A 247,537-nucleotide genomic window follows, 5' to 3' on the forward strand; every position below is an offset into this window, starting at 1 on the left:
GAAGGAAACCAGGAGGCAGAGAGGAAAGGGGAGAGCATTCCGGGTGTGGGAGACAACTAGGGCAAAAGCCTAGCGTCGGGAGATAAGCGTCTGGTCGGAGGAACGGCCAAGAAGCCCATGCCATAGGATGACTGAGTATCTGGAGTATAAACAGGTGTAAGAAGATTGGATAGGGGGAAGCAGTGGTAGGTGATGAAGGGCTTTGAATGTAAAAGAGCATTTTGCGTTTGCTCCCGGAGGCAAAATAGGGAGCCCCTAGTGTTTGCTGAGTAGAAGAGCTACCTGCTCAGATCTGTGCTTTGGGAGAGTCTCTTTGGTGGCTGAGAGGAGCACAGACCAAGTTGGGGGAGACCGGAGGCAGGCAAAGTACTGAACAACAATTGCTACAGTCCAGAAGAGGCTGGACAACTGTAGCAACTTATGAAGACGTTGTTAGAGGAGAGACGGGGCAGATACCAGGGATGTTGCGAGGGTGAAACATATCTCCGAGGTGAAATCGACAGGAGACACTGTAATCAGAGCCAAAAGGCAGAAGTTCAGGGAGACATGGATGCCATCTGTATCTGCCCAGGAGGCTGCTGGAGAGTTTGATTTGCTTGGCTCTACTTAAGATTCTGACCTTTTTCCTTTTCTTTCTTTTTTTGGGGGGGGTAGGGGCAGGAGAGGGGGAAGGTCTAGACCCGCCCCCCGCCCCTTTCTTCCCTCCCCCTCAAAGGTTGAAGAAAAGAATCCGATGTCTGGGAGGGAAAGGGCCCTAAGGATTTGAGTAGTCAGGGACCAATGGGCGTGACCAACGTTAAGGGGCGTGGTCTGAGCGCCTCTCCAATCTTCCCTCCCCTTTAGTTTTCGCCTCTCCGAGTCTACCAAAAGGGACGGGGTCATCTAGCAGTAGGTGTGGCCTGGGACGGGATCTTGCTACAGGGTCGTGGCCTGAAGACCGCTCCCTCCTTTCTTTGACTTCTCTGTGCAGAGCCCCTTTAGGGGAGGGGCACTCCAGCTCCTCGCTATCTAAGAGGCGTGGCCATGGCGTAGGAGGGCGTGGCCTAGCGACTGCCTCATTCTTTCTTCCTGAGTACAGCAGGGGGCGCCCGGACTCCTCAGAGACGCGTGGAGCGCACGCGGCGTCGTGACGTCATCCCAGCCCGCCGCCCTCAGCTCGCGCGTCATAACCCAGCGCCTCTGTCGCTAAGGAAGAAGTTGAGAGGAGGGCGACGGCAAGGGAGGCCCTGGTCGAGCAACGGAGCCCGGAGCCGGTGAGGCAGGGGCGAGGGGACCTCGGGGTGCGACAGAGCGGGCAGATGGGGAAGTGGGGGCCGGAGCAGCGTCCTCCCCTGGAGGCTTCCAGACAGACTCGGAGCCGGGGTCTGGAGGAGAGAAGGGTGGGGATAGGGGGCGCGGCTGAAAGTGGGGGACAGGGTCAGCCTCAAACTCCTTAGTCTGGGGGAGCCTCTTCCTCTTACTTTGTGACAGCTAGGGGGTATCGGGCCACCTCTCGGGATCCTCGGACTCGGAGCAGCTAAGGATCCTTTCAGCCCCAAGTTGCTCCGGCCACCACCTCCTTTCTTCCCCCCCTTTAAAGGGCGGGTGTAGCCATCACTGAAACGAACCCCACGTCCAGCCTATCCCCAGCCTCCGAGAAAAGGCTTCCACTAAGGGCTGCCCCTGATTAAGACCTTATTCTTTCCACAGAACAATCTGCCCTATGTTCATTCATCCCAGCTGTAAGAAATGAGCGTCCAGGTAAGGGACAGGCGAAATTGGGCCACAGTTGAGTGAGGTTCAGGCTGTCAGCAGATAAAAACGAAGCATTCTCTGCCTTTGAGAGCCTGGCGTTCTACCTGAGAAGGGATCATATTTGTGATTTTGGGAATGGGAGCAGGAGGGAATCAGAAGCTTAACGTTGGAGGTGGTGCGTGGACAGAGCTTGGGAAGTGTCTTTTTAGGCATCCGGAGTGGGCTTTGAGTAAGCATGCAGATAATGCCATCAGGTACTTGCAGCTGAGTGTTACTCTTTGAAAGACCGAATAAAGGTGATATAAAAATATAATTTTATAAAATATAAGAGGGGGCATCACAGTGGTGTGGTATTTTGAGAGCCAAGTCGGGAGATGAGAAGTCTTGGGTTCAAATATGGCCCCAGATACTTCCTTGCTGTGTGATCCTGGGCATGTCACTTAACCCCAATTGCCTAGCCTTTACTGCTCCTCTGCCCTGTAACCTACACTTAGTATAGATCCTAAGAGGGCACTTAGTATTCTTTGTAAGACAATACTTAGTATCCATTCTGAGAAGGAAAGCAAGGGTTAAAAAAGTATAGCTATAGACTTTTAGACAGTTAAAGTGAGGAGATAAGATAGAAATACACCAAAAGAAGAGTTCTTCCTCTGGCACCACCTTCTTTGCTCTAGGTAAAATTGTACCTAATCTGTAAATGAAGGTGTTGGGCTAGATGGCCTCCAATGGCCTTTCCAGTTGGATATTTTTGTTCCTATAACCCAAGACAGTTTCAGATAGTGTTAATGGAGTTTAGAGGCTGGAAGTCAGGGAAGATTCCTGTGGAAATGTTGTGGGAGGGAGAAGTGGATAAAGAAGGAAGGTTTGTTTTTGAGTTTTGACCAGTTGTGTAATCTGATTACTCTTCTTTATTTCAGTATAGCATTCTCTTCAAACAAGAACAAGGTATGAAGACACTATCCTCTAGCTTTTCATGTCTCTCCAGAAAGCACCAGCTTTAAAAGTTCCTTGTTCTGTAGAGTAACAGTTCCTGAGGCCATTCTTACTTTGCTTTGTTTGTTTTAAAATAACACATTAGATCACTTGCTATGACTGAACATTCAGTATCCTTCAGCCAGTCTAGTGTGGAACCTTTCTGAACTTAGTGAGGCTCATCTTCAGATGTAAACTTCTTTTTGAGCATATGCTTATTCATGGTTACCCAACAAATTAGTGTTAGAGAAGAGACTAGAACACAGGTCTTCTGCTATTAAATACCTTTTGTCAAAGATTAAAGATTTGTGTGGTTCTGAAGATGACCAAAAATACATTGCTCCAGATAGCAAAAGCCCTCTACTAAGTACTCAAGATGCTCCACTCCACAAATTGGAATAGTTTTCTCTTTTTCCAAGTGATGTGATTGAACTGGAGGCAGCATGATATAGTGGATAGTCAGTGGGCTTCTGAGAAAACCTGAGTTCAGATCTTGCTGGTGTCATATTCTGACTCTGTGATCCTGAACAAGTCACTTAGATTGTCTCTGCTTTCAGCAACTCTAAATTAAGTTGCAGAAAAAGTTCAGGTGTGTAGTGGTAGCAATGAAATCACTGGACTAGTCTGAAAAAGATAGCACTAGACAGATGAGATCAAGGATCTATAAGCATCCTGACTTTCTCTGTACCACTGGACTGGATTTCATGATTCCTAGGGAACTTTGCAGCCACTACATCCTTTTTCTTTCATATTCTGTTGTCTAGTTTAATGTTATTTTAATGTTTTTGCTTTTGTTTGAGTAGAAAGATAATAGCCACTCTATTAACTCCATTAATGGAGATATGGACTATAATGTATAATTTACTAAATACATGATTGCAGTGTACTTCAGTATTTCAAGGATCTGTCATTTCATATTGTTGATATTCATTCTACCAATAGACCCCTTCTCTACCTTAATAGATACCTTTTTGAGTTCAAGTGATTGAAACATTTTATCACCTAGTGACCATCCTTCTTGTGTTAAACAACCATTTTTCCCATCCTAGCTCATGATGATGCCATCTGGTCAGTTGCCTGGGGAACGAATCAAAGAGACAACTCAGAGATGATTGTTTCAGGATCCCTGGATGATCTAGTCAAAGTATGGCGATGGTGAGTCAATTTTTCTGAGAGCATTTGGCTTTAAAAAAAACTCAGTTCTCATCAGGTTACAGGATATTTTTTCTTTTGACACCAACAATGGTGAATTTAAATTGCAAAAAGAAATAGACATTTTTGGAAATGACTAATGTGAGAAATTATTTATACCAAACTATGTAGTTATGTATTGAGGGATTTGTGGGATTTTTTTTTTGCCTTTTTGTTTGTTTTTAAAATTTGCTTCCTGTGTATATGTGTGGAGAAGGATGGAAGAGATAGAGGAAGGGATAGATTAATCAAAGAAATGCTTCTTGCTTAGGAAAAAAAAGACAATTACAACTTCTGTAAAGAAAAACAGTGGTTGTAAATGAGGAAAATACTGAAGTGTTATAGGAAAGGAGAGACAACTAATGTTCCTCCAACCTTACACCTTCCTTTCCTGTATGTAAGGTTAGAAGAGGTGCTAGTAGTCTTGATACACATATCATTAAGACATTTTCACCTACTCTCTGACATCTAACTATGTTTTGGGGATACAACCAAAACAAACCTTAGGGGAAAATATAAATCGCTAAGTACTTTCATTGCAGAAAGGAAAAAAATAGAAAAATTATCAAATTAAAAACCTACAAACATGAAGATTCTAGAAATCAAAAAAGAAACAAAATTGAAAAAAACTAAGAGCAGTTTTTTACCTGAATTGATTAATAATATAGGAAAGCCATGAACTACTTTGATTAAAAAATAAAAAAGAGGAAGCATACATCTGTCACACAAGTACAAACCTGATGCTCAAAGAAGGAAGAGATAATTTTAGAACAATGTCTCTAAATCTAATAACTATTGATGCAAAAATATTGAATAAAATGTTACCAGAGAGATGAAGAAAAGGCCTTTGACAAGATCCTTTTATATTAAAAACAGTAAAAAGAATAAAAAGAATTGGACCTTTCCTTAATAGTATAGCTTTTATCTGTTTAAAACCAAGACCTAGCATCATTTGTAAGTGGAAGCCTTTCTAGTAAGATGAAGAGGAAAGGAAGGATTGATGACCATTGTCACTTTTGCCATTTGATTTAGCTTTAGAAATGGTAGCAATAAAACAAGGAAAACAAATTGAGAGGATAAGCATAAGCAAAATTATTTCTTTGACACAGCAGACACCAAATGTGGAGTTCAAATGTGGTCTCAGAAACTTGCTGCAAGACCCTGAACAGGTCACCTGATCTCTGTTTCCTGGTCAGAAAAATGGAGCTAATAATAGCACCTATCTCTCAGGATTGTTTTCAGGACAAAAGATAATAGTTGTAAAACATTTTGCAAAGATCCAAGATTTATAAGAATGCTAACTTATTTGCCAGTGAGAGTGTGGAGCACTTAGAGAATCCTAGACATTCAAAGAAAAAAAAATGGAAGCATTTGTAACATTAGTCAAGTAAGATCCAGAAGCAGTTAAGTCTGGTAGCTTAGTGGTCAGTCAGTTCTAGAGTAGTATAAACTGTTGAAAAGGAACTGGAAAAGCAATTTGGCAAAATTGAGGCTTATACAAATGTCTTATACATTTACCTTGATAAGCTTTGAACATATATATATATATATATATATATATATGTATATATATATACATATATATATACATATGACCTAGGGTCACATTATTTTTAAAAATTAGAGGATAATGGAGGAAGGCACCTTGCAAAGCTGTGAGAAAGAGGATTCTTAACTTAAACAAGGGATAGAGATGATCAAATGAATTAACACAGATCTAAAAATGCCATATAAATGCTAGCTAGCTTTTACTAAAGAAGATAAAATGTGAGGATCAAATGAGATAGTAGTTGAAAAGTGCTTAGCATAGTGTCTAACACCTAAAAGATGCTAGCTATAGAAATGCTTATTCCCTCTCCTTCCTCCATTTCCCTACTCCTCCAGTAGATTATCATAGCTCTAGAGTTAGAAGGGATTTCAGAGACCACATAAGCAATCCTCTTATTTTTAAAATAATTTTAACTGAGGCTTATAGTGTCAGGTATGTGTCAGAAACAGGATTTGAACCCAGGTTATTTTACTCAGGAGCCAGTGCCCTTTCCACTGTACCATAATGGACCACAGGTGCAGACTAAAGCACATCTTGTCAGACATGGCCAATGTGATCATTTGTTTGGCTTGACAGTACTCTCTTGTTAGAAGGAAGGAGATGGCCATTGGAAGGTAGCACTGATACAAAAATATGCATCTATGAAACATTTATGAAAGAATTCTTTCCTTCCCTCTTTCTCCCTTCCTTCTTCCTTTCATAACTTCCTCCCTTCTTCCCTTCTGCCATGTGCTGAATGAATAGGCTGTGGGGGGCAGCTGAGTGGCTCAGTGAATTGAGAGTCAGACTCAGAGATAGGAGATCCTGGTTTCAAATCTGGCCTTGGAGACTTCCCCACTGTGTGACCCTGGGCAAGACACTTAACCCCCACTGCCTAGCCCTTACCACTCTTTTGCCCCAGAACCAATACCCAGTATTGATTCTATGATGGAAGGTAAGGGTTTAAAAAAAAATGAATGAATGGGCTTTGGGCATATGAAAATTATGTCTAAATAGCTCTTAAAATTTCTTTTGTGTGCCAATCTGGAATTTTCAAGTTTGAGAAACACTAAATCACATGAAAAATTATAGTATTGATTTCATTAATTGTTTTAAGGCTACTGGTGTTAATCAAGTTTATTCACAAAATCAATTAGCTTTAGAGATAAGCACTTTAAAAACCATTAAACAGAGAAAGTATTAAGCCTTTTTGTAAGTAAGTAAGCATGGTACAGAATCCCAGTTGGGAAGGGGTCTCAGAGGTCATCAGATTTAGCCTCCATGAAATTTCCAAGAAAATTCCCATTTTGTTTGGTCCTTTGTCTTTGTTGATGGTTATTAAGTGCATACTGACTGTTCTGAAATGGCCTTATTAAGTAACTTTCCTTTAAAAGCTGCTATTTGTACTAAAGGTGCTATTAGTTTTTGGTTTTATTTTATTTTTTAACAAAATTCTGACTCCAAATGGACACATGACTGCAGTGTTTAAAAAGAAAGTGCATAGAGCTCCGTCACTGAACATCTTTGGGGCCATGAAAAAGACAACTTGGTCTTGCCAAGCCTCAGTTTCTTCACCTGCTATTAAAATAACTGTACAATATGAAGCACATAAAGCTCTGACAATATAATCATTGCATTTTGTAATTCAGAATACCTTCTGGAAGTGTCCATTGGTACTTTTGTGGTTGCTGTTTTCTGTTATGGCAGTCCATGTGGCAATCCCTTAATGCTGGTCCTTGAGTGGCTGACACTGTGGCTCTTTGCTTAACTTCATGTTCAGGCCTGTGCAGCTTAGCTCCTTCCTTGGATGGATTGTTTCATAGAAATGATTAGTAATCTAAAAAATGCATCTAGTATGTTTGTGTTCATCTCACTCAGTGATCCTCACAAGAAATTATAAATAACCATTTCACCTTCTCTGCTCTCCTCTTTACTCCTTTAAGGAAAAATGATAAACTTGAGTTACAGTGGAGTTTGGAGGGCCACCAGTTGGGGGTGGTTTCTGTGGACATTAGCCACACAGGGACCATCGCGGCATCCAGTTCCCTTGATGCTCACATTCGTCTGTGGGATTTAGAAAATGGCAAACAGATGAAGGCTATTGATGCTGGCCCTGGTAAGAAGGATCTTCTCTTTCTGTTTTGCACAAGGCAAAGCAAGACTGTTGCCTAATTATTTGCTTTCAGACAAAGTTTCATAGCAATTCTGCTAGGGCAGATCTGTGGCCTTATCTGGCAAATGTTTTGTGCAATTTTAACACTTTCCAATCTTTTCTTTAGTATAAGTATTTCTATATAATTCATGGCTGATCAGAAAATACCCTTTCCCAATACCAAAGTATTTCATTTTGTGTCTAGACTGATGGCATGGCCTAACCTCCCATCTTCACCTGCATTAGGATTCGTAGCTATACTCAGACTTAACTTGGATCATGGAGTTTCTACCCTGGGCATAGGGATTCTGCTGCCATCAGCATATCACACAAAGAGCATCAATGCTGCTTCAGGGCTTTGAATGCATGTATTAGGTTCTTCATTGAGTCAAATAGGCTCTTTGGAAGTCTACAGAGCTCTGTTCTTACCACTGCCCTGGGGAGTGGACAGTGCAAGCCCGATCTTCTTTCAATTATGAGGAAGTAGTGTGGAATTTCATTGCTATTTAATTACCTTTCAGTTATCGTTATTACAAAGCAAGTGGATAGTTTTACCTAGTGCAGATGGCACTACTGCTGGGAAACATACAGATTTAACTATCGAGTTTTTTTTAATCATGAAAGAAATTCGTTGGCATCTTGGGACACAGCTGCCCTAGGGCTATTACTGCATCATTGTCTTTTCCAAGAAATACTTGAGGTATCCTGGTTATTCAGCTTTTTGAAGGCAAAGACTTCATTGTAATTATCTTAGTATATTTCAGGACCTAGCATAGGGTCTTGCATCAGGTAGGCATATGATAAATTAGGCTTATCTGCAGATTCATAGATTCTCTGTGGAATAATGTTATGAGGTTTAAGTATTTGCTGTAAACCCAAAGCAATTATTACTTTCCAGGTTTCAATCTCAAAGTCAGAAAACTGCTGTTAGGTTTAGATTGTTGAATTGTACCTACAAGTAAGCATGTAAAAACTTTTTTTATGGACTAATGAAAACAGATGATGGGACTTAAAAAAGCTGAACTACATAATTTATAAAATGCATGCAATAGCAAAAATGTGTAAACCAGGACCCCAAATGCCACTAATTCATAGATCATTTCTTTCAACTTGTGTAAAGCAGCAAATGGTGGATAGTTGGTTAAATTTTGTAATGTGAAAATGTATAATTCAATTTAAAAAATGAAATACCAAAGTAACAGCAGGATGGAACACCATGATTAGATTCCAAGAAATGTTTTCTTTTTTCTTTACAGTGGATGCTTGGTCCTTGGCTTTTTCACCCGATTCCCAGTTTTTGGCTACAGGAAGCCACATAGGAAAAGTAAACATTTTTGGTGTTGAGACTGGGAAAAAGGAGTACTCTTTGGATACAAGAGGGAAATTCATCCTCAGCATCGCCTATGTAAGTGATCCTTTCAGTCCTGGTCTCTTACCTCCTCATTGTTTTCACTCCGGGTTTCTAATCTCCCTTTTTCTGTATAAGTAAAATGGATAGGATTTGTTCCTTGGCCCTATTTAGATTCAGCTTGACCACACTAGGCCTAAGCAGACAGTCAGCAAGAGATTTTAAGGGGAACTGTATTAGGGGCTTTGTGAGGTGGCCTGGTAGAGAGAGCACAGAAGAGCCTCTAAGTCCAGATTCTCCAGTTTGATACCCAGGCACTGAATGGCTATGTTTTCTGGTGCCCTGTACATAACCCACATTCATCCTGCTTTTTCACTACTTCCACTAATGTTTTTCATTCTTGTGGGATAAGTTCTTACCATTTACTCTTTTATGGGTTTTTTTCCCTTTAATATAGAAGCAGGTGGCTGTGGATTTAAAATGGGCCCCCTCAATTATATCTCCACCCCCCCCTCCCCCCAATTTGTATTCTTCTAGCTTCCATGTTTGGGGGTGGGTGAGTTGTAGTGGTTGTTATTAAACGCTCGTAGGCTTATTGGCTGATGGGGGAGAGGTAGGAATAAAGCTTTAGTGGTTGGTTGTTGCTGATTATTTGTTGCCTTTTGGAATTTTTATTTGAGTATCTACAGATTGCCTCCCTTCTCCAACATCCTCCAAACAACCCTCCCTCCTTGCTCTCCCTTCCAGCACTGGGATAGTAGCAATAGCTTCCACTCTTCCTTCCCTTTTGTCCCGGGGAGAGGTATGGTGGGCATCCCTCCTGGCCACCAGAGCTGTTCAAAACCTGCTCCTTCCTCCCTCCCCAGACTAGACAGTGCTGATCAAGTGCTGCTGCTTTGGGATTTCTCCCCTTCCTCTTTCCTCCCCTTCCCTCAGTTTTGCCTTATTTTCTGCTCCTGTATTTTTGTCTCTGCTTTCCGCTTCCCTTACTGCTACTTTGCCATTTTATTTTTAAAGATACTTGAGAATTGCCTATTGACCAATTGTAGCTATAGAGTATTCACATTTTTTGTTTTAAATTTAGTAAAAGATCATTCCACAGAAATACAAATGAAGTTTTATGTGTCTGTGTCTATGTAGTGCCATGTTTCTATACAAGATTCTCTTACAATCAGCTGTTCCTATGTCACTATACTCTTGCAGAGTCCTGATGGGAAATATCTGGCCAGTGGAGCCATAGATGGAATCATTAATATTTTTGATATTGCTTCTGGAAAACTTCTCCATACGCTCGAAGGTATGTGTCTTTGCACATTTACATAGCCATGTTGTGTCAGGTGATCCAGTCATCACTTTAGATAACAATATCATTAGATGGTAAACAAGTTTTATATTTGGAAACTTAGGAGATAATGATTTCAGTGATAGCCAATGAAGCCTGGTGGAATGACATGTTTGAACCCTGAGTGTCTTGGCTGAATCGTGGTGGTGCTCAAATAGGAGAGAGAACTATCGAGGCAGAACAAGTTGGGGTGACAAGGGATTTTAAACCCAGAGCTCCGTGTATCCCACGGACTTTGGAGGCCTGGAGGGAGACCCAGGTCTCCCAGGAATAAATCCCAATGGGGCTTCCCTGGCCAGAGAGCAACTGAGAAGGACCCTCTCAAGAAGCAAAGCCTATATTAGTGAAACTTTCCCCCCCAGATTAATAGTATCTATTCTAAATTTCAGGCCATGCAATGCCCATCCGCTCTTTGACCTTCTCCCCAGATTCTCAGCTACTTGTCACGGCTTCAGATGATGGCTACATTAAGATTTATGATGTGTAAGTTGCCATTTCAAACGAAAGCATTATGGTGAACACGTGCAATGCTTGGGTCAGACAGCAAGTGTTTAGATTGTATCAGTTCTGTGGGATGAGCACTCTGGAGTGTTGGAATGAGCTGGTGCATATTGAGCATTGTCTAAACAGGAGGAACTTCTCAATTCTTAACCTCACAGATATCTTCTCAGCCCTTGCTTTCTCTGCCCCCAAGCTTTGGAGTTAGGAATGTCAGCAGGGTTAATTAAGAAATAGTATCATTCTCCTTCTTATTACTTTTGTAACATGGATTTGTAATCTCATTGATTTGGATTCCCATCTGATAAAATAGTTCACAACCCACTGAATCCTTCAGTACTTTCAGATGGGTTGTCCAGCCTGTTGGCCTTTCTTTCTCAACATTATAGAGATACTATCACAATGCTTCAGTTTTCTCTCACTTTCACTGTATGACTAGCTCATCATTTTCACTTAATTCTTTTTTAAAAATCGTCTTGTCTCCTTCCTGATTCCTTCTCACATTCATTCTCCACTGCATTCCTGAAGTTTATGAGGCAGTACTAATAATGGCTCCAATTTACAGGGCTCTTTACAAATTATTTTTCATTTTAAAATCTAATTTTATCCTCACAACCACCCTAGGAGATAGGTGCTATTATCGCTATTTTACAGATAAGGAAACTGAGGCAGATAGAGAATAAATGACTTATCTAGGGTCACACAGCTGGTAGATATTTATGACTGGATTTGAACCCAGGTCTTCTTCACTCTAGGCCCAGTGCTTTACCTATTGTGCCATTTATATGCCTTCAAATAGATTTATTTTCATAAATCTTTATTATCATTTTGCTTTTTCTTTGTTGATATTAGACAGTGGAATCTATGACTGTCATGTTGGTGACAGCAAGCTTAATCAGACTTAGAAATGAAGAGAATGTAGGGCTAGAATGAGAAACACTTGACCCAAAGGATCCCTAACTCAGCAGTAAGAGATAGTAGAATCATTTGGTCCTCTTACCTTGGAGCCATTTCCAGAAACTATTCTTTTCTCCTCCTTGGAGGAATGGTCTAGAGCAGTGATGGTGAATCTATTAAAGGGGTGGGTGATGTGAGTAATGTCCTTAGACACATGAGGAGAATGGGAGGGGAACAGCCCACTCTGCTTCCCTTTGGCTTTTTAATAAAGAATTCTGGCAAACTCTGTGCTGAGGTGATGGTGTGTGCCCACAGAGAAGGCTCTGAGTGCCCCTTCTGGTGCATATGCCATAGGTTCACCACCTTGGGCCTAGAGAGTTGAGGAATTTTGTCCTGGTAAATTTAAGTCCAGTTTATCATGACATCATAGAGTGGAATGCTAGAAAGGACTTCAGAGAGATCTGGATATGGACCTTTTTATTTAGCAGTCAGAGGAAGACATGTGATTTGCCTAGGAGCCAGGACTGGAACTCAGATCTCCCTGATCTCAGTCCTGCATTCTTTCTATCACACTGCCTCTTGCTGGACAATGAGAAGTTTGGAATAAACGATTTCCCATAACTCTTGCAGCTCTAAATCCTGTGAGCTTCTGATCTTTCATAGTAATTCAGGTGGCATCTTGAAGGCAAGAAGTCTAACACTGAACTTGTCCTTCTCTCCCTGACCTCCAAATTCCTCTGTTTTTCTTGGAAGGTCCACCATCTTTCTAGACACCAAGACTGGCTGTTTCAGAGTCATGTTTCCTTTTCTCATGTTTTGTGCCATGGGATCCTTCTTCCCCAGCTAGCCAGTTACCAAGTCCTTACCAGGCAACTTCTTCTGTCAAAGCTACCACACAAGGAATCGGAACTCCTCCCTGACACTGGCTCATAACCATGGCAAGAGAGGCAGAGGAGCTCTGGCTAAATAAACTTCTTTGGTTCTTTGTTTGGTTGTCAGTGAGTGTCCTCAGCTGAAGCCCTCCACTTCACCTACTTAAGGCCTAGCCTATGTGCAGTACTTGTCCTGGTGCCCCCTGCCCTTTCTGCTCTGGCCAAGGGGAGCTCTTTCTTTCCTCCTATTTCTCCTTGTCCATTGGACTTGGCCTTTGCCCATTTTACCTTCATTCGTGTTGTACCACTTCACAGCTCATCTGTCTGTCAGGGTGCCTAGCTTCCAATGGCCTCTCTCACATAGTTTCCAGCTTCTGTTCATCTTTACCAATTTGCATGGAGCAAGCTGAAATCTTAGCATTATTTTAATTTGGATTTTGCTTAAATATAAAATGACTTTTGGAATAGGTGTTCATGTGAGCATTTATTAATTTGAAAAACTTTTAAGAAAAGTTTGACCACTTGGGAAATGCCTCCATTTTATTTTTTGTTAATTCTTTGTATATTTTGTATATTAGGCCTAATGTTGCTATTTGATGCAAATATGTTCCCGTTTATAATTCTGTTTTAGTCTTTTACGATTTCCTCCTTATTTGGTTAGGAAGTCTCTCCAAGTTGAAAAAAGTACCTACTCTCATTTTCTTTATGCCAAGAATCAGCTAGAATCATTGAACATGGTTTGTGATTTAGTGACTGCTCATAGCTTGCACAGCGCTCCTATTCAGGTGTCTCTCTGCTCAGTGTCTGCTCTGTTTGTTGGGTTATCCTCTAATCCCACCTCCAAATCTAAACAATAGACATTTTGCATCCATTTTGTTTCTCATATGTGGATTATTAGTCTTGTCTCCTTTGAATCTCACTGGATCTCCCTGAGAACATGCAGTAATATTGTAGGACTTGATGTTATGTATAAATAGAAGCAGAGGGGGATTCCCACCCTGGAGAGGGAGGCTCTTCACCTCTCATTTGCCACATTCTCCCTTGGCAGACAAGTGAAGCCTGCTCAGAATAACTTTTAAAAACTCATAATTGAAAAAATAATATAAAAAGGTTAAATTTCAGTTAGAGGTTAATAAAAACAAATGTGTAATTGGTTTTTTCCCCTTCTAAGTTCTCTGACACTTCTGAATCTTCTAGCATTGAGATTAAGTACTCCAAATCTCTGGAAATCCTTCTTCCGAATCCTCCATGACAGTGAAGAATACCCAGCCCTCACTTGAGATTTGTCATCAAGATCGTTGAATAGAATTAGCTTTTTGGTGCTTTCTACCCAGGAGTCTCTTGGGAATTTAATGAATTCATGGGAGATATCTTTTTGATGGAGAAGTTTGCAGGCATATTTTTTGTTCTGCCAAATCAAATGCTTTCTATGTATTCTCTATACCTTTTAGTCATTTGTGTGACTGTAAAGATGTCTGCTATGAAAAATCATTTGTGAAAGACTGCTCCTCATTTTCATCATGGATACCTTTGATACATATGTAGGCCATATATATCTATACTGTAATATACTGTATGCTGATACATATGTGCATATATATTACTTATATCTGCAAAAGTTTTTCATAAGTGAAAATAAACATGGATTGGTAGTAAATCATATTGTTGTAGGTACATGTTTTAGAATAATAATGTCATTTCATCGATCTAAAGCCATCAGCATGCCTTATCTGTAATGGAGATAAAATAAAACCTTTCCCACTCAGATCAGGGGTGAAGCAAGGATGCCCATTATCATCACTACTATTTAATATTATACTAGAAGTGCTAGCTCTAGCAGTAAAAGCAGAAAAAGAAATAGGAGGAATTAGAATAGGTAATGAAGAAACAAAGGTAGCACTTTTTACAGATGATATGATGGTGTACCTAGAGAATCCTGGAGAATCAACCAAAAAATTAATAGAATGGTGAACAACTTTTAGCAAAGTTGCAGGATATAAAATAATAAAGCTATTCATGGGTTTTCCCCTACTTTTCTCGGGTCTCTTTTCCATTTGCCTATGTTGAAAATCAATCCTTTGGTGTTCTCACAATTTTGTTTCCTTGGACACTGATTTTTTTCTGGATATATTCAGTCTTGTTTGTCACTTCTTCTTATCTTCATCTCCTTCAGTGTGATTCCTCTTCCTCTTCTCAAGTATATTAGGAAGTGAGATTTTGAGGCTCAGTTTAGAGGTTCTAGCATCATCAGTAACAAAAGGTTTGTTATAGCAATGCCAGAAGATCTTCAGTGCCATTTTTCATTTCTGTTTTTTTATCCTTCCAATTTTATCTATAAGTGGCCTTTTGATGATCTGACTTTGGGCCTTCTCTTTTCACTACCCTTTGCTGTTTGAGGGCAGTTACTATTTGTAATCTCCCCACATCATTATCCTCTGTCATGTATTGTGAATGAGTTAGAGTTTTAAGCTAGTGACCACCTTTCCACTTAGCAAGAAAATCAAGGTTTCTAGACTCTTGGCTTCTTCCTTGTGAGAATTGCTTTATATAAGTTAAATGTCTATAGAAAATGGTGATAGTCCTTATCAGTAGCTCTCATCCATTTTCCATTTTGTTTTAATAGTTAAGATTGGAACTGTTGTAATTGCAAAGAGTCATCTTCCCAGCTATATTTTTTCTTCTCATTAGGTGGTCATTTTGACCTTTGCTCTTGAGTTAATGGTCTGATTATGCACAAACTGATCTTGAAATTATTCTCACCTCAGTAAAGAGTCATGTTTGATTAAGATGTGGTGCATAACTTGTTTTTTTCTTTTCTTTTTTGGTGGATGTGTGTGTTCATTGTTCTTCATATCTAGTGCCTTCTGACTCTGCTTGGAGAAAATTTAGTTTGTACTCTTGAGACTTCTGAATAGTCTATAAATATTCATTTTCTCTTAATTTCTTAACCTTAATCTTGAACCATCTTTTCCAGAACATTTTTTGTAGTTTCCCTTTTTCTGAAATTGCTCAGAATCAGTGTAGATATTACCCTGCCTTAGAAGACCATGCCAGTTTCTGTGTAGAATATCTGATCTGCAATAAGAGTTGTTGACACTGTAAATAGTGTTTCTCTTCATGTGATCTTTTGGGTTCTGTTTATTCTGAGTGTTGTAAGACAAGACGATCAAGTATTCCTATAAACTGTGTTTATTATCTTTGAATCCAACAGGACACTGACTTTACTGTATCTTTATAAAGGAGAATGTGGGGACAGCAACTTCCTTATGTTTTCTGGCTTTATTCATAAGACCATCATTATTAATACGGTTAATTTTCTCTAGTATTATATCAAACATTTCAGACCCAAAGATTTCACATTGAGATTACCATCAATTAATATTTGTAGATGATCAGAAAGTGGTGATCCCCAGCTTTGGTTTGTTTTCCTCTGTGCTGCCACCATTATTCAAGAGGCAGAAGGGACCTGCAAGATATCAATGGCCTCATAAATTATGGTGGCACCAAAGAATTCTCCATAGTCCCCAATGTACCAGTGAGGCATCTCACCATCCTTACCTAGGCTGATATTTGGACAACAGATACAGTTTGTTACTAGGACTGTATTTGAAGCCCTTTCACTATGTAGACCCTGCTAGGCATCATGTTTTGGGGCATAGCCCTCTAGAACCAATGGTTACTATGACATAGCAGAGTAGGGTTTCTGCTATGTACTACATTTTACATTATTTTATCTGATCCTTAAAGCAGCCCTGTGAAGTAAATAGAAGTAGTATTATTTGATAAATGAGAAAGCTGATTTCCAGAAAGAGGCAAATATAATTCCTGAATTGCTGTCAGAGATCTCTAATGAATATAGGAAAAGAAGAGAAATGTCAGAAAACTGGAGATGGACAAAGATCACTTCATTCTCCTAATAAAAAGAAAGCAGAGTCCCCAGTGCTCCAACAGTGAGTTTGGTATCTGTTAGATCTTGGTAAATCCTGTGTTGTAGAATTTCAAGAATTTCACTTAAATTTTCACTTATAGTGTCACATTTTTATGTAGAAGTTCAATCTGGGTAGTTTCCAAAGCGTTTGTAAGGCTGCAGGCTGATCAGTTGATCTTTATTTGAAATGTATTTCCATTCTCTTTAAATCTGTTTTTCTTCTAACAGACAGCATGCAAATTTGGCAGGCACACTGAGTGGCCATGCGTCATGGGTGTTAAATGTCGCATTCTGTCCAGATGATATTCACTTTGTATCCAGGTACTCAGAATTCTTAATTCTTCCTTAAAATGATTAAATATCTCCACTTATATTTCAGTAAATAATTCTTAAAATTCTTCCTACTTATTACTGCATTTTATTATAGAATGTTGTGTTTAGATTCTTGTAAAACATTTGTGACTTACACACATTTCTAATGATGCTTATGAAGATGATAATCCTGGGTTCTTTTATATAAGGGGTTATTGCTCCCTAATTTATCAAAATCTTTACTTCCTATGTTTATCTAATGCAACTTGTACCCCTCCTGGGACATCTTAGTTTCAGAATTAAATGTCTTTGTTGCTAAACGTTGGCCCTCTTGGCCTAGCATTTTCAATCATGCTTTCTTATTGACATGGAAATGTAGCTTACTGGTTCCCTCTTCGTGTTTTCTAGCTCATCAGACAAAAGTGTCAAAGTTTGGGATGCCGGAACAAGAACTTGTGTCCACACGTTTTTTGACCACCAGGACCAGGTATTGTACATACACTTGGGTTTTGAGGTTTCTTGTGCCTCTGAGCCTTTAGATCTGTAAGAGCCCCAGAGTACCTGGGACTTACCAGCTGGCCATTTGAATTGACCTGACTGAGACTTGTCTGTTCTTTTTGGTCATAGGGCAGATAAAACAGTCACTTCTCAATAACCCTTACATATATGTCTTTCATCTCTCTCCTTTTCTCCATTTCTACTACCACCACCCTAGTCTGGGCTTTCATCCTGAAATATGGAGATTATTATTGATGTTGTTGAGGAGGATGCTGTGGTAAAATACTTTGTTCATGTTCCCAAAAGGATCTTTTACTCCTCTTCTGAGGGAAAGCTTTACATTTCAGACCCAAAGATTTCACATTGAGATTACCACCAATTGGATGAATGTTTGTAGATTTACCCAAATACACAAAAGTATCTTTTACTCCTCTTCTGAGGGAAAGCCAAGAGTGACTTCCCTTCACCAGGCCAGTATGTAACTTACTTGGAGACTATATATTTATTAAAAATCTACTTATTTATATTTAACAGATATGAGTTTATACAGTATTAGTAACAAGGAAGCCTTAACACTAAAAGGGAACTATATCCACCCTCTTTCCTACATTCACCTCACAGCAAACTCTTCAATGTCTTCAGGTTTCTGCTTAGCACTTACTAAAAGAATCCCAAAATGCTATCTAACTAAACCCCAACTATAATCCTTATTAAAAATAACATAATATTGTTTAAAATGTCTCCAAGTAAACACAGAGTCAGTCAGCCCCCTATGGCAGAGGCTAGCTGACCTGAGGGTAACTAAGATGGCCCCGAGTCTAGGCAAAAACTGTTCTCCAACAAAGCAGATAGGACAGATTCTTCCCCACAATAATTTCTCACGGTAAGGAAGGTAGGAAAACCTCTTCAGATGGTTTCGAGTTCTCTCTCCCTTATATACAGCAAAGAGCAAGGTCTGAGTTGTCTGTCTTCGCCAGAAGTCCGAGAGAGTCTCCCAGAAGCCCTGACCAGCTGTCAAAACTTTTCCTGTTTCCCTCCATCCAAGTTCTGATCTTATGCACAGCAAGCACTCTGTTTTGCCTGCAGCCTCAGAGACCCCTTTCCTAAAGTTCTTATCTTATCAATACTTAATCAGTATATTTCCTACTCCATTTCTACAATCCCTAATGACCATCCCAGACCAATTCTAAAAAATTCAATGCCAGGCAAGAGAGCCAGGGATTTACCTTAGTAGACAATAAGGAAGCCTTGAACGTCTTTAAAGCAGGAATGACACTTTGGAAATTCAAAGGGATGTCAGAGGCTTAGCTTCCCAGTCAGATATAGGCAAGGAAAACTGCATCCCTTAGGGTGTGTCTGATGGTCCCTCTCTGGGTACTCCAGGAATTAGAGATATTGCATTTGGCCGAGGTCAGGCTCTGCAGTCCTGTTTATGATTTCTACAGTCCTGAAGGCATGTACACAGTGGTCAAATAGCCCGGGAGTTTTTGATGTCTGTTGCCAAAACAAAACCCATCTGGTTCAAGTCATCATTTGCCATAGTTTGGACATGAAGTGATGTAATTTCATTTAGTGGGTCCCAGTTTTTGTTCATCTGACCCAGTTAAAATAGGGAGCTAGAAATTCTTGCACTTACTACTGGTCTCTGCTTGCCTTTTAAAAATGGTGGCGGAGAGAGACCCTTATGAATCCATTCATTGATTGCCTGGTAAAGTGCTCTCAATTTTAAGTACTTTATAAATATGAAATGTCAAGGATTCTTGCTAAACATTAAATATATAAAAGATGACTTTTGAGGATAGATGTTTACTCTAAATAAAAAAGCATGTTTTCACATAGAAATGATCTTGTGGATTTTTCTCATTTTGGAAGGGGTTGAAAAGAAATCTTTCCCTTCTCTCTTTCCTTTAATGATGACTGTAATTAAATGTCTTTTGGTTTAAATTTTAATCTTCAAATAAATTGTTCCTAGCAGTGTGGCCCAGTGCTTAGTTTTGACAACAGTGTGAAAGCTCCTGGCCATGCATATTTTATAATCATGTAGATGGCTGCTCCTGTCACATTACCTGTCAGAGGTCACCAGTCAGCACTGTGTTGTGTTTCAGTCCAAAGAGCTTGGCTTGGAGAAGGCCCTTCCATGTGGGCAGCTGTTTGAGGCTGCCAGGTTACATCATGGAGGCCATAACCCAGCATGCTTAAACTCATTCACAAAGCATTAACGCTGAGTTTGGAACCTGTAAGGTTACTTTCGCTCTTCATTCCTTGGTGATTGTTTCCACCTTGGACTAAATTCTCACTATTGTTAAAGAGCTCTGTTCCCTGATGAGATTAGCTCTATACCATTCAGATGTTGAAATTATTCCCAGGGAAGCCTACAAATTCCTCATTTTTGTCTGGGAAAAGTCTGGTAGCTGATAACACTGTGTGAGAAATTTCACTTAAAAAAAGAATTTGGCCTTTTCTCTGAATGGACTTCTACCACAGCGACCAAACAGTGGTTTGGCTGAACAGCTGGGGATCTTTAGCATTTTTGGTCCTGGGTTCAAATTACTACCAGCAGAGGGAGATACAACTAAGAAATTTGTGTTCGTTTTAAAATTACCAAATGAGAAATGACCCTAAAGTCATTTGTGTACTCCATTTCTTCCTAGAAACAAATTTGGGATGTGTTTGAGAGACTTATAGATTTATCTCCCAAGAGCCACTGCTGAATTTTGCATTCACCAGAGGAGGGATTTGAGCTGGACAAAGGAGATAATGCCACCCAGCTCCTTCATTTTACAGCTCCAAGGGGGAGGGAACTTGTTTGAGGTTACCCTAGTAGTAAAAGGGACTGAGTGGGCAGCTGGGTGGCTCAGTGGATTGAAAGCCAGACCTAGAGACAGTCCTGGGTTCAAATCTGGCCTCAAACACTTCCTAACTGTGTGACCCTGAGCAAGTCACTTAAGCCCCATTGCCTAGCCCTTACTGCTCTTCTGCCTTGGAGCCAATAAACAGTATTGATTAATATGTAAGTTAAGGGTTTAAAAAAATAAAAATAAAAAATAAAAGGGACTGAGCTGGGATTTGGACTCAAATTTCTTTTTCTCCAAATCCAGTCCTTTTCATTTCTCCCAGACTTGGTGTGGGCAGTCCTTCCGAAGTCCTCCCCCTCCTCCTCCTCCTCCCCAATCCTCCCAATACAGCCACTCTGGGGCTTTGTGCATCTTCACTCTTCAGAGATTTAGAGCTGGAAGGCACCTTGAAGACCATCATCACCCTCAAGGATACTGAGGTTGAGGGGAAGTGATTTGTCCAAGAGCACACAAGCAGTAAGAATCAGAGCCAGGATCTACTCCAAGGTTCCCTGACCTTAAATCCAGGGCTGCCCCACTACATTTCAGTCCTGTGTTCTCCTTATTGAGCTTATTTTATCCTGGTAGAACCTTCTATCGTGAACCTCAGCAAGCCTGCCCTCAGCACTTTGAAGTCCATTCTGTGCAGAGGGACTAAAGCAGAGACATGTTCTCAAGTGCTGAGAAATGGTCATGGGAAGGAACATTCTATTAGGCTGTGTGCCTGGACTTGGAATTAGGAAGCCCCAAGTTCAAATCCAGCTTCAGACCCTTGCCAGTTGGGTGATGTTGGGCAAGTCAGTTAACCATTGTCTGTCTCAGTTTCTCTTCTGTAAAATGGAGTTAATAATAGTACTTACCTTCTAGGGTCATTGTGAGGAGCAACAAAATAGAATATTTGTCAAGCGTAAAGCGCTCTGGAAATGTTCCACCTGCTACCATTATCTAGCTCATTACTGTTCTGGGATGAGAAATGGAGCAGCCTTTTTTCCATGTTGCTTACTGAACATTTTCTTTCATTTTCACAGTTCTGCTGGCTTCCCTGACCAGTGTATTGAAAAGTTTAGGTGTGTGTGTGTGTTGCTGTATCTGGGTAAAGGCATCAGTGGGCGTGACCATCTTCCTTTCACTTTATTTGCAGGTCTGGGGGGTAAAATACAATGGAACTGGCTCCAAAGTTGTGTCCGTTGGAGATGACCAAGAAATTCATATCTATGACTGTCCACCTTAATCTCACTCCAAACCGGGTAGGCTAATGCTGGAGGGGGGGAAAGGAATACGGAGAGGGATGGACCACACCATTCCCCACCTTTGTACATGCTAACAGATGGAAATATGGAACCGTGCACTGTGCTGCGGAAGCTTTTTGATATTTTTGGATACTCCTCCTGAGAAGTGCACACCACCCATTTATATGTACTTGTCATTTTCTTTGCCCGAGAACAACTTTTCATTCTTTCAATAAAGAAGGCCGTATTCTCTGCACAAATATTTCAATAGAGTATGAAATGATTTTTTTAAAACTCCCCGATTCTCTTTTCACCTAGCCTGTTTTTTCAACTAGATAACCCAAATGGGTCAGAACAAATTCTCTTGGGGAAAGAACCAGGAGTCACTTTAATGTCTCTTGAATACACTATCAAGAAGAGATCAGTTTTGCTTCCAGAGAGCTATCTAGTTACATAACCTTCTCCCTCTTTTATTTCAGTGCTTAAAATAAAGCTTATATACCACCTGAGTAGAAGCATTTGTTTCTTTGGTTCCCAGTGATGTGGTTAGTGAACAGAATTCCCTACCCATCAGGCATGTTTTAAGTTCTGTGGGAAAAGTAATTTTTGTTCTCTAAAATTGGATTTCCTACTTGGAAGTTTCAGTCATTGAAACAATGCTTTAAAAACAAAACAAAAATGTTCAATGTATCTAGAAAAGAAGAGAAATTGTAATCAGACCTGTAAGAAAAATTTTTGAAAAAACTATTGACCAATTGTTAAATTTTCCACTTCAAGAACGTCAGATGATCTGTTATTGGTTCTGGAGAATTGATTGCTCTCAAGGGAGACACTTCAAAGGGAATAATTTCTTAGTCATTTAAACTATGAGCCTCAATTGCCCAGTTGGTAAAATAGGAATAAATAAAATGCTCACCTCCAGAAAATTGTTGTAGGGAAAGCACTCTGTAAATTTTAAAGTACTATAGAAATGAAAGCTTTTATATCAGAAGATCTGATATGAGAGAAACTGACTTGTTAGTAGAATAACATTCCACAGGAAGCAGAGGAAATCTCTGCCTTTTGGATAATTAAGAGGAAGTCAGAAAGAAATAATAAGTCCTAGGGAACAGAAGTCTGGCAAAAGACTGCACATCATTGTCCTTATTATATGGTCTTTGCTATGATTCCTTTCTTAATCCTCAGATGAAGTCGCATTTTCATTCTCTTTTTCCTTTTCCATAGCAATTAGAGAATGGCTGTTATTACTAATTTAGAATTTGTGAGAACTCCAGTGTTGGCAATAGTCTGTATCCCTGACATTCCCCCCCCCCCCCCCCCCCCCGTCTCTAGTAAAAGATGTATGACTTGACATTGAGAAGACTTGGATTCCAATCCAAGCCGTGAGACTTAACCTGGGGAGCCTCTCTGAACCTATAAGTGGTCAAGGAATATCTCTCTCTATATATATATGAATGTGATCCTGTTATCTATAAGTTGGGTTTGAAAAGGGTGCTTAAGTTTTCTGTTAACACAAATTTTCTTAAAGATCAGCTGATAGCCTAAATGTAAGCCATCATAGCACTGGATTATGAGTGATAGTTTTTTAGCAGGGAAGATGCAATCTAATAGCATTTATGTCTTTAATTAGTCTGAAATGGCTATACTACCTGAAGTAATAAGTGTTTTGTTTTGTTTTGTTCTCCTTCCCAATTTATCAGTTACACAGTTTGGAAAAATGATGCAACCAAGTCTGGTGTCTCTAACATCTTTTGCAATGACTCCATGGGGTCTGTTCAGTGGGCAGGCAAAGTCTCAAGCTATGAAACTGGTAATGAGGTTCCCAACGTGGAATATCCATGCTTTCAAAAGGAATAAAAGTCATTTATCTTTCTAATACCAGCTCAATTTTATTTTCAGAATGGCTTGAAAATACAGGTGAAAAAATTATTTAAAGTAACCCCCCTTTATGGCCCCCTCTAGACAATCTATTCAATCAACAAAATGTAGAAAAATAAATTAAATTATGATAGAACTAACAGTGCTATGTACTAATCATTCTTGTTAGAACAATACAAAATAGAAAGAGGAGGGGAGCAGAAGCCTTGATTCAGTCTGAAGGTGAAACCCCCATTTGTGCAAAAGGCAAAGAAGTTCATCACATTGCTCTCTGTGCACATTATTATTGGTCAGGCTTTTTTATTACTCCTAAGCACAGTCCCACATAACATTTTATTTTGAGCAGGTTTGGTCCTCCCTGTATGCTATCAGCTAAATCTGGCTAGCCTGAGTCACTAGGAAAGGGCATCAACACTGTACAAATGGGTCTCATTGCTATTCATTCTCTAGTCACTTGGGCCTGACTGCATGTCTATGACATATCTCATAGATAGGTCCGAATTCAAGAAATGGACTTTCTCCGCCATAGCTAAATCAGACCCGTTTCAGTTTGATTATCTCGTGTTTGGCATTTTCCATTTTGCTACAGCATTGGACAGACTTAACTGATGGCACAGCCCACGTTACTGTCAACAATTACACCTCAATGGGGTGCTTGGCCAACTGAAACAGATGGTTGCCGCCAATGCCATTTTTCAGGCAGACCTACTTTTATAATGGAATTCAGTGGCATTTGAGGTGCAGGTCAAGGTTAGAGAGATGACTGGCTGGAAGTAAAGCTGACAGATCCACTAACAGCCAATGACAGTTCTGTCAGAGAATTACAGGGTAAGAGGAGGAAGCCTTCCCAACATATGGCCGGACCACCAACTTGCTAACTGCCGTCTAAAAGAAGGAAGAATAGAATGGAGAGAAACGCCCTCATGCGAGTATAAAAACAAACTTAGTCGTGACTTTTTTTTTAAAAAAGTTAAATTTTATAGGATAGGTGAGTGAGAGAAAGAAGTGGCAAACATCAACTTATTATTGAACATAGTACTATCAATTTACAGAACTTTACAGATTGTTTCTGAAGCCACTCAGACGTGGGACTATCTCAGCTCCCAGCATCAGAGGATTGTTTGTTGCTGGACAAAGCCACAGAAGGGCTGTGGGGGTACACGTATAAGTTTTCTTTACCTTTACAAAGCCCTTTGGGACATTGGGCCATTACAGGGGTGCCAGTGTTCATAAAGCCATGGACAATGGGTACCAGGCCAGTTAGAGGGACCATAGTCAAAACTGCTGCTTCGTTTTGTTTTGCTCAGAACGCCAAATGTTTTGGAAGGGTTAGTAGAAGAATCCATTCCAAAACTGAAAAGCATGCCTTGCTGGACCCACATGGTCAGGCAGACAGAGGGAAGGTGTAGGAATATCTCCCACCTAAGGGAGCTTTTCCTTCCTCAAAGTGGCATGTTCGCAACAGTGGCTGAGAACCGCCCCAGAGGTGGCAGCATCTCTCCCTTGCTGTCACAGCTGAGGGATGGTGGGATGGTCACAGTTGGCCAGAACTGCCCGACTTCCCTAGAGCTCGAGCTCTGCTTTGGGGAGGGGCCTGATAACTGAGAGCCATAACCTTCAATCAGTGGCTTTTCAGAGGTACAACCTGGAAGTGTAAATGAAAAGATTCCATATGCAGACTAGATGCGATTTACACTTAAAAACATTTAAATATAAATTAAGCTATTAACTTAAGATACAACCAAAAAAGGGGACACTCAGCAATTCCTTCTGCTGAACACATACATACTTACATACGTACATACATACATACATACACAGGACACCCCACACATGAGGCCATTAAAGCGATGCCATTTTCATTGTGCCAACTTTACATTCATCAGTTTGCTAGTCCGCGCCACGCCACACCACGTCATGCCGTCTGGCACTGCACTCCCGCCCTGGGGCCCTCATCGTCCTCTTCATACGCTTCTGCGCTGTGGCGCCAGTTCTGCTCGTTGGGGTTAAATTCCTTGAGTTCTACTTGATCCATGTCGTCTGTGATTCTTATTTTTTGTCGCGGCGGAAGTAAAGCTTCTAACTGAGGCAATTTTTCTTGGGGGAGCCAGTGTTTTTCGGGAAAGATAACCTATTTTTGGGGAAAAGCCCACATAAATTAAAGAGAAAGAGTCAGGCCTGGAGATAGACGTTCCTAGGTTGATATGTGGCCTCAGATATTTTTCCCTGCTCTGTGACCCAGAACTAGTCGCTTATTCCCCCATTGCTCAGCCTATACCTCTCTCCTGTCTCGGAACCGATACTTACTATTGATTCTGAGATGGAAGGGAAGGGTTTAAAAAAAAGTAAACGGAAGGGGAAAAGAGGTTATCTGAAGAAGTTCATTAGCTGTGATAAGAGGAAATGGACTTACCAAGAACTGTATGATGAGAGAGCCTTTCTCTAGTGGTGCTTTGTAGATAGGCATGCCTTCATTCCGTACACATTTTAAGTCACCATGCTTTATCACCTCACCTACCCAGAAGAGACGTCAGTTTTAGGAACAATTCATCTCCAGTTCTAGAAAGATTACGTCTGAAGGCCACCTACATCGTCCGCTGTCTAAGTGTGGTGTGAAATGCCGAGAGGGATGACCAAAGCCTTGGCGAGGCATTATTGAGAATATGTCATCTCCCTGAAAATCTGGAAATGGCTCACTGAGAAATTTAGAATCATTTTCATGCCGGTATCTGCCGCCCACTTCCCTGCTGGCCTATATTCAAAGACAAAGCTTGCTGAACTTCTGGCTAACCTGTCTCAAACTGAAGGCCGGTCAGAGTGGGGGTGAGGTTGAGAACAGTGGCTGCCACCTGATGAGGGGCGAGCATGGAGACGGCTGGTTGGGTAGATAGCACTGGAGGGTTTGATTTACACGTACAATTAAAGAGCACCATCAAGAGATGCCCCTTGCAACATCCAAACCTCAAGGACCTGCCTCTGTGAGCAGTTTTCCCTTTGCATCTTGCCTTCAAACACTGAATGATTACATATTCCACCCATGTACACTGGGGAGGATCTTTGGAAGATGCCCTCTCAGGCCCCTGAAGCCTTACGAACAATGACCTCAAACAGAGAAGAGGAAAAAAACCCCAGAAGCCCACTAGTAATGAATACACAGACACATATATATACATGTAGAGTTTACAGGAATGATGTCTTTCTTAGGCAACTTGTTAGATGAGCAAAATTTGTATCATACCCCATCAGTGGATGCACAAAAGTCAATCTAAAAACACTTTGGAGGGGGCAGCTGGGTGGCTCAGTGGATTGAGAGACAGGCCTAGAGGCAGGAGGTCCTGGGTTCAAATTTGGCCTCAGACACTTCCTAGCTGTATGACCCCGGGGGCAAGTCACATTGCCTAACCCTTACCACTCTTCTGCCTTGGAACCAATATGTAGTATGACTCCAAGGTGGAAGGTAAGGGTTTAAAAAACAAATAAAAACACTAGAAAATAATGACTCTGGGATGTGATGCAGCAAAGTCTCCCCTCCTAGCAGTTTCATAGATGTCAGCTGATTGCCCTTTTGGGGACCAGGATTCTTGTCTACCTCTCATCCAGGTGGGGGTGCTTTTGACAACATCCCCATTAAGAGGCTTTTGTCTGGTGTTCATGTGAGGGAGTCCGCTCTGTGCTCCCAGGGCAGCTTCTCGTGGTGGGACAGCTAGCTCCCAAGTAATAGAAAGTTCTGCCTTCTAGAGCTGAAATCTAGCTTCCCTGTCTGTAACGACAGACTACAGCTGCAGTGTTGCCATTAAGCTCCAGGGCAGTAAAAGTTGAGGCAAGACGGGATTTTAAGAAATTACGTGGGCACATACAGGACTTGACAATCTTACGCTGGTCCTGCCTTCCAGGGCAGGGGTCAGCAAACTGGCCTGAGGACCAAATGTGGCCTTTGCCTTTTTGTTCCGTGACATTTTTAAAGCAGCCCAGGGCCTGGTTGGCTCAAGCTGAAGCCGACTTAAAGCTCTAGCCAGTCTTCCACATAAATATTGTCAATTCAGGTCCCTCTCCACTCGCATCCTTCCAACTATCCATGTGCAAATGATTTTCGGACACTGCTCTGAATTTATTTGCAAAACAATTCTGTCAAAAATCGCAGTGAAAAAACTACTCCATCAAAAGACTCCGAAGCACCCGAGGACTAACACTAAGAATTATCAGGGTTTCCTATAAAGTCGAGCCAGGCGTCTTCGAGGCTGGGGAATACCTCATGGAAATCCTGCGTGAATCGTCACGATTAGAATACCTGTGTCGGTGCCAGCAAATTATTCCTTATTTAGAGAATTGGGCTGCAATGACGGACTAATTTCTCTCCTAGTGTAGTTTTGTTTCCTACCCTGAAGTATCTCTCATGTCATTTTTCTGTGACAAGCTTGTGTCCTTTGGAAGAGGTCAGAAAAGAAAGGTGAGCCTCAGTCTGCATGGTTAGTGGAGGACGATCTGTGTGGGAGAGCAGGAGGACTGCACAGAGGAAGGCCTCTTACTTGCAGGGAAGACAGTATTTGTACCCAGGTTGATTTTCTAACTGCAACAATAGCTCACTCAAATATCTCAACATTTCTGATGGAAATCTTTTTTAAGTGGTCATCCCCCCTGACTATATTTCTCTACTTCCTTCCACTGAACACAACCACCTTTGATCTCACTGGAGAAAAACAAATTTCTACTATGATTCAGTCCTACTCTCTGGTTTCACTGGGTTTCATTCAACTATTTGTACAAGATAGCTGTGGCGTTTGAATTCTGGGATCTGGTTACTTTTTTCCATCTCTAGTCCTTGTCAGCAGTTAACTTCTTGCTGGTGATACTGTGCCCCCCCCCCCATCTATTCTGAACTTGACAAGTGGACAACTGGCCTGGTTAGGATTATAAAATTAAATTATGCAGATGGAAATAGGGAGACCAGAAGGCTTAGTAACAATGGATGAATTAAAATCAGCTCTCATGGCTGCTGAGGGCTTCTAAAACATCTTGATTCTTCCGTCTGGAAGCTGTTCTTTCTAGAAGGGCACAACTCAATAAATGAAGAATTACTCTAGAAGGAAGGAGAGAGAGGTGGAGCAATACAGGGGAGGGATGGGAGAGGAGAAATGCTGAGGAAAGAATTCTGACAACCACTTTTCTCTGCCTGAGTGGGCTGAAGACTAGAAAGCTTCCTCCCATCTGCTGAGCAGCAGCAGCAGGAATGTTGCTAAGCACTCCGCACTGCTACTGGAGTGCAAGGGTACAAGGCCTCTTGGATCCATCCCTGGGACCCTGCCCCTTCTCATGCTGAGGTCCTCAGAGCAGCAGTGACCACAGTGCATGCGGGCTCCTCTCCTATGCCACCCTGCCCCACCAGGGGGAAGCCCAAGCTCACACTCGGAGCTTATTTTTAAGAAGAGAAACCATCTACTGTGCTCTGTGTGCCACAAAAGGCCTGAGCTAGGATTCTGAAAAAGCTGACCAGCCAACATAGGAGACGCCTGGGGAAAATGCCATTTGGGAAACTTGACAGCTCTGGAAATTACTTAATTGTTCTAAACCACCAGAGAAAGAAACCTGGAAGCCAGAAAAAGACACGAGTTCAGGGTTGCAGGGGACAGAGCGCTGGCCTTGGAGCCCGAGGGACGGACCCAAGTACAAATCCTGCCTCAGACACTTCTTAGCTTTGGGACCTGGTACAAGTGACTTTGCTCCTCTTATGCCACTTGAAGGTTTCTCATCTGTAAAATAAAGAGACTGGATTTGAGGGGTTTCCAGTCTATAGCCATGATCCTATTTTAATTTCAACCTCCAGGTTCATGGGTGAGAACTGCATTATCTGTGTTCTCTAAGTTCTCCAGGGGAATCCTCTAAAAGAGGGAACATGAAGGATAGAGTCAAAGGGTCAGGCATACCACCCCCACACCCCCCACTTAGAATTGAGAGGGTTAAGGGGGGGAGGCTTGAGACCTGTTAGAAAAGGGAAACAACTTTTTGAACAAGGAATAAACTATGAAAAATGTTTAGAATTCTGTTTCATAGAATCAGTCAAACAAGACTGGTAGAAAGGAAGAAAGGGGGACAATGGGTTTGGGGAGAACAGCTGAGTGAATACCAAAGAAGAGAGGAGAAACAAGGGCTGTCAGTTCTGAAGTGCTTATTCAGAGCTCAATTCCACCCTCCCTCCCTTTCTTCTCACTCTCGGCTTTAGCTAGCTTATTAGCTAGTTCACTCTTATTATTTCTTCATCCCTCGATCCTTAAACCTGTGAGATTCTGTACTCTGAATGGTATAGACTCATCAGTTAACTGAGGGAGAAATTAGCCCCAGAAGCGGACTCACAGCCGTTAAAACCTGCTCTCCAGAACCTCTGCTTTAATCGAGATTCTGTTCCATCCTAAGCCCTCGAACCCATTTGCATCTGAGGGTTGACTTCATCAGCTCAACAGTGAACAGAAACTAGAAGTGCCTCTGTTCTCTCAGAGCCACTGAAGGATATACTAAGCAGGTTCCATTGAGCCCAGTGTCTTGTCAGACAAATTCCAGGGCCCAGAGGAGAGAGTGTGGATGGACTGGTCTTAACCACTGCTACTGGAAAAATGAAAACACGCCCCAACGTCAACAGTGCTGGCTTCTTCTAAATAAAAGACTGGGGTGGGTGGGGGCAGACAGTATTAGAATCGGAGGCACCTGAGTTTGGGTCTGAGGCTCAGTTTCATGATAGCTCTGCCTCTCAATGATTTTCTAGGAGAAAAAAGGAACCAGTCATTGAATAGGAACTATCATTTCCCTCGAAGGTGACCAAGATGCAGTTATTCCAGAGTTTGACTTGAACACCAACCCGCAGTGTCAGAAACAAAAGAAATTCTACAAAACGTTCACAGGCAAACCCTTGGAGTGCTGAATATACAGAAACGCAATTTACCTGCCCCAGAGCTCACCTGGCTTAGAAGTTATAACAAGAGTTCGATTATCCAGTGTTTTTATCGTCTTTTTGAAGCCACACAAAGCTTCAGTGAGCTGAATTTTCATTTTCATGATCAAATCATGACCTCTTCTCTGAAAGACGCCGTGATCCTTCTGATCAAGCACAATTATAACATCCCCTGGCTCCAGCTCAGGCTCCTGATCTCCTTCTCCGTGAAACATAATCTTTTGTCCGTCTTTCATACCTAGGAAACATCATTCCTTACTGATTAACACCATTTTCTTTAATACTGTCTTTCTGTAAGTCTTTTTTCAAAGGGGATGGGGAGGGAATAACCACTTGTATGGCTCCAACTATGTGCCAGGCACTGTGCCATAAGCACTTTACAGATCATTGTCTCATTTCATCCACACAGCAACCCTTGGAAGACAAGTTCTATTTTTATCTCCATTTTACAGTTGAGGAAACGGAGGCAGGCCAAAAATAAATGACTTGCCCAGGGTGGGTCACAGTTACTGTTAGGAGCCTGGATTTGAACTCAGGTCTTCCTGAGTGAAGACTCAGAGCTGTATTTAATGAGCCTCCGAGTCCTTTTCAGGCATCTCTTAAATCATTCTGCTCTCCACAGTAGGGCTCATCACTCCCTCTTTACAGGAAGATGGAAAAGGAGAGGTCAGGTGTGGTGTTGGGAATTGTGGTCATGCAGCAACGTGGACAGGTCTGTCCACTTCACTCATAATTCTCACTTTATAACATGTGTATAGACCCTAACCAACTAAATGCCACTGATAGGCAGCCACAGAAATAATGTATTTTTAAATGTAAAATAACACACTTTGCTGCTGGGCTTTGTACTTTCCCACTTCAGCCCTGGGGGGCAATTGTATGCTGTTTAGACAGTATATATCGTCTCTAATTTCATCTATCTAGGCTAGAATTTCTATGCCGTCTTGATGGGGCAGTTTCTTGTAGAAGAGTCAAGCCTGAACAAGGACTATTATGTTGCTTGGTGGACGTGGAACCGATTCCTTTTTTGGGACAAATGGATGAAGCACGAAAGGAATATTATTATGAGGAGACAACAAAAATTTATGAGAAAAAAATTAGAGATTCTCCCTCCCCCCTCACAAAGAAGGGGAAAGAAAAAGGGGAGGAAGATTCTCCAAAAGAAATCTTAACAAAAGTCAGAAGTCAGCAAACCAGAAGAGGACCACTGCAGTTCTCCACCTAGTTTAAAAGATGATGATGGTCATAATATCAGACTTGGGGAACAAGGCAAAAAAAAAAAAAACAACAGAAAAGCCTGCCATTAGCCATAAAGAAGCCTTTGTGTCCATAAGAGTTAGAGGCAAAAAGCCTCGAGGAAATTTGGTAAAATCCTGCTTCAGATTTTGCTTTTTTTTTTTTTATCTTGAGCTTGAGTTTTCAGAGCTTAGTTGGATGACTGAACATTCACTAGAAAAGGAAGGTCAGAAGGAAAAGGGGAGCTCATGTTAGCCCTGGGGTCGGTCCTCACCTTTTTCTATGTGAACTTCTATAATTTTTTTCTCTCTTACAACTTTACATCCATTACAGTTCTCACATCGATCCTTTGGGTTAATTCGTTCACCTTGGCCTTTACATTCAAGACACACTGTTTGAATCTGCTGTACCATTCCTGGCCCGATCTGCTGGATGTGAATTTGCATTCCTCTCCCTTTGCAGATGGGGCATTTTTCAACGGATCCCTTTTTCCCACCAACTCCTAGGGAGGCAAAACAAAAACGAACTTTATGATCTTCTCAGAGTTAATCATGTTCTAATCAAAGCAAAAAATCTGAAAACTAGTGACGACATGTTTATATTTTGACTGTTCCTTCAAAAACTTTACATACTGAGTGAGATGGGTGACTCAGGTTAATGAACCATCTCTGCCTAATAGCCAGAAAGCTGAATCAACTATTTTGTTTTCATCTGACTCATCCTGACGACCACCTTAAAATGAGGAGTTTTTTGTTTTATAACCTTTGTCGCCCCTTCCATCTTAGAACTAATAGTAGTAGTTCCAAGGGCTGGGCAACTGAAGTTAAGTGAAGGGTCACACAGCTAGTAAATGTCTGGGGCTAGATTTGAACTCAGAAAAATGAGTCTGACTCTAGGCCTAGTGCTCTATCTACCAGTTAACAAAAGGGTTTTGTTGAGTTTTTTTAGTCTTACTTTTTTTTAGTGAGGGGCATATGCACAGATTTTTAATGGCATAAAATTTCAGTTTTCTATGGCAGGTAGTAAATTTAGACTTTGTAAGAAAAAGCAGTGTGTATGGAATAATGAAGAACACAAGGGCTTAGGTGTATGTAGGGGTTGGGGGTGTTTGAATTTATTACTTTACAACATATGTACATTTAACGCTAACATCTGGAAAAGCCCCCCCCCCCTTTCTCCCCCAATTCATTACCTTCACATTTTTCACAAATTACATTTTTCTGGAGTGCTAGTTTCCTTGTGACTCCATTATATATGTCTTCAAGTGATACAGATAGCTGATGCACAACATTCTTACCTTCCAAGAAAAAGCATACAAACGTAAGGATAAAGGCATTAGAAAACATTATCACTCGGGCAGAATACACACTAAGGAGACCAGTGCTTCTATCCCATCTAGTGTTCTTCTTTGGCCAGCAGGGGAGTAAGTTCAAAGAGTTTTTCCACCTCTCTTTCTCCGAATTAGACTGATCTAATCATTTACAAGTTACCCCTTTTAGTCTGATAGTCTTCCATCTTAGCTTTTAGCTAAAAACTAACCTACTTCCTAAGTTAACTTTCTTGGAACCAATCTGAGTGAGGCAGAAAAGTCTGTACACAACAGAAAATAAAGTGACATAAACAGAGGAGCCCACTAATTCCTGATGGTCACTTGGTTGCAGCCTATTTCAAGAAGGTAAAAACTTCTTAAATCACTAAATGATTTCTTTTTATTTTATGAAATATATGCACCAAGTCTTAATGGATGTTTCTTCTTATCCTTAAGCTCTCATTCACATAAAAAAAAAGTTCAGAGCTTGATAGTTTTTGGAGGAAGGAAAGAAATACCACGGTCTAAAGAAATGTGCCTTAACCACCCCATGGGGCTAAGTGCATTAAGATAGTTCTCATTTAAAAAGTGAGTATTCTTTGTCTTTTTGGAACTGATAACTTAGTTCCTTCTAACTCGAGATAGTAACTGAGTGAAAAGTACATTTATAAATGCTTGAATTTTTGAAGTTTTACTATTTAGACCACAACCAATGAAAGTAAGTTAAAAAAGGTTTCTGAGCAGTAAAAATAATAAGGGAAACTCCCTCCTTCCTCTCCTTCCAAGGAGCCCTATTTTCATTTACAATCCTAAAAAATTGGTCATTTGGTTTTCCTAGCTAAATAGCAGATTATAAATAGATTAAGTGGAAGGTAGAAGAGAAGTGGGGGGGGCGGTTTACAACATGTATATTTTTAACTCTTAATAACTGAGAAGTAACAAACCATTCAAAAACAAATTCAAAAAAAGCCTAAGCCCTGGGGCCATTTAGTGTACCCCTAATAACATACCTTCATAGCTGTCGAAGGCATGTTGCTGAATTATCCCACCATATAATAATCCAAATTCATAAAATGACTTACTTTCATCAGACAACAGGTAAAGGTCAGGGATGGGGAGATGCTTCAGCTAGCTGGAATATTCACCTTGTGGAACAGGCCATTCCCCAATAAAGGATAAATGAGGCTTTATTTTCTACTTTGGACACAAGGCAGGCAGAGGTCAGCAACCAGGAAAGCTGACTCAGTCAACTAGCATTTATTTAAGCAACAAGTTAAGTGCCAGGTACTGTGCTAAGCAACTGATTTTGTTGGTAAATGGTCATGGTATTATTAAAACAACTTGCGGATGAGAGGGGAACTATTTGGTTTCGGGGCAATTCTTTGTAACAGAGATTTGTAGCCTTTTTGAGGGGTGTCACGGCCCTCTGACACTCTGGCAGGCTGGTGTGAAAACCTATGGAACTCTCTTCTCAGAATAATGCTTGTTGCCTACATTCACAATGGAAGGAAATGTTCAGTCTCACTTAGAGGCTAGTGAAAATAAAAATATCCTTTTCTTTTCCAAGGTCACAGACCCCCTAAAATCTACTCGCGTACCCCAGAACTATTTTACCTGCATATTAGTAGACTCGAGACAGGGAACTTATAAAACACATATATTCACACAACCCTGAAAATAACTAGGTTAGAATACCATATCAATCTTTTTCATTTTCTTTATTATGAACAATTTAAAGGAGTGACATATGAGAGGACCCCTGCATGGATAAGCCTTTTAACCTTTAAAAAGAACCCCAGAAGACCATTTACCTCTTCTCTCTCTAGTCATCCGTCCTCCACCGCCAAAGAACATGTCAAAAATGTCCATGGGTGATGAGAAGTTACCGCTTGTTGTGCCTCCTTCTTTAATAGCCTGCTCGCCACCCTGGTCATAAATTTCCCTTTTCTTTACATCTGAAAGTACTTCATAAGCTTGGGAGATGAGTTTAAACTTGAAGGGGAAAAAAACAAAACAACAAAACCAGAGACTGATTTGAACAGCTTTGGCAGGCAGAACTACCATATGAGTAAACATGCGGTTAGTTATCCCTCTTTGATGCTACTCCAAAAACAGTAGCTTGTTCACGACTCGGAGAGTTGCAGAGTGCTTCCTAGTAAGTGATCAGAGGACTACTTTTGACCCACTTTTACAGGAGGGGGGAAAGCGGGCTTTGTTGGAGGGGGATCCGTCGATGGTCCGTGCCTGTGTTGCCAGCAAATGCCAGGATCTTCCTTTGACCTTGGGGCTCGAGTTCCGGGCACCATGTGGGGCATACCGCTTGCCTTTTCCTCCAGCAGCTCTCCTTGTGACTATTATAGCCGTGACAGCTCACCTCCATAATTGTCTTGTTTTTCCTACATACGTAACATGGACTGTTTACCAGAACTGTGACTTCATGTGCTCTCTGGGAGGCTCAGGTAGCTCTAGTTAAATCTTAAAGCCTACGTTTAGCACGGATATTGGGATCAGAGCTGAACTGTTTCTATGCATTTGTTTGGGCATTATTTCTTTAAGGAAGTAGGACTGTTATCAAGCCCCTTTTTGCAGAAAGGGAAACATGGAGCACTTTAAGTAACACAATGGGAATCGGGACTCTGGAACTGAAACCTGGGTCAAGCTGCCCTCAGAAACTGGCGAGTCTCACACCACTTCACTCACGCTCACAATGGAGAAGCCCTTCATGAAAACAACAAAGAGGACTGCTGATGAGGTCGAGTCTTAGGGCTAGGAGAGTTTTAATGGGCTTAATCAAGTTTTAGACTTGAATAGCTTAACTAGGCCTTTTCCCCACTGTGTAATAAATAGGTAAGAGTTTTGGTAAGTTTGCCCTTCAAGGAACAAGTAGGTGCTCAATGGATCCAGTTGCCAGGTCTGGAGACAGGAGGTCCTGGATTCAAATGTGGATTCAGACACTTCCTAGCTGGGCAAGTCACATAACTCCCAACTGCCTAACCCTTCCTGCTTGAAACAGATGGTGTTAACCATTTTAAGCTACTTCAAACTTCAAACCACTGCTGATTTGTCAAAGGCAAAAAGCATAAAAAAGTTCATACTTTGAAATTTTGTTTACTACAGACTTTAAGTATGAACGTGCTACTATAATATACAAACAACAGAAAAGAGAACTGTACACGAAATGGAACTTTTAGCAAATGTTTTTAAAGTATCTGAACGTCGACACTAAAAAATAATGCATTATAAATAATGCATTACAAAAAATAATGCAACTCTACTGCTTGTCTGTCAGTCGGAACGCTACGGCCAAAGAGACCGAAAGAAAATGAAATTGGCTCAAGCATCAGTTTGCTTAACTTCGAGCCCCACCTAGTAACAGTGATTCTTAGCTTATGAAAGTTAAATGTGACCACAGCTGACCAGCTGCCTCCCTGCTACTGTATATTCTGGGGCCCTGATTATGCTGCTGGCCCTAATTGGGTGGGAAGGAGCTCCACGTAGTCTGCACACAAAGCACAGCTTCAAAGTACTGCTTAGCAACAACCCACAACAAGCCTGAAAGAGAAGCCCCAAGTCTTCTCCAGACTGGGGAGGGGAGAGAGGCAAGGAAAGAGGACCTGCTCTCCTGACAGGAGTGTCATCTAGAGCAAAAATCAAAGGAGTAGCCCCTGGAGGAAGAAACAGCATTTGGTAGCCACATAAGGACTTTAAAATTATGCCTCATCATTTCCTCCCACAAGAATCCTGTGATTGGAGCTAGATCGAAACTATCTTCTCTCCAGATGCCACCTTATTTATGGGGCATTGTTATTCTTCCTTGTGGAAATCCACATCTCCCACTTTTGTGCCTTGTAAAAATTCACCAAATGTGCTAATCTCCAATTCGGTTTTCCCTTCTTTTTTGTAAAAGGACTAGAGTTAACTTCTCTAACATGTTGTAATGTTCTTAGCTCTAAAAGACAGTCATTTCAGTCATATCCGACTCTGTGGCCCCATTTGGGTTTTTTTTGGCAGAGATACTAGAGCAGTTTGCATTTCCTTCTCAAGCTCATTTTACAGAGGAGGAAACTGAGGCAAACTGGGTTAACTGACTTGCACAGGGTCACACAAGAGCAACATTTTGTACTTTCTACTTGAGGATTTTTCCCCATAGGACTCAGGAAAAGCACAATGGCTTTGGAGTCAAAGGACTTGAGTTCCAATTCCAATGCTTATTTGCTACCTGAGTCATGATCTTCGTTTAGGCAAGTTCACTTAATCTCTCTACCTCCATTTCATTATCTGTATAAAATAATACGGGGTTTGGCTGGCATATTCAACTTCCATCTCAATCTATGATTCTCTTCCCTAGTCTTAGATAACATACTGAAAAGGATAAGTTTCATTTTAGTTCCTATTGATTCTTTGCACCCTTTTAAGTCAGAACCAGCCCAAGAAGAAGACAAACTTGGGTAAACTGGGCCATGGGGCAGTCTGGGTGGGGTGGGGTATCCACAACATCTTACAGGTAATTAAATGGATTTCTAAGCCTCTAGCCTATACTGGCATACTTATTTCAAGAAATTCCATTATGAAATTATTCCAGTATGGCCAAAGAACTGGAAACATTGAAAATGTTAACATAAAACAACCCGCACAAACATTTCCTCAGCCAACCCAAGTACTCACAATCCCATAAAGCAATGGTCATCAGTGCCCTCAAGGAGCTTGCTTTTCACTAGAGCAGGGATGATAAGTAGCATCCCTCACAGTAGAGAATGAATGTTGTGAATGAGCAAGGGTAAAGGGAGAGAACACATCCTCTGGGGACATAGGGATAAAGAAGCAGGAAGGTAGATACTTGGGAAAGCTTCTTCAAGAGAGAGGGCCTTGAGGCTGAAAACTGCTAAGAGTGTGAGGAGATGGGGGAGGCGGAGTGGGAATAGGCCCAGAGAATGAATGGTCCAACTGAGCCCAGATGGAAAAGGAGGCTTGAATGCCAGCCAGGTTAAGGATTCTAGATTTCATCTTGTAGGCAATAAGGCTTTTTATCTTGGCATTGATAAGGATACATTGTGAAAAAAATCAATCTAATTTAGGACCACCATTTTTGAAAATTATGCAACTCAATTTGTTTATAAAAATTTTGCCTTTAAGAATTTTGAATCACATTTTCCTAGAACAAGGATGCACCCTTAGAGCCGACTAGTAGCAGAAGAGACCTTAAAATGACCTATGTAATAAGACAAGAGAAAATTAGTTGTCCCCTAAATATAGATGAGAATGACCATAAGTGAGAGCAAGGGACAAATGGCCTAACAGCAAGTATTTTAAACTTGTGACGATGGCCACAGTTCACATAAAGCACATGCAGCTAAATATAAATATTCCATCACTGCCCAGACAAATGGCCTGAAGCAGCTCCCACTCTGAAATGAGTATGGCAGACAGGTATTTTGATAGGGTTTGTTTCCATCGGCACTAAATAGAAGACCGCGGTGAACCATGGTTGCTTAGCCTATTTCCAAGTGTCCTTAAGGGCCAGCTCTCTAGGACCGGGCTCCGGACCAAAGGAGAAGGCAGCCTACAGAGCTTAGGAAAATGACAAAGCATAACCGACAAGTCTTATCTGCTGGAGAGTAACCGTGGAGCTCCCCGTTTTGTTTGCCTTCAAGAGACAGCAACCATTAAATAAAAGCAGGTCATCCGGCTCGGGAAAGAGAGCTTCTCAGCCACTGGTACCAGCGGCGGAAGCTTTTGCCCTGGGCCAGTCTGCCGCTCCTTAGATGGCCTGACACTTAATTCTGACTTCGGACCCACCAAGGACTTGTAACTCTAACTTGGTGAGCCCCAGAGGTCCACCAGCTTCAACGTCCCCCGCCCTGCCCCCAAGCAGAGAAGGATCATCCCAGGTGTGCACCAAGCACGCCGCCCAGCCCAAGCTTCTAGTTCTCCATTTTTCTCAGCTTCCCGCTGGAGAGTTGGGGGCTGACCGTTAGGTACCTCGTTTGTGCCCAGAGAGAACTGCCTGAGCTTTCTTAGGCATCTGCCCTTTTAAACACGACTGTATCAAGAAGATGTTACTAGGAAACCTGGCTATCACGGTTAAGCCTTTCTTGACTACTCTGTATCCGTTTTAGCCCGGGATATAAACTTTTCTCAACAGTTGCAGGATGACTTTCTGGCAGGTCCTCCCCAGCTTTCCAAGGTGACAGCTCTGACCCCGAGAGCCACCGCATTCACTCAGTTCTCCCATGGAGAGGGGGGAAAAAAGATCGTTGGTCCTCCTAGCAGTTCTGCACCTGAGAAATGCTTGCTAGGGGCTGACAGTTACCGGCTGTCCAGAGCTGGCCACGCTGAAGGTGCCCACAGACCACGATTCAACGCAGCCTGGTTTCGATAAAAGTTCCTTCCCCTCCGAAGGGGGTGGAGACCCTTCCAGGTCCTCTCTGGCCACCGGCGCCCCGTGGCCCACAGCTCTAGCTGGGCTCCCGTTTCCTGGGGTCTGAATAGGATTCGTATCTTTCTTCGTCAACTCTCAACGCCCAGGACCGAGGCTCGGGACACCGGCGGCCGGCCCGTCCTCTCCATCCCTCCCCTCTCATCCTCCCGGGGGGCCACCGCGCATCCCACATTTCCCACCCCCTTACCTTCTCGCCTTCGTCCGGGTTCTTGTCTGGGTGATACTTAAGCGCCAGCTTTCGATACGCCTTCTTGATCTCCTCCTGGGCGGCGCTGGGCTTCACCCCCAGGATGTCATAATACTCGGTCTCCTTGACCATCTTCGTTCTGCGGGAGGGGGCGGGGAGGAGTGGGGGTCAGGCAGGCGAAAGAGCCCCGGGGGCCGACGACCGGACGGACTAGCTGAGGAGGAGGAGGCGGCGGCGGCGGCGGCGGCTGCGGCCCGAGCGGCGAGTACGGGCAGCAGCCGCCTTAGGGCCCCCAGCCGGGCTGGGTTCCCTGGGGGGGTCAGTCCGTCCGCCCGCCTGCCTGCCCGCCCGAAGCTCCGGCTAGCTCTGGCCCCGGCCCGCCGCCGCAGATCCCCGGGCTTCCCGCAGCGGTCGCGGTTCCCTACCCGGGGACGCCCCCCCTCCCAGTTGACTCGGTCGCCTCCCCACCCGCCTCCTCCGCCACCCGCCCCTGTCCCGTGCCGGGTGTACACTCGGCCCCGGGGCACCTCCGCGGCGGCTTTTATGGGGAGCCGGCGGAAGGTTCCTCCGCGCGCCGTGACGCCACAGGGGCCCTAGAACGTTCGCGGAGGTTCCCGCGGGCTCCGCGAACGGAGGAGCTTTGGTCCAGGCTGGGGGTGGGGGAGGAGGAATCTCCCCTCCCCCAGGAACCTCCCCCACTCCCTCAGGGACTCTTCCTCCCCCCCTGGGATCTCTCTCTTCTGGAAGCTCCAGTACCAGAGGGCTCTCCCTTCCCCCCAAATCCCTCTCTTTTGGGGCCACTATTTCCCCTCCCCTAGGCATCCTTTCCTCACTTGGCAATCCTCCTCCCCCTGGAAACACCTTCTCCATTACTCTTGGAATCAGTCCTCCTTCCCTTCCCCCGGGGGGTGCTCCCCCCACCCCATCACCACTCACTCTGGCTCGGGGTTTTCGGTCCGTCCTTCCGCCTCCCCTGAGGTCCAGTTCTGGCCGCCGCCCCGGGCCATGTCGGCGGCCTCGGGCGGCTCGGCTGCGGTGTCGGCGATAGCGGAGAGCGGGTTGGGGCCCGGGGCCACGGAACGGCGGGACCGTGGACCACGGGGCGGGGGTGGGGGCGGCTGCGCAGGCGGCGGCGCGGGGCCGCGAGCCGGGCGGGCCGGGCGGGCTCGGGCGGCAGGGCGGCGAGAGGCAGGGCGACGGGGCGGCGGGCGCGGAGCCGGCCCCGGCGGGCGGCCGGGCGCGCTCACTCTGGCGGCGGGGCGGGTGCGCGGAGCTCCCTCCGGGCAGGTCTTAGGCGGAGTGAGGAGAGAGCAGGTGGGGCGAGGTGGGCGGCCCGGGGGCGACTGACCCCCGGTCGGCCTCTTGCGCCGATCCAGCCTGGCCGCCCACCTGGGTGTGGTCCTGCGCGCACCTCTGTGCGGTAAATGGGGAAGGGTGGGGCAGCGATGATGTAGAGGAGCGGGCAGTGACCTAGGGGTGGTTCCGAGCCCGGCAGGCCCCTAATTTTACAGAACGGGGAAAGCACAGTCCAGATAGGGGAGAGCCATCCAGGATACATCTCCCCTTTACAAAGCGGGAAACTGAGATCCAGGGAAGGCAGGAGAAAGGCCCTGACTAAAGGTCCCAAAATGAATGATCCTTGGCCTCCTGGCTCCCCAAATGAGTGCTTTATCCACTGTACTACTTTCTCGGCCTCTGAAGATTTGGGGAGGGAGTGTGAGAGAGATTGGGCCACAAGGAAGTGATAGGAGAAAGAAATAATGCTGAAAGGAGGCCTGAGGGCACGAAGAAGCCAGATGGGAGATGAGGGATGAGGGGAGAAGTACAGTCTGGAAGGAGAAAGAGTGGCAGGAAAGGAGAGGCTTTGAAGAGAAGTAAAAGCAAGGAGAGAAGAGATGATAATGGGAAAAGCAGAGCTTCTAAGAACGATGGATGGCCTGATGGAGAAGATGACTGATGAGAAGTGATTTGGGTTAGGGAAGGCTGCTGATAGATGAGGAGAGGAGATTGTAACAGGGAAGGTGGATGGTGGAAATGAGAGACAATAAAGTAATTTGAATTAATAGAGAGCAAAAGGAATTTTCATTGGAAGAAGTGATTGCTGCTATGTGAGGGAAGAGGAAGAAGTAAGAGTGAAGGGGCCTCAGTAGATTGAGAGCTAGGTCTAGATATGGGAGGTCAGGGGTTCAGAATTTGATCTCAAACACTTCCTATCTGTGTGACCCTGGGCAAGTCACTTAAACCCTGTTGCCTAGTCCTTATGACTGATCTGCCTTGGAATCTTTTTTTTTTTTTAAGTGAGCTAGGGAAGGGGTTAGTGGGAAAATTCACTTGATACTGGTAGGCAGGAGGGGAATATCCCTAATTGGTGAGGGGAAGAGGCAGTAAGAGTAGAAAAGCAGGGAAGGAATCAATAACAAAACCTTAAAGAAGATGAGATAATGGGGAAGATGATGGGGGACTGGCAATCAAGGTAGGAGGCAGAGATAGTATCAGGGGGTCCTTATGGTGGATTTAATGACCAGTTGTGTAGACTACTAAAATTTGGTGGTTAGATTCTGTGGAGAGGCTGAAGCAGATCTTGTCTGTTGCTTCTGTTTACCAGAAAGAACATCAACACAACTGAGAGCCTAGATGGGGTAAAGGAAAGATCAAATCATTCTGACTCCTGGGTTCCAGCTCTTCCCCCTATCATTTAGCAGCTTGCCATCCTTGGGCAATTCTTCCAGATTAGAGAAGAAGAAAGCAGCTGATAATGTTTGTCTAAAGCAAAACATGTGGATTTTTGTTTGATTATTCTTATTTCATGCAGACAGATGTCTTGGGCTAAATTTATCTTGAAGATTATGAAGAGAACTTTGGGGGTTGTAGCTTGTAGCTCAGGGACATTTGGTGCAAAGGAATTTTTGCCTTTGATCCCAAGAACTCTAAATTGTCCTGTGTTCAGAAAGAGAGATGCAAAAAGACTGCCTCAGGGATTGGGAGGCCAGCCTTGCTAGTGTCAAAGGAAGTAGTCAGTTAAAAGGGTGGATAGAAAGTGGCCCTAAACTAAGTGTTATCAATTAGAAACAGTTTAACTTACTTCTCAGTCCCAGGGCTGAGCTGAAATGTTAAAAAGTTGGGATTTTTTTTCTCCCTACTTAGCAAAAAACAATGAAACAGTAATTGCTTCCTGAGAATGGATGTGTTCCCCCCCCCCCCCCATTTCTGGTTTAGAACAAGTCTCTTGTTTTTCTTTAGAACTTCTCTTTTGAACTCCTCTGTGTGTGTGTGTGTGTTCCATATTAGATAACTGATGAGGACACTGCTGTGCACACACCCCTTGACTCCTGTCATTTGTAATTGAATTTGGAGGGTAGTGAAAGTAGAGAAGTTGACTTGGCAGGTTGCTTTTTTTGAAAGGCCTTGTTAACCTCAGTTTCCTTATCTGTAAAATGAGCTGAACAAGAAAATGGCAAATCACTCTAGCATCTTTGCCAAGAATACCCTAAATGGGATCACAAAAGTGGGATTGAAACACGACTGAAAACAAGATTCCAGGAGCTACCAAGTAGTTAATAACAGCTCATGTTTCTATAGTATTTGAGGTAGCAAGATCAGGAATTACTTTGATACTTAGTAGACCCAAGATACATAGTAGGGGCTGTTGAATAAATTAATGCTTGATGATTGAAGAGAAGACAGAAATGTCATTTAGCCATTTTTTCTACCAATGCAAATCCTATCCAATGTGCTTTTTGTCCACGTTTCCCTAAATCCTCCAGAAATGATCTCCCTGGGGTGCAGGAGGTTTTCTTCTAGGTTATTTTGTTTTTCAACATAACAGTGCAACATTCAGTCTGCCTATTTCTTGCTTTCTTGTCCCTTATAGTTTTTAAAATAACAGTTTCTCAGGTGCAAATTACTGTTGACAATATTGATTCACTGTGTTTATTATACTTGTCATTCTTTTGCCTTTTAAGTCAACTGGTTTTGATTCTTTTGAGATAAATAGGTCAGGTTGGAGCTGTTAGAATTGTGTGCAGTGTTATCTCGTTTTTATCATTTCTTCTAATTTGGTGATGGCTTTGACTGCTTTCAATAGTAGATAATCTGACTGTACAGACAGTTAATTCTGAAATGATTCCCACATCAGTAAACAGTTGTTTTTCTGTCCTTTAAGACAGTTTTATTTTCTGAGGTGACCTTCAGTCCTTGCCACACAGTCCCCTTCCAGTTCTTTCAAGAGATGTAGTCATAGCGCATCCCTGAAAGAATAATTGTGTTATGTTAACAAGATATACTTGGATGGCAGACAATAGCTTGAAAGCATCATACCGTACAAACTGTTCAATATTCCTTCTCTCTGCTGAATTTTAGACTCAGTTCATCATCTACCTGCAGTGTGCACTGATGAGTTTACCTCAGTAGGTTGCCTTTCCACTTGTATGTCATAATCTGGGCAGCAGGCATTTTTCATCTACTTGTTTTCTCCTGTGTGGATTGCCAGGCTGAGTTGTTGTTGTTCTGGGGTTTTTTAAAATCCATTTTTCTCTTGGAGGAAGCCCTAGTACTTGTTGAAAACAGTACAATGTCATTATAAGAGGGGCGTCTGTAGAATTCTCATTTTCTACAGGTAAGCCCTTTGTCCATGTGAAGTTGGTAGATGATGTCTTCCATAACAATGACAAACAACTTTATGCCTCCTTCAATATTGATAGCAAGAAACTCCTTGGACAAAAGTCATTACGGTTACAATTTGTTCTGATGACCCAAATGCTCATTTAAAATCAAACAATGAATACAGTAGGGTCTTGGGTTTTCTGTATTTCTTCTTTAAATTCTGTGACTGAAGAAATGTGCTCAGCTATAGAAAAGCTTCTGAAAACCTTTCCCCTTCCTTTTTTCATTTTTTTCAAGGATATCCTAAATATAAAACCTATCTTTGTCCAGTCAATAGAGATGAAGGAGGGGGCTGAGGGTGGGGGAACTGCAGATGGGGAATTTGGTTCATGTCAGATGCTATGACTATGCAAGTTATCTTTGCTTAAATGTTTTTCTTTGTTTTGAGAAAAGATTTGATAGCAAAGTCTGGATGGGGAATGTTAAAGGGAAAGAGTGACATGGAAACAAGACAATAAAGTTCTCTTTCTTGAAAGCATGTCTGTAATACATGGATTGGCTTATTGGCTATTCTCATCAAGATTTCCTTGAGATGAGAAAATTGGCACATTGATGGGTCCTTCTAGATATCTTCTTAATTAATAACTGGCTTAAAAAAACAAGTATTAAGTGTCAGAGGTATGTCAAAGAGGCCTTTGGAGCTGGAAAGGACTTTGGAGGATGTCTGGGGTGACTCATTTTATAGTTTGGAGGTTGAGGCTTAGGGAGGAAATGGGGAATATGACATGCCTATGCTTGCACAGATAATGGTAGAAGTTAGTTGAAGCTAGGTGACCCGAGTTCAGATTTCAATTCTGCCACCTGTGTAACTTATATGACCTTGGACAAATCCCTTCCCCACTGTGGGGTTCCATTTCCACTTCCAAAAGGAGGGAGTTGGATCAGGTAATCTTCAAAGGCCCTTCCAGCCCTCCTACTATTCTGACTGAGCAGAAGAAGGATGTGATCAAAGATGGGCTTTAAAAAGATAAATCTGAGATCTGGTTCTGGGAAATTAGAGCAGAGGTCGTTATCATGGGTTCCATGGACTCTCAAAGCATCAATGGCTGAATTTCAAAGGGTCCATGAACTTTTGAATGGGAAAAAGTTAAATCTTTATTATCACTAACCTCTAAGTGGCATTTAGCATTTCCTCCAATTAACAATATTTTAAAACCACATCATTTTCTTAAGGTGTCCATATTCTTCATTAGATTTCCAAAGGGGTGGGTCAATGACACAAAAAAGGGTAAGAACCTCTGAATTTAAGGGATTGGGAGCCTGGGTTTTGTTATTAAGTCACACATAACTCGAAGTGACCCCATTGGGGATTTTTTTGACAAAGGTATTGTAGTGGTCTTTCATTTCCTTCTTCAGCTTATTTTATAGATGAGGAAACTGAAGAAAACAGGGTTAAGTGATTTGCTTAGGCTCATATATAGCTAGTAATTCCACTGGGTTTTACATGTGTCCTTGATCAAAATCTATTTCCATGTTGTTGATGTTTGCACTAGGATGCTCATTTAGAGTCTACATCCCCAGCCATATCCCTTTGACCCATGTGATCAAGCAGTTGTTTTTCTTCTGTGTTTCTACTCCCACAGTTCTTTCTCTGAATGTGGATAGTGTTCTTTCTCGTAGATCCCTCAGTTGTTCAGGATTACTGCATTGCCACTAATGGAGAAGTCCATTACATTTGATTGTACCACAGTGTATCAGTCTCTGTGTACAATGTTCTTCTGGTTCTGCTCCTTTCACTCTGCATCAGTTCCTGGAGGTCCTTCCAGTTCCCATGGAATTCCTCCACTTTATTATTTCTTTGAGTACAATAGTATTCCATCACTAACATATACCATAATTTGTTCAGCCATTCCCCAACTGAAGGCCCCCCTTTCTAATACCCCTACAAATGGGGTGTCTTCGTTTCTTCCAGCTGCCTAGTTCACTACACTCTCTGTCTAGAAATTCCCAGCTATCTAACTACCTGACCTAATAATCCTCCCAGCTGACATTTGGTTAGATATTTATAGTTCGTCAGAGTAGTTAAGTTGAACCCTTTATGAGAGGGTTCAAATCCTCATTGAGTTGGGCCCAAGATGGCTTCAGGCCTTTTCCCACAGTTAGTTTACTGGTTTGCTGGCAGAAATCTTTACAGCAGTTGGGAACTCTCTCTCTCTTAGGACACTGGAACATGAGTAGATGATAAAGTAGATGGCAATGTAGATAGGATTTCTACACCAGGACACCAAGATAGGTAGCTTTGGCTCCACAGGGAAAAGGAAAACAAAACCCCACTAGGCTCACACAGATGCAAGCAGCAGGAAGTATTAGCTTCAGGCTCTCCCAGAGACAGGAAACCAAAGTCCAGAGTTCTCTCTGTGTCCACTTTTCTTTGCAAACTTTCCTCTCTGCTATCTGTTTGCAAACCACTTCATTTCTTTCCTCATTACAGTAGGCAATGGGATTAAGTGACTTGCCTGTGTTCACACAGTTAGGAAGTATCTAAATTTGAACCCAGATCCTCTTGATTCCAGGCCTGATCCTCTACCCACTGAACCTTCTGTATCTGACCTTTTAATGACTTTTTTTCAGTGTTCATCCTTTTTGCCCTCTCTGCAGCCTTTCACATTATTGATCACTTTCTTCCATATGCTCTTCTCTCTAGATTTTCATGACACTCATCTCTCCTGGTTCTCTTATTAGTCTGACTTCTCTTTCTCAGTGTCCTTTGCTGAATTTTCACCCAAATCCCACCTAGTCTCCAAGAGTATTTGTCAGGGATCTGCTCTGATCCCTCTTCTCTTCTACCTCTATAGTGTTTCACTTGGTGAACTTGTCAGCCCTCATGGATTTAATTATCATTTCTAAGCTGATGATTCTCCAGTTTGCTGCCTAACCTCTCTGCTAACCTCCAGGATTTCTTCTTCAGCTGTCTCTTGAACATCTCAAATGGAATTTCCTGTAGATATATTAAAATAAAAATATTCAAAACTGAACTTGTTATCAGTGCCTCCCAAATTTCCCTTCATGGTTTCTCAACTTTCAGCCTTCTGTCAACTCCACTGGCTCTCTATAACCTTGAGGATCAGACATAAGTCTGGAATTCAAAACCTTTCATAACATGATTCTACACACACACACACACACACTCATATCTCTCTAGTCTTCTTACACCTTAATTATGCCTATATCCTCTGCACTCCAGTGATTCTCATCTTGCTGTTCTTCACAAAGATACTGTTATTTCTGATTTGGGGCATTTTCTCTGGCCATCCCCTATATCTGGAATGCTTTTTTCTTCATTGCTATATCCTTGCTTCCCTGGATTCCTTCAAGTCCTAACTACAATCACACCATCTCCAAGAGGCCTTTTCTGGTTCCCCTTAATGCTAGTGCCTTCTCTCTCCAATTTTTCCTTTCTATAGCTTGTTTGTACATAGTTAGCATGTTGTCTCTCCCACTAATCTGTGAGATCCTTTGAGAATGGGAATTGTCTTTTGTCTTTTTTCCAGCTCATTCCATTACTTTCACTTTGACTTCAAGTCTTCCATCCATATACACCTCTTCAAAATACCCAGGCAATGATGCCATTCTCAGGGTCATAAATGATTACTCATGTAAGAATCAAACTCTTTGACCTTTTAGGTTGCTTATGATTAGTCTTTCATTACCTTTGTATGTTTCTTCTAGATCAAAATTTCTGCTGAGTTCTGGGTTTTTCCCTGGGAATAGTTGAAACTCCTTTAGTTTATTAAATATCCTTTTTAAAAACTTTTTATAATTATGCTCATCTTTGCTGGATGTTGTTTAGTTGTGTAAGTCCAGGTCTTTTGCTTTACCAAATGTGTTCCATGTTCTATGTTCTTTTAATGTTCAGTTGCTAAGTCTTGTCATTCTGACTATAGCTCCACAGTATTTGTTTTTTCTTTCTTTCTTGTTGCTTATAGTATTTTCTCTTTAACATGAGAGCTATAGAACTTAGCAATGATGTTCCTTTGCATTTTTATCTTTGGTTCCCTTTAAGGTGGTGATTGATGAATTCCTTCAATTTCTATTTTAGCTTCTAATTCTAAAATTTCTGGGCAGTTTTGCTTGATGATTTCTTAGAGTATGATGTCTAAACTTTTTTTATTGCATTTTTCCAGAATTCTAATTATTATATTAGTTCTCCTTGATCTATTTTCCAGATAGTTGTTTTTGTGATAAGATGTTTCATATTATCTTCTATTATTTCATTCTTTTGATTTTGCTTTATCTTTTCTTGTCTTAGGAAATCATTAGTTTCCCCATGTCCAATTCTAGTCCTAAATGCATTATTCTGTGAGTTTCTGGTTCTCTTTCCATTTGGGGAAACATTTCCATGTGATCTTTCATAATTTTCTTGATTTTTTTCCTCTTATTTTTTTTCCTAATTTTTCTTCAATTTCTCTCATTTGGTTTTTGAGGTCTTTTAAAAGTTCTTTTTGAACTTGTGGCTATTTATTGTATTTCTATGCTGTTTTTGAAGTAGATGTTTTTACTTCACAATCTTCTGAGTCTGAACTGAGGTCTTCTCTGTCCCCATAATACTATCAATAGTTGGGTTCTTTCTCCTTTGTTTGCTCATTTTAATTTATTTATTAAAAATAAAAATTTATAATATAATAATTTATATTATATATAATAATATATTATAAAAATAATAAAATTTGTCTGTGCCCAGGCTAATAGATTATTTTGCTTTTTGCTTGGAGTCCTAGGGTTCCTAGTGTGTTGGGATATGTTACCTTAGGTTTCAGGATTTTTTTATGTATGTTTTTTTTCCTGGATCCTATTTAGTTATTTCACTTTTTATAATCCAGTCAGCTATATTCCCAGTCTCCTGTTCAAACCCCAGTCTGTGAATGACCCCAGATGCTTTAACCAGAGCCTACAGGAACTTCTGCCACTACAACTGCAAATAGCCAGTCTACTTCCCTCTGTGGCTGCAGCCAGGGACTCCGCTAAGAACAACTAAGTCTTCGATGTTTATCATATAATATTGCTCTTATTGTGTACAATGTTCTCCTGGTTCTGATCCCTTCACTTTGCATCAGTTCATGTAGGTCTTTCCAGGTTTTTCTGAAATCATCCTCATCTTTTCTTATAGCACAATAGTATTCCTTTCAGTCCTACATCACAACTTGTTCAATCATTCTCTAATCAATGGATATTCCCTCAAATTCCAATCTTTTGTCACCACAAAAAGAGTTGCTGTAAATATTTTTGTACTAACAAGGTCTTTCCCCTTTTTAAAAATCTCTTTGGGATATAGACCTAAAAGTTGTATTGCTGGATCAAAGGGTATTTGTGGTTTTAAAGCCCTTGGGGCATAATTCCAAATTGCTTTCCAGATTAGTTGGATCAGTTCATAACTCCACCAGCAATGATGTCCCAATTTCCTCACATCCTCATCAACATCTATTATCTTTTTCTGCTATATTAACCAATCTGACAGATGTGAGGTAAATACCTCAGAATTGTTTTAATATGCATTTCTCTAATCCGGTGATTTAGAATGTTTTTTCCAGGTAACTATAATCTTGATTTCTTCATCTGAAAACTGCCTATTCATATCCTTTCACTATTATCATTGCAGAATGACTTGATATTATAAATTTGACTCAGTTCTCTATATATCTGAGAAATAAGGCCTTTTTGAGAGATACTTGCTGAAAAAAAAATTTTCCCCAGCTTTCTCCTTTTCTTCTCATCTTGGTTGCATTGATTTTGTTGTTACAAAAAATTTTCAGTTTAATATAATAAGAATTATGTCTAAATCTTACATCCATTTTGACCTTGTCTTGGTATAGGGTGTGACATGTTGACAATACCTAATCTCTGCCATTCCCTTTTCTCCACTTTTCCTAGCAGTTTTTGTGATGTTTTGTCCCCAAATCTTGGATCTTTGGGTTTATCAAACAAAATAATTTTGGTCATTTGTCACTATATATTGTGTAACTAATCTATAGTCGACTGCTCTATTTCTTAGCCAGTACCAGATCACTGTGATGATTAAAGCTTCATAATACCTTTTGAGATCTGGTACTCCTAAGTCATCTTTCACATTTTTTTTCACCGATTCCCTTGATATTCCTGATCTTTTTTTATTCCACATGAATTTTGTTATCTTTTTAGCTCTAAAAATAATTTTGGATCAATTCAGTTGACATGGCACTGAATAAGTAGATTAATTTAGGTGGGAGTGTCATTTTTATCATATTGGCTTGGCCAATCCATAAGCAATTACTATTTTTCCAGTTATTTTAGATCCGACTTTATTAGTGTGAAAAATGGCTTGTAATTGTATTCATATAGGTCCTGTGTTTCTCTTAGCAGGTAGACACCCACGTATTTTATATTATCTACAGTTAATTTAAATGGAATTTCTGTTTTTAAATCTCTTATTGCTAGACTTTTTTGCTAATATAAAGAAATGCCGATTATTTATACAGATTTATTTTATATCCTGCAACTTTGCTTTCAACTAGTTTTTTAATTGAATCTTTAGGCTTTTTTAAGCATATCTGCAAAGAATTACAGTTTTGTTATTCAATGTTTATCGACTGACTGGTTGACCTGTTCTGTAAAGGGTGCTCTGCTAGATCCTGGGGAACACAAAGATAAACATAAAACAGTCCCTGCCCTAAGACCTCAGAGTTTATTTTGTCTCTTGTGAGGAATGTACTTTTATGAAAGCTTGCAAGGGAAGCTGTGATTTAGAGCTGGAGGGGACCTTCGAGCTCATCTGTCTGAGGGCATCACACATGGGTCCGGCTCATAACGCTCCTGAGTGTGGCCTGAGCCCCATTAAAATATAACTAGGGACTAATTAAACACGTACAAATATAATAAACTGCAGATAACATCGCATTTTAGAACGAAGTCGCTGTGTACCCACAGAGATCCTTATGTGTGGTTTAGTGGCTCCCATTTCTATTTGAGTTGGACATCATCGCTCTAGTCCAACTGTCTCCTTTTACAGAAGAAGAAACTGAGTTGGACTTCAAAGAAAGAGAAAGGAGTTCAATTGATGGAGGCGGGGAGCAAGGGTGGTACATCTAGCATTCTTGTAATAATAATAGCAGCAGTAGTGAGCTGGCATTCACATAGTGCTTAAAAATGTCTAAAGTGCTTGTTTGGAGATTAACATAGCATTGATCCTCATAACACTGTGGAGGGGGCTCTTAGTATGGCTAGAAGAGGAAACTGACAGGGCAGGAGAGGGGAGACAGACAGAGATAGAGGGAGAGAGACAGAGAGAGACATACACACGCAGAGACACAAAGAAAAAGCTGAAATGAACGTGTCTTCCCCAGAGTCAAAGGATCTGAGCCAAGGCTTAGATTAAGCTCTTCCTGACTCCACGTGCAGGGAACTGGCCCTTGCTTTGCCAGCTGCTCCCTGGTCACCAGGAGTCTTGATTTGCCACAGAGTAGAATAAATGTGGCTCTACTTTGATAACATTAAGACCCCATTAAGAATCCCAAATTGCTTTGGAATAACCAAGCGAGATTAAACAAATATTCTCTACTGCCTTAATTTCAAGCACCTTTTTTAGATGAGAATTTTTAGAGAGGGTAGGTAGGTGGTTCAGTGGATAGAGTATTGGGCCTGGAGAAAGGAGTTCAAATGCAGCCTCAGGTCCTTACTGAGTTATAAGACCTTGGGCAAGTCACTTGACACTATTTGCCTCAGTCTCTTCATCTATAAAATGACCTAGAGAAGGAAATGGCAAATCACTTCAGTGACTTTGCCAAGAAAACCTCAAATGGGGTCAGGAAGAATCAGGAACAAAATTATTTGGAAATTGGTAATCTATGGATGGTATACAAGAAAGTGGCCAGAAACCCTATTTAATGAGTTCCATCAGCCAATACTTATTGAGTGCTTACCATAAACCAAATATTGTGTTGGTGATGTAAAGACAAAAATGAGATAGTTCCAACCTTTGGAGAATTAACAATCTGTTGGGGAAGACCCCACACACTCACTTTTACTTGCTCTCTGTCTCTCTTTGTGTCTCTGTCTTTCTCTGTGTGTCTCTGTGTGTCTCTCTGTCTCTGTATATCTGTGTATCTGTCTCTCTCCCCTCCCCTTCCCCCCACTCCAAAATCACAAATTAGGGGGCAGCTGGGTGGTTCAGTGGATTGAGAGTCAGACCTAGAGATGGAAAGTCCTGGGTTCAAATCTAGCCTCAGACACTTCCTAGCTGGGTGACCCTGGGCAAGTCACTTCACCCCCATCGCCTAGCCCATACTGCTCTTCTGCCTTGGAAACATCACTCAATGTTGATTCTAAGATGAAAGGTAAGGGTTTAAAAACAAAGAAACCACAAATTAATTGTAGATTTTTGAGAGCATAGGACTTTGTGATAGGCACAGGCTTAAGAGAAGCTTTTTGAATGACTAAATGCAGTAACCAGGATATCTGATGAACTAGAACTCTGAAGAAAACCCTTGGATTCGGAGGCAGAGGATCTGGGTGGGAATCCTAAATCTGCTCAGAACTGACCTCAAGCAAGATACTGGTCCCCTTTTGGCCCTCGTTTTTTTCCTTTGTAAAATGAGGGGATCCCATTGGATGAACTCTGAGATCCAGAAGCACCGCGTTTCTAGCCATGAGGGATAAAACTTTGTCCTGGTAACTAACGGCACACCTGAGAGCTCCAGGACCCCTAGGCAGCTGGGTAAGGGAGAACAGAGTAATCAGGGAGAATCTCCGTGACTCCCTCTCCTGGCTCCTTTTGCCCTCCATAAAGCGATTAAAAAAGCCCAAGTGATTCTTGTCTCTTCCCTTCTCTCCTGGGCAGTTCCCTTCCTAAATGATAGGAAGCTACGATCAGCTCGTTGATAACTGATATGAATGATGAAAGGACTTCCTTTGGCCCTGTAAAGTGAATGGTTGGGGCAGCATCGCTCCTCCAGCCTGGGAATGGTGGAGCGCCATCACTGGGGAGGAGCAGGGGCTTCCTAGTTGCTGTTTCCCAAGGCTCCTTTGGTTGCCAGAGTCACAGTCAACACTGGCAGCTTCTTCCAGCCAGTCTGGGGAAGCCAGGGCGCCCATCCTTTAGAAGGGCAGTGAGCCTCCTGCCCAGGCTTGCCTTTGGGCTGCCACTCAATGGCCCTCCCTCCCATGAGGGTCCCAGGAGGGGGGCAGTGCGCTGGGCTCTCTCCTGGGGGGTGGGGGGGGGACGGGGGACCTTTATCTGACATGGTTGACTACTGGAGCCATCAAGTACAAAGCCTTCCCCACCAGCTGGATCAGATGTTCAGCTCCAGCCAGATGGCTCCATGACAACAGAAGCAAATGAAGGTAAACACTAGCGGTTCCAACAAAGCCCGACCAGTCTGTCTGAAGTGCAGGAAGGCTCTCCTTACATAAACAGTGGGCAGTGTTCTTCTCTGCAGGAGGAAGTGGGCCAGCTCGACTACCCAAAGGTCTTTGGCTCTCTTTCTCTTCTATGACTAGAGACCCCTCGAACCTGGAGCCTGGGAGAAATCTTCGACATCGCCTACCTCCAGTCCAATTTCCTGACTCTCTGGAGGAGGGAACGAGCCTTGTTCAGGGTCATCGAGGCAGGAGATGGTGCAGAAGGGGCTGGAGATGTGGTGTTCACAGTTTAATAACAATAAAATGGCTTCGTTTAGCCCTGAAAAACGTGGGTTTACAAAACACGTTCGTTATGTCAGCTCTGCTTGTAGGTGGTGCAAGGATTATTAACCCCATTTTACAGATGGGGAAATAAGCAGTGAGTGATCCCCTCATGAACACCAAGCTAGTAAGAGCAAGAGATGGGCACCAAACCCAAGTCTTTGGAACCTCAGGCCCTGGGCTTCTGGTTAAAAACAGTGTTCTTGTAAGGTCCAAGTTACCGAGTCAGGGTTCAAGCTGGAAGGGACCTTCGAGGTCATCTTGTTCAAACTCTTCATCTGAGAAGGAAGCTGAGGTCCAGAGGAATTAGGTGACTTATCCAAAGCCACACATTTGACTCCATTTACTCTTCTCTGGCCATCCCCCATGCTTGGAATACTCTCCTTTGGCACCTTCTGGGTTCCTTGATTTTCTTTGGATCTCGAATAGAATCCCTCTTTTACAGGAAGCCTTTCCATGACCCCTAATGCTAGTTAGTACCTTCTCTCTGTTGATCAGCTCCAATTTACCCTGCTTGTGACTTGTTTGTACAGAGTTGTTTGCATATTGTCCCTCCTCCTCTTTGTCTGTGAGCTCTTTGAAGCTTGGTTCTGTCTTTTGCCTTCATATCCTGGATGTTTAGCATAGTTCCTGGCACATAGTAGGTGCTTAATAAATGTTTCTTGGCTACTGAATCTTTTTGAAAACCTTCAGAGACTCCCTATTGCCCAGAGGATAAACTATGAGTTTCCTACCCTGGCCCTCAAGGCTTTAGACCAGCTACTTTCAGACTTCTTTTTCTGATACATTTTATTTGTGAATTTCCCATGCTGGTCAAGCTGTTGGTTTTGAACTGGACATTCCATCTCCAGCCTCTGTGCATTTGTCCATCCAGGAACTTGTCTTAATCATGCTCCTGGTGACACTGGCCTCTTTGGTGTTCCTCGCAGGAAAACATTTTCTCCATTATTGAAATGCCTCTAAATTGTCATCCTTCTCCTTCCTGATTTTCCAATGTTGTGTCCTCTTTCCCCCAGTGGCCTTGGATTTACTGGTATCCATGATGTTTCTCCACCTGCCCCATTCCAGTAAGACATATGCTTGTTGTGGGGAGGGACGATTTTGATTTAATATTTGTATTTCCAGCACCCAGCACAATGCTTGGCACACCAGAAACAGAATGGCAATTTTACGGCTTCATGATGCTATACAAAGCAGACTATTTCTATAGCATTTGTCTCCTCAGTGCTTTCCGTGTAGTAAGTTTAAAAAGAAGTTTGTTCATTTATTTGTTCAATATGATAAATCCTACCCAAGAGGAAGATCAAAGGTCTTAAATTCAGCAGAGGGTGAAAAGAAAGGGAGGAGGGGAAAGAAAGGGAGAGAGAAAAAGAGAGGGAAGAGGAGAGAAGAGAAAGAGACTACAGGGTGAGAGAGATTGAGAGGAGAGAGGGGAAGAGAAGGAGGGAGGGAAGGAGAGAGAGAAGGAAGGGAGGGAGGGGAGAGGAGGAGAGAGGAGAGGAGGAGAGAAAGGGGTAGAGGGAGGGGAAGAGAAGAAGGGAGGAAGGGGGAGAGAGGGAGGAAGGGAGAAAGAGGGAGAGGGAGAGATTGAGAGGAAAGAGAGGGAGGAAAGGAGAGAGAGGGAGAGGAGAGAGAGAGGGAGAGGGAGGGGGAAAAGAGATTGAGAGGAGGAGAGAAAGGGGTAGAGGGAGGGGAAGAGAGAAGAAGGGAGGAAGGGGGAGAGAGGGAAGAAGGGAGAAAGAGGGAGAGGGAGGGGGGAAAGAGATTGAGAGGAGAGAGAGAAAGCTGTTGGGAACAGAGAGCCTATGAGAATACTTTGTCTTGGCTGGATTGATGTAGGCTGGCACCTGAGGGGTGTGTAGCATTGCCATTGGCAGAACTGAGAAGGCAGGAAGCAGGGGATGATTTAATCCAAGGAACAAGAAAATCACCAGATATGGCAACAGCTGAGGCTATCCATCAAACCCTGAAATTCAGTAGGTTGAGGGTAGATCTGGTAAGGAGCTTTATTCAGCAGACAAAGAGGAACTCCTGGAGTTTCCGAATAGGAGATGATATTCCCAGACTTCCACATCAGGAAGTCACCTATAGAAGAGCCTGGCAGCGAGGATGTCAGGTAGGAGGAGGCGCTTACAACTAGGCAAGATGGACTACTCTGAGCCTAAGGGGGTGACAGTAGAAATAGATGAGGGGACAGAAATTTGAGATTTTAGGATTCCTGGGGTCTGACACAGTGTCTGATGCATGGTATATTGCACTTAACAGGGGTTCAATTTATTTATTAATTAGTTGACTATAGGATTGATAAGATTTGATGATTATTGGTTATAGAAGGATAAGAAAAGGCCAATAATCATGGTTTCTACTCTGAGTATTTGTCAGAATAGTATTGCCATTAAAAGACATGCAGGAGGCAGCTGGGTTGCTCAGTGGATTTAGAGCCCAGCCTGGAGACAGGAGGTCCTGGGTTCAAATGTGAACTCAGACACTTCCTAACTGTGTGACTGGGCAAGTCACTTAACCCCCACTGCCTAGCCCTTACTGCTCTTGTGTTTTGGAACCAATACACAGTATTGATTCTAAATCAGAAGGTAAGGGCTTAAAAAAAGCCAACAGATTTTTTAAAAAATCAAATAGAGATGTCTGGAGAAAGTAGGGAGTTGAAGGGGAGAGGTGATATGTTTGTGAAGTACCAGTGGAGATATCTGATAGATTAAAAAAAACAGTTATTCAGTTGTGTCCGACTATTTATGACCCCATTTTGGCATTTTTCTTGATAAAGATACCAGAGTAGTTTGCCATTTCCTCCTCCAGCTTATTTTACAGATGAGGAAACTGAGGCAGACAGGGTTAGATGATTTGTTCAGGGTCACACAGCTAGCAAGAATGTGAGACTGGATTTGAACTCAGAAAGATGAGTCTTCCAGACAAGGCTCCCATACTCTGTCCATTGTGCCACCTAGCTGCTAAAGAGCAAATCCAAGTGGGAGAGAAATATTTTTGAGTCTACCATGTAGTGGTAATAGTAAAGTTGTTCTGAGACTATTATAGAATTAGAAGAAGAAAGATCGGAGGCCAGAGTCTTACATTTATTTTATCCTAGAAGTAAAAGTCTCCAGAGATTAAAAAACAAAACAACTTTGACCTTTTGCCTTAGAATTGCTGTTAAGTATTTATGTGTGTGTGTGTATAAAGCTAAGGGTTTATGTTTTTAAAGAGTGCTGGATTTGAGAGTCAGAGGACCCAGGTTTGGAATTCAAGTTCTGTCATTTACCAACTTTGTGACCTGCCTCATAAAATAAAAAAGGACCTGCCCTATAAAATAAAGGAGTAGGACTCTATGACCTCATCTCCTTTTCTCAGCTTTTTAGAATCTTCAAAGAAAACCTCATGTGCCCCCTTCTTATGGGAGGACTTGCCTGACACATCCCCCAAATCACTTATTGCTTTCCTCTCAAAGCTTATCCTGGGTTTATTTTTGTCAATAAAATAAGTAAATAATAAAATAAAATAAGTCTATGAATATATTGTCAGCATGACCACACATAAGCTCTTCGAGGACAAGAACTGTTCAATTTTTGTCTTTTATCCCCAGTGTCTAGCACACAGTAGGTATTTGATAATAAATACTTATTGGTTGATGGGTTAATCTACCTCTCAGATCTTTCAAGAATTTTTGATGATTCAGATTTTTTACTAAACCCTGACCTTCCGCCTTAGAATCAATACTGTGTATCGGTTCCAAGGCAGAAGAGTGATAAGGGCTAGGCAATGGGGGTCAAGTGACTTGCCCAGGGTCACACAGCTGGGAAGTGTCTGAGGTCAGATTTGAACCCAGAACCTCCCATCTTTAGGCCTGGCTCTTAATCAGTTGAGCTACCCAGCTGCCCCTGGTGATTCAGATTTGTCCCTTGGCATCCCCACCTCTTATGAGATGTGGCTGCATATATGGTCACAAGTTCTCTCCCAACAAACCCCAGGGGGAAAAGCAGCCAGTTTATTGAAAACCTTTCGGTAAATTTTCAATAACCAAACAGTCCATCTGGGGCTTTTACTTCATGTGTTTTTGTCTCCTGGGATTCTTAAAGATAACGAATCCTGTGAAAGATGGCTCTGAGATCTTGCGATTACCATTTGGAAGCTGTTTCTTCTCCAGCTTTGAATTAGTGATTAATTTATCATAAATACTTAATAATGTTTATTCAGGCCCAGGTAGATCTGGGCTATTAAATGATGCCTAGGGCGGCATCTGGTGTGGCTCTCCACAGGGATGCTGGAGGAAGGAGGCATTGCCTGGAAGGCTGGGGGGAAGGAAGAAAGTAGCTGCCCCCCCATCCTTGAACTGAAGAGAATCCTGGGATCTCCCTTGCTCAGAGGAAGGAGATGCTTGCCTTGAACTTGAGTGCGTGCTTATTTGGGGTGCTAATAACGGTCTCTTGTCAACTCTTGTCCTTCCTGCCCTTGCACATCTCCCCTTCTCTGCTCACTCAGCTGCCAGCCTGGTCCAAGCCCTCCTCCTTTTCTGTCTGGAGTACTATAATAAGCTTCTGGGAGATCTCCCTGCGCTCAACCTCTTCTCATCTTCCTCTCAGATGCCAGTTATCTTAAAGCCTGTCTGACCATGTCATTCTATCAGTAAAGCCCAGAGGCTTCCTATCACCTTTCAGATCAAATAGAAAATGCTCCCTTTGGCTGCTCAAGGCCCTCCCAGTTTGGCCCTTTCCTATCTTTCCAGTCTTCTTACCCCTTATCTCCCACTGTAGTATAGGCCAATAAGGGAGGTTACCCCCACCTACACTGGTGAATAGGGGAGAGGGAGAGAAGGGGTTGAGAGAATGAGAGAAGAGAAGAGGTTGATCCTCCCCTCTCTTCCCCGTAGTGAAGACAAGCTGAGTTTGTTTCTCTGAGGGGCAGAGCGTGTCTCCTCAGAGATTGGGTTTGGGAGGTGGAGGTTGAGAGGGTTTAAGAGAAATGGCCCACTGCCTTCCTTCTGGATCTTAACTGTTGTTGGGAGGCAGGATAGATTTTCCTGCCTCTGGATCCTCCCAATATCCCAACTACCACTTTCCCCTTGAGAACTGAGTTCACTCCTCAGCCCTAGCCCTGAGCTAACTCTCCTTCTTTGGGGAGAGGTATGGTTCTCCCCAAATCTTCAGTCCCCTTCTTTGGTGTCAGAAAGTAGGCAGACCTGGTCTAGATAGTAACACTTTAATAGAAAATCACTCAGAGAAGGGAAAATTGGAGGTTTGGGTAGGAGTCCCTAATGACTGGTAGACTGATCCCCCCAACTCTTGGGGGTCCAGGCTCTCAACCTTGACCCCTTTTCTGGTCAGCTGCTGATCTGTCCCTACTTCTGAGCTATTTTGGTTAATTGTTGGAGTTCAGGACATCCTGGGGAGAGAGAGAGGTGGAGAAAATCCTTGGAAAGGATTTCCTCAGGAGATGGCTTCTTCCAAAGTCCAGTGTATTGTGTTGAGGTGAACAAAAGACTTCCAGGGATCACTAGGAAGCAGTTGGTGTCCAAGGAAGAATCTCCAGCCTCTCAGATGCTCTTGTCAGGCTCTCAGTTGGAGGAGTGGGAGTTGAAGTGGCAGTTTTGAGTTCTACCCAGCCTCTGTTCTCACCCTGGAATCCTGGGTCTCTTCCTTTCTGCCCCTCCCCCACATGGGCTGCTTCTCACTTCACTGGATCAGATTTCCTTCTTTTTCATCTTCCTCTCTTTTGCATATTCTTCTCTTACACCACCAAGTCTTCTGCAGTCCAGCTGCCTGGCCTCCATGTCCCAATTCTGGGCCTTTTCAGAGACTGAGCCATGCATGTCGCCCTCCACCTCCTCCCTGACTCCCTAGCATCCTTCAGGTCCCAGATAAAATCCAGCCTTCTTCAGGAAGCCTCCCTGGTCCCCCCAGATTCTGTCCTGTTTGACTGTCCCTTTTTAGAATGTGAGCTCCTTCATTCTATCCACTCTACCACCAAGCAGCCCAACACCACTGCTTAAGTGTAAGGGCCAGACTCTTTCTACTCTCCAGTGAGGTTCTGCTTAGTGTGAATAATGAATCCCTGTCAAGGGTCCCGTTTTTAAATTCCTACTTGATATTTTCACTGGGCTAGAACCCTTATTTTGCATGTAATTATGTCTGAACAGTGTGACTCAAATAATGCAATCAATGGGAGGGGGTGGAAGGAGGGAAGGGAAAGAGCATGAATCTTGGAACCATGGAAAAATACTCTCAAATAATTAATAATTAATTAGTTAATTATTCTAAATTAATTAAATAAATTAGTTAAATAAAAATTCAAATTCAACAACAACAACAAATAATGCAGCCATGTTGGAAGACACATTATTAGCACCAGTTCATTTGGCACTAATTGGAACCTGCCCAGGCTTTCCATTCAACCTGAGGCGCATTTCTTAAGGACCTGCCATAGGCTAGGCCATGTGTCAGCCTCTGGACAGAGCCAGGAAAACAAAAGGAAGCAGCCCTTTCTATTCTGTTACCATCAGAGACAAGAGGATCCTAGGGTTAGAACTGGGAGCACCTTAGAGGCCATTCAGTCCAAACCTTTCACTTTACAGATGAGGAAACCCAGGCCCAGGAAGGTGAATGGACTTGCCCCAGACCCCATCATTCTCAAGAGGATTTGAACCCAGGACTTTCTGCTTCTCCCGAGGGAATGGATAGTCTTTCCAAGGAGTTGTTCACAAAACCAGTTTCCAAGGAGCCTTGCTGGTGTATGATATCCAGAGCTGAGCATCCAGTAGATTGAATCTGTTTGTTGATTGAACAAGTGGATTCCAATTCAATAGGCATTTGCGTCATGTAAGGTGTTTGTTTATATAACAGATGGAGCAGAGCAAGACAGGAAGGGAAAGAATCCCAGTTGTGAATGCAGAATCCACCCAGATCAGTAAATGCAAGGGAGACACAAGAGCAGGAATGACAAGATCAGCCATAAACCGAAGGGATCCCTAAGGTCCTCCAGGAAGAGCTGGCCCTGAGCTGGCCTCTGAAGGAAGCTAGGGGATTCCATGAGGCAGAGATGAGGAAGGAGAACCTTCCAGACTTAGAAGGCACAGAGAGGAATAGAACTGTCAGTAAAGCGGGCACAGGGGAAGCTAGACGAAACAAGGCGAGGGACATGAGTGGGGGCTTTAGTGCCAGGCTCCTGTGAAGCCCACACCAGTTTGTTTCCCCTGCCCTTGTCCTCTCCCTGACCAAAGGGCAGGCTGTGACTCAGCTCCTACACAGTGCAAAGCTCCAGGGAAGAAAAGGTTTGCTTTGCCCCATGGTGGCCACCTGATAAAAGTTTAGAGCAAACATTTGCCATAAGTGAAGGGTGGCAGGGCTACAGGCAAGCTCAGGGGGGAAGAGGAGTCCCTGGGAATGGAGAGTCAGAATTGTGGACTCGAGATCCTGGGTCCAACTTACCTGGCAATGGCCACAAAGCTTTGGCTCAGGCAGAGTAGAAGGGATAAAAGCAAAGGGTTGTTGTTTAACTAAGTGTAGAGCTTCAAAGGAGCCAGAGGTGGGAGAGGGCAGGAGGGTGGGGATTTTCCCCACCAGGTCCTGCGTCTTCCACTTGGGAGCCTCAGGAGCCACTGGGGTCCAACAAAGGCACTGCCTGGTTATTTCTGACCTAACAGACTCGATGCTCAATCAACATTCCAATTCCCTGAAGACTTCAGCAAAATCGCCCATTAGTACTTGGGAGATTTACCAGTTGTTATGTGCCTTGCCTTTAATTATCTGGTACCAGCTTTGCCTATTGTTTTTGACCGGAGAACTGTCCCCTTTCAATGTGGTCTTTATTTACACGGGCATAGTCACGTGTCCATATTGCCTAGGCTGCCCTCTTGGTTTCCTCTCTGCATTTTGCTTGTATCTTTCCACGTTTCTCTTTATTTTTCATGTTTGTTATTGTTCTCTTGTCCCCATTTCTTGTCACCCGAGTCCTTGGCATTGCCAAATGACTCAGCATGGGAAACAGAGATGGTTTTAGCATGGAAATGCCACAAAAGAAGCTGCAATACCATCTCCCCAGCTGCTGCCCTGAGAGGAGTGGACCATGGGACCTTGCCATTCACCCTGCTTCTGGACTGTCCTGTACTCCACGGGAGCTGGTGTGGGGCTTTTCTCATTTTATTGCCCACGCCTAGCACATAGCTTTGTCCAGAGCTAATGCTTCGTCGTTATTCTTAGGCTAGAATTTGGCCATTCCGTGGTCAATGGGTATACATCTTGTTTTCAGATTTTTGTTATCTCAAATAATGTTGCTATGCATATTTTCTATAGGGTTCACAAAGCACATGCATCTTTTATTGCTGTTACTCACCACCTTAAGTATATAAAACCCAAGAATGGGACACTGGGATCATAGAGAATGTGCGATACATAATTCCATAATTAGAAATGAGTTTAGAAGATGGTTGAATCAGTTCACAGCTCCAAAATAGCCCTCTAATAGCAGACTTTACCACCCCAACAAAGTTCCAAACCAATCCAGCCCAATCAAAACCAACCCAATCAGTGTTTAATCCAACCCCAATTAGGTCTGTCATCAGACGACCAGCCACTTCCCAACCCTGAAAAGGCCAAAAAGCCCTCTCAGTAAGCTCAGGCCCACCTTTATATTCCAGCAACTAAATGGCAAACAACCAACCCAACATACTTCCAGCAGCTAACTTTCCTGCCAACTGCCAGTCCTGTCAGCAACTGACTCCTTTTATAACTTTACCATTTTTTTTTACTGTGTATTGCCTCCAAGACAGAAGAGTGGTAAGGGCTAGGCAATGGGGGTCAAGTGACTTGCCCAGGGTCACACAGCTGGGAAGTGTCTGAGGCCAGATTTGAACCCAGGACCTCCCATCTCTAGACCTGGCTCTCAATCCACTGAGCCACCCAGCTGCCCCCAAGACTTTACTATTTTTAAGCATCTTTGCCCATTGGATCAGGAAGAGGAGATTAGGCTGGGCCTTGCGGCATGGATACTGTCCATTGTGAGGACAACACCAGGAGTCATTCCCCTGCTGGACCCATCTTCGGGCACAAATCTCAGGGTCATCCCCAGGCCATGATGAGGCATTCATCAGAGAAAGCCTGTTGAGATCATTGTCCAAACACCTGTAAAGATGATTTGCCTTATAAGAAAGGAAAACTAGTTTAGAACATTTTAGTCAAAAAACAGTTCTTGTATCTTGGAGAATGTTCTTAGAATGCTCCCTTCTGCCCTTGGCCTCCTAGAAGCTCTCCCTTCCAGTGGACTCAGATCCACCTATCTCTGTTGGGTTGTCTCTAAAGCTCCTCAAGGCCCGAGACATAAAAAACCGACTCTCTGTATCTGAATACAGCCTAGGAATAATTTTTAAAAAAGATATTTATTATCGACTGGTCAATCCATCCAGTTATTAGTATCCCCCCACCCCCTCAATTACTTGGGAATATTTTGTATCAACTTCCCAGTTTCCTCTCAATAGACTATTGTTCGTATCCCAACACCTAGCTTGATGCCTGACACACGGTAGATCCTTAATGAATGGTTACTGAAAATGGGCCACTAAGTGGGGGGGAGTGCCAGTTTGGAGTCAGGAGGACCTGAGTTCAAATGTGACCTCAGACACTTCCTAGTTGTTGAACCCTGGGTGAGCCACTTAACCTCATTTGCCTAGCCCTTTTCCCTTCTGTTTTATAGTTTACTAAAGGGTTTTAGGAAAAGAAAGAAAGAAAGAAAGAAAGAAAGAAAGAAAGAAAGAAAGAAAGAAAGAAAGAAAGAAAGAAAGAAAGAAAGAAAGAAAGAAAGAAAGAAAGAAAGAAAGAAAGAAAGAAAGAAAGAAAGAAAGAAAGAAAAGAAAGAAAAGAAAGGAAGGAAGGAAGAAAGAAAGAGAGAAAGAGAGAAAGAAAGAAAGAGAAAGAAAGAAAGAGAGAAAGAAAGAAAAAAATGGAATAATCATTTAGCACCACTTCTTCATCTTGGACATGAAGTAGCTGAGATCCAGGAAAGGGAAATGCTTTCTTCAAGGCTCCATAATAACCTGGGGCAGCTTCACCTTGTGGAGCCACAAACCATGACAAGATTTCATAGCGGGAGAGGGCACTAGATTGGCATTTGAAGGCTAGGTTCTGAGACTGACTGCCTGATTGGGTGGGGGTGATCATGGACACCATCACTCCACCTTTAGAGCCAGTTTCTTCTTCTGTAAAATTGAGGATGCTGTCTCTATACTAGGTGCACCATAGATTGTCTGGGAACAATGTACTCTGTAAAACACAGGTCATGGAGTTTTGAGCCAGAAGGATGCCAGGAAACTCCATTTTTTAGGAAATCAGAGCCTATAAATGTTGGGGCTTGCTCCAAGTTGGAAGGGGCAGCGCTGAGTGGGATTTGAACCCAAACCCTTCCTTAATGTATTATGTAGATAGGAACTATTAGTATTGTTACTAAAATTATAATGAGAAGAAAACAATGGAAAGGTCTTTGATCTCTAGGCATGCTATTCAGAAAAGGGGTTAATGGAGTAGATGAACTCTCCAGATTCTTCCATTCTAATTCTACTGGCTAAACCACTTTTTAGGCCCTCACAAGCCTCCTCAGGACCTGGCTGTGTCATCATGCATTCTGACTTGCCCTTCCTCAGAAGTCCTGCAACCAGGGGCAACTAAGTCACTCAGAGGATTGGGAGCCAGGTCTAGAGACAGGAGGTCTTGGGTTCAAATCTACCCTCAGATACTTCCTAGCTGTGTGACCCTGGGCAAGTCACATAACCCTCATTGCCTAGCCCTTTCTGCTCTCCTGCCTTGGAACCAATATATAGTATTAATTCTAAGCTGGAAGGTAAGGGTTCAAAAAAGAAAAAAAGAAGTCCCTGGGACCTTACCTAAAAAACTAGTTTAATGTTAATAAAATGGAAAAGCTCAAAAGAAACTTTAAAAAGCTGACTGCAGAAGACACCTTGACTTATTGCTTTTCTGGTTTCTTGACCAACTGAAACTTTCCCAATGGTGCCTTGTTCCTGAGGCAAAAACCTATTAATATTACATTTATTATTAAATTATGTCCCCTAAGAGAATTCCAGAGAGGAAAGGGACTTCAGAATGTTTCTAGATCTCCACATTTTTGAACAAGGATCCCCTTTACAATATCTCTGGCAGGTGGCTCTCCAGCCCACTCGAAGACCTCCAGCAGTGGGGAGTCCATTCTCTGCTGAAGTAGCCCCATCCTCTTATGGACATCTTTGTTCAGAAGCTGGACTTCTCATTTTGTTATTGTTTGTTTTTGGGGAAAAAAACTGGCTTCTCTGCAACCCCTTGTTCTTTGCTCTGTCCTCTGAACTGTGCTGAACAAATCAAATTTCCTGCCCTCCTACTCTTCCTTCTTTATGGTAATATCCTTAGTTCCTTCAATTCATTGCCCTTGGGCATCATCTTTAGCCCCCTTTTCCTCCTGGTTTATTCTCTCTGAACCATACTGAAGGGTGTTAAGCATTCATCCAGAAGCCAGTCCAAGGGCAGTGAAAGAAAAGTGCCACCAAGTGGGGAAGTGTGTGATCTACATTTGGGTCTGCTAGTCTCTAAGTTCCCTGAGGGCAGAGAACCTGCCTTGTCAAAACTTTGTGCCTCCTCCAGTGCCTTGTAGAATTCTCACCATACTGGGTGGGCTCAACTAAACTGACCTCCAATCTTTCACTAGGATCTTTTATTTCATAATTGCTGTTGGCCTTTGTCCATTCTTTTACAGATTAAATTAATTTCCGAATGTGATTGAATGATGGATGAGGAAAAAGGGGAAAGAGCTCAAAGTGAATGACAGTGTCTTTACTCAGGATCATCCCTGCCAGGGATCCTATGTTGTGGAGGTGGCCCAAGTCACTCTGTGTTCAGCATTCTCCTGGCCACCCACCAGAATAAAAGATTATAGAGACCCTTATCCTAGATTCCCCCACTGGATCCAGCCAAAGAGGGCAGCTTGAGGGACTGTAGCCCTTGCCCTGCAGGAGAAAGGTGAACTGGATTTGGAACCCCAGTCTCTTAAGCTGCCCCTGGGAACAGCTGATGGGAAGAGTATTACTGTTTATTTTAGAGGTGACTAAGGTAAAGCTCAGTAACTTAACTAAGGGTCTGCCTCTGGAAAATATCAAGGCTAGGTCTTGAATGCATAGTTCCTCTGCCCCACCGAGTCAGTTCCTGGCAAAATGTCCTCAGAAAACTCCAGACTGAGAGTCTAACTGTCAGAAGGTAGTGCTTCAGACACCTCTGGAGTCTCTTATCATCCGTTCTAAACCTGTTGCCCTCTGGGCAGGGACCATTATAAGTAGGTTGACTACGTCCAAGCATATATGTGTTTGGTATCTATTGGAATGCTAAATTCTCCCTTCCAACATTTCAGTGTCTGAAATAAAATCCTCAGAGCCCTGTATAAGTTGAAACTTCCTAATTTATAGCTTTGTCCCAAAATGAAATGGGAACTACTTTGGTAGATAGTGAGTTCCCTGTCACTGGAAGTATTCAAGTACCAATTGAATGTTATGAAAGGGATTCAAACTCAGGTCTTAGTTAGCCAACATCATCTCTGGAATTATTCCCCTTTGTCCAAGGTTCTAGGCTTCTGTGGAAAATATGTCACCAAATGGTAATCTGTTGGCAGTTAGGTAGTACAGTGGGTAAAGCCCCAGGCCTGGAGTCAGGAAGACATGAATTCAAATCCATCCTCAGATACTCCTTAGCTGTGTGACATTTGACAAGTCACTTAATCTCTTTTTGACTTTGTTTTGTCAACCATAAAATGGGATAATAATAGTGCCTACCTTCTAAGGTTGTCATGAGGATCAGATGAGATATTTGTAAAGTGCTTAACACATCACAGGTGCTATATAAATGCTAGGCAGCCCCCAGCCCCTTCACTTTGGTGATGGAGGCAGGAATTAGAGCTGAGTATATGGTGATGAACCTCAGGCTTTTTTTTTTTTAATAGTGCCATATGAAGGAATATTTGTTGCCTCTCAAATGCTTCTTAGAGCAGAGCTCTCCAGTGATTGGGGAGTGGGCCAGCAATCAGCTCCATTTGCCTGCTAGGAGACAAGCACTGTTCTGTATTTCAGGATGCTAATGATGATAGCTGATGGTACAACAGGACTCTTAATGCATGTGTATGCATGTACATATGTGGGTGAGAGAGAGAGACAGAGAAAGAAAGAGACAGACAGAGACAGAGATAGAGAGACAGAGAGAGAGACAGATAGAGACAGACAGAGATAGAGACAGAGACAGATAGAGACAGAGAGACAGAGAAACAGAGACAGAAAGACAGAGACAGAGAGACAGACAGAGACAGAGAGAGACAGAGAGACAGAGAGAGAGACAGAGACAGAGAGACAGAGAAAGACAGAGAGACAGAGAGACAGAGAGACAGAGAGAGAGAGAGAGAGACAGAGAGAGAGAGAGCTTTGTTTTTTCATCTGTACAATGGGGCTAGTGCTTAGACCACCTACCTCATAGGGTTGTAACAAAAGTAATTTGCCAAGTTAGATAAATGTGAAACAGTCATAGGCTAAGACCTGAAAGTAACCTCCTGATCATTTAGTTCAATCTCCTCATTTTACAGATGAGGAGAATGAGGTTCAGGAAGGGGAGGGGTGACTTATGCCTGATCATAAAGCTAAAAAGTTTCTGAAAGAGGATTCCAACCCAGAATTCCAGATGCTAAATCAAGTGAATTTCTCAAAACGAAATTAGACTGTGACTAGGGAGGATGGGAGTGTCTGGTGTGGAGGGAAATCGGATTTACATTTTTAATCTACAAATGGATCTGTAAGGATCCAGTGTTTGCTTTCCTGGAGAGGCAGTTGGGTGTAGCTAAGAGCAAAGGTATGAGTTCAAATCCTCTGGTTCTTTTTCTGCCAATCTGACCACTTCTTTCAGTTTCCTTTGCTGACTCTTCATCCAGGTCCTGCCCAGTAACATACTAGTGGCTCTATTCTGGAGCACAGGATAAAGCATGTAAAAACAAAAGATTTCAATAAAGTTGTTTAAAAAATCTCGAGTACTCTCGCGGGGCGGCTCTTTCATTTTGCCTGCCCGCTGTTCCTGAGTGACTCTGAGAATCCTTCCCCCTCCCCCCCCCCCCCCCCCCCGTGGTCCAGAGCGGGGTAATGGGGGGTTTCCGTCCTCTCCTCCCGCTGTCGCTGGGGTAAGAGGATGGATGGAGCTTAAACTAGTCTAAATGGAGGCTTGACCATCCACCATGCTTTGCGGGGCTCCGGGGGAGGGCTGGGCAGGAGGGCAAGAGAGAAGGAAAGAAAGAATGGGTTTGGGACGCGGCGGAAGGACAGAGTGGGGAAGCCATTGTGGCCACCAGGGGCCAGCAGAGGCCAGCGTTCGAGCCCTCCTCCCCGCTCCCCAATCCCAGGGGGCAGTTTCAGGGATGGACGGCCGTGCGCTCGCTGGCGTTCTTGGGCAAAGTCTGGGGCCTGAGTGAGCCCCGCAGGACCAGAAGGTTCCGACGGATCTGCCCGAGAGGTCTGAGTATGGAGGATATTGGACCGAAGGAAATAAAAGGGCTTAAAAAAGGGTTTCTTTATTTTATTCCCATAAAAACCTACACACAGGTTTTCCACGGTTCCATGATTCGTGTCGTCTCTCTGCCCCCTCCCGGTGCTGACGAGCCAGCCCGCTGGGCTATACATGGATTATCACTCAGAACCCACTTCCAGATTATTCGTTTCTGCAATAGAGCATCTCTTCAACCCCAAACCCCTCATCCTGTGTCCATAGGAACAAGTGAGAAATCACACATTTTCTTCTGCAGTGCTACTCCCACAGTGCTTTGTCTAGAGGTGGAAAGCATAATAACATGGGCTTTTTGAAAGAACCAGGCTCTGGAGCATCCTGCCCCAATAATTCTGTCAGTGGATGCAGGGGAAGAGGGGGCAGCTGGTCTCAGTGGGTGGAGAGCCAGGCCCAGAAATCAGTGGTCCTGGGTTCAAATGTGGCCTCAAACACTTCCTAGCTATGTGACCCTGGGCAAGTCACTTGACCCCCATTGCCTAGCCCTTGCCGCTCTTCTGCCTTAGAATCAATACTGGTTCTAAGAAGGTAAGGGTTTTTTTTTTTTTAAACCCTTACCTTCCCTCTTGGAGTCAATACTGTGTTTTGGCTCCAAGGCAGAAGAGAGGTAAGGGCTAGGCAATGGGGGTCAAGTGACTTGCCTAGGGTCACACAGCTGGGAAGTGTCTGAGGTCATATTTGAACCTAGGACCTCCTGTCTCTAGGCCTGGTTCTTAATCCACTGAGCTACCCAGCTGTCCCCAAGGGTTCAAAAAAAAAAAAATTCACTGAGCTGGGTAGCTCAGTGGACTGAGCGCCAGGCCTAGAGATGGGAAGTCCTAGGTTCAAATATGACCTCAGACACTTCCCAGCTGTGTGACCCTGGGCAAGTCACTTGACCCCCATTGCCTAGCCCTTACCACTCTTCTGCCATGGAGCCAATACACAGTATTGACTCCAAGACGGAAGGTAAGGGTTTAAAAAAATTAAAAATAAAAATAAAAACAACTCTAAGAACTAATTGAATACCATATTCCCAAATGGGTTCCCCTCCCTACAAAGTTACCCAATGGATTCTGACCAGGACAGAGAGCATTTGGGATTATATCTTCTATCATTATCAGAACTGTGGTCTTATTAATAGGATCTAAACCTGCATTAGCTGGGTTTTTTTTGGGGGGGAGAACAAATGGGGGGCATCAGCTGCCATGTTACCCTGCTGCTGAGGCCTCTGCTAAGGGTCCCAGCATTTTTCCCCAGGAATTGTTGCCTGGCCAGCTCTCTGTTCTCCTGCATTTATTCTGGTGAAATTGTTGAAGCCAAGGGTAAGCTGTTCTAGATGCCACTATTCAATTGTGTCTTATTTCAGCCTCTGAGATCCCTTTGGATCTTTAGCCCAGTGTTAGACACATAGTAGGCACTTAATACATATTTATTGACTGGCTAGCTGGTGATCCTGCCCATTGTCTAGTCATCTGCCAGCTTGGTGCCCTTGCCCTCTGTGCCATCATGTAAAAAAATGTGGAAAAGTACAGTGTGATTGATTTCACTCGAGTACAATTTGTCCCCATTTGTTTCCCCTATCTGTACAGATCTCTCCCCATCCCATGCACTTTCTCCTCATTTCTCTTCTGAATCCTTATCTTTCTTCAAGGCTAAATTCAGATACCACCTCTTCAATGAAGCAATAGGCTGCTGGCCAGATGCTTGCCCCACATCTTTCCCTCTTCTATTCTGTCCTCCACTCAGCCACCAATGTGATTTTCTTTAAATGCAGATTCAACCATGTCAGACCCTCCCTACTCAAGAAACTCCAGTGGCTCCCCATCGCCTCCAGGATCAAATATAAAATGCTCTATTGGGCATCTGAAGCCCTTCATAGCCTCACCCCCACCTACCTCTCCAGTCTTGTCAAGCCTTACTCTTTGCCTTGTTCTTTGCAATCTGGTGGCACTGGCCTCCTTGACGGACCGCTTACATGACACCGACTCAGTCCTGTGCCTTTTCACTGGCTTTGCCTCATTCTTGGTCTGCTCACTCCATTTCTACCTGCTGACCTCCCTGGCTTCTTCTAAGGTCCTAATTAAAATCCCATCTTTTACAGGAAGCCTTTCTCAACCCCCCTTTTAATGATTTCCTTTCTGTTCTGTCCATATTTGTTTACATGACTTCTCCCTCAGCTCATAAAGGACTGTCTTTTGCTTCTTTGTATCGCTAGCTCTTAGCACAGTGCCTGACACGTAATAAATGTTTATTGATTGACTGATTGAAACTTTCCCTGATTGTTCCGAGTCCTTATTTTTCTTATTCTAAAGTTATCTCTGTGTGTGCTTGTGCCAACTATGTATCCTATAAGCTGCTTGAAGACAGTGATCTTGTTGCTTTTTCTTTTATACTGCCTGAGATAATGAAAGCTCCTTGAGGACAGGACTATTTCATGCTGGTCTCTAGGCTCAGCATCTTGTATAGTATCTATCACTTAATGAACACTTACAAAATACTTGATGGATGGGCACTAACACATGCCTTGAACATAATCAGCATTTACCAACTGACTGCCAATTTGAATTAAACAATGTCACACCCCATATCCCTTCTCCATGGCTGGCCCTGCTTTTCTCCCTTTTATTCGACCCTAACCTATGTAAGCACAGGCTTGGAAGGCTTGATTCTTCCCTGCTGACCTTGGTTACCAGTGTTGTAAGAGCAGGGGAAATGGTGTCAATCAGACACCATAATGGCCATCCAACATTTCTTACGGAAGCATCTGGGGACAGTGGGTCATGGTCTGCAGCAAGGCTAGCCTTAAAGGAACACCACTATTTCTGTTGAGCTTCCCAGGGCTTGGAGAAGAGCCAGTCAGATTCTTCGACTCCCCTCCAAATCATATCCACCTTCCAGGTGAGGATTCTCAAGTTTTAGATTCCTGGGGAAACAAAGTCACACCCCCTTTTCACTCTTTTGAACTGTCCTCAGTCACTGACACCTGATCCTAGTGCCCTAATGTGAAAGGAGAGGACATGAAGCATCTCTAGTGGGCACTAAGAGCAGGGGAATGTTAAGGGAATAGCCCACAGATGATGGACTGAAGGAAGAAGGGAATAAGAGAAGAGAATAGAGAAATAGAGAGTCAGGAAAATGAAACTGGGATAGCTTCCCAATTTTTTCCCAGTGTTCATACTGATCCACTAATGTTCTGACCTTGGCAAATGTGGCAAGGGTTACGTCCATAATGGCTGGCAGGAAGAACATGCCAGTGGTCAGTAGGAGGTATTTGAAATGGGGTGGGGAAAGATGGAGGGAAGTAGAGAGGTAATAGTGAAGGGAGGAACTGGGGTCAGAGATAGGGAATCAGAGATTTAGAGGGCTTTGGGTTCTCCCTAATATAGTCATCATTCCCTATTTGATTTGTCATAGAATCATAGAATTCCAGAATTAGAAGGGAATTTTGCAACTATCAAGGCCAACCCATACAGAGAGCCCACCCAAGTGGGGGCAAACCAATCTTTGCTTGAAGATCTCCAAAGAGAGAGCACTCATTACATCCTAAGGCAGCCCATTCCCACCCACTTTCCCCAACTCCAATTGTTGGGATATTTTTCACTCCTTTATTTTATAGATGAGGACACTGAGGGCTAGAAAAGTCAGGTGACTTGCCCAAAGTGACCTTGACATGATCCAGGATGTAAAATTTAAAGGAACTTGTTGAGGATGGAAGAGGGACAGGGGATAAGGAAGATTTTGTAACAGGGAATGGAGGAATTGAAGGGATAGAGGAAATATGGATGCTGGTGAGGTAAAAGGAAATAGATACCCCCTGCTGAGAGGCTATCTTTGAAAAATAGGGGTCCAGAGACCTGGGCCAACTATGATAGCCTGAGGGGATGTCTTCTCTATTGAGTGATGTTGAAGATACCCCAGAGCAGGTAAGTAAGGACCCCCCTGAGGGACAAGCCTCCCCACAGACCAAGGTCACTTGGCAGGGGTCTGATAAGTACTGTTTATGGTTGAATGGCTATCTTTAGCTTCAGCTTCCTCTATGTCCCCTGAAATGACAGTCCTCTTATCTGACTTCAGGTTATTTAACTCAAGATGAATTTAATAACAAGTTTGGATAGGGGAGGTATCAAGGAAGAGGGAATTGAGATTTCCCTAGATTGGGTTTGAGTCTCTCTCAGCTTTTGAGCTGAGGCTAGCTCTCACAGGCTGGTGGAGGGTTTCTTTTATTCCTGTCTATGCTATTCTATGCTAGCTTTCTTAAGTTCAAAGTCTTAGCAGTAGACAGCAAGAGAAAGAAAAGTTTCTGACCTTCAGAGCTAGCTGGGCCTGTCTCTTTGGGCTGATGCCCCTAAAGACTGGCCTTACAGTTCAAACTGCTCCCCTTAAATCCCTTTGTTCAATGACATGGTCACAGGAATCCAAGTAGTACACACAGTTGGGAAAATCCAGGAATAGGGGTACTTCTATCCTGAGACAGGGAGAGAGCAATCCTTCCAGTCCAAGGACCAGGAAAGAGAGAACCCTTCAAGAGCAACTGTCACTCTCCCAGTCCCCTCCTCCTTACCAACTGTCATCGCTGTTCATCAATTTCACTCTAACCTTCCAACTGCTATTTGCCCCACTTCAGTGGCAGAAAGTCCAGAGCTTGATTCAGTTTTCCTTTCTACAAGGATTTGAACTAAGCTTCTATAACTACTAAGCCTAGCACTTGGTCCATCGTGCTGGCCTAAAAGGAGAACTATGGTCATATTTGGATCTTATATTACTACTGTGTCATCTTGGGCAAGTACATTTAGAGCTGAAAAGGACTTTAGAGGTCATCTGGTCAACTTTCATTTTATAGATGGGGAAACTGAGGCCCAGAAAGATTAGGCAACTTGCCCAAGGTCACACAGGTAGTAAATAGCAGATATGAGATTTGAACCTAAGACTTTTTATTTCCCACCTGATATTCTTCCTACCAGAGCATGCCAAACTCTCATTTAACCTCTTTGAACCCCAGTTTCCCCATCTATAAAATGAGATTATGCTATTTGCTTTATACACCTTACAGGATTTTTGTGAGGAAAGCCCTACAAGAACTGAAATTGTTACCAAGGGAATTCTCCTGATAACCCTAGGGTCAGGTGTCCAGGTCAGGGAAGATCACAATAAATCCAGGAGGTTAAGTCTTGGGGTAACCCTGGTTTTATTCTTCAGGATTTATTCACCATGGGATTTGCCAATAAAATGAAATGTTTGGAGTTCTCAGTAATGGCCCTTGAGGATGTGTTAATCCATTTCTGTGAGTCTTTAGGATAGAGACTAACACTAGAATGTGACATGTATGTAAGACTTGCATATGTGATCTAATTTGATATATACAGCTGCCCCTGTGATCTATGAAAGATGGCGCAGTTATCATCCTCTCCTTCACCCTGAGCTCCAGTTAAACTTGCCTACCTGCCATCCTCTTGAACAACTTTACATCTTCTCTCTTTACAGGCTGTCCCCCATTCCTGGAATATTTACCTTCCTCACCCCCATCTCTTGAAACCCCTCATTCCATTTGAGCATTAGCTTTAGGCCAACAACTTCCATGAGGCTTCTCTTGATTTCTGTGATCCTTAGCATTTCCTCTGGACCTTAAATTATTTTTGGATTTGAGACTTTGCCTTGGAGGCAAAAAGACTTGAGTTCAAATCCTGCCTTTGATTCATACTGGCTATATAATTCTGGACAAGTCATTTCATTTTTCATAGCTCTAGGCACCTCTCTAGGACTATCAATGGCAGAGAAGGTGTGATCTACATTGGCAGAGAGAATGTCCTCACCTGAGAGTTCTAGTATCCCTCTTCCTATTCCTTGCTTTCTTCTTTCTTTCTTTCCTTCTTCTCCCTCTCCCTCTTTCTTTCCTTTCATTTTTCTACAATCTTTCTCAATTTTTTGGTGGTTCCTTTTGTTTTTGTATCACAATCCCTTCTTTTTTAAAATTTTATTTGGTCAATTTCAAACATTATTCTTTGGCTACAAAAATCATATTCTATCGCAATCCCTTCCAAACATAACCCTCCGCTATTGTTTTATTGTCCTCCCTTGTTATGACAGCAACAAAAAATGTCAAGCAGAAGCCACGCTCCAATGGTACCATGACTGATAGCATCTGTGACATTCCGTGTCCAAAGCTGGCCCTGTTTCTGCCAAGAGGAAGGAAGGACTGTTGGCGAGGATCTAGATTTGTCATTGCAATCAGCCTCAGTTCAGTTGCACTTTAGTTATTAGCCACAACTTACAGATTTGAAAGCTGAAGTTCACCTGCAGGTCCAGGGTCACCCAAGTACCAGGTGGACAATTCTTGTTATTCTAACTGCTAGGGAACCTCCAAGAAAAAGTCAGGAGGGGGCAACTTGGTGGCTCGGTGGTTTGAGAGCCAGACCTAGAGATGGGGATGTCCTGGGTTCAAATCTTCCTAGCTGGGTGACCCTGGGCAAATCACTCAATCCCCAGTGCCGAGCCCTTACAGCTCTTCTGCCTTGGAACCAACACACAGTATTGGTAAAGGGAAGGTTTAAAAACAAAATAAGTCAGGAGATGGCAACTGCTTCTGAGAAGGGGCCCTTTCCTCATTAAAGACTGGCTTTAATTCAGTTGATTATTCAACAGACAATTATTAAACGTCTACTGTGTGTGGCCCTGGAGGTACAGAGATAAAAATAAGTGCTATTATCCTATTGGGAAGAAATAAGTGGAACATAAATAAGTACTGTAAGATTTAAATTAACATCCAATACTCCAAGTATTATATTTTATAAAGTTTATTAATAATCTCTAGAAGTAAAAGAATAAAAAGCTAATTATTTAACAAAATATGAGGCCACGTGAGTAGATTCTCCTGCCACTCACCTCACACCACCTCCACCAACAGGATCACAGGAAGAGAGTGCAAGGCAGGGCTACAGCAAACTTATATCCTCCCTATATCAGCACTTAACTGAGAAGGTACGCGGGATGCTGGGAATTGGAGTTCTAGGGCACAGAAATTAATTACACAATACAAAGTAGAGAGGAAGACAATAACTTCAAAGTTAGCAATCGAGGGAATCAGAATATCCTTGGAGGAAGTGAGTCTTGAACTGAGCCTCTAAAGAAGCTAAGAATTCTACAAGGTGGAGGGAAAGAGAGAATGTATTCTTGGAAAGGGGGTTAGTTTTGGTAAAGAAATGGGAGACAGAATATTTCATACTGGAAACAACAAATACATGAGTTTGGTTGGAACATAAAATGCATGGAGAATAGTATGGAATTTTTTTAGTATTTTAGTATGGAAGGGGAGGCTGGAGTCAGCCTAGAAAGGTCCTTCAGTGCCAAATCCAGGTCTTCTGAAGGCAATTGGAAGTTCTGGAGCTTCTTGAGCAGAGGAGTGACATGGGGAAATGGCTGTCCATTTGGCAAGTTTACAGATAGTAGAGTCAGAATTAGAGTTAGGGAAGGGGACTTGATGCTTGAATAGAAGAGACTACTGCAGCGGTCCAGGTAAGAGTGGATACAAGTCTGAGCCAGGGTGGTGGACATCTGAAAGGAAGAAGATGGGCATATGCAGAGATACTGTGGAGGTGACAATGGCAAACCTTGGCAACTGATTGGCCACAACAAGGGAAGGGATTCATGTTTATAGACAGAGAAACCTTAGCAGATTATTAATTTCTTTCAGTACATCAAAGAATCTCATTATGATGATGTAACAAGCAGCCCATTCATACTTTCCCAACCTTTGCAACTTTTCTCTTTGTCTTACCTCACATATTCCATTTGGGTTTACTCAACATGGTGAGGGTCTTCCCTTTACATTGCCATTGGACTGATATAGCATGAAGGCTCTCTGGCTGCCATTCTTTACTTTTATTCTATGACTTATCTGGCTCTTCCTTCCTTCCTTCCTTCCTTCCTTCCTTCCTTCCTTCCTTCCTTCCTTCCTTCCTTCCTTCCTTCCTTCCTTCCTTCCTTCCTTCTTCCTCTTTCTTCTTCTTCTTCCTTTCTTCTTCTTCTTCCTTTCTTTCTTCCTTTCTTTCTTTCTTCCTTTCTTCTTCTTTTTCTTTCTTTCTTTCTTTCTTTCTTTCTTTCTTTTCTTTCTTTCTTTTCTTTCTTTCTTTCTTTCTTTCTTCTTTCTTTCTTTCTTTCTTTCTTTCTTTCTTTCTTCTTTCTTTCTTCTTCGTTCTTTCTTTCTTTCTTTTTCTTCTTCCTCTTTCTTTTCTTTCTTTCTTTCTTTCTTCTTCTTTCTTTCTTTCTTTCTTCATCTTTCTTCCTTTCTTCTTTCTCCTTCCTTCCTTCTTCTTTCTTTCTTTCTTTCTTTCTTCTTTCTTTTCTTTCTTTCTTTCTTTCTTTCTTTCTTTCTTTCTTTTCTTTCTTTCTTTCTTTCTCTTTCTTTCTTTCTTTCTTTCTTTCTTTCTTTCTTTCTTTCTTTCTTTCTTTCTTTCTTTCTTTCTTTCTTTCTTTCTTTCTTTCTCTTACTAAGTATTGAATCCAAGGCAGAAGAGTGGTAAGAGCTTAGCAAAGGGGGTTAAGTGACTTGTTCAAGGAAGATCACACACCTAGGATGTATCTGAGGCCAGATTTCAACCCAGGATCACCCATCTCCAGGCCTGGCTCCATCCACAGAGTCACCTAACTGCCCCCTCCACCTCTTTTTCTAATTATGTATCTTTTTGGTAACACTTTACATTTCTTCTTGCACTCAAATGGACATTTGTAATATACTAGTCTCTTTACTCCCATTATGCCACTGTCATTTTGGTGACCATTATTTTGATTCTTCATAGATTATTCCAAGAGTCACAGTCAATAAATAAATAAACATTTAAGGTCTTGATCAATGACACATGTAAAACCCAGTGGAATTGTACACTGGCTACGGGAGGAGGGTGGGGGAAGGGAGAAAGAACATGAATCATGTAACCATGGAAAAGTATTCTAAATTAATTAATTAAACAAAAAGGTCCAAACTTAAAAAAATAGATAGATAAATAAACATTTCTTTATTTAGCATCTATTCTGTGCTGGGCACTGAGAAACCGTTACCAAAACAATATAGTTCTTGCCCTCAATGAGCTTACCTTTTTCGTAAATGGATATGACATAACATATAACAAGGAGCAGTGACCAGGGAAAGGAGCTTTAATTGGATTGTGAGTAGGGCTATACAACAATAGATTGCCATGCCTTTCTATCAGCAATGATAATATTGATTTGATTAGGATTTTCTGAGCAAGAAGGGGGAAACAGAATAGGAGTGTGGGAAAGGGAAATTGCCTTTCACTCTTCAAACTAGGAAGCCCTTCCCCAGGGCAGAATCCCTAAACTGAGGAGACAAACTCCCTAAGATATGTAAAAATTAAAATTGATATACAATAACTTCAAATATTTTATTTTATAAGATTTATTAATAATCACTAGAAGTAACAAAATAAAAAGGTAACAAAATAAAACCATGTGCTCATGTCTAATCTACTTGTTCAAACAGCCTGCTCCATCATATCCTGACCCAGGAAGGAAAAGAGAGCTAGCCATGGAAGACCACCATATTTATCCCTTGTCTATGTCAGTGCATAACAACAGAAAGTCAGTGGGCTCCTGGGAAATGTAGTTCAAAGGCACAAGATTTCCAATTACACAGATAGTAGAGGGTTGTTGGGGTGGTGGAGGCTTGGGTCCAAAGGGGTACTATGCCCATGTGCCTCACTAGCATCTCTACAATGTTAAGAAATCAAAGGGAAAGCCTCTAGCACACTGGCTGGGTCCCCTCTGGTGGATTTACAATAAGACATGCAGGAGAATCACACAGGTTGGGTAGGTGTAGAAGGGGCATAGTATATATCACTTCTATATTACAGATTCATCCTTGGATGGAAACATAAACCCATCCAAGTCTCTTGCTCCTATTTAACTCTGAATCCAGCTGGTCCAAAATATAAAGAATGTAGATATCTCAGGAAGAGGCACTATTTCGTTGTCTGCCTTTGTATCCTCAGTGCCTCGCTCAGTGGGGCACAGAGCAGCTACTTAATAAATATTGATTGGGGGCAGCTAGATGGCTCAGGGGATAGATAGAGAACCAGGCCTGGACATGTAAGGTTCTGGGTTCAAATTTGAACTCAAACCCTGGGCAAATTACTTAAGCCCAATTTCAGAGCCCTTACTATTCTTCTGCCTTGAAACCCATACACAGCATTGATTCTAAGATGGAAGGTAAGGAAGGCTTTTTCCGAAATTGATTTCTGTATGTTCTGATGGACCAGCTCCAAGGGGGTTTCCATCTGATTGTAAACCATAGACAGGACAATTAACATTCATCATCCATTTGGTTTTTCCTGTGTGAGTTGTTATGCTAAACTCTCAAGTCTTTAATTTTGTTTCATCCAGTCTGCACTGTGTTGGCTCTTGATGCAATCAGCATAACGTCATCTCCAAATAGGAGCATCTGGAGGACTTGCTCATCTACAGAGGATTCCTCTTTTATATTCTCTCTGTAAAGGACATATTCCTTGATGCTTGGGGACCACATGTTTTCCTGTTTAATGGCTCAGTCAATAATAATAATCTGAGGATCACTGAAAAAAGTTATCTTTATTTTGGTTCCTTTTCAAGGACTTCAATGATCTTAACATCCGCGAGAGACATTATGATGGAGGCACGGCCTCTTTAACTTGTCCAGGTTAGACCCATCAGTGTACATTATTTTTTTTCCTGACTGGGTGAGGGATAGAAGAGAAGAAGAAGGCAGAGTCCCAAGCCTCCCTCTCTAGTTAGTAAGATGTTGGGTAGTGGAAGAGCACTGACTTGCTGTCAGAGATGTGGGCTCCCATCCCAGCATTCCCTCTTTTCTACCGAGGGAGACTGGACAGCTCAGTAACCTTCTCTAGATCCCATTTTTCTTCTACTTCACACCTGTGTGACCCTCAAGTCACCTTCCTGGACTTCACTTTTCTGGCCATGTCTCTCATACACAATGAGTTCTAGTGGCTCCCTGTTCCTTCTAAGATCAAACACAACCTCTTCTCTTCGGTATTTAACTCTTCAAAAACGGGTTCCAGCTACTCTTTCTGGGCTTATCATACCGAAGTTCCTCTTTCACAGTCTGGTCCGTCCAAATTAGCTCTTGCTGCTCCTTCCTCCATGGCATTCCATCTACTATCTTGAGGATCTTTCTTCAGTCTACCTCCATGCCAAGAATGTCCTCTTCCTAATCTTTGTCTCTAAAAACCCCAGCTTTCCTTCAAAGATCAGCTACTCCTAACCAAAACTACCTTCAGTTCATTTATTTTAAACTCTTACCTTCTGTTTTAGAATCAATTCTGTGCAACATTCTGCCTCTTGGCTTCCCACCTCTCTCCCCACGGGAGGATGTTCTCCCCAGGCAGTAATGGTTTTCAGTTACTCAGAGTTTGGCTTTGGTGCTCAGTTATCTTCTCCTTTCTCGTCCTTGGAGCCATCATGGATCTTGCTCAGCTTCTGTTTATTTACCATTGAAGCACCAAACCCCTCTCTTTACAGAGGAAAATGTGTGAGGAGAGGAGAGATCAAGGAGCCACTATCAGAGAGGCTGGACTGGGGATTTCTGCTCTTGATAGGAGCTTAGGCTAAATCCTAGGATGATAGTAGGATCATAGGCTCTAGAGTTGGCAGTGGCCTTGGAGGTCATCCAGTTCCCAAAACTATATCTTGTAGATAAAAATAAAGAAATTTAATCCCAATGAGGTCATTACATCACAGGCTTAAAGATTGGAAGGAACATTATAGATCATTCAGTCCAGGGGTTCTTTCTTTCTTTCTTCCTTTCTTCCTTTCTTCCCTCCTTCCCTCCTTCCCTCCCTCCCTCCCTCCCTCCTTCATTCCTTCTCTCCCTCCCTCCCTCCCTCCTCCCTCCCTCCCTCCTTCCTTCCTTCCTTCCCTCCTTCCTTCCTTCCTTCCTTCCTTCCTTCCTTCCTTCCTTCCTTCCTCCCTTCCTTCCTTCCTCCCTTCTTCCCTTCCTTCCTTCCTTCTTCCCTTCCTTCCTTCCTCCCTCCCTCCCTCCCTCCCTTCCTTCCTTCCTTCCTTCCTTCCTTCCTTCCTTCCTTCCTTCCTTCCTTCCTTCCTTCCTTCCTTCCTTCCTTCCTTCCTTCTTTCCTTTCTTCCTTCCTCCCTTCCTCCCTCCCTCCCTCCCTTCTTCCTTCCTTCCTTCCTCCCTTCCTCCCTTCCTCCCTTCCTTCCTTCCTTCCTTCCTTCCTTCCTTCCTTCCTTCCTTCCTTCCTTCCTTCCTTCCTTCCTTCCTTCCTTCCTTCCTTCCTTCCTCCCTCCTTCCTTCTTTCCTTCCTTCTTTCCTTCCTTCCTTCCTCCCTAAACTTTTTTTGAGAACCGTTTTCAATATTGTTCATTTCTTTTGTAATTCTATCCATTTTATTTTATTCATTTAAAAATATTGTTCAGAGAAGAGTTTTATAGGCTTCCCCAGACTGCCAAAGGGGTCCAGAACACAAAACAGGTGGAGAAACCATGATCTAATCTAATATTCTTATTTTTTTAGATGAGGAAATTATGGCCAGAGAAGAGAAAGCCAGTAAGTGGGAGAATTAGGATTTGAATCAGGTTCAAACAAATAGCCTTTAGCTCCCTGGATTGTTGTGAGGATCAAATGAGAGAATGTTTGTAAAGCTCCTAGCACCGAGCCTGGGACACAGTAAGCGCTTGATAAATGTTCATTTTCTTCCTTTTCCCTTCTAAGCCACTAGAGGCTTTGATTGCATTCTGCTCCCTCCGGAGGGAGAAGAGAAGGAAGGAGCCAGAGCAGGGAGGGAGAGAAGGGGAAAGGGAAGGGAGCCAGGAGCAGCCCCAGATTTGACTGAACCGTTACTTCCGGAGGAAATGGGGAGCATCCATCTCTCTTGTGAAGTCCATGCCACCAGTCACTTCAACCTCAGTGTCATGAGTCCTCAGTTGCTCTTGGCCCACCCAGACCTCTGGGGAAAGCTAAGAGGGAGCAGAAAGCCCCTGGCCCCCAAGTTCCAGAATCCCAGGCGCTGATTGGCTGGGGATCCTGGGATCAATTTGCATCAAAAAGCCCCCAGCTCTCATTGAAATTCTCCTCATGGTTCATTGAACCAAACGGAGCAGGAAAGGAGAGCCCGAGCATTGGACAACCTGCAATTCCCAGACTCTGGGAGCCTGCCTCGGAGCAGGGAGGGGGGAGAGGACTTGGCTGTGCTGGCACTTTTGTCTCCTCCTCCGGCCCTACGTCCTCCAGTTACTGTGGCTGCCTGGGAGTGTGCGGTCAGTCTCGGGATCCGCTAGTCAGGGTAGTCCAGTCAGCTCCGCAGGACCCTTCAGCATGCCTGACAGTGAAGAGAGCCTCAAGAAGAAAGCCCTGGATGGAAGTTTAGGGAAGACTCCGGAAGCCTTCGAAACCAGGTACAATGTCCCACGAGCTCTCTCGGATGGGTGGGCCAAGGGGGGTTTGGTTGTCAGGGCATGCTATGGGGGGCCACTCCTCCCTCTCTGGCTCCCCGTTTGGATGGCTTCGGGACTGGGGGGCCTCCAGGCTGAGGTCCCAGGGGCTTGAGTGTGGGAAGTTTCTTGGGTGAATAATAGAGGCTCCTTCTGGGAAAGAATGTGGCCATTTCTCTTGCAGAGTGTTGGGAAAACAAGGTGGATTGAATTCAGTCCAGCAGCTTAGGAGCTGTGTGAACTTGGTCGAGTCACTTGCTTTCTCTTTGCTTCAGTTTCCTCATCTATTAAATGAAGGGTCAGAGATTCAGAGCCAGAAGGGCCTGTAGAGGCCATCTAGTCCATCCCCTTCATTGTGCATCTATATATAATGAATATATTTTTGTCTGTAACCCTCACCTTCCATCTTAGAATCAACCCTGTGCATTGGTTCCAAGACAGAAGAGTGGTCAGAGCTAGGCAATGGGGGCGAAGTGACTTGGCCAGGGTCACACAGCTAGCAAGTATCTGAAATCAGATTTGAATCTGGGACCTCCCATCTCTGGGTATATTTATTTCTTAACACTATTTATAGTGTGTATCTTTTAAATGCTAGTTGTTTCAACCTTTAGAATGTAAGTACAATTGTTTCATTCATTATACTTGTCTTCCCAACGCCCAGCACAATGCCTAGTATATAGTAGGTGTTTAATAAATACCCATTGGTCGAATTACACACGAGGAAATTAAATCCCAGAGAGATGACTTTCTTAAGGGGAACTGCCCTGCTACCTCCTGTGGTATTGTCAGTTGGGCTGGGGGTGGGGAGGGGAGGGGTTGGTGTGGACTCTATTGATCAGGGATGCCCAGATCCTCCCCTCCCCACTATAGCTCTTGAGATCTGGTGGGCCAATAATGTCTCTGACTGGTGCACTTAACTGCCAGGGCTTCACTTCTGAACACTTGGGTGGTGCTGCAACAATGAGGATGTATGTGTTAGTAGAAATAAGTCTTTGCGAAGCCTGGGTTTCCTCAGACCTGATCATTCTGAAAAACAGGAAGACATTGAGGAAAAGGAAGAGAAAATCCATTGATGGAACCTGAGGGTAGTGACCAGGGTGTTGCTCATTCCTGAATATTGGGGCCCATCCTGAAACTTGGCTGGATGGAACAGGAATGGAGGGGGAGCATCTCTGTGTGGGCGCAGTCCTGGTGTTGGCCATCTGGGAGATTTCTGGGGAAGGACCGGAGAACCTCAAGGACAAAGGAGGGTTGTTATGGTCCTTCTCCCCGGTGGCTTAGGACTCAAGCTCAGGGGACTGTCTTCCCAGTGCCCAGCTCACTTGGGCACCCAGTCCCCTAGTCCAGCACACTCCTGAGTTCAAAACTAGGGCTCAGATGCCCACAATTCAGATGCGTTGTACCGGAAACACTCTGATCCTATGTGTTCATCACTGCTCATTCCATACTGGCATACCCTATTTTGGAGGGAAGTTGTTGTTACTAGGACCTGGTTTGAGGGTTTCTTGGCAGACATACTGGAGTGGTTTGCTACTTCTTTCTCCAGCTCATTTTGCAAATGAGGAACTGAGGCAAATGGGGCTAAGTGACTTGCCCAGCATCACCTCTCTAGTAAGTGATTGAGGCCAGATTTGAACTTGTGGAGTTGAGCCTTCCTGTTTCTATCCATTGTACCATTTAGTTGCAGGTGCATCCATAGGGCAGGGAGGGAAGAGGGGCATCCTAGTGGGCAATCAATCAATTAATAAGTATTTATAAAGCATCGACTATGCACCAGGCACTGTGTTAAGCATTTGGGTTACAAAAAAGGCAAACGAAGTCCTGCCCTCAGAGAGTTTACAATCTAATGATGTTCCCTAACCCAACCCCTAGTCTTTGTTCTCTCTCTCCATGGTCTCAGGGCGGCTCAAGCTCTCCCTGTATTTAAACTTGAATTCATCCCTCTCCATGACTTTAGTGCTGGACTTGAAAGCAAGAAGACCTTCGAGTCCCACCTCCTAGTTGTGGGACCTCAAGCAAGTCAGATATCTCTGAGCCTCTGTTTCCTCATCTCCCAGTGGGGACAACAATGGCACCTTCCTACCTCCTGGACGGAGACTCAGATGAGTGCAAAGTGCCCATGGGGTTAAGATTAGCCTGGGAAGGTCACTGGTATAGGGAGCTTCCAGGTGAGGAGATGCTGCCAGTTCAAGGCAGCAGCTTCTATAGACTCAGAGTTCCCTGTAGAGCACTCTAGGCAGAGGCCAGAGAGTCCTGGGGCCACCTAGCCTAGCCAGTATATGTCAGAAGTGAGAACTGAACTCAGGTTCTGCCACTGAGGCTCTCTCGTGACCCCTTGTTGCCTCTCTATTGCTCAGAATGTCATATCAACTGGAAATGGTTATTGTTAGTAATCGGTGGGACAAAGTGCCCAGGCAGCAGATGTGGGAGCCTAGAAGATTTGAGTTCAAGTCTTCCCTGACAATGGCTGGGTGACCTCAGGCAAGGGATGAAATCCTCTAAGAGTTAAACTGCTGAGCAGTTATAGAGCTGCATTGTAGATGGAGTGACTTACTGGGATTCTTCTGGAGCTGTGGAAGTCTCCGGTCTAGTTAAAAAAAAAAAAGTTGTTCTGGGAAGTCCCAAAGTCCCTGCCTTGACTCTCAAGTTCTACATTATTCCCTGGTTCTCCTGCCCCGTGGCTCTCTTCCCCGAGTTCTACATTGCCCCCTGTCCAACATGCCTCCTGGCTCTTTTCCCCAAGCTCCATATTGCCCCCTGCCCCTCCTGCCCCCTGGCTCTCTTCCCCAAGTTCTACATTGCCCCCTGCCTCTCCTGCCCCCTGGCTCTCTTCCCCAAGTTCTACATTGCCCCCTGCCCCTCCTGCCCCCTGGCTCTCTTCCCCAAGCTCCATATTGCCCCCTGCCCCTCCTGCCCCCTGGCTCTCTTCCCCAAGCTCCATATTGCCCCCTGCCCCTCCTTCCCCCTGGCTCTCTTCCCCAAGTTCTACATTGCCCCCTGCCCCTCCTGCCCCCTGGCTCTCTTCCCCAAGTTCCATATTGCCCCCTGTCCAACGTGCCTCCTGGCTCTCTTCTCCAAGCTCCATATTGCCCCCTGCCCCTCCTGCCCCCTGGCTCTCTTCCCCAAGCTCCATATTGCCCCCTGCCCCTCCTTCCCCCTGGCTCTCTTCCCCAAGTTCTACATTGCCCCCTGCCCCTCCTTCCCCCTGGCTCTCTTCCCCAAGTTCTACATTGCCCCCTGCCTCTCCTGCCCCCTGGCTCTCTTCCCCAAGTTCTACATTGCCCCCTGCCCCTCCTTCCCCCTGGCTCTCTTCCCCAAGCTCCATATTGCCCCCTGCCCCTCCTGCCCCCTGGCTCTCTTCCCCAAGCTCCATATTGCCCCCTGCCCCTCCTGCCCCCTGGCTCTCTTCCCCAAGTTCTACATTGCCCCCTGCCTCTCCTGCCCCCTGGCTCTCTTCCCCAAGTTCTACATTGCCCCCTGCCCCTCCTGCCCCCTGGCTCTCTTCCCCAAGCTCCATATTGCCCCCTGCCCCTCCTGCCCCCTGGCTCTCTTCCCCAAGCTCCATATTGCCCCCTGCCCCTCCTTCCCCCTGGCTCTCTTCCCCAAGCTCCATATTGCCCCTGCCCCTCCTGCCCCCTGACTCTCTTCCCCAAGTTCCATATTGCCCCCTGTCCAACGTGCCTCCTGGCTCTCTTCTCCAAGCTCCATATTGCCCCCTGCCCCTCCTGCCCCCTGGCTCTCTTCCCCAAGCTCCATATTGCCCCCTGTCCAACGTGCCTCCTGGCTCTCTTCCCCAAACTCCATATTGCCCCCTGCCCCTCCTGCCCCCTGACTCTCTTCCCCAAGTTCCATATTGCCCCCTGTCCAACGTGCCTCCTGGCTCTCTTCTCCAAGCTCCATATTGCCCCCTGCCCCTCCTGCCCCCTGGCTCTCTTCCGTAACGTGCCTCCTGGCTCTCTTTCCCAAACTCCATATTGCCCCTTGCCCCTCCTGCCCCCTGGCTCTCTTCCCCAAGCTCCATATTTCCCTCTGCCCCTCCTGCCCCCTGACTCTCTTCCCCAAACTCCATATTGCCCCCTGTCCAACGTGCCTCCTGGCTCTCTTCTCCAAGCTCCATATTGCCCCCCTGCCCCTCCTGACCCCTGGCTCTCTTCCCCAAGCTCCATATTGCCCCCTGCCCCTCCTGCCCCCTGGCTCTCTTCCCCAAGTTCTACATTGCCCCCTGCCCCTCCTGCCCCCTGGCTCTCCTGCCCCCTGGCTCTCTTCCCCAAGCTCCATATTGCCCCCTGTCCAACGTGCCTCCTGGCTCTCTTCCCCAAGCTCCATATTGCCCCCTGCCCCTCCTGCTCCCTGGCTCTCTTCCCCAAGCTCCATATTTCCCTCTGCCCCTCCTGCCCCCTGGCTCTCTTCCCCAAGTTCTACATTGCCCCCTGCCCCTCCTTCCCCCTGGCTCTCTTCCCCAAGCTCCATATTGCCCCCTGTCCAACATGCCTCCTGGCTCTTTCCCCCAAGCTCCATATTGCCCCCTGCCCCTCCTGCCCCCTGGCTCTCTTCCCCAAGTTCTACATTGCCCCCTGCCCCTCCTGCCCCCTGGCTCTCTTCCCCAAGTTCTACATTGCCCCCTGCCCCTCCTGCCCCCTGGCTCTCTTCCCCAAGCTCCATATTGCCCCCTGCCCCTCCTGCCCCCTGGCTCTCTTCCCCAAGCTCCATATTGCCCCCTGCCCCTCCTTCCCCCTGGCTCTCTTCCCCAAGCTCCATATTGCCCCTGCCCCTCCTGCCCCCTGACTCTCTTCCCCAAGTTCCATATTGCCCCCTGTCCAACGTGCCTCCTGGCTCTCTTCCCCAAACTCCATATTGCCCCCTGCCCCTCCTGCCCCCTGACTCTCTTCCCCAAGTTCCATATTGCCCCCTGTCCAACGTGCCTCCTGGCTCTCTTCTCCAAGCTCCATATTGCCCCCCTGCCCCTCCTGACCCCTGGCTCTCTTCCCCAAGCTCCATATTTCCCTCTGCCCCTCTTGCCCCCTGACTCTCTTCCCCAAACTCCATATTGCCCCCTGTCCAACGTGCCTCCTGGCTCTCTTCTCCAAGCTCCATATTGCCCCCCTGCCCCTCCTGACCCCTGGCTCTCTTCCCCAAGCTCCATATTTCCCCCTGCCCCTCCTGCCCCCTGGCTCTCTTCCCCAAGTTCTACATTGCCCCCTGCCCCTCCTGCCTCCCTGGTCCTCTTATCTCATGTGAATTTCTTCCCAGAATACACTCTGCTCCAAGTTCTCAGTTTAGTTTCCCAAACCACTAGCTTGAGAGTGAGGCCTGGGTTATTCTTGTCTCTTTGCCCCCATTGCCCAGAGCGACCCTTTGCCCAGTGCTGGCTCTCAATTGGGTGCCTTATGCATGGAAATGAATTGCCATTGCTCTTCGATACCCCTCACTGGACTGGCAGTGCTAGCTTCCTCTTATATCCTCCTGCAACGGCCAGAGTGGGGAAGAAATCTGTGCCTGGCTCCCCCTGGGCTTCTTGCCCTCTCGGTCCCACAGTGACTCCAACTCCTGGCAGTGTCCTGCTCTGAACCCCATCTTCCTCCTCTTTTTCCTGGGGTGGGGGGAGACTGAAGTGTCCCCATCTCTCCAAATGCCTGGGAGAAGAAGTCACTTCATTCTTTCTGGCATAGTGGATAAGACAAGGTTCAACTAGTTTCTCAGACCAGCAAAACCTTCTGAGCTTTCCGTTAACCGTCCTGTTATAGATACCATCTTTCAAGGGCTGAATAAGGTCTACCCTGACTGATTTTGCTTTCTCCTTTTTGCCACCTGATTTCTAAGCCTTCACTGAAAAGCCCTGTCCAAGTTCGGGGGTGGGTGGCCTTGAGAGTCTCCTTTTCCTAAATATGAAATCTCTAACTTTCCCTCCTTGGGACTGAGGCTCTCTCTTCCATCCCTTGTCCCTCCTCCTGGCCCTTTGCAGCCTCTCCTCTTTGGTGACTTTGGAGTTCAATCAGAATGCTCGCTCACGCTTCTATTTAACTACTTTTGTGCACTTAAACAAGACTCTCCCAGCCTCAGTTTCCTCATCTGTAAAATGAGTGGCTTGGACGAGATGGTTTCTGAGGTCCCTGCCAACTCCAAATCCTTTCCTAAGACTAGGTTCTGTTGAGATCATGGAGGGAGAGATATTACCCAGCTTCCTTTCAAGGTGGGTTTCATCTTGGCTATATCAAAGTGCCCATGACCTGGGCCCCCAGATTAGAAGCTGGAGTCCCAGGCAAATCCAGATCAACTGCACCCTCAGGGAGCATAAAATTGCTTGTTTTCTATAAACCATATCTCTTCTGCCCTTTCCTAACCTGAATCCAGTACCAGGTTCACTGGTGGTCCAGATACCCCACGACTCCATGTTGAAAGCACAAGTCATGGTGGATCCTTTCTTGTTGGCTCTGGGAGGGAGGCCTTCTTTCATCGAGGGGTTCCATGCTACCTGGGTTCATAAATGTGTCTTCTTCAATATCACACTCACCTCCTCTCCCCTGCCAGGTTATCCTACCTCCACTCACTCTTTCCTCTAATCCATCCAGCACAGGCTACTCATTCATTTCCCCCAGACATAGATTTGGTCATGATATGGAGCAGCTGGTTTAGGGGCAGGAGAGTCGGTGGTCATGATGAGAGCATGGTCCAATGGGTCTTGATGGAGAAGAATTTTAATGGAGGTAATATGGCCATGGAGTAGGGGTAGGATGGTGTGGTAGTTGGGTAGAGACTCTTTTCTAATCATGAAGAATGGCCCAGGTAAAGATTTATGAGCCAGAAAGAAAGGGGTAGGACTGGATGGAATAGGCCATTGGGCTGAAATGTAGCATGAGTGAAGGGACTGGCACAAAACATTTCAGAGCCATGTCCATGGCAGAAACCAAGGGAGGAGCGATTATCTGTAGGGAGTGGTCAACAATGAGCAAAGGGTCAAGGATGATGAGGCCTGAGAAGAGCCCACAAAGTGTGCCCATTAGGCATCCCTGGTGGCCAGAGCAAGAGCAATTTCAGCAGAATGGTGGGACCAGAAGCCAGATTTTGAAGGACTGAGATGTGTGTGGTGGTGAGGAAGTAGCCTAAGCAAGCATCGACTATTTCTACAAGATTGATATTGAAAGAAAGGAGAATGATAGGAAAACAACTTTAGGATCAAGGGAGGGTTTTAGGATGGGGGAGACTAGAGAACCTTCTGTTTCCTTGGCAGTGGGGAATGAAGCAGTCTAAAGGAGAGGGAATGAATAATGGAGCAAGGCCATAAAGGATATGGAAGGAGATGAGATCAAGGGTACCGGTGAAAGGGAAGGAGATGGGTGCTGCCTCCTCTGAGACCAGAGAAAAGAAGATGGAGGAGGGAGTGGGTTGGGAGAGATGCACAGCCACTTCCAGCTCTGGGGGCAGGTCAAGTGATAGAGCTCATAAGGCATGCTGCAGACCCCCCAGAGCCATCTGTAGATTCACTGGGAGTCCTCATAATGACGGGATCGGGAGAGACAACCCATGGTCAGCTCTCTCTATCACCCTCCGAAGATCCCAGTTTTCTGACTAGACGTCGAATGGATCTCTGTGCTTCCACGGCTGTTGAAGTGGCCTGAGGAGCCCTTGCTGTCTTCCAGAATCTGCTTCCCTAGCTCTTTATCTGTCATTTAGGAGTTTGGATCCAAGGACCAGATGGAACTTGCCTTCAAAGCCACCTGATCTACCAACTTGGACCATTTTCCTCCTGTTTCCTCTAGCCTGGGAAAAGTTCAGCTGCCCCCGCCCTGGCCATAGCACCATCTCAAAGACCCAAACAGAGAAGTTGGTGTTCACTATGTGGGTCTGAAAGCTACTTCCCTGAAGTTTGGGGCTGTGGCACCTCCATCTTCCTTTATTTAAGGTCTACAAACTCCAATATTCAAGTGAACATAGTAGATTCCACTCAGGGGGACACAGTGGTCATCTTGGGCCATTCTCTGGTGACTGGAGTACAATGAGATCTGCTCTTCATCTTCTAGTTACTCAATGGCTAGAGCTTCAATTCAACATAGTTGTGCCTTTCACTCAAAAAAGCAGATGGCAGACATGATTGGCAACAGAAGCTTGGGGGGAGAAAAAAGAGAAAAAGATGGATTATCTCCTTTTGTAGCGAATGTGATTCAGAAGAATAAATCCTGGTTTGTGAAGCAGTACACCTAGCTTTGAGGGGCAGCCGGCTGGGAGTTCGAATCTGCCCTCAGACTCTTACTGGTTTTGTGACCATAGGCAAATCACTTAATCCTGTCTGGCTTAGTTTCTTGATCTGTAAAATGAGCTGGAGAAGGAAAGGGCCAACCACTCCAGTATCTGTGCCAAGAAAACTCCAAATGGAGTCATGAAGAGTCAGACATGACTGAAAAATGACTGAATGGCAACAACAACCAGGGCAGCCATGATTCTCTGGACTTAGTCTCTATTTCTCCCCACCCCTCTACTTTTCAGCTCCCTTTATGAGTTCTCTTTTTCCATTAGAATGGATTGGATTTCTTTTGCCTTGTTTGCCTCTCCAGTGGCCAGTCCAGTGCCTGGCACATAGGGCATAATAAATGCTTGTTATTATTGTTCTTGTTGAAAATGATAGAGCACAATTCCACTATAATAGTATCATCTATTTTATGGTTTTATTTTTATTTATTTGAATTGAAAATTTTATTTAATTAATTAATTTAGAATATTTTTCCATGGTCACATGATTCATATTCTTTCCCTCCACTCCTCCCCCCCCTGTATATCATCTATATTATAATGATATGTGATTCAATTAATAGAAATTCATGTGATTCAATATAATGATTATGTGATTCAATTAATAGAGAAAGCCAGGAAGACTTGATTCATGTCTTGTCTCTGGTACATATCGTCTCTGTGACTTTGGGCAAGTCACTGTAGCTCGAAGTGATATAGGCAGCCCTATAAGACTGTTAGCTGTGGAGCAGGTACCAATCCATGGAAACACCCTCATCCAAGAGTCCCTCAAGCCAATGAAATCACACCCCAGTCTTTGTCCCTGTTTCTAGAGTTCTTTTAAGGCTGGTGAAGTACTTGGTAACATTATCTCATTTTATGCCTCTCAACAGCTCTAAGGCAGGTAGGGCAGGGGTCTGGAAGGACAATGGTCTGCTACCATGGAGGGAGAGTTGGGTTGAGAATCAAAACCTTTGATCTGAATCTGAACTCTTCCATTGTCACTTCTTTTTGGGTCTCTATTCCTCAGCTATCAAATGAGAAGTTTGGTTCCTGTGGTCCCTTCCAGCTCAAAATCTCTGATCTTACAAGAGATACACATTTTTAGTGATGAGAAAACTGAGGAGGAAAGAGAGAAGGTGGCTTGCCTATTGACTAATGAGTGACGCCGGCAGGATTTGAACCCCCCAGTCTTTCTTGACCAAGTCTATTCTCCTTATGCCTTTGCCTTATCCAACAAGACCTTTAGGAATTTCTTGACAATTCTTCCCACCACGAGATTGGGACTGCCTATAAGAAGGGAGGATAGGTTTAGTGGATTGGGGAGAAAAGTGAGCAAATGGTTAACATTTCATTAGTTGATAGGAATCTGTGTATGTGTTCACTATGTCTCCTTGTGTGTTCCCTGAGGGGTCAAATTGGACCTTATCTCCCCCTTCTCCCCCCCCAACGTTCCTTTCTCCAAGGACACAGGAGATCGAGTTCTTCCATCTGCCTGCCCCACATTCCTTCTTGGGGATTAACAGCCCAAATAAATGCCCTTTGTGTGACATAGATGACTGTACAGGAAGGGGGGAGGGTGTTTTTCTAGAAGGGAAAGGAACAGAATTGAGAGGATTTGACCCTGATTATAGGCTTAGGGCAAGGCCAACGTGGGTGCTTCAATTAGCTGTCTGAAGTTTTAATAGATCACATGTTTATTTTATTTTAAAGATTAAAATAAGTTTTAAAAACCCTTACTTTCTGCCCTAGTATTAATTCTAAGACAGAAGAATGGCCAGAGCAATCAAGGCTAAGTGACTTGCCCAAGGTCACCCAGCTAAGAAGTGTCTGAGGTCCAATTTGAACTCCTGACTCCAGCTCTGGTGCTCTATCCACTGGGCTATCTAGTTGCCCCAAAACAGTCATCTCATAGATACCAGGGAGACCTGGTGAGAAACTCCCTCTGTTCATGAAGATTGGCATTTTCTCTTCTTAAAAAGTGCCTCAGGGACTTCTTCAAGATTGCCCAGCCTATCTGTGTTAAATGTGGGATTTGAACCCATGCCTTCCTGACTCTAATGAACCATGTCTCAACACCTTCATTTAAATCAATCATAAATACTTGTGGAATGAACACTAGGGATATTGATGAAAACTGTTGTCATAAGAGGGGACAAACGAGACGATCACCGAAAATCTGGGAAGACTTAGAGGAAGTGATGCAAAGTGAAGTCAACAGAACCAGGACACTGTTGTGCACAATAACAGCAACAGTGTCGGAGGATCAGCTGTGAATGACTTAACACCTCTCAACAAGGAGAGGATCCAGGGCAGCTCCAAGGGGCTCAGGATGGAAAAGGATATCCAGCCCCACAGAAGGAATTGACAAGTACAAATGCGAATTGAAATGTACCATTCTTCATTGTATTTCCTCCATGAATTTTTCCATAGTATATAAGCAATGTGTGTCTTGTTTCACAACTTGATGTACCAAGAGAAATAAGTATTAAATGAGAACATATGGACCAGCTATCTCATATTATCTGCTGGGGGAAGGGAGAGGGGAAAAAAAGAATGAGCCAGATTTTTGAAATAGCTAATGTGAGAATTTTCTTCTCTTAGATAAGCATATTTTCTCTATAATTTATTACACATTCACAACAAATCTTGTATTATATGATTATGTTACATATTATATATGAAATAAATAAAATACTTATGGTGTACCAGTTTTAGGAGATCTGAGTTCTAGTTCTAGTTCCTTCATGAGTTCCCTGTGTGGCATTAAACAAGTCACAGGTATACAAGATTTTGAAGTTGGTAAAGTCCCTTAGAGAGGGACTTCCCCAGGAAACTGGACGCCAGGTTCCTTATTAGTAAAATGAACAGGTGAGAAGCATCCTGCCTTGCTGGATTTGGAGTCAGAGGAATCCCTCTGATGCTTGCCAGATGTGATTTTGCTTTTTTGGCTCTAGATTTCTCTTCTGGAAAAGGAGGGATTGCTTTAGGAGGCTTCTAAGGTTCTTCCAGCTCTAGCCCTGTGATCATCTGACTTCCCTGATCTCAGCTAAAATAAATGAATCAGATTAAACTGCCTCTAAGATCCCTTCCAGCCCCGTTCCAGAATCCTACAAGCATTCTGAGTCTCATCTATAAAAATGATAAGTTTGGGCTCTGTGATCAAACACCGTTCATTACAGTTAATTTGAGCCCTGAATTTATTGTCTTCTAATCTTCTGGCTAGATTATGGAATCTCAGAATGGGAAGGCAAATTAGAGGTCTGCTATCCCTTTCATAATACCTCTGGGAAGTGGTCATGCAGCCTCCCCTTGAAGACCTCGCAGTAATAAGAGGCTCTCTCTCCCTCAGGCAATCCACTTCTCTTTAGGGCAGCTCTGAATGTTGGGAAATTTTCCCTTATAGAAAGCCAAACTCTTCCTCTAAGAAACATCTCCTCATTGTTCCTAGTTAGATGATTACTATATTCTCTTTCAGCTTTGCCATTCCATGGTGTGGAGGTAGTATAAAGAAAAGGATGGCACAGTGCCTACTCTCTGGGAGCTCTCCTCACAAGGAAAGCCATTAATTCATTCATGGACTGATCAATAAAAGCCAAATGAACAATTTGGGCAGACAGGGACCCCAGGAGATAGCACAAGGAGTCACAGAAGCCTTCCCAGAGGAGCCTGGACTTGTAAAGAGAGAAACTGAGCTATTTCTTCAAAGATTTGTTTGGGATGGATGGCTTGTCTAAGATCTTATAGATCTTCTTTTTTTCTTCTTGAGCTGAAAAGGCAGAATTAAAACCAATAAAGGTCCAGACCTGTGACTTAAGTGATATTTGTACAACCCAGGTTTTTGCCCAAACTCTTGGGATACTTTGCATGAGACTTTTCCTCACTGGTAGAGAAAATGCTGATGAAATATTTTAGGGCAAGAATTGGTGTGAGAGCTTTGGAGATGAAAGACATTTTTCAAGTTTTTGTTTGTTTGTTTGTTTTTTGAGAGAGGACATTCATAGTTCCAGATTCTCTCTGAGACTAATTCCAGGCATGAGAGAGAGAGAGAGAGAGAGAGAGAGAGAGAGAGAGAGAGAGAGAGAGAGAGAGAGAGAGAGAGAGAGAGATTAGTAGCTTTAGATGTGTAGAGGAAGCTAGGTTTCTACCACGTCCCTGATTTCTGGCTTAGGGAATTCCTCCTCATCTGAGATATTTCTTGGTTTGATTTGAGATATCTTGCTCCCAGTGGGAGAATTCAGTTACTCTGTGTATTTTCTATGATATTTTAATCTGCATGAAATTTCTGATTTCTGTTTAGATTTGTTCAGATAATAGGTTTGCTCACTCTTCACTATTTGTCATGGTCTTTTGTGTAAACAATATTTGGTGAAGAGTCCAAAGGATTATCTTTTTCCTTTTGAGGGACAGCAACAATAAATCAAGAAATATATACTTTGGGAATTTTATTTTTATAAGCACTTAGAATTATGCCTCCCACTTGGGCAACTAAAAACCAAAACAAAACAACTCTTTTTAAATATACATTCATAGATCAGCAAAACAAGTTTCCATATTATCCATGTCTGAAAAAAAGTTATCTCTCTATTTTGTGTTCGTGACCTCTGTAGCCAGAGGCCAGTCACCTGTGTCACCTTCAGTCTTTTGGACCCCTGGTATGTTGTTACATGGTACTGGCCAGTGTTCTAAAGACTTTGAAAAATGTTTTTCTCTGAAATGTCATTGTAGAAATTGCCCTTAGTCCTCTGTACTTCACTGGGTATTATTTCATTTTCAGCAATTTAGCCTTTGAACCAAAAAACTCTACACATAAAATAGCAGCATTTAAGGGGGTAAATAGTCCTGGACCCAGAGCATGGAGTAATAAGCTCATGGATCTTCTAGTCCTCAAGGCAGGACTCACAGTGTTCTTTAAAGATTCTTGGACCAAGTTTCAGAAATATCAATTCCCCTTGGTTAGATATTTTATGTGGGTAGGAACATCTTACTTGGCCATACGCAATTTACCCATGGAATTCCTAGGGTGGAAGCTCTTGCGACTGATGCAAGTCAGCAACTCTTTTTTAAGTTATAGTCATATAGAATTGCCCTGGCTACTAAGTGGTTAAATGATTTGCCAAGAGTTACATGGAGTGTGTGTGTGTATGTGTGTGAGAGAGAGAGAGACAGAGAGACAGAGACAGAGAGAGAGACAGAGGCAGAGACAGAGGCAGAGGCAGAGACAGAGACAGAGAGACAGAGGGGGGGGAGGGAGGGAGAGAGAGTGATGGAGGGAGAGAGAGAGAAAGAGAGAGAGAGAGACAGAGAGGGAGGGAGAAAAGAGACAGAGTTAGAGATAGGAAGAGATTATGTGTGTGTGAGAGACAGACAGACAGATGGTGGGGGATGGAGAAGAGGATGGGAGGGACAGAAAGGGACAGAGTCAGAGAGATTGTATATGTGAGACAGAGACAGAGAGAGAGGGAGGAAGAGAGGGGGGAAAGGAAGGAGGGAGACAGAGAAAGGGAGAGATTATGTGTGTGAGAGACAGACAGACAGATTATGAGAGATTATGAGAGAGAAAAAGAGAGAAGGGGAGGAAGAGAGACAGAGAGAGAGAAGGAGGGAGAGAGAAAGAGAGAGGAAGATAGAGGGAGATAGAAGGAGATAGAGGGAGATATTATGTATGTGTGTGAGAGAGACATACAGACAGAGACAGAGACAGAGAGACAAAAACAGATCAAGAGATTATGAGAGACAGAGAGAGAGAGAGGAAAAGAGAGAGGGAGGAAGGGAGGGAGGGAAAGAGACAGGCAGAGAGAGGGAGAGGTTATGTGTGTCTGAAAGAGAGAGGAAGAGAGAAACAGACATATGTGAGGAGAAGAAAAGGGGGGACAGAGAAGAGATGGATGTGTGTGTGTGTGTGTGCATGTGAGAGAGAGAGAGAGAGAGAGCGAGAGAGAGAGAGAGAGAGAGAGAGAGAGAGAGAGAGAGAGAGAGAGAGAGAGAGAGAGAGAGAGAGAGAGGGAGATGAAGAGAGGAAGAGAGAGGAAAAGAGAAAGACAGGAGGGACAGTGATGAGACACAGAAAGTGCTAAGTGACACCTCTGAAATGGCTAATGTTTCTGCAGAGGCTGCTGTTCTTGGTGGCATTCCCTGTGTATCTATCTACCTTTGTGTTCTCCTCTGTTTTACATGTGGATAGGGAAGTCTTGTGTTCTGATAGTGATGACCCCTGGAGACCCTGTCTTCAGGAATTAGTCAGGAAGAGACAATACCATCTCTGGCTCTGATAGGAATAAGACAAGGGATAATGTGGGGACTGAGATGCAGTGGAGGAACACCCAGGCTTGTTCCCCTGGTAAGATGGTGACTTCATATGGAGCCAAGATCAGGTTCTAGTGAGGTCCTTCCATTCTTTGCTCTACCAGAGATGGAGGAAAAGAACCAAGAGACATGGGCTCTGCCCATAAAACTCCTGAAAGTAAGTCTGTCTTTACAGTTTTAGGTGCTGAAAAAATATCTTAGAAAAATCCAAGGAGCAGGGACCAGGGCCAGACCAAGGAAGAGGTTTGTAGCAAGGTCTTTCCTACACTCTTGCCACTCTGAGTTCTGGAACCATATCAAGCAAATTCTTTCACTGTTCCTGGTAAGAGTGTGCCAGTCTTACAACCTATGATTCCATTTATCATCCCTATAAGTTTCTGGACTAAATTATGCCTCCTGAGCCACAGTTCCATTATGTATGTTGTCTCTCCTTGTTGAAATGTAAGCAGCTTGAGGGCAAGGACTGACTGTCTTCTCTTTGTATGCTTAGCTCTCAGCACAGTGCTAGGCACCTAGTAATCCCTTCATAGATTCTTTTTTTTTTTTGTTGTTCATTAAAGAGCAGAAGCATTGGCTGGGAGAGAAAATGTGCTGGTCATTTTATGGCCAAACTAAGGAGATTTTTAGAAAAGATTCCCATCTCCTCTAACCCAGTGATTCTTTCTCTAAACTCCTGTTTCTGGGTTATCTACCTTTGTGAATAAAGTAAGAGACTAAACCAGCGATGATGAACCTTTTAGAGATGGAGTGCCCAAACTGCATCCCTCACACTGCATGTGAGCCACCCCCCTTACACATCACCACTAGCACCTTACCCCAGATAGGGGAGGAAGAAAGCACTCCCATTGGGTTACTGGGCAAAGGGGTAGGTGATGAAAGAAATGTCCTCAGATGCCTTTGGAGAGTGGTAGGGGATCAGCCCCCTCTGGCACACATACCATAAGTTCACCAACATTGCACTAAACTATAACGATACAGGTTAAGGAGTTCAGGTATGACTTGTTGCAGCAGTAAAGAAAGGCTAAATCCTGAGATAGGGAAGTGCCAAATAGTATACATTAAAAGTACTGCTAAATACAAAGATAGCTAGGAGTCTTTGTGTATTTAATTTGGGCAAAATCTTTTCAACTTTATGTGTAATATGACTATAGATAAATTGCTTGCCACCTCTGAGAGAGAGGAGGAAAGGGAGGGAGGGAGACAATTGGATCTTATAATTTCAGAAAGTGTATGTTAAAAATTATTATTACGTGTATATTTTGTATGACAATACATGTATAACCCAGATTGAATCATCTGACAGCACTGGGAGGGGAAAGGGAAGGGAGAGAAGGAGATAAGTTTGATCATATAAGTTGGGAAAATTTGTGTGGAAATGTTATTACATGTAATTAGTAAAAAATTGAAATATAAATACATAAAAATAAAAATAAAATTTAGATCTGTCCAAAAGTAAATGAATAAATAAAAATAAAAATAAAAAATTACTGCAATTGGGAAAATAAATTTTTTAAAAATATGACTGTGTATAGTATGAGGCATGTCTAGACATGGACTCTCAAAATATCACACGAGATAAATCTAAAATCCATCTCATTGGGTATGTCAGAACCTACCCCTGAAATCCATTCACTTTTTCTTGGCTTTTAACTTCTTCACTTCAAGCTGCTCATATATTTGCAGTTCTGAGTTCCCAGAGATAGAGCATTACTACATAGTTATAGTCAAACTCTTTCAAAGTTATTGGGATAACTCGGTTGAGATGCAATTTAATCCCTTGTATTTACTACTCTAGCTCTTAAGTCCCCACTCAGGATATTTTCTTTCTACACAGTCAGTCACTCAAAATAGTGACCCTTTTAGATCTTAAGCATAACTATTTGCTTAATGGCTAAGCAAAAAAAACATTATAGACATTAATATATTAAAGCAAATGTATGATAATAAAGTCTATCACAATCCACATATTAAAATTAGATCCTGCTCTATTGCCAGTATACTTAATATCTTTAGTGAGGAAAAGGAAAACACAGGAACTTGGCAGGGATACATATAAGAGAAAATGTGTTTAGGATAGCTCACAACTCTGGACTTAAGGTTTCAATATTCCTGGTCCTGAGGAAGTTGGGGGAATTTCTCTTCTTTGGTTAAGCATTGAATTTATACTTTCAATTAACTATCATCTTAAAAGAGTTTTTAGGAAATGTTAGGTCTTCATATGAATAGCAGTTCTCTTTAAACCAGAGGGTTACAAAACTCACCAAATCGGCTCTCTCTGACCTCCACAGTGTGCCCAACCAATAGTTCTCTCACCCAGGTGCAGTACTGTTCAATCAGAATGGAGACTATAGCCACACAGATCTGGTTGACTCTTTAAGCCAACTGATCAGGATATCAAAGACTCTGCAAAGTCTCTTGTGTTTTTTCTTCTCGAGTCAGAGGTGGCAACAGAGAACAACAAACTCTTATGAGAAGCTTTTCCTTCCACATCTAGATGGCATAAAAAGGCAACAGCTATCAATGTAGCTCCTGGACCAATCAGGAATCTATTAGCTGAAACCTATCAGTTTACTGCTTCTAACTCTCCCCATCAAGTCTTCAGATTCCTATGTCAGTTTCTTCTGCATTTCCTATATTGGTTCCTATATCCATTTCCTATCCCCAGTTCTTTCTTTTCAGTGACATAAATGTGAACCTTCAGATTCTCAGTGATTCACTTTTCACCTTAAAGAGTTATAATTTCCCAAGTTTCCCCTATTAGATCAATCTTTTAAAGAATCATACCTTTAGGGGGACAGTTAGTTGATACAATGGATTTAGAGACATGCCTAGAGGTGAAAAGTTCTGGGTTCAAATCTTTTCTTTTTTAAATTAAAAAATATTTTAAAATATTTCCCCTGTTTCCATGATACATTTTCTTTCCCTCCCCTTTTCCCTCCCCCTCCCAGAGCCAACAAGCAATTCCACTGGGTTATACAAATGTTTTAACTTTATACCTATTTCCATATAATTCATTATTGTAATAGAACAATCTTTTGAAGCCAAAACACCAAATCATGTACCCATATAAACAAATGACAAGTCAATGTTTTTCTTTTGCATTTCTACTCTGGGTTCAAATCTAACTTCAGACATTTCCTAGGTGTTTAACCCTGGGGGAGTCACTTAGCCCCCATTGCCTAGCCTTTACCTCTCTTCTACCTTGGAACCAATATGCAGTATTGATACTAAGACAGAGGGTAAGGGTTAAAAAAAGAATCATACCTTCAAAAGTTTACGTGACTTGTCATTTGTTTGAGTTTTATCCTCTTTAGTCATAAAACACATATATACAAATAGCTAATCTAGTGTAGATTCATTTGTAAAGATATTTTGCCAATTACATGTAATAACAAATTTCCACATAACTTTTCTGAAGTTATACGATCAAATTGTCTCCCTCTTCCCTTCTCTTCACCTTCTTGGAGCTGGCAAGCAATTTGATGTGGGTAATACATGTATTATCATGCAAAACATATTTCCATATTGTTCATTTTTAGAATGCTTTGAAGCTCTTAAGTCTTCGATATGGTCTCCTGTCTCTTTGATATCCTTGAAAGTGGGTTTTCCATACTCATATTTCTCTAGCTTTCAATAAGTAAGGATCTTTCTCTACTTCTTTATAATACTAAACCATTCCCACATGAGTGAGGTATATTTAATTCACAAAGAGATTTGATTCTTAATATTTCACTCAACATATCTTTTTCTCCTTCAAACTGTATAAATCCTTTCTGAAAGTTGCATTTCTTTTTTATACACATATTAACTGTTTTATTAAAACAAAATTCTTTTTGTATTCCTAGCAGGAATATTAAACTATAATAGTGGCAAAATCTTAAATCCTATGAAAATAATATATCTATATTCATTCAAAAATACTTTTTTGCCTTTAAAGAAAACCTTTACCTTCCCTCTAAGAATCAATACTATATATTGGTTCTAAGGCAGAAGACCAATAAATGCTAGGCAATGGAAGCTAAATGACTTGCCCAGGGTCACACAGCTAGGAAGTGTCTGAGGTCACATTTGAACCCAGGACCTCCCATCTCTAGGACTGGCTCTCAATCTACTGAGCCACCCAGATGCCCCCTCTAATTTGTTTTGATGCCATCTTTTACATCTAGGTCATGCATCCATTTAAAGATTATTTTTGGGATTTGGTCCGAGATGTCTGTCTATACCTAATTTCCACCTGACTGCTTTTCAGCTTTCTAGGAGATTTTTATTGAATAGTGATTCCTTGCCCCAACAGTTGAGAGTCCCTAGGTTTATTGAACAATAGGCTACAGTGTTCATTTGTGTCTATGTGTTGTGTGACAAATCGATCAATTTTTCCACTTCTTAATCAGGGTCAAAGAGTTCTGATTACCTTTTTATTACAGTGAATGCTCAATCTCTTTGCCAAGTGGAGAAATGTGGTAGCCAAGGGCATAACTGGTTTAGAATAGAAATCATTGTCAAAAACACTCAGGGAAGACGGTAGGAGGCTGGGAGCTGGGTTTTCTCCTGAAAGAGTGAATGGTGGTAAAGGTGAAAACAAATCACTGGGAAGTTGGTGTGAGGTTCTGTTCTGCAGTAGGAAGCAACTAGTCAATAGAAAACAGGACAACAGCAAATACTCCACTGAGCTCTGCCCAGGTAACTGGAGTAATCCATCCCTCTCTCTCTCTTTTGAGATCACAGCTATCAGAATCTGGGAGCTGAAAAGGACTTTAGTGGGCATCTAGTCCAACCTATACCTGAAAAGAAATCCATTATAAAACTCCTAACAACTGGCTGTCCAGCATCTGTTTGATGACCTCCAAAGAGCAAAAATCCACCACTTCTCAAGGTGGTCTATTCTAGTTTTAGATGGTTTTGATTGTTCGAAAGTTTTCCCCAACATGAAATCTCAAGTTTCCTCATTGTAACTTTTATTTAGGGCTCCTAGTTCTGCCTTCTGGGGTCAAACATATCAAGTCTAATCTCTCTTCCATATAGAAGCTTTTCAGACACATGAAGGCTACTATTATGTTCTCCATGAGTCTTCTCCTTCAATCAGTCTTCATATGCCATGAACTCAAGACCCATCACCATCATAGCTATCTTCTCTTGAACATTTTTTCTTGCTCAATGTCCTTTAAAAAATAATCCTGGGGGTGTAACCAAGTGGCTCAGTGGATTTGATCTCAGACACTTCCTAGCTGTGTGACCCTGAGCAAGTCACTTGATTCCCATTGCCTAGCCCTTACCACTCTTCTGTCTTGGTACCAATACACAGTATGGATTCCAAGACAGAAGGTGAGGGTTTAAAAAAACAAACTGTTGTACTCAGAACTAAGCATGAATGCTCTAAAGGAAAGCTGGAGAAAACAAAGGACAAAGAAATCACCACCTCAATTTTTTGGAAGCTATATCTTTATCTTAAAAAAATACATCTTTAGAATTTCATTCTGTTCCTTTCACTCATACCCTCCCTGCCAATTGAGAAATCAAGAAAAACAAAACCTTGAACATGTATAGTCAAGCAAAAGAAATGTCTACGTTGGTTCTTTCCAAAAACGTATCTTACTCTGTACTGTGACTTCATTACCGTTCTTTCAGGGGGTGAATAATAAGTGACAGTTTTAATCTTCTGGAATTATGGTTTGTTATTGTATTGATCACAGTTTATAAATTTTTCAAAGTTGTTTTAAAAATATTGCTATTATTGTACAAGCTGTTTTTATTGGTTCTTTTCACTTCACTCTGTGTTAGAAGTCCATCCACATATAAATCTTTTTAGCTTTCTTTACATAATTTCTTACTGCCCAAAAGCATTCCACTACATTGCTATTGTTCGATTGTTTTCAATTGCCTCTGACTTTTCATTACCTTGGACAGGGTTTTGTTTTGACAGATATTGGAGTGATTTGCCATTTCCTTCTCCAGTGGATTAAGAACTATAGAGATTTGGTGATTTGCCCAGGGTCATACAGCCAGTAGGTGTCTGAGTTTGGATTTGAACTCAGGTATTCCTGACTCCAAGCCCAAAAGGTCTTTCCACTGTGCTGCCTAAGCTTCCTCCTATTCCACTGCCTACATAAACTATAACTTGTTCAACATTCCCCAAATGATGATCACCTCCTCTCAGTTTCTTAGTTTTGTCAGAACAAAAACAAGCCGTTATAACCATTTTTGTGCATGAGTCCTTTTCCTTTTTATTTACTCACTTTGGAGTATAGATGTAATAAGGATATCTTTGGGTTAAAGCCACATTTGAGTAACTTTTTAGTTCTAAATCACTTTCCAGAATGCCTTGACCAGTTCATGGTTCCACCAACAGAGCATTAATGTATTTGCTTTCCCTTAGCCCCTCTAACATTTATTGTTTTCTTTTTCATCTGCTTTCATAATTCAATGAATGTGAGGTAGTAATTCATTGTAATTCAAATTTAATTTCTCTAATATTAAGTGATTTAGAGCATTTTCCATATTACTATTGATAGCTTGAATTTCTCTCTCCAAAAATTATCTATTCAAAATTTTAAACTATTTATCAGTTGGAGAATGGTTCTTCTTCTTATACATTGAAAATATGCTTATTATTTATTAATTTAAGCTTTCTTTTCTTTTTATAACTTAAATTCTAAATTTTTCCCTCCCTCCCACTCCTTCCCCACCCACTGAAAAGGCAGTTTTCAATTTTCATGCAAAATGTTACCCATATTAACCATATTGCAAAAGGAAAGAAAGAAAGAAAGAAGGAAAAAAAGAAAGAAGTACAGAAAGAAAGAAAGGTGGTGGAAAGAAAGAAAGAAAGGTGGAAAGAAAGAAAGGTGGAAAGAAAGAAAGGTGGAAAGAAAGAAAGAAAGGTGGAAAGAAAGGTGGAAAGAAGGTGGAAAGAAAGGTGGAAAGAAAGGTGGAAAGAAAGGTGGAAAGAAAGAAAGAAAGAAAGAAAGAAAGAAAGAAAGAAAGAAAGAAAGAAAGAAAGAAAGAAGAAAGAAAGAAAGAAAGAAAGAAAGAAAGAGAAGAAGGTGGAAAGAAAGAAAGGTGGAAAGAAAGAAAGAAAGGAGGAAAGAAAGAAAGAAAGAAAGGAGGAAGAAGAGAAAGAAGAAGAAGGAAAGAAAGAAAGAAAGAAAGAAAGAAAGAAAGAAAGAAGAAGAAAGAAAGAAAGAAAGAAAGAAAGAAAGAAAGAAAGAAAGAAAGAAAGAAAGAAAGAAAGAAAGAAAGAAAGAAAGAAAGAAAGAAAGAAAGAAAGAAAGAAAGAAAGAAGTAAAAATTAAACTTCCATTTGCCCTCAGAGTTCATCAATCCTCTCTCTCCAGGTAGAGAACATTTTGTTATCATGAGCCCTTTAGAACTGGCTTGGATCATTATATTGATAAGAGTAGACAAGTCTTTCACAATTAATCATCATTGCAACATTGTCATTACTGCGCACAATGATGTCCTAATTCTTCTCACTCCATTTTGCATCAGTTCATATTGGTCTTTCCAGGTTTTCTGAAATCATTACCGTTATCATTTCTTATAGCATAATAGTATTCCATCACAATTATATTCCACAGCCTGTTTAGCCATTAGGTTGAACAATTGATGAGTATCCCCTTGATTTACAGTTCTTTGCCATCAGAAAACAAACCATACAAACAAACAAATATTTTTGCATGTAATAGTCCTTTTCCTTTTATCTCTTTGAGTTATAGACCTAGTAATGGTATTGATGGATCAAAGGATATTCAGAGTTTTATAGACCTTTGGGGCATAGTTCCAGATTGTTTTCCAGAATGTTTGGATCAGTTCATTACTCCATCAACACCTATTTTCCCTCATGTTTTCCAGCATCATTCATTTCTAAGAGGTGTGAAGAGGTATATCAGAGTTGTTTTAATTTTTCTTTTTATAATCAATAGTGATTTAGAGCACTTTTTAAAGTATGACTATAGGTAGCTTCTTCTGAAAATGGCCTGTTCATATCCTTTGACCATTTGTCAATTGAGGAATCAGTCTTACTTTTATAAATTTAGTTCCCTATGTATTTGAAAAAAAAATTTAAATTCTTTTTATTTATTTTTTGTTACATTAAAGTTGTGAAGTGTCTCCCTCCTTCCTTCCCTGCCCTACACTACAGAAGGCATCATCTGACAATATATTAATTATAAATATGTATATATACATGAATATGTAAAACCATGTCACGAATACCTTTATTTTTCAGTTCTTTCTCTGGAGGTAGATATTCGCAGTTATTTTTCAAACAGTATTGCTGAAGCTGCATATAATGCTCTCTTGTTTCTGTCTGTTTTACTCTTCATAATTTTATGCGGATCTTTCCATGTTTAAAAAATTAATCTGCTCGTCATTTTTTACCTCAAAGTAGTATTCTGTCACAATTATATGCCAGAACTTGTGTAGCCATTTCCCAATTGATGGGCATCCCCTCAATTTCTAGTTCTTTACTACCACAAAGAGAGCTGCTATAAATATTTTGGAACATAGTTTCTTTTCCTTTCTTCCTGATCATCTTGGGAAGTAGAACTAATAGTAGTATTGCTGGGTCATAGATAAACACAATTTTCCAAGTCTTGAGGAGCTCTATTCTAGATTCTAGAGTGCTCTCCAAAATGGTTGGACTAATAATGTCCCCATTTTTCTATATGCCCTCCAACATTTGCCATTTCCCCCATAACATTTTAGCTAATTTGACAGGTGTGAGTTGATATCTCAGAATTGTTTTAATTTGCATTTCTCTAATCAATAATTTAGAACATTTTTTCATATAACTATATTTACCTTTGATTTCTTCAACCCCAAACTGCCTGACTCACATTCTTCCAAGTTCTTTATATATTTGAAATATGAGACCTTTTTATCCATGAAATTGTTTATAAAATAGTTTCCCCAATTTTCTGTTTTCCTTCTAATCTTGGCTATACTGTTTTTATTTGTATAAAACCTTTTAAATTTAATGTAATTGAGATTATCCACTTCATATCTTACAATGCTCTCTCTATCTCTTTTTTATTCATAAATTCTTCTACTGTCTATATATCTGATAGGTAATATGTTCTATATTCTGCTAACTTGCATATGATATCTCACTTTATGACTGGGGCATTTATCCATTTTGATCTTATGTTGGCAAATGGTGCAAGATACTAGTTTATACCTAGTTTCTGCCAGATCACTTTCTAGTTTCCCAACAATTTTTTAAGGTTCTATTATCATAAAAATCCTTTTATTTCTTGTTCCCCTCTGTGCAACATGTATGCTCTATCATTCTGAAAATGGTGAAATCTCTTCTCTTTTTCCCATTGATGTCATTTCCCCTCTTTCCTTTAAAAATGAAATAGTCTCTCTTACAACATGGAATGTGAAGAAGTGACTTCCTGCAGGAGGGAGAAGATTCTATACTTGGAACACAGATAGCATTTACAGAGGTACCAATAAGGTGTACTTGATATAAGACAATTTCCATAAGAGTTGAAATTTTTAGCCTTGTTTCAACAGTCCCCCCCCCCCCCACACACACAATTATTGGTGGTTATTTACACCTCAACACTAAACACTTACCTTGTTAAAACTTTCATAATCAATCATCTTTTAATAATTTGAGTATCATTTAACTTCTCTTTCCTTATTAAAAAGAACTCCATAGTCACACCCACTTCTCTTTCAGACTAGCACTGTCTTTCTATTTTATTCATTTGTCCCACCTGCCAAGCCACTTAATCAATCACTTACTTTTTCTTACATGGTCTTGGCAATTGTCTTTTCTTTCTCTTTTTTGAGTCTACCTCCTTGGGTTTTGCTCCCTAATCCTCCTTGATCCTTCATTCTTCCATACCTTCCTAACTATACTAGGTGGGGTACATGAGTTATGCATGGAGTACTAGAACCTATGATATGAAGGCTTGCTGAGTCCTTTTCAGGGCTGCTCAAATGCCTTTGGTGTCTACCCATCACCCAACTCTTACTTGTGGCTCCAAGAAGCTATAACATGCCCAATGGCCACACCGTGGTCAAAACTGTCTCTGTAGATTGGGCTAAAACAGATTGAGGGTAATTTACAGTCACTTAGGGAGGTGTCTGCCCCAAGCATGGGAAGACTTCCCAGGGTGGAATAGGTGGATGAGAATAATTTGTTTCAACAGCTATAAAAATGGCTGAAGCAGGCATTGTGGAGCACAGAGCTTGGTCAGACATTGAAGATTGCAAGATCATCTACTGCATCCTGAGCTATCACCAGTCATCCTGACTTTTGTCTTCCCAATAGACTCCAAAGACTATGGAAGAGAGGGTGAGACTGATGACTTCTAGCCACTCTGCCTCACTTAAACCAATTTATGCCTTGTGATGCCATTAGTTCTCTTTGAAACAAAGGATGAATAACAATTATACTAAGTTCTGCTCTTCTTTCTCTCTTTCTTTTCTTTTAAAAAATAAGTAGGCAAACATTTACAATAAACTTATCATGGGTCAGACACCATAGTAGGCATTGGGGATTCAAAGACAAAATTGAAGAGTCCCTTCCCTAAATAAAGTTAAATTCTATTGGGAGAGAAAGCATGGCGAACACAAATATATACTATGTCCCCACCATTCGTAAGGATGGATGATTAGCAGGTGTTTTCCTGTTCCAAATAACTAGATAATTTCTATAGTTTTGAAAACCATTTAGGAGAAAAAGTATGAAAAGACCCAAATGGGGAGGTCCAACTAATCATATAATGTATAGAAAGTATATAAGTAATTTTCAAATGATATAATGTATATAAATCATATCAAATGACATACTGTCTGTAAAGTGCATAAATGGCTTTCAAAACTTTAAAAAATTATTATTAGAAGACAACATTTGTCTCAAGACCTAAGAGTCCTATAATTTCAACTTCAATCTATTCCTGACCATCACTGTTGTAGGACTTGAATTGAATTGAATTGAATACCTTAGTTATATTCCTAGCCAAAACTTAAAGCTTGTGGCCATTCTGAAGCCCTCAGGATAGAAAAAATTTGGAAGTCCAATAAGAGTAGACTTAAGGCATGCCCAGCTGTGAAGGAACAAGGCCATGAAAAGGAGGAGAAAGGGAAATTTAGGGAATGTTCATCTATTTGGGGAATAGCTCAACAAGTTGTGGTATATGATTGTGATAGAATAGTATTGTGCTATAAGAAATGATGATCAGGATGGCTTCAGAAAAACCTGGGAAGACCGCTGTGAACTGATACAGAGTGAAATGAACAAAACCAGATTCATATACACAGTATTAGCACTATTGCAGTGATGGTCAACTGTGAAAAAATTGGCAACTCTGATCAATACAATGATCCAAGACAATTCCAAAGGATCCATGATGAAAAATGTTAACTACTTTCAGAGAGAGAACTGATGAATTCTGTTTTCAAATTGAAGTATATTTTTTACTTCATTTTTCTTGTTGTTTATAACATGGATAATATGGAAATATGTTTTATATGATATCACATGCATAATTGACATCATATTGCTTGCCTTCTTCATGGGTGGTGGGGGAGGAGGTGGGAAGGAGGGAGATAATTTTGAATACAAAATTAAAAAAAACAAAGAGCAAGATTGAGAGCCAGATCCAGAGGAAGGAGATCCTGGGTTCAAATCTGGACTTAGATACTTCATAGCTGTGTGACCCTGGGCAAGTCACTTAACCCCAATTGCCTAGCCCTTAACACTCTTCTGCCTTGGAATCAATACATAATATTTACTCTAAGGCAGAGGGTAAAAAATGTTAAAAAAAACCCCAAATAATAATTTTTTAAAAACCAAGCTTTTTTTGGAGAAGAGAATGCTCAAATAATGGGAAAAATCATGGTTGATGTTACTATCTTCAACTGGAAATCAAGAAGACATTGTTAACTATTATCCATATGTCTACTTTCTTATATTTATAAAATATTTCTGCAGCTGAACTACATATGTATCAATGGTAGTATCCTTGATATATGTAGGAGAAAGATCAAACCATCTTCTGTAGGCAATTTTCTACCACAAGACCACAATTTTTTAATATCACATCACTGTGTTGTCTACAATAGGCGCCATCTCTGATAGGTTTTACCTCCATGACCTTTCCTCTCATCCACTGTCTACTTCATTCTTTGCAGTCTGGTTTCTGACTTCATCATTCAGCCCAAACTGTTCTCTGCAAGGTTAGTGATGTTCTCTTAGCTAACCAACTGAATAGCTCTTTCTTAATCCTCATCTTTTTTTAACCTCTCTGCAACCTTTGACACTGTCAATCAACCTCTTCTCTCTGAGTTCTTATGACACTTCTCATTCCTGGTTCTCTTTACTGGATTTCCATGTCATACCTGCCAACCATGCACGTCCTCCAACATTCTTTCTTGGGCACTCTTCTTTCCTCTCTCTATACTATTTCACTTGATGGTTTTAATGGCTCCTATGGTTTTGATTATCATCTCTATGTGGATAACTTTCAGAGTTACTTATCCAACCCTACCCTCTCTCTTGATCTCAAGTCTTGCATCTTCAATGCCTATTAGACATCTCAAACTGGATGTTCCATAGTCATTCTAAACTCAGAATATCCAAAATTGAACTCATTATCTTTTCTCACAAACTCTCCCCTCTTCCTGACTCCCCTATTACTATTGAGAGTACTACTGTACTATCCATTCCACCCTATCCTCCAATCAACTATCAGATTGATTTTCCTAAAATGAAAATCTGACCATTTCTCCCAGTTGTAGGCATTCTTCTTCCTCTCTTTTCCTATTCTTTTTCTTAAGATCCTCACATAATGGAATCATTCCCAAGCCTTGTCGATTAGCTGTCAGGTTCAAAGTGGACACATGTAATATCTCCCCAAATTAGAATGTAAGCATTTTATCTTTAGTCCTTTATTATTTTTCATTCATGATTATTTTTCTATGTTCCTCTTAATTCTTGTGTTTGAACTTCAGAGTTTCTTCAGAGCTCTTATATTTTCATCAGAAATACTTAGAAGTCCTCTATTCCATTAAAGATCCATTATTTCTCCCCTGAAGTATTATACTCATTTTTGCTGAGAAAGTTATTCTTGACTGTAAGCCCATATTTGTTGCTTTCTGAAATATTGGATTCTAAGCTCTCTATTCTTTTATGGTGGTGACTGATAAATTGTGTGTGATCCTGATTATGGCTCCTCATTACTTGAATTCTCTTTTATTTGTTGCTTGAAATATTTTTTCTTTGACTTAGAAACTCTGGATTTGGGGCTATAATATTTTTATTTGGGAACTTCTTTCAGGAGGTAATAAGTAAATTTTTTTCTGTTTCTACTTTGCTCCCTGATTCTGAAAGATATAGTTTTCTTTTAATATTTCTTGCAACATGATTACTTGAGAGATTAGGTAACACACACACACACACACACACACACACACACACACACAATGTTGGTGAACCCAAGCAGCACAATTTTGTGATTTTCTTTAGCTCTATTTAGCAACAAATGAAAGGACATTCGGAAGGCAATAATAACCCCAGATTAGGGCTCGACAAGATATTATCAGTGACAGAGAAAGACGGCAATGCATATGAGAATAGAGAATAGTATAGAGATGAGTTGATTTACCAGAGGGTCAAGATAGTGAAAGGAGGAGACTAGCTAATTCAAGGGAGATGACCAAGAAAGAACTCACATAAAGGAGGTGATGGTGATTATGAAGAATAGGATTACAGGTCATAAAGCACAGGCAAAGATGGAACGAGAAAATATCATGATAAAATAAAGGCATTCTGGACCTCATGAATATGGAAATGGAACATTTGGCAAGATCAAGAGTATGACCATTTCTGCACGTAGCTGAGGGGGAATTCAGAACATAGGTCATGGAGATTAAGGAGATTCAAGAATTAGGAATTTATCTGATGGAACATCATGGTATAAATTGAATTCCTCTAGTATGAGGACAGGAAATGGCAAGGTAAGAATGACCTGGCTCTGAACTCGTTGAAGATGAGAGACACTGGACACCAGGATCTAGATAGATGATAAATTTGGATCTCATAAAAGTCAAGGGGGAAGTAATTGCTGAATAATGGTAGAGAGAGAGTGTGAAAGTATTGTTGGAAAACACACCAAAGTTTGCAGCAGGATCTTGACCAAAGAATAGGAGGCTCAAAATTCCATTCTATCCAGAAGTATGAAAGTATTTATTGAAAGAAAAAGATGGTTCAGGCGGTGAGATAGCCCAGACTGATGGAGTAGCCCTAAAGGCTGATGGAATGGCCCAAGCTGTGGATCAGGGTTTGCACATTTATTGAGGGTCTGGGAGCTTATCACCTCCCATTCCAGGAAAATCACCTTTATTCCAGAATAATCCATTCCTGCTTGGGCATTCCAGGGCATTCCTGGAAGAAAACCGGGAAATGGGTGTAAAGGAGGCAGGTACAAGTCCAGATAGAGGTGTGTTTTGGGGGTCTGACATATCACAAATGAACTCAAGGACACCCAGAAAAAGGGAATAAGGGGCATGTGCAGGTTTGGGGGGTTCTCCTGGACTACCAGAGTCCTTAGCACACATGTGTTACATCCCCTCCATTGTCCCACTTGCCCCTATTTGTTGGCATAAGAGAGGTCTTATTACCCTTCTGGAATGCCCTCATCTAGGTGGAGTACATAGGGAGGGTACAGAACAGCAGAAGACCACTAAAGGTGATTGTTGGTTGTCTCTCAAACTGAGGATGACGTGTGCGTTTTTGTGCACAAAGACACCTGTGCATGAAGATTTAAGTGGAAAAGTCGATGCACAGAGACAGTCCCACTCTCTCGGCATTGGAAGCCTGGATCCATTGGCACGAAAAGTCATTACACCTGGAGACTTCCTCAGCTGCATTGGATGGCCGTGTTGTCTTTTGTGCTCCATCACACCCTAGGCACTCCACAGTGCTTTGCTGCATCGCCGTCTCAGCCGTTGAACCTTCTTGTTGGTTTCTTCTGCCTGTTCCGCCGAAGCAGTCTTCACATGCTAGGTGAGCAAAGCCCTAAAGGTGATTAATGATATACAATAGTACAGAACTAATGTAAATGCAGAATAATACAAGACCAGCACAGGTAATTAATAATGCATAACAGTACAAAACTAAGGTGAATAAAGGACAATTCAAGACCAGTATAAGTGATGAATAATATACAACCATTAAGTGCCTAGTAATACAGACTTTGCAATTTATACTGAACTAGTGCTAACTGGTGAAGAATCCAAGATACTAGAACATGAGGGTCCTGCTTCTTTCACTGCCCATCTCCTTCAGAAGTAGTAATGGAGAATAAGGAGGATTCCAGTTCTCTCATCTCAACCGATGAGTTGGGGTAGCAGGAGATGATCAAAAGTGCAAATAGCACTAGAAAGAGTAGTCAGGGAAGCTGTATCATCAGGGACAGCTGCGAGCCAGTAAGTGCCAAAAGATGGAAGGAGTGAGAAAGAGGTTTAAGATAAAAGAGTGTTTCTCGTGGAGGCATGTCAGAGGCAAGGTGGAAGGGAGAGGGGCATCTGGAGTGGCATACTGGGGTGTGCTGGGATGGAGGGAGGCATTCACGTAGGCAGCTACCCTAAGCCTCATCCAACAGCCTTGCTGAGATTCTCTTCATCAGATATCTCTCCAAGATGGGATCCCAGCCTGGAAGGAATGCAATCATTTTCAAGGTTATAGAGCAGATTGTTATCATCTCTGCACCTAAGCCTCCAGCTCCTTTTGTCATAGCCTTTGAAACCCATTGGATTAATGTCATTTTTCTTACAGCTTGGACCAGTGCCTCACTGTGTGGGCTTCTCTTTGCTTTTTTGTTTTGTTTTGTTTTAATAAGATTGCTCTTATCTTGCCATCCACGAAAAGCCTTTGGGTAACACACAATTTAACTCTTAATCCCCATGACTGATTGCTGTGGCTCACTATTGTTTCTTGTATTTAAGTCTCTTATCTTGTTTCCCTGCACAGTATAATTGAAGGCAGAGCTTGGATCTGTTCCTTTTCTGCCTTCCTACATGGTGGCTGAACATGTATGTGTTGGGGGTGAGGGACAATGGCTCAGAAAATATGAGGTGACCAAGATAAACTCAGAATGGGTGAATGACTTGAATATAAAGAAAGCAACTATAAGTAAATTAGGTGAACATCGAATACTTTACATGTCAGATCTTTGGGAAAGGAAAGATTTTTTTAAATTTTATAATATTTTATTTGATCATTTCCAAGCATTATTCATTAAAGACAAAGATCATTTTCTTTTCCTCCCCCCCATAGCCGACACGTGATTCCATTGGGTATCACATGTGTTCTTGATTCGAACCCATTGCCATGTTGCTAGTATTTGCATTAGAGTGTTCGTTTAAAGTCTCTCCTCTGTCATGTCCCCTCAACCGCCGTAGTAAGGCAGTTGCTTTTCCTCGGTGTTTCTACTCCCACAGTTTGTCCTCTGCTTATGGATAGTGTTTTTCTCCTAGATCCCTGCAGATTGTTCAGGGACATTACACTGCTACTAATGGAGAAGTCCATTATGTTCGATTATACCACAGTGTATTAGTCTCTGTGTACAATGTTCTCCTGGTTCTGCTCCTCTCTCTCTGCATCACTTCCTGGAGGTCGTTCCAGTCTCCGTGGAATTCCTTCACTTTATTATTCCTTTTTGCACAATAGTATTCCATCACCAACATATACCACAATTTGTTGAAAGGAAAGATTTTAAGACCAAGCAAGAGTTGGAAATAAATAATTTTGATTACACTAAATTAAAAAGCTTTTGTACAAACAAAACCAATGCAACCAAAATTAGAAGGGAAGCAACAAGTTGGGGACAAATCTTTATAACAAAAACCTCTGACAAAGGTCTAATTACTCAAATTTATAAGGCACTAAATCAATTGTACAAAAAAATCAAGCCATTCCCCAATTGGTGAATGGGCAAAGGACATGAATAGGCAATTTTCAGATAAAGAAATAAAACCTATTAATAAGCACATGAAAAAGTGTTCTAAGTCTCTTATAATCAGAGAAATGCAAATCAAAGCAACTCTGAGGTATCACCTCACACCTAGAAGATTGGCTAACATGACAGCAATGGAAAGTAATGAATGCTGGAAGGGATGTGGCAAAGTTGGGACACTAATGCATTGTTGTTGGAGTTGTGAATTGATCCAACCATTCTGGAGGGCAATTTGGATGCCCAAATGGCTCTAAAAGAATGTCTGCCCTTTGATTGAGCCATAGCACTGCTGGGTTTGTACCCCAAAGAGATAATAAGAAAAAATACATGCACAAAAATATTCATAGCTGCACTCTTTGTGGTGGCAAAAAATTAGAAAATGAGGGGACACCCTTCAATTGGGGAATGGCTGAACAAATGGTGGTATCTAATGGTGATTGAATATTATTGCACTTAAAGGAGGAATTCCATGGGAACTGGAATGACCTCCAGGAATTGATGCAGTGAAAGGAGCAGAACCAGGAGAACATTATACACAGCGATGGATACACTGTGGTACAATTGAATGTCATGGACTTCTCTACTAGCAGCAATGCAATGATCCAGAACAACTAAGAGGGATTTATGAGAAAGAACACTATCCACATCCAGAGAAAGTACTGTGGGAGTAGAAACACAGAAGAAAAACAGCTGCTTGATCACATGGGTCGAGGGGATATGAGTGGGGATGTAGACTCTAAATGATCACCCTGGAGCAAACAACAACACAGAAATAGGTTCTGATCAAGGACTCGTGTAAAACCCAGTGGAATTGAGCATCAGCTATGGGAAGGGGTGGGGGAGGGGAGGGAAAGAATATGATTCTTGTAACCAAGGAAAAATGTTCTAAATTGACTAATTAAATGAAATTTAAAAAAAAAGAAAATATGAGGTAATTGGTTATTCTCGTCACCATATAGCCTCTGTGTTCTTGGTCATGTTGACAAGCCAAATGTCTCCTGAGGGGGGAAATTCTGTGGCTGTTTTACTACACCTAAACAGACTATGTCCCTGCTGCTCTAACACTGACTGAGACTTGAATTCAGAGCTACAAGGGACCTTAGAGATGATCTAGTTCACTTCTATCATTTTGTTGGAAATCTTATTGGAAACCGAGACCTAGAGGACTTCAGCTCTCTTTATAAGACCATCTAGGCAGTCAGTGACTGAGCTAAGATTTGGACATCAAATCAAGCATTTCGAATCTAAGAAGTCACTGTAGTTTCTTTCAAAATAGATTTAGGATTGTACCTCCCCCACAGAAGGCACTCCACACTCTTACTGAGATTGTCCTCCACTCCATCTCCCTTCCTACTTCTGGACCCGATGTCTGTGGCTATCAGCATTCTGTTCTGGCTCCAACCAATGACAATACTCAGAGGCAACCTCTATTTGTTTCCAAGAAACTCTTGTGAAACTAGCTCTCTCTCTGGGATTGGAGAGATGGAGGCTCTTCGGGAAAGGATCCAGGGAAAGGGAAAAGCTATACATTCTTCTCTGCCTACATGGGCAGACCATATGGGAAGATAAGATTATGGGGTAAAGGTCATGTCAGCCCTTGAGGTCCCATTGAGTGGGAGACAAACAAGCCTGGCTAGTCAGGCTTGGACAAAAACTGGGGTTTCCTCCTGAGCAGGCTGGAGCCTGGCATCTGGTCTAGTTAGAGCAATTAAACTCCACAAACATTCATTAAGCCCTTATTATGTGCCTGGGCCTGGGCCAGGCAGGTGCTAAAGAAGTTATAAACACAAACACAACCCTGATTTTGCCTTTTAAAAGCTTATAGTTTTGGGGAAGGAGGTCGATACACAAAATGGAGCCCATTCTGTCTGTTAGGCAATACTTTCCCCCCATTCATTTCCCAGAAGAAAAGTCCTAGGTTCAGAGAGTGGAAGGAATTTACCCAAGTTTACCAATCTAACTGCATGAAAACCTGGGCTGGAACTTTTAGGATATTCTTTTCCTGCTGACTTAGACAAGGTGGTGAGACTTTGCACCAATAATTCTCAAGTAGGCATTGATCCTACTACCCAGGATGGAGGGGTGTGGGGTCAGAGTCATCTATACTCCTGGGTTTACCTCCTTTCTGATCTCTTACAAGTGTTACTCCCTTTACACTTCAAGCTTCTAGGAAGAGCTGATTTTTTTCTTTCCGTGATATCTTGTTATATTCCCCCCCACCCATTATAGGTAGAAACAATTTTTAACATTTGTTTTCTGACATTTTGCCATCCAAATTCTCTCCCTTCCTTTCTCTTTTCCCCCCTCCCGGAGAAGACAAGTAATCTATCATTTAATACAGATTTCATCATGTTGTCAAAGAAAACACTTATTGCACATACAAGAAAAAAGGTAAAAAAAGGTGTGCTTCAACATGCATTCAGACGCCATCAGCTCCTTCTCTAGTTGTGGGCTGCATTTTTCATCATGAGTCCCTTGGACATGTCTTGATCCTTGCAATCCTGAGAACAGATACATCGTTCAGAGTTGATCATGAGACGATATTGCGGTAACGGTGTACCATGCTCTCCTAGCGCTGCTCACTTACTTTTCATCAGTTCAAATAAGTCTTTTCAGGTTTTTCTGAAACCATTCTGCTAGCCGTTTCTTATAGCATAGCAGTGTTCCATTACAACCATATACCACAACTTGCTTAGCCATTCCCCAGTTGATGGAACTCCCCTCTCTTTCCAATTTCTTGCCACCACAAAAAGAGCTACTATCATTATTTTGTAGCATTTGGTCCCTTTACGAAGACCTACTTTTAACCTTTCTCTATCACTAGAGATGTTTATCCTATCATTATAAGACTGTGAAGAACAGCTAACCAGCTGTTTTAGTAGCTCTGGACTCTGGCAATAGAGAAGCCTGACAATCTGAGGTCCAGAGGTGCCGGGGACCCCAGAGATCATCTAGTCTAAGCCTTCTATCTGAGAGTGGAAGAAATGCAGCCAAGTGTTCAACTGATGGTCCTTGAGGTTCATTCCATCCTGAGAACTATGCTCTTTTATAGGGACTTACCCCAAGTACTGCCAGTGTAGGGTTCCCAGTCTATGTCTCTCTCTTTCTTGGTGACGGTGAGGCTTTTAGATGAACTTATATCTTGTGAATCAGAACATCTATGCCCATTTGAAATATAAGGTGTTCCAAAAGACAGTGTAGTTTTAAACTTATGTTGCTGTTCAGTCATTTCAGGCTCTTTATGACCCCCGTTTGGGGTTTTCTTGGTAAAGATACTAGAGTGGTTTGCTGTTTCCTTCTCCAGCTCATTTGAAAGATGAGGAAACTGAGGTAAACAGAGTAAAGTGACTTGCCCAAGGTCACACAGCTAACATCTACTGTGCCATCTAACTGCCTTTTTAAACCTTTTAATACTTTTTAATAAAAGAAAAAGGCATTGGTCAATGAGAACAGATAATTTATTCATTATTATGGGAGTGTCCAAAATGGCAACTTCTAAAACAAAAACAAAAATTTGCCTTTTTAAATACTCCTTAGAAGTCATGAGGAGTTGTTCCAAGTTGATCTCCAAGACTCTTCTTCCTAGTCATGCATCTCAACAAATGGTAGTTAGCAACTGAAGCCAGTGACCTGGTCTCCTTTCCATTTCTTTCAAGTGTTACTTCCAAAGACTGGTGCAAATGATTTAAAACTCATGGTCTTACTGCTCAGAGAAAGGCTACTTTAAGCTCTAGTCATTGAAAACCACATTGGTGGTGGGGCCAAGTGGATCAGTGGATGGGTAGATGTCTAGAAGGAAGTTGGAAATGTATGGCTATGATTTAGCAGAGAGACTTGGGCTGAGACACACACAGACAGAGGTATCATCATGATAATTGAATCCATGGAAGTTGGCATGATCACTAAAGTAATAAAATAGAGAAAAGAGAAGGGAGTTCAGGGCCAAGCTTCAGGGAAGTCCTCCTGGTAGAGTTGGCGAAATGAATGGAGAACCAGCAAAGGAGACTGAGAAAGAGAGATCAAACAAAAAGAAGGAAAACCAAGAGAGAGACTTGGATCCTGAAAACTGAAAGGAGAAAGAAGGTTTGATGGACAGGGTCAGATCAGAGTTGAGAAAAGGCCACCAGATTTGTCAATTTAGAGATCATTGGAGATCACTTTGGAGAGGGCAATTTCTTCAGTTGAATGATGTCACAAGTCAGATTCTAGAGGATTTAGAAGAGGATGTGAAGGGGGCAGCTGGGTGGCTCAGAGGATTGAGAGCCAGGCCTAGAGAGCAAGGAGGTCCTAAGTTCAAATCTGGCCTTAGACACTTCCCAGCTGTGTGACCCTGGGCAAGTCACTTGACCCCCATTGCCTAGCCCTTACCTCTCTTCTGCCTTGGAGCCAATACACAGTATTAACTCCAAGAGGGAAGATAAGGGTTTAAAAAAAAAGAAGAGGATGTGAGGAAATGAAGTCAAGGTACCTGGTAAGGGGAGTGTAAAGAGAAATCCCCTCTTGGCTCTGGAAAGCCAATTGTTAAATTTTCAGAGTGAGAGTTTATACCTTTGTAACACAAATCAAGGCTTGATTCATTTAGTTGCTGTTGTTGATTGTCTAGACTTAAGAAAGTGATGGAAAGAATGCTAATAATACTAATTAAATTTTTATGTCAATTAAGTTTTGAAGTGTGTCTTGAATACATTCTCCCCCTAGAGAAATAGGTGTTAAATATTTACCAGCATACTCCTGCATCTCACACAGATAGTTTTTTTTTTGAGGAGTCTAGCAAGGAAGAGGAGGAGAGATATGCGAAGATAGAGAGGAGGACTGGGGTCTGGTGAAGGTTTTTAAGGATAGAGGAAGTATGGGAGTGTTGTAAGCACCAATAAACCTGAACCATTGAAGATGAAAGAGAATGGAGGTGAATGGATAGTGTGCTGGGAAAGCCTAGAAGAGATGAGATCAAGGGCAAATACAGTGCATGTAGAAATGTTTGCCTCAGGAAGAAGGGTCACCTGTTAGTTTGAGAATTGAACGAAGGAGGATATAGTGGAAGAAAATATCTGAGAGAGGTGAGGAGAAGAGAAGGGCCAAAGAGGAAGCTCTCAGTGAATAGCCTTTGTTTGGTGAAAGTCTTCAGATGGAGGGTAGAGGGCATGGATGTGGTTGGAGAACTGAGGAAAGATGAGATACAGAGCTGCCACTTTGAAGAATGGGATAGCAAATTAGGGAGGAGCCTGAAGCCAGTGCCCAGAAGACAGTGCACCTTGGAACCTCCATTTGCACTTTCAGCCTTCTCACAGTGGAACATTCTGGTCTCCTCTCATTGGTGAGTTCCTCTGGAGACTTCCACTTTGGGAAAAGCCCTGGACCCACCAACCTTCATTCCTCTTCCAGCTGTGCATTTGCCTTTCCAGATGTTAACAACATGGCTGCCCTCAGTGAACATCTTCACATTCACCTTGGCCTCTTTCAACTCTCTTTGGAGTGTTGCCTTCCCTGATTAGAACAGAAACCCCTCTAGGGCAGGGACTGTTTTTATTTGATTGTTTGTCTATTTAGCACAGTCCTTGGTGTTTCATAAATATCTGTTGACTTGATTGACTTGCATTTAGATAACAGAAATCCCTAGTGGATCTAGTAGGGACAATTTCATGAGTTTCTCTAGCTCCATTCCATGAGAGTAGGCATGAAAGAGGGAGATGGTGGGAGTTATCAAGGACTGGAGGATGGCAAGACATAATTGGTTATAGGTCAAGGGAATTGATGGTGGACGTTAGGGGAGAGCTGAGCTGGTCCACCAAAGAGTTACAGCAGGGAAGAGAGGGAAGCAGAGTTATTGGGAGAAAGACAGCCTCAAAAAACCCCCAACAAAAACAACTGAGGAGTAGAGGAATGGGGAACAAAGAACAGAATTGGGTGCATAGAAGAAATGGAATTATAAAAGATTTATCACTAGGTAAAGGAATTTCAGAGTTCAAGAATATGGAAGTGGAATACTTGAAGTGATGGGCAAGATCCATATCTATCTATGTGTATCTAAAGTGGAGTGGAAGAATGTTTTTATTGTTCAGTTGGGTCTGAGTCTTTGTAATCTCACTTGGGTTTTCTTGGTAAAGATACTGTAGTGGTTTTCCATTTCCTTCTCCATTCATTTTACAGCTGAAGAAACTGAGGCAAAAAAAATAACTTATTCAGGGTCACATACTAAGTGTCTGATATCGGATTTGAAAACTCAGTTTTTCCTCACTCCAGACCAGGCATTCTATCTCCTGAACTAACCAGCTGCTGATTGGGAAACTAGGATATTGTGATATTTGAGGAATTATTAGTAGGGACTTTGAAGTCCCCTACCATGAAGGAAGAAGATGGGAAGAAAAGAGTATGAGGCAAGTATTGAGTTAATTTGGGAAGGAAGGAAGGAAGGAAAGAAGGAAGGAGGGAAGGAAGGAAGGAAGGAAGGAAGGAAGGAAGGAAGGAAGGAAGGAAGGAAGGAAGGAAGGAAGGAAGGAAGGAAGGAAGGAAGGAAGGAAGGAAAGAGGGAAGGAAGGAAGGAAGGAAGGAAGGAAGGAAGGAAGGAAGGAAGGAAGGAAGGAAGGAAGGAAGGAAGGAAGGAAGGAAGGAAGGATGGAAGGAAGGAAGAAAGGAAGGAAGGAAGGAAGGAAGGAAGGAAAGAAGGAAAGATGGAAGGAAGGAAGGAAGGAGGGAGGGAGGGAAGGAAGGAAGGAGGGAGGGAGGGAAGGAAGGAAGGAGGGAGGGAGGGAAGGAGGAAAGAAGGAAGGAAGGAAGGAAGGAAGGAAGGAAGGAAGGAAGGAAGGAAGGAAGGAAGGAAGGAAAGATGGAAGGAAGGAAGGAAGGAGGAAGGGAGGGAAGGAAGGAAGGAAGGAAGGAAGGAAGGAAGGAAGGAAGGAAGGAAGGAAGGAAGGAAGGAAGGAAGGAAGGAAGGAAGGAAGGAAGGAAGGAAGGAAGGAAGGAAAGATGGAAGGAAGGAAGGAAGGAGGAAGGAAGGAAGGAAGGAAGGAAGGAAGGAAGGAAGGAAGGAAGGAAGGAAGGAAGGAAGGAAGGAAGGAAGGAAGGAAGGAAGGAAGGAAGGAAGGAAGGAAGGAAGGAAGGAAGGAAGGAAGGAGGGAGGGAAGAAAGAAGGGAGGAAAAGAGCAAAGAAGGAAGGGAGAAAGGGAGGACAAGAGGGAGTGAGGAAGGAAGAAACCATCAGGAACTATAGAGAAGAGTTACCAGGATCCAGATTGGGTGTTATAGTGGGATAGTATGAACCATTCCAGAGAGCACAGTAGAAGGGCTACAAAGATTTGGAGTGGGACATTGGAAGGGCAGGGAGGATGGAGGGAGATAAGCCAGAAAAAAATTGATATGAGAAAAGGGAGCCAAGGTGGTACATGAGCTGGCAGGGGTTCATGATCATTAGTGTGGGGGTAAGAATAAGGGGATGGGACTGTGCCAAGCACTGACACTGAGTACAGGAAGAGGAAGAGTAGATGGAGAGAAGTCTATTGAGAGGCAAGAGTAGACCATTGAGGTGTTCTTTGAGGTTCAGCCTCCTGGACTCCTCTAAACTCTTTCTCCCAATCTCTAAAATGATGGGGTTGGCTCCCACAAACTCTGAGGTCCCTCCAGCTTAAAATCTGTGATCTATGTGCAGCCCCCTCGGCCTTACCTACTGTGTCCCAGACAAGGTTGAACTCTACTCTGTTTGGAGTGGGAGGTGGTGGTGTTCCCCACACTGACTGATCCTTCCCATATGTATGTAGTCAAATGGTCATCCTACTCTATCTGCCACCTTCTATCTACCTTTAAACTTAGAAGCATGTGGATTTTCCACTCACACAGATGTTAGAGGATAATTATAATCCTAGCAAAAGAGGACTCTAAACAAAGCTACTAGGAGAAATTCCATGTGAGAGAGACCCCTTTCTCCAGTTAACCTTTAAAGACTTTGGGGAGCAGCTAGGTGGCTTGGTGGATTAAGAGTCAGGCCTAGAGACCAGAAGTTCTGGGTTCAAATTTGGCCTCAGATATTTCCTAGCTATGTGACCCTGTGCAAGTCACTTCATTTCCATTGCCTAGCCCTTACAGCTCTTCTATCTTAGAACCAATACATGAGATTCTAAGACAGAGGATGAGGGTTTAAAAAAATGACTTTGATTCTAATCACAGAGTCTCAGAACTGGAAATGCTTTAAGGGACCATGATTCACCCTGTAACCTCTTTGATCAAGGGTCATTCTGCTTCTGCTTAGAAAATTCTAGCAAAAGGGAACCCACTGCTTTCCAAGACAACCTATTCCACTTTTGCATCTCAATAATTGTTTAGAAAGTGTTTCCTTATTTAGGGTCATAGATTTAAAGTCACAAATCCCATAGATGCCACTGAGCCCATATGAATGAGAAAACTGAGGCATGGGGAGTGAGTCAGATAGCTAACAAGTGTCTGAGACAAGATTTGAACTCAGATCTTCCTGACTCCAGATCCAGTAGACTAACTAGTTCAGTATGGACATAACAATAATAACTCACATTTATGGAATACTTTAAGGTTTCCAAAGCACTTTATGTATATTATCTCTTTTGAGTTTCTCAACAATCTTTAGGAGTTAGATGCTATTATTAGATACCTTTTTTACAGATAAGGAAATTGAGGCTGAGAGAGTTTAAATGACTTACCTAGGGTCACATAGCCAATAAGTGCCTGAGGTTAGATTTGCACTCAAGTCCTTCTTTTTTAAAAAATAATCCTTACTTTCTGTCTATCGAGTCTAAGGTAGGAGAATGGTAAGGACTAGGCAAAGGGGGTTAAGTGACTTGCCCAGGGTCACACAGATGGGAAGTGTCTGAAGCCACATTTGAACCCAAGATCTCCCATCTCTAAGCCTGGCTCTCTATCCACTGAGACATCTAACTGCCCTCTCAGATCTGGAGTCAGCTCCAGGTCCAGCACCTTATTTATGACACCATGAGCTGATATAGTGGGAAAGCATGTTGCCCATGAATCAATGAACCTGAGTTCAAATTCCATCCCTGACCCGGATCGTTTATGAAATAACTTTCCTGGGTCTCATTTCCTTATTTGTATAATAAGATGTATGACCCTCTGCTGTAAGTCCAAACAGTTCTTTTTAATCAGATCTTCCTCTTACACCAAGACTTCCAAGGTTCACCAGAGATCGGTCCAGTGCCTTTAGGAACAGCCAGTTTTATCCAGCCCCATCTCTGGCAAGTGGGACGTCTTCCTGGCACGTCTGCCTTTCCCCTCTTCGGGGCTTTGAGCCCTGGTCTCTTCTTCTCAGTCATCATGCTTGCTGTTCCCTGGTGGCTCCCAGCTCCTTTCCTCTCTCTTTCCCAGTGCCAGCACAGTTCATTCTGTTCTTGGGACGTGAGCCCTAGACATCATCTGTGACATTAATCATAACATACTTGGGCACGATTTGCAGTTTTCTTCACGACCCTTTAAGGAAGGCAGTTAAATTATTGACTCCCTCATTTTAGGAAAAAATGGGGGGGGGGAGAAAGGTACAACGTGTACACAGATAAGCCAAGGCAAGATGAATTAAGGAGAGAGGGAGCGTTAGCAATCAGACGGATCAAAAAAGCCTTCCTGGAGGAGGTGGTTGCTTATAGAATTTACTGAAAGTAAGCAAAGGATTCCAAGAGGAAGAGGTGAAATGGGAACGCTTCCCAAGTGGAAAGGAAGGGCTGCCCCATGAGATGCTCAGCTCCCCTTCAAGGGAGGTCTTCATTCTGGTCTGATATCTTGTTGAGTGTATCCATTCTTAAGAAGGGCTTGGCTTCCTAACTAGCACATTCCAGAACTCATTTCCAAGCTCCAAAGTTCCCTGACCAAGCTCAAGTTCTGAATCTGACTTCTTTTAGCGTTTTGGCTCTGTGCTGTGGTCCTCTGTCATCTGTTCTGGTGAGACAGTCACTGGAGGGCTGTGTTCTCTTCTGCATTTGATGGTTGAAGCCATTGGGTCTTGGAGCCTGGAGAAGAGAGAACTCAGGGAGGGTATCTGAGAGTTGTGGACTCAGAGGGCTGCCAAGAGGCCGAAGGGTTAGACTTGATCCTGTTGACCTCAAGAGGTAGAACCAGGACAATGGAGGGTCACTCAGGCAGATTTAGCCTTGATATCAATAGCAGCTTCACAATTAGAGTCATCCCAAAGTGGAATGACTTGCTTCTAAAGGTGTCGGGTTCTTTCCTACTGAGGGTCTTCAAGCAAAGACTAGATGAGCACCTTTTTGAGTAAGTGATAATATAATATAACATAATATAATATAATATAACATAACATAATATAATATAACATAATATAACATAATATAATATAACATAACATAACATGACATGACATGACATGACATGACATGACACGACATGACACGACACGACACGACACGACACGATACGATACGATACGATATGATGTGACACTATAATATAATTTGATGTGATGCGGTACGATACGATACAATACAATACAATACAATACAATACAATACAATACAATACAATACAATACAATATAATTAATATAATATAAAAGTTGGACTCATGGGCTACCAATGTCCTTCCAACTCTTCAATCCCAGGACTGAGATTTGTTGCCATACTTGAGAAGAGACTTTGACAAGTCAGTGCAAGATGGGAAGGGGAATGGAAGAACAAGAACTGGAGAAGATCATGGGTAGAGAACTGGAAGACCTACTGGTCTAAGCCCATCACTTTCTAGAGAAGGAAACAGAGGTCTTGGGAGCTTTGTCCAAGGTCTCACAGGTAGGGACCCCCTCTCCCCCATAGGGAATTCTGTGCTTTATGAGGGAGGATTGATGGAAAGAAATGGACTGGATTAAATTAGAGAAGAGTTAGGGAATATTACAGCTGCTCTTGGCTCTTCTTTTTTTTAACCCTTAACTTCCATCTTAGAATCAACACTAAGTATTGATTCCAAGGCTAGATAAGGACTAGGCAATTGGGGTTAAGTGACTTGTCCAGGATCACAAAACTAGGGAGCATCTGAGATCAAATTTGAATCCAGGACCTCCTGCCTCTAGACCTGACTCTTTATCCATTGAGCCCTTGACTCTTTGAAAGGTTGGTGTGTGGAAGAGAGCCTAGATTTACTTTATCTGCCCTCAGAGGCCTAAACTGGGGGGGGGGGTGTTAGGTTTGGAGATTTTGGGCTTTGTTTATTCAGGTCAGAGATGATTTTCAAAAGCATGTCAGTCAAGGACCATTTCCTAACTTCAGCAATGGCAGTTTAACTCTAACAACAGAAACCAGAGAATTACTGGATGGCAGAAATGACTGTATTAGCTCGTGGGATAAAAGGACAGTTAGAGAGAGAACAGAAATGTGACTTTTGAAATACTGATTACAAGGAACAAATAGAGTACGTTTTGGAGAAAACAGACCATTTGGGATTAAGTGGCTTTTTAAACACTAATAAAAGAATATATTTTATGTTATAATTGTTCCAGACCCACCAGATGAGTTTTGCAATGGAATATTCTTGCTCAAATAAACAAATACAAAAGGCACATAAGTCAAGTTAAAGACAACTTTCAAAATTATTTTGATTAAAAGATATAAGTACATTATTATGCTTTCTCAGTGGTCTTATTCTTTAAAGTGAATTCTTCACAGACTCTCATTAAATCTAAAACATTCTAATGACTAAATATACAATAAAACTTCTAGACTCTCAAAAAACTCCATAATATCCACTGATGCCATTTTTTGTGTGTGTCTGCAAACAATGTGCTTTTGCTAGGGTCTACAAAAGTATTTTGGTCCTTTTGTATATTACAAATTTTTATGGTAGTTACAGGAAAACATTTTAATCCAATTTAATGGAAAGCTTTGAAACAGTTATTTATTTTTTACATTTTTAAAAATTTTGAGTTCCATATTCTTGAGTCTCTCCTTCCAGCCATTTTCCTATCTTAGAAGACAAACAATATGATATCAACAATATATGTGAACGTATATAAAACATTTCAATATTAACCTTCTTGCAGAAAATACATATAAAGAGAAACAGTCTGCCTCAACCTGCCCTCAGAGTTCATCCATCAGTTCTCTCTCTGGAGATGGAGAGAGTTTTTCATCATGGATCCTTTGGAATTATCTTGGATCATTGTATAGATCAGAGCAGCTAAGTCTTTTATAGTTGACCATCCTTATTATGCTATTGCTGTTTCTGTATACAATGGTCTCCTGGTTCTACTTACTTCATTTTGCATCACACTTGAATTCGTCCCTCTCCATGACTTTAGTGCTGGACTTGGAAGCAAGAAGACCTTCGAGTCCCACCTCCTAGCTGTGGGACTTCAAGCACGTCACGATATCTCTGAGCCTCTGTTTCCTCATCTCCCAGTGGGGACAACAATGGCACCTCCCTACCTCCTGAAGTAACCAGAAGGTTGAAAAAGGATGCTTCTATCTCCATTCAGACTCCACAGTTCTTTCTCATGAGGTGGATAACATTTTTCATTTTAAGTCCTTCAGAATCATCTTTATCCTTGTATTCAGCAACTGTTTTCCAGGTGCCCTCTGTCTCCAGAGAACTCTGTTAGGTGCTGGGGAAGGCACCCTTGCACGAGCTAAGAAGCAGAGTAATCTAAACAGGAGTTCTTAACCTGCAAGTCCATGAAGTCAGATAAGAGGAAAAACCACAAACCTGACACATCCTTGTTTTCATCCATCACTACCGACATTTGGAATTTCCTTTAATTATTTCAAAATATGATTCTAAGAAGACTCCTGTAGATTATACCAGACTGACTTCTCAAGGGGACCATGGCTCACAAAAGGGCAAGAATCCTGGGTCTAGAGCCTTGGTGTTGTAGTTATTGGTCAGTGGGTCGTGACCCTGTAGACCCCAGCACACCAGGCCCTACTGTCTTTCCCTTTCTCCCCAAGACTGTTCAAGCTTATTGTCCATAGAGGTATTTGGGGGGTGGGGGTGGGCAGAGGTCCTGGAACAATTTGTCACTTCCTTCTCCATCCTTTTGCTAAAACTTTCTCCTCTGACTCATTGGTCTTGAGGGACCTTGCAGGGTATAGCTTATAGTTCCATTGATTTATGCAAGCCCCTTTGCCACGATGAGGCAGGGACCCAGAGTCTATAAATAGATGATCCCATCGTCCCCTGCGTGGTCAGTCTATGCTGGGAAGGTGTGTATTGAGTTTGGGGGGCTATATTTTAGGAAAAGACCTGACAAGCTGGAGAGTATCCAAGGGATGACAACCAAGATGGCGGAAGAGCCTGAAGAATGTGTTGTATGCACAGATTTGAAGGGGCTGGGGTCATTTGGGCTGAAGGAGTCTCAGAGGGAGAGAAGAGCAGTCCTGCTTAGCCCTAGAGGTAAGACTTCAGAGCAGCAGACTGAAGCTTCAAAGAGAGAAAAAGTTTCTAGACAATGGAGTGATTCAGAAGGCTGCCTTGGGATGATTCCTTCTCATTAGAGGTCTTCAAGTTTGGGACAAAAGGACTGTTGGATACACTGTAAATGGGGTTTCTGTTCAGATCCAGTTTGGACTAAATAGGATTAGGACCAGTTAAATGGCTCAGTGACTAGAGCAAGGAGAGTCAAGAAGACCCGACTGCAATCTCAGACACTTCTTTACCTACTAGCCAGCTTCCTTACTAAACCTGGGAGAGCCACATAACCTCTGTCTGCCTTACTTTCCTCATCTGCAAAATGGAGATAATGGTAATACCTACCTCCCAGGGTTGTGATAAGGATGAAATGGGGTATTTGTAAGCTTTTCCCAAATCTTAAAGTGCTCTATAAATACTAGCTATTATTATCACTATTATTTTTAAACCCTCACCTGCCATCTTGGAATTAATACTAAGTATTGGTTCCAAGGGCTAGGAAACTGTGGTTAAGTGACTTTCTCAGGATCACAGAGCTAGGAGGTGTTTGAGGTCAAATTTGAACCCAGGATCTTCTATCTCTAGACCTGGCTCTCTAGCCACAGAACCACCCAACTGCCCCTAGCTATTATTATTATTGTAAATTTTAAAAATTAATATTCAATACTCCAAGTATTATATTTAATAATATTTATTAATATTTAACTTGAAGCAAAGGGAAAGTAAAAGGCTAGAGAAACCAAGAGAGCTCACCAAGCTCCCATGTGAAAAAGAAAGCGAGGGAGGTGTTACCCACAGCTTAAAAACCATAATGTGGGGGCAGCTGGGTAGCTCAGTGGATTAAGAGTCAGCCCTAGAGACGGGAGGTCCTAGGTTCAAATCTGGCCTCAGCCACTTCCTAGCTGTGTGACCCTGGGCAAGTCACTTGACCCCCATTGCCTAGCCCTTACCACTCTTCTGCCTTGGAGCCAATACACAGTATTGACTCCAAGACAGAAGGTAAGGGTTTAAAAAAAAAAACCATAATGTAAAGGTTGCACGTAAAGGGAAAGGGAAAAAGGAACCTTGGGATGAGGGGAGAATTCTGGGAGATGAAGTCCAAAGGATGCAAAATTTCCACTTATAACATCATTATCTTTATCATTATCAAAGCCCCTTCCAATTTTGATGTTCCATGATTCTGCAAAATCTCTTACTCTCTCAGGGCATCAGTTTTCCTCATTTGGAAAAATGGGTATAATAATCTACTCCATCACTACATAAAGTGCTTTGAGAATGGGAATTTTATTATTCTTCATTTTAACAGATAATAAAAAATAGGGGCTGTAGCCTATCCAGACTGTATTTTCCCCGGTGCTTAAACAGTGTTTTGTCCTCAGTAGGCCCCCATGAAATTTTTGTTGAACTTGTTGAGAGATCTGGACTGAGCTGACTCAGAGTGATTCATGGTCCTGATCCAATAAGGCTGGAGAGGAGGGTCAGGGGCAGATTTTTCTCTGTTCCCACTGGGCTTCCTTGCCCTAAATTCTGCAGCATCAGATTTTTCCAGTCTTCTCCTTCTTCCTTACTCAGGAAACTCTATCTCCCACCTCTATATCTTTGTACTAGCCATCCCACATGCCTGAAATGCCCTCCTTTCTCCCTTCTGCCCCACAGAATCCCTTACTTCCTCTTAGCTATAGTTCAGGTAGCTTCTTCCACATGGAGGGGTGGCAGCTCTGTGGGTCATGAGAAGGGCACTTCTTCAGAAGCTGCTGCAAGGTAGAAGTGGCAAATGTTGGCAATGCATTGGACACGTGGCGTGAGTAAAGATGGAGAGGAGTCCAGGATAGTACCTGAGGCCACCAGCCTGGGTCCTGGGAGGATGAGAGTGAAAGGCAAGTTCAGGATAGAGGATAGTTTACAGAGAAATATAATAAGGGATGCAGCTGGGTGGCTCAGTGGATTGAGAGCCAGGTCTAGTGACAGGAGGTCCTGAGTTCAAATCTGACCTCAGACACTTCCCAGCTGTGTGACCCTGGGCAAGTCACTTGATCCCATTGGCTAGCCCTTACCACTCTTCTGCCTTGGAACCAATACCCAGTATTGCTAAGACAGAATGTGAAGGTTTTTAAATAAATTTTAAAAAATAGATAATGAGTTCTGGTTCAAACATGTTGAATCCTGATCTCCCCGAATGGCTACTTTTCTTCTTCCCAAACTTCCTTGTATCCAACTATTTTGTATATATTTTTGCAATTTATTGTTATTATTTTTCAGTCATTTCAGTCATGTCTGGTTCTTTGTGGCCCATATAGGGTTTTCTTTACAAAGAGATGGGAGTACTTTTGCTATTTATTCTCCAGCTAATTTTTTAGATGAGGAAATGGAGGCAAACAGTATTAAAGTGATTTTCCCCAGACTACAAAGTAAGTGTCTGAGACTAGATGTGAACTCAGGTCACAAAGTAAATGTCTGGGGCTAGATTTGAACTCAGGTCTTCCTGACTGTAGGCCTGGTGCTCTATCCACTGCACCACCTGGCTGCCCATATGCCATAGTCACTTATATATTTTCTTCTGGTCTCCATCATCAGAATGTGAGCTCATTTCAAAGACTGTCTCATTTTTTAATATTTATATCTTCTTTTATATTTAAAAAATGTTTTTAATTAAAAAATTTACAAAAAATTTTAAATAAAAAATTTTTAATTTAAAAAATTAAAAAATTTACTATTTAATTATTTTATATTGATAAATAGCAATGATATCAATATATTCTATAACAATGTATAATATAATAAATATTAATTATTAAATTATGATTAGTTAATCATTAAATACTATTTGTTATTTAATATATACTTATATGTACATACTTTTATATGTGTAGCATAGTACTTGACACCTAGTAGGTAATTAATAATGCCTGTGGATTGATTGAATAAGTCCCCCTGAGAATATGGCAGACTCCAAAGCTACACCATACAGGACAGAGGAAGAAGGCCAGATGACTTCCTGTGCCTCTTCCTGGCTGCTCAGGAATTGATTGGAGGGTTGGATCTGCCTCCTCTGCTGGAGGAGCTTGTAATTATGGACTCATGATTAGTGTGTAGGAGACATGACCTCACCTACCCTTCCCAAAGTCATCCTGGGGAGGACCCATCCTTCCTCCTTGCCCCTACAATTACTGATGATGGGGGGGGGGTCAAGCCTCTCAAAGAGGGTGCCCAGAACACTTGGTAGCTTCCAGAGGCTTCTACTCCCTCTAAGCCATTTTTCCAAGATGGTAACCCCAAAGGATAGAGAAGGCCTTTTGTTTCCCAGAGTTCTTTGTGCTCTCAGAAACAACCACCACAGAAAGAATGGAAATTGTAGAAGGAAGTCTTTTTTTTTTAACCCTTACCTTCCTTCTTAGAGTCAATACTGTGTATTGGCTCCAAGGCAGAAGAGTGGTAAGGGCTAGGCAATGGGGGTTAAGTGTCTTGCCCAGGGTCACACAGCTAGGAAGTGTCTGAGGGCAGATTTGAACCTAGAATCTTCTGACCCCAGATGAGGCTCTCTGTGCTATCTATCTGTCTTATAAATAAGCATTTACTAAGTGCCTGTACTCTGTTCCAGGCATGATGCTAGACACAAGATACAAAAAGACATAAAAAGATAGTCCCTGTCCTCAAAGTCTGATGGAAGAAAGAACAAGCAAAAATCTATGTATAGACAATGGACCAGGCAAATAGGAAATAATTAACTGAGAGAAAGCACTAGAATTAAGAAGAGTTAGCCCTATACCAAGATAAATTCAAAATGAGTAAATGACTTTAATATAAAGAGGGAAATTATGAACAAATTAGGTGAACATAGAAGAGTATACCTGTCAGATCTATGGGAAAGAAAGGAATTTACGATCAAGCAGGAGATAGAGAACACTGCAAAATGTAAAATGAATAATTTTGATTATATTAAATTTAAAAGTTCCTGTACAAACAAAACCAATGCAAACAAAATTAGAAGGGAAGCAACAAATTGGGAAAAAATCTTTATAATGAAAACCTCTGACAAGGGCCTCATTTCTCAAATTTATAAGGAGCTAAGTCAATTGTACAAAAAAATCAAGCCAATCCCCAGTTGACAAATGGTCAAGGGACATGAATAGACAGTTTTCAGATAAAGAAATCAAAACTTTCAATAAGCACATGAAAAAGTGTTCTAAATCTCTCATAATTATAAAATGCAAATCAAAACAACACTGAGGTACCACCTCACACCTAGCATATTGATCAATATGACAGTAAAGGAAAATAAATGTTGGAGGGGTTGTGGCAAAATCAAGACATTGCTGGTGGAGTTGTGAATTAATCTAGCCATTCTGGAAGGCAATTTGGAATTATGTGCAAAGAGCTTTAAAGGAATGCCTGCCCTTTGATCCAGCAATACCACTACTAGGCTTGTATCCTAAAGAGATAATAATGAACAATGTCTGTGTCAAAGTAATCAGAGCTGCACTCTTTGTGGTGGCAAAAAATTGGAAAATGAAGGGGTGTCCATTGATTGGGGAATGGCTGAACAAATTGTGGTATCTAATGGGGATATAATACTATTGTAAGACTTGGAAATAATATTTCTACCCAGATATATATTTCATAAAGTTTATTGGAAAGGGTAGACAACTATTCCTCTAAGTAACCTGACCACATGGTGCCTAGCCTGCCAGTCTCTTCCTCATTCCTTCCCTCACCTTCCTGCTCTGTCTCTTCTCTGTTCTCCCTCTCAATTCTTCCCCTGGTTCTCCCTGATTCTCTCTCGATTCTCTCTAAACCTTAACTTTTATTGACATACAGAATGCAACCCCTGGTGCAACTCTGCTATGTCAGGAATGTTTGATAGACAGGTAAAGCTCCTCAGGAGGGCAAAGGGATAAACTTCCTTGACACACTATTGTGCTCTAAGGAGTGATGAGCTGGAGGAATTCCATGTGAACTGGAACAACCTCCAAGAACTGATGCAGTGAAATGAGCAGAACCAAGAGAATACTGTAAGCTGAGTGAAACATTGTGGAACTATCCAATGTAATGAACTTTACGACTAGTAACAATACAATAATCCAGGACATTCCTGGAGGACTTAGGAGAAAGAATACTATCCACATTGAGAAAGAACTATGGGAGCAGAAATTCAGAAGAAAACATGATTTATCACATGTTTATATGGGTAGATGATTTGGGATTATGGTTTTATGGTAAAATTGAATAATATGGAAAATGGTATCAAGTGATAACATTTGTACAACCCAGTGGAATTGCTTATTGGCTCTGGGAGGGAGGAGGGAAGAAGGGAGAGAAAGAAAAGATATCATGTAAACATGGAAAAATAATTTTAAAAATAAAATAAAAAAGGAAGAGTTGGGAAGGGCTTCCTGTAGAAGATGAGATTTTGCTGGGACTTGAAGGAAGCCAGGAGGTGGAGATGAGGAGGGAGAGTGTTCCTGGCATGGGAGACAGCCAGTGAAAATGCTCAGAGCCAAGAAGTGGTATGTCTTGTTCTGGCAATGGTGAGGAAGTTGGTGGCACTTGATTGAAGATTATGTGATGGACAGTAAATAAGGTGGAAGAAGACTGGAAAGGCAGGCAGGGGCCTGGTTATGTAGGGCTTTGAACACCAAACACCATTTTGAATCTAACAATTATGTATTTAGACAGGTAAATAGAGGGCTATATTCCCAGGAAACAGGGGAAGGAAGGTACTATGGACTATATTCTATTTGTCTAACTGGCTACAGAAGCCAACTGCCCATTAGCTTTCCATTGCAACCCACTGTTCCTGGAAGACCCCACTGTGTGTCTCTTTACCTTCCCATGTGCTCCACCACACCATCAAGACTTGGCTCTTCTGGCCTTCCTTACTTTCTCTGGCAGAGACATAAAGAAGCATAGATGGGTGGAGACTGACTAGGACTACTGGCTCAGAGTCCTCTTCCATTTCTCTTTGTGACTTGTTTTAAAATTTAATTTATTTAGTCAATTTAGAACATTATTCCTTGGTTACAAGAATCACATTGTTTCCCTCCCTCCCCTCTCCCCCTTCCCACAGCCAGTGCACAATTCCACTGGGTTTTACATGTGTCCTTGATCAGAACCTATTTCCATGTTGTTGATGTTTGCACTAGGATGATCATTTAGAGTCTACATCCCCAATCATAACCCCTCAACCAATGTATTCAAGCAGCTGTTTTTCTTCGGTGTTTTTACTCCCACAGTTCTTCCTCTGGATGTGGATCGTGTTCTTTCTCGTAGATTCCTCCAAGTTGTTCAGTATCACTGCATTACCACTAAAGGAGAAGTCCATTACGTTTGATTATACCATAGTGTATCCATCTCTGTGTACAATGTTCTCCTGGTTCTGCTCCTCTCGTTCTGCATCACTTCCTGGAGGTCGTTCCAGTCTCCATGGAATTCCTCTACTTTATTATTCCTTTTAGCACAATAGTATTCCATCACCAACATATACCACAATTTGTTCAGCCTTCCCCAATTGAAGGGCATCCCCTCATTTTCCAATTTTTGGCCACCACAAAGAGTGCAGCTATGAATATTCTTGTACAAGTCTTTTTCCTTATGATCTCTTTGGGGTACAAACCCAGCAGTGCTATGGCTGGGTCAAAGGGCAGTCAGTCTTTTATCACCCTTTGGGCATAGTTCCAAATTGCCCTCCAGAATGGTTGGATCAATTCACAACTCCACCAGCAATGCATTAATGTCCCCACTTTGCCACATCCCCTCCAGCATTCATTACTTTCCTTTGCTGTCATGTTAGCCAATCTGCTAGGTGTGAGGTGATACCTCAGAGTTGTTTTGATTTGTGTCTCTCTGATTATAAGAGATTTAGAACACTTTTTCATGTGCTTATTGATAGTTTTGATTTCCTTAACTGAAAATTGCCCATTCATGTCCCTTGATCATTTATCAGCTGGAGAATGGCTTGATTTTTTGTACAATTGATTTAGCTCTTTATAAATTTGAGTAATTAGACCTTTGTCAGAGGTTTCTGTTATGAAGATTATTTCCCAATTTGTTGCTTCCCTTCTAATTTTGGATGCATTAGTTTTATTTGTACAAAAACTTTTTAATTTGATGTAATCAAAATTATTTATTTTATATTTTGTGATTTTTTTCTAGCTCTTGCTGGGTTTAAAAGTCCTTTCCCAAAGATCTGACAATTATACTATTCTGTGTTCACCTAATTTGCTTATATTTCTTTATATTCAAGTCATTCACTCTCTTTGTGACTTTTTGATGGTAGGAAATTCCTCTCCAGGTCAAAGCGCATAGAAATGTGAGGAACTCTGAGTAATGCCCACTTTAGCATGACTGCTCCATTAAGTTTCCATGATAATGATACTAGGGAAAGGCTTATATTAATGAAATGGCTTAAGGATTGTGAAGCACTTTCTTGAAAATTATCTCATTTGGACCTCACAAAATCTCTGAAAGAAACAATGCATTGAAGCAGATAGAATTGGTCTTGGAGTTGGTTAGTCAACAAGTATTAGGCACTTACTGAGTACTTGGGATTTAAATAAAGGCAAAAATAGTCCCTACCCTCAAGAAGTTTACAGCTTTTAATGGGAGAGATAACTCGTATGTGCAAGATATGTATAGAGGCAATGGAAGGGCATATCATAGGAGAAGGTTCTATCAGCTGGGGAGGACTGGGAAAGGCAAAAGATGGGATTTGAGTTGAGTTTTGAAGGAAACCCAGGAAACTCATGTAGACATGGTGGCTGAGGGCAATCCAGGCATGCAGAATTAGCCAGTGCTTTATATACTCAACTGATGATTTTATATTTGAGCCTAATGGCAATAGGGAGCCATTAAACTCCTTGAGCATAGGAGTGACACAGTCAGAATTATGAATGAGAAAAACCTCATGTGAGTGGGAGATGACCTATGGTAGAGAGAGTCTTGAAACAAAGAAGTCAACCAGCTAGCTTTTGTAATATCCCACATCTGAGGCAATGAAGGCCTGAATCAAAGTGCAATCATAGGTGGAGAGAGAAGACTTATCCAAAAACAATTGCAAACATAGAAGTGGCCAGATTTGGAGATGTGGGGTGAGAGGTGAGGTGAATGAGAACGAGAAGCCAAAGACAGCACCCAAGCTGTGAGCCCAGGTGATTTGGAGGGTGACTGTGATAGGGAAATTCAGAATGGGGGAAGGTGGTGTATGGGAAGAGATAATGTTTGGGGCATGTTGTGTTTGAGATTCCTCCAAGACATCCAATTTGGGGTATCCAAGAAGCTGGAGATGTTTGGTCGTGATTCAACAGAGAAACTAGGGGTGGATAGTTTTATCTTGGAATTCTCAAATGAGAGAATATTTGTAAAAAGCACTTACTGACCCCAGAGTCTGGGAGCACAGGTACTATATAAATGCGCCTTCCCTTCTCTTTCCTCTCCATCCCTTCCCTCTTGGTCCCTCCTGGCTTGTCTAGGAACCATTTGCCTTGAAATGTTCATTGAACCCATGGAAAATGCTGAGACAAATATAGAGTGACAAAAGAAGGGGACCCAAGACAAAGCCCTGGGGAAAGAGCCCCCCTCCAAGTTCCCCTCCAAGTTCCTCCAAGTGGGAAATAGAAGAAACTCAGAAGGATCAGTTAGATGGAGAAGTGGGACCAGGAGAGAATAGAGTGTTATGAAAATCTAGAGGGGAGAGTTTTTGTAGGAGGAGGTGATCTGCATCGTCAAAGGCAGCAGAAATGCCCAGCAGCCTCAGGATTGAGAAGAGACCAGCACATCTGGCCACTAAGAGCCCACCAGTCACTTTGGAGAAAGAGGCTGAGGTTGAGGGTTCACGTCAGGCTCACGTCTCCTCTGACACACTCTGGTTGGATAATCTTCAGCAAGATCCAAGGCAATTCTCCAAGACTGTGAATTTCAGAGTAGGCATGGATGTGCCCTGACAGAGGGGGCTCTTCACTGAGTGCTCTCCCCATGCCAAGAAATCACAGGCTTAGTTTAAAAAATAACCCCTGTGAGTAACATATTGCAAATATTTTGATCTCTAATAATAAGGGTCCCAGAGCTAGGGAGCATCTCATCCCTGATAGAAGCCAGAATCCTCCAAGCCCAGAATTCTTTGTATTGTCTCTGGTAATGAGCTCCCTGTCCCTGAGGGTTTTTAAGAAGGGCCCATGGAGAGGATTCCTGCTCACATAAAGGGATGGGTGGGAATGTCTGAGGGTCCTTCGGACTCGGAGATCCTGTGATTCTGAGCTGCAGGTCAACCTCAAGACGGGGGCAGTGAGGGATGAGAAAAGACGCCATGGAGATGCCTAATTTCCTCCATGGCTCAGTTTTATTGGGTGTGTATAAACACCTTGAAGGCTGGCTCAAAGGGTTTGGATGCTGTTGCTGGGTCCCTGAGGTGAGTAGGAGGGAGTTCGGTCTCCACTCATCCTTTGGGAAGAGCATCATGGCCATTGACAAAGAAATGGTCCCCTTTAAAGAGGCTGGTGTGGACTTCTGTATTTCTATGCCCTTTCCTTGGGGACCAGGGACAGCTGGAGGTGGGGTAGGACAGGGATCATTGACTGACTGACTCTTTTTTTTTCTCTGGTAAACCCTTACTTTCTGCTTTAGAATCAATTCTGTGTATTAGTTCCAAGGCAGAATAGTGTGGTAAGGGCTAGGCAATGGGGGTTAAGTGACTTGTCCAAGGTCACCCAGCCAATCTGACCACTTTTTTTCTAACCCTTCTCTTTTGTCTTAGAATCAATATAGTGTATTGGTTCCAAGGCAGAATGGGGGTTAAGTGACTTGTCCAGGGTCACACAGTTAGAACATTTCTGACTGACTCTTTTAAAACATTGACCCATCCCAACTTCTGTGTTCTCTGGGCAGTTGAGAATAGATTTTTCTCTGAAAAATTTCCCCCCTCCTCCTCCTCTCTCCCCTTCCCCATTTCCCCATCCAAGTTTCTGTCAAGATGATGGCTTGTTCTCTTAGTTCTTTCCCTCTCCCACCTAATTGCTTCGCCTCTGTCCTTCAGCTCATCACCCTTCTTTCCTCAGCAGGAGGCTGAGCTCCTACCTGTCCGCCATCTTTGCCCCCAAGGCTGGCTGCTCTCCCACCAGGAATGGTGGCCAAGGCTGCTGCACCAATGGGTGATTCTGCCTTCTTTCCCCTCCCACTTCCTTCCTCTCCTTTCTACTTTTTCCAACTGCTCCTGGGCATTTACAGAACATCAGCCTTCGCTATCGTTGCTCTCTAGGTGGGCAGCCAAAACATCTGTAATATAGGTCAGAGAGTAAGCAAGGAGCGACACACCCCCCTCCCTGGCAGCCAGCAGGTCTACTTTGGGGAGTCATTACAGGCGAGATCAGGGTGGGTCCCTCCACACCCCACGGCTCAGATTCTCCTCCCTTTCACCCATGGCAACTCCCACACATGAATATACTTAGTTGCTGTGAGAACCCAGGTGATGCAGTGGGCCACGTCTGTCAATGCCTGAGGAGCCCGGAGGAGCCCAGTCAAACTGAAGTACCCTCCGGGACCTGTGCTAGCCTGCCTGAAGCTCGGGCCCAGCAGCCAGCCCCAGCTTTGGGTGCCCCCTCCACTGTGAGTGAACCTTGCCATGGCTGGGAAGGAGGAGGCCAAGAGGGCTTGCCCGAGTTAGGGGATATGGGAGAGAAGAAGCGGGCTCTTAGCAGAACCCACGGAACCACGAGAGAGAACCACGAGCAGAACCACGAGGTCTCTCGAGTGTACAAAGTGCCTGGTTTAAGGGAGGGAGTGCCATGTAGGTGAGACTGCTGAAGAGGCACAGCCGTGGGTCAAGGGATTTACTGGAGAATGGCTCTGCCAGGCTCTGGCTTGTTTGATTAAAGATATTTTCCTAGCTCCAGGCTTGAGGTTGGGAGTACGGTGGAAATTATATACCTTGGAAATGGAAAGGCAGGTCAGAGCTTCTCAGACCTGCCCCCAAAGCTCAGCTCTCATGCCGTGATTCACTCAGGAAGGAACTGGGGGCCAGAAAGAATAGGGAAAGGGGGTGGTTGGCACCCCCAACTGACACTAAGATAGCCATGAGCTCAGCCATTTGTCTGGAGCATTCTAGCTTGTGGGGTGGCTTTCCAGGATTGGAGAGCCAAAGTCTCCTAACATTGATAAGAGGTCAACTAGGGAGGCAACCAAAGGAGAGTCCCAGCTGGATTTGTTTTGGGTGCAGAGCTGATTCCAGACAGAATGGGTCAGGGAGTGAAGACTGCAGTTGGACTTGGGTACAATGGTGCCAGGGACAGACAATGAATCATACCCAGAATGGAATCGTAGGTGGGGTTAGAGGCAGAGAAAAACACTCCACCCATCTCTCCTTTCAGGATAGGGAATGGGGGAGAGGAGGGAAGAAACCTGCTAAGATCTGACTCATTTCCCATCCATCTCTGTTCCAGAACCATTCGGGGTAGCCCAGCCACTCTTAGGCTGATGCAGTTGGTTCTCATCTCCCCAGGGTAAACAAGGAGCCATTGGTGGGGCAAGATGCCCGAGGTTCTCCTGCTCAGGTCAGCTCGCTCCATTCTGAAGACACTGTAAGGATTGTGGACTGACCCTAACCCTGCTTATGGAGAACATGTCCCCCACCTCCTCCCCTGGCCAGACCCCTACCTGGCATTCTTGCTCTCAAAGACATGAAAAAAACACTCCTTGGTGGGACCAGGTTGGGCCCTAAATTGGGGCTTCATCTATATACTTGGGTTCAGGTTTCTTTTTCTTGGTCACTTACCATCTTATCCCTAATATCATCCAAGTGACTTCTTTGTCTTCATCTGTTTCCTCACCAAAAGACTTATGGGAGCCCACTCACAGAGATCACTTGTTGGTCACTGACATTGCAGGACAATTAGGGAAGTCTTCCTCCCTCCCTTTCTTCTTCCTTTCCTTCCTCCCTTCCTCCTTTCCTCCCTTTTTCCCTCCCTTTCTTCTTCCTTTCCTCCCTCCTTTCCTCCCTCCCTTTCTTCTTCCTCCCTCCCTCCCTCCCTTCCTCTCTCCCTTCCTTCCTTCCTTCCTTCCTTCCTTCCTTCCTTCCTTCCTTCCTTCGTTCCTTCGTTTGTTCCTTCCTTCCTTCCTTCCTTCCTTCCTTCGTTCCTTCCTTCCTTCCTTCCTTCCTTCTTTCCTTCCTCCCTCCCTTCCTTTCTTCCTCCCTCCCTTCCTTTCTTCCTCCCTCCCTTCCTTCCTTCCTTCCTTCCTTCCTTCCTCCCTCCCTCCCTTCCTCCCTTCCTCCCTTCCTTCTTCCTTCCTTCCTTCCTTCCTTCCTTCCTTCCTTCCTTCCTTCCTTCCTTCCTTCCTTCCTTCCTCCCTCCCTGCCTCCCTCCCTTTCTTCTTACTTTCCTCCCTCCCTCCCTCCCTCTCTTTCTTCTTCTTTTCCTCTCTCCCTTCCTTCCTCCCATCCTCCTTTCCTCCCTTCCTTTCTTCTTCCTTTCCTCCCTCCCTTCCTTCCTCCATTTCTTCCTTCTTTCCTTCCTTCCTTCCTTCCTTCCCTCCTAAAATTCTTACTTTCTGTCTTAGTATCAATTCTAAAACAGAAAAACGTAAGGGCTGGGCAATTGGGGTTAAGCAACTTGCTCAAGATCACATAGCTAAGGTCGAATTTGAACCCAGAACCTCCTGAATCTAGGCCTGATGCTCTAGTCATTGCACTACCAGCTGCTTCCAAAAGTTGATTTTTCTATGGCATGCTGTTTAGGGAAATTAGCATGTTTGATAATTTGTTTTCTTCAGAGCTCTATGATACATACACTCTCTACTGCTATTTTTGGTGTTGAGTCATTTTAGTCATGTCCACCTCTTTGTGACCCCTTTTTGGGTTTACTTGGCAAAGATATTAGAGTGGTTCACTATTTCCTTCTCCAGCTCCTTTTACAGATGAAGAAACTGAGGCAATCAGGGAGAAGTGACTTGCCCAGGGTCACACAGCTAGTAAATATCTTAGTGTGTATTTGAATTTAGGAAGATGAGTCTTCCTGACTCTAGGTTTGGTGTTCTATCCACTGTGCAACCTTGCTGCCTTGGGTGGGAGACTTTTCAAGGATTGAGCCCTAGATGAGAAGTTCAAAGCAAGCCGCAGATATTTCCTAGCTGTGTGATCCTGAGCAAACCATTCAGTGTCTCTGAACCTCAGTTTCCCATCTTGAAAATGGAGGTGATAATAGTACCTCACTCTGCACAAAGATGGTGTGAGGCTCAAATGAGACAAGAGAGGCAAAGTTTTCTGCAAACTTTAAAGTGCTTGTCCAAGGCCAGCTATTCTTAATCCCCCTTTTTCTAAACTTGGATGATTGGCCCCATTTATGAAGGTTGTCCCCTGGTGCTTCTATGCCATAGAGGCAACCCTGAGCAATTGGAGGCTGTGCCAGCAGAAGTCCTGCACCATGTTGGAAAGGCTTGGAGTCCTGACCTAACAATGGGCCAGGTCTATCTCCCTTTCAAGGATCGCCTAAATATAGAGAGGCTCATCATCAGAAAGCCAGAGCACAGGATCATGGGACCCTAGAGCTAGCTAGACCTGGAAGGAACCAAGGAAACCATCCAATCTAATCTACTCATTTTATAGATGGGGAAACTGAGACCAGAGAGGTAGCATGAGGCCAACCAAGATTTATATGACAGATGCAGGTTTTGAACTCAAGACCCGTTTGCTTCAAAGCTAGGTCTCTTTCTTCTCTACTTAAAAGCATTTGTTAAAGGGGAAAAGGTTCAAACTCACAACCAAAGAAATCCCAACTCTTCCAAGTGTTTATGGGAGTCTGCCCCAATATCAAGAAATCATAGGATTGGGGGCCTTAGGTATTATTATTATTATTACTATCATCGTTAATAATAATAATAGCATATATAAAGGCTTTAAAGTTAACAAAATGTGTCATATTTGAATCTTATTTGAGCCTCACAACAAAATTGTAAGGGAGGTACTATTATTATGCCCATTTACAGATGAGAAAGTCAAGGTTGAAAAAATATTAGCTGACTTGTCCAAGAACACACAGCTAGCAAGGGTCTGAGGCAGATCCTCTCCACTCCACGTCCAGCCTTCCATCTCCGGCACCATGCTGCTATCTTGGGCTCTTAGGTGGCATCCAATCTAAGTCTTCCACTTTACAGATGGATAAACTGAGCTACGGAGAAGTCAACTAAGTGATTTGGCTAGGATCACACAGGTAGCGAAAGAGCTGGGTCTTGGAACCAGGTCCTGTGACTCTGAATCCAGGGCTATTTCCTTTGCCCTGTGTTGTCTTATCCCAGGAATATTCTTCTCTCGAGGTTCACCCTGGCAAGGTGTGTAGCCTAAGAGATGGAGGAAGAAAGGGAGAACATGACCACAAGAGCTAGAACAGTCTAGACTAGTGTAAGTAAAAGGGAAAAGGAATGCCTTTCTGTTCTTCCCCTCCCTCTAGATCTCTTCTAGGTCCTAATCACTGTTATCAAAAATGTTTGCTAAGCATCTACTCTGTGCTCAGTGACCCGTGGACCACCGTGCCATAGTCAACTGGTGCCCCAGCTCTGGAATGGCATCTGAGTCAAACCCAGGACCACCAACGTAGGAGTTTGGGGGCTTAGCAAGAAGACCCGTAGCTGTCCCCTTCAGGACTTCCATTTCTTTGTCCTCCATCTTTATCCTTGAAGAGAATAACACCCAAGACTGTCTGCTGAGTGCTGTATCCACAGTTATTATTATCGATGTAATTCACAGTGATGCAATATCAGAGGAAGTGGCTAATTATCTCTGGAACCTCCGCCAACTGCCCTAGTCTTTTAACCTAGGAAGAGTGGTCTTTGGCAGTGTAGCAGAAACAATACGATAACAATTATTATGATAGCTTGGTGGCACCTCCCTGAGGAAGAAATCCCTTAGTTGGCAGCCAGAATCCTCTGGGAGGTGCCAAGAACCAGGATGGGAGCAGACCAAGTCTCTGAACACCCCAGTTGGACATCAGGTCTGTGCGCTAAGACTGTCATACTTTATTCATAGAGGCAAATCCCTCACTGTTGACTCTTATTTGGCACACATGTCTAATAAGCTGAGCCATCTACTGCTCAATAACCCATAACACAGAGGGTAGGAAGAACATCTTCACTGGGCAGACAGAAAACATGATTTTTAGAAATTGGGGCATGAATATCAAGATGTTCCAGTATTCTGGAGTCTTTTGGTGTTAGGGCAAATGGGTCTGTAGAGTGCAATAGACAGAGGCATCATTGAACCCAGTGTGGGACAGTAGAGAGATCACTCCCTGCTTCGAATTTGGGCTTTGCCATTGGGGAAATGGTTTCACCTCCCTTTCTCTGCAAAAAGAAGCTAGACTAGTCCCTTAAAGGGACCTTAGAGGTCCTTTGATTCAACCTCTTTACTTTAGAACAGAGGAATCAGAGGTCCAGAGAGGTTGTGACACCTAATATGGTCACACAGCAAATAGCAGAGCTGAGATTGAAGTCCAAGCTTTAGGTTTGTAGATCTGGAAGGAACTTCGAGGTATCTAGTTGCCCCACCTCTGTTTAGAGATGAGGAAGATGAAGCCCAAAGAGGTTAGCTGTTTAATTTTGGTTTTTTCCAGCCTTAGCGCCTAAAGGGTTAAGCTTTAGTTATCTGGAAAATTGACTTATGTGGCACAGCTCATTACCCAAAGACATTGAGCCAAGGAGCCATCTGTGATCAGCCATGATGGAGGGAGGCACAGCCCCTCCAAACTAAAATGAGGACAGAAGGGAAAAGAGTGAGAGACCAGCAGTTATGGGTAGAAGTTTCTGACCTGGGTCTGTTGATGATAAACATGAGAGCCGAAGCTTGGCAAAGACCTTCCCTCTTGTGTCTAAATGGACAAAATGGTAGAACTACCTCCCCTGAAGTGATGGGTCCCCTTTTCCAGAGCAGAGATCTTTCAATGGACAGAAGACACCAGCAAAAGTGAGATCTGTGCATAAAGGCAGCTTGGTGGTATAGTGGATAGAGGCTAGACTTGGAGCCAGGAAGACTGAACTTCTAAGTTCAAATCTGATCTTAAACACTTACTGGCTGTATGACCCTGGGCAAGTAACTTCACCCTGTTGTCCTCAGTTTCCTCATTTGTCAAATGAACTGGAGAATGACCAAACCTCTCTAGTATCTTTGCTAAGAAAACCCCAAATAGGGTCAAAAAGAGACACATGATTGAAAATGACTGAAAAAGAGCAACAAAAACATATTGAGACTATGAATTACTCTAGAGATGGAAGTTGGGTTTCTTATATTCCCTTAACTTGTCCATCAAGGTCTTAGTTTCTCCATCTATAAAATGAAAGGGTTGGATTAGATGAACTCTAAGGTCCCTTCCAGTTCTAAACCTCTGATCTTGGATGAACACTAATACCCCTTCCAACTCCAAAGCTAATGATTGATTCTGTTTGGTTCTCATTCAGTCATTTGAAAAATGATTGACTTATGATAGTGTGTGATTCTTCTTGAATGGAAATTTAAAAATATAAATTTGTTTTATTATAAGAAACTCAGATAATAGTAGATTGTTGTCACCTATATGATTTTCTCTTTTTGATCTAGGTGACCACTTAGTAGAGAAACCAATGTCAGTGAACCAGCATTGCTTATAACCATTCAAAGTAGAATCATAGGATATCTGAGCCAGAGGAAACATTAAAACTCAGAATGTAAAACAAACATAGATTGTCCAAGCTGGAGGGGACCTTAGAACTTAGAATTAGGGAACACAGAAAGTCAAAATTGGCTGGGGTCTTAGACACTGTCTAGCTCAATCTCTTCATTTGACAGCTCAAGAAATTGAGATTTGAAGAAGTCATACACCTTGTTCATGGCAAAAAGGAGGGTCTAAACTCTCCCGTGTTGGTCCTTTTCCTGTTACATTCTGCCACATTCTTTGTTGGAGAAAATGGCTTGAGTCTAAGGTCTGATCTTCTGGGTTCTGGGAAATTCATAAACAGCCTAGATAAAGCCAAGGGGGGGGATAATATCAGTTGGCTGCCTTCAGAAGTAGAGGCAGGGAGTCCTCCAGAGTCTTTATGCTTGAAGTCCTATGACTCCCTCACTCTGGAAGGGTTTTGGGTCCTTAGTTCACCCCTCTTGATCCTGAAGGATATATTCTTAGTGAGAATGGAAGAGCGGGTAGGAATCCTGCTTGGAGCCAGGTCCTGAAGGGTGGCTGGAGTTCTTGATGTTTACCCATCAGGGATGGTGCTTGATAACCCAGGGGCTGTGGCTTGACGTCCATGCCCCCTGTTCTCCTCCATCTCCTCCACCTTCCCACTAATCTCTTGACTTGTATCACTCTAAAATTAATCTTAGGTTTTTGAACAGACTTCCTCCAGGAGGGACTATACAGGCTCGAAAGCTCAGTTTGAATCTACCGCGTCTGAAAAACTTAAGACAGAATGTTCAGAGAAGGTAATTTGCCCACAGTCCCTCTTCTCCCCCTCAGAAAGCCTTTGGAAGAAGGAAGGGACAGTGGATTGGTCTAGTCCTAAGGGCATCAGAAAGGAGGATGACTAAGGTGGTGAAGAGCCTGCAGGCCCTGCCATCCAAGGGTCCAAAGAGGAGATGGGGGAGTTTAGCTGGGAGTAGAGAAGCTGTCTTCAAGCACTGGAGCTGCTGTTGTATTGGGGAAGGGATCTGGCTTATTCCTCTTGGTCTCTCAACTAGGAGAAGCCTATGGAAGTTATACAAAAGCTTATTTCAATTCCTTATTTGAAAAAGCTTCATCAAAATAAGAATCGTGTAAAACTGGCCAGAATAGCGATCCTCACCTTGGGGTCCCTCAGGCACGAGGGGACTAGATGACTAGCATTGTTTTAGAACAGATTCCAGCTTCACTAAAGGTCAAGCTAGATGCTCCTAAAACACTGTGATTCTGTATTGTCCCTGAGGCTAGATGCTGTTCTCTTCCCTGGGCCTCTGGTAACCCCAAGGACCAAAAGGCCATTGATGGCCATCTTTGGGAATGAAGGATGGCCAGTGGTCCTGGCTTCGCTTTCACCAGAGGTTGGGCTGGGAAGATGGAGAAAGCATGCCAGGAAAGGGAATGTTCTCCATCATGGAAGGTCTTAGTGGGCCAGTATTGCTTGCTATCCCTCCCAGAAAACATACTGAAGCCTCAGTAGGGGACAACATGCCCCATTTGGATCATTCTAAAGGATGCTGGAGACCATTTCCATGTACTCGTAAGTGTCTGGGCTATGGAAGAGGGGCCTAATAGCAAAGTCATCCAAGAGCTTTGCCAAGTCAACAGCTATGGACAAAGGGAGCAAAGAAGGCATTGGTCAGGGGCAGGGTACATAGAATGGCTGTGAGGCTGGGGTGGAGGCCAAGGATTCTTGAACCAGATGGTACCAGCATGATGCTGCACCCATTCTCTTTCCCTGTTCCAGGGTGCCCTTCAGGCCTTTCTCTTCATGGGTATTAGGAAGAGATGGGTTCAACCAACCAATTACCTATTATTAAGTGCCTACTATGTGCCAGCCTCCTACTATGTTGGAGGTGCTAAGAATGTGAAGACAAAAATGAAACATTTCAGAATGGTGGCATCATGGTGACCTGACATGGCCAACCCTTCCTGCCCCTGGATATTGGGCCAGCTGTTCTGGTTACAAATGTGGATGTTGGGCATTTTAAGAGTCTTAGCTGACTTGGGGTCAGGGGACTTATGTTCAGTTCCCACCTTGGCTGCTTGTATGACCCTGGGCGAGGCACTTCCCCCTGTGGGCCTCAGTTTCCTCATCTGTAAAATGAAGAAGATGGACCAGATGCTCTCTCTCAGGTTCTTTCCAGTTCTAGATCAATGATGAATTTATGAGGGGTTTGTTCTCAATGCTGGGGTCTGGCAGGTTTTTGCTGCAGAATTTCCAACCAGAGCCAAGGAATCTACCACCATCATCAGTGTCAAGGAAATGATATACGATCATGCCAAGACTGTTGAGCTCCATTCACAGCTCTGGTCCTTCTGGGCCACGTCACTTTGGTTAAGAGGCTTCCCTTTGCCTTAGTTTCCTCATCTACAAAATGGAGATAATTCAACTGATGTTCCCTCTTCTCCAGGGTTGTTGGGGGGAAACTGTGACTCTCAGAGTGGAGTAGAAAGAGAGTGATGTTTATTCTAGGTGCCCCTAAGAGAGGTGGGCAGGACTTGGAATCAGTCTTGGGATGGGTGCCAACAAGATGGAGGAGGAGAAGGAATGGTCACTGGGTGAGGCTGGCTTTTGCCTTCTCTCCAGCCGCCTCCTGGCCTGCTGAGCCCTGCCAGAGACTCCCCATCCCAGCTCTGGCACCTCTCCTTCTCTCAGGTGGGACGATAAAGATGTGGCTCTCACCTAGGATGAAAAATACCGCAGTGGTTGCTTGGAGACAGGGCTTTGCCAGTTACACGTGTTAGACAGAGACGGTCAGCTTAAGTGACTGAGGATTTATTATGCCTTTACTCATGCCAGGCACTGGGCTGAAGACAAAGGCAAGAACTCGGGCCCTGCCCTGCCCTGTCCTCAAGGAGCTCCCAGTCTCGGGGAAAGACAATATGCAAACAGCTACCTACAAATCGGAGGGGTTAGCTCAAGGGGAAGCTCTAGCATTCCAGGGGATCAGGAAAGGCTTCTGGGAGAAGATGGGATTTTAGCTGAGACTTGACAGGAGCCAAGAAAGCAGGAGGTGGAGATGAGGGCACAAGCAGCGAAAAGTACAAGCTTGTAGTTTGGGGTGTCCTCCTTGGAAACATGTCCATTCAGAGCATTGACTGTCGGAGCTAGAAGGATATTGGAATGGGGAACAGAGAATGCCAGAGCTGGAAAGAACCTGTCACACCACCTAGTCCAAACTCCTTATTTTTATAGATAAGGAAATTGAGGTGCTAAGATGGGAAGGGACTTAGCCAAGATCATGGTGTAAGAATTCATGGCCAAGCAAGGGCTGGAACCTAGGACTCCTCACTCCCAAACCAGGGCTCTTTCCACTCTAGAAATTCCTTTGTCCTTGTATTTTTTTTCTTTCTTTAAAAAAAAAACTCTCACCTTCTGTCTCAGAATCAAAACTGAGCATTGGTTCCAACGCAGAAAATTGGGGAGGGCTAGGGAATGTGGGGTTAAGTGACTTACCCAGGGTCACACTGTTAGAAAGTGGCTGAGGTTAGATTTGAACCCAGGACCTCCCAACTCTAGGCCTGGCTTTTAATCCTCTGAGCCACTTAACTGCCCCTCTATATATTCTTACTTTCTCTTTGTCTCTCTTTTTGGGGGTCCAGCATCCTACCTGACCATCAGCACCTCTCCAAAGAGTCCCTCAACAATGCCTTGGATAACCTGTACCTTGAGAGCACATTGGAAAAAGAAGAGGCCTCTGCAGGTAAGTAACTGCTGAGGTACTTTGTCCACTTTGAACTCTGGGGAAACTTCCCTATTGAGGCCGGCAGCGAGATGTCCAGATGAGGGTACTAGACCGCAGGGAATCCTGGCTCAACTCTTACCTTAGTAGTCCCAAGATCTGTGGTCTTGGGTCTCAGTTTGTCATCTGTAAATGAAGGGCTTGGACCCATTGGATGCTAAGGCTCCTCACAGTGGTAAATCTATGATTTTAGAAACAGAAGCATGTACAGAAAGGGAGGAAGAGAACCCCAAATATGGAATCCTAGAAGGTGGAGGAGAAAGTCTTTTGAAGAAGGGCTGGCCACCTGCCACCCCACAATCCCTCTTTCCAACCGGCCTGCCTGATCTTATTGCAGACCATTGCTCTTTACCCACTTCTCCTGGAGCTCTTTTTCTGTTGAAACCCTTCCCTGAGCTCGAGCCCCAACTCGGATACCACCTCTGCTATGAAGCTCTCCAGGATCTCCCAGCTGAAAGGGACTTTTCCCCCATTCTCACTTTTCTCAGGACATTTTGTTGGGATGTCTTCTTCAGGCCTTTCATATTTTATTTTGGATGCACATCTTTTCCCTCTAGATTATAAGCTCCTATTCATTATTATCCTCTAGCACTGGCACTACACCCTGCCTAGTTTCTGTGTTAGTTTTTGTCTTCTGGAGCAGAGATGTTATCACTAAAGAGAATGTATCTATGATGGATGCTCTTGGAGATTGGCCTGGGACACTGAGAGCTGAAGTGATTTGGCTGGTGTCAGCTGGGTTTTGGGGAGCCCCAGTTTTGCCCCTGAAGTCCCAGACTGAACAATAGATCCCATCTTGGGTGGGACTAGGTGCCCTAATCAAATGCTAAGTCCTCCTTTTTTCTTAGGAGCTTCTCCTATTGCATCAGAGTCATCTCCCAGGAAGCCCAGACCTTGGCTGGACTCTCTTTAGTATCCCTTGTAGCAGACCACTCCCTGATAGCCCAGCCTCTGGCTATAGCCTCCTCTCCAAGCCTGCTTACAACCTGTCAGTGTATGTTTGGTATCCTGAGCTCCACTGAAGGTATAGAAGATCCCCATGTTTATTATTCTTTGGAGAATCTTCTCGCGTGTTGGTCCTCCCAGAGATACTGTTCCCAGAGTCCCAGAGCCCTTGGCTCTGTGTGGTTTTTAGGCACTTGACTCTGTGTGGCGGCTGAATATTGAACACAATCTCTTTCCTGATTAAAGACTGGGTTCTAACTGACTACTTTAGTAGTTTTGTGTTTTTCCTAGTTGACACTAGTATGTAGGAGAGGCAGGACTCGAATGCAAGTCTTTCCAACTGCAAGGCTGGCCTCTTCTCCATTCTTCCATGATGCTTTCCATCTTGTGCTCGACAAATTCTGGGGGAGCATCTGCTGAATTTAATAATAATAAGGGATAGAATAATCATACATTTATATAAATGAATTAATAAGTGAGTTAGTAGAATGAATTAATGAATAAGTTAGTAGAGTGAATTAAAGAATAAATGAATTTATAGAAAAAGGGTTTAGTAAATGCTTACTATGTGCCAGGCACTGGGCTGGGTTTTGGGGTCAGAGAGGAATTACACATACAGAAGGGAGCCATGTTTTTGCCTTGGAGAACCTTATATTTTAATTGGGAGATAAACCAATGAAAGGGAGTGTTGGCCAGGGAAGGGCCTCTTGGCCTTGGGGATGGTGAGTGGGGCTCTAGGACATGGTGGATAGACAAAGCTCTTGCAGGAGTAATGACAGTTTTGATTTGATGGTTGGAATGAGTGTGGGGAGGGCAAATTGGGACATGGGCTAACGGGTCTGTGGCTAGAGTGAAGTACGGCAAGAAGGGGGCATGGGCTCTCTCCCGGGCCAGGATGGCATGGCCCAGGGCAGAATTAGTAAGGTAAAGTAGTAAAATGGAGATAGTAATATAAACGGCCAAGAGAATCCCCCTCAGATTTCCCCAAAGTCAGATCTGTGAAAGGCAAAATGAGAGGGAGAGTTGGTTTGGGTGACCTGCCTTCTTTGGTCTTTGATCCAATTCATGTTCATATGGTATCTGCCAGTAAAGTATAGCACTGGAGGATTTATCAAACAGGTGTTATTATCCCCATTTTACAGATAAGTAAACTGAGTCTTGGAGAGTTGAAATAGTTCACCAAGGTCATGTAGCTTTTGAAATGAATTTAATTGGATGAAAAGAATATGGTAGGAGACAAGAGACTGATGTGCTAATACAGTAACAGTAACGATAATAATAGCAATAGTAGATAGAACGTATACAGTGCTTTAAGGTTTGCAAATACTTTACAGGGGAAAAAAGTGAGTTAGGAAATGCAGTGGATAGAGGGTTGGATTTGGAGTCAAGAATATATGAGTTCAAATGTGACCAGAAATAGTTAGGAGCCACGGGACCCTGGACAAGTCACTTAACCACTATCTTTGCTAAACAGACATCTTTCAAACAGACGTAAATTATTATGTCATGTCATTGGATTCTCACAACCCCCTTAGAGCATAGGTGTTATTATTATTATTGTTGCATCCATTTTACAGATAGGGAACCAGTCAGAAAGCAGGCTGTTTGTCCTCTGGCAAGTTCTGGACCTTCTGCTCCTTCTTGACACCCCTTCTCCTATAGTCTCACTCACCCCTGACTTTCACCTGGTTTAGGTGGTGCTTGGCTGTAAAGGTCTGATTAAATCTGGAAAACAAAAAACTGAGGAAGGGGAGAAGGAAGAGTCAAAGATTGCCGGAAGGTTTCCAGGCTGGGAGATTGGGAAGAAGACGGGGAATTGGGAGTAAAAGTTCAGTTGGGAGTTGGGGTTGGGGGAGCGGGAGAGGGAGAGATGACAAAGCTGACCCATTTGGTTTGGGGCATGTTGAGGCTGGACTTTGGGCAAAACCTTAGTGAAGCCAATTGGGGGTCGGGGTAAGTAGAACAAAGTCCAGTAAGACTTGAGGTGTGGGCAAGGAGGGCATAAAATAATCCACTGGAGATATGATAACCCACAAGAGAACATCTAGAAAGCCCTAAGCCCAGCACATTGTCGGCATTTAATAAATACTCATTCCTTCCTGCTCTCCCTGGGGAAGGCACTTCCATCTTTATGGGCCTCAGTTTCCAAATCTGTAAAATGAAAGGATTGGACACATTGGTCCCCAGTCTGAAGCCCTCCGGCAGTTTTTTTGTTTTCCAGATTTAATTAGACTTTTATAGCCAAGCATCACCTATACCAGGTGAAAGTCAGGGGTGAGTGAGACTGTAGGAGAAGGTGTGTCAAGAAGGAGCAGAAGGTCCAGAACTTGCCTGGGAAAAGAGGCCACAGCTGGGAGTGGGAGGAGAGAGAGGAACCAGCATTCAAGTTCATGCCGCCCTCTGCAAACAGATGTTCTCCCAGCCTACGTTTCAGCATGTGTAGGAGCTTGCAGGAGGGATGTAGCTGAAGTTGGGTAACACCAGAGGATGATGGAGCTGAGTGCCCCACTGTGCTATGTGCTATCCCGGGGGGCATCTTGTAGCCTGCCTTGCCAGCTTATCACCCTTGGAATCTCCTTGGCTCCCTTTCCAAGCTTGCACCTTTGGACTTGGGCCAGTTCCCAGGGAGGAGGAGAAGGGAGGGGCTCCCCTGGAGGACAAACTGGTTTGAGAATCGAGAGTTGGAAGGATTTGTGGTCTGGATCCAGAAATGGAGGCTGACCTTTCCCCTGGAATTTCCAGGGCTTAGAAAGGGCGTGCACTGACTCAAAGAGCCCGGGGTCTCGGAGCCTCCCCAAGTCCCCAGGCATGATGTCAATCTGTTAGCCAAAGGTGGGAGGAAGGATGAATCTTCCAGTTACTGTCACTCAGTGACACATGGATGCAATTATGCCTATTTGGACTAGCTTTCACCTGGTTGGGCCCAAGGGAACTGGCTTTAGGAGATGTGGGGCAAAGTATCTACCTAGCAGGCTCACCGGCTCACAGCAGTAGAGCTAGAGAGGGTCTCAGAAGCCACCTAGTTCAGTCTTCGCATTGGACAAATTAGGAAACTGAGTCCTAGGATGGGAAAGTGCCTTACCCACTCCTACAAGCTAGGATTTGAAACCTTGAACTGCAGTGAATAGAGGGTTGGAGTTGCTCTGTCCATGGTGATAGTCTGCTCCCTTTGGCAGGTAGACTTAATGGGAAGAATGTTGGGGCTTTCAGACACAGATCCTGTGTCTTGGCTCTATTATTTCCAAGATGTACATCCCTGGATCAACCATTTCCTCCCTCTTGGACTCACAGAATCTCAGAGCTGGAAGAGATTTCAAAGACCCATTGACCAAAATCTGAAAAGGAATTCCTTTTAAAGAATATCTTTATAGCACTTTCTTGAAGCCCTCCAGTGATGGGAAACCCACTACCTTCTGAAATAGCCCTTTCTACTCTAGGGGAGCTCTTATTGTGAGGAAAGTTTTTCTTCCATGTAGCCTCAGTTTACCCCTTAGTCATTTCCATCCATTACTCCCCAGGTCCACCCTTTGGAGCCAAAGAGAAAAAAGTAATCTCTCTTCCACATGACAGACCCTCAAATATGTGAAGATAAATTTTGTGTTGTATCCCAGTTTCTGCAACTCTCAGAGATGACATGGCTACATTAACAATCTGGGATCATGATTGAATCAGACTCTAAATAACCAAGAGGTCTCACTATTATTATTATTTTTTATTTTAAAAAAAACTCTTATATTCCTTCTTAGAATCAACCTTGTGTATTGACTCCAAGGCAGAAGAGTGGTAAGGGTTAGGCAATGGGCATTAAGTGACTTACTCAGGATCACACAGCTAGGAAGTGTCTGAGGCCAGATTTGAACCCAGGATATCCTGTCTCTACCTGGCTCTTTATCCACTGAGCCACCCAGATGCTCCCAGGGTTCCCATTATTGACTGAGATGGTCAGAAAAGGCTCCCTGGTGGAGTGACCTGAGTTGAACTATGAAGGATGAGCAAGATTTCGAAGGGGGTTATTATTGCTCTGATCACTACCATTTATATCTCCATTGGACTGGATGGCTTTTGATATTCCTTCCAACATCCCCCTCCTTTACTTATGAAGCTATAAGGCTCTCCAGACAAACACTGAGAAAAGTCAGAGGGTCAGAATGGATCTGAGATGATATCTAGTCTGGGACCTCCATCTTTATGGATAAAAGAACTGAGCGATAGAGAAGGAACGTGACTAGCTCAGATCCACAGTTAGAATAGCAGCTAATTAAATCAAGCAGATCATATATTCACGTTTGTTAAGAGGACAGAAGTCAACTGCCTCAGACTGCTAGCAGCCGCTTTGCTCCTTGCCCAACAAGGAGAAGGGATTGCCAAAGACTTTATGAGGTAAGAAGATTAAAACTAATTTGTAAAGCCCTTCAAAGACCTTTGCTCAATAGTTAAGAGGGATATTGCATCATGAAAGAGTGAAAATAATGGGAAAGGAAAGAACTTCAAAAAGTTGGTGCAAGAACTCACTGTGGTAGGTCATTCTGAGAGAGTTTGTGGAGGAAATGGTGGACCAAACCATTCTCATCATTGGTGAGTTAGAACCACCCCATTGGGACTCAGTTCCTCAGTCCTTGAAGTGCTGTAAAGAAGATGAATATTGAACGAGTAGCTTTATCAGATCAAGGACACAAAAGGCATCTCTGTTCTAGGCAATGTTGTTCTTTTTTTTTTAGATTACATATATATGAAGGCCAAGAGAATTGAATGTATTAGTCAACAAATGAAAAGAAAATGGGTAGAAATTCAAGAGAAGTGAAGGTATTAGTCAACAAATGAAAAGAAAATGGGTAGAAATTCAAGAGAAGTGAAGGTATTAGTCAACAAATGAAAAGAAAATGGGTAGAAATTCAAGAGAAGTGAAGGTATTAGTCAACAAATGAAAAGAAAATGGGTAGAAATTCATTGACTACCATAACCTGCAGTGGGAATAGCAAGTCATCAGAATGGTCCACCAAGCATGCGAGTCTTAGACAAGGAACACAGGCCAAGTCAAGAGAGCAGAACTGACTGGGAGAATGAGAATGGGCTGGATTGAATTTGGGAAAATACCATCAGGCTTTTGAGTATCACAAGCTGGTGTCTGGCACACATGCCACCTTTCTAATACTTGTTCTCTTCTGGTGATGTTTTGTGCTTTCAACTCATGTGCAATGAGTTCTGACAGTAACCATTATGGTTGATCCATGGTGCAACAGAGAAACATAAGATGAGCACAATCTTGCTCCCTTTTGTTGTTTAACCTTTTTCAGACAATTCTGACTGTTTGTGACCCTATTGGGAGTTTTCTTGGCAAAGATACTGGAGCAGTTTGCCATTTCCTTCTCTAGCTCATTTTCCAGATGAGGAAACTCAGACAAAAAGAATTAAGTGACTTGCTTAGGGTCACACAGCTAATCTAAGTGTTGGAGGTCAGATTTGAACTCAAGAAGATGAGTCTTTCTAACTCTAGGCCCTACAGTCTACCCACTACACCACATAGATGCCCAACTTACTCCCATTACCAAAGATAATTTGAGTTCAAAACATGATTTTAATATTCTAAAAATCTATTCTATAATATATTTTATATATATATATATTTATATATATAATATAATAATCTATAAAAAATTCTAAAAATCATATCTATGGTTTATTTTATAAATCACCTGGATTTCCCCCTCTATGTCTTCTCTACCTCATTTCCAGAGAACCATCACCTATAACAAAGATTTTTTTTTCAAAAAGAGGAAAAAATTAAGCAAAAGGGACCAACACATTATAAAAAGTCTGAAGTTCTGTGAGAGAATCCACACCCATGGATTTGCACTTCTGCAAAGGAGTAGGAGGAGGTATCTTCTTGTATCTCTGGGGCCAAACTTGTTCTTTGTAACTTCACAATATTTTCTGTTTTGATCATTTAATTCAATTGACATTGCCTCAGCCATTGTGTGTATTGTTCTCTTGGCTCTGTTGATTTCATATTGCATCAGTTGATGTAAATCTTTCCATGCTTCTCTCTGTTCATGATGCCTCAATTTTCTGTGATATTTAGAGAACACAATTTGTTTAGCCATTTCCCAATCACTGATATCTTACTTTTATTCAAAATTGACTTAAAAAAGTAAAGACTAGCAGGTGGAAACCTAAGTAAACTTCCCTTGTATCTACAGACTGTTAAAAAGATCTCAGTGTCATAGATTTGGTGCTAGAAAAGTCCTCAAAGCCACTTAGTTCAACTTCTTCATTTGCAGATGAGGAAACTGGGGTTTGGGGGAAAGTATCTTGGCTAGGGTCACTAATACACTGTGTCAAAGATGATATTTGAACTCAGATCCTCTGACTCTAAAGTCAGTGCTCTTTCCCATGACCCGAATAAATAGATCTCTAATGTGGAGGGTTCATGGAAGGAGAGGACAAGAATCACCCAGGAAAAGAAGAAGAGTTGAGATATGAATTATAGAGCTTCCACAGGGGAGCACGAGATTGACTTCTTGGCTTTCCTAGTAGTTCTCCACCCTCAGTCCCTACATTCAGCCTATCCCTTCCTTTTTGGACTGTTTTCTAGGTTTATAGAGGCAGCCTGGCCCTGTCATTGACTAAGTAGTTGACCATGAGCAAGTGACCTCATTTTTCATGCCCTCAGTTTCCTTGTCTGTAAAATAGGACTAATAATAAGGTGCCTCTCAGTGTTGTCATGAAGAAAGAGCTGTTAGCATGGTAGTTGTTAGTAGGTAGCAGGTTTTTGTTGGGGTATAGACAGGGAGAAGGCAGAGTTCCCTAGGGTAGGAGAGGGTCGTCTGACTGGGTCACCGTTCCCCAGGGAACAGGATCCATTCCTGGGGTATGTCCCTCACTTAGAGAGGCAAGCTGACCAAATGGCTGAGGTCCCTGGGTTCTGTCCCAGGGGAACCCAGGCCACAGAAGAGCCTTTATGACCCCTCACAAAGGAGGCCTTTGTGCATAGTGGAGGAGACAGATTTTTTTTTGTCACTTTTGAAGGAGAGCAAGGACTGAAAAATAGATAAACTTCTATAAAGTAGCAGGGTCCTCAGGCCAGGGTGTGAGGGTCACAAAAAGTGGAGAGTAGAGAGGGGGGCTCTGCAAATAGAATGACAGCAATGTTTTTCTTCATGGACTCATAGAATTTGGAACTGGAAGGAACTTCAAATTCAGTTTTCTTTCTTCCACACCACATTTGGTCCTGAAGACTCCCGTTATCTAGGTCTCAGGCCAATGCCAAGGAGGGAAGGTACCTGCCTCAGGGATTCTCTGGCTGGGATAAAATCCTCTCCTTTCTGCCATCTTTTTAGTGGGGCCCTTCTCAGGATTTCTGGGATACAATAAGACTTCCCAGAGGGTAGATCACTCTCTCTCAAAGTCACAGAACTAGTTAAGTTTATATACATGAATAACTGGAAGAGACCTTTGAGGTGATCTTAAATTCCTTCATTTTATAGAAGAGTAAAAGGAAGGTGCTCAAGATCACTCAAATGGAAAGTCACAGAGCTGGGATTCCAGCCCAGGTTGTCTGGCTCCAAACCTACAATCTTTATAAATCCAGGGCTCTGATCACCACATCACAATAGCTCAGTGAAATTTGCTTTCAATGACAGTCCAACCTCGGAACCCAGCACTAAAAGCTCTGGATTTGAAGTCAGTTGACCTGGGTTCAAGCTCCATCTTTGACTTTTACTCCCTATGTGACCTTAGGCAAGTCACTGAATCTCCCTGGGCTTCAGTGTCTTTATCTATAAAACAAGGGAAGTAGAATAATCTGGTCTATGAGTTCCCTTCCTTCAGGTTGTCCCCCAGCTTTCCTGGATCCCCTTGTTGTTCTTGCTATTTGGCCTTCATTTTTTCTAAATCTTCATCTTCCATCTTAGACTCAATACCTCGAATTGGTTCCAAGGCAGAAGGGTGGCAAGGTCTAGCAATAGGGGTTAAGTGTCTTGTTTCCAGGGTCATAAGCTAGGAAGTATCTGAAGCCAAATTTGAACTCAGGACCTCCTGTCTCTAGGCCTGGCTTTCAGTCTACTGAGATATATCTTGGCAGAGTTGTAGAAAATCATCAGCCTGACTGTCTTTTCTAGAGTCACCCCAGTCCAGAAGCAAGACAAAAGTCAGGAAGACTAGTGATGGGTCTCCCAGCATTGTGCCTTGCCAACTGGGCCTCCTCCAGACCGCCAAGTGTAACTGGATCCCATTCCCTTGGAGCCCTATGATCTGTGCAGGAATGGGAGTGAATGGTTCAGCCAGATTAAATAATCCCTATTTAAATGCTACTTATCACTTCCAGGCAGTATTGATGCAAGATACTTGAAAAGGATGACTCTAGGGCTCATGGGATAGCTAAGCTATCTAGAGGTGTCTGGATAGGATTCGGTCAAGAAGCTAAACCATATGGTCAGAGTCCTTCGCTGTCCGCCCTCATCAGCCCACACGTGCAGTGATAGACTCACTTGGGGCACCATATTTGAAGAAGGATATTGACAAGCTGTCTATAGACTAATAAAGTTAGTAAAGGGTCCCATGATCCTTCCATAGGAGGACCAGTAGAAGGAGATGGTGGGGCAGCTAAGTTGTTCAGTGGTTAGAGCACCAGACCTAGAGATAGGAGATCCTGGGTTCAAAGTTGGTTTAGTCGCTTCCTAGCTGCAGGAACCAAGGATAGATAGCCATGAAGGTCTCTTCCTCTTATGAGCTTCTGCCAATGGGGAATTTCAAGTCTTGGCCACAGGTTGCCATTCTTTAGCCATTTCATTTGTGCCCTGCTCTTTATGACTCATTTGAGGTTTTCTCGCAGAGATACTGGAGTGGTTTGCCATTTCCTTATTTCTTGAAACACTTACTTTCTGTCCTAGCAACAACTCTAGGACAGAAGGCCAAGGCTGAGGCAAATGGGGTTGAGTGACTTGCTCAGAGTAACGCAGCTAGGAAGTATCTGAGGCCAGCTTTCAAACCACATCCTCCCAATTCCAGGTTTGGCTCTCTATCCATTATGCTATCTAATGTTGTAGAGGAAGATGGTGAGACCCAAGAGACCGAGTTCAGGGTCTTGATGCCATGAATACCATTTGTCCTTCCTATCCACTCAGGACTTTCTTCATATCCTCAAGAATCACAGATTTAGACCTTGCAAGATCTTTAGAGATCATTTCATCATAGCCCTCCAGCCTATGACAGCCAGGACTGACTCAGAAGCCCCCCTCTCTGCCCCCTCCCCAACCCCTTTTCTAGATAAAGAGCTGAGGCTCAGAGAGACTGAGTGTTTTGCCCAATATCACACCAGTACTCCATGTGAAAGGTAGGATTTGAACCCGAGTCCCGTGCTTCTGAATCTCCTGCTCTTTCTTGAATCTGTCTCCTCAGAGTTCTCCAGCTCACTTAGGGGAGGGCTCCTGGGGCCTCATCACCCAGAGGAAGCATTCTCCAAGGGAGATTTTTCCAAAGCCTAAGAATGACCTTTGCCTCAGTGAGAGTCTCCAACTGTTCCAGGCTGAACAATGCGTCTCATTCTCCCTGCAACAACTCCGGCTTCTTTCCCACAGATTAAAAAAAAAACAACAAACCAAACCCACAAACCTAAAATACATGAGGATTTTTTTCATCTGTTAACATATTTCCCTTCTTTCCTTCCCATTGGGAAGAGCTTCCTTTAGCCATTGGGTCTCTTTTAGTTCAGGGGCTTAGAAAACAGCTCCTGGCACTCCAAATTGCCTTGGAGTATAAAGAGTAGATTGATAAAGTGCCACCAAGGGCCAGACTGAGAGAGGAGGGATGGGATGGGGGAAGCGGGGTAGGGAGGAGGAGGAGGAAGAGGAGGAGGAGGAAGGCACCCCTCCTTTTCAAGGGGGCATAATGAACAAGCTGTGGCCTCAGGCTGAGCCTCGATGATCAAAAGGCTGGCTGAGATGGAGGCAGCAAAGTATGGTGAGAAGAACGCTGCCTTCCGAATTGGAGGACCTCAGTTGGAATGCAAGCTCTACCTACCACTTGGTATTTATGGAACCCTTAATCTCCATTTGCCTCAGTTTCCTCAACCCTGAAATAGGGATAATGACACCACTCAGGGTTGTTGTAAGGATCAAATGCGATAATATCTGCGGTTAGCACAGTGCCTTGGCACATGGGGGTGCTATATAAATGCTCTTGGTACAGTGACCCCAATGGTTGTATGGTATTGCTGTTCCCTCAGCATACTCCTAGGTGCTGGGATTCCTACTTATGGTATAAATGGAACAGAAAGGTCCTTAGTGCATCGATTATTGACCATCGGAGGCAAAAAGGACCCTCCAACACAGAAAGCAAATGGCAGTGGCCCTTCCAGAGATCTTCAAGTCTAACACCTCTTGTGAGAGATAAAGAAATCAGGACCTAGAGAGCGGAAGAGATTTACCCAAGAGCATCCAGAGAGGAGGAGACAGAGACAGGACTTGGATCATGGCCCTGGCTCCATTCTCCTTCATTCATCTTCTCTTCGATCTTCTTCCTCTCCCCACCCAAACAAAGTAGGCGGCCCCCTTTCCTCCCCCTCCCCTTTCCCTTTCTCTCTCCTTTGACTCTTTCCCCCCATTGTCTCCTTTTCATTTTCTCTTCTTTTTCTTTTGGCATTTCTCTTCGTCTTTGTCCCCGGGTGACTCCCCAGTGCCCATCGCTCAGGCACAGCTTCATTCCCCTCCGGTGGTCAAGGACGACCAGAGCCCGGTGTTCTCCTGGCAGGCAGGCCATCTAGGGGACATCCAAGGATGCAGATGGTTCCAGGGAAAGGGGCAGCCAGACCCTGCCTTCTAACTTGGTGTCCTGCCAGTCCCTGCCATGTTCAGGGCCCAGGACCTGAATGCACCTTCCCAGAGTGTACAGCAACAACCCCAGCCAAGGAACATCCTGCTCGATCAGACTGTCCTCCCTGGGTTTGTGTCCATAGACCAAAACGGCGACTGTTCGGATATCATGAGACCGAGCCCGACACTCCCAGAGATCCAGGCAGAGACCTGAAATCGTGAGCCGACGGAAGTCCTGAGTGGAGTCCTCTGGGTCAATTCCTTGGTGGGTCAGAGTCCGGCGGGGTGAGCCAAAGTCCCTCTCACGGCCGTGGGAAGGAGGCTCCCCAGAGCTGATCACCAAACAGCCTTTCAGAGAATCACTGACTCATAATAAGGCAGAGCTGGAAGGGACCTTGAGAGGTCACCTTGTTGAAATCCTACATTGTCCGGAGTGGGGAAATGGAAGCTCAAAGAAGCCGCGGGACCTTGGATCTAGAATTGGACCTCAGGGGCCATCAAGCCCACCCCCATGTTGGATAGATGAAGAAACTGAGATTCAGAAAAGTTCCATGATTTGCTGAATGTCACATAGGTTGAAAGCATTTGAATTCAAGACCTGTGACTTCAGAGGCCACCATGTTGCCATTACTGAGATCACTCAGCTAGTCAGGAATTGGAGCTCAGTTTCAGGACTTTGGTGTTCTACATTTCATCTCTCATCCCAGAGAGAGAGAACCCTGGGTTCGAGTCAGGAGACTTCGAGTGGTGCCAGCTGTGATGTGATTCATTATGGGGAAGTTCCTGTTGTTGGTGCCCATCTATTAAAAAAACTACTCACACTTGTATGCCCTAATTCCTAGGGCTGTAATATAGAAAGGGCTTTTAAATAATAGTGTGCTATGAAAATATGAGTTGTCCCATCTATTGAGCTGGATGGAGCTTAGGGAAACCCCCAAGAATGACAGACTGGCTCAGAATCCTTCCTTCCATTTGCTTCACTGAGAATGAAAGAACATGGGGCAACTGGAGTCAGATCACTCAGCCAAATCACTTCTTCCCCAGGGCCCTTTGAGTTGCCCCCTTCTTCTCCCCAACCCTATGCTTATTAGAAATCTAATAACTGTGGGATCAGGGACCTGGCGCTATTAGATTTTGTTTGTTTGGTTCAGTCATGTGAAACTATTAGAGTTTTCTTGGCAGAGATACTGGAGTGGTTTGTCATTTCCTTCTCCAGAACATTTGACAGATGAAGAAACTGAGGCAAACAGGGTTTAGTGACTTGTCTAGGGTCACAAAGCTAAGACTGGATTTGAACTCAGGACTTTCTGACTCTAGGATCACCTCTCTGCTATTTTATTACCCTTCTAGAATCTAGAAGTTTCACTTTTGTTCAAAGGGTTATGGGTAGTCCAGTCTTTCCAGCCCAAGGATCTCTGGGGAAACTCATTTTCTCTGGGCAGAACAATGATCCACCTGTGTTCCCTTAGCTATCTAATTTCAATAATCCATTTATATTTATATCATCTTTCTTTCCTGAGAGGATTCTAAGGACTTTATTAAACCTCAATAGTCTGTTCTGAATTTATCAGTTAATTGTAAGAGTGGCAACCGAATTTCAATGTCCCATCATTCCTCCCTCCACTTGTTTCTGCGTTCCTCGATCTTAGGTCAAACAAGTCTGCATTGTTCCCTCTGGCAGAGATCCTCCACCTCAGAAACTCATTCTTGGAGTGTTAGTGAGTGCCTCTCACTTAGAAGGCAGAGTCTTTGGCCATGCCCTAGCCAAGGTCTGACCATTAATTCTTTCACACAATCAATTAATTGATGAATTAAGCATCTCTTACGCAGCAGACTCTGAGCGCTGGGGTACAAATAATAACTAACATTTACTACTAATGACAATAGCTATCATTTATAGCATGCATTTAGGTTTGTGAAGTCCTTTAAATATATTATTATCTCCTCTGAGCCCTACAACACTCCTGTAAAGCTGGCAGTATAATTAGGAAACTGAGGCTGTCCAAGGTTAAATGGTTTGCCCCAGTCACACAGCTAGTAACTGACTGTGGTAGGATTTGAACTCGAGTCTTGATGATTCCAAATCTAAGGCTCTATCTATTTTGCTACCTGGCTGCCAACCTTAAAATATCTTTGCTTAGAAGGGTATTAGGTAGTGAGGACAGGGCAGCTTCTAGCTGACATTTATGTAGTGCTTTGAGATTGACTGGCAGAGTTATTTATGCTCTCACCTCTCAATAGCTCTGGTTTGTCCTACCTCCCAGTGAGGTTCTTTCTTTCTAGGATCAGAGCTGGAGCTGACCTTGTGGTCATCTAAGATGAGGATTAGGTTTAGGGATATTAAGGGACTTGTCCAAGGTCACATGGGTAATTAAGCATCAGAGGTGAGGTTTGAACTCAGGTCCTCTGATTCCAGGGCAAAGACTCTTTCCACTGGCTGCACCATGCTGGAAAGGCTGAGGATTTCAGGACAGGTAGTTCTTTGTATAAATCACACCTGCAGGGGTTCCCCAAGGGCTAGTCTGGTGAATCTCCAGCACTTGGGTAGCCATCTGGATGCTGCCTCTCCCATCAAACTGAAAGCTCCTGGAGATCAAAGTCTGTCTCCCTTTTGTCTTTGTACCCCAAGGGCATAGCACACTGCCTAGAACATAGAACCCTAGATTTAAAGCTGGAAGAAAATTTAGAGACCATCAAATACAATCTTCCTATTTTACAGATGAGGAAATCGAGGCCATGGGAGGCTAAGTGATTTGCCTCTAGTCACACAGCTAGTAAGCTTCTAAGGCAGGATTTGAACTCATACCTTCCTCACTCTGGATCCAGTGCTTTCTTTATCTGTTATACTCTCTAGTTAGATGCCTTTTGAGTGATTGATTATGTTGGCAATCTGTCTAGCTCCAGAATGCAGAATTAACATAAATGGGTAGAAATGAGAACAGCAAGGAATTGATTCAATTAGTGCTGCAGGGTTGGCCAAGTCCCATGAAGGAAAAAGCAACAGACATCACTAGCCCCATTTTACAGTTGAAGAAAGACACCAATCAACTGGAGGACAGCTGGAAGAGTGAATGGTCTTCAGTTGGTACCATCGGGACTTGAAGGAACTGGGTTACTTAGCCTGGAGAAAAGAAGGCTAAGGATATTGCAAGGATGGGCAGAGTGGGACCTCACCTTCTGTTCCTTGGAGCGCTGACTTAAGTCAGGATTATTGGGGTCCAAACCCCACCCCTGATATTTACCAACTGCAAGACTTTGGTCAAGTCCCTCACCCCAGTTTCCTTATAAATGAGAAAGTTGACTGCTTGGACTCTGAGGTCTTTTCCTGCTCTGATGATAATATTCTATGTTCCTCTGGTATGATCCCAGGTTGCCAGGATAGCAATGGATGGGATGGTATATTTGTTCATCTGACAGGAAGCAGGAAAAGAGAAAGAAGGTCCCCACCTCTAAGCATCTTCTTCTTACAGGACAGTAGGCTACTAGTAGGAAGGGCATTGGAAGGGTATCAATCATGGAGATGATTCTAGGTGCCATATTCTTGTTGGTCTGAACTCAGAGGTCAGTCAAGATGGTGAGCAAACTGGCAACTGTGCCACATGAGGATTTATGGAAGAAACTGTGAATGTTTAGCCTGGAGAACAGAAAAGAACACGATGGAGATTTACAGGTACCTGGAGGTTGCCATGGAGAGTCCAGTCTTTGCTTAACACACAGGGTGCAGAACTAGGAACAATGGGTGGAAAAATGAGAGGCAGATTTTGACTCAATAAAAGAAAAAAACATTTTTTAAAGAAAAATAGATTTTTATTGAGATCTTTTATTTTACATCATCTTGATTTTCTTCAGTATCCATCTTCCTCCCCTTTCTCAGAGACCCAGCTTTTAGGATAAACAATTTTCTTGAAAAGGAAGAAAAACAAAATAGCCCAACTCATCAAAATATACCAACATATGCCTGGTCTCCCTGTTCCCTGCCTGTGGCCTTCCCACCTCTGCAAAGGAGTGAGGAAGGAGAAGGAGAAGGACATCTTCTCCAGCCATTCTATGGGGCCAAGCTTGGTCTTTCGAATTTTGGAAGATGCTTTTTTGACAATTTTGTCGTTGTTTCTTCCATTTGCAGCACCATAGCCATTGGGTGGATCCTTTTTTCCAGTATTTTTTAGTTTTTTCAATTACATGCAGAAACAAAAATTTGACAAATTTTGGACATTTTCTAATTCTGATTTTCTCCCTCCCTCTTCACCTCCCCTCCCCAAGGTGGTGAATAATCTGATCTAGGCTATACCCATACTTTCATGGAATATATATTTACATATTGCTCGTGTCATAATAGAAGACATATCACACATACAATAGAAATCTCATGAAGGATACAAGGTGGAAGATGGCATGCTCTGCTCTGCCTCAAACTCCACCAGTTCCTTCTTTGGCTGGGGATGGCATTTTCATCATGAGTCCCTTGTGGTTATCTTGGAGACTTGCTTTGCTGCTAATGGTTTAGTCCTTCACAGTTGATCATCATAGACTATTTCTGTTGCTATGTACCACATTCTCCTGGTTCTGTTCATTTCACTTTGCATCAGTTCAGAGAAGTCTTTCCTTTCAGCTTTTTCTGAGCTCATCCTGTTTGGGATAACCGACCTTCTTCCAATCTTGTCTACTTCTCCCTTTTTGATAAACCCTCGACCTTCACCTCTTCCTCTTAGAATCTCTCATTTCCTTCACATCTGAGCTTCAGTGCCATCTCCCGTGAGAAGAAGCCTCCCTGACCCCCAGGTCCAAGCACTGTTTTCTTCAGTGTTCTTTCCACTGATATTTTGTGTTTACTTTGTATGTTGGATTCCATTCTCTGGGTAGCTGTGGTTTATTCTCCATCTGGACACTCCTAATCCCTATGAGAACATAAACTCCTTGAGGTCAGGGATTGTTCTTGTTCTTGGATGACCCATGGCCAACCAAAGTATCTTAGTAACTGCTTCTTAAAAAAACAAAGCACCTTTACCTTCCATCTTAGAATCAAAACTGTATACTGGTTCCAAGGCAGAAGAGTGGTAAGGACTAGGCAATGGGGGTTAAGTGACTGACCCAGGGCCACATAGCTGGGAAGTATCTGAAGTTAAATTCGAACCCACAACCTCTTGTTTATAGGCCTGACTCTCAATCCACTGAGCCACCTACCTGCCTCCAATACATGCTTCTTGAATGAATGAATGAATGAATGAATGAATGATAAAAATTGTTACTTTAGATTTATGTAATGCTATAAAGTTTTGAAGGTATTTTCTTCACAATAAAACTGTGAGTCATAGAGTAATTTCTTGTTTTTATTTTTTCAAGTTTTAATTCATTTTAGTTTTATATCATCTTTTTAAAAATGGATCTCTACTCAAAGATCAATCCCTCGTAACAAAGATTTTAAAAAGAAGGATGAATAAAAGCAATTCAGCAAAACCAACCTACCAGGTAGCACAGTGGAGAGAGTGCCAAGCCTGGAGTTGGGGGACCTGGATTCAAACCTGGCCTCAGATACTTCCTAGCTCACTGACCCTGGGCAAGTCACTTAACCCCCATTGCCTAACCCTTGTCATTCTTCTGTCTTAGAACTAAGAAGGTAACCCAAAACCCAACCAAGCAACCATGGGCCATGGCTGGCAGTATAAGCAATATTCCACATCCATAGCCCCTCACTTGGGTTGGGAAAGGAGGAGTGTTGGCTTTCTTGATCTTTCATTCAATTGCATAGCAGAACAATTATTATCACTATTATTCTTTTAATTAGTGAAGAAACTGAAGCTCAGACATTTTAGGTTGTTCAAGACCATCCAGGGAGTCACAGCAGGGCCTTGAATGTAGGGCTTCTGAGTTCCAGGTCTACTTCAACCATAGTTCCTTTTCATAAACAGCTTCTAGTGATCATGGAGATCCCCTCCCAACAACCTAGAGGCAGATCACATAAATGTCATTATTACCATTTTGTGGAGGAGGCTCTGGAGGGTCCCAGGTCACTGGGCAAAGCATAGGGCTTGGAATCCAGGAATCTGAGCATTGGCACAAACATACCTTTTGAGGGGCCGAGTCAGGACTCAGAGCCAGGCTCCTGTTCTTTTTGTCCTGCACCATTTCCCAAAGACTAATAGTCCAGTGGGCAGTGGGGATAGTCCCATCAGTCTTATGACTGCCTCTTCAGGCCACCTATGCTCCCACAGAAGAGGGCAGGGGTAGGTGAAGCTAGTTCAGGCCAGGGAATAGCCCAGCAAGAGGTCTGGAGAGCCTTTGTCTCAGACAATGGTTAACAGCCCTGTCAATAAATGACATTCTCCCATGGTCCCCCAGCTCGCATTCCTTCTGGGTAAGAGAAAGTCAAGATCTCTTTGCTTGACCTCTTGTTCCTCTAGCCTGTACACTGTATTCTCTTTTTAGAGTGCAATTCATCAGTTTTCCAGAACTCCTCTCTCCTCCCATCCATCAATCCTTGGCTCTTTGGGCAGGTCTACCCTTCCGGAGACAATGGACTCTCTTATCTGTCTACCTTATAGTTCTCTTACCTTATTTCTATTTCATAAATACAGCAGGGGAGAATTCTTCAGATTGGGGGAGAATAAGGTAGGGAGAAAGGAAAGGAGAGAGAGACAAGCAGACAGAAGGATGGACAGAGAGAGTCAGAAAAACAGAGAGACAGAGGGATAGAGACAGACAGAGAGACAGAGAAAGACACAGAAAGAGAGGGAGGGAGAGACAGAGACAGTGAGAGAGAGATGAGGCAGAGAGATGAGAAAGGGGGAGAGAGAGAGAGAGAGAGAGAGAGAGAGAGAGAGAGAGAGAGAGAGAGAGAGAGAGAGAGAGAGAGAGAGAGGATTTTAATTTTATTGTATATTTAGTGGAAAGAGCACTAGCCTTGGAGGAAAGGACCTGGGTTCAAATCTTACCTCTAATGTTATATGATCATGTCTAAGCTTTTAGCCCCTTCTAGTCCTACTTCACTCTTTTGCAATGAGGGGACCAGACTAGATGCCTCTGAGATCCCTTCCATGTCTAGATTCAGGATCCCATCCTTCACCAGACATGTACTCAAAACCTTCTCTTCTTCTCTTCCTCCTCCTCACTCTTCCTCATTCCTCCTCCTCCTCTTCCTTTGCTCTACTAGCTGGAAGAGCAAATGGTTTATCAGGGCTCCAATCCCACCACTGGTCAGCAGCACTGAAGAGACCTGCCTGTCTGACCTGTGCTCGTTTTACCCTCCTTGGGCAACAACCTGGTATCCCCGAGGTTCTCAGGGTCTCGTCCTATTAATCCCCAGGGACTTATTCCACTGCAGTGCAGAACTCCCAAGCTCAGGAGATCTAGGCACCTAAAATGTCCCTTTTGCAGGAAATACACCCAAACCTCTCCTTGCTTGAAGAGCTAGAATGACTTTGAGGACAGGTTCAGAAATGGTTCGGTTTGCTAATATCTGAGACCTTGTTGCTTTTCCTTGTATCCTCAGTGCCTAGAACAGTGCCTGGCATACAGTCAGTGCTTAATAAATGTTAGCCAACTAAGCTCAGAGCTGCCCCTTCCCAGAAGACTGGCCCAGACGACAATCTTTTTGGCCTCAGCCCATCTTCTAAGGCAAGGAGAGATTGTTCTCTGCCCCGGTGGAGGGCAAAGACATCACAGATGTCTCTCAAAGAACCCAGGAAGTCTTTTCTGCCCAGTTATACTATGGATTCCTTTAGGGTAGAAAATCTTCTGTCCCCCCCCCCCAGCTGAGCACTGGCCCACGAGAATGCTGTGATAATAAGAATGGGACGGCCAGTGGAGCCATGCCTGTGCTTCCCTTGCAGAGTCCCTGTGGACGACATCAGCGGATGGGTTGGTCAAGATCCGGATGGACCACAGTTGCTCCCAGACCCCAAAGACTGTGCACCAAGTGTTCCTGGAGTGTTTGGAGAAGTATGGAAATATGATCGCCCTGAGCAGCAAGCGGGATGGGAAATGGGAGAGGATCACCTACTCTCAGTACTATCTTCTTGCCCGAAAAGCTGCCAAAGGGTTTTTGAAGGTGAGTGAGAAGAGGGCAGGGTGCGAGCCTCCGGGCAGTTGCTCTGGTTGGGTTTTGAGGGTCTCTCTGCCAGCAGGATGGTGAAGGGAGTGGAGACCATTTCACAAGAGAATTGATGGAGGAACTGAGAATGTTTTATCTGCAAGGGGAAGACTTTGGAGGGACATAATAGCTGCCTTCACGGGTTTGAAGGGTTGTTGTAGAAAATTAAACACAGGGGATTACACAGAAAGCCAAATGTTCTAAAATACAGTCATCAGAAATGGGTTTGGATCAAGGACACATGTGATACCCAGTGGAATTGCGTGTCGGCTATGGGGGGGAGGAGGAAAAGAAAATGATCTCTGTTTCCAATAAATAATGTTTGAAAATGACCAAATAAAATAATGCCTAAAAGTAAAAAATAAAATATAGTCATCAGAATTAAAAAAAAACCATATTGGGACAGCTGAGTGGCTCAGTGGATGGAGAGTCAGACTTAGAGATGGGAGGTCCTGGGTTCAAATTTGGTCTCAGACACTTCCCATCTGTGTGACCCTGGGCAAGTCACTTAACCCCCATTGCTTAACCCTTGCCACTCCTCTGCCTTGGAACCAATAATACATTGATTCTATGATGGAAGTAAGGGTTAAAAAAGTATAAATAGACAAGTTCAGGACCCCAGGTTAAGAATCCCCACACTATGGAGCAGCTAAGTGGCTCAGTGGATAGTCAGGACTAAAGATGAGAGGTCCTAGGTTCAAAACTGGCCTCAGACACTTCCCAGCTGGGTGACCCTGGGCAAGTCACTTAATGCCCATTGTCTAGCCCTTACCGCTCTTCTGTTTTGGAAGCAATACACAGCATTGATTCTAAGAGGAAGGCAAGGGTTAAAAAAAAGAAAAGAAGAGACGGCCTTTAAGCTCAGCCTTTAATTGATGATTTGAGTGGGGGAGACTAAACTTATGATCTCAATGATTTAGGAAATTCCGGGTGAGGGATCTCCCTCTGCCTATATGGTCTGGCGTGTGTTGTCCAGCCGAATAGTTCCAGAGCTTTCCTTGGCTCATGGAGAGGTTAGATTTGTTACACATTCAATATGTATCAGAGGCAGGATTTGTGCACAGGCTTCCCTACCTGTTGGCTCTCAATCCATTGACCAAGGCTGCATCTGATAATAATAATAATGGAAGTCAATCTTAATATCAATCAATAAGCATTTATTACACCTCTGGGCCAAGCCCCAAACTGGAGATGGATTGTATAAAGCCAGAAATAAAGTGGGAAAAGCAGTCAGTCAATGAGTATTTTTTACATTCCTGCTGTATGTCGGGCACCATGCTGAGCCTTGGGGACACAGAAAGGCACCCCCAAAAGCCCCAGCCCTCCAAGAGTTTATATTCTAATGGGGGAGACGACATGTGAAAAACTAAGTACTCAACATATAGACAAAGAAGATGGAAGGTCATCTCCAAGGAAAGACACTAGCATCCAGGGGACTGAGAAGGGCCTTCTGCAGAACCTGGCATCTGAATCACCTTGAAGGGAACCAAGGAAACTGGGAGGCAGCAGTGAGAGGGCAGAGCATCCCAGGAAAGAGGGGCAGTCAGTGAAAAGGCACAGAGTGGGCAAGGTGTTATGGCAGCCAGGAGGCCAATGCCACTGTTGGGTAGAATTCATTTAAAAAAACAAACAAACATTATTTATTCGTTTTTAACATTCTTTTCTTTAAAAAAATTTAAGTTCTAATTCTTCTTGCCCACTCTTTCTCGTGTTCACTGAGAAGATAAGCAATACAATATCATTTATTCATGTGAAATTATGCAAAACATATTTCTGTATTAGACCCATTGAAAAAACAGAAAAAATAAACTTTAAAAAAATCTTTATTTCAATTTGCATTCCGGGTTCATCTCTCTAATGATAGAGAGCATTTTGTCCTCATGAGTCTTTTGGAATTGTCTTGTATTGATCAGAGCAGCCAAGTCTTTCCCAGTTCACCATCATTACAATATAGCTATTAACATGTACAATGATTTCCTGGTCTTTCTCACTTCACTCTGCATCAGTTCGTAGAGAGATCTTCCCATGTTTTTCTGAAATTGCTCCCCTCATCATTTCTCAAAGCACACGAGCACTCCAACAGCTAGTTCGGCCATTCCCCAATGATGGGCATCTCCTCAATTTCCAATTCTTTGCCACCGCAAAGAGAGCTACTGTAAATATTTAGTGCGTCCTTTTCCTGTTTCTTTGATCATGAAGTGCATTCTTAAAAGAGAGGCAGTAACCTCCAATGAAAAGAGCTCTTGGCTTAGAATCAAGAGACATGGATTCTTGTTCCGGGTCCAGAGCTTCCTGGTTACATTCCTACACGGGGTTGCCCAGGTTGTTCATTAATAGCTCATAGGCTATCAATATCACAGGCAGAGAAGGGACCTCCAAGGTGATCCTGACTGATACCTGAACAGAATTTCCCGCTTCAATACCTCTAGCTAGTGAGTGTCCACTTAAAGACTTTCAGGAATGGGAAACTTACTTCTGTCAGGTAGCACTTTGTAGGCAGCTCTTGTTATTGGTAAAATATTTATTATCCTGGGTTGAAGTTTGCTATAACTACCCTCCATTGCTTCTGGATTCTTCAAATATTTACCAAAGTCTCATCGAGCTTAACCATCTTCACTAAATATTCCTTTAATAATACATACTAGAAAGTTCTAGAAATAGCCAAGTGCCATATTGAATGTTTTTTAGTCCTTCATAGCCCAAAGGTCATTCTCCTTGGAAAAGGGAGAAAAAGCCAAATGAATCGAATGGGTTAGCCTTCTTAGGGTCATTGGTGATCATCACCACAACCATTGTAAACAGCAGTCCTATCCATTTTCTGGCTCATCACTCCCAGCAAGCTTTGCTTGTGTTGGTACAGGGAAGACACCTTTTGGTGTCTTTAGCATCCGTCACCAACCTTGGTGTATTCTGGTCTTGGGTACTCTCTATGATAGTCCTACAGGACCATGCTGCTCTTTTGTATTCATCCTCACTTGGTTGACTATTTCCATCTTCTAAGCATGTCTTATAAAAATCTGAGTTAAACAGTGAGTCCTATGTTGCATCCACATTGGATCTCTATCTGAATCATTTCTAATGATGTCATTAGAATTTTCTGTATGCCTTCCTCAAAAAGATACCAATTCAATTAGAACCTAAATATTCTTTCTTGTAACGTTTGAGATCAAGAACATAGCTCAGACCATATTCAAGATTTCCATTTTTTTCCCTCAAGCTCCATGATGACAGACTCACTGTTAAAGAAGTTCCACATTGTGCATCAGAATCAGGTCCTGAATAGCAGTTTCTTTATTCTTTCTTCCACTTCTTGAAGAATAAAATTCTCATTAAGGCAGGTCATAAGTGCAGATGTCTAGATTGCATATCTTCATATCAGGCTTATAGGTTTTCCAAGCTCTTCATCTAATTCCTTCCTCTGTTTAGGTGGTCTGTAGTATACTTCCACAACATTAACTGCTCTGACAATATAATTTCTATATATGAGGACCATTTTCTCCTTCTCGCTCCCCCTTTTCAGTTTCACAGAGGTCTTGATTCATAAATTGTTTAAGTGGGAAGAAGGTCTTTTAGAGATGACCTAGTCCAGTATCTCCTCATTTTATAGATCAGGGAACCAAAGCATAGAGAGGGAAAGTCACTCTCCCAAAGCCATGTGACTAGAAAGTACCAGTATTTTCCAGCAATTTGTCTCTTTACATCATGCGACTACATGGCAGGTGAGGGGGCATGGTATAGGTAGAAGGTAAAGAAGACATTTTAGGAATAGAGAATAGAAGCTTATGGGTGAGAAGTTCATCTGGGGAGGAGACAAAGGTAGCTAAAGATAGACAGACAGATAGACAGATGGATACACAGAAAGACAGACAGATAATAGATAGATAGATATCAATAGATTGTAGATGCAAATATACATACCTCTATAAAGCATTTATATATATATATATATATATACTTACTATGTGTCATGTATATGCTAAGTGTTAAGGGTGCAAGTAAAAGAAGCGAGAATCCCTGCCCTCAAAGAATTTATGTTCTGTTGGAGAAGCTAATATATAAAGGGAGGAGAAAATATACATGTTTTGTTTGGATAGAGATGTCCAAAAGCTGTTGTGAAATAGGAGGAATCAGGTCCAATCTATACATAGAGGAGAGAAGGATGAGATAAAGTAGATTGGTGGGACTTGTAAGCCAGGCTTAGGAATTCGTACTTTATTCAATAGGGAACAGATAGTCTCTAAAAATTCTTCACAATCCCCTGCCCCTCATCGGCCCCCATTTGTCCACTATCTACTAGGTATCCTTTCTGCTTAAAATTGTGTCCTCTGGGAGCAGGAGTCTGTCTAATTAACTGTACCACCAGGTGCTCCCACTCCACTTTCACCAATCACCAGGGCCCCTTTTGCCATCACAGTGTCTGTTGGGGGAAGGAGGCACAATTAGTTCATGGACTTAGGAATTAGTGCCCTCTGTACAAAATATGTGACCTCCTTCTTTGATTTTGGCTTTGCAGCTTGGCCTGGAGCATGTTCACAGTGTAGCTATCCTTGGATACAACTCCCCAGAGTGGTTTATCTCAGCTGTGGGCACAGTCTTTGCTGGGTGAGTGGCTGCTACTCAATGTTGCCTAGATTTGGGTGCAGAAGTGTGGGAATGAACATCAATCCCATTGGGTATTTTTCTGGAATCTTTCATTCTGCTCCTTCATCTCTTCCTGGAAATAGATAGATAGATAGATAGATAGATAGATAGATGAATAGATGGATGGATGGATGGATGGATGGATGGATGGATGGATGGATATAAACATAGACAGAGAGACAGACAGAAAGAAAGATAGACAGACAGACAGACAGACAGATAGATAGATAGATAGATAGATAGATAGATAGATAGATAGATAGATAGATAGATAGATGAATAGATGCATCGGTGGATGGATGGATATAAACATAGATAGAGAAAGACAGACAGAAAGATAGACAGACAGACAGACAGACAGACAGATAGATAGATAGATAGATAGATAGATAGATAGATAGATAGATAGATAGATAGATAGATAGATAGATGAATACATGGATGGATGAATGGATGGATGGATGGATGGATGGATGGATGGATGGATATAAACATAGACAGAGAGACAGACAGAAAGAAAGAAAGAAAGAAAGATAGACAGACAGACAGACAGACAGACAGATAGATAGATAGATAGATAGATGAATAGATGGATGGATGAATAGATGGATGGATGGATATAAACATAGACAGAGAGACAGACAGAAAGAAAGAAAGATAGACAGACAGACAGACAGACAGACAGACAGACAGACAGACAGATAGATAGATAGATAGATAGATAGATAGATAGATAGATAGATAGATAGATAGATGAATATAAACATAGAGAGACAGAGAGGCAGACAGATAGAGAGATATATAGATGGATGGATGGATGGATGGATGGATGGATGGATGGATGGATGAACAGATAGATTTTTTCACAATGCTTTCAAGTTTATTGGGTTTTCATGTACAGTCAAATAAATAGAACAATTATTAAGTACTTACTATGTATCAGAGACAATGCTAAGTGCTGGAGATACAAGTGTTAGCAAGCAATACAGCCCTTGCCAAGAAGGAGTTTATAATCTAATGGGAGAGCATATCACAAAAAGTAACACTGAAGTCCTTTCCCCACCCTCTTTTGATTCCTTTTGCTCACCAACTACTCAAGAAGCACATACCAGGCACCTGGATGTACTGGGTACTGTGCTCAATGCCAGGGACCCAAACACAAAGGTGAAACAGTCCCTTTACCCACTTTCTCCCTTCCAACTTCACCTCTGTCTACTTGATCTTCCTCTTCTCCTTCTGCTCATCTACCCATTCTTGGTTCCCTTTCCTTCCCTACTGCTGTTCTCTTAACTTTCTTTTCTTCTACCCATCTATTCCATATGTCCTCTGTTTTCCTTCTCTTCTCCATCTTTCTGTATTGTGTACTCCCTTCCTTTACATGTAGTTTACCTTTCACACTACCTAGTGGTCTACTAACATCCTGGGTTTCTGCTTGGCTGGCTCTGAAGAGGGTGGCTTCCCAGACCCTGCCCTCAACTGACTCCTAGAGCTCACAGCCTTTGGGGCTTGCACAGAAGACATTACAGAGGTCATGGACTGGCATATATCATTGACAAATGCCCTCTCTTTGTCACCTCTCAGGGGCATCCTTACAGGAATCTATACAACCAGCTCCCCTGAGGCTTGCCAATACATTGCCCATGATTGCAAGGCCAACATCATCCTGGTGGATACCCAGAAACAGCTGGAAAAGATACTGAAGGTAAAAAGGTCACCTGGGCTCATGTCCTAGGAGATGGCCATCACCACTACTTTCATAAAACTTGACATTTCTATAGGGCACTACAGGTTACAAAGCACATGAGGCAGGATGTAAATGAATTAATGAAAATTATTGATTAAGTGCTTATTAGATGACTGGCACTGGGCTAAGTGCCAATGATACAAATAACATTGATGATGCTTTGGAGCTATAAGGGAACCAAGAAGACATCTAGGTCAATACTTTCATTTTACAGATGAGGAAACCAAGGCCAGAGGGGGTAAAGAGACTCAGACAGAGTCACACAGGCAGGGAATGACAGTACTAAGAGTCAAATCCATGTTCTGACTCCAAATCCAGAACTCTTTCCATTGACACCATCTTGATTTCCTTCACAATGCTCTCATTTTATAGATGGGAAAGAAGAGACTAAAGGGGGTGAAACATGAGGCTTTCCACTCTACTCTATGGTTGCCCACTCTTAACTGACCAATTGTCCCTTCTAGCACAGGGCTTATGATGACTTTGGACTGGGAAGATGTCCCAGATTTGAAGGTGTTCCAGATTGGAACCAGGACCTCCAGTCTCCCAGAGCCATGTAGGTACTCCTTTTAAAGTCGAGGAAACTGAGTCCCACAGAGAAGCAAGTAGGTTAGATCTATTTCTAACTTTTTGAGGGTGACATTAAAGAAGCCACTACCACCTTCCCCCCAAAAGAGGCAACCTAGTCTAGCTCATAGAGTTCTGGGCTTGAAGCCAGAAAAAAAAAATGGATTCAAACTTCAGTCTTAAAACTCTCTAATTGTGTGGCCCTGGGCAAGTCACTTATCACCTCAACTATGAAATGAAGATAATACAAAATGAGGATAATAATACATCTGGCATTTACCTGTGGGGATTGAATGAGATAAAGGATGTAAAAATCTTTGGAAACCTAAAAAAAGAAAGCTCCAAAACAAAACAAAGTTCTGCATAGAGGGCCCCGGGAGGGGATGAAGATTGTTTTGATGTCCCTGGGATACTTAGATACCATAGAAGGGAGGATCCCCGTGTCTGGCCTGCACTCCACTAGCTTTAGATGGGGGATCTTCTTGTGCTGGGATCAGAGAGGAAAAGGAGAGACAGAGAAATCTTGCCATCTTGTGGTGAGACAACAAATTTTATTCTTCATCAACAACCACCAGCTGAACATTGGACTTCTCTCATTGATGGAGGGCAAGAAAAAACACATCCCTACTCTCAGCCTCTGCAGGAACCCTCAGTAGATTTTTCTGCCATGAAGTCATCACTTGTTTGAGATGGAAGGGACTGCAGAGAAGAGACTCTCAGTAACTCTCATTTTTATAGGAAATCTTCCCTTTCGACTTCATTTTTCAGGATACCTTCCTTCATTTGTTCAATGTTGGAACATGGAAATGTTTGAGCTAGAAGGGTTTTTAGGATATAGAATGTGAAAACATAGACCCTGGAATGTTAGTGCTGAAAGGGACTTTAGAGATCATCTAGTCCAAACCCTTTTTTATAGAAGGGGAAACTGAGGTACAGAAAGAAGTAGCTATTGCTTACTATTGAATCGTATCTAGTGTGTGGTTTAGTAAGACTATTCAAGTTCATTTTCACTCTTCTCAATGGGAATTAGTCAATTAGTCAACTAGTATTCATTAAGCAACAAGGATTTGAAGCAAAAACAAGATATTTACTATGCCTCGTGAGCTTACGTTTCATGGAATAGAGGCAGGGAGGAATAAAGTAGTAGTTGGAAAAGTCAGGAGGAGTTGACTTTTCATATATTTTGCCAATGATACTGAGTAAATGCAAACATTACATAACAAGTTTCAACAAGGTTGAAACCAAAGCTTACATAACAAGACATGTTATGTTTAAAGTAACTCAGTTTTGTTTGCTCCATTTATTTCCTAAATGAGTTTTTAATTTAAGGGATATATGGGGAGAATTTATTGTCCCTTTTAGCTATGATTCTATAATCCCAAGCACTACATAAGTACTTACATAGGTAAGAAAGAGCTCAGCAATAGGATCCTATGATCCCTGATCCAAGAACTTTTGAGAAGGGGGGACGCAGAGGGGAATGTTAAGGATGCAGGTATTCTTAGCTCTGGGACATAGTTGTTGTCCCCTGGGTGGTCAGTGTTCTCCAGGCCAGAGATCTCAGACTGCTCATGGCATGGTCTGGAACCTAAAGACTTCCCAGAAATATACACAACAGAAGAGAAATACAAAGCATGCTAGGGAAACTACCTTGGAGAACCCAGGATTGAATCGCTCTGTTATACAAGTCCCAGCTGACTTTCTCTTGGCCTCGTTCAACATCCAACATATCTCAAACAATCTGATAATGAGTCAACCTAAAGCACCAACAGACAAATTTGGGTCCAACTGTTCTTTCTGCTTCTGCTTTGAATTCAAACTCATCTGGACCTCTAAATTAAGAACTCTTTTCCTAATGTCACAATGCCAGAGGAAATAAAGTCAACCACCCAATACCCTTTACCATTCACCCCCAAATGAAACCCAAACTTGCTGGAGGTGAATGACCAAGTGGTTCTTGAAGAGGGTGAAGTCCTCCTCTGATGTCTCTGTGAGGCATGAAGGTGACCACAGGTTCTTGACGGTCATGGCAGGTCTTAACCCAGAACACCGTCCTGGTGATGAGCTGTGTGCCTACCATCTAAGGACAAATGCAGAGAAAAAGAATGGGCATTTTCATATTACTTTAAAGTTTGTAACATGCTTTGTATATTGGCCTCTCATGACAACCTCTGTGAGGTTAAGTGCCAGAATTATCCCTATTTTCCTGATGAGGAAACTGAGGCTGGGAATTGATGTCCTTCTTGGTCGTTGCCTGGGTTCACATGGCTGGTGAGTGTCAGAGGCAGAATTTGCTCCAATGATTCCTCTCATCACCTCAGGAGACTGACCTGTAGATGATGAATTTTTTGGCCCAAACATTAGCTAATAGTACCGCAGAGATATGGTGGATGGAGACAGGAGCATTGGCACCAATGACATCAGATATTTGAAAGAACAAACTAAGAAAGGAAGACCTTAATCTTTGCCAATTCATTAAATACAAGTAACTTCTTTTCTTGACTAATAATATCTGCTCTTTAAACGACAGATCTGGAAGAATTTGCCATATTTGAAGGCTGTCGTGATGTTCCAAGAGACCCCAGCAGAGAAAATTCCTAACGTATACACGGTACGAGACTGGAGACTAAGGAAGGGGGCTTGTGGAGCTGGCTCTGGGCAGCTGCGGCAGGAGGGCTTGCCTTTTTAATTCTCTACAATATATTTATAATATATATATATATCATAAATCAATAAATAGCATTTATTAAGTACGTACTAGGTACCAGACACTGTACTAGAAGGTGAGACTACAAAGACAAAAATGTAGCCAGCTCCTGTCCTCGAGGAGCTACATTTCTCTGAAGGAGACAACACTTCAGAGAGAAATAAATACAAAATGTAGGAGATGCTACTGTCTCCATCTCTAGGGCTGGAAAAGCCAAGCCCAGAACCTGCTCTCAGAAACTGTGGGCAACAATGCAGAACTCCCATGTGCTTCTGCCCCAGGGTAGCGATTTCCAGCTGCCTGTAGGTATCTCCGTTAGGTTGGACCTTTCCTTCAGCTGGTAACTCCTGATCCACATTTCTCTGTTCCTGCCTATAGATGGAAGAGTTCCTGGAGATAGGGAATGAGATCCCAGAGGCCACCCTGGATGGCATCATCAACTCCCAAAAACCCAACCAGTGCTGCGTGCTAGTCTACACATCTGGTACCACTGGCAACCCCAAAGGCGTGATGCTGAGTCAGGACAATGTAGGGTCCTGGGGACTGAAATGTTGATGGGGAAGGGGGAGTATGGAGGGAGGGGTAAGGGAGGACCCTGGAAGCTTCTCCCTGGGCAAGAGAGGCTAGAAGGAGCGATGCCTGCTGGAGAGACGGTAACGGAGAGAAGACAGATCGGCAGTGGGACGTTTCTGAAATGTCCATGAACCTCCTGCCCCAAAGGGAAGGCTCTCCTGGGTCTGGGGGCGTGCTATTCCCTGTATGATCACCTTTTTGCATAGATCTATTATGGGGAAAGAAAGTCAAATCAAGAAGCATTTAGTAAGGGGCAGCGAGGCAGCTCAGTGGATAGAGAGCCAAGCTAAGATGGGACATTCTGGGTTCAAATCTGACCTCAGACACTTCCTAGCTGGGTGACTCTGGGCAAGTCACTTAATCCCACTTGTTAGCCCTTACTGCTCTTCTGCCTTGGAACTGATACTTAGTACTGATTCTAAGATAGAAGGTGAGGGTTTAAAACAAACAAAAAAAAGTATTAAGTTCCTACTATGTGCCAGGGACTCTGAGCCCCCAAGGAGCTCCTTGTCTAATGGGGGAGACCTCACACAAACAACTTTGTACAAAAAAGCTGAACAGAGGACAAAAGGAAAATAATGTTAGAGGAAAGGAGCCAGCACTAACAGGGAGAGGGACAGGTCTCTTGTAGAAGGGGAGATTTTAGCTGAAACTTGAGGGACGGTAGGGAAGCCAGGAGGCAAAAAGGAGATAGGATTGTATTTAGGGGGTGCTCCTGCTCTTTGCAAAAGATATGTACCTCACCTTTGAGGGTGTTCCCTACTCTTAATATCATGATTAATCATCATAATATCCAACTAAAACATCTATTTAGCACCCACTGGGTACACAGTACGCATCTACTTAGCACATACTGTATACACAGAATTCATCTGCATGCTAGACATGATGGTGGGATGAGGGTAACAATATAAATATTGAAGAATCAAATCAAAAAAGCAAGCTTTTCAGGAGCAGACAGATAGAGGTCTTTGGGGAAGCCATGATTGTGTCTGCCAAGTGGGAGCTGGCCCGGGAGTGGTGACTGGGAATGCTTCTTCATCAGAGGGTTGGCTGCCAGCAGAGGAATACTAACCATGGAGATTTTTGGAGCCATTGACTAAGGGGTGCAGGGGATCCTACTTGCCCAAGTAGAGGGAGTCCCAATAACGATAAAGTCCCCCTGCCCAGACATCTTGGAGTGTAAGGACGGTGTCATGATCCACTACCTGACTGGCTCCTCTCAGAAAGCCAGTGAGGCAGAATACTTGGGGATTATTACTTGCATTTTACAGGAGCACCCTAGATCTTCTGATCCTTGGGTGGCCACAGCCTCGTCTCTCCTCCCTCACCCAGATCACTTGGACGGCCAAGTTTGGCAGCCAAGCAGGGGACATCCAGCCAGCCGAGATTCAGCAGGAGGTTGTGGTTAGCTACCTGCCCCTCAGCCACATCGCTGCTCAGATGTATGACCTTTGGACAGGAATCCAATGGGGGGCCAACATCTGCTTTGCTGAGCCTGATGCCCTGAAGGTCAGTCTGCCCTGTCTTTCCCTCGGACTGTGGGACAATACTGTGACTGTGTGGGCAATAAACTTGAAATCAAGAAACCTGAGTTCTAATCCTATCTGTGTGATCCTGGGAAAGTCTTAATTTCTCTGGGTCTCAGTTTCCCTCTTTGTAAAAAGAGGGGGTTTGGTCCCAAGGTCCCTTCCACCTCTTCCTGTGAGCCTAGAATTCCTTCTTTTCCCCTATCTTTCTCCCTGTTCTTCTCATTTCTGGTATCAATGATGGGGTTGAAGATGGAGAAAGAATCCCTGGAAAGACTGTAAGTCCTGGACCCAGACTGGAGCTTCGCCACTTTGACCCACATGACAACATCAGACAAATCATGAAACTGCTCAGTTCCTCAGTTTTCTCATTTGTCAAAATAAAGGCCTTGGACTGGCTGACCTCAAAGGTTCCTCCTCATTCTAAATCTATGTTCCTGTGCTCTGTTTCATTGTCTGTCCCTCAGCCCCCAAACGTCCCTGGGTCCCCCTTTCTGCTGCCCCAAATCTCTCTGGCTGTCTGTAGATAGATAGACAGACAGACAGACAGACAGACAGACAGACAGACAGACAGACAGATAGATAGATAGATAGATAGATAGATAGATAGATAGATAGATAGATAGATGGATGGATGGATAGATAGATAGACAGATAGACAGACAGACAGACAGATAGATAGATAGATAGATAGATAGATAGATAGATAGATAGATAGATAGATAGATAGTAGATATAGATGGATGGAAGGATGGATGGATAGATAGATAGATAGATAGATAGATAGATAGATAGATAGATAGATAGATAGATAGATAGATAGATAGATAGATAGATAGATAGATAGTAGATATAGATGGATGGAAGGATGGATGGATAGATAGATAGATAGATAGATAGATAGATAGATAGATAGATAGATAGATAGATAGATAGATAGATAGATAGATAGATAGATAGAGATATCTCCCAGGGAGATTTCTGTTTCTGTTCCTCTGAGTTGTTGGGGGCTAGGGGTAGGCATGAGGATTGGGCCAGCCCCTAGGCACCACTGCCTTACCAATATAGACACTTTTGAGGTTGGCAAAGACTGGCACTGCCAGCCAGGCCCCTCCAAGGGGCAGCCGGGTGTGTGTGAAGGCTAGGGAAGAGCAGGGTATTGAATGTGAAGTAAGCTGAGGGGGTCAGGCTCAAGGCAAGTCCTCATTGGATTAACCTGGTTGGTTCCATCACCCTGACTTTCCATTCTCTCCCTCTCCTTGTTTCTCGTTGGCAGACAAGCTTGGTGACCACCCTGAAGGAGGTGGAGCCCACTGCCCACATGGGAGTGCCCAGAGTGTGGGAGAAGATCATGGAGGGGATCAAGGGGGCATCAGCTCAGGCTGGATTCTTCAAGAGGAAGATGTTCTTGTGGGCTATGGCTGTAACCATGGAGCGAAACCTCAGCTGCCCAAGCAGGTACAGTGACCACTCGCGTCCCTCCCACTCCTTCCCACAGCCACTGTGAGCTGTGAAGCCTCATACCAGCTGTGGGGCCTGGGCTTGACAGGCTCAAACTTGCTGAGGTCCACCTCAACGAGGGCTACACCACCTCGCTTTGACCTGGCTCTTTATTCCATTTCCAGTCAGAGGCTCTGACCATTGAAGTGACTTCCCTAAGATTCCTGAGCTGGCCTGTCTGGCCAGGCCCCACAAAGAGTTCAAGCTTTGGTAGTAAAAGACACGGTTTATGGGGCTGTCAGTTAGTGGAAGCAAAGTGTCCCCTACAAAGCACCCCCTTTTTTTAACCCTTACTGTCTGTCTTATGAACTCTAAGGCAGAAGACTGGTAAAAGCGAAGCAGTTGAGGGTAAGTGACTTGCCCAGGGTCACACAGCTAGGAAGGATCTGAGTCCAAATTCAAACCCAGGTCCTCCAAACTCCAGGCTTAGAGCTGTAAGCACTGTGCTAGCTAGCTAGCTACCTCGAACCTTATTTCTTTACAGTCTTGTCTGAGGTCTTCCTAGAGGGGTCTGAGTTACTTTGTTTGACAATTTAGGGGACATCGATGCTTTGAAAAGCCTTGTAGTGGCTGATAGGACAGAGTCCTGGTCTCAAAGATCTAATGGGGGTGGAGATACCAATAACCATGACAGAATAGAGGAAAAAGAGAAATACCAAGAAGGGGTTCAGGCAAAGGGCCCTAAGAATCTATGGGATTCAGGGAGAGAGGGAAGCTCATAGAAGAAGCGACAACTGAATTAGGGCTAGGAGGAAGGGTGCCAACAGACAGGGATGGTATTGGGGAAATCAGGAATGACTTCCTGTAGGAGGTGAGCTTTGAAGGGCTCTAGGAATTCTCAGAGGTGGAGGTGAGGAGGGCAGAGCATCTTTGTTGTATAAGACAAATTGGGCTGAATCTGGACAAGCATCTGCGTTGAGGGCTCTGTCAGCCTTTAATCATTAGGTAGATGTTCCCTATTATTACCTTGAAGGGCTTTGAATGCTAAGATGAGGAGTTTCTGCTATAGATGCCAGTAAGTGGGTTTTTCTGTAGAGGACAATGTGAGCATGCAGCCAAAGGAGAGTCGGAGCATTTAGGAGGTACAAGCTTAATGCACCTAGCATGATAATTTCCTTGAATGTGGCATTTGGAGGTTCCTGAAATGCTTTCTTCCTAATAGTTCTGTGAAGTAGGCAGTAGGTGCTCCATATATTATTAGTCCTATTTTATAGATTAGGACACAGAGACCCAAAAGAAGTGACTTGTCCAAGGTCACACAGCATAGGTCTCTCTGGATATACTTGTATTCTTGCTGTGGTGCTGTGAGGCTTGATGTGTGTAATACATCTTCAGGTTTTCACATGTTTTCTGTGTTTGATATGTTCATATGTGTTTCCCCCGGGCACCAGTGACCTGAAACCTTTCACCATGAGACTGGCTGATTATTTGGTTCTGGCCAAGATCCGCAAGGCTTTGGGGTTTGCCAACTGCCTGAAGAATTTCTATGGTGCTGCCCCGATGACCACAGAGACCCTGCACTTCTTCCTGGGCCTCAATATCCGCTTGTATGCGGGCTATGGGCTGAGCGAGTCCTCCGGCCCACACTTCATGTCCAATTCCTTCAACTACAGGCTCTACAGGTGAGGCTCATGGGAGCCACTCTCCGATCTATAGCCCCTAAGACTTTCAAAGTCTTTTCCCTCACAGCCACCCCCACTTTACAGATGAAAAGACTGAGGCTCTCAGAAGTCAGGTAACTTGCTCAGGGGCACAGAACCAGTTAGGAGTCTGAGGTGAGATCCAGAGAAGCCTAGATCTTGGGAACCAAGTCCACCCTTCTCCATTACACAGATGAGAAAACTGAGGTCTAGAAGTTAAGTTCCTCTCCACTCACTGGCCTGGCAAAAACTTCATCACCAGCGTTTCATTTCTTTGGGCCATAACTTCTAGATATTCCTAAGATATTTTTGAAGATGGAAGCACTCATGGTGAGGGTTCATTTCAGCTCTTATTGGCTATTAACGTTTCATCTGGGTTGGCAGATGGTAATCATGGAGGTGAGAGACAGAAAGGACAGAGAAGCCAAGCAGAGCGTGACTAAAGGAAGAGGAGGTTAGGGTACCAAATACAATGCCCTGCCTTGGCTTGAGTTGGTCTGGGTGCAAGGGGACAGGGATAGCAGACCTGAAGGAAGAGCACATCAGTAAGAAAGTGGTCCTCTGCCAATCAGATGACTGTCACTTCCTCCTCACAGCTCTGGAAAGGTGCTGCCAGGCTGTAAGGCAAAGCTGGTGAATGTTGATGCTGAAGGCAATGGGGAGATCTGCCTGTGGGGCCGAACCGTCTTCATGGGCTACCTTAACATGGAGGAGAAGACGAGAGAAGCCATTGATGAGGATGGCTGGCTACACACAGGAGACATGGGGAAGCTAGACAATGATGGCTTTCTCTATATCACTGGGAGGCTTAAAGGTAAGATCTCCTCCTTTGTCAAATACTTAGTGGACAGTAAAGCAAGGAGAAGGATGGGAAGGATGGAGAGGAAAGCTGGTGAGATCCGTGGGCTGGAGTGGCTGAGGAAAGTTTCATGATGCAAGGCAGGACTTGAGCTGGACCTCAAAGGATAGAATCACCTGGGATAGGGGAAAGAAAGGGACAGGTCTCATCTCAGAACTACATGACCATCGGCAATAGAAATGAGCCTGTGGGAGGGACAGAAGATGAGTGACCTTCTAGAGAAAGGGTCCTGAAGATTAGGACTGGACACAGATTGAAGGAAGGTGATCATCAATGCTATAAGAGGGAATAGAGCTCTTTCGTCACTCTCTCTTGCCCTCCTGAGCTCCTTGGTGCCTATTTGTATTATGGAAGGACTCAACTGGTTAGTTTAGATTTTCTTGAGTGGCTAAATTATAAATCAACTTAAATTTAATAAATATTGCCTCTCTGTTGCATCCTGGAAGCTAAGATGGTGGAGTAAAGAATGCTTTCCTTCCCCAATACAGAGAGAGAGAGAGAGAGAGAGAGAGAGAGAGAGAGAGAGAGAGAGAGAGAGAGAGAGAGAGAGAGAGAGAGAGAGAGAGAGAAGGAGAGGGAAAGGAAGAGAGAGAGAGAGAGAGAGAGAGAGAGAGAGAGAGAGAGAGAGAGAGAGAGAGAGAGAGAGAGAGAGAGAGAGAAGGAGAGGGGAAGGAAGAGAGAGAGGAAGAGAGAGAGAGAGAATAAACCACCTCAAAAACAGAAAGCTGGAGGAACACATCTCACTGGCATAAGAGGAAAGAGTGGACCAAGCAGCACTGCATCTGTGAGAATCAGCAGAACTTGGAGCAGCCCAACATGCTGTGACTCCATCAGAGGCAACAAATCTACAGAATAAGGAGCTTAGCCCAAACCACTCTACATAGGTATAGGAGACAGAAAATCTACAAATCCTCACAGGGCAGCAGAGCCCTAAAGCTACAAGGGAACAGAGAGGGGGACCAACTGAACTATAGGAACCTATTCATTCCCATGTGGTGGCACATTGCCTGAGGTGGCAGAGCCCAGAGTAGGAGACCTGCCCAGTCCAAGTTACTTGGCAGGGGCAAGGAAGCAACAAAGTAGGGATCAGATCAGTCCATGAAACTAGAGGGAAATAGGTGGCATGGGATGCTGAAAATGGATGGACAAAATGGCTGCAACCTCCCTGCCCCTCCAGAGCAAACCAGAAAGGCCACTTCCTTAATAGACATACTGTGAGAAACAAAGGTAGGCAGGCCTATCCCAAGTACCAGAGAAGAGTACTCTGCAAGCTTGGAGCAATGCTCTCTTTACCTCAGGAACAGAAAACAAATTCAAGGCCATGGGGAAGGTAATGGGGGAAGTAGTGGGGAAGGGGGGAGCAACTAGAAAAATGAACAAAAAAAAACAAAAAAAAGTTACTTTAGTGATAGGGAGGACCAAAATATGAATTCTGAAGAGGACAACAATGCCAAAAATAAAATATTTGAAGCCTCAAAGGGAAATGTGAAAAGATGTCAGGCCCCAAAAGAACTCCTGGAAGAACTTGAAAAGAAGTTTTTTTTAAAAATGAAAGAGAATTGACAGAAAAACTCAACAGTTGGGGAAAAGTTTCCTGAAGAAACCAACTCCCTGAAAACTAGAGTAGGCCAAAAGGAAAGGGAGGCACAAGAACACATTGAAGAAATCAGCTCCTTAAGGGATAGAATGAACCAAATGGAAATGGAAGTAAAAAAAAAAATTGAAGAAAACTCTTTAGAGTAGGATTGGTCAAATGGAAAGGGAAAGACAAAAACTCAAGGAAGAAAATAACTCACTAAAAATTAGAATTGGTCAAACAGAAGCTAATGAAACTGTAAGACATCAGAAAATCAGTCAAAATCAAAAAAATGAAAAAGTAGAAGAAAATCTAAAAACAAGGAATACAATTGGTGCACACCAAGAGAGATTGTGGAGAAACGAAGAGGGCTGAGGAAAGAGCCAAAGAGGTGACCTGCTTTAAGAGCTCAGGAAAAAAGATGAGAAATCAATGAAAGAGACAGAGAAGGAGCATCAAGGGAATAATAGCAGACATGCATATAGTACTTTGAGATGAAAGAAAGGAAGGAAATTGGAAAGTAAAAAAAAAGTAGCAAAGAGGAGAGGCTTTAGGAGAGATCTAAGCATCTCTGTAGATATTGAGAAGAATCCAGGGAAGAGGAAAAGATGGAAGATGAATTAGATTCATGGATGGAGTAACATCTGACTTACTTACTATGGGTTGGGATTTCTAGCCCAGCTGAAAACCTCCATCCAGTAAAGGTGGGGTGGGGGACTCTCTTATTGTTATTCTACAGAATTAATCATAACAGCTGGAGGGGAGAATGTGCCTCCCTTCCCCATTGAGGAGGCTGTGAAGACAGAGCTCCCTATCATTAGCAATGCTATGCTGATTGGAGACCAGAGGAAATTTCTGTCCATGTTGCTGACCTTGAAGGTAACGTGTAATGTTCAGTCATTTCAGTTGCATCTGACTATTTGTGACCCCATTTGGGTTTTCTTGGCAAAGATACTAGAGTGGTTTGCCATTTCCTTCTCCAGCTCACTTGACCTATGAGGAAACTGAGGCAAACAGGGTTAAGTGACCTAACCAGGATTTGAACTCAGGAAGAGGAGTCTTCCTTATTCCAGATCCCCTGCTCTATCCACTTCACTACCATCATATAATAATAATAGCTAGTTTTTATATAGTGCTTTAAAGTTTGCAAAATGCTTACAAATGCCATCTCATTTGATTCTTATAATAACCCTTGAGCCAAGGGATGAGAGAAGGGGACAGAAGGTGTTATTATTATTATTATTCCCATTTTATGGATTGAAAAAACAAGATTAAATGATTTACCTGGGGCACACAGGGGTGTGTGCTGATAAATGTTTAGCAACTAGCTTTTTGAAAATGCATAACCTGCTTTTAAGTTTAATCTGCATTACTAACACTTTCTTAAATCTAAATAATCAATGAAATCATAAACAAAGCCCTGACGTGCAGTGCTTGCCAATTTCCAAGGCATCAATGCTCAAAATTTAAGGATTTCGGAGCTGGTTTTCCCACACACGTTGCAACAGCTAGCAAGCACCTGAAGCAGGATTCGAATCCAGGTTTTCCTGACTGTTACACTCTGTTGCCTTTCAAAATAAGGGGGCTAGAGGGGGGGAAATAAAGTTCAAGGAAATTGAGGTTTTGCCCAGAAACAAACTTTGAGCCCAAAGACAGGAGATGGAGAACTTATTTAAGGAAGAGCCGTCGGGCTGGTGTCATTGGATTGCAGAACACATAGTGGGGTAGAAGATGTAAGAAGATTGGAGCTGGAGGGAGGGAGGGTACGGTTTATAAAGGGCTTTCAACACCAGATACAGATGAAAGGAGGAAGGTATGAGTCAGCTTGATATTCAGATTAACCTAAAATCATCAACAAAGTAGATAACACATGCATGCTTTACACTTACGTGTATGTCAATTATTTTAAATTTAATTGCATGCACAGTTCCTCAAGACTTGGTCGAAGGCCTTGACCTTATTTCCGTAGAAGGCCATAGAAGTAGAGTTAACTACCTTAGGACCATTTACTCCGATCCCCCCACCCCCATCCCATTTCCTTGAAGAGACCAAGGTCCAAGGAAGATAAGGGACTTGTCTAAGGTCACACAGGTACTAAGCTCCAAAGACAACATGTGTGTGAATCCAGGTAACCCAAGTCTAGAGCCAGAGTTCTAGCTTTCCATCCTCCCATTATTTTGAAGACCAACCCAATGGTAACCATGTCCATCACCAGCGATCACTTCTATGCTGGAGCACTGGCTGTCCTTGAAATCCAGAGCTGAAAAATGGGGAGAGAAGAGGGGCTTATGAAAACATTTCTCCAGGGAGAGCAGTCCTGAGGTTTGAGGAGAGCTTTGTCCCAGGTGCTGAAGTAAGGCTGGCAGCAGCACCACATAAAATAATGATAACCCACATTAACAGAGAGTATTAAGGTTTGCTGAGAACTTTCCTCACAACAGGAGGAAGTGGCAGGTAGCATTCCCCCAATTTATATGAATTTACCCAAGTCATTTCCCCTCTCTCAGCCTCAGTTTCCTCTAATGTAAAATTAAGAGAATGAGCCTGTTGACATATCTTTGACATGTTAGAAAGAGCCCTAGGCTTAGGAGTCAGAATAGCTGGTTCCTGTCCCTTTTCTCTCTCTCTCTCTCTCTCTCTCTCTCTCTCTCTCTCTCTCTCTCTCTCTCTCTCTCTCTCTCTCTCTCTCTCTCTCTCTCTCTCTCTCTCTTCCTCTCTCTCTCTCTCTCTCTCGTCCTCTCTCCCTCTCTCTCCCTCTCTCTCTCTCCTCTCTCTCTCTCTCTCTCTCTCTCTCTCTCTCTCTCTCTCTCTCTCTCTCTCTCTCTCTCTCTCTCTCTCTCTCTCTCTGTCTCTCTCTGTCTCTGTCTCTGTCTCTCTCTCTCTCTCTCTCTCTCTCTGTCTGTCTCCCTCCTTCTCTCTCTCTCTCTCTCTCTCTCTCTCTCTCTCTGTCTCTCTCTGTCTCTCTCTCTCTGTCTCTGTCTCTCAATATAGATAAATATATTTTATATATATAATTTATTTATTTATGGATATATACATGGAGGACATTGAACCTCCAAGAGATGAAGTGATTACCCATTTCCACAACTAGTATGAGTTGCCTTGACTATGCGGCTTCAGAGAAGACTAGTTCCAGGATGAGATGAGTGCATATTTTTTAGTTTGGTCAATTAAGAACAAATTAAGTGATTCATCTCCTAATCTCTGCCTCCTGACTTCCCTGGCTTCCTTTAAGGTTCAGCCCAACTTTCTTCAAGAAGTATTTCTAATCTTTCGGTCTGGGGCAGTTGAGTGGCTTAGTGGATTGAAAGCCAAGCCTAGAGACAGGAAGTCCTGGGTTCAAATCTGACCTCAGACACTTCAGAGCTGGGTGACCCTGCACAAGTCACTTGACCCCCATTGTCTAGTCCTTACCTCTCTACTGCCTTTCTAACATGTCAACCAATACACATATGGATTCTAAAATGGAAGGAAGAGTTTAAAAACAAATACAAATATTTGGTTCTTCCCTCTAAAATTATCTCCATTTAAGCTTGTCTCTAGCTTGCTTGTACAAAGTTCTGCATATTGTTGCCCTCACTTGACTGTGAGCCACTTGAGAGCAGAGACTGGCTTTTACCTCTTTTGGCACCCCAGGGCTTAGCACAGTACCTGGCCCACAGCAGGCACTAAATAAATGCTGGTTAACAGCAATCGATTTGAAGGACTCAGGGCAGACACACTAACTCCAAATCTTTTCTGTTCTGTGTCTACAGACATTCTACTTGTATGCCATGTCAGAGATATGTATATTTACAGCCCTTCAATGTATCTATTTCTATATGATACCTTTGATAGAGAGGGAGCCTCTGCATTATAAATAGGACAGGGGTAGGGATTGGACCTGAGATTTCATTGACAGAGAAGGAAATTCCCTCTACCAGGGCAGGTCAGCATCTCCTTTAAGACCTACAGTCTTAAGAGCCCTATATAAATAGGGAATGACATAGACACCGACCATCCAATGGGATGATTGCCTGGTACCTAGCGAAACTCTGGGGATAGAAATAAATGACAGTTGTTATAGTCCTCTTTCTCCTCTTCCTCCTCCTCCCTCTCTTCCTTCTCCTCCTTCTTCACCTCATCCTTTTCCTCCTCCTCCTCTTTCTTCTTTTCCTCTTCTTCCTCCTCCTCTTCCTTCTCCTCCTCCTCCTCTTTCTTCTTTTCCTTCTCCTCCTCCTCCTCTTTCTTCTTTTTCTCCTCCTCTTCCTTTTTCTCCTCCTCTTCTTCCTTCTTTCTTCTCTCTCATAGATATGCATGTATATATAGAATGTGCATATATATTATATATGTATATATACTCTATACATAAACTCAGTATTCTATAGATATACTCTACAGAGAGTATGTATATATTTTCTCTATAGGGATAAGAGAGAGAGAGAGATGAGGTATATAAGAAAGACATATAAACTTCCTTTTAAAAGTTAATCCACACTAGGGGGCAGTTGGGTGGCTCAGTGGAATGAGAGCCAGGCCTAGAGACAGAAGGTCCTGGGTTCAAATATGGCCTCAGACACTTCCCAGCTTTGTGACCCTGGGTAAGTCACTTAACCCCCATTGCCTAGCCCTTACCACTCTTCTGCCTTGGAGCCAATACACAGTATTGACTCTAAGACAGAAGGTAAGGGTTTAAAAAAAAAAAGTTAATCCACACTAGCCTGGGAATTTGGGAGGTCTGGGTCAATAGCCCAGAGTCTTATCTTCCATTATAATTCAGAGTAGAGAGATGTTTGTTGAGATTATTGAGCCAGGGGTTTTCCAAGCATACCTTCCAATCATTGGCATTTCAGTGCACTCTAGATCCAGAAACCTCAGATCCAACAGATTATCTCACGGACCAAGCCTTGGAGTTCTGCCAGAAGGTTGGCAGCAAAGCCACGAAAGTGTCGGAGATAGTGGGCAGGAAGGACGAAGCCATTTACCAGGCCATCGAAGAAGGCATCCAGAGAGTCAATGAGAAAGCTGCTGCCCAGCCTTACCGTGTCCAGAAGTGGACCCTCCTGGAAAGGGACTTTTCCATTTCTGGGGGAGAATTTGGTAGGTACTCTCTTGCTCTGCTATGCAATGGCCATTAGGGCTGGGGAAGGCCATTGAGTGGGGCCATTGGAAGAAGGCCAGGCTTGGTTGACATAAGCAAGAATGAATTCTAGCAGTGGAACATGTGACCTTTCCTTTCTGCTCTATCATGATGGTGACTTCTATTGGGTTTACAAGCCCACTAATGCCCCAAGATGCTTTCCAAAACACTATCTAGTCATTCTTCTTCCATCTTGGACCTATGAAGTTGGTTTTTGATTTTTTTAAAACCCTGACCTTCCGTCTTAGAATCAATACTGCGTACTGGTTCCAAGACAGAAGAGTGGTAAGGGCTAGACAATGGTGTTTAAAGTGACTTACTCAGGGTCACACAGCTAGGAAGGGTCTGAAGTCACATTTGAACCCAGGACCTACCGTCTGTAGGCCTGGTTCTCAATTCCCTGAGCCACCCCCTGAAGTTGATTTTTTAGAACCTGAGGGTAACACTTTGCATTTATCCCTATTACATTTCATCTTATTAACTGATTCAAGTCAACAATAAGTTGTTTGTAGAGCCCAGGTCTCTGACAGCACAAATCCTAGTTCAGTCCCAATACATTTGCTGAAAGACTAGGTTTAGATGGAAACCTGTTTTCTGCCCTCCCACATTCATCAATAAAACCACCCTAAAATGTACCTTTAAGATCAACTGAAACAAACATAAAGAGACAGCTTTCTGAGCCCTCCAAGGTCCAACTTGAGCCTTAGTTTCTGTTTTTTTACCAGATCTGAGTGATTGTTCCATCCTGTCCTGCTCAGAGAGATCAAGGTCTCCTGGCTACTGCCTACATGATTGTACATTTCTGTTGTCAGGGAGACCAGGGCCCCTGGCTACTGCCTACATGGTTGTACATTTCTGTTGTCAGGGAGACCAGGGCCCCTGGCTACTGCCTACATGGTTGTACATTTCTGTTGGGGGGGGGGGGGCTGGCTACTGCCTACATGGTTGTACATTTCTGTTGTCAGGGAGACCAGGTTACTGCCTGCCAAGTAGCTGTTATTTGGGGCTCAGGTGCTTGTTTTGGTTTGTCTTTCAGGTCCTACAATGAAACTGAAGCGCTTAGCAGTTCTTGAGAAGTACAAAGAAGAAATTGAATCATTTTACAAAGAACCAAACAACTAATCAGGGGCTCCTTTTCTAGTCTCTACTGAACAGATGCCTTGGGCCTTTCTCCCCTGGGAATCAGGTTATCTTAAAACTGGGGCACAAAAAGATTTCCCAACAAATCTGTTCAGCCTCCCAGGGCGATGGAGTCTTGGGCTAGCCACAGCTGTCAGACCATAATGCAACTCTGCAGCTGAATACCACAAAGTGGCCAGCTTCACTTGTAGATAATTAGTTTGAATTCTGTACAATTATATTTGTTACACATAACAAATGCAGCCACCTTAACCCCTCCTCCTCCATGACGATCTTCAGGCTTCTTGGCTCTAATTTTAGATTTGATGGGCTGCAAATCAGCATAGCAGAGAAAGGGAAGGCAGGTCTCCTAACCTGTCATGGAAGTGACTTAGGACTAACGCATGGTAGGCAGTGAGAGATTTGCTTACCTGCCAAGGATAACAGCTTGATGTCTGTACTTGATCTGAATGTGCCAGCCATCCAGGCCTGACATTACCTGTTATGGTACACACCTATGACCCAGCATTTAATGAAGCTGCTGACATTTCCCTCCTAATGGTCATAATTCAATAAATGTACAATTTGAACACTAAACCAAGCTTTCAAGGGGACTAAGTATCTGAATGTGTTCTCTCAGTTGGCAATGATTGCTAATCTAACCTTCCTCCCATCTTTCCTAGGGCTCCACGATAATCTAAAAGGATGATCAGCCAAAAAGAATAGGCTATTCATTTTCAAAATTCCTGAAATGGCACCGTTTAGCTATCTGAAAAACTTTGCATAAAAGACAAAGGGAGAAAGCAAAGACTTTGCTACCCACTATTAGGTGTTTCAAAAGCAACCCCTGTGAGATCCAATCCAGGTGGCTAGTGTAGAATATACTGGTAAAAAAAGTGTGGTTGGGTTAGCCAGTTGAGTTGTATCTCCCAGTGTTGGCTCAGATACTAGCTAGGCCATGTTAGGAATGAACTGGGCCCAAAGGACTCAAGTGCTAGAAAAACAATTCCTCTTCACAGGAACATGTGCACACAAATTATACATCTTTTTAAGCAGTTTTTAAAATCTTTATTACTTCACTATTGTTTTGAACCTGACAGGCACTCTCATAGGCAGCACAATCCAACAGAAATGCAGAAGCAGCAGGATAAAGTGGAGTGTATACATCTGGAGCAAGCTGAAGCCCTGGCCATGAGCCTGAGGGAGCCCCTTCCCCTCCCAGGGGGACTGAGGAGTGACCCAGGCGCAACTCTTTGGCTGAGGGCATGATATGAAATAGCTGCCATCTTGCTCCCACAGGGTCACGGAGCTGTAAGAGGAACTGCTCAGCCAAGGGCCCCGAGCAATACCACCCTACAGGACCAAAGCCACCACATGTGGCCCATTAAGAGAAGGGATCTTAAAGATGGGTGACTGAAAAAGCACCCCCTCCCTCCCCTGGGCCTCAGGAAGCCCAAGCACCACCTTTAATGGCACAAGGAACCGAGAGGTTTTGTTAGTGTGTGACACCCCAGCTTATGGCTGCTCTAGCGTCTGCAGCCTGGCAGCAGCGGGTTTTGTGTATTATTAGTGGTTCGGGGAAGGTAATAACTCGGTGTTCCCCGTAGGAGAACGCACAGATGCTGAAATATGCAATGAGGTCAGTGCGGCCCGAGAGCTGTTTCCTCTTGGATGACAGAGCACGAGCCGTGCCCTCTCGGACAGCAGCCTCATTAGCCGGGGACAGTAACAGACACAGAACACACAACACGACCAAGGCAGGGACAGCTCCAGGGCAGGGACTGCCAGGGACCGCCAGGTACAACTATGCAGACTGACTGCACGTACAATTAGTGTTTGATTCGCGGAAATGTCGCCCCTGGCTCTGCACTGAGAGCACGACGGCAAGCAAAGAAATGTTAGGCCATCTTAACAAAAATAACTGCACGCGTACCGCGTGGGATTAGAATGCCATTCACTGTCTTCCGTAGATTATCTAGATTTGGTAACCAAAAAAATACATCTCTGATTAAATATATCTCGGGTTGGCAATCTTTATTCATGCATATCATAAAATTTTTGGAGAGCAAATCTCTTTTTTCTTCGTTCACTACACAACTTTAAAACGTATCCTCTGTACCCTCTTTGCTACGACTCTCCCAGGAAATTCCTCTTCTACCCGTTCATTTTTATAAGAATGTCATCTTGTGCTATGTTAGTATCCTGTATCATTTCCATTGTACTTTAGATACTCCAAGGAAAATAGGGATCTTCTTTAAAAAGTTAGCTGATTCTCCTGTTAACTTAGTATCTGGATATTTACAGCAAGTCTGTCAGCTGGGGAAAAAAGCTGTTCTAACTAAAATGGTCAACAATGGGAAACGACAGGACGGGGATCCATCCTTACAATATATAAAACATTTTCACCAGAGAGAGACACGTAATAAATAAAACAAAGCACTGAAAAACGTCCATTGGAAGCAGATGGTGGAGGGTCACTCTTGTCCCGGGCACAGGATGGATTAAGAGAAGGCCCACTTTAGAATGTTTGCTCTGTCGATAGGCAGCCTCACCGTGTGCAGGCGGTTCAGTCCACAATAGCTTTACCTCCGGTCCGTCAGGAGTGACCGCCGCCCGGCAGGAGAAGCCGCCCTTTAATCCAGGTCTTTCACGCGTCGGCAGATCTCCTCCGTGAAGTCGGAGCACTTGGCGTTTCCTCCCAAGTCTTTTGTCAGGCTCTGAGAGGAAGGAAAAAGGGAAGTTAGGAGGGCCAGGAGGGCCTGGGCGGCCGGGCCCAGCTCACAGTGTCAGGCAGGCCGTGGGAGGAACAAGCAGGGATGGGGAGGTGAAGTCCTGAAAGCACAGAGCAGGCGGAGATCCCAGGAGGCCCGCGGGGCCTCCATGAAGGGGGGGGGGGGGGGGGGGCAGGCGTTCTCAACAGCGGCCTGTGAATTTAATTCGGTCCGCTTCAATCACAAATTCTAAAGGGTTCTCTGCAGGCTAAAGAAGGCAACAGCAACCCTGGGGGGAGGCAGGCCGTGAAGCCCACCTGCAGGCTCTCTAATTGGTGCTGTGCTTTGTAACCCTCACCTTCCCTCTTTGAGTCAAAGCTGCACATTGGTGCCAAGGCATTAGAGTGATACGGTCAGGCAATGGGGGTGAGTGACCTGGCCAGGGTCACACAGCTAGAAGGGTCTGAGGCAGGTTTGAACCCAGGACCTCCCGTCTCTGGCTCTCAAACCACGGCACCATCTAGCTGCCCCCAATTCAAATGCAAGCTGCATCCCAGATCAGGCAGGCTGTTTGGGCCTCAGGCCACAGGACGGGGCCTTGAGGGCCCTCTGACCCTTCGTGGACTCGTGCAGGTGAAGCCAAAAAGGGCAGAGAACCCAAACCACAGATAACCGACAGGACACTGGACAGGCAGTCAGCAGGTAAAGTCTACTTGCCTTTTGAGGCTGTATCCTTGGGGTTTACATACCTGTGCCTGGTACAGAGAAGGTACTCAGTAAAGGCTTAAAACCCAATGTCTCGGGGCAGCTGGGTGGCTCAGTGGATGGAGAGCCAGGCCAGAGAGGGGAGGTCCTGGGTTCAAATGTGGCCTCAGACACTTCCCAGCTGTGTGACCCTGGGCAAGTCACTTGACCCCCCTTGCCTAGCCCTGACCACTCCTCTGCCTTGGAGCCAACACACAGTGTGGATTCTAAACTGGAAGGTGAGGGGTTAAAAAACCCCTTGAATTAAAAAGCACATCGTTGGTGTAAGTAGGGTGCAAGTACACCTAACGATGACTTGGCCTGACGTGGCACAAAAGCCGTCCTGCTCCTCATCCTAATAAAGTCAGACAAAGCTGGGGAAGAGCTCCAGGAAGGGCCTGGGAGGGGGCAAGGAATGACCGAGAAGGAGGGCCAGGAGGGAAGACGAGGCCTTGGAGGAAGGATGCACACCAAGAGTACCCGCTCCCGCTCCACAGCCCTCGGAAGCAGCAGGAATGATCAGAACAAGCCGTAAAGAGCATTTATGTGCAGCAAATTTCTCAAAGTCGAAAGAAAGCTGCTGCCCAATTGTACGTGCTGAATTCTGACCTACAATCCTGCGCTGGGTTTGGAATCGGAGAGCCGAGGTTCCCATTCCTGCTTAGTAATGATGTGACTTTGGGCCTCGTTTTCCTAATCTGTAAAATAAGCCACAGATCTCAGACCTCAACAGAGCTGGAGAGAACCCTGGAAGCCAGAGAGGCCGGGCGGCCCTCCTTGTACAGATGAGGTAACCAAGGCTCAGGTTAGTGGCTTGTCCAGAGCCGTCTGAGGCAGGATTCTGCATCACTTCTGGCACGTTCTCAATGACACGGTCCTGCTTCTTGAAAAATACTTGACCTCTAAGGTCTATCCTAGCTCTAAATCTATGATCCTGGAACCCCAGAAAAGGGAAGAGGAAGAGGGGGAAAGGGAGGGGGAGAGGGAGGGAAAGGGAGAGACAGAGAGAGAGAGAGAGAGAAAGAGAGAGAGAGAGAGAGAGAGAGAGAGAGAGAGAGAGAGAGAGAGAGAGAGAGAGAGAGAGAGAGAGAGGGAGAGAGAGAGAGAAGGGAGAGAGACAGAGACAGAGAGACAGAGAGACAGAGAGAGAGAGAGAGAGAGAGAGAGAGAGAGAAGGAGAGAGAGAGAGAGAAGGAGAGAGAGAAAGATAGAGAGGGAGAGAGAGAGGGAGAGAGGGAGAGAGAGAGAAGGAGAGAGAGAGAGAGAGAGAGAGAGAGAGAGAGGGAGAGAGAGAGAAGGAGAGAGAGAAAGAGAGACAGAGAGAGAGAGGGAGGGAGGAGGGAGGGAGGGAGAGAGAGAGAGAGGGAGGAGGGAGGGAGGGGGAGAGAGAGAGAGAGAGAGAGAGCGCGCGCAAGCGCACAACATCCTGGTGGAGTTATTAGTTTTAAATGCCTACCTTTTATGTTAAGAACTTTTAATTTCCTTTGACTCAAATGCCTAACTTAGAGTTTACATTCTTCTAACTGAAGTTCCTAACTTTTAGGCTGTCTCTGTCAATACTTGGGTGAATGCCAGGCTGCTGGAATGCCCACCAGGGCTGGGCAGCAAGAGGGAGAAGCTGTCCCTGGCAGCTGGGGCTTGCTACTCGCTTGGCCTCCAGCACCCAAACTCCAGGAAGTGTTTCCCCGCCTGTCCTGATGGACACCAAGTCGCTCCATAATGACCCTCTTTGTAAGCCGGGTCCTCTGGCCAGCAGCAGTCTCTCGAGGCTGACTGAAGAATGTCCGCCCCCGAAGAGGAAGAAAGGGTCCAAAGGGAACCCTGTGCCCTCTGGCATTCAGTGCACACTTGGCTGTGTGTCAGACGCCCCAGGAAACTCTGGCGAAACCTAAGGACCTCTTCTCTGAATCATGTTTTTAAATTATTGAAGGAATGCCGCATTTCTCATAGAGGTTAATGATAATAAACATGGACATTTTTTTCCCCACCTGAGTTTAGGGATTCTCTGAAATCAATTCTCACAGACCCCGGGACCATTGGTTAAGAAATCCTGTCCAGGGGCGGCGCAGTGGAGGGAGTGCCAGGCCTAGAGACAAGAGGTCTTAAGTTCCAATCTGGCCTCAGACATTTCCTAGCTGTGTGGCCCTGGGCAAGTCACTTCATGCCAATTGCCTCGCCCTGGCCCTTCTGTCCCAGAGTTGTGGTTTTTTAAGAAAACAAAACTGAACCCCTGCCCGGGGGCACCAGGATCCCCCACAAGGCCTCGGACACCAGGCTGCCTGTGGTGAGGCTGAGGGGCGGTCGGAGGCCGGACTAAGGAAGCGGTACCTTCCCGTCTTTGATCGTGGCAAAGCAGGCGGTCTCGATCTTGGCGGCGTGGTCGTGCATCCCCATGTGGCGCAGCATCATCACGGCACTCAGAAGCAGGGCGGTGGGATTGGCCAGGTCCTTCCCAGCAATGTCCGGGGCCGTTCCGTGAACCTGCCAACAAAGGCAACTACTGACCTCTGGAGAACCCCAAGGCCCAACCGGGACCCACAGAAGCTGTCGGCCCAAGGAAGCACTGTGGGGGGACAAGAGGCAAGGAATCACCCTGTCTAGGGAAGCATCAGCGCGGCACTGGGAGGGAGGATCAGGCTTAGAGTGCGAGCACAGGCCACGACAGTCCGATGGTCACGGCTCTGAGCTTCATTCTCTTGAGCTCACAGGTCCGAGGGCCCTCTAAAGGGGGGCCATGACGCCTCCCCTCAAGCCTCAGTCTGCCTTCGCTCTGAGGGTGAGGCCTGCTCTCCGTGGGGGTCCTGCCCGGCAGGAAAGGCTTCCAGGACAGCCTGGCAGCACTGTAGAGTTGTGTACAAGTGAGGTGTGGCCTGGCTAAGGTGCCCAGAGGCTCGCGGCCAAAGGGGAAGTGGGGGGCGGGGGAACCACCGGCCACAGACTCTGTGTGGCCACCTGTTAAGACAGGAAGACACGGGGCATAAGCACACCAATGGAATCATAGTCCCTGCTATCTCCAGCAACCACTGGGGGGCCAGGAGGCTCTGAATGCAGAGCCCAGAAGTACAGAGGGGGCCCCCACCTGGCCTAACTACCCACCACCACACCCCCAAAAGGGGGCCCCAGGACCAGTCTTCGGTCCTGGCATCAAGGCCAGGATTGCCTTTTTGCCCCCGGCCTCCCACGATTGGGGGTCAGAAGAACAAGGCTCTTCACACCGTTGAAGCTTCAGCGTCTGCAGCCCCAGCGCTTAGCCCAGGGCCCAGCACACTCTACACAGGGCCTCCATGAACGCTTGTTGACCGATTCACGATGTCTGTCCTCCCCCACCCCCGTCTCTTGCGATAAACTTCAACCCAAACTCACATAAGCTCAAGTCACTCTGCCATCTTGGCTGCCCTCCCTGAAGCATTTTCATTTAGCTCAATGATGTCCTTTGTCTAAAAGCACCAAGAGCTCAACATAACATTCCAGGCAAGAAGATCTCAGTTCAAAGCCCGGCTCACCATTTCCTGCTTGTGGGATGGCAGACACAGCAACTCTGCTGGACCTGTTTCTTCATGTGGAAAATGACTAAGTTAGACCAAATGGCCACTAAGCTGCCTTTCAAACACAGACCCTATAGTGCTCTTGGCTGACTATCTACTGTGCATGTGTTTTAGGGGGAAAAAGCACTAGATGTGGAAACCTGGGTTCAGATCCTGCTCTGGCACCACTTCCTGGAGGTGTGACCGTAAATGAATCACTTTGGCCTCTCAGCCTCCATTGCCTAACTAGAAAACAAAGACGTCGACTTCAGGCAGGGAAAGACGGGCGCCCTAGAGGATGGCTGGTGAATCCGGGAATCCAGCCGTCCTGGAGACAATTTGGAATTATGCAAATAAAATGACTAAAATGTCCACACCTTTTGCCCCAGAGTCTCCTGCTAGGCCACTGTGAAGAGCAAATGGGATAATGGTACCCACCAACACTTGGCAGGCCCATGTGAACATCCCATGATCTGAAACTATATTCTGGGGAGTAAGACCCTATGGGATCCAAGGTATTGGGGAGAAAAAGATCTACCCAAAGTCTAATAATAAAGGAACGTTTTCCAAAGATGAAAATCAATCAAGAATTTCCCCCCCAAATGCCCCAAACTTCTGGTAAAATGTTACAAGAAGGTCATCCATAAGATTGCTAATAAGGCCAAGATCAATGCGAAACCCAAACAGGTCATTTTCCTAAGAGGCATTCTTTTTTAGCAAATAAATTCCGTGCTCAGTGAAGCATAGCAGAGAAAGGAATGTTTGGAGTGAACGGGAAATCTGGGCCTCGGAATCACGGTGCTGTTTTGGAGATCCTTACCGACTCAAAGATGGCGACTCCGTTGGCGCCGATGTTTCCACTCGGGGTGACACCAAGCCCCCCTATAAGGCCAGCACACAGATCACTGAAAGAGAGAATTCTGAAATAAGTTTCCCAAACAGGATTAGGCCTAAGGCCCGCCAAGCTGCTGCCTGGGCCGAGTCCAGCAGTAACATCTTCTTCAGCACTTAGTGGGAGACTTGTCTCTGGGCTTCTTCAGAATATGACTGTCTTCTTAACGTCCATGAGTATCACTTGGCACACAGCACGCTGTAGCAAGCCAGAATTACTCTGAGGGCGTTTATTTAGGAACGGTGCTGGGTTAGAGGCAGACTTACCTAAGGATGTCCCCATACAAGTTTGGCATCACAAGAACATCAAACTGGGACGGATCTTGTACCATCTAGAAGGAAGAACACATTTGTGGAGTGCAGAAAACGAGCCTTCTCTGCCACAAACCCCCAGGCATAATTCTTAGTATATACTTACATTCAAACATACTGTATCAAGGTACATCTCATTAAATTTAATATCTTTACAGTTTTCTGCAACTTCCCTGCACTTTTGGAGAAAAAGCCCATCTGACATTCGCCTGTAGTTAATTAAATAAAAATTGTTGAAAGCAAAGCCTTAGAGAAAGCAACTGATTAAAGTAGAAAAGCCAAGCACAAGGAGGAATAAACACGGGGAGCCTCCGGCCCTGGTTTCAGTTAGAATTTAAATTCGTTTTAGGTATTTGACAAAATGTAGGCTGAACCAAATACCCCATGGCTCACAAGCAGTGAAGAAGGGGAAGGGAGACAGAAGCCAGAGGAGAGGGCCAACTGCCCAGGGAGCTCAAATGTATTAAAACGCAGAAGATGAGTCTGATTTAGGCCTCTCACCCCACAAAGTCTGAAAAGCATCAACTGTTAGAACGTTCTGACGATACGAAACAGCCTTGAAAGTCGCTGATTAAAGTTTTAAATTTGACACACTCAGAACTTTTCTTGGTTAGGAAAAGGAATCCTTTACCCATCTGGGAGGCAGTTTAGTGGGACGGAGGATTGGGGTTGATTGATTCTTCAGTTAATGTGGCTAGAAAGCGAGTAGCAAAGGAAGGCTGGAAGAAGGCAGCAGGTCCCCCGCTTCTCCTGGGGTCCTTAGGTAGGTCGCTGCTCAGCTCACTTCTAGAACAGAAGCCAAGCCTGTATCTTTGGACGCCTGACTACCTGACCTTGCAAATACCATTAGCTGGTCCATCCTCCAAAGACTTCTGCAAACAATGGCAGGAGCTTATCACAGTGGGAGGAGTTCTGGACTTGGAGAAGATGACCTGGCTGCCACTTAATTACCTGAAGGACAATGGCAATTCCTTTCCTTACCTGTAAAATGAGGAGGCCCGTCTCTATGACCTCCTCCTCCTCCTTTGTCCTGACTTACTTCTTTAGTCTCAACCCTCCAACTCTCAACAGCCCCCATCCTCTAATTCCCCCTTCTTTACAACAGTTTCCTCATCTGTAAAATGGAGTTGATACTTGTTGGGAGGGGGCAGCTGGGTGGCTCAGTAGATTGAGAGCCAGGCCTAGAGACAGGAGGTCCTGGGTTCAAATGTGACCACAGACACTTCCTGCCCATGTGACCCTGGATAAGTCATTTAACCCCCATTGCCAAGGCCTTACTGATCTTCTGCCTTGGAACCAGTATATAGTATTGATTCTAAGAAAAGCTTTTTTAAAAAAGGACTGTTGGAGAGGCTCAAATGTATGAGCTAATGTATAGGAAAAACACTTTGTAATCAGGAAAGCACTGCAGAAAAGTAAGGCGATGGAATTACCCTCCCCATTTTGTCCTAAATTAGCATTTCATTCAATCATATAAGAAATCATTTTTCAGAGCTTATATCCGTAAGAAAGCCCCCACCCCCACTTTTTGGAGCTTTGGGCAACCAGAACACTTCCTGGGGCCCTTCAGAACCACATACATGATATTTGCTTTGTGCACGGCGGTCACGTTGCTTCGGTGATTGTTCCTGGCGTACTCGAAGGCAAACTCCGCAATGCGTTTGCTCGCTTCCTCCGTGATGAGCTTGATACTCTGCACCACGCCCTCGACAATCTGGCAAAGAAGAGCAGAGGGTCTCAGCGGGGAGAAGCCCGAGGCTTCCCCACAGCCCCCATGTCCCAGGGCCAGGGCCTGAGAGCTCGGTGCTCGGGGGACCCTCTGCCGGCACAGACTTAGAAAGTGAAGCAACGAACAACCCAGGGGATGCAGGCAGGATGGGCCAGAGGTAAAACCTGAACCCAGGCCCGGCTGGGTCTAAGGCTCACTCTCTATCCAGTCATCATACAACATGACCATGTTTCATAAAAGCAAAAAGAGCTCAAGCCCGTGATCCTTCCATCTTCTATAAAGGAAGCATTTTTTAACCCCAAATCTGCGATCAGACGGCTAAGAGCATGTCGAAGCTCACGTACCACGTGCTCGATGCCACTGTATTCGCCTTCGGTGTTCTCCCGGATCGTGACGATGTTCACATCCGTGTAAGGGGTCTTGTAGCCTTCGATGGAGACACACGGACGCACGTTTGCATAAAGGTCAAACGTTTTACGAAGCAGAAGGTTCATCGAAGGGTGTCCGGCTGCGATGGGTGTCTTTAGGGGGCCTGCAGGGAACAAAGGACCTTTGAGGATCAACTCGAACAAGAGCGGCCCCTGCTGACTCCTCGCCTTCCCCCTGGGCCCCAGTTCCGAGTCCCTGTGAGGGGACGGCTCCAAGCTTGGGCTCAGGAGCCACAAGAGGCAGCTTCGGGTCTCAGCTCTGCCTCCAAATGCCTGACGCTGGGCCGGGACCTCCTCCAGGGCAGAGGGCTGGCGGGCCTGGCCCAGGGACTCGCAGGACTTCCTAAAGGGAGCCACGGGGCTCCCCTATCACCAGGGACCTTCAGCCAAGTACAGGAGAGTGTCAGGAAAGACACAGGGAGGGGGAGGACTCCATGGCTAACAAGCTGCTATGGCAACGAGCGCGGAGATTTACACAAAGCTCTGCCGAGATGGACTCCTCGGGACCTTCAGGACCGAAAGCATCCTCGTGCCCGCCTCACAGGGGAAGGCGCCGAGGGGGAGGAGGCAGCACTGCAACCCAAAGCGAGTCCGACTCCAAGGCCATCAGGGACAGGGGCGGGAGGGAAGACCACTCTTAACTTTCCAGAAATCTGGTTGGGACAGCGAAGAGAACCAGGAGGCCAAAACTCAAGGGGGCGGCGGGCCACGAGGAAAAGGTCTGTTCTGTTTAAGGAAGGAGCAGGCCAGAGTCTTTTTGTAGGAAGACAGAAAGGAGGAGCCAGTAGAGAGCAAGAAGCCTGAAGACACAAAGGAGCCCACAGAGAGGCTGAGCCCTCATACCTCAGGAAGAGTTGGCTTCCTTCCATTTTACACACACACACACACACACACACACACACACACACACACACACACACACACACACACACACTCTCTCTCTCTCTCTCTCTCTCTCTCTCTCTCTCTCTCTCTCTCTCTCTCTCTCTCTCTCTCTCTCTCTCTCTCCAAAATTGTGCCTCTTGTCCCAGACCTAACACCATCTCCCTCGCGTTGACAGTAGCCGTACCTTTCAGTCCCAACTTGTTTTTGTCCATGGATTCTTTGGCTTCGGGAGGAATCATCCACTTTCCTCCAGGCCCTTTAATGGCGGTGACGTTCCTCTCTTCCCACTGAATGGGTGCCTAAATGCCACAGAACACATCATTGGGGAATGGGAACACTTCTGACCAAGACGGACACGTTATTACAGTGTCTTCATCTTTTGGTTTCAGAAATGAGTTTGCATTTATCCTCTTGGCAGAGCACAAGAAATTGTATGTTTACAAGGTCACCATGGACAGTTCCAGACACATAGCTACTAATCTTACTGTTGGCCCAGGAAAGGGCTCAGTCTCACACTTGTCATATTACCCAGAGTGACTTGGGGCATTAGGCCATGGGTAACAGCTGCCATATCCCCACTCTTCTCTTTCCCATCCCTACACAAAAATCCTAATGAGATTCCTATATTTAGCTTATGACAAGGAGCATGAAGAGATAGGGTAACAAGAAGAGCTAAATAAGTATAGGATTTAGAGAATCCTAGCTCTCTCACTTACTGCCCATGTGATCTTAGATAAGTCAACTTCATCTTTCTTGGCCTCAGTTTCCTCATCTGTTAAATGGAGGAGAGGGTGTTGGGTTTGATAACCTCTTAAGTCCTTTCTAGATTTAACTCTTTCATTTTATAAGCAATATAGGGCAAAAAAAGTAAGACCCCTTCTGTTTTCTCACTAACTCCAGAGAAGGGACTTCCTTATCTTAACATTGTCCATTGCATTTAGGCAATGATATTTTCCCCTACAATTCTCTTCTCTCTTTATGGTGGGTTTAATGTTAATGGCACTAACAGAATTGTGTGGGAACAGTTTTGTTCATCTGCCTCTAGCTGCTGCTCCTCATTCCCTGAGTGAAGATTTCCCAACTCCAGATGCTCTAAGTTCTTCCTAAGCACTATGGCCAACAATATTGGTGGTTTGGGGATCTCTTCAGTACGGCTGGTCCTCAGGTGATAGGGTCAGACTAGGCCTGGGCTCTACTTAGAGCCGTGGAAGAGTCTGTTGGAATTTGTGCTCTCAGGAAGCGCGTGCCATGATGAGACATGAGAAGAGGCTCTGAGAAAGGGCAGCCATCCACATCATAACATATATTTTCTGAGAACTACTGTTACATTTAATTTCATTTAGTAATTACTTATAATGAGCAACTTGCAAGTCACAAAACAAGTAGAATATAAAGTTCTTAAAATTTCCCCAATAAACGAGATGTTCAAATGAGCCTGTAGTATTAGGGGTTGGGGTGGTGCAAACTCTGGATGAGGGATGTTAAACTGACTCAGCACCAGCCCCCACCCGGAGAAAATATCCTGCTGTGTGGCAGAAAGAACAAGACTTTTTAAAATGCCAGCACAGGACCCTCTTCAACTTACAAAGCAAACCCACACCTGCTCACATGTCCAGCAGTTATACTTAATACTCTTCTTTTGGGCAAGATGCTCAGAGAGGGTCGATGAATCCCCAGGCAGGTCGCCAATAAGAATATGATCTTTAATCCAACAATACCCCGAGAAAAAGTAAGCTGCAAGCAGACACTGTTCCACATTTGTCTTTATCTCCTCCACCTGGCATATAGTAAGAGCTTCAGGAAAGCTTGTCAGCTGAGGGATTAAACAAACTCTATCTCTAAAATCAATACAAGGGCAGCAGGTTTTAAAGTAAACTTTGCGTTTAGGGCCCAAGTTAAGAAACTTAATACACTTACACCCAATCCACGCTTCTAAACAATCCATTAGCTGGAAAGGTTTTAAACAGAGACTACAAGTAAATTATTTTCAGAAAGCTCACATACTTTGGCAGCATCAAAAATCTTCATAACAGAAGCTGAGATTTCTGGTCCAATACCATCTCCTGGGATCAAGGTCACTGTCTGGGTCTAAATGTAAAAAACCATCATAAAATGCAAAACGGATGTTGTAAGAAGAGGTAATAACTAAAATGAAGGCTGTAAGCATATATAAAAGAAGATCAGAGCCAGTAAAGGTTATTTTACCAGTTTCCCAAAAGGGACCAAATGATCTTAGAAGTAAAAAAAAAAGGTATCATTCTCTTAAATTGCCAATGATTCCTCAAAACAACAAGGATGTCTACACTACCATAGGTTCTAAAATCAATTGCCTCCAAGTTTAACTCCCCACCCCCACCCCAATAAGGACTCTGCTGATGCTCATTAAGTAAGGTAAAAATTAAGTTACCAAAGAAGCCTTCCCAGTGCTACACTTGTTCTTTACAGAAGTGCTAGGTGGCAAAGAGATCAGTCATCTCCAGCCTTTATTCTAAAAGTGAAGAGAGATCTAAGGGTTTCAAAAGTAATCTCTGGGTTTCTTTGAAGGCAAATTTCAAGTATGAAGCAAAACAACAGAAATTAAGCCAGTGTGATTTTAGGGATCTGACATTCACACTCCCTCCCCCCCACCCTTTGGCTAAGTTAAAGACATTCAAATGCATTTTTTGAACTGATTTCTTAGTAAACTACATTGTCCACAACACTCTGAAGAGAGAACGAGGGGAAAAAAATAAAAAGGAACTCCAGGAGTTTCTCAGTGTTGTTTTTAAAAATGACATTTTTAGCTAAGAAGTATTTGACTAATTCTTATTTAAATAGAATGACATGCTAACAGGCTCTTTCCTCTTCATTATCTTGTGGTATCAGTGACATTATCCATGTAAAAGACTACTACCAGAATGAGAGGCAGTAGGCAGTCATGAAACAATGGCTCTAACCCAAGAACATTTTGAACAAATGAAAACCATGGCTTGAGGGCACTGAATGGGTTATGATGAAAACCATCGAGCTCCTGTACAACGATGTGCCTAAGTGACTCGGGTTCTTTGCCCCCACTCCAAGTAGGTCAGTAGAAAGTATTAGCCCCTTGCCTGTGCTCTACAAGCTGCCCCAGCAGTCTAACATCAGATTAGATGTTCCTGATGATTCTTTGCTTCCCTTTGCCTTCCCACTATCACTTTAGACCACCAGCAGAGGCCTGTTTAAGTTAGCATCTCCTCCTATTTCTTTCAGATACGTACTCAAGATATACAACAGGGAAATGGCCGACTATGCTGATAACACTGCCACAAACATTCAATAATGACACAAGGCTGGGTAATTCAAGATGCTAAGCCCAAAATGTCACTTTGCAGGGTTTCTATTTGAAATACTGGCTCGGCTGGACTTTCAACTCAGGCAGCAGCACTCATTCTTAACCTTTGCACTAGCGGAGAGCTAAGAATCCTTTAGGTTCTTCCTTCCTGTTCTCCCAATAACATTTGATTGACTGTAAATTCCATTGGGCGGTCATTGGATTAGAGAAAAGGTCAGAGCCCTTCCACTGCTGAACAGGGGAGTTGGATTAATATACTTGGGTTTTATGGAAATTTTACACCACGAGATGTTATTTGGGAGTGTTGGAATTAAGAAACCCAAATGAGAGCATTTAAGGAGGGAATAAAAAAAAAAAGATAGGGAATCACTGATCCACAACCTTAGACTGACTAAAAATGTGGAATCAGTTTTCAAAATGCACAGGTTTCTCTAATGCTGGGAAGTCTAAAAACAGCAGATTTAAAGTTAAAGCAATGAAATGTTAATAAGACATTTAATAAAGACTGAATAAGCAGAAGTCTGCAAGGTCTATAAAAGCGAGAGAATCTTCTAACAGGCAAGTAAATCTACTGTTTTTAGGAAAGCTCAAAAAAAGTGAAGCCAGATTTGAAGGTTCTCAACAACTTTTGTTCCGTTTGCTCTAATTTCACAGAAATTTCTTTTCAGAGATGAGATGAAATTGTGAAATATTAACAGGCTCAAGGGGAATTTCCATCTATTTTTAAACAGGGCTTGTATGAGATTTTAGTGTGACAAGGCTCCCCTGGCCAGCTGGAATAGAATTTTTAAAATGTGCATCTGACCTAACAAGTTCATGTACAAGTTAGCAAACAAATTTCACTTGCCATGAAAATTAAGTTTTATATAACAGATGTGCTAAGCACCTTTCTTGAGAAACTTCTAAAACAGAAAAATGAGAGGTACTCACACCACCAGCAAAACCTCGGGTCACCTTTTTTGGGTTGCTGAAGGCCCCCAGCAGTCGAGATACCTATTATTAACACCCAAAAAAAGAGTTAGTCAACAGCATCGAGCAATACATGGAAAGTCAAAGATAAAGAACTGAGGACGGTTTATGATCATGCTGGGCCGTATGCAAATGGAAGAACATTGGCTTTGGAGTTGGGGGAACCAGATTCAAGTTGTACCTCTTTCATGGTTGGTTACTGTAATATTTATTCTCTCCTCAACTACACCAAACCCCCCTTCAAATCTCCCATTATTCCCGTTTTTAATATCCTCCCCATTTCCTTTCCAAATAAATATTACATTACCTGCATTACCTGGGACAACCCAATTGCTCTAGGACTCAGCTCCTTCATATGTAAAATCATTCCCAAATCTAGGAGCCTATGAACTTTTTGGAATATTTTACTAAAAGGTTGTAATTTCATCCCCCACATAAAAAATCTGATTACACACTTCAAATATTTTTATTAGTCTAATTTGTTACCACTACAAAAAGATTAGTAGGAAGAAGTTTTACATTATTTCAAAGCACTAGTTTTTCTCATATAATCTGAATGGAAACCTGCACAGAGAAAGCTGGAAGAAAACCCAAGAGGAACCACTTATGGACCCTTGGAACTGACAAGGATAACATATTAATGCTAATGAAAGCAAGTATTAAACCTTCACATAAAGATTTAGAAATCGTATGTTGTAACAACAGGAATTAAGAAACTTTATTAAATGCCACTTGACTTTTCTGTATTAATCTAGAGGAAGGAATGAAAATGACCTTTAAAAAGGTTATTACTATTAAATCGTTTGAGTCAGTCCAAAGCCACGTTGGATTACAGATAAAGTGAATGGATTATGAAGAATAATTAGAAAAAAAGACCCAAAGTGTGGTGTTGAACAATAGGAGAATTAATGGGAAGAGTCAATTTGGAGTAAAAGCTCAAGACTTGGAGGCAAAGTGAATTCTGACTCTGAGTCTTATTTGCCTATCTTTGGGCAAATCTCTTTACCTTTTTGCATCCCAGTTTCCTCATCTGCTAAATGATCTCTAAGGTTCCTTTTCTAGCTCCAAAGTCTATAATCTTCTAAGATTTTAAGAGTTGTTTTAAAATACCCTATACAGAGATTTTGGGTGCATTTCATCCTGGGCAGGGTAACGACTGACTCATCCATACTTTTATTCTCTGAAGCACTAACATATAATTTCTACTAAGAGAACTCAAAACAAGAATGGACAAGAGGATGATGGGCTTGTTCTGTTTGGCTTCAGAGGATAGAACTTGCAATGGTAAGGTGGTGGAGAGAAGGAGGAGCTGAAGAGAAGCAGTTTCAGCTTAACATGTGGGAAAATTTCATCAGAATTAGAACTATCCCAAAGTAGAATGGTTGGTCTTCCAAGTGGGGGAATTCCCCCCTACCAGAACTCTTTAAGCAAAGGTTGAGTAGCCATTTGTCAAGGATGGATTCTGCTCTGGTAGGAATGGAGCTGAATAATCTCTGAAGTGTTCCTTCCAACCCTGAAGATTAGGACTCATTATAGAAGTACACTCACTCTTCCCCTAAATCCTAGCTTTCCAGTAGGTGATACTACTAAGGACTGTACAGGGTGAGGAAATAGGTTGTGGAATAAATTTCTCTTTCAACATTGTGTATATTTGTGTGTTCTTAAACTCTTACTTTCTGTTTTAGTAACAACTTTAAGACAGGAAGGCAAGGGCTAGGCATTGGGGGTTAAGAGATGTGCCCAGGGTCACATAGTTGGGAGTAAGATTTGAATCCAGGACCTGCCATCTTCAAGCCTGGCTCTTCAATCAGCGAAGCCACATAGCTCCCCCACAACATTGTGTTTTAAAAAGCACTGTGGAAAAGTTGTCCACAATCATCCTGTGCTCTCACTGTTTTATAGTCCATACAACTATCACTAAGAAAATTCCATCTCCCCAAAGGGTTGTTTTAAAAAGAAGCCCATGGACCCAACACTTTGTGACAAAGAATAGTAACTGCCCTTCGATGTTTACAATTTAGCAACAATCTTCCTTTCCACTGTGAAGAAACAAAGAGTGTTTTGGATGTCAAACAGTGGACCCTCTGACAAATGTGGAGTAAAGTCTTTACCCAATGCTACTCATTTCAATGATTCCTGTCACTGATCAATATGTTCAAACCCAAACAGTGATCTGTAAATTCATGTCAAGATGCTGAGACTGGTTTGAGCAGGCATGGAGCAAAGGTCTAAGGGTCAAAGTCCCAAACCTCATCCTGGGCCCCATTACTAATTAGTTGGGTGACCGTTAGCAAGTCATTTCCTTGGCTTTTCTCAGCTCTAAAATGAAGGGGCTGGGGTTGACCTCTAAGATCCCTTCTGGGCCTGATGCCTGTGAAGCTGAATCAATGTGGCTGTAAGGTGAGCTCCCTGAAGACACGGACCATATCTTCATCCTCTTTTTCATTACCCTTAGGCTCCTTGGAAAGCAAAGCACCATCTGAACACACTTGGTAGAATGCCAGGCTCAAAGCAGGCACTCAGTGAATGCTTGTGGACTGAACAAATAACTGAGGGTTTTTAGTAAAGGCCTGAGAATTAAAAGGCGAGTAAGTATGGAGAACTGGCTTTGGGTGTCAGGAGGAGCTGGGCTACTGGATGTGACCTTCCTTCTACAAGTCACTCAACCTCCCAGGGTTCCAGGAAGCTCTCCAAGAGTCTAAACTGCCAAATAGCTGCCAATTTTCCTTGCTACAGGGAGTTTCCTTTACCTTTCAAATCAGAGCCTTCTCTGTCTCACTAACCCTTACTTTCTGTCTCAGTAACAACTCTAAGAAGAGGACTAAACAAATGGGGGATAAATGACCTGTCCAGGGTTACACAGCTAAGGTGCTGAAGCCAAATTTGGCCTCAGGTCCTCCAAACTCTAGGCCTGGAGCTCTATCTACTCTGCTAGATGTCTACCCCAAATCAGGGCTTCTAAGAAAAGTATATATAATTAAAATAATTTTGGAGCTGGCCTCAACATTATCTTACCTCCTTCAAAAGCAGGAGGGGAAATGGAGGTCCAGTTAGTGACAGAGATAGGCCTGGAATTCAACCCTCCTTGCTGCCAAAATAGAACATGCCTTATTATTTCCTCATGAAGAAAAGTTAAATTCCCTAATTAATAGAGTGACTTGATTTCATATGCCACAGATTGCTGTTCTTGCAGTGTGCATCAATATAATACAACAAAATTAATATTTCACAACAAATAGAGGTCTTTGCAGGATGAAACAGTAACATGGCCCTAAACGTATGGTTGGAGTCCAATAACTGTGACTCCTTTTGTGAAGGAAGCTGGATAACTGTGAGCCTCTTGTTGTCTCTCACAATTGACATCACAGAAAAGGTGATCAAGGAGAAATAGTCTGGGTGGCTTCAGATGTTCGAGGGTGGCAGCACAGTGCTATACAAAGGATGCCCTGGCCTGAGTCTTGGAGCTAACAGACGTGAGGGCAGGTCCTGATCCTGCCACTCGCTACCTTTGTGACCTTGGACCAGTGATTCCATTTCTGTGGGCTTGCTTCAGTTTTCTTACATGAAAAACTAAGGGACCTGAACAAGATGAACTCTAAGGTTCCCTCTAATATCAGGTGATGAGGGGATAACTGCTCAAGGCAGAAGAAGAGGCTAGCTAGACCATCAGGACATGTGAGGCCTATTCTCTCTTACACCAATGCTTTTCTGTGACCTTGGTCAAAACACTTGATCAGTTGTTAAAGCCCCAGTTTTTATAGCAGAGAATGCTACAAGCATTCATTATTTTCTTATCTCTTCAAGGGCAAAGTCAAGTTTAAAAAAAATACTCTCAGCTGTCCTCAGGTAGGGGAAAAAAAAAAGATATTGGCAGGGGTCACACAATGGTCCAGGAGAGAACTTAAGAGAAACTAAATCTGACAGCAAAAGTGCCCTAGGCAACCCTGATCTGAAAAAATCTCCCACTCCTGAAGGTCAGAAATGCATAAAGAACCTCACCTGGATCCTGAAACACAAAGACAAATCATGTAGCTAGGGAGACTTAGGACAGCATATAAAGTCAATACTTCTCTCTGGACTAAAGTGAAAAAGTCATGACAGGAAATTTTAAAATCACTAAAAGAAGATGGAAAAACACATTAGAAGCTGTATACTAATATCTGGTAACTTTAGGTACAGAGCAACCAAGCAGGCACAGATCTCAGCCTGAGAACCCTAAAAATGTCTAATTCCTTTGTTGGTACCTGTTTACTTTCTAATCAATAAGTAGAGGGGGATAGATGGTTCAGCAAATAAGAGAGCCAGGTCTGGAAATGGGAAGTCCTGGATTCAAATCTGATCTCAGACACTTGACCCTGGGCAGGTCACTTAATCCCTGTTGCCAACCTTTAACTGCTTTTCTGTCTTATAACTGATACTCAGTACTGATTCAAAGACAGAAGGCAAGGGTTTAAAAAGATAAATTCAAAAAATAAAATAAAATAAAATAAAATAAAGGGGGTAGCAAAGCCTCTTTGAAAGGCTACTTAATAGAGCCAGTTATTCAGTCATGGTAAGTCCCACCACATTCAACAAGAGACACTGACTGGAGTCAGTGACATTTCTTCTAGAAAAATGGGAGTCGGTCATGCTGGACAGAGCTCTGAGAAGTCAGCAGGAAACCTTTTGCTTCCTCATAGAGGGGTCTGTTTGGAGAGGTCAGAAAGGCAGAGACCCTCAGAGATGGCCCAGTTCTAATCCCTTTAGTGAGTAGAATCCCTTTTAGAGTATCCCCAAGAAGTGTCCACCCAACCCCTTCTCCAAGAGCTCCAGGGATAGGCAGCCACTACCTCCTGTGGCAGCCAACCCATTCCTTTCCATCAAATCTAAATGCCTCCATCGATGCTGCAGTTGCTCTCAGGATTCTGGTACCTGCAGGAGAATGGGCAGTCTTTCCAGTGTCAGAAGGAAGGTGTCATGTGCCCCCGGGGGTCTTTTCTCTAGTTCTTAGATCACATGGTCTCCAGGAACTTCACCAACCCACTGTCCTCCTCTGGACTGACTTACCCATATCCTTCTTGGTTTTTTAAACCTTAATTTCCTTCTCAGAATCAACCAAGAGTCACCCAGCGAGGCCACATTAGAAGCTAGGACTTCCAGTGTCCAGAACCCCCTAGCTGCCCCCTATATTCTTAAGAGGGGGGTCCCCCAAGACACAAAGAAGGTCTGCCCTGCGACTGCCCTCAAGGTCTCAGCCCCGTAGGGTCTGCGCTCTCTCGCTCTCTCACTCTCCCTCTCTCCCTCTTCCCTAGGACAAGCCTGGCGGGTGCTTGGAGGTCATCTAGGTTCGGCCCATCGGAAGCTTCTCCAGCATGGAGGCCATTCTCAATCCTTCCCCTAGTTCTCGTGTTGCCTCGGGCCCAAGGGAAGAGCCCTGGGTTCGAAACCTAACGGGCCCGGGACCGCCGGTGACCTGTCACTGGAGCCTGTGCAGGGGAAGGGGGGTGCGCGGCCCCTGAGTGACCTTGGGCTCATCCTCTCCGGCTCCGTGTGCCCGCGGGGGACCCGCCATCCTCACTCCCCTGGGTGACCTTGGCCAGGTGGCTCACCCTCTCCGGGCCTGCAGGATGCTCAGCCCCGAATGGCCCCGAGGTGCCAGGCTCAGGTGGGGTTCTCCCGGCGGCTCCTTGCGTTAGCGGGGCCCATTCTGGAGAGGCCTTCCTCACTCGCTCCTTCTCACGGGGCCCGCGGGGCCCACGAGGCCGCCCCTCTCCCCGCGCGCCTCCTAGCCCCGGCGCGTTCGTGACCTTGACGCCGCCCCTGGGCCGGGCCTCGGGGAGGGCCGCGGGGTTGGGAGCCGGGGCCCGAGTCGGGGCCGCCGTCTCCTCGTGCCCCGTGCCCGGAGGCCCTGCTCTGGCCGGGTCGGGGTCGGGGAAAGGGCGGCAGGGGCGCACGCGCACTTGCAACCCCCGAGACCCGGCCCCTCCGCGCTCACCTTCGGGATCCACGCGGGACCTGCCATTGCGTCCGCTCCTCAGGAACCGGCGGCGGCGGCTGCGCGCAGACTCCTTCACCCCCGGAGCCCAGGCCCCGGCATCGCCCGCACGCCCCACCCCCCAGAGCCCATCCCCGGAAGCCCCGCCCCCGAAGGAGGACAGCTAGGACCTTTCCCTCCCCTGCGCTCGCCGTTGGCTCCGCCCCCCCCGCACGCGGTCTTCCCGCACTCGTAGTCTCCTCAGCCAATTCCGGCTCTCCGCGTGCGGTGACGTAAGAGCGCTGGATCGCGTAGGTCCATTAGCGCTCAGGGCTTGGGAATCCGAGGGAGAAAAGAGGAAGAGGCTGGGCGTGGTGCTCCCTTCTTGGAAGGAAGTCTAATGGAGGAACTGCCGGAGAAAACACTTTTTTCAGATTTATGCCTTACGACATTCCTCTGTGTTTTATTGAATCCCCAAATAATCAGACCTCCGGGCCCCGACACCCAGCTGGGCTTACACAATAGTTCCTTTGTTCTCTCATTCATTCATTGTCACTCACTCATTCACTCCACCACGGATTTAAAATTCGAGTCATCAGATCTGTGTAGACCCCAGTCCGCAGGGAACTTTATTCCGTCTACGCGACTCCAGAACCAGCATCACGCCTCTGACTCGCATAAAGTGGGTTACCCTCTCAGCCCATCGGTTCAACTTTCAGAGCCTCAGTTTGTCCATCCGTGAAACGGAAATCCTGACAACAAGCAGGATGGGAGAAGACAGTCAATATGAAAAGTCATTACAAAATAATACCCTGTCTTTTGGAGGAGAAAGTAGACAGCGAGGAATAATGAAGAGGGCTGATTAGAGTTTCGAGATTCACATTCAAATCCCACTTCCCACTACGTGACCTTGAGCAAGTCGCTTAACTTTGGGGGAGGGGGGTTCTCAGTTTCCTCCCCTGTGAATGGGGGGGGGGGGGAAGGAACGTTGGACTGACAGAGGTCCTTTTCATCTCTAGGTGGCCGGTCCGGTTGCCCTTTCACCTGTGTTGACATCAAGTACTTTGGTTTTACCCTCCTCTCCCCTTTTCCTCGAAAGGTCACGTGAGGGAGTGAGCGACACGTGTGGGCTACCAGAGGGGATGCTAGCGAGTCTCTGAACCTCCGCCTGCCTCAGTTTCCTCATGTGCTGCTGCCCCGAGGAAGGGGCTGCTTCTAGACAGGTTCCTGCTGCTGAGCCAGACCTGGGGGACCTTTAGAGGGCACCAAGTGACCAAATGACGTCTTGCAGTCCTTTTCTCTTAGGGAGCTTTATGGCCAGCACATCGAGGGTGGGGGTGGGGGTGGGGGTGGGGTGTCTTCTGCCTTTGGTCTTCTCTGTCTCGAGTCTCGGCGTGCCTGGCCCAGTTCCAGTCTCCCTCTCGGGACATCAGCGTTCTATTTCTAAGGAGAGGACTCCCTGAGAAACCCAAGACCCGGCGAACTTTGAATGTTCAGGACTGGAGCCACCTGGAGTCCCAGAGCTGTCATCCAGGCCAGGATTTGCCAGACACCAGACTTATCAGGGACTGACTGAATGCTGTGGACTAGGAGCTTCAATGATTTTTATATGTTGGCTCTACCAAATCTGGAAGTGAAGAAGGTGCAGAGATGTTGTAAACCGTTTTTTAGACTGTTAAGTGTTGCCACCATGCCCAGATCACTGAGCCTATAGGCAGGAAGACCTGAGTTCAAATCCAGCCTCAGAGCTGAGTGACTCTGGGCAAGTCGCTTCACCTCTGTCTGCCTCAGTTTCCTTAACTGTAAAATGGGGACCCTAACAACAACTGCCTTACAATGAGAGTGCCTTGAACAGTGCCTGGAATAGAATGAATGCTCTATAAGTGCTTATTCCCTTCCCTGTTAAAGTATGAGACCTTGTTTCCCAGGGAGGCTGGAATTGCTTTGTACCTTAACTTCTTTCTACACCTTCAGAAAAGCTCATTGATGCTAAGTGGTTAAACGAACCTGAGACATTAATCATTAGTGGTTGGAATTGGGGAGGACATGTCGGAATGGGGACTTTGGAGAAAGGTGACTCCAGAAAGGGAGATGGGACCAGATGCTCTCCAAGGGCCCTGCCAAATCTGAATTGATTCCCTTAGTAGTCTATTAATCCCCCCCCCCCAGATACCCAGGCACAGCTTCTGTCCTCTCGCCTCCCTTTCTGCCTCTACCCAAGAGACAGGGATTCTGCCAGGGGCATCAGCTAAAGCCAGCACTCAGGGGCCACCAGAGGGCCAGACAAGGACAGCTGGGACTCTGAATGAAGCAGCACCTGAGGCTGAAAAATAACAGCTCAAGAGGGCCAGAAGGTGTTGACTGGAGCCTTCCTGCCTCCACTGTATGACTTGTCACTGTATGCATGTCACAGTGCTGGACTTCCTCTGGCATTTGGGGGAAAGTAATGTGGCCTGCCTAAGCCTCAGGCTCCCCATCTATAAAATGGGAATGATAGTAAAGCCACAGATTTACTGTGAGGCTGAAATGAGATAATTATGTATAGACTTTGCCAATTGAGGGACCATATAAATGGCTGCTGTTATTATTTATCAAGAGTCACCCAACATACTTTCTTCACTCAATATATACTTAAACAAGGTGTTCTCAGAATCTTCATTTTAAGCTTTAATGGCTTAAAACCACACTAAGACTTTTGTGATACCCTGGTGTAATAGATGCTCCTCACTAGAATATTTAAGGTAGCAGAGAAAGGCTAGAGTGATGACACCAGGAAATAGGTTAGAGGGAAAGCTAGGATTCTCTCTCCTTCCCCCCACCCCACTTCCTGTCGCTCTCTCTCTGTCTCAGTTGGTCCTAAAAGCTCTTCTCAAAGTGTTGAGTTCTTAGAAATTTCAAAATACTAGTAGTAGTCTCTCGTAAGCCTAGAATTGTGTATTATCATCTATTGATGTACCCTCATGTGGCTTTGGGGCCTGGGACGCCAGTTGTTACGGGAGGTGTGGTTGTGGTCTGGTGTCGGCGCTCACGCGCACCAGCAAGACGCCGACTTCGCTCATCTTCAAAGGTGGTGGCGGCCTGGTGAATGTGGGTTCGCCAGCTACTTCTGTCAGAGGCAGCGAGTCCTAGTTGCTTTGGTGTCATGCCAGCCCACTTCAAGTTGGACTTTAGCTGATCCTTGAATCTTTTCTTTGGTCGACCTTGTTTCCTGAGTCCAGCTGACCGTTCACCGTAGAATACCTGTCTTGGTATTCGCTGTGGGTCCATGCAGATGACGTGTCCAGACCATCGTAGCTGGGCTTTGAGGACCAGGACTTCGATGCTGGTGGAGTTGGCTCTGTCAAGGACTTCCTGATTGGTGATTCAGTCCTGCCATTGGATCCTCATGATTGACTGGAGGGAGTGTTGGTGGAATTGCTCCAGCTGTTTCATGTGCTTCCGATACAGTGTCCATGTCTCACAACCGTACAGGAGCGAGCTGAGGACCACTGCGTTGTACACTTTGAGCTTCGTCACAGTGCTTACACCACTGTGTTGGAGGACTTTGCAGCGTAGCCGCCCGAGTGCCTGGCTGGCCTTTTGGATCCTGGCATTAATCTCGTGGTCTAGGGACCCGTCGTTGGCGATGGTGCTGCCCAGGTACTTGAAGGTGTTGATGTTAGAAAGCTGCGTGCTGTCGATTGTAATGCACGGCTGGTTCGTTGGCCTCCCTGGTGCAGGTTGGAACAGCACCTCTGTTTTGCTGAGGCTGATAGTCAGGCCAAACAGTTTTGTTGCGGTGGAGAACCTGTCCACAATGGTTTGGAGATGATTTTCTTGGTGGGTCATGAGAGCACAGTCATCTGCAAAGAGAGCTTCCAGGATGAGTCTCTCTGTTGTCTTTGTTTTTGCAGTCAGGCGGCGAAGGTCAAATAGTAAACCATCCAGTCGGTATTTGATGTAGATGCCGAGGTCTAGATCCATCACAGCATGTCGTAATACTTGGGTGAAAAATAGGTTGAATAGTACTGGAGCGAGGACACAGCCTTGTTTCACGCCATTGGAGATGTTGAAGCAGCCGGAAGTCTCTCCACCAGATAGGACTTCCCCTGTCATGTTGACATGAAAAAGCTGGATCAGTTTGACGAATTTTGCTGGGCAACCGAGCTTGCTGAGGATCATCCACAATGTTCACTGTGTTGAACGCCTTAGTCAGGTCTATGAAGACAACGTAGAGACTCAAGTTCTGCTCAAGGCATTTTTCCTGCATTTGCCTCACCATGAAGACCATGTTGATGGTGCTGCAATCTGGTCGGAAACCACATTGTGATTCAGGCAGGTTTTGCTCTAAAACAGATGACAGGAGTCTGTTGAGTATAACACAGGCGAGGATCTTTCCAGCAGTGGATAGTAGTGAGATGCCTCTGTAGTTGTCACAGGCTGCTTGTGAGCCTTTGTTTTTGTATAGGGCTACGATGGAGGCATCTCTGAGTTCTGGGGGCATGTCTTCCTCTTCCCATATGCTGGTCAGCACTATGTGGAATGCCTGAAGGCCCTTTAAGGCCTTGTATACCTCAGTTGGGATCCTGCCTTTACCGGGTGCCTTGCCTGCACTCATTTGTTTAATGGCTTTTTGGACTTCCTCTATTGAAGGAGGGGCATCAAGTTGTTCAATGGTGCAGTTTTGGGGGATCTGGTCAAGGGCACTTTGGTCGACTGAAGAAGGTCAGTTGAAAAGCTAACTGAAGTGTTCTTTCCACCTGTTGCTGATGCCTTTTTTATCTTTTATGAGAGTGTCACTGTCAGAGGATAGCAAGGGAGTGGTGGTGGGTTTTAATGGCCCATAGACAGTCTTGAGGGCACTGAAAAATTGTTTGTAGTTTTTCGTATCAGCAAAACGCTGGATTTCTTCTGCCTTTTTTTCCCACCATCGGTCTTGCATCTTCCTGATCTCACACTGCGCCGTGGCTTGGAGAGACTTGAATCTGTCCTTTTTAGGAGCAGAGTTTGGGTTATTTTGCCACTCCATAAAGGCTTTGTTCTTTTTGCTCAAATAGGTCTTCAATAGCAGTGTTGTTCTCGTCGAACCAGTCCTGGTGGTTGCATTGTTTGGGGCCTAGGACTGCCTTTGATGTTTCCTTCACTGCATCTCTGAACTGGTTCCATTTCTCGGTTGAGCTTCCAGTGAGTGGTCCCTTGACAGACAGCTTGTCATCCAGGCAGGACTGGAATGTTTGCAAATAAGATGGATCTCCAAGACAACTCACCTTTTAAATGCGCGAACTGTCTGGGTGTGTTTTGGATGGCGAGGCGCAATGAGCATTTGAAGAGTTGCTCTAACCAATCGGTGGTCTGTCCAGCACTCAGCTCCTCTCATGGCTCTGGTGATCTGTACATCCTGGATATCTTGCCGGTGTACAATGATGTAGTCAATGAGATGCCACTGTTTTGATCATGGGTGCATCCACGTTGTTTTATATTTGTTTGCCATTCTGAACACAGTGTTCATGATGGTGAGTTCGAACTCTGAGCATTTGCTGAGTAGCAGTAGGCCGTTGTTGTTCATTTTGCCCATGCCGTGTTTGCTGAGCACTCCTTTCCATCTTTCATGGTCCTGGCCAATGCGGGCATTGAAGTCTCTCAGTAGTATCAGCTTGTCATTTGTGGGCACTGAGTGCAGGACGGCACTCAGGTCAGAGTAGAACTGCTATGCTGGATGGTCTCCTCTGTGCTGGTCAGTGTAGGGGCATATGCACTGATGATTGTGGCATACCGGTCTTTGCTGAGAGGCAAATGGATCTTCATAAGCCTCTCACTGATGTCCACAGGCAAATCTGGCAGCTGTTTGAGCAAACTGGTCTTGATAGCCAGGCCAACACCATGGATTCTGTCTTCATTTGTGTCTTCACAATGTCTTCAAAATACTACTCTCACACTATAACTCTTTCTGAAAGAGGTTTATTCTCAAAGAAAGAAAGTTAAAGATGGTGGGAGAAGGGAAAGAGGGAATTTATGGTCTCCCTAATATACTATGAAATTCAGTACTAGGAAGTAAAGTTGATTTGTCTCTGAGAGGATATTGTTGATAACTTGAAAAGGATCTTCAGAGCTATGCTCCAATATTTCAATGTTAAGTCACTAGTCAAGAATCCAGAGCAGTTGCCTGCTACCTCCTTCTCCAATGTTCAAGAGAGAAGAAGTGACCAGGTTCTGATGCTGGCTTTCTTAACTGTCTCCCTCAACAGATTCTTTAGAATCTTCCTTCCTTCTCTCCTTGATTGACAGTTCCTTCAAGCTTCCATTTCCATGCATTTGCTTGCCAATCTCACTGATGTTGTAATCTCTTCCTCACAATTCCCCCACTTTTCCTTTTCAGCAAAAATTACAACCAGGAATTTTGCCATAAACAATACTCACCTTATTATTTCATTATGAAGAATTCCTAACTACGAAAACTCTGAAACTATACTATTGTAAAATATTCCACTACCCCCCAAATAAAAAAAAATCCTAACCTGTCTTCACTATTCTGACTATCTAATTCTATCCTAAGGTTTGGGATTAAGGAAAGAGGTGTAGATCATAGAAATGTGGTTTTAAACATAATAGTAACCAATGCAACAATTTAAATAATATTTTTGACAATGTAACTTTCTTTTATCCTAATGACTATAGTTTGTTCTAAGTAAAAGTTTCTATCAACAACTGTTACTAATATTATTATGAAACTTAATTTACATTAATTATGCTATTCATCTGTCCCTAAGTCATCTAGGATTCTGAACAACTTCCCTAAATCTTGCCCTGTTGTGTTAGTAACTAGAATGTCAGTCACTTAACTTTATAATGTTAGCATGTTAATTATATTAGTATTTATAAATGTACATATTTTTGTCTATACAGATTTTATATATATACAGTTATAATACAATTTTGTATGTGATTTCTGTGCAAAATCATGCAGATAAGAAAATTCCCTTTGTCTTTGAATTTTCCACAGAAATTCACAAGTATATCAGTATGAATTTCATGTATGTGTAACTATGAAATATTTGTATACTCACTCATCCCATGAGACTCCTGTCCACATTGTGCTTATGTGTAGTTGTATATATGTTGTAATAATTAAAATTAAATAATATTTCTACTACCCAGGGGTATATATTTTAATAAGTTTATCAGGAAGGGTAGACAATCATTCCTAAGTAACCTGACCACATGATAGCTATCTAGCTTGTATCTTACTCATTCCCCCTCACCTCCTAGTCTCTCTCTTCTTAAGTTTCTCTCCTCATTTTCTCGTCAGTCTCCCCCAATTCTGCCTCAAACCTTAACTTTTATCGATGTACAGAACGTACACCAACGCAACCCTGGCACAACTGTGGTATGTCAGGAATGTTTGATAGACAAGTAAAGTTACTCAGGAAGAGGAGGGGATGAACTTCCTTGACACAATTTCCCCTGTGATCCTTTGGGAGACCCGTCTCCCCAATGGATCATTTAAATATAACTATCTTCTAACTAAATAACTAAGTACTTCTAGCTAAAAGTACATACAATATTACATTTTTCCAAGAGGGAGTTACAATAGTTAGAAGTGGGAGTAAAATACAAAAACTGATTGATAGATACATTGACAAAATGCCAACTAGGGGGCAGTCCCCTTTGGCATAAGTTTACATTCAGAATAAGTATGTTCAATCCCCTTTAGTTCAATTCATTCTATCCCAAAGTTCATTCTGGATCTTTTGATGTAGTGTGTAGCTTCTTCAGGCATCTTTACGGCACCTTCTCCAAAAGGATCCACTTTCTTGATTTTGGGTGTTGGCAAGTTTCTTTTCCTGAAAATTCTCCCAAAAAGACAGAAGACAGAAGGTGGGACAAAGACTTTCTCCTGAGGGTTACCCACTTTTCCTGCTGGTGACTGGAAATCTTTCTCCCCCCCAAACACTTCCCAATTGAAGGGACTTTCTGAAGTAGAAACCTGAGCAGACCTCAGCTCCTGTTTCCCAGGGGTAAGTCAACCTATCTTTCTCTTAGGGGGCTCAGGCTGCTTCCTCTCAAACTTGAGGAGGGAGGAAAAGGGTTTTAGATTTTCTTTGGGACCCCTTTTCCCCACATTACTTTTCCCATTCTTCCCTGCCCATTATTCCTTTTATATTACCTGATCGAGTTGACATTAAAAGTTATCTGTTCCCCAAGCTGAGTGTGAGTGAACAGATCAAGGGGAGACCCTTTGGCCTCGAGTAGTGGAGGGGGGACAAGAGAGGCAAAAGTGAATTGGGGAGTGCAGCTTTAGCTAAGGAAGGAAGGCAGAAGGGGGGAAATCTTCAAACCCCCTCTCCTCTCTCTGAGCCAACCCTAAACATCAGCTATCTCCCCTGAAACCTGTGGGGTTTTCCTTAATGGACTTCCCTGACCAGCAGGGTCCCACAAGGGAAGGGGCTCACCTTTGTGATGGGACCCGAGGAGAGGTAGGAACCGAGAACCAGGGTGGAAATGAAAGACAGGGACAAGTCAGTGGTTGGATAGGGCAGGCAACCCCTATGATACTCCCTTTGATAGGAGAGTATGAGTACAAAGGAACACAAGGCAGAGGAGGAGATTAAGATAGGAAATGCAGGCCGAGATGGTTACAGCCTCGGGGAAGGAGAAGGTTGAGAGGAGAGAGATAGTCATTGAGGAGCCCAGTGGAGCTCCATGGAAGGGAGAGAGGCCAAGAGCCAAGAGGAAGTTCATGGGATTGCCTCTGGATTTTATTCCTGTCCTGCTTGGGCGGTACTCCAAGCACCTAGTAACCACATCACAAAGTATAGACAATTAAGATTGGGTGGCAAGGTAGAGGGAACACCTTTGGGCGTGTAGATTGCAAACCGCGCTTTCCCAGGGAATTGAGTCTGAGCATGTTAATGAGTTTGTCTTAGCCAAGGGCCGCATGGCCAGTTCAAGGTTACATTCACAAGCCTCATTGGTATAACCTTATGCTTGGAGACACAGTAATCATACAGTCATTTACATTTCATAGATGTGAATATGCTTGGGATGCTACATATCCCCCTTTTTTTTTTAAATGAAAGGTGATTGATATAGAAATGTGACTAAAATTAAAAATATAAAAATCATGTAGCATCACCAATTGATGCTTCAAGTGATTAAAAATAGACATTCAATATATATTGCCAAAGCCTTGGCTGAAAAAAGTAAGTGTAATTATCAACAATAATAAAATCTTCCTCTTTGCTCATAAAGATTATTGCAAAGATAAAATGTGTTCTTAATACTGAACAATCAAATTCAAGGATGAAAATTTTCATAAACGATTAAAAATAATGACAAAAGTAATGAGAAAATAGTTTTCACTCTGATTGTCCTGAATTATTGAGGTAGCAGTCCCAAAGAACATAGGATAGGTGCATTAGATTATCACCCACACACAGTTAGGATTATAAGAAGTTGCCAGTGCTTTTGTAGCAAGATAAAAGATGACTGCATCTGGATATGAAGGGGAATTTCCTTTTTCTCCCTTGTACTGATTATGCATTTTAGGGATATACCCGCCTAGATGCCTGCCACATGGCAATATGGTTGGACTTTGATACCTGAGCCACCTGTGAATGAGGGTGTCAAGCACCGTGTCCCAGTACCTCCAACCTCAGCAGCCCACATATATCCATCTCTTATGGAATATATGCCTGCGTGTGTGGCTTTGGCTATCCGGCCCATTGAGGTGTCCTCTGCATTCCCTTTTTATGCAATCAGTGATGGTTTCCCAGGATAGTCACCTGCAACTTTAACAATTGCTGTCACGTTCTTGTAATCTGATGCTGTTGGGTACATATTAAGAGAAACATTTGCACCTTCATTGCTCAGGATTAGAGTGTTAAAAGTACTTGAAATATTTTTCAAAATATAAGAGAAAAATGAAAACAACACAGTATAATCAAAATATTCAGAGAAAATAAAGTGAGAGCATCAAATCAAAATTGCTCAATAGGATTAAAATGATATAAAAATGGTATAAAAATGTTCTTAAAAATACTTTCTGTCTTATCCCCCTTTTTTTTAAATAGCATACCAAAGATATTAGCATCTTTTACATTTTTCAAACAGTAGTGCAAACATTAATACAAATATCAATTTTGTCATAAATATAACATTTTGATTTATTGAAGACATAATAAAAATGAAGCTAATGAAATGACATTGTACCTTCTGGCTGCATATTTCCTATATGAGCCTTATTTAAATCTCTGCTATAAATGAATTAATCAATATAATAAACAAGAATATAACATAACCGATGTTTGCAAAATTCATTCCACCAAACCAATGTTTGGACTGATAGAAGCTTGAGTTGCTTTCTATGTAGAAGCAATTTCTACAGTTACTTGTTCATACAGAGTTTGATGTAACTTATTTTTCCTAGTTGTAAATGAATAATATTCAATGTGCTTTTTCTACATGCTTATTAGTGCCAAAATTTTTCTTATTTTCAATACATACTCCAAAAAAGAGAAACTTAGTGTATACTTTGCCCTTGCTCCATGTATGTGTGTAATAACCTATTCCATCTAGGAGGTTCAACAACTGCGCGTCCACAGAGATTGTCCAACCTAGGCTTTACTTTCATGTACCAGAACGTCTTCCAGTACCTGAAGTGGAAGTTAATATACCCCGAATCCAGCGGCCGTCTGAATTCTGGGACTGGTGTTAGAGAGCAAGAAAGAGTTTCCATAAAGATGGGGTTTCAGGAGTAGTGATCAACAATGATATTAACATTTAACTACAGCAATGGCAGTTGGCACATGTCTACATAGTCATTGTCAGGAATATAACCTACACATAGATGTAGATGATCAATTTTCAATAACATTGGTTCCTAATTAGAAATTTCTAAAGTGCATTTTGCCTGATATCTCATCCCTTTTTTAAGAGTGGTATCAGGACCATCTGTGCATTGAACATTCCTGTTCAACATCTCTTGCATTGAACATAATTTTTGTAGTCAGGGTTGCTAGGTTTGTGCTATAAACGAAAAATTTCTATCTCCTTTCCTTTGGAGAGTCATACCAATGTCTATACCCTTGTTGATAGACCAATTTTTTACAATACAAGGAGTTTTACAATGCATACAAAATAAATTTCCTTTTGACATATATAACAGATATCGAAAATGAAAGATATACATTAGTGTTTGAACAATTGTAGCTGTTTCGATTTAGATCCCATGATAAAATCTTTGGAGTGTGGGATCCCTCTGACGTCATAAATATATGAGTGGGGTTTAGTCCATACAAGTTAACATGCTTGATATTGGTTTAGGTATAAAAGACCAATGGATGTCAGCATGACCATTGTCCTTCAGTAAAGTAAATGTATAATAAATATAAATAAATAAATATAGTAAATGTCATTAAAAGTAGTGTGATGTCAGTGTTTGGTTTTTATAGTCACCAATAATGGTTTCAGCTGGCATCATAGATGGTACTCGTCTGCTTCTCTTCCTGGTCCCGTGCCACATGGCATGACGTGCTTGGTGGGTGACCAGGTGTTTTCATTCTCTGTAAACATACAAACAAAACCTCGACCCAAAATTATCATCCTGTTGGGTCCCCGACAGTATTAATCTCCTGGCAATATTCAGCCCAATCCATGTACAACATACAATGCAACGTTCATCATTACATGAGAATTGTGATTTAATAATATTAGCTTATATTCCTTCTGGGGTGTAGGAGAGATAGATGGTTAGTAATACCATTTCCACCCCATTTTTCTTTTTAAAAGCTTCACTGCCTTTCCAAAAACTTATTGATAAGATTGATTCTAATGGAGACCTAATTCGTTCTTACAAATTTAAAATGAACCCTATAAGATAAATATTATACATACATTTTGGATGATAGCAACAATTTGTGTTACAATTGGACAGTATTCACTGTATTGTTATAACATTTCAATAGTATGATGTTCATTTGATCAAATTTGGGTAACATGGAACAATTCCACTAAAATAATTGCAGGTTACATATTGTACAAATACCCTTTGAAGTTTTCAGGTACATGATGAACTTAGACCTTACAACAAATACCCAAATACTGGCATAATAGAATGCTAGTGAGTAACAATGATATTTTTCTCTAGGTATTGTCTTTCATACAAGTACATTTGTGTGGATATTGCATTAGACCTGCCTATAGAGCAGTGATGGTTTTTCTCAGTTCATTGGCTGCTTTTCCTGTTGTCTGGCATCGGTGCCATGTTGTGGATGGTGCCGGGCACATCTGCATTGACTTTCTGGGCAGACTGTCTTTCAGCTGGATCATTTCAGTTTTCTTCCATGGACTTCTGGTATCTTGAGAAAATAAACAGAAATCTCGACCCCAAAAGAAAGCCTTATTGGGTCTTGTTAAATTAGAAAGTGGCTGAAAATATCTCCTTCTTGTGTTTGGAGTTTGGGGCTTATCAATTCTTTTGAGCCCTTTTGAAATTGCTTGCATTTAGGCCATGGATTATCCCATTCAGCCCATGTATTGCTGTTACAAGCACTGTTACTCCACAATTGTTTTGGAATAGTTAGATATGCCCAATTATTTAAAAGATCTGTAATAACTTTGCATACTTTATCATTTTGAGCTTAATCCTATACATCAGGAGAGTGATTATCTCCCATCACATGTTAGCTTTTAAATTTTTATACCACAGGGGCATGTTGTAATGCCTCCCTTAGTCCACAATGTTTAGTTCGGACACCTGTTTGAAGTGCATGAGTGACATGATAACATTCACAAAATTTTGCACTGGTAGGTAATTTCACTTGTGTGCATAAACTATTGAGGAATACTGGACTTGGCACTCTGATGTGTCAGAGGGTGCAAGTGATCTGCGTCTGCCCAAAGCAGTGTCCTCAAGGCCATTTGCCTTTGATAATGATTTCACCTTGGCTTTGCAATAAGGTCTGCATAGATGTTTAATATTCACGTTTTGAACCAATACTCATAAAAGCATTATACCATGAATCACATTTGATTTTACCAGCTTGTGCTGTGATCTTAAGCAGTAGCCTATCTGCATGTAGCTTTTGCTTTTGTATCAACTTATGCTGTGCATTTAACAATATCTGCTGTACCCTAAATAGATGCAGTAAATGTAAGCATAGCAATTGCCGTGATGTTATTATTTTTAAACAGTCAAATTTAAATTCATGACTGAAAGGATTTTGATAATATGAATGGAATTATCAATTTTACCTATGAGTTTTACAAGATTCTGTTGCCAAAATGGACCACCTAGTGTAAGTAATATTTGAGCTTGTACACTAGTAATTGGTTTTATACTGCAATAATGATCAGGATTGATATATGCAATTTGAATAAGTGGTGGTGTTGCCCATTCTAAACCACACATAGGTCACTGTTACTGGTTAACCAAATTAATTAATAACCTTAATAATTTATTACTGATTAACAATTTGAATCCTATCAGCACTGTTTTTACTCTGATGCCTTGCAATGCTGAGAATGTGTCTCATATTTAGAATTGATGCTATATTATTTTGATATTGAGTGATTCTAATTAATTTGCTTTTTTGGATAAAGTAGCAGTAATGTGCTTTACATACAATTTTTGAACTTTATCCAGTTTTTTAAATAATGGCTGCTAATTTTTATCCTTGTTGACCTTATGTCCTGTTTAAAAATTTTATGATTCCTACATCTTTAAAATTGGAATATATATGAAAGTTTTCTAAAGCATATGCCAATTGATGCTAGTCAATTAAAAATTTGCACTGATTATTAATTTTGCTTTTGATAATATTCAATACTTGCCATAAAAACTTGTAACCTGAGGTGTAGATGCATTGCCTTCTATATGGCAGGATCAATTTATGAAACTGCTGAATTAAGTTTCCTTTCCAGATCCAAATAATTTTGGTAGTGAGTCACATGGTTGCAAGAGTCCATGAGGATTTACCTCTGAAAACCTTGATAAATTTGTGTTTATACCTTGGTTTTTGGCCTACCGTTATACAATAATTCATTTTAAAATATTATTACAGATAAAATATCTCCTGTAGCATATGACAAATGTCAGAGAAAGATTTTTTACTTTAAAACTTTGCCTTATAAGACATACAATTGGATCTTCTTATGTGATTTTGCCATGTCCAATCCCAATTAAGACAATTTAATTTTTAAATTTTGCTTCATAATAATACCATCTCTTAGCAAAGATCTGTTTGAAAGACATAACAGGTTTATACCTTTACATTTAAATAATAGTCTTCCTGCATTCTCTGGTGCTGCTTCAAAAGGCCTGTTCCTTTTAGAAATGCTAAACTGGTGGCGAGGTTTGCTGATAACAAAGTCTTTTTGCTCTGTTTGTCCTCTTGAGAGCAAAATGTCTGTTTGCTTCCTAGTTAGGGCAAACACGTGCTCTGCTTTTTTTTAAACTGGTCTTCCTTTAGGTGCTTAAGGAATAGCTTTCATGCTTTGATACGATCTTATAGTCCTTATGGGAGGGATTGTCTCCTCACAGCACTTTAACCTTATGCTAGTAGCCCAAAGTGATGAAAGGTTTGCTCTAAGTTTAAGCGTTGCTCATTGAGCTTTCACCATTTACCTGTGCCAGGTAACTTCTGGTAGACAAGTGTTATGGCGCAGAGTTATGATTTTTGGCTTTTTTCTTGCCTCACTTTTGCAATAAGCAATGTTTAAGTAAAGAAATTTCTTGCCATGAACTTGTATTTAATTGATGAGAATGGTTTGGTTCTAGGACTTGTCTGTTTTGGTCTTATCTAGCCCCGTATGCTTTAGCCAGAAGCTCGATACTCTGCTTTGAATTTCTAGAGGAGGCGGGATTTCAATGGCCAGAGGCTGAATTAAACTTCCGTCTGTACTATTGGAATCATTTCTAAGTTTTGTAGGAGAAACATTTCTACCTGCTTATTTCTGTAAATATTAAATGGTCCTAATACTACATTAAGCATGGGTGGGGCAGAGGTTGACGTAGAATATTTCTGTCTGTTTCTGCAGCAACAGACAGGGGAGAGAGAGCAAGGATAGATAGTCAGTTAAAGGAAGTGATTTAAGTATATTGTGAGTATCTTCAGTGAAAGGAAGGGCAAGAGACTGAGAGATAAGTCAGTCAATCCTCCTTGTTTAATGTAGCGCTTTAATCAGAATCCACGTGCTCTTAGCAGCAGGTAATATTTTCCTTAATTTCTAATCATCTGGTGTAAAGTTTGTTGCTATAGAGTTTTGATCAGCTCTGTAATGCTGCGAGCTTCCCATATTTTTGCATGTTTCAGCACAATCTAGAAATCCTGCTTCTCCTTTGCAGGGGGCTATCTGTAGCCTCCTTATTGCCCTTTTGGCTTGCAGAGTTCTGAGGGGGAGGGGGCGGGCTGCACAAGACAAGAAGCCTTAAAGGATGAAGGTGGCTGGAGAAAGCTGAAAGCTTCCGAGGAAGGGACTTCCTCTTGCATTTGGAAAGATTCTTCTACCTTATGATCGGGATGCTGAAATGGCTTTGTGTTTAACGCCATTTGCCTCATTTCCCACGTTTTAAAAGGTAGAGGAGGGAGCTGTGAGCCAAACGCATTGAACGTTATGGCTTCCCCGCCTTTTAGAATGGAATCCTCCGTAGTGAAAAGATTAGGAGAAAGTGTTAGACATGCCCATGGCGCTCTCTCGGCCATCTGCCCTAAGAGATAGGTTCGAGCAGAGGCTTCTTCCTCCACAGATGGAGGGACCTTCCTCATTCTGAGAATTAGGGTTAGACTGAGGCTTGGCTTTCCAGCACCTGTGATGCCTAAAGTCTGCACGGGTTGTGCCATCAAGGCCATCCTTGTAGTGTCCCAAGTGTTCCAACTGACTTGCGATACTTTCTGTCTGTCTTTCTGACACGGCCTCTTTTTTTTTTTAACCAATGAGATCTCATAGCTGCACTTTGGGAACTCCCCTTGCTGGGAATTCAGGCTTTGCTTCAGTGCCCACTTAAGCAATGCTTCAGAGATCTCAATACCTTTCTGTTCAATTAGAGACATTAACCGTCTGAGGTGACTAGTATATGATGAGGCTTATAGACCCGGTTCTAGATAATTTCTTAAAATGAGAAATTGAAATAAAAGACGTTTCTCACCTTCAGAGGCCACCTGCAAGGTCACGCCTTTGTGATTCCGTACCTCGATGATGATTGCTCCTCAAGTTGCACGTGCTTGAATGCCTGTGACAAAGGAATTTCGCTCCCAAATCCGGGGTGCCAAGTGTGGGGTTTTCCTTAATGGACTTCCCTGACCAGCAGGGTCCCACAAGGGAAAGGGCTCACCTTTGTGATGGGACCCGAGGAGAGGTAGGAACCGAGAACCAGGGTGGAAATGAAAGACACGGACAAGTCAGTGGTTGGATAGGGCAGGCAGTCCCTATGATACTCCCTTTGATAGGAGAGTATGAGTACAAAGGAACACGAGGTGGAGGAGGAGATTAAGATAGGAAATGCAGGTCAAGATGGTTACAGCCTCGGGGAAGGAGAAGGTCCAGAGGAGAGAGAGACATAGTTATTGAGGAGCCCAGTGGAGCTCCATGGAAGGGAGAAAGGCCAAGAGGCAAGAGGAAGTTCATGGGATTGCCTCTGGATTTTATTCCTGTCCTGCTTGGGCGGTACTCCAAGCACCTAGTAACCACATCACAAAGTATAGACAATTAAGATTGGGTGGCAAGGTAGAGGGAACACCTTTGGGCGTGTAGATGGGAAACCGAGCTTTCCCGGGGAATTGAGCATGTTAATGAGTTTGTCTTAGCCAAGGGCCGCATGGCCAGTTCAAGGTTACATTCACAAGCCTCATTGGTATAACCTTATGCTTGGAGACATGGTAATCATACAGTCATTTATATTTCATTTATATTTCATATTTATATTTCATAGATGTGAATATGCTTGGGATGCTACAAAACCCACTTTGAGAAGGGGGGTCTCCTCTCTTTTCCCCTCTCAATACAGAAAGTCTTAATTTTTTTTAATACATGAGCCACCCAAATGCCTTTGATTAATTTAGCACTGAGTTGCTCTTTCCATAACTGAATTTCATCTACCTGATAAGCTTCAGTAAGATCATGCCTTTCAACCAGAGAGAAATTCAACACGTGGTAGGGACCAAATCTTGTGGCGTATTTTGCTGTAATGTCTGCTCTTTCATTCCCAAGGGATTTTCTGTCTTTTCCATGAGTATGTGCCTTACATTGGATTATGGCCAACTCTTTTAGAAGTTCTACAGCTTTTATAAAATGGTTAATAAGTTTGTCATATGCAATTGGTTTTCCAGCTGATGTTATGTACCCTCTGTTCTTCCAGATAAAACTGGTGGAATGTATGGTCGTAAAAAGATAAGAGGAATCTATGTAAATGTTCACTCTTTTGCCTTTTGCCAATTCCAGGGCTTTGAATAAAGCTTTTTAACTCAGCACCCTGGGCACTAACATGACTTGGTAATGATGCATACCAAAGTGTTTTGTCATTGTTAACTACTGCAGCTCCCATGACACTGTGTCCTCTATGAATTTATGAGGATCCATCAGTGTATAATTCCATCTCAGAATCACTAAGAGGTGTGTCTTTAAGATATTCTCTAGGCTTATAACTTATTTCCACAACTTGGTTGCAGTCATGCAGTGGTTCTCCAGCTAATGGCAAATCTGGAATCAGAGTAGCTGGGTTTAACAGTGCATACCTGTTAATGGTAATATTATAATTTCCTAGCAAAATGATTTCTTGCATTTGTGACAGAATGCATATTCTGCAATCGTAATAGTTTTTCAATTTGATGTGCAGAATGCACATGTAACTTGCATCCCAGTACAATATCATATGCTTTCTTCACCATGAGAGCAGTTGCAACAATGCTTCTCAGGCAATTCACCATTTCTTGTGTGACCAGATCTAGGATAGAACTGTACAATGCAATAGCCCTTAAATTCAGCCCAGAATATTGTGCTGACTTTCCAGAAGTGATGCCCTTAGCTTCATGGACATACAAGTGGAACTCCTTTTTGTACTCAGGTATCCCTAATGCTGGAGCTGTCAAAATGACTTCTATCAACTTTGACAAAGCATGTAGATGTTCTTTAGTTAATTTCAAAAGTTCTTTAACTTCTTTCTTTGTCAAGTCAGTCCAACACTTGGAAATATGGGAATACCCTATGATATACTGTCTTGAGAAACCAGCAACCCCTAGAAATGCTGAGTTGTTTCTTGGTACTAGGGATGCCTAGCTTTTGTATATCTGCTATCCTTTTACTTGAAATTTTCCTGGTGCCCCCTTCCAGGATAAATTCAAGATATTCAACTTTGGGGAGTACCCACTGATTTTCTTCTTAGAGACTTTATGTCTTCTCTTATAAAGCTCTATTAATACCTTCTTTGAATCTTCCAAGCATGTCTTTGGGTCAGGTGATGCTAGCAGTAAATCATCTACTTAGTGTACCAGCTTGCTATGCTTGAAAGTGATGTTGGCTAGATCTCTTTGAAGAAGTTGGCCAAATATAGAGGCTGATTCACAACATCCTTGGACTAGCCTAGTAAAACAGAGTTGATTTTGTCCCCATTGGAAAGTGAAAATGTTCTGAGAGTCAGGGTGCAATGGTATGGTAAAATATGCATTGCTTACATCTATCACTGTGTACCACTGGACATCTGGTGGTGTCTGTGTGATAATATCATTTGGTGAAGGTGTCACAGTGTATGTCTTTTTTTATAAAGTTGTTCACTGCCCTAAGATCCTGTACAAATCTCCAGCATTGTGTTCTGTCTGCATTAAGTTTGTTTTTCTTAATAGCCAAAATTGGACTATTAAATTCAGACACTGTAGGTCGTAAAATGCCTTGTTTCAGTATGCTATTTATAATTGGTGTTATGCCTTCAGTGGCTTCGCTGCTCAATTTGTACTGAGGTATCTTGGGAGGTACACCATCCCTGACTTCTTTTTTTACTGGTGTTACTGATTTTATTCTACCCACATCATTCCGATGTTTAGCAAAAACCCCTTATGAAATATCATCTGGTATCTCATACATTGATGTTAAAGTTTGAATTTGCTCAGGTTTTTCTTCCAATTGCTCCAGATATAGCAATGGGTAATGTTTTAGAGAATGTTTAGGCAAATGCAGGTATATCTTTCCAGAACATTTGCTTTGCAGGGTTGCCCCAATCTTACATAAAATATCTCGTTCCAAAAGGTTATCTGGACATGTAGGGATCAATAGGAATGTATGATCAATGGTGACAGGACCTAGTTTAACCAATGTGCTTTTGAGCTCAGGGACCTATTGTATCTCTCCCATAGCTCCAGCCACTGAAACCATACCCCCTATGGTGGTATCCCCTGGAAATGTCTGTAGGACTTTTTTTGAAGCACCAGTACCCATGAGAGCTTTGTATTGTTTCTTCCCCACCTTAATCCATACACATGGTTCTGGTCTTTGGGTAGCTATTGAGTTAATTGCTAATGATTCATTTTGTACTGCACTGTTATCTTCTGTCATTTGTATGGTTGAACCAGTTAAATCTTCTTGGCTTAAATAATTTCCTAATTGATTTTCATTTAAATTCTACTGTATCTTGTTTTCTCCTTCATTGGAATATAAAATTAAACCATAGCTATCTGTAAGTTCATATAGTTTGACTTGGTCAGACCTCCCCCCTCCATTTAGAATGTTGGCTTCATGGGAGTCTCTTGAACTCTTGGCTATCATGGCAGTTGTTGTGTCCTCCATTCTATCTGTATTTTCAAATCTAACTTCTGTTTCACTTCCAATACATTGAATATGATCATCTATATCAACTGTATTTTCAGTTCTATCTTCTTTTAGATTTGACATTTTCAAGTTATTTAATGTAGGATGAAAAATTTCAGCTTCTGGGTCCAAGCTAGATATATTTTTCAAAGGAAGTCGGTACCATATAGCTTTTTGAAGTTTTAATAGGTCCAAGTGGGGTTTTATCTTTGTCTGTGAGTTTATGTATGTTGTTTATAGCTCCTGTAACTCTATCTGCTATAGTAACCTCAGTCTGTGCTTTCATTTGGTTATTATATTGCAGAGAATTGAAACTGTGTTCCCCTGTTTCATTCAATAGCTCATAATCATGTTTATGTGAGTTTTCATGAATTCTTTTTCTCTTCAATTCAATCCCTGTGCCCACTTTGCACTGAAAAAAGTTTTCCTGATAACTCTTTATCTGTTCTTTGCTTTTCCCCTGACTGATTACTATACCCTTTTTGTCTGAGTCTCCAATATCAGCTTGTATCTGTGCTATTAGAGTTTTAATCTCTTTATCTAATTCCTTTACTTGTCTCTGATTTTCACTCAATATTTGATTTGATTTATTATCATAACTTCTCACAGACCCAATAAATTCACATTTATATATTTTCTTTTCTCTTTATATGTTTTTGTTTCACTCCTGCCAGTCCCTCATTACTTGTCACATCCTGCAATTCCTTTCTGCCAACTCCTTGTTTGCTGCTAAGTATCTTAAATTCCTGACTTCATAAATTTTGCCTTCCTTTTGATAACACATCTGCATATTTTGGTTTAGCCCCTGACTTTATGACTATCTTCATGGATTCAAGGTCTGAAGCTTCTAATTCATTACGCCGGCAATGCTGACAGCACAAATTTGTCTTTGATCTATAATAAGTCTTTCCCTGTGTACCTTTGTTATTTGACTCATTTTTTCTTTAGATAACAGTCCTTGATCAAGTGACCAACTTTATGACACAGGAAACACTTCCTTGTCTCTTTCTGTCCCCTATGCTGTCGATATGAGGGTCTAGAATAAGTTCTTATGGTTTGCAAATGTTTTATTTGTTCAATCTCTTCCTGTTTGAGTGATTCGTCTGTACTTTGCAACTTTTGTTTTAACTCATCTCAGATTGTTGTTCCTGGTAATTTTCCCATAAGTATGTTGCGGCATCTCTAAGCTCAGTTAGGGTAATATCATATTTGGGGAAATAATTTCTAAAAAAGTTTTTGTAAATGTGAGTTACAACCCCTGAGGAACTGCCTCCTCACATGTGCTACAGACTCCTCTGAATCTTGGTCTATCCCCATCATAGATTCTGCTGTTTCTGCAGGATGCTTTGTGCTTTCTTGAATTAGCTTATCAAATTTACCCCAAGCATTTGGTTTAGAGCAGAAAGACTTTATGGTTTGCAGAAGATCTTCTCTGCATTTTCTAAAGTAAGGCATACTTGCAGGATGGTGGGAGAAGGGGAAGAGGGAATTTATGGTCTCCCTAATATACTATGAAATTCAATACTAGGAAGTAAAGTTGATTTGTCTCTGAGGGGATATTGTTGATAACTTGAAAAGAATCTTCAGAGCTATGCTCCAATATTTCAATGTTAAGTCACTAGCCAGGAATCCATAGCAGTTGCCTGCTAGATCCTTCTCCAAAGTTCAAGAGTGAAGAAGTGCTGGCTTTCTTAACTGTCTCCCTGTCCAGATTCTTCTTTAGAATCTTCCTTCCTTCTCTCCTTGATTGACAGTTCCTTCAAGCTTCCATTTCCTTGCATTTGCTTGCCAATCTCACAGATGTAATCTCTTCCTCACACTGGTTATATACATGTTGTTTTCCTTTGAGGGCAGAGACTGTATTCCCAGCTTATATTTATAGCCACAGCACTTATCACAGCTTCTGGTACATAGTGGTAAAGGAATGCTCTACCTACCTGTCTCTCTGTCTATTCATCTATCCATCCATCCATCATCTATCTATCTATCTATCCATCCATCCATCTGTCCATCCATCCATCTATCTTAGCTATCCATCTATCTATATCTATCCATCCATCTATCCATCTATGTCTTTATCTATTCATCTACCTATTCATCTATCTACCCATCCATATAGCTATCTATCTGTGTCTGTCTATCTATCTATTGATCCATCCATTTGTCTACCTATGTCTTTATCTATTCATATATCCATCCATCCATCTATGTCTTTATTAATCTTTCCATCCATATACCTATCCATACATCTTATCTATCCATCTATGTCTGTCTATCTATCTATCTATCTATCTATCTATCCATCTATCTATCCACCCTTCCATTCATCTGTCTGTTGGTCAATTTCTCTATCTACCCAAAATCTAAAATAGGAAATGAGGATAGAGCAGGGTCAAGGATTGGGATCAGCTTTCTATCAGGATTAGAAGGAATGAGAGCAAAGAGAGATAAGTGATAGAGAACCTGTATGCTCTATTAATCAGTCTATCAGCAAACCTTTATTAAGCATTTTATATATGCAGAGCACTGTATTTAGTACTAAGGACATAAGGAAAAAGCAAAAATATGTCCCTGCTTTCAAAAAGCTTATATTCTATCAGGGAAGACAACATGTATATGAACAGAGAAATCAATCAACAATCAAGACACATTAAGGGCCTGCTTTGTGCCTCCTATTTTGTGGGATGCTTGAGATATAAACAGAGATGAGAAGCATATCCTGTCCTCAAAAAGCTTACATTCTATTAGGGAGACAACATATATAAATATTTGTATATATATATATATATTTATACTTAAACATGTCTATATGATATAGAATATATTTATATACACAGAATAACCATCTAAAACAAGTTACAAACCAATACAAGGTCATTTAATTCCAGATAGTTTCAGAGGGAGACCACTAGCAGTTTAGGGGAATGGGGATTAAAAAGATTTGATGTAGGAGGTGATGCTTGAGTTGAGTCTCAAAGAAAGGGAGGGATTCTATGAATTGGAGGGGATAATAAAGAATGTTCAGGCACATGGGCCAGCCACGGCAAAGGCATGGGGATGAAAGAGGAAGAATTCAAGGTATGTGGAACCGAGAGAAGGCTAGTTCAGCTGTATTATGTATGGGAAGAAAAGTAATACCCAGTGAGGCTGAGGAGGTAAATTTTCACCAAGTTATAAAGGGCTTATAGATAAACAGGGTGAGGGAAGAACCAGGGATGACACAGAATTTGTCAATCTGGGTGCCTACAACAGTAACAGGGCAGTTCAGAAGAGGGATAGGTTTGTGGAGAAAGATAACCTTCTTTGGAGAGGTTGAATTTGAGATGCCTATAAAACATCCAGCTAGGTGGCAGAGTGGTTAGAGTGTCAGCCATTGTCTCTACCTAGAAAGTTCTAAATAGGGTAACTAAGAGTCAAATGTGACTGAAAAATAACTAACAAAACATCCAGTTTAATGTTTAATAGATAGTCAGTGAATTGGGGCCTGGAGCTCAGGAATGACTGAATAACTAGATCTGGGAATCCTCTCCATGGAGATGATAATTGAACCCAGGAGAAATGATGAAACCACTGAGTGAGATAATATAAAGCACAAAGAGAAGAAGGTCCAGAACAGAGCTTTGGGAGACACCTATGGTGAGCAGATGAAGATAGATAAAAGTCCAGCAAAGGAGACTGAGAAGAAGCCATTAGACAGGCAGAGGAACGAAGAGGGAGCCGTATCATAAAACCTTGAGAGGAGAATGCTTGGGAAGAAAAGATTACTGACAGCATTGAATTCCTGCAGAGAAAGTCAAGAAGCACATGAACTGAGTCATTAGTCATTAGTCAGTTGGTCAACAAGTATTTTGGAAGCAGTGAGGTAGCTCAGTAGATAGAATACTGGTTCAGGTGTCAGAGAGAACTGAGTTCAAATCCAACCGCAGACACTAACTGTGTAACCCTGGCCAAGTCACTTCAACTCTCTTTGCCTTAATATACTGCAGAAGGAAATGGAAGATTGTTCCAGTATCTTTGCCAAGAAAATCTCACGGGGAGTATTGCTGTGCTATTGTCCATGGAGTCACAAGGAGTTGGACACAACTGAACAATAAGAAGCATTTGTTGTTTGTACCCCAAAGAGATAATAAGGAAAAAGACATGTACAAAAATATTCATAGCTGCGCTCTTTGTGGTGGCAAAAAAATTGGAAAATGAGGGGATGCCCTTCAATTGGGGAATGGCTGAACAAATTGTGGTATTTGTTACTGATGGAATATTATTGTGCTAAAAGGAATAATAAAGAGGAGGAATTCCATGTGAACTGGAACAACCTCCAGAAAGTGATGCAAAGTGAGAGGAGCAGAACCAGGAGAACATTGTACACAGAAACTGATACACTGTGGTACAATCGAATGTAATGGACTTCTCCATTAGTGGCAATGCAGTGATCCTGAACAACTCAGAGGAACCTACGAGAAAAACCACTATCCACATCCAGAGGAAACACTGTGGGAGTAAAAACGCCGAAGAAAAACAACTGCTTGAATAGATGAGTTGATGGCATATTGTTGGGGATGGAGACTCTAAATGAACATCCTAGTGTAAACAACAACATGGAAATGGGTTCTGATCAAGGACACAAGTAATACCCAATGAAATTGTGTGTTGGCTGCAGGAAGAGTGGGTGGAGGGGAGGGAGGGAAACAATGTGATTATTGTAACCAGGGAATAATGTTCTAAATTGACTAAATAAACTTATTCAAATGGGAAAAAAAGTATTCATTGTAAGCATGAAACTCCTACTATATATATTAAGCATCACGATAAGCTGGGGATAAAGAGAAAGGCACAAACAGTCAGCTTCCCTCAAGGAGCTCAGAATTGAATTAGGAGATAATATTATAATGCATTCAATTTGGCAATTAAATTGATATACCATTGGTTTTCATAGTCAGGAGAATGGGTAGAAGGACTTCAGACTTTTAGTGGATCTCCTTCTGGGAACTCGTGAATGGACACTTGATTTGTGCTATTTTCTCTTGGTACAGAGATGGGGCAAGACACCACCCTGTGAGGTGTAATAATGAAAGTAAAATAGTAAATGTGATATTAATTTAAAAAAATTGTTGTGGTCACCATCTATAAAATTAACTCTCAAGTCACAAGTCTGTTAGTAGCTCTTAACAATTAAGTTTTAATCAAAATGGAGATAAAGTAAAAAGAGGGAAATGTAGGAAGGAGACAGAAAATATCAACTAGCTAAAATACCCTAAACTGAATCAGGAAGCCTAAATCTGAAGCCCGCCAAGCCAACAAAGTCCGCACAAGCTCTTGAGCTCACCGAGTTCCACCACGGTGCTAACCCAGAGAGCACTCTGCATCCTGCAATGCAGGAAGGCAAAATGGGATGCAGGGTAGGATGATCTTGGGGAGGATGAGCCTGGGGAGTGAATTTCATCTACACAGAGGGAAGACAAGTACAAGGTTGATGTTTGGGGGACTTGTGACCAAGGGTAAGAAGAGTGAGGAGGGGACATTCTGTGGGTTGGAAGTATTATCTTAGATGTCATCTATTCAATCCCTTACTTTTTATAAATAAGGAGCCTGTGGTCCAAAGAGATCCCTGAAGGCAAAGTAACTTGTCACACAATTGGTAAGTGGAAGAAGCAAGGATCTGAATTAATTCTCAATCCAATGAATTCTCCACTATGCCAAAGGAACTCACTCCAGCTTACCATTTTGTAGCTTCCTAATTTAACTAATTACTCTTGCTAACTGTAGCTTGTGCTGAATTTTGTTGTTGGTTCTCAGTGGAAAGACTGTGCATTTCTTTAAATTTGGTAGCATGATTGGGAGATCCTGGTCTCAGATTCTTCCTGCTGTGTGACCCTGGTCAAGTCACTTAACCTCAATTGCCTAGCCCTTACCTCTCTTCTGTCCTAAAATTGATACTAAGACAGAAAGTAAAGGTTTAAAAAATAATTTGGTAGCCTGGACCAAAGTTCTTGTTGTCCCACCCTTTTTATAACTTTGGAAAAGAGACACCTTACTTCCCCCCCCCCCCCCTAGCTCCAGGCACCCATAGCTCAACAAATACTTGTGAAGATTGAATTGAGTTGACCTTTCAGGGGAAGGTTTACTTACCCTGCAAGGTCATCATTCTGCTGTGTAATCAGTCAGTTATTGGTAAACTGCAGTATCACTTGGACAAGACTTTGGACAAATAGAGCCCATGACACACAGCCAACTTAGTGAGTTAACTCTCAATTCAGACCTCTTTCTTTCTAAAAACCCTTGTCTTGTGTCTTAAAAATCCATTCAAAGTATTGGTTCCAAGGTAACAGAGTAGTAAGGGCCAGGCAATTGGGGTTAAGTGACTTGCCCAGGGTCTTACAGCTAGGAAGTAGGGGAAAAACTAGTGGTCCAAAACCAAATCTTGGCTCTGACGCTAACTAGCCAAGTGACCTCGGGCATTTTAAGAGGCTCAGTATCCTTCTCAGTAAAAGAAAGATGACCTCTGAAGTCTTTTTCAATGCTAGATCTATGATCCTATAAATTGAATATCTTAGAGCAAGAAGAATCTTGCTGGTCATCATCACTCAATGATGGTGACTCAATGGATAGAGCACTGTAACACCCAGCTACTGTTAGGGATGCTATTGAACTGAGGAGAAGACTGATGAGACTCAAAAGAATGTTTCAGAAAGTAGTTATTCTTTTATGACAGGAGGCATGCTTGGCCAGTTGCCTGGTTGACCAGGGAATTCCCTATGTAGTAAGAAGGTTCATTTAGGATACCAAATTGTTCATTAAGAAGGTTCCTTGGCAGGAAAGGCAAAAACAGAGACAGAATATAACAGGCCAATTTCATTAATGATTATAAATGCAAAAATTTTCAATACAACACTAGCAAGGAGTCCACAACAATATATCACAAGGATCATTCATTATGACCAGATGGGATTTATACCAGGAATGCAGGACTGGCTTAATATTAGGAAAATTATCAGCTTAACTGACCATATCAATAACCAAACTAACAGAAATCACATGATTATCTCAACGGATACAGAAAAAGCCTTTGACAAAATATATCATTCATTAACACTAGAAAGGATAGGAATAAAGGGGTCATTCCTTAAAATGATAAGTAACATCTACCTAAAACCATCAGCAAGTATCATTTGCAATAGGAATAAGTTAGAAGCATTCACAAGTGAAGCAAGGATGCCCATTATCACCACTGTCATTTAATATTGTACTAGAAATGCTAGCTCTATCAATTAGAGAAGAAAAAGAAATTGAAGGGATTAAAGTAGGCAATGAGGAAACAAAACTATCACTCTTTGCAGATGATATGATGGTATACTTAGAGAATCAACTAAAAAACTGGTTGAAATCATTAATAACTTTAGCAAAGTTTCAAGACACAAAATAAATCCACATAAATCATCAGCATTTCTACATGTTATCAACAGAGTTCAGCAGCAAGAGATAGAGAAATTCTATTTAAAATAACTATTAAACTAGCAGCAATGCAATGATCCAGAACAATTTGGAGGGGCTTATGAGAAAGAATGTTATCTATCTCCAGAGGAAGAACTGTGGGAGTAGAAACACAGAAGAAAAACAACTGCTTGATCACATGGGTCGATGGGGATATGATTGGGGATGTAGACCCGAAATTATAACCCTAGTGTAAATATCAATAATATGGAAATAGGTCTTGATCAATGACACATGTAAAACCCAGTGGAATGGCGTGTTAGCTATGGGAGGGGGTTGGGAGGAGGGGAGGGAAACAACATGAATCTTGTAACCATGGGAAAATATTCTAAATTAACTAACTAAATAAAATTTTCTCAAAAAAAAATAACTAGAGGCAATATAAAATACCTGGGAATCTACTTGCCAAGACAAACTGTGATAGAGAGAAATGGGCAAAGACAGAAGAAAATGAGATGCAAAGAAGATGAGCTCAGAAGGAATAGATGGAACTTTCTAGACTCAGTGGGGGAAAGGAGAATTCCATAGAAGGTTTCAAAAGCAGGAGCAGTTAGCCAGAACTGCTGTCTGACCACTTCTTCATTTTGACTTGACTGCTTCACTTCTTTCTGGCCAATCCCTTTGAAGGATGTTAAATTTTTTATTATGAGTTATATTTTTTAATTAGTTGTCAGGGATTTAATTACTAAATCCCAAAATGGATTACTAAAGTATAATGGAATTTATGGTAGTTTATTTTATAATACAGGGAACATATTGAGGAAGAGATAAAAGGAGAGAGAGAGAGAGAGAGAATGCTTTGCTTCCTCAGAGTCAGGTAGAAATTCTAAGGCCCTAATCAGGGAAAGGAGTCTCAAAACAATGGACCTTTCTAGGAGGTTCCCACCTCCAGAAAGGCAGGAAAACGTCAGCCTTTCACTCACCATGGTGACTATCTAAAAAAGAAAGCAGTCTGAGGTCTCCTGCACAGGTCCTCCAGGGTGGAGTTCCACAGCCAAGTGTCTTCACTCCAAGTCGGAGTGTCTGTCTTCCAGTCTCTCCTCAAGTGTCTGTCTTCCAGTCTGACTCCGAGTGACTGATCTGAAGTCTCTCCTCCGAGTGACTCTTCTTCACTCTTCATGCAACTCCAAGTCAGAGGATCTATCGATCTATCTATGGCCTCTGTGGTCCTCTATTTAAAGATCTTTTTCTCTTGTGTCACCTCCCCTAAATTTCACATCTATCAATCACAGCAGACATTCCTCTCCAGGACTGCTCACTCTTTCACATGTGTGTCACAGACCTTCCACTGAATGCATGAAATGGGTGTTCATACCTTTTTGTGGATAGTTATACCTTTTTTTGGTTATATCACACCTTTTGTAGTTAGTTTGCACCTTTTTGTAGTTAAGATGGGTAGATCTACTTTAAATACTGAGTTAACACTTTGGGGGATTAAAATCTAAAAATAGACAGGGGATTACAATTCAATCTTTCCAATAAAGGAAGAGCTAAGTACCTTCATTGCTACAATCAGGGGATTACAATTTAATATTCACAAGGAGGAAGGCTGAAGAAGTGCTTGGCTTTTACCCTCTTTTACTTGGGTAAACTGAAAAGAGTCTTGCCCAATGAAGACCCCAGCTGATATATAACTGTTTTTCCCTTAGGGGGAGTCAACCTTATTTCCTTTGAAGAGACTTTGAATTGAAGCCTTCAACCAGAGATAGGGATTATAGTTAGGGAAATTCCTCTTCCTCTCTCTTTTTATTTCCTTATTCCCTTTTCCCAAAAGAAAATAAATTAGACCTTCAACTATAAGAAATTGTCTTCAAACTTTGTAGTAGGAGGGAGAATTTTAATATTCAAAGAAGAAGGTTTGGAGGGGGAGGGATTGACTTGTTAGGTCTGATTCCATTAGGGCTGTCCAGAAGAGAGAACAAGAAAAAAGGTGTTACTTTGAATTCAGTCCCCTACCTCAACCTGCTTCCTGGGGTCTAGTTCTTTTTAGTCCCCCTCTTTCAGTAACTCTCACCACTATAAAACCCAGGAATTATATGAACGATTACAATTACAAATTACTCTTCACACAAATAAAGTCAGACCTAAACAACTAGAAAAATAGTAATTGCTCATAGGTAAGCTGAAATAATATAATAAAAATGACAATTTTATCTAAATTAATTCATTTATTCAGTGGCATGCCAATCAAACTACCAAAAGATTATTTTATAGAACTAGAAAAAACAATAACAAAATTCATCTTGAAGAACAAAAAGGTAAGAGTATCAAAGGAATTAATGAAAAAAGTGTCAAGGAAGTTGGCCTAGCTGTACATATCTCAAACTGCAGTATAAAGCAATAATCATCAAAACTGTCTGGTGCTGACTAAGAAACAGAATGGTAGATCAATCGAATAGATCAGATACACAATATACAGGGATATGTGCCCTTAGCACCTAGCGTCTGATCAACCCAAAGAACCCAGCTTTTGGAAGAACTGACTATTTAACAAAAACTGCTTGGAAAACTGGAAAACAGTATGGTGGAAATCAGGTATAGAGTAGTATCTCACATCCTATATCAAGATAAGGCCAAAATGGGTAGATGGGTTAGATATAAAGAGTATATAGATGTAAAGAGTAATATCATAAATTAGGGGAACATAGAATAGTTTACCTGGCAGATCTATGGAGAAGGGAAGAATGAATAACCAAACAAGAGATAGCATTAGAGATGTAAAATGAATAATTTTGATTACATTTAAAAGCCTTTGTACAAACAAAACCAATGTAACCAATTAGAAGTGAAACAGCAAACTGGGGGAAAATTTTATAACAGATTTCTCTGATAAAAGTCTAATTCATCAGATCTATAGAGAACTAAATCAAATGTAGAAGAATACAAGCCATTCCCCAATTGACAAATGAGCAAAGGATATGAGCAAGAAATCTTCAAACAAAGAAATCAAAGCTATCAATAATCATATAAAAATGTTCTAAATCACTCTTGATTGAAGAAATGCAAATTGAAACAACTCTGAGATACCACTGCACGCATATCAGATTGATAAGACAGTAAAGGAAGGTGATAAATGTTGGAGGAGATGTGGCAAAATTGGGACACTAATGCACTTTTGATGGAACTGTGAACTGATCCAACCATTTGGAGGGCAATTTGGAACCATGACCAAAGAGCTAGGAAACTATGGATATCCTTTGATCCAGTAATACCACTACTGGGTGTGTTTCTCAAAGAGATGATAAAAAAGGGGAAAGGACTTACTTATACAAAAATATTTATAGCTGCTCTTTTTGTGGTGGAAAGAACTGGGAATTGAGGGGCTGTCAATCAAATGGGGAATGACTCAACAAACTGTGGCATATGTTGGGGATGGAATACTATTGTGCTATTAAAAATGGTAAGGAAGATGACAGCAGAAAGAGCTGCGAATATCTACATTAATTGATGCAGAGTGGAATAAGCAGAACCAGGAGAACACTGTACAGCAATATTGTATGATGATCAAATGTGAAAGACCTAGGTCCTTTCAGCAATACCATGATCTGGGACAAATCTGAAGGACTTGTGACAAAGGACGCTATCCATCACAAAGAAAGAATTATTGGAAGTCAAAAGCAGCTCAAAGCATACTTTAATTCACACTAGTTTGTTTATTTTGGGGTTTTGGTTTTTTATGAGTATTCTCATGATCATTATGGAAGTATGTTTTGCATGATAATACACATATAACCCTCATCAAATTGCTTACCATCTCTAAGTGGGGGAAGGAAAAAATGGGAAAGAGGCAATTTGGATCTTATAATTTCAGAAAACATATGTTGAAAATTGCTATTATATGTAGTTGGGAAAATAAAAATATCTTTGAATGAAAAAATAATGTTCCTTGTGGGGAGAGTTAGATGACTCAATGGATTGAGAGCCAGGCTTAGAGACGATTTTTTTTTTAATTTAAAAGGCAATGGGGCTTAAGTGACTTGCCCAGAGTCACACAGCTAGGAAGTGTCTGAGGCCAGACCTCCCATCTCTGGGCCTGGCTCTCAAACCACTGAGCCACCCAGCTGCCCCCTTAGAGATGATTCTAAGATGGAAGGTAAGGATTTTTTTAAAAATAGAAAAATGCTAGATATACTGTCCCGGTAGAAAGAAACTAATACAAATAGTCAGAGAGGTAGGCAGTGATTGCAAGAGTAGTATTTTGATGTTTAATCTTAAGTACCATAATCTAGGAAGAACATTGATAGGCTGAAGAGTACCCAGAAGGTTACCTGGATAGCAAATGACTTCTGGATCGTACTCTATGTAGTCTGGTTGAGAAACTGGAACTATTTCACCCTTGTGGATGAGAAAAGCTGAGGGAGATGGATCATGATGGCTGCTTTCACGTTTTTTGAAGGATTGTTATATGGAAACAGCATTAGAAAAAATAATGGATAGAAACCCTTAAAAGGTTGATTTCAGTTGCTGAAACAACAGCAATAACAACATATCCTACTGCATTGTTACTTGGTGCTAGGCAGCATTTTGTTAACCCTCCTGAACTTCTTCCCCAGCGGAGATTGCATTCTCTGGGGAAGTAAAACAAGGCAGGGAAGCCCAACCTGGGGTACAAGGCCTCCTCTTGGGATGAGAATTTTATCAAGGGACATGGGGTACATTTGGTAAATAGCTATATTATCCTATTGAAACTCATTCATCTAGTTTATTTCTTATTTATATATATATACATATATATGTATATATATATATATATATAAGTAAACTCTAGGACTGACTTCCTTTCGTGTTGAATAGAGCATATGAAAGCTCATGAAAGCCAGGACTTTCAGGAACTGAAAAAGGCTGGGCACCTCTGACAGAAGAGAAAAGTTTCTCATAATCAGAACTGACCAAAAGTGGAATGGAGTGGGGTGAGCTCACCATCCCTGAAGATCTTCAAATAGGAGTTGGATATCTCATTCTTAGAGATGTGACAGAGATGATGGTCCTCAATTATACACCATCACTAGATTATCTCTGAGGTTCCTTCCAACTCTGGTATTCCATGATTGATTCTATGATCCTACTAAGGGAATGAGCTGAGCTTCAGGATGCAGGGATGGTCCACAGTGGTGAATGCTAAAGAGGAAGATCTCCTGCAACCAGGTTCCTGATGCTATGCACAATCTATGTTCAACATGAGATATGTGGCTGCTAGAATCCATTGGTACTGAGGTAGATATGAGGAGATAAAACATTTTAGGCAAAGGCAATAGCCTGGGCACAGGTGGGAGGGAAAGGAAACAATTACCTACGATGTAGAGCACCTACAACAAGCCAGTCACTGCACTAAGCCTTTTATAAATATCTCATTTGGTCTTCACAATGACCCAGGGAGGCAGGTGTATTATCGTCCAATATTACAGTTGAGAAAACTGAGGCAGAGAGCACTTACCTGACTTTCCTAGGGTCACAAACTAACCAATAAATATTTGAGACTAGATTTGAATTCAAGTCTCAACTCTTGAAGAGCACCTAGGTGACAAAGTGGATAGTATGCTGGACCTGGAATCAGGAAGACCTGGGTTCAAATTCAGCCTCATATACTTACTAGCTGTGTGACCCTAGATAAGCCAGTTAACCCTGTTTGCCTCAGTTTCCTCATTTGTCAGATAAGCTAGAAAAGGAAATGACAAACTAGTATATTTTCCAAGAAAATCCCAAAAGGTGTGAATTTTAGATTTAATCCACCCTGCTTAGTCTTTAGAATTTTAGCAACCAGGAATGTATACACCCCCACTTAAGGATTAAGTGTGGGGGAGGAAGGTCTATGACCCACGTGTGCTAGCAAGTGACAAATCAGAAACAATTGACTGACACCCTGGGCTGTCCAAAGCCAAGTTTAAGTCACCATTGGTACATGTAAGACATAGGAAGTGAAGTAAAGAATGATTTATATTTCGTGTCACTTCCTGTGAGAGAGAACTGGGCAGTGGAACTTGACTTGGAGGAGTTTGAGCATGAGACCTCAGACTGCTTCCCTTAGATGATCATATGGTGAGTGATAATGCTGACTCCCCTTTCCTTGACTTTTCTGGAGGCACCAGTCTCAGGCCCCTCATCTTGGAGGAGGCTTCCTGACTGGAAGCCTAGCTAGATTTAATCCTATACCCCAACCCCCTAGGCTGGGTCCTCTGAATTCCTGCCTGTTATCTCTCTCCCTTCCTCTCTTTCTTTCCTCCTTAATATCTTCTCTCTATTGTAAATAAACCACCATAAAATTTGATTCTGACTTGAGTATTTTCATTGATATTTTGAATTTAAATCCTTGGTGACCAACTAAAATATATTCAGTTTCAACCATAAAATTTACCCTTAACAAAGGGATCACAAAGAGTTGGCCAGGACTGAAAAAACTAAAAAACAATAATGACATGCACAGACCTCTATTTTTTGGAAAATTGCTCTGGGAGTTGTATGAATGATAGATTTGAAAGGGCACTCAATACAGGAATATTGCAATAATCTAATGCAAAAGAGGGCAACTAAATGGCTCAGTAGATAGACAGCCAGGCCTGGAGTAGGGAGAACCTGAGTTCAATACTTCCTAACTGTGTGACCGTGGGTAATTCACTTAACACTAATTGCCTAGCCCTTACCACTTTTCTGCTTTGGAACCAATACTTAGTATTGCTGCTAAGACAGAAGGTAAGGGTGGGTGGGTGGGGATAGTCTAAGGCAAAAGGATGGGGAAGGTTGTAATGTCAATGCAAAGCATGTGAAGATTTGAGATAGAGTGACGAAGGAGAATTGAGGATGGAGACTTGGCAGCTGCTGAGCTCTGGGGTAGTCAGAAAGACTGAGGATGGCTCTGAGGATTAGGAACCTCAGTGATTTGAAGAATGATGGTACCCTTGACATATGGAGGAAAGTTAAGAATAGGAGGTTTTCTGAAGGAAGGAAAGAGGAGAAGTTCTGTGTTGGATATACTGAGTCCAAGGTGCCTGTTAGAAGCATTTTGCCTTATCTTGGCAGGATCTGGACCTCCTTGATATACTTCCTATAGTCTCTTTGTCATGTACCCATGTACAGGTACCTTCTCTATTCTTCCCATCTCCTCTTTATATGTTATCTTCTCTCAATAGAATATAAGCTCCTGGAGTGCAGGAATCCTAGTTTGTATTTGTATCCCCAGCCCTTATCTTAGTGCCCATCCCATAAAATAATTCTCTCTCTGTCTCTGTCTCTGTCTCTGTCTCTGTCTCTGTCTCTGTCTCTGTCTCTGTCTCTGTCTCTGTCTCTGTCTCTGTCTCTGTCTCTGTCTCTGTCTCTCTCTCTCTCTCTCTCTCTCTCTCCCCCACCTTCCTATCTTCTGACATCCAATTGAGATATCTAAAAAGCAGTTGGATACATGAGCCTGGAACATGGGAGAGAGATAAGGGCTTGATAGGAGGGCTTTAAACAAATGTTTACAATGCTTTATCGGTGTAATCATCATTTATGTTACAGAGCTGCTCAGATGAGAGTTGTTCCAGAGAAGTCCCCCTTTCCTGGCTCTTAGAATAGTGTTCAGACTTTGGGTAATCAGGTCAAATAAGGATAGGATCAAAGGGCAGGTATGACATTTCCCCTGGTCTCAGATCCTTACAGATCTTTCTCAGAAGGGATCTTTCCTTCCTCCTGTCTCTGGCACTAGACAGAACCACTTGAAGAAGGATGTTAAATCTACTTGACCAACCTTCCCTTTCAGACTACAGCTCCCTCACCCCCTCCCAACCACCACCAGGGCACAGTCAGCCTCTCTCCTGCCCTCTGTACTTTCAGCAGCTGGCAAGGCTCAACTGGAGACATTCATGCCAATCTCTTTGGCTATGAATTTGACACTGGGGTGGTTCTAGATCTGCCTCCAACAACCAATTTAATTCACCACATGTTTATTTAGACCATACAAGTCTCTGTTCTGGGAGACAAAAGCGAAAATAACTCAGGGGGGCTTATGATTGAATAAGGAGAGTTTGAAGCAGGGAGAAATCCAGATAAAGTCCTGCAGGAGAATGTGAAGAGAAACAAAACATTCTGCTGAGAGAGTCAGCAAAGGATTCTAAAAAATGTGGTCCCTGAGCTGTGTCTTGAAGAAAGAGAATGGGTTTCAATAGACACAGACTGGGGCAATGGTCAGGGGAAGGGAGTACAGAGTAGAGTCCCAAGGAAGGATCAGTCAGGATAAGATGAGGGAACAGCTCTCTGGAACACAGGGTGCTTGAAGGGAATGGGGATCGGGATGGGGACTATGACTTTATGGGTAAAGGGTACTCCCTCTACTAGGGCAGGTGGGCACCTCCTCGGCAGTTACAGGCCTGATTTAAAAATATAACTCACAATCAAAAATTTACCATCCTTCAAAGGGAGTGGCCAGAAAGAAGTGAAGCAGTCAAGTCAAAATGAAGAAGTGATCAGACAACAGTTCTGGCTAACTGCTCCTGCTTTTGAAACCTTCTATGGAATTCTCCCTTCCCCCACTGGGT

General features: G+C 43.1%; 4 protein-coding genes across 12 annotated transcripts; 2 read left to right on the forward strand and 2 right to left on the reverse strand.

Moving 5' to 3' along the window:
- Positions 1-336: 336 nt before the first annotated feature.
- On the forward strand, positions 337-23,211 carry SKIC8 (SKI8 subunit of superkiller complex). Of its 2 annotated transcripts, XM_007478009.3 has the most exons (12): positions 1,097-1,253; positions 1,690-1,740; positions 2,652-2,679; positions 3,756-3,861; positions 7,369-7,541; positions 8,834-8,982; positions 10,129-10,222; positions 10,657-10,750; positions 16,691-16,783; positions 17,183-17,261; positions 21,248-21,353; positions 23,036-23,211. In XM_007478009.3, the coding sequence occupies exons 2-11, from the start codon at positions 1,729-1,731 to the stop codon at positions 21,335-21,337; spliced, it is 918 nt and encodes a 305-aa protein (XP_007478071.1). In that variant the 5' UTR covers positions 1,097-1,253; positions 1,690-1,728; the 3' UTR covers positions 21,338-21,353; positions 23,036-23,211. The 2 variants fall into 2 exon arrangements, with proteins under 2 accessions (XP_016283339.1, XP_007478071.1); XM_016427853.2 differs by lacking the exon at positions 23,036-23,211 and having other exon boundaries at positions 337-1,253; positions 21,248-21,595.
- On the reverse strand, positions 23,199-40,718 carry DNAJA4 (DnaJ heat shock protein family (Hsp40) member A4). 2 transcript variants are annotated; one of them, XM_001362908.5, is made up of 8 exons: positions 40,261-40,714; positions 39,325-39,463; positions 34,510-34,690; positions 32,582-32,686; positions 31,664-31,891; positions 30,161-30,391; positions 25,627-25,727; positions 23,199-25,344 (listed from the first exon to the last, which is right to left on the reverse strand). In XM_001362908.5, the coding sequence occupies exons 1-8, from the start codon at positions 40,329-40,331 to the stop codon at positions 25,129-25,131; spliced, it is 1,272 nt and encodes a 423-aa protein (XP_001362945.2). In that variant the 5' UTR covers positions 40,332-40,714; the 3' UTR covers positions 23,199-25,128. The 2 variants fall into 2 exon arrangements, with proteins under 2 accessions (XP_001362945.2, XP_007478072.2); XM_007478010.3 differs by lacking the exon at positions 25,627-25,727 and having other exon boundaries at positions 40,261-40,718.
- Positions 40,719-81,039: 40,321 nt separating this feature from the next.
- Positions 81,040-190,913, forward strand: ACSBG1 (acyl-CoA synthetase bubblegum family member 1). 4 transcript variants are annotated; one of them, XM_007478012.2, is made up of 16 exons: positions 136,921-137,095; positions 137,929-138,066; positions 143,826-143,924; positions 146,764-146,864; positions 166,483-166,700; positions 171,256-171,344; positions 172,965-173,085; positions 176,225-176,305; positions 176,780-176,929; positions 178,310-178,486; positions 179,780-179,961; positions 181,395-181,625; positions 182,240-182,457; positions 184,818-184,957; positions 188,911-189,157; positions 190,234-190,913. In XM_007478012.2, exons 2-16 carry the CDS (start codon positions 138,017-138,019, stop codon positions 190,317-190,319), a joined length of 2,190 nt encoding a protein of 729 aa, XP_007478074.1. In that variant the 5' UTR covers positions 136,921-137,095; positions 137,929-138,016; the 3' UTR covers positions 190,320-190,913. The 4 variants fall into 4 exon arrangements, with proteins under 4 accessions (XP_001376891.2, XP_007478073.1, XP_007478074.1 ...); XM_007478011.3 differs by lacking the exons at positions 136,921-137,095; positions 137,929-138,066 and adding an exon at positions 81,071-81,593; XM_007478014.2 differs by lacking the exon at positions 143,826-143,924 and having other exon boundaries at positions 136,922-137,095.
- Positions 190,914-191,361: 448 nt separating this feature from the next.
- IDH3A (isocitrate dehydrogenase (NAD(+)) 3 catalytic subunit alpha) lies at positions 191,362-212,079 on the reverse strand. 4 transcript variants are annotated; one of them, XM_001362990.4, is made up of 11 exons: positions 211,797-212,079; positions 205,784-205,846; positions 203,545-203,628; positions 201,725-201,839; positions 200,572-200,759; positions 200,079-200,212; positions 198,605-198,707; positions 198,454-198,518; positions 198,116-198,200; positions 196,100-196,252; positions 191,362-193,033 (listed from the first exon to the last, which is right to left on the reverse strand). In XM_001362990.4, the coding sequence occupies exons 1-11, from the start codon at positions 211,821-211,823 to the stop codon at positions 192,950-192,952; spliced, it is 1,101 nt and encodes a 366-aa protein (XP_001363027.1). In that variant the 5' UTR covers positions 211,824-212,079; the 3' UTR covers positions 191,362-192,949. The 4 variants fall into 4 exon arrangements, with proteins under 4 accessions (XP_001363027.1, XP_056653158.1, XP_016283052.1 ...); XM_056797180.1 differs by lacking the exon at positions 211,797-212,079 and adding an exon at positions 211,411-211,721; XM_016427566.2 differs by lacking the exon at positions 211,797-212,079 and adding an exon at positions 211,326-211,388.
- Between the last annotated feature and the right edge of the window lie 35,458 nt (positions 212,080-247,537).

This window comes from Monodelphis domestica, chromosome 1, assembly GCF_027887165.1.
Source record: "Monodelphis domestica isolate mMonDom1 chromosome 1, mMonDom1.pri, whole genome shotgun sequence".
Lineage (NCBI taxonomy): Eukaryota > Metazoa > Chordata > Mammalia > Didelphimorphia > Didelphidae > Monodelphis > Monodelphis domestica.

Coding starts and splice junctions, on each gene's coding strand:
- ACSBG1 (XM_007478011.3), top strand. CDS start 81,514: ATGCCTGACAGTGAAGAGAGCCTCAAGAAGAAAGCCCTGGATGGAAGT. Junction 146,865..166,482: donor AAAAGAAGAGGCCTCTGCAG/GTAAGTAACTGC, acceptor CTTCCCTTGCAG/AGTCCCTGTGGACGACATCA. Junction 178,487..179,779: donor CTGAGCCTGATGCCCTGAAG/GTCAGTCTGCCC, acceptor TCTCGTTGGCAG/ACAAGCTTGGTGACCACCCT.
- IDH3A (XM_016427566.2), bottom strand. CDS start 211,373: ATGGCGGGTCCCCCGCGGGCACACGGAGCCGGAGAGGATGAGCCCAAG. Junction 203,629..205,783: donor CCCGAGGTTTTGCTGGTGGT/GTGAGTACCTCT, acceptor TTTTACATTTAG/ACCCAGACAGTGACCTTGAT. Junction 201,840..203,544: donor AGATTTTTGATGCTGCCAAA/GTATGTGAGCTT, acceptor TGTGGCATTTAG/GCACCCATTCAGTGGGAAGA.
- SKIC8 (XM_016427853.2), top strand. Junction 2,680..3,755: donor TCTCTTCAAACAAGAACAAG/GTATGAAGACAC, acceptor TTCCCATCCTAG/CTCATGATGATGCCATCTGG. Junction 8,983..10,128: donor TCATCCTCAGCATCGCCTAT/GTAAGTGATCCT, acceptor ATACTCTTGCAG/AGTCCTGATGGGAAATATCT.
- DNAJA4 (XM_001362908.5), bottom strand. CDS start 40,331: ATGGCCCGGGGCGGCGGCCAGAACTGGACCTCAGGGGAGGCGGAAGGA. Junction 39,464..40,260: donor ACCGAAAACCCCGAGCCAGA/GTGAGTGGTGAT, acceptor CCCCTCCCGCAG/AACGAAGATGGTCAAGGAGA. Junction 31,892..32,581: donor AATTTGTGAAAAATGTGAAG/GTAATGAATTGG, acceptor TTGCCTCCCTAG/GAGTTGGTGGGAAAAAGGGA.